The following is a 288,358-nucleotide window of genomic DNA, read 5'->3' on the forward strand; positions in this document are numbered from 1 at the left end:
CTATAAAATTGTGATTTTAAAGACACCCCTTACCGACCAGAAACCCCAACCTGGGTGCACACAGTTTCCATTAGGTGGCGAAACCTTCGTCCATGCTCGGGCGCCAAATGCGAGTCTAGGGTAGTTCTCCCTTCGAGTAATTCCTGCAGCCGACTGGCCAGAGATCGAAATTCGAAGTAATTTAATACTGTTTAATTCAGTAAAAAAAATTACAACAAATTTGATGTTATGCAACTGTTGATGCATCTCTTGGTAAAACGTAGCCGGTGCAATGATGATGGGCTGGAGACACCGCCTCAACTTAAATTTCAGATCTTGACTGGACACTGCCTCTCTGGTTTCCCAATAAGGAAGGCAATGGCGACGCCCGCTTCTATCTTCGTTCAATCCTTGCTGTTTTTAAGCGTGCCTTGTGTATGGAGCAGTTCATATGAAATCTTAATCGGTCGCAATGTAACACAAATGAAAAATCGAAACGATTGTTTCGATTTTTCATTTGTGTTACATTGCTACGGATTCGTAGCGGGTTTCCGTTATAGATGTTAAACATTGACATCTCCTAATGTATAGGCTTTACTACCTTACGATACAGGGCGAAAGTGGTGTAAAATTAATTATTTAATTACTCCTCGTACACATCCGGGATGTGTTATAAGAAAAATCCTAATATTGGCAAAAATTTGTTAATTTGAGAGTCTTCGTGGTCAGTGGTCTCGATAAACTTACGCAAATTTCTAATAATTTATTACGCAACTTTTGATGAACACCTGAATTTAAATCTTGGACAAATCTGACATGAAAACTTAATCTGGGTCGCATTTTGGATTCGAAGAAACACACTAATTAATTCATTGACAATGACACAATGAAACAATATCCCTGCAAGATAGAAAAGCTTACAATATTACTTCGCACGCAGGCGGTCGACAATTAAAATCTTAAAATTACATACAGTTTTGTTTAATAATCCAAAGTCGTACAAAGATTTGCTATACTAGGCGCACCAAAATTGATACAACACTCGCTGACAGCTTCAGGAAATTTCACTTGTTCTTGATAACACTGAACTCGATGACGAACAACACTGGCTTGTTGAATTTGATGACAAATTTTCGATAGCTATTCGGACGACGGTAGAAAACATTAACATCACTTCTACCATGAACCTTTATGAAATTTCCATTAACTCGCCAATCATGACGAATGCGCCAAACGTCCCCACTTCCACCAACTTGAAATGCGCAATTCTTCGTATCAATTCCAGCTCAACCTGATACAACTCCTTATCGTAGACGATCAGATATACCCTTTTTCAAACAATGCAAATTGACCAGATGTATCTTACTCCTAACATCTTATCTAAATTGAATAAATTACAAAAGCGATAAAATTTGAACAAGAATTATGCATTTACAAACAATTTTAAAAGGAAAAACAAACACTAAGACACAAACTCAAATGAAACGAACCAATTCTGTGCTTATTTCGTAAATAATTCCTCAGATTTACTTAATAAATTGAAATATTCTCTCCCGCCATTATTTTTGGCGTTTAGACCGAAATCTACATGACGTTGTTTACTCAACAATATATTATGGATTATTTGCGTGTAATTTTCACCGAACAATATGTGCAGTGCAAGCAAATTTAAGAACATTTGTTACATGTGTTTGATAAACCACGAAATCACTCTATACAACGCCTTAAAACTATTTCAGCAATAAATACCGCGAAAGATAGTGCTAAACCAACACAAAATATTAAAAACACGCTAGAGAGGTGTTCCAAAGATATCATTGCCTCTTTCTCTTTGTCTTTATATTCGAGCATTGCATTTCTGGCAATCTCTTCATTTTGTCTTTGCATCCTATCTATTTTATCGTATAGTCCACCTTCCATTAGCGTATCAATGACTACGTTGAGACTGTCGAGAAAGTAACTAGTGGTTGAGGGAATAAACAGTTTAACAAGCAAAGGCGACACCTGATGGTCAATAAAATAATCGGGGGTGGGCATTCGAAAATGCAATGCCAGTAAGCGCATGGTATTACCGAAAAGTACGAGAGAAAAATTTTTTTGATTATACCACTTCGCTAGCAAATTCGTGGAATCGTAAATTTTATGAGGACATTTCCTTTCCATTATCTTTCTGTGCGTTTCGTGCTTTTCAGAGTTTTGGTAGGTGGCTAACGTCACTGATGATGACATATCTAAACAAATAGGGATATTTGCTTTAAACAGTTCATTTAAATTTCGAATAGGTTTCCCCTTTGGTGGTGAGATCTACCATGAATCGCAACATTGAAGCATTGGGCATGCGGGTCGTGCTACTAAACAGCGTCAGTGATGTTGTATTTAAGCAAATTCCGCATAGACTCACTTTATATCGATTAAGGCAGTACAAAACTGCGGTGAACAATACAAAAACCACAGTAGCTGATATCCAAAGATTCTGGTCAAATGTGATTATCAAAATCTTCAAACTAGATGCTCCATCTACCGGTGGTACAATCCAAACCAGGGTGTCCCACTCATACGCATGACTGATTTGATCATGTACAAAAGCATTGTGATGCAAAAACGAATCCATAAACGTAATGACTCCAAAAGGCTGATCGTGTTCTATTGATTCATCCAAGGTCATCACAGAGACGTTTAACATTTGTTCGACGGCCCTAAATGTCAAACTCCTTCGATTAATTCTGGCATTCATCGGATTACCAGTCATTTACTGTTGCAGAACATCCATTATAGTTTCTCAAAATCTTAGGAATGGTGTCTGTAGTTGAATTATCACAAGTCTGATTCTGAAGTACATTCGGCGTTACTCCCCAGTCGTTCTCCTCCACATTTGGATTCGTCGTAAATATGAGTGGTTCAGTTTTTGCACTTTTGTCAATTACTAACACTGCGACGTAAATAATGTCGTACCTTCGCCAGAGTATAGTAAAAATCCATTGCACAAGCGAAATGTTATCGGTTACCATTAGAAATCTTCCCCTGGTGAAATAAAACGTAAGTATTCAAAAAGATACTGAGCCGCAAATAGTTCATAGCTAATTCCATGTTTCTAAGATTTTGTATTTCAATTACATAATTGTAGTAAATTATTCCATTCCCGCCCTCAAACTGTGTTCTGGGTTAATAATCGTCTTCGGATTTTTTATATGATATGGCAAAAGATCGCTATGTTTACCAGAGTAAACATAGTAAAGGTGTTCCTCCTTAAAAAGCTTCTTAATAACATTTTCGGTACATACCTGCCACGGCGTATCATCGATTTTTAGTTGTAGGGTACTTACAGAACACAGAAAAGACGCAACAAGAACACAGCATAACACCGCTGCCTTCATTCCTACAACTGTTTGTCGAACATCTAAGTACTTCGACCAGCTATGACCTGGTGTTATGGAAACGTTTGGATACAAACAAGTTTTTAAGCTTATTGAGGAACGTAGGTACCTACACCTAATAATTTTCGTGTGTTTGTTTCGTATTTTCTATGGAACTAATGTATAATAAAGAAGTAGTAGAAAATTATAAGGTATCTACTTGAAATATAAAAATACTGATAGAGCATCGGTATCTAATAATATAAATACGATTCAAACAAATATTTTCTACATTCTTCATTTAAGTTACAGGTTAAGGTAGGTGAATAGCGTAATTTTATACGTTGTCGTCGTCGCCTCGTTTTTAGTACATACTACCCTTTAATTTTCTAATGTTTACTAATTTGTATCTAACAGAACACATTATTTATTTCGTGTTATAAGCAAACCACTAGCAAACGTCCTAGTAAGCTTTGATTTCACCCGCGGCGCTTCATTTCCGGTGGTAGCTGGATCCAAGATGGCGACACTTCTTCAAATGGAGGCCAAAATTCTGGATTATCTTAAAACTTAAGTCCAAGTTATCGTTTCTGCACGTAATTCTTACCACTGATTATACATATGATAACGGTTTTGTAGTACAATAACTTTACTTTTAACAATAGTGGAGTCCAATTTGGTTAATTTAGGTCGTAATAGTGCATGTTTGGTTTTCAAAGCATAATAAAATGACTATTTTATTGTCTAGAATTTTGTAGTCTGCCAGGGTCGCGTAGATAACTGGACACTAGCATTTTGTCCGTCCTGCAAATAAGACAACTTTTCCGTGTGCTCTCGTACAATCTTTAACATCTCTTATACGTGACAATCAATTAAAATTCGCTCAGTGTGATTTGCAAAAAGGCGAATAACGAACATGGAAGTTCAACAATGGGGGTTTACAGTATAGTTGAATTCCGCAGTTCTAATTTAATAAGCGTATACCTGACACCATAAAACATTTTTTTGGGCAGTAAAAGTTTATTTAAAAATAGAAGCTGATTAGCAAAAAAATAATGAACATGTGCGGTTCTAAGGGTTTATTCAAAACGATATGATTGTGGCGGGATCTGTGACGTAATAAGCCCGACCAATCAGCTCCTAGAACCATTCAGATGACATAACGACTTGGCAATATTGCAGGAGAATGTCATTTGTAACTTGCGTCACCTGTCACAGGCACTTGTCACTTGTCGTTCACTTTCGCGTTAGATGCCTTTTAAAATGTCAAATCCGACAAACGTCAGACCCTCGCGTAAGGTTGCCGGCTCACTTCTACGTGATTGGTTGTAGGTTTATGACGTATTTAAACTGAAGTGTTTCAAATTTGGACTAAAAACACAGCTTTTCAATAATTTATTTTGGGTTTATTTTACTCGCAAATAAAAATTGAGGACACACGGGTCTTTTTATTTTTAATGTACTTTGCAGATCAGAAATAATAAATGAAGCCGGGATGCCCCCATTGTTCAAGATGCGCATTTACCTTCACATCCTCCTTTATCTTATTTCGTTTCCTTATCCTTTTCGGCGAAGGAAGTAAGTGCAAAATTAAGCAGAATTTACAGACCATTTCAATATACAACAGTGCATATAGTAATTTATCCTTACTACCTACGAGTATATAAATAAAAATGAATGTTTGTGTGTACATACATCGGCAATGAAGTTCATAGGGAACCCAAAAAATGGCGCTACTAATACTACGCTATTTTTAGAAATAACATGAGATATCGAATAACATTTTCAAAGTCATACAACGTGCTACTTCAATTTCAGTTTATAAGAAGAATTTCATTTCAATGCTTTTCTAAATAAGAAAGTTTGAACTGCGCATGCGCAAAACCAAATTTTGAAACTGGCGTTTGATTTTCCTTTATTCCAAGTGCCTATGTATCAAATTTCGTTTAAATGCTTCCATAAATAAAAAAAAGTTGGCACTGGACATGCGCAAAACCAAATGTATCAAATTTCATTCAAATACTTTTATAAATAAAAAAGTTCAATTCGGTTTATAAATGGTCGAGATGCGAAAAGGGCACTGTGAATTTTGAATCGATTCGACTCAACTTTTGGCATTGCGTTTTATTTGGCTAAAGCTATGCCCATATTGAATTTCATGCAATTCAGTTCATAACTAACGGAGATGTCAAAGCGATCGGACATTTCTAAACAAAGTTATCGTTCACACGGACAGATAGAGGAACAGACAGACAAAGCAACATACAGACGACAGACAGCAATACAAAATTATAAACGATCTCTAGGATCGTTAATAAACGGCAAAAGTGTAAAATTATGGAACATGTAAAAAACGATTTTTTTACAATAGCAATAAACGCAGAAAAAATTCCTTCCTTTGTGCAAGCCTCGACACCATAACGAACCAAATAGCGAAAAAAGTAGAATAGCTCTCAGGATAAAGAACTAGTAGCGTCTCAACGAACGAGCGGACGGACGGACGGACAAAGTGGCCACAATAGCGCATTTTTTTTTATTTTTGTGGAAATGCGCTAAAAATGTTTTCGTGCGAGACTTTGAATCCATTAAGCAGGCGCGGATTTAAAGGGGGTCGCGCGCCCCCTCCTAGACACTCCTAGATAGTGGTAGTTAGGCAGGTGGTCACCTAGTGACTATTGGAAGAGAGTTACATAACTTCAAATTCTTGATCATATAACTGACCTAAAAAATCGTTTTAGTGAAAAAAATATCAAATTTAAACTGAAAATTAGAGACAAGAAATTTGCCGATTTCGTTTTTATTTTTTTCTGATGTTATTTGAACAGATACAAAAAAAATCATTTTCTCATTGCCACTTATTGAGTTTTACAAGACACCCTCGAGACGTTTCATTTCGTTAAAATCATTATCAACTTTAGGTATGTATGGCCAGTAAACAAAGTAGATACTATATTAATTTTTTTAGTACGAAAAAAACTATGTACGGCACACAAAACAAAAGTCGAAAACTGTTGGTTTCAACAAGATGGTGTACCCGTGCACAATGCCCTAATCGTGCAATAATGCGTATTGGACAAATTTCGTGGAAAGTGGAAAAAAAATCGATTTGCACATAAAAAAAGAAAGCTCGATTTTGTCATTTAGATATTTTCTTATTCGTTTTTTTTTTAGTTTATTAAGGATTAGTTACTCGTTCAATATATTATGTATTATACCAAAAATGCTCTAGTTTTATGATTATAATAACTGTTTTTTAAAAATATATTCACTTTAAAAATTGTATGCGCCCCTCCCTAGATCAAATTTTAAATCCGCCACTGCCATTAAGTAAACTTTCTCGCAACTATGGACTGAAGCGCTTTAGTGAAATAGTTATTAATAATACTGTACGTTAGATCAGTGTTTCTCAACCTTTTTTACTGGTGGCCTACTTGTGAATGTTATTTATCTCTGGGCCCCCCCCCCTCCACGTTAGACGCGTGGGTATGGAATCTCCCCTGGAGGGGAGGGGGTTATACCCCGAGAAATTTTTGAAATTTTAGTAGCTTTATAGGTACGTGTTTTTAGACTCATTTACGTCTTTCCCAGACTGCACAAAAATGTATAGATTGACATTTCAATATTTTAACATTTTAGATTAAATCAAAATTAATTTGAGTTATTTAGGACAAATTAACAATGGTTTTGGTGCTGGTCATTGGAAGGCTGCTAAGCGGTCCTGCGGCACCCGTTTAGCGCATTTTTTAAGAATTAAAAAATGTGCTATTGTTTGCGTTTTGTCCGTCAGTCCGTACCCACTTCTGCCGCTTCGAGCTACTTCTAGGGGTATGGTCCTGGAATTTTTTGCAGTAGGTTCAGTAGGCCATCAAATTTCGATGTCTAAAAGGAGGGCCTCCCACGAATTATCTCTTATCAAAGTTCGAGGAAGAGGGGGAGGAGTGAACTAGTTGTATCGGAAGAGGGTACTCACAAAGGGCGATTGAGACGTCTGCAAGAAATATATCTATTGGTGATGTCCAAACAAAAGCTATTTCAGTTAAAAAAATGCGCTTTATCTGCACAAGAGTTCTGCACAATTTATACTTGTTTTGTATTAAAATGGATAAAATCTCAAGCTATTAAATTAGTCGTAGATAAAGTAGAGTATATTACTCGCAATAATGGCTATTATACCCTCGGAATTTTACTCCCTCGTAAATATTCCTCGAGAATAATAGCTATCATTATTGACTCGTGATATAAACTACTATTATAGTAGAATGGTCATATAGTCCTACAAATTTAGTGGCACGTTTTCTCAGTCCTATGCCTGGGAAGTTTTTTACACCTGCGCAGATCATTAGCTACCTCTATCGAGAACTTTCACAGGGGAAAAACTTATTTTCTCCATTACAAAGCATTATTACTTGTTGAAGGATCCCCGTAACTTTTGAGGCGATTTTGATTGATGGAATTTAATCGCGCAGTGGTTGTAGATTGTCACCTTCCTTTCATTCACACGCCGTATCGAGGTGCACGTCGTTTAATAAAAAAATAAGCCAAAATCGTGAGGTAGAACGCATGGAATCTTAATTGCCATGTTCCGTATGTATTGATCTCTGGCGATTGGATTCATACTTTGGGGATTCCAAAGTAATTAATGGACGGAATTTAGCTATACTTCTAGAGAGGATATACATTTGCGTTCTTCCTTTCTTATCGTAAGTATACCGCTATTTGCATTTCGTTGATTTAGAGTGGATCTTCTTTAGGAGCGATACTCAAAAGGGACAACTCTTTAGCGTCTTAGTTGATAACCATTTTACCCCTGTGCAACACTGCGCGTTTACCGAACCACCAAGTTCGCAGAAGTGGTTGGTCGTGGAAACAGATGTCACTTAATGGATATGTAAGTAGACCGAACGGTGCCTTATTCCAACAAAAATGATGGTGCAAAGTACCTTTTGAAATTTTCATCATGCCTGCGTAAAAGCGGACATCAAATGCTCGGATCTCGAATTTTGCTCCGGTATCTCTTGTTATAACGTTGCTGAGCTTCAAATTGGCGATGAAATCCATTGACAGATGGATCAAACTGTCAAACTTTTGTTTACAGCAAAAGAACGTTTTGTTTTTCCAAAGCACTCTATTCAAAAAATTAAAAATTGTATTTTTAGCAAAAATGTGATACTGAACCACCTTGTGCGATATATCGTTGTAAAAAGAAAAAAAACGTAATCCCAAAATGTCAAAATTCAGTATGGTGCCCATAAGAAAAACTAAAATTGCCACGTGTTTCTCGGTCATCTTGAAAGTTATTAAAAACAGGATGCCATATTTGAAATCTCCATTAGAAAGTGTCCGAATAATGTGTTCATTAGAAATGTCTTCTACGATTAGTTTATCATAAAAAAATTAAAAACGAAAATCTCTTATCTTCAAAACTATTGAAGATATTTCAAATTTCTTATTCAGCACGAGAATTGGCAACTTTGCCCCCATTTAACCAACTTTCTATCTCTTAAGATAAGTGAGATCCCAATAGTGGCACTCGAAAAATGGACACCGTGCATATACGAGTAGTGCGGGCGACAAATTCAGTAAAGGGCATTGTAAAGGTTCAAACGGTAAATCGTGAGAGAAAGAATTTTATTTAATGTGTTTTTAGGGACACTGCTGAATCCGATTTTGCCGGTCACCACCTCGAATTCCGGCTGGTAAGGCCTCAAATCAAGATGGCGATCAAAATGGCGACAAAAACTCTTTTTAACATTTTTAACAAGAATGTCAATGATTTTTATGTAATACGTACGTTTTCCACTTACTATTTTATGAAAAATTTTGAAGTCAATTAAAATTAGGATGGTGGCTGAAATGGCGTTCCAAACACCGAGTTTTGTAGATTCCATGTGTGCGCAGGCGTTCGATAGAGCAGTACGAACTATCAAATTTCAAATTAAGATATTGATTTGTCAGGTTACTCAATTTACTCGAACCAAGTAGAACCAATTTGATCCAAATAGGTACCAACAAATAAATAGACTCTCAATAAATACTTAAAATGTAATTATTAATTTTTTTAGAAGTGTTAAAAGTTACCATTTTTGTAGAAAATTACTCTATAATATACATCACATTCGTTTAATTGGCTTCCTGGCTTCGACATGAGGAAACTTTTAAGTTGACCTTGATCTCATCATCTGAATATAATCGTCACCTTGACAAGCAAAGTTTAAACGTTCAACAAACTGTGGACTTTGATGTTAACTTTTGTACTTTACACTAACCTTTGGACTTGAATGCCGAGGAATGGACTTTGACCGTTCGGTAACTTTTAGACTTTACACGAATCCTTCAACTTTGACCGGAAACCAATCTTTAGACTTTGAACAGCTGCGCATGGACTTTGATCGACTTAGAACAGGTGTGTAATGGACTTTGCCCGGTCAGCAACCTTTGGACTTTGCCCGATGAACAACCTTTGAACTTGAACAGCGGGTGGACTTTGATCGATAGATTGACCTACTTTTACAATGGACTTTGGCCGGTCAGCAGCAACCTCTGGGTTTTGAACAGCGGCGAATGGACTTTGTCCCGATCCTCCTTGAAATGTGCGCATGCGTCATTTTAACGCACAACCTTAATCAGTAAGTTGGACTTTGAACGTTTTAGAACAGGTGTGTAATGGAATTTGATCGGTTAGCAACCTTTGTACCTTGAACAGCGGAGAATGGACTTTGAACGATTTGAACTTTGAACAATGTGGACAGTATGGCGCTTAGTTTGACTGTTTGTATACGATATATAGGGTAGTATTAAAATAATCATTATTCGTTTAAATTTATACTATTTATTACCGTGTACAAATTATGCATAAAAAAATAAATCGAAAACAAAACAAAATTAAAAAAATTAGAAATGAGCAAAAACATCAAGACGATTGATAATTTTTATAGCACGATCGGTGATATACCAACGACTGTTTTTCAAACCTCAAAATTGATACGAATTCGTCAAAATTCGTTTCGTGCTACGTACTTCACGCGATTTAAGGACGAAGATTTAAATTGAAATCTTGACGATGCGTGTTATTTTATATTTAAAACACAATTTGGCAACATTTAGAACGCGCTAAATAATTGGTGACGATTACATCCCTCTCCGTTAACCAATCTGCGTTTTTTTTTGCGAATTTCGCATTAAGAGCTTGACAGTATTGTAAAACTTTTTATGAGTTCTTTTTATAAAATTACATTAATACTGGTAAAAAGGAGGAAGAGATTTTTATTTCGAATGTATTGTTATGAGCACTTGAAATTCAAATACTTTTCTTCTTCATTTTCTCCTAGATCTCGAGATTACGGATTTAAATTAAAAGAATTTTAAGTATAACCCGAAGGGGAAATCCCAGTTTCATTAAAATATATAAAGCAATTTAAAGTCAGTTTTTACATTTATATTTTAAACTTACACAAAATACTTTCTCGGCGAAGTACGGAATTAACTTCGGGAAGGGAAAGTATGTTTTAATTGCATTAAAATATTGTATATTTTTCAAATTCAAGTTTAGGGGGGAATTGGAATTGCTTTCTGTGTTTTTTGGCCGTTTGTCGTCGCCTTTAATTTTTTTGCGTTATTGTGTAAGTGTAATAAGGACGGAAAAGTTGCACGTTTATCGTTTTAAGTGATTTCGCAGCGGCGAAGCTTAAATTTTTTATTTACATTGAAGGAAAAGGCCATTAGTTTTAAAATTAAAATATACATCACTCGGCCAGTTTTATAAATCGCAAACACCGAAGCAAAAACAAATGGCACCCCCGTTCGTTCTCTTGCAATATTACACTATGAAATTTATGGTGAGTTATAAAGAACGCAGCTACACTTGCCATTAGCGAGAGCAGTTTGGCTTTTTATGGTGGACCACAATGTTGAATGTTATAAAGACGTGTTGACTTTTACTGATTTATATTTTTACTATGTTCACATTTTCGCTAATATTAAAATTCGTTTTATTCTCCGAACGTTCGGCCCTTTCAAAAAAATTGAATGGTAGTAACGTATGCTTTTGTTACGTATTACGTATTTGAATCGTTAGTTCAATTCAATAGCGCAAAAGGCAATAAAAAATGTAATAATATTACATTGTTTTCGCACAGAAATGATGATAAAATACCAGAAACGAACTTTGCAACTGTAAAAATCTAATTTTAATAGAAATACGGGTTATTACATTGCAGATGCGATTTATTTTTTCATCGTACGAACGGCTTCAAAATGTACGAGTATGTTATAAAAGAAATGGAAACAATGTAATCAAAACTATAAAATATCCAAAAGCGCTATTTTATCTTTTATGCCCTTTTGTTGCAGGTATACCAGGCTCTCGTTATTTCGAAAGGGTGTACGCTAGGAACGGAGAAACGATCTGGATTGAAGGACTGCATGCTGCCGCCTTCTTTATTTCTCTAACTAGTAAGTAGCTATTATTATACTTTTTTTCAGGGTGGTCACTATTACATTTAAATCGTTTTGTTTATTTTTGAAAATTTGTGCCATTTGTCAGCTTAATTGATGAAAAATATATTGAAAATGGCGGCACTTTGATTCCTGTGCATATCCAACGTTTATGACTTAATTTATATTAACTTTTACGAAAGGAAATGGCGGTAATAGCAACAATTGAATATCTTTTATATTTTGGAGTCTGTAACTTTGGTGACCTTTTGACATACAATTTAATAGGGTTCCTACATTTCTCAGTATGCAATTGTCCCCGTTGATTCCGGAACCTCGAGCGCCACCAGGAGATCCTCACATCTTGCTCCTGGTCAAGGGTGGGCGGTGCCGGTTGCGGCAATTCTGGAGCCACAGGTAAATCAGTTGTTGAAAACGGCGAATCCAGGGGTATTACGGGTAAACGGCTGGCGGTCGGTCATTGGAGAATACTCTAAAACAGAATTACGGCACATAGTCCAGGCTAAATAGCTCGAAAATAATTTATTTTCAAAAAAAATTAGTTAGGTACCGGGCGAAACCGGGTTTTTCAGGCAGATGAAATGAATAGAAATTAGGAAAAAATATTTAAAACAGCTGAATTTTTCTGCGGGTAAAATCCCGAGGGCTGAAAGGGGTGGAAAGTGGTGTTTTGCAAATTGTGGCAAAACTATTAATTTTAGACGAAAGTGTTCAGTGTAAAAGTTATAGAGATTAAAAAAATGAGCAACTTTTGTATGTGCACTATTTTCAGATAACCTCAAATTTTCCTAGGAAAACCGGAAAAACTGTTTTTTTCGTTTTTTATTCTTATTTTTGCGGAAAAAAGTCGCACGGGTTTTAAATTTGGAGGAAATATAGCTTGTTTTATGATAAAAAAGAAGATAAGTTTTTGAGCCCATAAAGTTGAACCGTTTTCAAGATCTCACGATTTCTGAAAAACCACCTCTTTTTCAAGGGGATGAAAAATCTATTTTTTTTCATCGTACAGAGGTACGCGAGGTAGTAAAATTTTCGTAAAGACTTACATTTTAATAATCAAAAATAAGAAATATTATTCCAATAGAAAAATGTTAAGAAAAGCGGCAAAATATACCGTTTTTGACAGTAGGTAAATAGTTTTTTTTGCAACTAAATTAACGCAATTAAGCAAACATTAAAGAGAAGGAAGAAAACTGTTTTTCCATTTTTTGGCGATTTTCTCGAATTTTTCTTTAGGAATAATATTTTTTATTTTTGTTTATTAAAATATGTCTTCCCAAAAATTTTTCTACCCCGCGCACCTCTGTACGATGAAAAAAAATAGATTTTTCATCCCGTTGAAAAAGAGGTGTTTTTTTCAGAAATCGTGAGATCTTGGAAACGGTTCAACTTTACAGGTCCAAAAAATTATCTTCTTTTTTATCATAAAACAAGCTGATTCCTCCAAATTTCAAACCCCTACGACTTTTTTTCGCAAAAATAAGAATAAAAAACGAAAAACAACAGTTTTTCCGGTTTTTCTAGGAAAATTGGAGGTTAATTGAAAATAGTGTAGATACAAAAGTTGCTCATTTTTTTAATCTCTATAACTTTTACGTTGAACATTTTCGTCTAATATTAATAGTTTTGCCACAATTTGCAAAACACCACTTCTCACCCCTTTCAACCCCCGTGATTTAACCCGCGGAAAAATTCAGCTGTTTTAATTATTTTTTCCCAATTTCTATTCATTTCACCTGCCTGAAAAACCCGGTTTCGCTCGGTAACTAATTTTTTTTGTAAAAAAAATATATAGCCTGGACTAACACGGTAAAACATTTAATTAACCATGCTAGAAAAGCGAAAACAAGGAAAGAGACCCCTTTTTAACAATGGTAATAAAAAGTGTCAAACACCTTGAAATTACACGGTACAGTTGGATAAATAAAAAAAAAATTCGATAAAGCCTAAATGCACACGTTGCCACGAAGCAAATGCTACATCGCCCTCTTCCCTTTTATAAAATTCGATAATTTCGAGAAGGAAAAGCTGGGTTTCCCAAGCAGTACGGTAAACTCGGTTCATAATGCTCAAAATTAAAACTTTAACTAATTGCTCGGTCATCCTAAGAACCTGGGAAGCGGTTTGAACATCTTGATAAATTAGAGCGCTTCCAATGATACTAAACAACCTAAGCAGACGAGGTTTGCTGCGACACGCTTGATTGGAAACCGGTAATTATACTTACTCAATTGGCCGGGTTGAAATTCGGAAATTCGGTAGTACAGTCCCATTGTTACTTAAAATAATCGGGTCAAATGAGATGTGTGCGTGTCTATCGTACTACGGCGACTTTTATCGTTGTAATCCTGGCAATTGGGGGCTTTAAAATCGGTTATTAATTAATAAATGGAACGAAAATCACAAAGTTATTAAATAAACAAACGTTTGTAACGAGTTCGTTGCAATTGGTTCAGAAGTGGGATTCAATAAATAAATTAAGTAAAATGGAAGAAATAAAGCTCCAGCTACTTCAAGAAGTGAAGAGTGGCAAACAATAAATTCAATTAAGGATTTCTGACATTTAAGACCGAATTACCGATGCGGACGGCCAGGTAGAAATGGTAAAAACTCAAGTAAATGAGAAGATTTGCTACATCGAATATGAAGAACTGCGTCGGGAATTCCTGCTGTTGACCACAGATGGCCAAAGTGACCACAGCGAGTCACGCCATGCTGTGAGTGGGGAAGAATCACTATTACCCCCTCATTGGACTGTTGTCGAGGAGGTCAGCAGTGTCGAAGAAGTTGCTGTTCCGCAGAAGATGCTGGTTAAACCTCCTACCTTATGGGAAAACATCATGGCTGACCTATGGTCAATAGTTTGAGACAGTTGCTGCTGAAAATAAATCGAACGACTTTGAGAGGACTTTCATTTTGGCATTGCGAGGGGACGTGTTGGGCGTGTTGCGAACAATCCCGGAACCATCGCAAGATTTTTGCTAGATATCAGCACCGTTGGAAATGCGTTAAGGTAAAAGGCACCTCCAATTGAAGAACCGCCTGCAGAAGTATGGACAAACCTTGCAGGAGTTGGAAACGGGGTAAGTACGCCGGTCCCTTGGAACCCAATTACAATGACAGACGGAGTTCTGATGACTAAGGTCGCAATCGATAATGAAAATCCCTTACTAAAGAATGTAAATCTATTCCCAGTATCGTTGAAGAAAGGGTAGTCGCCCAGAATCAAGATGCCTGGAAAATATCCAACATATTAGACGAGTGGTGCAGCAAATTGACTAGAAATCAAGGAACCATGGCACAAAAGCGGATTCAAAGCTATCAAGATATGCTTTCTTCAGAAAAATGGCTAATGGGTGAAATGTCCTGACCCAACACTGGGGCTGCACAACCGATTAAACAAAACCCGAGAAGACTGCCGTGAATTAAACGCGAAGAAACGGAGAAAGATCCTAGAGGATATGGCGCAACAAGGCAACAGTGAACCGTCTACCAGTCCGTGGACGTCACCCGTGCTGTTGATGAGAAAGAGAGATGGGTCCACACGATTTTGCGTAGATTATCGACAGTCGAATAACTTTAGCAGGCAGGTTACCCGTTCCCAAGGATCTTAACCGAACTAAATGTTTTTCAGTGTTGGATATGAAGAGTAGTATCTGGCAGGACTCGAACCTCAACATCAAGAAAAGACTACGTTCAGCGCTGGTTCGGGTTTGTGGCAGTTTAAAGTTATGCCGTTTGGGTTGTGCAACGCTCCCGCGCCTAATAGAATTAATACTTGGAGGACTGTCATGGAAAACTTGTTGGGTGTACCTAGATAACGTCGTAGTTATTATGACAACGTTCGATCAACATCCTTAGAGCGTTTTTTAAAGGATCAGAGAAGCAAAATACCTTGTTGAAAATGCAAGATATCGGAGATCTTTCGTCTCTTGCACGATGACTCATCCAGAGAACACTTGGACTTGACAAAAAGTAAATGAACGATTCTATTGGGTAAATTACAAGAAAGGCGTACAGAACTAGTGCAGGAGGTGCACGGTTTGTGCAAGTAGAAATTGACCAGTGACGAAAAGGGAAGGCCAGAAACAGACAATGGAAACAAATACATCTTGGTAGCGATGGACTGTTTTTCGAAATGAACAGAAGCTAATGCCTTTCCAGATCGAAAAGGTGTCACAGTTGTGGACAGGTGAATTCATCGGACTATGGGAAAGTATTAGACCCGGTGAAGCCTCAAAATGGGCGCCCTCCACGAAAAAGTTCCAGATCGAATTCAAGTGGCAAGCAGCAGAATAAAGGAACAATCAGCCTGATGATTTCGTTTGGTTGTATCGACCACAGAGGCAAAGAGGATTGTCACCCAAACTACAGACAGATTGGGACGGCCCTTACAAAATCATTAAAAGAATCAATGACCGCATCCAAAATACAGGTGGGGAAGAATGATTGGTGGTGGTCAAAATGAAACAGAAAATCAATTGCTTTTGAAGACTTTATGGCACATTATTCCACTGGCAGGAAGGTTCGTAATGGCATTGTGCACCAAGAACAACGGGACTAATTGTTCAAAGTTCCAGCTGATTATTCCTGATTATCCTGGTTCGTCTAATGTTTCGAACTCAAGGTCCAAAATGTGAGCGCACACTACCAAAAGATCGCAATTAACTGATATAAAGTCCAGTAATGTAAGGTTAATCGCATTTTAATGACACAGTAGACACAATTCAACCACAAAATCTGATACTGATACTTTTTAACGATTACCATGACCATTACTTTTACAAAAGTGTAGCTATGTGGTCGGATATGCTGTTTCTTCTCATGTGTGCCTTTGAAATTACTCATCAGTTTAGTTACACTAACTTCTTTCTCAAGAAAGTGGAAAACTGCGATGAAAAGAATGTGTCCAAACTCTTTTTTGATTTGCGCACTGAAGGGAGGCGGCAATATATGGACTTCGGCGTCGCGTTTCCAAAACCTATAGACGAAACCGTTGGGGTAAACAAAGGAGGCATCCCTCTGCAAGCTAACAACACTCTAATCCTTTTAGACTGTGGTGGATATTGAGTCGAGTCTGGATGAAAGGATATATGTTAAACTCTTCAGTATACGTGACAAAAATGCTTGCACTGCAATGCATAAGTATATGGGGGAGTTTTCGTATGCATTTGAAAGAAGCAGTGGATTAAGTCCTGGCGTTTGCCCCATAAGGAAGGTAAAATTAGCCCTTACACTATCAAGGAAAGTCACAACGTTCACATTTTCAGAAAAAGATTTTCGTTCGAAACCACTACTTGGATTTTTCAAAATTCGCTCTTCAAACTTTCCCATTTGGACATTTGCGGATAACAATCACCCTATGTGATAATGACAATAATCAGGCTGTCTTATTTTGCATAAGATACTATATCGAAAACATCGTAAATTAACTTACAATAACTTGCGATGATAATTGTACGCACCAGGTAAATGTTTTACACACCCTTAAAGTCGATAAAGAATAAAGGTTCTTGAGGACTTCCACGCGACTAAAAACTCGACTCGGATAACCCTTGGAGACTTTTAAAATCTTTAGTGACTTATAGAGATTCTTGAAAACCTTTGGATATTCATGGATCGGCTTTGTAGCTCAGTGGTAGAGCGTTGGGCTACAAAACCGGAGGTCGGGTCTTCGAACCTGGGCTGAGGTAGGAATTTTTCATCTGTGGTAGAGATGGGAATTTCCTTAGATCAGTTTCGAGCATTCTGCCGGCTACTCCGAATTAGGTTTTCGTGCAGTTTGTAAGGTAAATACCGGAGTAGTATTTAGAACAACTTACGACCTTCTGCTCCTAGCTTTATTTTGATTCGGAGAGTGGGAATGAAAGACTCGAATTAACGATTAACGGTGTCCGATTTCGTTAATAGGAAGCCATTTTGTAGGAGTTCATTAATTAATAAGGCATAGGGTGGCGCATTTTAAAGCAACTCGTTCCTTAGCATGCACCGCAACCAGAGTGTGACTCATAATTCATTCGCTGTCAAATTACTGTTGCTACTAGCGCATGAGAAAAAATTAAAATTAATTAATTCGCGTTTTGGTCATCAATGTACAATGCACAAGTGAAAATTTTGATTTATTCGCGTCTAAGTTACGGAAATCTCAACGGCACAGTGAAAAATAAACTCTTATTTCGGGTAGAAACGGCTAACGGATGATTGCGTAGTTTCGCCACTAAGTAAATTGGTCTAGAGTTCGTCAACGGCGAGAATTTGTGTTTGTAGGACATAATAAAAATATCTATCCTAAAAAGTATAGTGCGAGCTCTTAAATGGGACGCAAGTCCCGCGAATTTTACAGTTGACAAAATTAATATCTGCAAACGGATTAAGTGAAAAGTGTCATTTATTATACCATAAAGGGTATTACCATACAAAGCAGACGTTTAACTCGCATTCGCAACGTCGCATAAGTCGAAGTTGCGTTCAGTCAAGGACTGATTAATTAAACGCACTGGGTTATTGACCGCTACGATGAAATTCAGCTGTACCGCCTTTATTGAACAAAAAGTGGATCGAACTTAATTGTTGGAATACGTAACTCCGAAATTAGTACCGTGCCGCAATCGAAAAAGCGGAGCGAAAAAGTCTGGTTTGATAAACAAATTTTTCGTTCTCTATACTAAAAATAGCGTTCAATCCTATTTCTAAAGCCCGTTAACAAACTTTAACATTAACCAACGCACTTTGGTTTCGCCGGGTTTTTTTCGTTCCGATCTGCAGCTTCTGGATTTATTTTCTCCGTATTATTGTAAAGAGGCCGTTCCGACCTTATTGTTGTGTCAACAGCATTATCGACTGAGGCATATTTTATAAGAGGTGCTGTATTAAATTTATGTAAAATTAAAGGACTGACTCTTAAAGAAAAATTACATTAAGGGTACTTCACAAAAAAGTTGTGGTCACGAATCTGATCTAGGAATGTAAAATGTATAGCAAATCCTGTAAAAAAGGAAATGTAAATTTGAGCCATGCACTATTTGATTTTTAACATCATCGCATCACATTTTGGCTTCAGCAGCTGCAATAATGATGGCTATCCTGGACGTTAATAGTTTCAATTCTTTAAGTTAAATCTGGAGTGCAATTGTTTTGTTATGAATTTCAGTGGTTTTTTTCTTTTTGGTTTTTTTAATCTGTTTCAATTGATCGCTTTTGTAATTGATTAATTTAGATAATGTAAAGAAGTAGACCCACGCTTTATTAAAAGGTTTATCTGGCCATTGCGATAAGAACGTTTGTTATCGCGCTGCGCAAGGTGAAATTGAACTAGTTTCAAGATAAGCACGTGTTATCGCTGATAATAAACGAACACGTGTGCGATTTGTTTCGAATCTGGCGTTAATCAAACTTAGTTTTGATTGGTTGTTTGTTTACGAAATCTTACAGAAGCAGATTTTTAAGGTGGAAGAGAGGAGATCCTTTAAATACAAAAACATGACGAGGTTGTTTTGTTGATGGTAGTCATTATCGTAGTGGTTATCGTAATCAAGTTTTATGGAAGAAAGCTCTTAAGTATTTCTAGTAAGAGTGAGATAGAGAAATTTAAAGCCCTTCATCCGTATTCGGAAAAAACTATACCGGGTGAATACTTTCAAACCGAACATGGGAAAACAGTTTTTCGTAGCTTGTTGCTCCCCAAATTAACTTAGGGGGTTCATAATGGCACCACTGGAAAGATGATTATCAACATCTCGTATAATAGAAAAGAGGAAATTTTGAGTTTGTGAGCGATTACCCTTATGTGATGGTTTGGTCCGTTTGTTCTTCGTCTAACTCGAGAACCAAAAGGGACAGCTATGTCAAACCTTCGCCAATCGATTTCTACGAGGTCAAGGATCAGTGCTATTGAATATGAACGGGATTAAAAGTCTGGTTTCCGAATGCGTGCTGAGTGGCAAAAAATTCTCCTACTGAAAATCTGATCTTGCTTGATGTTGTACTGAATAAAGGTTTGTCTTCGTCAACCAAGTAGCTGTGCGTTTCACCGAACCCAAAGTGCGATCCAGAGTAGAGTTTTCGTGAGTTTTTTTTTCTTGGTACCGGAATTATCTTTGGTGTGAATCAAAATTTTCAGAATTAATCCCTTGGAATATTGTTGAATGTGTTCAAGGCTGCTGAGATTCCTAAATTAATAAAATTAAGTTTATTAAATTAAGCTAGCGGCACATGTGATTATGGCTGGCTTAGTAACCGTTTGCCATTTTTTTAAATTTTATTTTGCCTTTATTTTTGAGTGGGCGAGGTTTCAGCCAAGGCAGCCAACCCACTATACATTTACAAATATGTAACTCGAACCCGGATTCGAACCAGGGACCCTTAGCACCACAGCCCAGTTTTAACTAAACTGCGCCACACACGCAGCAATTATGTTCAAGCAAGCAAGTTTCAGAAAATCAAAGTTTGAGGTCGATTTTCAGGAAAATCTAGAGGAGAAATTTCTTGTAGTACGTAACCGTAAATTTATCTCGGGAGCTAGCCATGAGCCATTTCACAAAATAAAAAAATGCGTAAGTCATATCTAAAAATCTTAGATCATAGAGGGGAGGTTTAGCCCCCTTATATGCAACAAAGCCTGTTGCAGACCTGCAAAAAAATTTAAAGATATACCAAGGGGATTTCAAAATTTCCATAATACTTCAAAGAGACTAAGAGAATTTTATGGAGATCTCTAGAAAGGTGACTTACAGCGGATCTCACAGAAGGCCTCAAAGCTATGTTAGATACCTCAAAAGATCTCAATGAGGCATAAGTCGTTCCTCAAAGGGATACAAAAAGGAACCTTAAATGAGGTCTCAAGTGGTCTTCAAAGAGATATCTAATGGATATCCTAAGAGGCTTAGACGAGACTAGAACTGCGAAAAATAATCGATATATCGCTAATTATCGATAATTGAAGACCCTCGATTATCGATATATCAATGTACAGAAAGGTAGGTAAAATCCTTCTATTCAAATTTCCTTTTACAATAATTTACCCTTTTTGCAACAGATGGCCATTTTTATAATTAGAAAAATTATTGATAACATCGATAATATTGATAATGGATAAATCGATGTTATCGATAATTTTTTATTATAGATAATCGATAGTGAATTTCTATTATTGTGCAACCCTAGAAGCAACTTGAAGGGAACAGAAAGGGGTACAATCTTCTCTAATAATTATAACTTTGGACTTCGGACTCGTAGAAAATTTCTTACAAATATACTTATTTCAGACAGTTTTGGTAGAGACCAGTTTGAAAATATTGCTACACAACGTATTAGCGAAATTTTTATGCACTTTTGCAAACTTTTTAAAAACTTTACCACATATCTTTCTGCAAATTTACGATATTTACATTTTCGAAATAACCCTATAAAAGATGTCTTTAGAAATCTGACAAATTTAGCTAAAGGTCTTCCTAGACAAAACAGAAAGCCTGGATGGCATTCCAATAGTAGAAGAATGGAACGCATTGGGAGAGGCCGAGGCTGACTTACTCTAGGAAGTTGGTGCCCATCCTTCAGTGGAGGTACGTGGGGTAGGGGGACAAAACTGATCTCACACATCATGAAGATATGTGAGGAGAAGGGGATTAAGGTTGGAAACAACAGTATGGATAGTTTGAGAGAGACCCCACCTCACCTAACTTCAAGGGAACTCAAACAGAGTTAAAAGCTTCAAGCAGACGCAAAAAGGTACTTTATGATATACCCAAAGTGACCAAAAGGTTTCAAAGACCTTAAGAATAGAGGTCAGAGACCTCAAATACTCCTCAAAGAGACATGCATCAAGGGACTTCAACGTAACCCCAAAGGGACTTTAAAGTCTCCAAGAAACCTGATATATCTTACAAAGGTTTCAACGAGCTTTTAAAGAGATTTCAAATAGATCTGAAGGGGATTTCAAAACTTCGATGGGAATTGACGAAGATTTTACGGGAATTTTAAGAAAAGTGTGTGACCAAAAGGACCTTAGAGAGACATTAAGCTCTTTCAAGAAACGGAACTCAGGGACACGTCGAAAAGACCTTACCAAACTTCAAAGAGACTTTAAAAGACCTCAAGCGTGACTCAAAGAAATCTCAACCGGACTCAAGAATCCCTAAAAACTTTCAAATGGATCTCATCAAAGAGACCTAAATCTCAATGATCCTCAAAGGGATATCATGGAGAACTGAAGAGATCCACAACACGCAATCTTCTTAGAAATGAAAAAAATTCACAGATTTCGCAATCCATGCAACGATCGGAGACATTGGAAATGATAACCGTATATCACCATATGCAAATAACTCTTATTCGCTCGGATCACCCATCTAAATAATAAGCGTCGTAATATGCTCGAAATACTATCAAAGGAGATGTGCCAGAATTTTAGATTGGAATTAACAAAACTATTAAGTACGTACCGTATCGACAGTATCCGCGGTTTTCCATTAGCTTACCGATCACGGCCGAGTACGGTACAATCGTAACTTGATGCGCACCATTGTCTTTTCGCTTTGAACTAAACTTGTAACTTTATACCCATATACGAAAACATAAACATTTTCAATGTTAAAATATTTTTGGGAGCTCTTGACTTATTCTCAGGCTCTTGTAGAAACCTTTTTGAAAATATTTTCACGTGGCGTCTTAGACAAATTTTGATTCGTAAGTCTTTTTAGTACACATCTGTATACATGACATGATTTTATGAAGATTTTTCGAAATAGGTAATACTATAAAAGAGAACCTTTTTGGAGAACTGACAAATCCTGCTAAAGGTGTATTATCCATTTGACATTTGATGCACCTGTCGTATCGAACGTTGCATTAAATACAGGGTAGTCAAACAAAACCTTTTTTTTTCGGCTTCAATTTACATTGATCTATGATGTAATGAAGATATAAAAGATCATTGAAATCTTAATTCGCAATATCTCGTCTTTGTTTATAGAAATCTTCCCATTCAAGAGATATTTCCATTTGACTACTCAAAGTAGTAATAGAGCAGCTTAGACATTTTTCATGAGTCTTAATCGCTCGACGCTAATCTAAAACGCTCTTCTAAATCTGAAAGTGAATTACGGAGTCAATTTTCAACATAACACGAAAAAGATATACCATTTTACTCCACATGAGGTAGGGATGATCCCCCGTTTTTACCCCATATGTGTTGTCGTCGCGTACCCTTCGCTTCCTTTTGTTCCTGCTTTCCTGCTAGCACATGTATCGCGAAATTGACCTGGTAAGGATGGCTTGTTTAGAGCTAGCTTTTCAGGGAGGGCGCGAGCGATGAAAACCTCTGAAAAGCGGATGTCCTTTTCAACTGCGACATGTACGATACGACGAGAAACGGTCGTAGAATGAACTCGAAGAGCTCGTAATCTGAGTAATTTATTTTTCGTTGCCAGTTTATTAAAAAGACAGCGAGAGGGGTATAATAAAGTACCTACAGCAGCATAGCGAGATGCACTTTTTGTGACGATTTTTATTCGAGCGAGTTAACGAATCTGAACAAAACACATACATCACGTGAGCAATTATAAATATAGCAAAAGTTTAGGTCATTAAACAAATGCAATTTGCGTAGGGTTGTTGTAAGTTACTTATATCAAAGTGGGTGGTCATTTTCTGTAATTATTAACCGCAAGTGTACTGTAAAATTAACGCTAACAAGAAAACGCGATTCGATTATTAAACTACCATAACTTTTATGAAATACATGCTTGTATGAGTATATTTCTTCCCATAAAAAAACGAACTTTATAACTTTGAACAAGTGTTCGAATCAAGACAATTTATTCAGTTGCATAAATTCTGGACGCGAAAATTCCGATTAAAAGCAAAAACTTAGATTCGGTGGACCGATGGCGTCGACATCGACGGCGGCGACGCTTGCCCCTAATCCCCGCGATGCCGTTTTAAAAATTGTAAATAAAAGATTTCTTAATTAAATTAATACGGGCGCGCGTTCGCATCGGGGCGCCCCCGAATTAATTAAAGAAAAACTTAACGTGTTTCAAGGCAATATATTATAATCGTTAATAACAAAAATTAATTTTATCGATCGGCCATTCTTTACGGTGGAAGTTTTCAACGAGTTTCATGCAACGACTGTTTAAAAGTTTTCGTTGGTGATTTGCACCCGGCCCTTTAAACCCAACTAACTTACTGCCAAACGGACCAGCAAACAACTTCTATATTAGGAAATGCTAATGGAACCTTAAATTTTCCACTTTCAAATAAATTTTTCCTTCTCGCCCTTTAAAAAAAAACACACGGAAAAACCGAAACTTAACATTGACATCGTCCTTTTAAATTGGAAAGTAAATTTTCATTTCTGGAACAATTTTAAATCACGGGGAACACGCCTTATACAACGACTTCCTCACTTTTCTAATAAAAGTATTTTATTTTAAATGTATTTGTTTACGACCTCGCCACGCTGTAGCTCATAAACTATTTTATTAACCAACGGAAATAGTACATTCCCTTTTATTTCTTAGGTAATTTCTGTTTTGACATAACAAACGTTAACGTTATTACCGACGTACGGGATCACTTAAACATGGCTACTCTGTAACTATTTACATTCGTCATAATTGTATTTCCTGCCCTTGTTCGGTTAGAAAGAAACAATTTGTTGTTCTTTAATTTGATTTTTTCAATTATTTATTAGCTATCGTGGTTTAGAAAAATTGCAAACCTTATTTTGTTTTATGCACTACTGATAACATTTTAATTTTCCTCATTTGTAGTTATTTACCTTTCCGACTTTCTAAAAATGTTTCCAAAATTCCTACCCCAAAATGGCGCTTTCCTTTTGCCGCTTTTTTGTAAATTAGAGTTATGGCGGCCTCTTACAAAGTTCTAGAGTTCTGTATAAATCTTAGAAAGAGTTCTCTAACAATTAGTTAATTTTAAAAATATGAGGGGCCAGTTTCACGGGAGCGCCCCATTGCGTCAAGAGTGAACTTTTTTTAGTTATAAAAATGCGACGAACTTTGGTAGTCCGCTCACAAAGGGCTTAAAGTGCTTAAACGGTACGATTACTGGTATTTTGCCAGAAAAAGAAAATAAACCAGCTTATGAAATCTCGAGCGCCACCGGGAGGTAGCACCCTTGCTCCTGGTTAAGGGCGGTGGTTTCAGGACCGAAATTCGGAACCCACGGGTACTCTAAAATATACATCTAAAACAAAATTACGGCACACGGACAGAGTAGCGATTTCCCAAGCGGTAACGGAAGCACATATTAATTAGCGGTATCTACGGCGAAACTATGTGCAGGAAAAACGGAATACAGCCCCCCTTTTTATACTTAACGGAATGAACATATCAAGCGCTTACCTTCGACTTAAACCGTAGGGTGAGAATTTGACTAAAGATTAAATATGCAAGACGACGGGAAATAGAAAGACCCCCCTAAATTATGCTGCTACTAAACTTTTTTATGTAATTTTTGGGGTTCTGGTAATTATAAAAAAAATGGGACGAATCTTAAAATTCAAGTTAATTAAGTGCGCTTCATTTGAGACCAGACATAATCTAATCCGACGAGGTTTGCTGCTACACTATTAATTATCTACGGTTAATTATACTCAACTAAATGGCCAGACTGAAATTCCGAAATTCGGTAGATCAATATAATACCCATGTTACATGGAATGGTCAATCGAAAAAGGTCTGCAATAATAAAATAAACTGCACGATTTTACAGTTTTAATGCTCGTTTTCGCTTAACATTGGGAAATTAAAATCGGTTATTAATGAATGAATATTAATTTTTCCCCTGGTTTTCCGTGCCAACTAATGTATGTAACTTACTTCACAATTACCTTCGGTAGCTGGTTTTCCTAAGCAGCGGTTAGAACGTTAAAACATTTCTTTCACCTTCTATTTCTTACTCCTAGGAAAGCAATACATAGGTCCGGAACTACACTTTCGCGTAAGGAAGCTGCCGTTTGAGTTAGTCGATGTACCGGGTGTTCATTAAAGCTGGTATTTTCCTTTAATATAATATGATATAATTGCTGCACGAAAACGGGTGCATCGTTACAAAAAGACCATCGACAGTTCTCAAGTTCCTTTTCTCATGGAGAAATTTAACGCGTGAAATATTAAATATCATAAACCGTTTTATACTTTACTGTTAAAAAATAAAAAGTGTTAGTGCCTTTGATGAGCCATGTCACGTGCCTCACAAGAAATGTTAAATAAGTAAAAATTGTGCATAACTCTTGTGCAGATAGAGCGCATTTTTTAAACGGAAATAGCTTGATTGGGTTTATAAGATATTTATCGATGTTTACTTTCTTGGTAGAAGATTAATGGGGAGGGGGTTCTTTACAAATAAATATTTAAAGGTCACCTGGCATACACTCAAAATCTACGCTATTTAATGCAAGAAGAATCAAGAAATTCTCCAAAATATTACATTTTTCCTTTGTCGATACCTTCCTCCAACACTTTCGAGATATTCACAATTAATTTTTTACATCGCCAGTAGATATGTCTCGTCTTGACGTTCCACTTGCCCTTTATGAGTGCCCTCCTCCGAAAAATCTGTTCTTGAGATATAAGATCCGATCACGATAAGGGGTCGAGGAGGAAGACCATTTAATTCCTTTGGTTGAGACCTTTCATTAGAGTACCATGAAGGGTAGAATCTCCTCCCCCCGTTTTCTAAAGTTGTTCTTGGTACCACTAAAGGGATGCGTATGAAAAATCTGAGACCAATTGATAGTCGCACGTTTTACTTTCTTCAGCCGTGTCTGAGGAATTACTCCCCCCCCCCTCCTTAAGACAGCGAAATTTGATGGCCGTCTGGCCCACCTTTAAGATATAGGCTACCTATTACAAAAAATGCAGGACTCTAGGACCATTCCCATAAAAGTAGTTCGATACGGCAGAAGTGAGTCCGGACAGGCAGATGGACGGAAAACGCAAACCTTGCTAACAATCTGCCTTGCCTATCTCAGATCTTTGAACGATCAGATGACTAGAATTATTAAAAGAGAAAAAAATGTGTTATTTTAAGATCTGATATTATTTGATGAACGCCTGCGTGCGGGGTAGTTTGTCCAAACAAACTTTTCTTTCTTTCAGATTTTTTGTTTAATGTTCTTTACTCAAAATCGTCTTGAAACCCTCATTTTCAGGCCTACTTTCTGTCAGGAAATTCTAGTTTGCATGACAGAGGCAGAGCAGGCTACGTTTCCTGCCGTTTGTCTGTTTACTGGCCGCACCTATTACTTCACCGGCCGCACGGTCACTTTACAGGCCGCATTTCAGGAATACAATTTTGTCATTGTCAATCAATTAATTGTGTATTTATACGAACCCATTGTGTGACCCGGATAGTTTTCGTGTCAGATTTTTCTTCTCGTGGCCAAGAATTGTGTCACCTGTTAATCGAAGCTTGTGTAGTTAATCCTTTGGAATTTTTAGAAGTTGAAGTGGAGGCCTTGACGAATCCATGATTTGAACTTGCTACGAATTGGCCCTGCGCACTTTAAGATGGAGCTCTCTTTTTGGGCAGAGGTTGGTTCTAAAACGAATAGAAGGCTGCGATCGACAGTCGGGCTGGAGTTTGTCACGTGTATCGAAACGTGTCTTAGATCCTTTACAGTGGACTGAGCTCTTAATTAGGCTCAAGCCCACCTCAATCATCTAGAGAAAAAGTGGGACCTGCTTCGAGCTGCTACCCTTCATCGGTGTGAACCGACGGCACAGACATGAAATACCCAACGTTTTGCCCCCGAAGGGTAAACAAGTATAAATTGTGCACAACTCTTGTGCAGATAAAGCGCATTTTTTAACCGAAATAGCTTTTGTTTTGACATCACCAATGGATATATTTTTTGCAGACGTCTCAATCGCCCTTTATGGGTACCCTCTTCGAACAACCCGTTCTTGAGGTATAAGGGAATATATCCGATCACGATAAGAGGTCGAGGAGGGGGGCTGTGGTTGGTAGAAATCAATTGCTTTCGTTGAGACCTTTCATTAGAGTACCATGAAACTAGTTCCACTCCCCCGCCCTCTCCCCCTCCACCCCGTACTTTGATAAGAGGACAGAAGGAAGGGCAGTAGTTGATAGAAAATGGTTCCATTATTTTTATTATTTTTTTTAATTTTTATTATTTATTAATTTAACTCCCCCCCCCTCCTCCTCAGTACCATTAGAATACCATGAAGGGTAAAACATGTATTTACTCCCCCCTTCCCCATTTTCTAAAGTTTAACTTGTCACCACCACTAAAGACGTATGCAAAATCTGAGACCAATTGGTTGTCGTACGTAAAAGTTTTACTTTCAAAAACAGCATCTCAGGAAATAATTCGTGGCTGGGCCCCCCTTTTAGACAGCGAAATTTTATGGCCGTCTGGCACACCTTCAAGGTGTAGGCTAACTACTGCAAAAAATTTCAGGACTCTAGGACCATTCCCCTAGAAGTAGTTCGAAACGGCAGAAGTGGGTCCGGACGGACGGACGGACAAAACTCAAACAATAGCACATTTTTTTAATTTTTAAAAAATGCGCTAAAAACGGTGACCTGAAGTCTTGCCTAGGCTTGAAGCTAAAAAGCATTATGCGGGTCACTCCCTAATTGGGCTGAAGCCTGATGAGGGCCCAGAACAAGAGAGGGACAATAAATAAATAAATAAGAAATAAATAAATAAATTGACCAGCTTGAAGTTCTTGACGGGGCGCGGAAAGAGGGGGAAAAGAGGATGAATTGAAGACCTTAAACGCACAGGATTGAAGAGGGAGGTGAAATCTCACTATGGTCAAGCCTAGGCAATATATTTTGTTTTTTAACCCTTCGGGGGAAAAACGTTATAGGCAATTTTATGATCAATGCCACCTTAATTAGAGTCAGCGGGTCAAGTCTCTAGGGTCTCTGAGCAGAAATAAAGGTAGATCGAGAACTGATCCTTGATCATCTCTGAGTTTTTCATGTTACCTCATTTCTTTTCGGTTCACTACTTTGGTTATTGGACAATTGATCCTTTATCTTCCATTACCTCAATCAGTACCTCTCAGTACATCAATCTTGCAGTTCAATATTCAATTTCATTAGCCACCTCATTTATAATAATTTACGGAAACCGTAACACACTTATAAAACGACGTTTTCAAAACGGCACAACTTGGCAGCTACTAAGAGTCATAATAAAATTGTTTTTTATGGGGTGCGTGAATATTGCAATAGGGCTCTTCTATAAAGGTTGTCGAAATAGAAAAGGGTGCGTAATCGTTTATAAAAGCGTTTCAATGACCATCAAGTGTTTATGTCCCACCTCACTTTAAAATTACAAAAATACACTTACGTCGCGTTAACCGCGCGGTGCCCCGCATATTAAAAGGGCTCAAAAAATGAATCCTTAAAGAAGTATGATGGCTAAGACCGGAGACCGAATAAAATATTTAAAGTCCACTTTCCGCCACTGTCGCCGCGTACACAAAGCGGGGCGTAATTATAAATATCGTAACCGGTGACAAATTCGCTCGTTCTTATTTCGTCGATTGTAAGCGTTTTAACGTCGATATAAAACAAATCAACTCATTTCTAAATATAACTCCACTTTCAGATACCCTTCCGTACCCTAGCGAAATGGAAGCAACCCCATGCAATTTTAACAACTTCCACTGTATATTTAATTATTGTAATATTTATAAAAGCGCGCCCGCTTAGGGGGTTAAAACTGCTATGTGGGTGGGAGTTTTAAATAAATAACAACGCTCTGCACCCAATTTACTTTTGCCAAGTTTTATTGTATATATAAAAAAGTTTTCGCCGAGTATTATTATTACTTTACTGCTTCCACTTAAAACGGTAAAAATTAAAGAAACAATAAATGAAAGCAAAAGCAAAGAGAAATATTAATACGACTCGCATTTTAATAAAATAAGTCAACACGCCCCAGGTTCCAACAAAAGAACATCGCAAGGAAACAAAACATTTATTTTGCGTTTTGTAGCTCGGTAAGAATATGATTAAAATTATATTTTTTAATGTTTCAAAGTGTTTTATGCATTATACTCTTGTTTAATATCGTTTCGCTTATTCCTTACCGTTTTATGCTTGCACTCGCGATGAAAAAGGGACGATTAAATATGCCCCGCTCTGATTTAGTATATAAACTTAAGACTTTGAGGTAAAAATGGGAAGAATTTTGTAAATGATTAGAAAGTTTTAAAAAATTGGTACTGCAAATGTTCAGGCATTCCAAATTGTGACTTGAAGGCTTGAACTTTTCTCAAAAAAGAGGCCACGTCTGAATAGGAGATTGGGTGTGCGCTTTCCGATTTTGTAATTTTTTTGAAATCCTAGCACAAGATGGCGCACCGTTAAATGAGGGATAAAATATTTAAACAAAGTTATCGAGGAATTAAAAATTACTATATCGGTCACTGGGTGTTTTTCCATCAAACCTGACTGTAATATTAATAATCATTTTTCCAAGGCAAATTTTGACCAGGACTAGAGTTTGCGAGTAAAATATTCCAACGGCGGAATTTTTCTGGGGACAAATTTTTTACACAAGTATATCGAGGAAAAATTTTCCAAGAGCGATTTTATCAATCTTAAATTTTCAGGACGAGAATTTTTCCATTTCAAAGGCGATTTTTGTACGATTCTGGAGACAAGTTTTCCACGCAAGTTTCCGGGGCGAGTTTTTTAACCTACATTTTCCGTAGGTAAATTTTTCGGAATTTTTCCATAGCGAATTTTCCCAGAACAATTTTCCTTGGAGTTTTTGGGAGTCAAATATTCTAATAACGTTATTCGGTAGGCGAATTTTTTAGGAAAGAAGTTTTCCAGGAACCCTCGCGAAAATTGTTTGGGGTAAATTTTCACGCAAATATTACGGGGGGAAAGAGGCGAATATTCTCTGTATGAATTTACGGGTTGAATCTTACAGGGAAGCATTTTAAAAAGGCGATTTTTCATAGCGAATTTGCTATGTATATTGTTTTTGGAGGATAAGTCTTTAGGGGTCAAATATTCCAGGGGCGATTTTTAGATCGCATCAAATTTTCTGAAAACGAATTATTCACGCAAGTATGCTAGCGAAGGTAGATTTTTACGAGCCTTTTTTATGAGAGCGATTTTTCCTAGCGAATTTTCAGGAGATTTCAAACGGCGATTTTTTTACAGGAATCGGCGTATTTTCGAAAAACGAATTTTCCAGGGCAAATTTTATCAGAATGAGTGTTTGTGGGTCAAATATTCCAACGGAGATTTTTTCGAGACTAAATTTTCTGGTGGCAAATTTTTCACGCAAGATTTCCAGGGAAAAGTTTTCCAAGAACGATTTTTTCGTGTTTAAGTTTTCAGGGCAAGAATTTTTCCATAGCGAATTTTCCCAGGGCGAAACGTGTTTTTTTTCGAGGCTAAATTTCCAGTACAAAAATATCTTATACTTATTCCAGGAATTTTCCGGTGCGCATATCCCCAGGCGATTTTTTCAAGGTTACATTTTCTGGAAGCGAATTTTTCCAAAGAGAATTTTCCTAGGAGAAACAAGTCTTTGAACATCAAATACAATAGTGATTTTTTCGAAGCTACATTTTCAGGATGAGAATTTTTTTATAGCGAATATCTCCAGTGGGAAACTTTTCCGGGAACAAGCCTTTAGGGATGAAATATTCCAAGGGCGATTTTTTAAGCGCAAACAAATTTTAATTAATTCACGTTAATTCAAATTAATTCAAGGGGGTGTACACCAAAAATTGCTTCCCCCTAGACTTAAATAATTATTTTTTAATTATTGACGGATATTTTTTGGTACATGTCAAGTAGTTTTTCGCGAAAAAAATATTATCAAAATAAGAAAAATATTTTGAGCCGTTAAATAACATTTCTCCCTCCCCAGGTCACATTTTATGACCGATTTGAACCGACCGAAACTTATTCTGTCGCAAATGTATTCCCATTGATGCTGATTGTTTGAGATTTTCGATATTATTGTTAATACTTTATTTGGAAAACAATTAAAAGTGATGTTCTTTTGAAAAAAAATTAATATCTCTGTAACCCGTTGACCGAGCGGGTCCATGTTCCATCATTTTAGAGAGGGAATTAGACGCGTCTACAATATGAATGTGTTCCAAATCGGACAAGCAGTTTTTTAGTTATCGCGAAAAAAATAACGCAAAAAAGAAAAACGTTTTGAGTCGTTAAATCGCATTTCTACCTCCACAGGTCACATTTTTTGACAGATCTGAGTCCATCTAACTTTCACAAATGTATTATGTATTCTGATTGTTACCGTTGGTTTTCGTTTGTTGATATTGTTAATAGTGTACTGTGCTCTCTTTACCATGCTTCCTTAAGAGAGTAATAGTTACTCACGCCGGGTAGCCCCCTCACCCCAGCAGGAAGTACCGATGTTATTTAGAAAAAGTCATATCATTCCATTTGATTTTTTTAGGATTTTGGGTCATAGTGTCAGAACTAGCCCCCTGACGGAGAAGGATTCAACTAAATTAACTATATTTTGGTTGATTCTCATTGCCCAAGGAATGCTCTTTTCAACCATACCAAATTTGTTAAAATCGGTCAAATGGTTAAGAAGTTAAAGCAAGTTATTGCAAAAACAATTGAACGCCCCACGCCATCTTTGTTTTTGAAATCACTGAGTTTTTGTTTTTACGAAAATGATAAACTGGTTCTCTTTAAAAATGTGAAAAATTTTTTTTTTTTTATTATGCGAAATTTAACGAAAATGCAATTTTAAAATTTAAGATGGCAGTTACGCCCTTTGTTGGCCATTTTTAGAACTTGAAAATATTTTCCAACGATTCTTCATGACCGATTTCACCCAATAATTTTTTTTACCCCTAAGTCATATGACGAACGGTTCTCGAGATATGGCCGAGGAACAGTCTTATTGGGTCACCCGGTACAAGAAAAATCCCTTATGTTTCATGGTTTTGGAAGTGAAGGGTGCAGAGTAGTTTTTGAGATTTTTGGGGAAAAAAGGTATAATCACCATTACAATTTCCTTAAAAAAACTTCAAAGGCTTTATCCGACAGAGTTGTTATGATCACTTACCTAAATATTAGACGGCCATAAATTGAACACACACAAAAACTGACAGATAATCTTATCTTATTTAATATCCATTAAACATAATTACGTTTTTGCGATACAACAATGGCGATTTTAATTGAAATTACAATGTGATACCTAATTAAAAGTCGGAAAACTTCTTAATTAACCTATAGTAAATTTAAACGTAAATGCTTCCTTATTAACTGTTGAAGGAAGGACATGTAATAGTAATTAAAACATTAACAGGAACCTTTAACATTTATTGCTAAGACAATTAAGATCTTTATAAAATAAAACCGACCGGGACCTCAATTTGCTCTTCGTCAAGTTGCCGATCCCGTCGTAATCGCGACAAATATCAGAATAGTGCATTAACAAATTGCCCGAAGTCCATGTAATTAATAATGAAGCGATGGAATCAAACTCAGCAATAAGACAACACAGAGGCAATCTGCTCTGAGAGATCATAAATATTTCCTTGTGCATTGTAAATAACCCTAAACGCGAAGACTACAAACTTATGAATTATTTGAGTTCATTTATGTAATATTCAGGGTGCAATTTGAATAGAACTCGCTCTTCTATGCCAATCCGTTTGGTAAATAATTGAATTGTTTGAGAACCAACTGAGAAATGCTGGCCCGACTATATTGTTGTATTTTAACAGTTCAGTAAACAACGAACTTCGATAGCAATTTACAATATTTACGGTTCTTTAAAATTTTCATTTTAATTCTTCTTTACCTACTACTTACACTGAGTTTCGCTTTAATTTTACAGGGAACGTAGGGTTATGCGTAAATTAAATTTTAATCCGCGCCATCGAGTTATCTAATTTCGGAAACGGGCGTCGATGCACTTTTTGCGTTAACAAAGAATTGCACGCTTTATATGCACTTGGAATGCGGCCATAAATATTTTTAATTATAAGTAAGAATTCCAGACTGTACTAAAAATACGAATTTTTCGGCGCGTTGTTTGCACTCATTTTTACGTGACACAATAAGAAAAGTTGCGAGGAAATAATTTGGTCAAAACTGAGAACAAAGATTAGGGTTACTAGGAGATCAATACAAGTTCCTGGCCGTTTCATGACTTATGCAAACTTTAAACCTGAAGTGCATTTATTATTCAAAGTTCGATTTTTAAGCTAAATAACAACAACGGTACCTAACGATAATGATTTCGGTTACGTTGGTTTTATATAGCATGTTATTAGAGAAATAGAAAGTTTGTTTTTTGTGATACTTTTCCCAACTTTCTACGATTTTTATAATTCTCCACTAAGAATGAACCATTTGTCTTTAAAAATCTGTACTGAAAGGCAAAATCGAGGTTAGTCATTTGTGTTCTTCGTGTTTCTTAATAATTTATTAACGAAGCTCGAGATAGTTTATAATCTTGTATTGATTGCAAACCTTGGCTGGACATACCCCGCACGCAAGCGGTCGATAATTAAAAATTTAAATTTTTTTTTAATTACTTACAATTTTTTTTCTATAATACTAATCCAAATAATTTGGTCATATAAGATTTGCGATATTCAGGCGAACATATCAAAGACACAAAAAAACTCGCTGACAGGTTCAGGAAACTTCACTTTTGCTTTATTAAACTGAACCCAATGAAAGGTTTCACTGAGCAGACATCTGTTTTGTTTACTCACACTCGAACTAACTTTGTCTTAATCTGGACAAACCGTTTTTAAACAAACTTCCCGTAAACTTTTACTACTGCACTTGACGATAACTTAAATCTTTTATTAAGATTGCGTAACTTCTTCTACAACCTTCATTTGGAAGCCGACGAACTGCATCTTCAACAAAACAATTAGGGCTGATAAATTTACACGTTCTTAACCGTCGCAGAAACTAACAGCTAGCAGCGGCCTCTTTTTTACATTGATTCTAGTATTTAAGGGAACACCACTTTCACTATAAAATAATCTTCTTCAGGATTTTCAAAAACATCGCCAATTATCTACAATTAAACTTGGAGCACTTGCACACATCCCTACATTTTAACACGCAATATTACGTTTTACAATTAAATACACCAATCTAAATAACCAATTTACAAGAGCGATAAAATTTAAACAGGAAAATAATACGGAATTACAAACAATTCTAAAAGGAGAAATAGACACTGAAATAACAAATTCAAGTCAAACAAACCAACCTTTTGATGCTCCAGTGTTATATGTAATCGCATTCAGGACAAAGTAAAAGTGTACCACGACTTTTGTGATGCTTGTGATTGTTGAAAGCAAATGTGAGTGCTATTGAAAAACTTTTCCGTTCGTTTCCACTGTTTTTGGCATCATAACGGTTTTGTGTTTACGTGATAACAGATCATTAAATAAAACCTATCCATTAACGGATATGATACAATTTTACCACGTTAGATTTTAACAGGGGATCGCCTTAGGCTTAGAAAAAATTGAATTTGAATTTACAAATTTGTCAGTGTAGGAAATTTTCTACCTGTACCGCTTCATAATGAAAGAGAACTAAACTAAAATGCGAGAGAATGAAGTGTACAACCAGATCAAATCGGCACAGTGTTGTCGGTTTTAAAAACCGCTCTGACAGAGCGCGAGGGTCGACTTTTCTGCCATATGTATAAAAAATCTGAACACTTGTTTTGCGTTTGGGTCGTTTCGCTATTCGGGCTCCCCGAGTACATAAGTAAAAATTGGGTGGGAGTGAAGGATTCTTCGCCGTGTTTTCACGGCGTATATATGTAATTCGGATTTTTAACTGAACATCCGAAGCGAATCTAAAAGGTATTTCATTAACCGTTTCCTATGTTTAAATTTAACTAAATCAAAGTGTGTGTGGGATATCATCGAATTTTTTTATTTATTTGAAAGTCCTGTTATTACGTATGGAATGTAAAATCGTGTAAAAGACCGTGGCGGCTTCGCTGGGTGTCCATTTTTCCATGACTAGTGCATAAATCGGGCTGAATTTTGCCTGGCTTATGTTAGCTTTGAAGGACGCTGTGGTTTGGGGTTTATTTGCATGGATCTGCGATTTAAGAAAACCCCACAAGAAAAAGTCGCTCGTTCTTCGTGACCAGCTCACATCACCTCCTCGCCCTCAAATATCTGGTGCAAAATGTCCAATGTGGCATGTAGCCCCGATCTTTTGAAACCTAATTGAGGCCAAAAGAAATTGGTAATCGGCCTATAGGCTCGCCGTTGACGGTGATGGCTTGGCGAACGTCGTTCTCAAAGAAATATGCTCCGATTACACCGCTATCCCAAAATCCACATCAAACAGTGACTTTTCCGGAATATCCTGGGCGCCCATGGATTTCATGTGGATTGGTACCGTCCCAAATTCGGAAATTTTGCTTCCATCCAATGGGGCTCATCGCTGAAGATGATTTTTCGATGAAAATTAGGGTCAGTTTCCAACTGCTGTAGTACACGAACACGTTGTGGTTCAGAGTGCGGAACGTTCATTGCGTTTATACTTGAAGTGGTTAGTTTCGATAAGAAACAATTTGATTAACCAAATCTGTGTGCCGATCTTGTTTATATAGGTTTTAAACGGCAGCCGGTAGAAGTTTAAAGACGATTAATGATTGCTTCTCTTAACTGTTAAAACCCTGAGTGTATAAGGGTAAAATTGATATTTCCATATTGAGGAATATTGCTAAATTATTCCAGTAAATTAACAAAAGTTCATCTAAGTACTAAATTTCGAGAATCCTGAAGTCGATTGCTTTGCGCTTTCCACTGGGCTGATCGTTCTATATTCTGAACATTTTTTTCTACCTTGTTTGTAGGTAGCACCACCATTTTTGAACAGATAAAATTCTCTAGCCACAGCCCAGTTTCGTAGATTTTATCATAAAGAGATGTAATTTCTTTACATGACATTTCAATAAATCTATGGGGATATTATGGACTCCTGCTGCCTTCCCATCCTTCATTTCTTTTATGGTTTCTGTTCTTGTTCAATGTTTATGTTTTCTGTACAATCTTTTCTTTCGTCCATCTTTAAATGATTATCTTTCTTCCTTTCCTACATCTTATTCATCATTTTTATTGTTATCCTAGGTTTCTTTATTCTTGGCCCCTTGCTGAAACCGATGCACCTTTTGCCAATTTTTATTTGACCTTCCTTTATCCGCTCCCAATGTTTCTCCACACTATCTTCCGTCCTTTCCGTCTGACTCTTTTATATCTTTTTCCATATTAAATCCTATTTCAACCTTGTTCTTTCACAAATTAGATTTTCTACTATCAGCTGCTGTCCTGTAGGTTAACAGTCGGTTTCGACTTATGCGTTTCTTTCTTGTTTCATATTCTTCAATTACTTTTTTTTCCAAGGGTATTATTTATGGAGCATCACACGTTTGTCTTTTCCGCAAATCCATGATTTGTTTCCCATATATTAATTCACTAGTGGAATGCAATTCGTATATCGTGATGGAAATAAAGCTTGTCTTTGGCTGCGTCGTTTAATTTCAATAGCGCTTTCTTCCTTAATGTAGTTCGGAAGCCTTGGAGACTAGATGTCTGGAATCTGGATCATATTCAATCATCGTAATTAGGGTATTTAGTTATAAATGCAAATTCAGCATCGTGAGATTTGCAGTTACCATGTTTGAAAAATATGTGGATTTGATTTATCACTCTAGCTTTTAATTAGTAGGGTGTAATATGTCCGTCTGCGTTAACAATTCACTATTTTATAGGTGGTCATCGTTTAAGAAATGAAAGGGGGCCATTCATAGAAATTTGGGATCCATCCGCGTTTTACCAACCGGGGCACCTAGTTCACGTTTAAACTCTCAACATGGGCAGAGTGTTGCCCAGGAGTAAAGAACTACCAGTACAAATAGTGTATACTGTCAAAATAAAAGTTATTAATTAATTCGCGTTTTGAAGTCAACGGTACTGCGTGGTCTCTGAGAAAATTGTGCTTCGGTTTGCGACCAGTATTCCTGTTTGGTACACAGTGCAGTTAAAAAGAGTAAAAAACGATACCCTGTTTCCGTTAGTTTCCGGCTAGAAAAACCAACCGTATTCGCGGTCAAGGACAGACTAGCTAAACGCGCCAGTATATTTTTATTGACACATCGCTATTGTTATAGCATATTAAGATACAAGTGTATAATCAAGTCTTTAAAGCACGCGCAACGAGTTTAAGGGCACGACGCAAAGCGGAGTGCCTTTAACGTTTCAAGTGCTTTAAAGACCAATTATACACGTGTATCTTATAGTATTTTTTATTATACCTGCAGTATAATTTAAAAATAGGAAATTCAATGAAGTCATATTGACGTTATACTCGAATACATGTCTAATTAAGTGGGCTGGGTATTCGTAATTTCACGATTGCCGTGGAGATGTCACTTGACGTTTGCTTATAAAAATCATCGTCTTTGTGAATTAAACGATTTCCGTTGAAAAAGATAATACACCGGCCATTAAATCGATTGTTGTAAAATCTAAACAAACGTTAGTAGGTGTAAAATCCAACTCCAGTAAAGCCTATTATAAAGAATATGAAAAGTTGTTTCCATGGATGAATAGGAAGTTACTTACGAATACAGTATTAAATGCATCCATAATGCTGGCATATATGAAGGAAATGTCAAAGGTATTAAATCTTCTATATTTTGGTGCATTCATTCAAAACTTTAAAGCAATGCTGCGATTAAAAAGTGGAACAGATTTGGAAGCATACCCTAAATTACGCGCGTTTGTGAAAGCTTCAACCAAGGGATAGGTACAAAAGCCAAAGAAATGTTCTGCATTTACAGAAAGCGACCTAAGAGGATTTTTTATTTCATCCAGATGACAGTTTCAAAAGTCATACTTGAAGTATCGTTACTTAGCAACTTTAAAGCACGTGTGTTTTAAAGGCCTTTTTTCGCACGCATTTGAATGTTTAAAACGGAGATTGTGATTCAGGTATAATAAAAAAAATTTTATTGTCGTCGCCAGGATTCACCGCTAAAAGTCTCAGAGCACTTGCTTCGTTTGAAGATCAAAGTCATTGTTGAATTTTATTCCCATATTCTGTACCATAGCAAGAGTATGCACTCCAATTTTTAGTTCCACGCGTACCTTGAAAATATGCTAGTATTCCTCAACTAATTTCATGCCAATTTATTCAGTTGTAGATAAAGGCCGGTGCGCTTTTTTATTATTTTTATTTTGCGTAGTTTTTTTAACCAATAGTCACGTCTTATCCGGGCTTCCGCATTTAATAGTACGATGAAGTATACAGTGTGTAAATGTTGTCTGGAACACTAAATATGTCTTGAAAAAACTACAATTTTTGAAAAGAATTTTTATATCCACAATTATAAGAAGTTTGCTACTAATCTACGCACTTTAAATTTGTGGTCAGTGGCGTACTTCTACATGGTCAAGGGGGGCTCATTTTTTTAAATAGCAATTACTAGTTTTCGTTACAAATTGTTAAAGAATTTTAAGATATGGCAGAAGACTTTCAGAATATGTTTAAGAAATAGTGGAAAAAGTTCGCTGTGCAGTCGTACGCCACTGACCACAATTTTAAAGTACATATGTAGATTGGTAAATATGGAAATTCTCTTTTTTTTAATGTTTTTGAGATATGTACAGTGTTCCAGACAATATTTCCACTATATAAACATTAGAACACCGGGTTAGGGTAAAATTCGCAACCTTTTAGCCCCAAAAATTGGACGTTGTTGGCAAAGTGGGGCTACTTTTCCCATCAAAATAGGGGGCTCTAATGATACCTTTAACGTTTCCGTCCCACTCCTTTGAGAAGAATGTTTTCTGGCCAGTTGGGGGTTATAATGAAAAAATTACTTTTAATAATCCATAACGACCCCCCTTGAATCGCCACTGCAAAGTTTTATAAACCGTCTCGAAGCACCTAAAACTGCGACGTAATGTTTTCGGTTATTAAAACTTAATAATAAAAAACAATAAATAATTTTATGTGATACGCTGGCTTTCATTTCAGAATTGTAAAATTCCAAGTAATAACAACTGCAGCAGTGGCATTTCTATTTTCAAATTTATTGCTATATAATAAAATTTATATGAAACACATTATTTTCCAATAAAATATTTCAGCAGTAAAGAATCCAAATATAACAAGCGGGACGTGCTCGTATGCGTATATAAGTAAGACCTGAATTAAACCATTATAATATTTAATCTTATAGTATACATATCCGATCGCTGTTTGTTATTTTCATATAGGTATAGGTGGTCACTTTATGACTTTCTGCTATAATAAATCTATAATAAGTATTCCAAGCTTTCGCACACGTGTTTCATTTCTATATGGCTTTAACATGAACCTGAGGAATGTATTAAGTCCGTTTATAAACGCTTATATAATCCATTTACCATTTATTTCTAATAAGACTGGCATGCCTACAGCAACAGCCGTACGTTTGTCCCATAGGTCTTTGTGCACAACGCGTTTAATTAAGAGAATCGAATAACCTGAAAAACAGATCGAGCTTTCTTTATTTTTCACGAGAATAATCGATATTTCCAACTACGTGTGAAATGAGTACCCCGGCGAGTTACACAGATGGTGGAGTTGCAAATTTTGACCAAACAAAGCGGAATTTCTACCGTCAATTAAACGAAATCGATTACTTACGTGTTCTTGCACATTTCTTTAATGAATTTCGAGTTATTCACTAAGGTGGCCGTTATGATACTACCCTGGGACCATTCTCTGATCATATTTTCATTATAGTGGCTAATACATTTTGATTGTGTAAGATACCAGGCGGAAACGGTAACATCTTTACGAATAGCATCAATCAATTCTTTTATACATGAGGGACAGCAATATTATCAATACATCAAGCAATCTTAACCGTTAATATCACTAACAGTACCTGGACCACTGTAATTACAAGAAACACCTTTGTCTTGCATCCAGCTACATATCTGCTCTAATCATGTTACTCAGCAACACTCAAATATGCTATACTTAGTAGCTGGGTTAACGAGAGCAGAAGATCTTCTCACGTCCAGGTCCCCATATGACTCCCGGAAATGTATCCCCCGGTGCAATCCCTACCCTCATGCGTGGAACTAAACGAGAGTCTGCAAGAGTCTTATCACGTCAGAACTCACGCTGAAAACGTACTTCCCATAAGGGGCCTGGAATACGTAACTCTCACCTAGATACAAGACTACGCAAGTAGATAACCAATGTATGTTCTGGACCAGAAAGTGACGTCACACTAATCAGAAACGATGTCATGACGTCACAGCCAATCAAAGACGAATACGCCCTTCTACGCCCCTCCCTTTCAGGTTCGTAAGGTGGTCCAACAGCTTTTTCAACTGGTCCAACAGGTTAGTGAAGCGGTCTTGAACAAAATGCGCTAACCTTAAACATTATTAAAAGTTGCTGTAGAGATGTGTCATTGGTTTTTCTCTAGCTCAAATATTACAACCAGAAAACAATATGTCGAAAAATCTGATTTTTTTAAAATATATAGTTCAAAAACCCAAAAAAACTTCATGGACGTCTAATCTCTATCTTCTAACACATGCGATTGTCCATCTTTTCTTACATTAAACCAGATCTGTATCTGTTACCTTTTCTAGAATGCCCATTATGGCCCTCCTTATTCCGGACACAAAACAACATTTTTTCGGGGCGGTCCTCTTCATGAACTTCATCGTAGTCAAAGACCGAATATGCGTCCAAAACATTCTCCGGATTAATCCCTACCTATTTGCTATTTTTATTGAGTAATTAACGCCTCAACAAATAATATGCAGCTGCTCCTAGCTAAATATACAGAGAAATTTGGAAAAAATCCACTCCATTAGAAGGCTCCTGTTACAGTAGGTACTCTGGATTGGTAGTGGCTATTTATAGATAGGTCAAATAGAAATCTGGAAGCCCATACGAAAGCGATATTTCTCGGTTGAGGTCGTTTGAAACGTTCCAACGAAAAAGAAATAATTTTTTGTGTGTGAATCAATTCGAAAAAAATATAAATCGATAGCGTTAAATAATTTGAACGGGGCGTTACCGAACGACATAATTAAATACGTAAACTACCCCCTTTGTCATGTTAACATTCACGCACACGTGATTATAAGTCCCAATATAAATTATACATGCACAAACAAAGCTTTTATTATAGAAATAACGATTCCGGGGAAATAAAAATAAAAATAGTCCATGAATAAATGAGTAGCCTGCAACATTACATGCTGTTAGAATTAATAGAAATGTATAAACATCATTAGAGTTACATAAAACCCTCTCTCGTATAGCGCACCCGGACATGCAACGTTGACTTTTTCAAGTCTGGAGAGTTGGGAGTCCTTTAATAAAATACGCCACGATATGTAATGTACAGTTAACGATGAAAACTTTTATAATAAATCCCTAGCCTCAATAAAAAAAAGATTAATTATTTAGAAGCTTTCGCTAATTAATTTCTTCAATCGAATTTGCCATGAACCGCTCCGTTAAAAATGTAATTAGTTTAGAATTATACATTTTCTGTCTTCTTTAAGGGAATATTTGCCTCTATTTTTATGGAATTATGTCCGCTTTTCTTTCATTCGTATTTATTCTCTCTGAGAAACTCGGGAGGGGAGGGGGATAACCATACTCCCAACTAACAAGGTCAAGATTGGACTTACGTCGAGAAACTGCTCCACTTTTCAGAAGTTGACTAAGAACATATGATGAACAGTAAATATTACAACAGAAGATTTTGGTATTCTTGGTATTTTTCACACTTTGGAGGACAAAAAAGCTGCACAATTGCGGCACAAGATGTCTTGGTTAGAGAAAATGAAAACAAAATTTGACATTTTCAGTTTTTCGGTCATATCTCAGTTATTTTTCAAAAATTTCAAAAGCGTTTTTTACTAACAAAAAGTGGCACCTTTGCCACTTACACTGTATATCTTACCGTTGTGGAGATCCCAATAGTCAGCGACGAATTTGAACCATCCTGTACAATTAGAAGTAACAAATAAAAATTGGGATTTAAATCAGACAGAGGAAGAAGCCGATGGAAAGATGAGGAATTAAATGGATTTGATAAAAAAAAATGGGCTGATGACAAACAAAAGGTGGAATTTTTATACGTATTGCAGCCTTACGAAATGCAAAACACACGTGAAAGTGGAAGAAAAGTGAAATAAATCGGGGAATAGATAAACGGGAGAGGAACCTAGAAGGGGAGATGTAATTGAAGAAGGAAAACGAAACATATGATCTTTGAATTTCATCTTTTTTGCTAAAAATTTCATTATATTTCACAAAAGTTTTCATATTTCTCAGGTTTCCACATATCCACAGATTTCCCAAAGATTTCCCCGTAATTTAATGTGCGGGACCACATTTTCTCTCGTTATCAACCCCTCGAATTGATTTCACTCGGAATTAGGAAACAAACATTTTGAATTTTGGACTTATAGAAGCTGTACTAAGGGTCGCTGGTTCGATGCCGGATTCGGACATGGATATTTGTACATGTTTAGTGGATTGGGTTGGTAGAGCAGTCATGGCTGAAACCTTGCCCACTTAAATATAAAGACCAAATAAATAAATGAATGATAAATTTTTTCATTCTAAGCGTATAACATATTTGGCTTTTCATATCATAGAAATTTTATAGAGTATAAAAATTGAACGGGGGGAATTGGTTTTTCAAATAAATGATATTTTTTCTCGAAATTCAAAGAATAAATTATCAACCGCGGTGAAAATGCGGTGCGGTTTTTTGCGTCGTTTAATTTAAATGGAGTATTGTTTCTTAATAGGCTTCGAAAGCCTCTTGACCCAAAATATCTGGGATTTGGATCATATTTCGCCTTCTTAATTAGTGCTATTGAGTTGTAGTTGCTGGTTCAGCATTACGTCATTTGCTTACTCATGAGAAACGAGTTGGCGGAATTTTGGTGCTTTAGGGTAACCTCTTTCTCTTCTGCTTTTATGAATATAACGATTCCAATTGCCGCAATTAAAAAACAAGGAGACTTACACGTGATATTACAAAGGGGCAGTACTTACTCAAAGTTTTGGGGAAGATTTATGTAGATTTGAATTTATTTATCTTAAATAACAAAACTTGTAAAGGGTAATGTAAATTCGGATTTTTGCAACATTTGTTTTTTTTATTAATATATTCCAAACGTGGTAATTTTGTGTTTGAATTTGCGAGCAAACCCATAGAAAAATCAAGTACCTATGGAAGCCACATTTTGAGAAATCACTATAAGTGACATTCATTAGATTACGAGAAAAAATGCAATCCTAGAAAAACATTGAAATAAATGATAAAGTAAACAATAAGCAATTAAAATAAAAAGAAATGTATGTTCCGTAATCTAATGGGGCGAAGTTCAGTTCTGTGGTGAAACACCCCAGACCTGCTCTACCACTTAACCCCAACATTAGTTCAATTTTATATAGAGCTAGCCGTGGGTCAAGGAATAACTTTTGCTAGTTTTTGCGAGTTTAACTAGAAATTCGAAATTTTGATTTAAAAAGGAAAAGAAATTTAACCCCTTTTATTGCAAAAGCAAAATCTAATATGGATCTTAACAAGATTTTAAAATGTGAGATCCCTAAGGGTTTTTGCAACAAAGTCACAAACCAAATTTTGATTAGAAGTTGTTCAGGGATTAGGTGTTTCTATGTTTCAAGATATGTACGTGATCTAAGGCTAATGTGTGATGAACTGATGATTATTATAACATGACTGTGATAACAGACTATCAGAGGGTAAGTTGGATGTCCCCCTGAAAGGTATAATAGAAATTTCACTATCGATTATCAATAATATAGATTTGTCGATATTATAAAGGTGACATGTGGCAAAAAGGGTAAATTCTTGTAAAAGGAAATCCAAATAGGAAGAATTTTTATATATACATCCCGATTAGGGCAGCCGAAAATTATCGATATTTATCGATAATCAACAATATATCGATTTTTTTGCAGCCCTAACCCATATTCATAACATTTTTGTTCAAATAAAAATGTCGGGAAATTCTGTTTCATCTGTTCATCACTTGAACATATTCTGTTTGGTAGTCATGTAACGGGTGGTTGCTTTAGAATTAAAACGTATTTTTTTCGAATTTCTATTTTTTCAGCATGGGACATTTCACACATGTACCGCTTTATAGCTAACAAGAAATTTTTATTTCCTTTATGTGTGAAGTTTTATGGCCGAAATTCTAGAACCAAAACGAGCAATTTTCGAGTAAAATGCATCCGAATTGTAGTGAAGGATTAGGCGTTTAACGTCGGGTAAAAATATATAATAATAATAATATTAAATTAAATTAAATTTCCTTGGATTCCTAACAGAAAAACATTAACAAACAAGTCGATAACAGTAACGGTAGGTTAAATGCCAGTTTTTATGAGTGATGCAGTTGATCAGCACCTTGTGCGATAAATAACATTTTAATATAATAATGTTTTAATATTCCTAAAGAAATCGACCTACGACAATCATTTGCATTGTGTATTGTATTTATTGATAAGAATCGAATACAGAGGATTTTAGTTATTTTTCTTCATTGATTGGAGTTTTGCATTTCATTTCAGTGATACCATCCCTTTAGTTGGATTAAAATGTTGTTTATCATTCAGAGCTGTGTAATATTTAGGACAAGAGTCCTTAAGTGATATCAGTATTTATTCAAGGTAGATTTTGAAATTCTGGTTTTAAGAGGAGATATACCGCAAGGTAAAGGGTATAAAAACAGTGTTATTAATGAGCTAACCGTGGTAAATTAAAAATTAATTGTCATATTTTTACCAGTCCCGTAGAGGTTCAATTTTATTTTACGCAATTGAGGTCTTCCACCCTGGTAAATGTAACTACACCATTACAGTCATCAGTTAAATGACATTTCACGAGGGAATGTTCACGACGTATTTGAGGAAACTCTTGCCCTCCACCGCCTAAAAATTGCCACTGTTTCTATTAATCTCTCAAAGGGGGACCATGCGTCGTATGTTTACCCAAATTGACCCAATAGTTCGTTGAATAACTCTCCTTTTGCATTGCCTAGAATTTCTAGTCTGACGTTCTTATTTCCTCAAAATGTTATATTTCTGCATTCCCTCAATATTTGCTTTATTTACCCAACAATTTCGTCATATTTCTTAGGCATTCCACGTCTAAGTCCTCGTAATTTTATGTGCAAAGGGCCTCGTGATCAACGAACATTTTTAATTTTGAGCTTTTGGATGTGGATCTGAATGCTGGTTTAAGATCAAGTTCTTCTACAACATTTTGTTTCCTGAGTATATGTTTGAATTTTAAAATTACGAAACTTCTATATGGTTTCTCTTTTTCGCACTTTCTCGACAGTGGAAGGTCGTAGAAAGGTAGTTGACGTCTCGTTTGATAGATATAGTTGTTTTTCTAATCAGAATGATGCCCAAATTATACAGTAACTAGTTATTGTAGTCTTCCTATCATACTCCATTTTTGGTTAAATTGGTAGAGCAAAATCGTTATTCATTCACCAATTTCATTGGGGAAACTGAAAACATAGGAATTAAATTTCTTGTCATATTTTAATTTTGGTTAAGTGATAGAGCAAAATCTCCATTTATTCCTTAATTTGGCCGCGGGAACTGCAAAATCAATTTTTGGGCAGTATCGCAAGCAAAAAGCACTCACTAAATAGGTAGGCGGAAGATACTAATCTACGTATGAAAAATGCGCTATAGTCGTCGCCGACTTTTTGACTTGCAACGTTGTCGAATAGGAACTTTGCTCCATGGTTGCATGAAAATCACGACCATTTGAAGTGTAAAGTATTTTAATTTCAGGAAATAATCTCGATTTAGAACATAATAGAAAATACCACAATAAGTTGATATGATTTGATTATGTATCTTATTAACAATCTATTTCCCAGAAATATCCTTTGTTTCTGAAGGTGGTGGCGAGACTTCCCCTACAGCAACCCCTGCATTCGTAATTCATATACAAACACGAAACAATAGTCGAATTAAGTGTAAATTCTTATACCTAGTCACCTTTTCGTTTGAGGACTATTTTTTTGCGAGCGACGCAAATTCATGTTGGAAACAATAAGAATTCCGCCTTTCAACGTCAATTTTCCGGTTTTCAGCGAGTTAACTTTATGTAAACATAATGCAAGTTGTAATAAGCAATTTATCGCACACGACCGTAAATAACAATTATAATATACTTATATTATAATAATTAAGTGAACGTGTTCCTAAGAAAAAAATAATCCAAGACGTGGGCTTGCATTTTAATAACCAATCGATTACTTTACATATAAATTACCCCACACGGTATTTTCTAATTAAAACTACGCGATAAAAATCTTCGGTAATGGTCCATAAATGATATTTTTGTCAACGAGCTATTGGCTTTAAAATATTTAATGGTCGGCAATAAATAAATTCATATTTTATTGGGTTTACGTTATAAATTAAAATTTCAGGTTTTGATGAAATTATCGAAGTGTTCCGTATTCCCGTTTTATTCGATCGAAAAATAAATAACAAAGACACTTAACTACACAATTTCAAATTCAAAGCGGAGAACAACAGGGAAATCCGAAATTATTTTAACGAGCTCGGTCTGAAACCGTTTACTTCGAATTAAAAACAATGGCTGGACCAGTCATTGACTAATTGACTGTTTTTCTTTTTTAGAAAAAATACGAAAGATGAGTGTTAATCTTATAAATACCGCTGCAAAATGCGCTGGCATTTGAGAGGGGTGGATAAAGATTTTTCGAACCGGTCAACTGTAATAAGATTTCACATAAAATATAGAACAGAATTTAATTTTCCATCGAGAATATGAAATTAGCAGAGGAAAAGCCAATGTATAGACCTAATCTGAAATTCTAGGGCTCGCTACAACTAATCTTGAACTAATTGAATTTACTAGATTGCTTTGCTCGATAAAATATACATTTACCTAGCACTTGGCTTCATGTAATTTCTCGGTTTTCCTCTGTCAGGTTAGCAAACTTAACTACGACTACAGTTTTAGTTTTAAATGATTACAAGCTGCAATCTTATGCACATTTATTTCAAAAAGAGAAACTTTATAATTATTACCGTCTCGCATAATGTTGCCGGCGAAATTGCGCCATTTCCCTATGCATATTTCTACTTCGTGCGGTCGCATTTTTGATAATCGACATCGTCCATTATTAAGCGCGGATACATTCAAAATCATAACTCATTGTCATAAAATTTAATTACTTATATTAACGATACAAAAACTTTAAGCTGTATTTTAATTATAACTCCCTATCATCTAACGTCAGACAAAGGTTAAAAAAGTTTAAGATTGTCCTTCATAATTAAAACAGGGTGGAAGTATAAACCTTAGGGATTAAAATATATATAACCATAAATTAAGAAAGTGAGTATTGAAAGCTTTTTTGATATTGATTACTGCTTCGTAATTATGCATTGGGTGCTCCTAGTAATGGAATTTATTATTCCGTTTTAATTATGCAACTTTACGAGATGTAAGTAGTTTAAAGTTTATTGGAGTATAAATATTATCGATCGTTTACATTAATAACTAATCGGTAACGTGTTTTAAAATGTTGTGCGCAATGTTAATATATTTATAAATAACCCATTTTTTTAATAGAGCAAATTTTATTTCTATTAATAGGTTATAGTGTAAATTAAACGGTTATAAACGCTTTCAACTAAAACATTTTTTAAACCTTTATTTATGGTTGCTTTTTATTGAAATAATATAATCACTGCGGTGTGGCAAGGAAACTTACTTCTAAATCGCCATGCAAAACTAAATACATACAGCTTCGGAGGGTTTTTGATGATGATAACGGGTCCGCTAACTTGGCTCCCCCACTGAGAGATTTGATAGTCGTATTATTTTAAAATGAATGCGCTCGTTATGCGCCACCGATAATAACTAATAATAATTATCGTTTTTTAGAAATCCGAAATAACATTTGGGGGGGGGGGGGAGTGAACGTAGCCCCCCCCCCGTACGTATTTTGTCGCTTGTAACTAGGTCACCTGATACATTTGGTTATGCGCTCAATTGCGCCACTTGAATTAAAGCTAGCGCCATTACGGTTAAGCCGTGACAAATTTTCAAAAAGTGGGGGGGCCAACTTAACGTTTTTAAAAGTTACTTTTTTTAAACATCTTTTCATACGAAATTGTACTCTCAGGTATGCGCTGAAATGCGCCGTAAAAAGATATCTTTGCGCCATTCTTGTTTTTTGGTTATCCTTAAATATATTTGGGAGGGGCCAAGTGAACGGAACCCCCCATAACGCATTTTGCTACCGGTATTTCTGCCACTTGATACACCTGGTTATGCGCTCAATTGCGCCACTTGAATTAAAGCTAGGGCCATTACGGTTAAGCCATAAAAGTTTTTTTAAAAGTGGAGGTTCTAACTTAGCTTTTTCAAAAGTTACGTTTTTTAACATGTTTTTTCTACTACATCGTACCTTTCATCATGCGCTAAAATGAGCCGTAAACATAAATCTTTGCCCATTATAGTTTTTAAGAACCTTTTTTAGTGCCTATAGAAGTATACGCTATTCATTTTAAGAAGGTAACGGTAGAAAGCATAGGAACAATTTAACCTTCACCGTGATTGGTTAAAACACGAGTCACTATTACCGTGAAAAATAAAACGAGTGACGAATTCTGTCTGTTAGAAGTTTCAATTACGAACTAAACTGTCGAACTGTCATTAGCTGTCAATTTCAAAGATCCAAGCCTGATATCGTTTGATTTATAATTATATTTTCCAAATTTTGTGCCGTTTTATATTTTTCCTGTGTGTGTAGATCTTCAAACACAGCGCCATCTACTACCTTCTTATAATGAATACAGTATATATATGGGTATGAGGTGAAGTTATGTTCTAATTGTGCAATTTTAACTCAGTTTGCAATAATCGCCAATAACTCATAGGTATTCACTTACTTGGTTTGGAGTTAATGCATTATGCCGCAATGTAGGTAGTTCATGTATTAACGATCCTCGAGATAGTTTTTAATTTTGTACTGCTCTCCCAAGCAGCATTATAGTGAAAGAAACTTATATCACCACTCTAACTGAGTGAATTTCACGTGCTAATAACTAAATTTGCCACAGTAAAGTAACGATAACTGTATTGTATGTCTATAAAGTTATAACCAAGTCAATTCCACTCGCAGAAGTAACCCTATAGTGGTTTAACTTTTTGGTGACTTTGCAAGGTGCAAAAAACGTTACAATTACTACTATCGCCCACTTTAAAGTTACGAAACTTTAAGGTGGCCAATTCATGGTTATAGTAACTTGTAAATATCACCTAAATATTACTCTTGATTATAACTTTCAAGTGGTAATCAATAGTGATGGCGATGTTTAAATCACTTCTAATATAACTTTAAGTTTTGTCACTCGATTATATAAATTTACAGGCGGCCACCACGTTATTTTATCATTTTAAAGTGATTTCCACTAGTGACATGTTATTACAATCACCTTAAAGTGGTGAAAACTTACAAAATTCACCACAAAGTTTTTATCACTTGATAGTGAATTTATATTTTGCAACCGTTCGTTTTGTGCGTTCATGTGGGCAATTTGTGCAGCAATCTACAATGAATAGTAAACATGGTCTTCGTAAAAAAAAATCTTTCGTCATTCTACAACGTTTTATAGACGTTTAGCAAAACAACTTACTAAAAAAAAATAGACCTACTGATTCTATACAATGTCCAGAGGTCCAACCAATTGTTAATTTTGATGTTAATTTGCAACAATCAGTAGAACCGATCGACAAACCATCGACTTCGTCAACGTCAAGTGAATCAGTGGAGTTTAGCTATCAACAACATAATGAAACTAATATTGCTTTGGATGACAATTTAGTCATATTATTAATGAAGTGTTGCTACCTGCAGAGAATAATCAGGAGGTTATTTGTGACGAAGAAGAACAAATTCAACGTGAACTATCCCTTGCGGATCATCTTAAGACATTGTATTATGTTCATAAGCCTACTCATAGTTTAATGAATGATAAAAATTAAACTGTGAGGTTAGGTTAGGTTATGTTAATATGTTAAGCAGTATTGCTACATTTACAAATTTGCAGATACAGTTAGAGTAACTGGCATCACTGTAGCACATTTACTTCAAAGTGGCAATTGAAGGTGGCATTCGCGTGATCATCACTTTGTTAAAGTGGCGCACTTTTACGGATAGTGCGTCTTCCCACTTATTTGTTGAACTTCACCATGTAGTGGGTTATTTAAGTGCAGACCACTTCAAAGTATTAGCCTCTAAAACAGACATGTTTGTAGCGTTTTTCGATACCGCCATTATGATAAATACTGCAAGCGATAATATTTATTACGTCATATCGCTTCAAATATTGTTTCTAAAGTCCTATTATGAGCTTTACGTAACTATAATAAATGTTTGAAAGGTTTTCAATTACCTAAAGAATATAATTTATACAACATTAAAAACTATTACGTGAATTGTTTTTTCTAAATACGAAAAATTTCAATGGCGCATGTAGTTTTAGTAAGGCAGAAGGCATATATTTACCATAAATTTTCAAGCGTTTTATTTTTTTCGGTTCAGAAACAGGTTCATTTAATATAATTCTATAATATGTATAAAATGAATTGCTGTTCGTTACAAAATATAATGGGCATTACGTTTCGATGGACTTGGAAATAAAATGGCGTAGAAAATAGTGGGAATACTAATGTTAGAAAGAAATAAAAGAGAAACCAACAAGTTGCATGACAAGGTTGAGACATGCGCGACTACGTTTAGTGAGCATAGTGGCAATGCTAGTGCGAATGCCACTACACCGCCACGTTTTTTCCACGTGGGCGCAACGTGATTAAGAAGTTATCATATAACATCCCGCCCCGTTTTGTAAACGTTTTTACCACCTCAAAAGTGTTCCCCATTTTGGTGGCCACCACGTGATAGAACCGTAGCGATTACGTGGCGGCGACTGTGGCAATATGGGCTATGTCTGTCCGTCTGTCTGTGCACGATAACTTTGTTTAGAACGTCCCGTCGCTTTGAAAATTGGTACACATGTTCTTAAGGATATAAGAAAGGTCGCTATTGTTTTTTAGTTACATAGACTAACGGGCCAAACAGTTACAGCCCAAAAACTGCTCGAACCTTCAAAGAATGGTATCTTTTATAATAAATTCTTGTTACAAAGAACATATAAATGCTCGGTTTTCTCTGTCAGTAAATATTGATTAAACCTCGAACAATTTTGAAGATGAAAAAATAATATTGCGCATGCGCAATCTGATTTTTGTATTTGTTAAGATATTTAAATGAAATTGTATGTACGCACCTCGAGTAATGTAATGGGAATGCGAAGAAGTCAAAGATACTATTCAGACGATGGATGTTAGTGTTATTTGATTTGATCGTCTGTTAATAGTAGTAATAGTAAGAAAATGGTCATTCAATTAAAAAAACCTGAGTTTTTAGTTTCATAACTTTGGATCTCCATAGGTGCGGTTGTCCGCAACTTAACTTTTTTTAAAGTACACTAAATGAGAGCCCTATTCATTCTCTATGCACTGATAAAAATGGTTTGCTATTACTACAACCGTTTCCAAGTAATCAATTATCAAAGTACCATCTGCATCCGCCATTTCTTTTCTTAAAGTCAAAATAACTTAAAAACCATAAATGGTAGATATCGACATGTGGATATCAAAAGAACTGACATTTCACGTAGAATCCAAAAATGTAATAAAAAATAGGGGTTACCGTTTAAAATTACTAAGTTACTAGCCACTTCCGGTATTTCCGGAAGTGCGTCCATTTTGAAAATATTTTATATCGATTCGGCCTTCGGAGTAACTCCTAAGTACAAATTTTTAAAAACCTACCTATTTTACTTTCCCAGAAACGTTTAACTAAAGCTCCCAAATAAACACCCTGTATAGTGTTTCTGAACCACTATAATGGCGCAAAGATTTTTGCTTACGGCGCATTTTAGCGCATGATGAAAGGTGCGATGTAGTACAAAAAACATGTTAAAAAACGTAACTTTTGAAAACGTTAAGTTAGCCCCCCCCCCAACACTTTTTAAAGATTTTTTATGGCTTAACCATAATGGCGCTAGCTTTAATTCAAGTAGCGCAATTGAGCGCATAACCAGATGTATCGAGTGGCACAAATACCGGTAGCAAAATGCGTTATCCGTTCACTTGGCCCCTCCCAAATATATTTAAGGATAACCAAAAAACAAGAATGGCGCAAATATATCTTTTTACGGCGCATTTCAGCGCATACAATAAAGGCAATAATGGCATGTTATAAATTTTACATTGAAATCCCTATGATGCGTGACGCAAGTCACCACCCTGTATATATTGCATATAACATGCACATACTATGTGTATATCCACTAAGTATATCGCAAATATCCGATGCGTGCAAGGGATATAAGTTTAGCAGACTTTATATAATACGTTTTGGATGTCTTATGCATATTCATGTACATGCAGCAGAAATGCAAGGGGATATACCATGAATATTCCTGTAATATGCTAATATGCAAAGATGTTCAATGGGATATCCCATTTATATTGTATACATTCAGAATGGATGTTCTCTAGAGATTCCTCTAATATTCGGGAAGCTTCCTAGCCTCTATACATAAATAAATGAAATACCGAATGGCAACAAAATGCATGCTATTCATAAACAACAAAAATAATACTTTCATTAATGTTACTTTAACGACTTACTTTAGCTCACGCACAAACCAAATTCAAACAATAAAATTCATTGCTTCCACTGTCCAAATTGAATATTTGCAATAGCACCTTAATCTTCATCGCCATAATTCACTGAAAATGAGACGCGAACGTTTCTAACGTCGGTATATTTGTATATTTATACAATATCCATACTGGACATAAAATGCATATGACCATAATGAGTGTACATAGTACATACATCAGATGGACAGGATATTCCCTGTACATTGTGTATTTAAAAGATATATACGTAAGATATCGAATGCTATGTGAGCCACATAGTGACTAATTTTTCAGATCTCGGTAAATAAGATGTTTACAATATGCGATACGTTGGCTTTTACTAAAAACATCTTCTGGTTAAAATTTCAAAGAAATATCTCCATAAATAAGGAAGTTGACATTGCGCAATCTGCGCATGCGCACATTAATCGTCAAGATTTTTCTTGGCTCAGGTACCAGAGCTATAAGCTACCCAACTTTGTTGAAAATGGAATTGGCTCCCATTTTCTATTTCATTAAATTCGAAGTACAAGAAAAAAATAAGATGATTAATACCTTTAATTACAATTTATACGAGGGCGTATTGAAAAGTCTCCAACGATGCCATTTCCGAACGCGAGTTGCTAGGCGAAATTTAACAACAGCAGTGCATTCCTTGGGATGCTCAGTCGCTACGTAGCAGTCGTTTAGGATTAAGCTTTCGCTTAAAAAATAATAATAATAAATAGCATTAAAAAAAGACAACTTTTGCACTAAAAATGAATAACTGATGAATATATAGATTTCAAAGTCATTCAATTCCTCTCAAAAAAGTCCGCTGCACTCTTCCCCGTACATTTTCGATTCTCGTCGAACTTTTCATGCTGCACTCTTCCGGCTGTACTCTGGAACGCCGTCTCTCTTGAACTGGGAATCAATCTTCCATTTTTGCCAGGAAACTTACAATGTAATTCTTATGGTAAAATTCCATGGCCGTGTCGATGGTGACTATGCGAGACAATAAACGAATGAATTTGGTTTCAATCATAATCAGTCATGGAATTATTGCCAAAAGAAATCCATCGTAAACTTCGAGTCAGAAATGCAAGATTGATTCCCAAAGGAAATACTAAGTGTTTAGTATTGCTGATTTTGTAATTTTTTTCTCCATCGAATGGCGTACAAAATCCAATATGGCGTCCAAAAAATAAGAAAGTTTATATGATTTACTCGAAACTTACAAGCGACAAAGTTTCATTTTAGCACCATCAGAAAGCTGTGAAAAAATTACTAATGGTTTGTTAAAACTATTTTTTGATATCTTTGAAAGTAAATGAACCCCAGCTCATTTTTTAGAATGACATTTTTCGGTTTTTTGACCATAACTTCGTTATTCGTAGAGCTACAAGAAATTCTAAAAGAGAATCTTAATCTACATAAAATTCTGCAATTCTTTGTTTATTTAAGCGACCTCTTATCTCTTACGGTTTACGAGAGCCTCATACTCGTCGGAAAAAACTCACCCTGTATATATGACTGCCAAGAAACTTTCGTAATTATGAACCCATTTTCGACCAAACTTCAAGGGTTGGTGTAACTCATAAATATCTCGGCACGTTCGTGAATCAGTTAATTCCGCTATATTGGAACAAAATGGCGGAAAGAAATCACGAGCCGAAAGGAATTTTTTGAATTCTTTTTGAGATGCTCAGTATAAGTTTGCCCCTGAAACTGGCCCAGGAAGATAGGCCCCAAGAAAATTCGATTCAAGTATAAGTAGTGACAGTGTAAGCATAAATAAGCGAGCATTCGGTGGAATGGAACATTGTCCTATTTTGTGTCAGAGATTTGCATCATATTCAGTTATTTATTAATTAGTTGCTTATAACTTCGAATTCAGCATGATGTCATTGCAATATCGTGGAAAGTGCAGAGTAACACATTTTGGTTGTATTTCAGAATGATTTGAGTCGTAGGGTGGGAATTGAGCAAACGAATTAACGATTAAATATGGCCGTTTAAGTTAAGAAGTCGTCATTTTGTAGGCGTCAATTAGTTAAAAGAAATTAAGTAGGTGTCTGAGCTATGGACGTATTAACCGTACAGTTCCCAATAAAATTTTAATTAGGGCCTTGGTGACGAAGGCGAGCAGTTGTAATCCAAAAAATCAAAACGGAAGTTTAAAACGCGAGTATTTCGTGGGTTCAGCAGTCTCTTGGCAATTTACAAAGTAACTGCATCCTTGATTTTAAAAATGTACCAATCCATTGATGTTGTTGAGTGCAACCATATAAAAAATAACTAATATACTAATAAACAATTCTACTTGACATGCAGTGAAGATGTAAAGTTGGTGTATAGGAGCAAGTTTATTGTCCACTGGACGAGACAGGTTGACGAATAGCTATAAATATGGGTAGGTGAATGAAAATCGAGGAACTAATAAGACCTCTTTATTAATTGGCTGAAATTAAAATGTAAAATTGGTTATAGTATAAGCATAATACATTCACGCACTTACATACTCCATAGTGCATGATTGTTGCAATTAGACGTGGCGACAAAGAAATTTGTTGGAAAAACGTAAAGTTTAAGAAAATTCAAAACGAGGTACTTCTTACACAATATACTATTATAAAATGTAATGTATGGTATTACCGATAATTTCTTCATAGCAACATTTAATATGCGCATTATAGGTAGTTATTATGTGTTGTTTATTATTCTAATAAAATAAAACGTAAAACATGACGTAATAAGTAAAACACTCCTTATTACTGAAACAATATATTTTATCAGTTCCGTGTACAGACCTTGAAAAATTTAAAAAAATATATGTATTTAAAGCTTGGGTACTTAATGGATGTGCAATCGAATCCGCAAGAGTCACGCAACTTCTCGTTCAGTGTAGGTTGCCCGAATTGTTTAGCAAAATTCATTATGCCAAAATAAATAATCACCTTCAAATATTTTCTGAGTCGTTCACTGATTGAATCACTTCTGAGTATAGCTTTATGATTGAATACTTATTCAAAATGCGGTAAATTTCATAAATAAAATTGTTCTTTTTCATTTCTCGTTTACAACACGGCGCGACGAATCGTCGTTGACCACATATGAAAATGAAATAGATGAAATTTCCTATAAACCAAATCATTTTGAGGGTTTGCCTCCAAAAACGGTAACTATGTCATTTACTCTATTTTATAGCATATGTTAAAATGACATTTTAATAGGTTTGAATGAGTTCCTTAACCGTAAGAATAGATAAAGTGCTCACTTTAACCGTAAGGGTAGATACAGTGACACATATGAGTGTGCATTCTAATGACATCTGTCATTCTTATTTCAAATAATAAACTGGCGTCCAGAACATATGACAATTCTGTTTCTATAGAAACGATCACGACGGCAGAACTTAAGCTTGCTATTTTTGACGTTTCTAAATTAAATTTAGAATTGTGAGAACAATGATTTATATGGCTTCTGCTATAAAATAAGGTTTTGTATTATACACGACGATAAAGGGAAACTAACCATCTCACCACCTAATTGTGGGAATCAAGTAAACTAGGTACTGTGGTATGGACAAAACTGGTATGACCAGAAGGTCCCTCCGATAAACCACAAAATTTATCTGTATCGTGTAACTCAATTTAAAATTTTAACAAAACCTTTAAAAGAAATAATTATAATCTTTCTAAGGCACAAAACTAACCATTAACAAATGAAACAAATTAATTCGACATCAATCAATCAAATAAGCTGAAAGAAATATGCTCACTCAGGGCCAGAAGACAAATACCACACAACAAGCGATCGATAGGAACAATTGATTAAAGAAATCTTAATTACCAAAATCTCCGATCGTAACTGCGATTGCTTTATCTAAGCGATATACGCATGATAGACTCAACAGTCCGACTAAACTTCTTTGTAAACGTAAATAAGCGGCTACGATTAACGTCCACCACCATAAGAGCAACGATTAACGTCCGTCTCCTTTATTTAAAACAAATTTTCATTCCACTTCCAACTGCGTCTTCGAATAAATTAAACACTTGTGTTTTCTATCGGCGAAAAAACTTCTGCGATAACACGTGCTTGTCTTGAAACTAATTAGTCTACGCAGCAATAACGCTCTTGTCGCAATGACGGGAGATAAACCTTTTACAAAATAATAAACTTAATCTTTTAACACGTAATTTATTTACAGTTAAATAAACAAAATATTTACAAGCGATTATTTTAACAAAAATTACACATCTACGAAGTCAAAAATTTTGCGTAGGTTTCGGTAAACAATATCGAGGCAGATAATAATAATCAGATAGAAAATAACGAAGAAAAGAATAAGTCAGAAATAACAAGCCTAAAAATCATTGTACAAAGTCAATTGTTGGTACATATCGTAAACGGCCTGAGAATAAAATATATCCGCAAAAGCGTCAGTGGAGCATAGAAAACAAATCACAAGAGAAATGCTTCATTAAAACAGGTATGCGGTAAATTCGCCCCGGAAGATTCTCCTCTAGAAGATTCGCCCCATAAGATTTATTAACCCTCGGAAGTAATAGGTTGGTTTGGTAACATATTCCGATCTCTTAGAGGTAATTAAACTTTTTTAGCGTTGTTCCTTCAAAAGTAATTACGTACTTCTTAATTTTGTTATTGTATCATAGCCTAATGAAAATAAACTCTTCGTTTATTAGGATTGAAATATTTATTAAAATCTTGCACAAAATTCTTTTTTTTTAAGTAAGTCTATAACTACCTACGAGTAGTTAAAAAATAATACAAAACTTACTAGCAAACATTCATTTTATGAACTGCTGTCCCTGTTACTTCTGGGGGTTAATAAAACTTATGGGGCGAATTTGTCGGGGTGAATCTATTTAGGAGCGAGTTTTCTTGATCTCGAAATTTCGGGGGTGAATCATCCTACAATCATTAAAACATACACCCATTAAAACCCTAAGAAAGGCAATATGGCGTGTATGTTCTTCTTTACAAATAATGTTCGAATCTGGTTTAGTACGCAGAAAAGAAAATCAAGGAGAGGGCACTTTTAACCACTGAAACTACATCTGCACGATCTCTAGCGGGAAAATAAAGAACTAAAAAATAACATCGATACAATTGATCTAACTACACCAACTTGCATGAGAAATGTCTGTCCGAGGGCTTTCAATATATTCATTTCGTTCTTTTGGTATTTGGTAGCTTATAACTCTGGAATTCGAACAAAGAAAATTCTTGTCGATTAATGTGCGCATTTGCAGTTTGTGCCATGGCTACTTCCTTATTTATTGAGAATTTTTTTTGAAATTTTAACCACAGATCCTTCGAGTACAGGCAAACGTATCGCATATTGTAAAAAACCAAATAGGCGCATGCGCATGGTGATAAAAAAAATGCTTGTGTCTTGTTTGTTTCTATAAAGATTTTTCTACTTCGTAAGCTAAAAATTTGAATAATTCAAGAACCACAAGAGCACAAAATGTGTATTATACAGCAAAAGAAATATCGATAATAACAGCAAAAGAAATTTTCTATTTGAATAGCTTAAGAGCCTAAAAAATTACCTTTTGTTGTGTACAATTTGCAATATCATGTTTGTATATTCTGTCCACAAAGTATTGGTGATATCCGCACTATAAAGCGAGGTGTTGACTTACAAAACGTTAAATGATAATACATCATAAATGTGATCCTCCATTTTAGTGTTTTTCGGCAGCAACAGGTGGTAATAAAACCTCGCACGCTTGAAAAATAGAAAGTGTCTACGAAATAAATCCGAAATTGTCAAAGAAAAAGATCCATGCACGTGACAGGAAAAAAAAGAGTGTCAAACGCGTTAGAAATACATAATGCATCAAACTCGTGCCTTGCAACTTTCCCATCGCGCGAATCCCCTAATTTGACAGCTTTTATCTTGTTTAACCAACTTCCTATTTCGTGCACTTTCCGAGTTTCTGAAATCTCAATAGTGGTCTGACTTGGGAGTTTACATCCTGTTTGAAATTACGTCGCGAGACGCTCTCGGAAAATCCATCGCCGCCCTTCCACTGTTCATGCTTTCCTGATACGAGTTTCGGTGGAAATTTCGTGCGACGCGCTTGTTCGTGTCGAATTTTTCGCCACCACTTCACCGAGACATCCATTTTGGTCTATTAACCCCGTTACGAGTTGGGGTATTTAAAAGCGTGCCTCGATAGGATATGTAAGCGACAAAAATAAAATATTTCGTACGAAATGACCCGTATTTGCATATCCTATTGTTATGTTAAAATATAGTATATTTTTAGCTATATGGTCGACTGTACCTGAGGACTTACAACTATCTAAGACCTTCGGAATATTTTAAATTATAAATTGTAGGCATCCCTTACAAGAGATTTGCGAGATATTGTTGCTGTACGTAGGTACGTGGCCCTTGTGGGGTAGTAGGGGGCTTAAATCCCCTTTGGAATAACGTACGAATTTAGTTTTACACTGTACGCTGTGACGACACAAGGAGGTTAACGATTGAGCTTCCTAAATTAGTTTCTATGAAGAGTGCGTGAGAAATTTTTTTGATAATGAAGTTTGTTGTTGATGAATTGATGAACGTAAGTGTTCTTATAATGTTTAAATATCCTCAATTAGTAGCTATAACAATTTCGCACACGAAATGTCTAAGAACTAGATTTTCCCACTTCCATTTGTATAGAAGCCACTTTGTAAGTGGAAGCTTTTGACCAACCCTAGACAGGGAGATATTGATTATTTCTTAATGTTGTCTTGATCCGGATATCCATTGCATGTATGAGAATAATGGATTGCATTGCAAGAGCATAGGAAGAAACCCTACCTAACCAAAATGATTAGAAATTCACTTTATTTTTAATGTGATCAATGAAAAACCAATACATGTCAAATAGTGTACTTATTTCAGCAGTCGATTGGGGATACACATTTGTTAGAGGGTGGCTTATTAGAAACAAAACACAAGATACGATAGGTACTTAAAGGCGAATTTTTTAGTAACGTTCGGTACCTCAATTACAATGAGGACGTCTTAAAATTTTTCCGATGATTTCTTTAATTTTTAGTGAACATTGTATCAAATCGTTGGAATTAGGGTTTCCTTGAATTTTGAGCGTAATTAATGTTTCAACGGCTTTTATAATATTTTGTTCTTTTGAGAGTTTCGAATATCTCAAGTTCCTTTCATGCACTTCCAACATTTTGAGTGTCTAAATATTTTGAAGTTCATGAATTTTATTGTCCGCGCCCAACTTAAATTCCCTTCACTCACTCAATGAAATGAGCTACTGGTAATGGTAATTTTCGTGAGTTTCACTCACTCAATGAAATGAGCTACTGGTAATGGTAATTTTCGTGAGTACCTAAACACTTTTAATTAATCTTTTTATCGAGCTATAAAATTAAACTCGAATATTTTTACAAGTTCTGAAACGTATTTCAAATATTTATTTCCTAAAATTAAACCTCAACATTTCAGTTCTAAAGAAATGGCACAGGAATCATCCAATTTCTAATTCATTAAATTCTTTCTGGCAAAACCACAATCAAAACGCGAATGAAACCGCAAATTAAATCACAAAACAAATTAAGTGATCGATTCAAAGGTCCAAAGTTCACGAAATTATTCAAAATTCTCAGAGATAATGAAAATAAGTTCATCGACAACTTGACCAAAACACGATAACATCTCGCAACGTCACGAAATTACAGCATCCGTGAAAGGAACAAGAAAAATCGGCATTGATCTCACTTTCCCTAGATACAAACCACATAAGACATTAGCTAACATAAGAACCCATTTTATTTGCTACGAACTTGGGGTTGTTTGCGCACACTCGATGAGCTCTAAAATTAAACAAATATTAGCAGAATAATAATTGCAATTTAATTTCAAAGAAAAATAAATAAATATACAAGTAATTAAGAGATATAGTAGCGGACGAAAGTACCGGGAGCCGGCAGGAAACACAAACGGCGGACGGACGGGCGGACTCGAGCGCCATCCAGCACCTGGTCGAGGTCGGTGGTAACAGCGGTCTGGCGGGATTTGAATACGGCACGGTTGCAAAAGTAAATTTACGGTAAAGCTCAAAGTTTCGGTACTTAAAAAACGTAGCTTGCGAATATGCAAAAGTAAAAAGATCAAGATTTAATTACGGTTTTGCAAAAATTAGCCGATAAAGTAACGTCTTACGGCAAACAAAATGGCAGAAGATCATATTTCTTAGTGCGTTTTCTATTTGTCTAACCTATGATAAAATATGAGACCTGTGTCAAACTTCGGGTTAATTAAAAGCACACCTAATAGATGTAATCTCGACTTAATTGGCCGTTGTTATCCGTAACGCATTCATATAATTATGGTTAATTATACTTACTTAAATTATCGGAATGAAATCTCCAAATTCGGCAGTTTAGTAATGGCATTTTGTTCCTTGGAACGGCGCAATCATTCTTAAACTGCACGACCTTGTCGGAGTCAATCCTGGATTTTTGTGTATCATTAAAAAGCTACAATCGATTAATCGGTAATTAAAGGGCGTAAAACTCTCTTCTCTCTTCTTCCCTGGCAAGAGGGCTTTGGGCTTATTCCTACAGGAACGGTTGGAACTCGGATAAATTCACTACGAAACTTACGTGCGTTATCGGCGGTAAGACAAACAATAAAACAAAATGAAAACACACACGTCTCCTAGAGCAAATAAGTAAATTCAGAAACTACTTAGTAACGAAGCGCCCAACTTAAAAGGCCTGACAGGCGATCGATTCCACAAATATACGGTGTGGTCATAACTGCGGATAAGAAATTCAAGGTGGAAAACGGGTAACTTCGTCACATACTTTAACCAAGATAAGAACTTAATTGCAAGGTTAATTTGTTTTTCGAATGCGGATTATTTAACTTATATTATGTATAGTCAAACGATAACACTGTTATTAATGTTATTCTATATTGGTTTTAAATAATTCAATTAAATCAATCGCGAAATAAATTAATTGATTAAATCAATTCTACATTTCACGCAAGTATTTCCAAGAACATTATACTTGATACAAACAACACGAAACATTAGCTAAGATAAGAACCCATTTTGCTTTAGCCAAGATACAAACCACCCGAAGCTAGGATAGGAACCCATTTTACTTCATCCAATATAAGAACCACTCAAGATTACGTCATATACGTGGGCTACACAGCGCTCGTGATTTAAAAATTCAAGATTAATAATTTCAAACAAATAATTAAATTATTTCAATTAAATCCGACCAATGAAGAGTGCGAACTCACAACCGCAGTCAGTCAATTAGAGCGCGAAGAAATTAATTGATCAAAATTCCACCAAATTATTCAAAATTTCGCGAAAGTTTCGAATAGGTCTATGAAAACACCCTCGCCTCCATAAGCCAAACCGCGAATTAAATTAATTGATATTGATTGATCCCTTGAATTAAATTAATTCCGCGAATTAATCCCCGAATTAAAACCAAAATCAAAATTTTCAGTTTAAATTTAATGAACAGCCAGATACCGAATAGCTTTGGTTTTTTTTGCAATCATAAATCTGACTAGTAATCCTAAAAACCTGTTTAAAGAAGTTTTTCCAGAATCTGCTTAGAAGCTTCTCTTGAAAGTGCCCTCGAAAATATCTAGAAACGTTTCTCTGAGAAAAAAATCCTCAGAAAATATAAGAGCCATTCTCTTAATCTTTGATGAAATCTCTAAAAATATGATCCTCGGTAGGATAACTGAGAGGATAACCAAAACAGTTTGTGATAAAAAACTCGATACGGAGGGGATGATAATACCAGTAAGGTAAAGTTGAATGGAATCGTGTATTACACAAATGGCCCAAAAACTACGGAGGGCACCGGCTGTGGAGTGTACGGAAGCAATGGATAGGGCTTCAGAACCTAGGACAAAAAGCAACCGTGCTCCAAGCCGAAGTATACGCAATCCTGACGGCAACTGCTCAACTATATTAACAGAAACCCTTACCAAAAAGGAAAATCTTTAGAGTAACAGACAGCAAAGCACCGATTGCAGAATTACTCATATGTAGTAGATTCAGGGCTCTTCCTTGGATGTACACAAGTACTAAACGCATTAGGAAGCTGTAACACAGTTACAACTGGAATTGGCTGCCCCATCGATTATATCTATTTGCCCTTTTAAGAGTGGCAATTACTTGTAAATGAAAGCTCTTAAATAGCTCGTAATTCCAGTACAAAATTTAATTTGAAAAAAGTAATTTTGATCAGTGCAATATGAAAAGCTCCTAAATAGCTCATAAAGTGAGGTCCCACAAGCCAGCAGAGCCATTTTAGAAAAATGAAGGACGAAATACATCAGTATTATAGGCTGATTATAGACCCTTTTTGGACACTTGAACAAATTTTCAGGCGGCATCCTTTAAAGAAAAAAAAACTATGATTTTGCTGGTTAAAGAAGAAGCTAGCTAATCACATGTGCGATACGCTATGCGCATGCCTTGTGATTAATATCGATCCATTAACAGTGACTGTATAAAGACAGTGTGGTCATATGCTCTATATCCGCCATGTTTTTCCCATATTCTTCATTAAGCTGATCGGTTTAATTATTGAATTGGTAGATCTTGGCATTTTTCAATGGTTACAATATTATTGCCACAACTGTTTGTGACTTGATCTCCTTAGATTCCAAGTTAATTTCCGCCAACACGATTTATGTGGTTAAAGTATGGCGGATATCCCACAAACCAATAAAAAAAACAACACCAAAGTATGACCAAACTGCCTCTATACAGTAGGTATACAGTCACTGTAGATCCATTATAAGTCACTAAATATAGAAAGTACCGCAATCCATTGGGCCCGTGTGTTAGAGAGAGAACGCATGTTTTTTGCCCAAAAATTGCGTAAGTTACCAGATTCTAGTAACTTTAATGTTAGGGATTGTTCCACCTGTTTGGAGACATCTGTCCTGTCAAGTAGGTATTTGAAATTTGAATTTTCTTTTACTAATAAATCAAATATATAGCAAGTTGTGTTTCAGGTTTTAAAAAAAGTAATGTTAAAAGTGTCTGAGTTGTCCATGCATCTTCTCTTGTATTATAGGAGAAGAAAAGTTGAAACGATATTCCTGAATTGGAAAGAAGTACAAAAAAATTAAAATTCTCGTCTCATTATATTATTAACGAACCTCGAGATCGTTTATAATTTTGTATTGCTGCCTATCTGTGCGTCTGTCTGTCAGTGCGTACGATAACTTTGTGTAGAAACGTCCGATCGCTTTAAAAATTGATATACAAATGTTCTTCAGGATATAACAAAGTTCACAATTGTTTTTCGGCTACGTAGACCAACGGGCCAAATAGTTACAGGCCAAAAACTGCGCAAACCTCCAAATAGGGTTTCTAACTCTTGTTACAGAGAACATATGAATGTCCGGTTTTCTGTGTTAGTAAATATTCCTTAAACTTCAGGCAACTATGCAAATGCAAACAAATACTGCGCATGCGCATAACAACTTTTGTATTTGCGCAATCCTAATTTTTTATTTGTTAGTATATTTAAATGAATTTCTGTATCTAGGTACCTCCAGTAAAAGTGAAACTAATGCCAAATCAAAAAAATTGTGTTAAAAGCTATCTGATCAGGTGGGACAGAATCAACCCCTTAGGGCAGTGGTGCTCAAACGGTCGATCGCGACCGACCGGCCGATCTCGAGTACTTTTTGAGTCGATCTCGAGAAACATTTGCGATTTTCAGAGCAGATCTACACCTACCTTGACAAAGAAAATGGATTTTGCGGAAAACTAAATTCTGCCGTTTCCACTAGATTAACTAATTCTATGTACAGTATTTTCATGAAATTCTGCAAATTGCGCCACGATACGCCCTACCTATGTAGACAACAATCCTGCTTCACACATACTTGCATCCTCTCAGAGTCGATCTATCGGAGTCTAACAACATTCAGGTAGATCGTCAGCAGTTCAAGTGTGAGCACCCCTGCCTTAGGGTGTATTGTAAAAATGATGTATGTGTGAAGATCTCGAGAATTGTTTGGTATTCAGTTGTATCGGATTTTTGAAATATAAGTTAAGAGTTTAAATAAATACCTATATTAATTGGGCGAAACCCCGTTGAGGGCCCAGAACAAGAGAGGGACAATAAATAGACAATAAATAAATAATTTTTATTTATCCACTACATCTCCAAGAGGGGCACAATCAAACTGATCTGGATGATAGTTTTTTTTGTTTAAAGGATGCCGCCTGAAAATTTGTTGTAGTGTCTAAAAAAAGCTTGTAAATAGCCTATAATTTTGTGATCTGAATTTTTCGTCTTCGAAGCAAATCGCAAATGTGGTCAGCTAGCTTCTTCTTTAGCCAGCGAAATCATAGTTTTTTTGTTTAAAGGACGCCGCCTGAAAATTTGGTGTAGTGTCTAAAAAAAGCCTATAAATAACCTATAATTTTGTGATCTGAATTTTTCGCCTTCGAAGCAAATCTCACAAGTGGTCAGCTAGCTTCGTCTTTAGCCAGCAGACCCATAGTTTTTTTCTTTAAAGGATGCCGCCTGAAAATTTGTTGAAGTGTCCAAAAAGGGCCTATAATCAGCCTATAATTCTGATGTATTTCGTCCTTCATTTTTCTAAAATGGCTCTGCTGGCTTGTGGGCAGGGCCGAATTGACGGGGGGGTATGGGGGGTGTCACACCCCCCTAACGCGTGACCATAGTCGGCAAAACTTCAGTTAGTCGGCACTCGACAAATCGCATTTCAAATTAAATTCATTTAATTAATATTGGAAAAAAATTGCGTAAAATACGCCGGAAAACCGTTTTGTAGCCGCCCCTTCCACGCAAAATGAAGAAATATTGGTTATTACTCTCATTGATATTACGAGGATGTAGATCCATTACCTTACATGGTTAAAGGTCGCTTAAAAATGTTCCGCAAATTTTTCTAGCCGTTATGTTTGCATGGGTTTAAAAGTTGCGATAGGGATAGATGGTAGATAAGTATACAGGGTGGTCATTTTTAGCGCCTGACGATGGGATCTCTTATGTTGAAAACTAATAGTCAAATTGGGGTAAAGTTAAATTTAAAATGTGAATCAATCATTGAAACCACTTGTGGGATATCTCTTTTAGTTTCAATAATTAAAAAAACTGAATTCTGCGTTTTAATAATTCTGTATTTAAAAAAAAACGAGTATACCTATTTATTTATTTATTTATTATACTTCAGAAATGGGCGGTTTAGACTATGACATTATTTTTTGAATTTGTTTTGAACGTAGGGGTCACATTGAATTTTTAGATTTTTTTAATAAAGAATTTACTATGGATTTCTATATTACATTTTAAATATAACACTTAATTATTCAATTGTCACGAGAGTGTCTTTTAGACAAAAATCGGTTTTGGATAGATTACTACTTTTAACTGAATAATAATATATAATAAAATCTTGCCAAAAGAACGCTTTACTACATTTAAAACGACATTTTTGTTAATTATCTTGATTATAAATGTAAACTACCAAAGCAAATCCGCAAATGAGTTTGGGTGCAATTTCTAAAGCACTGTCGTGAAAATTGAATGATAAGGTATTTTGGTAAAATCAAAGTAGTAAATTAAAAGCTATGGCACGTCAGAGAAAAATAACTCTGGTGAAAGTTCATAAGATGAAATTTAGCGACTCTAACGCAAAAAAAAGTTCTATGCCATTCTGGCCATATTTATCAAATTCCTCTGTAAAAGTCTTCTAAACGTCCCACTTCGACTCGGTTTTCGTGCAAATAGAAATAAAATAGAATCCATATCCATGACAGCCGCGAAAAAAGAGCACTCTGTATAATGACAAATAATAAAATAATAATTATTATTATTACTTTGGTATTTATTACCTATATAGTTTAATTAAAAATCATTTGCGTTCCTCAATGGCGGATAATTGGCTAACTGTCTTATTGGTTCTAAGTAATCAGAAAAAGATATAGCAGACAGTATACATTTGGAAAAAATAGTGTCACAATGGGCAGCGTTAAAATGCCGTCGTTTAATGTTGTACGATGTATTATTTTGAATTTTTATTGAAGTCAGCATTTTTTATTGCATACACCCCCCTCACTCGGATCCTCTGACTACGGCCCTGCTTGTGGGACCTCATAAAGTGGATACCATTCTTAAATTGATTCAGAATGGCGGGGGGGTGGGGGGAGGGCTAGGTCCAGCGGGGTACAACTTACTGCAACTATAGGTACTCGAAAGATCCTCTAAATCACCGTATACGAATAGGGCACACTAAACTTACGCATCAACATCTGCTTATAGTAGGTGAAGCTGCTCCTCGCTGTAATCAGTGTCAGGTGGTATTTAATATATAACACATAATACAAGACTGTCCAAAATACCACTACAACGAATAACACATAAATTCAACCCCGTGAATATGAAAAGGACACTTGAATTTCTGAAAGATGTCGGTATATACCAAGAAGTGTGACCTGAAAATGTGAGGTAGTAGAAACAGTTGTGTGGTACAAACATGGTGTATAAAGGGGATACCATTAGATGTTAAACCCTAGGTATACCTATACCAAAAAAAAAAAAAGAGATTGAATTGCTATTCATCCCATTTTATAAATGTTCAGGATGCGGAAATCAGTTGCACACTATATTCGAATTACCTATTACTCTTAATTATCGAGGGTATTTTTAAGCACGCGGGATATTCGGCATAAGTAGATATTTCCCGAATACATATTAAATAACATATATACGAAACAAATATTTAACAGTGGTAAAATGTTGACGTTTCTAAAACGTGCTCCTCGAACAATCTGGCTAAACTGATGGTCGAAAACCTAGGGCTACTTACATGTTTTGTTATACATGCCAGCCCTGATAATGATTTCTAATATACCTAGGTACCTAAATTTATTCCAGATGTTGGTGAAAATTAGGCATTCTACTCGGTCAAATCCGTCCAAAATGAATTAGATTTATGGACGCTTGTAATATATTACATATTTATACATACCTACACCGGACAACTTTGTTGGGTTACCCATTTTCCTATGCATAAAGGGTGCAAAGCTTTGAAAGGTGCGTGTATTGATTTTATCCAGATAATAATCAGGCATATATTTTTAAAATTAGGAGTACAGAGTCGAGATTGTGACAAATCAAAATTCGTTGGGGGGGCAATCGGCAAAAACGTATGGAAGAATGTCGAATTCAATAAAATGATAATTTGTAAATTCCCCCACATTTAGGGGCATAAGTGTGCGGTTGCTCTCTTTCGGAATTACTTTTCGCACACGTGAATAATAAATGGTAATACTCGGCGATATGGCCCTTCTAATCGTGTATAAGGGGGGTGCTTAACTGTTAATACGTCTGCCCAACCACCGAATGGTGGTCTTCAGGTGAATACGATTAAAAAAATTGGAATAATTACGTGAAGTGGTGACTGTCCTCTGATATAACCACGCGGTACGTGGGTGGAAGGAGGAGTGGGGGGCGTTGTTATCGTTAGTGGGGGTAAGGCGTGCGCGGGAAGGCGTTACATACCCTCCTGAATTTTCTGCTACTAGGAGGAATTATTCAGTCTCGCTGTGGACGCGTCGTGTTTTATCTGTATGGTACGCGTGCAGATATCGCATTCCACGTGTTCGCGTTTGTTTCCCTCAATAGTAATAGTGACTGTCTCCCGAATTTTCATAAATTATTCACGAAACTGAAATGTGCGTGTTGTAAAAAGGTGTCAATTGGAACTTTCAGGTGACGATGCAGCACAACACGGGATCACCGCAGCAGTTCTGCCTGCGTTGGAATAACTACCAGAGCAATCTGACGAACGTCTTCGACCAACTGCTCCAGAGTGAGTCCTTCGTCGATGTTACCCTGGCCTGTGACGGACATTCGGTCAAGGCTCACAAAATGGTACTATCGGCGTGCAGCCCCTACTTTCAGTCATTGTTCTTCGATAATCCCTGCCAGCACCCTATCGTTATAATGAGAGATATTAAATGGCCCGAACTCAAAGCCGCCGTCGAATTTATGTATAAGGGTGAGATAAATGTGTCCCAAGAACAAATCGGTCCCCTATTAAGGGTGGCGGAGTCACTTAAAATACGTGGTTTGGCCGACGTTAACGGCGAACAAGACATCGTTAGTCCAACCGCTGGCGAACTCACCACGAAAACCCTCGCAAAAGCCGTAAACATCACCGATTGGGAGAATCGTCAGGACGGTGAGATACAACCACGTGCGAAAAAGCGAAGGCGCCCCTCGGGCGAACGTAGCAGCCTGAGTAGTCCCGCCGAAAGTGGCAATACCGACATGCCCGAACCGCCACCATCCGTCGAAATGTCACCTGCACCACCGCCGACACCTCTTGCAACACCTGGAGCCGCCGAACCGTTACCACTTACCTTGCCGCTACCACCGCAACCGCAAATTTCACAATCGCATCCCTCCGACGATATGGAAATCAAACCAGGCATCGCCGAAATGATACGCGAGGAGGAGCGGGTAAGTGTTGTAAATATAGATATAGATATAAATAATTAACGCGTTGGGCGCCGCGTGTTTTTTTCCCAAAACGACACCCCCGCGCCAAACCGGCACAGCAGATGTCGATTACAACGAAACAATTAAACATACCTGCGTTACTCATAAGCGACCTATTTTTACACCGCTACTGCACGATTATGAATAAGCAAAATAAACATTTGAATGAGTAACCCTTTTCCTCGATTCGCTTCCAAAATGTAATTAAAACATTTCGCGCAACCGAATAGAGCAAACACCTGTTGTTTTACCCCAAAATTTTCGCCGTTGAGACAAAAAGAGCCGAGCGCACGTGGTTTCTCGGTTCATTGAGAAAAATCGCACAAGACAAGAAATTCGGGACGAATTCTTGGCCTAGAAAATAATCGGTCACAAAATTGACATCGGGCACAATTTCGTTGGGCGGGGCCAGTGGGAGTCGAACTCCGCCTCGATAAAACTGTTCCTTTCATAAATTTTCGGCGTCCTTGTCCGATTTAAATTTCAAACTGTCCGCGAAATTTTTTGAATTTTTTTCTGTTTTCCTGCCATCAACAAATCAATTGATTTTTAAAATTTAAGATTTCTTTATAACCGCGCAAACAAATCTTTCTATTTTTGCTTGCACAAAAAGTAATAAAAACTGTTTTCAAAGTGTTATGAAAGTTATTAATGTATTTCTAAAAATATTGCGAGATTAATGATTCGCGAAATGTTACTCGGAATTCGCATTGCAAATAAGTTTTAATTGTGCATGGGCAAATGAAAGTTTGCTAATTTCATTAATGAATTCGGGGCACCACAAGGATCAATACTAGGTCCACTGCTCGTTACCGTTTCGGCTGTCTTTACATTAGAATTCAATCATAATTTGATCACATAAAATAATGGCTGAAACATGTTCTCCCACATTTTTTTCAATATGTTGCTATTACTCCAATTATGACTCCAATACTACAATCTTCCTTTGGAGCGGCACAGTGATAAGTAGGTTCACGCGTTCAGCAATCTTGGTACGTGTAATTTAAATTAGGTATATTTTGCCTCATTGTCCTTTTGTATTAGGAAGAGACGCATGACTAGCTTAGCTAAATTTCTTCCTGCTCTCCTATTTTTGGTACAGTATTGCTAAATATAAGTCTATACTTATCACTCGACTTATATCATCTACCTCAACAACAATGTATGATGGTGTCAAATGAAGCACAATCGCATTTTGTGAAGGCTCACGTGAGGCTTGAAAGCTTATTTGTATAGAATGAAGTGCTCATAACAGAAGATTCAGTTTTGATAACTGATAGGTAACTATAAGTATACTTACGCTTGATAGTACAATTATGAACAAATTATATATAGGTATACAGGCCATTTCACGGAAGCCGTTACCTACAAGTATTCAGGCTCTCATTAATAATTTAAATCTAAAAATTTGCATATCTACCTAGTTTTTTATGATAGATGATAGAAAATATGGTCATGATCGTTTCACTTTCGGTTTTACCGGATGGGGATAAGCAAATTTCTTATTTTAAATAGAACAACCTGTATTTTATTGCATTTTCGAAATCTAAATAAAAATCTACGTAGTTTGATACTCCATTTCCCTATATCCAGCATCAATGGTTTTCAAGTTGTTCAAGATTTTTCAAAATTTTTGACGTCTGACTGCTTTTCTTTTGGGCCTTGTACGTATGACTCCGTTGACTTGAATTTTAAAAACTCTTTCAAAATTACCAATAGTGACTTGATGCTACATGAGAATGATTTAAATTTGGATCGCTCTTTTACAATTGCAGTGTTTTAAAACTAATGTCGATCAATTATTACATTTCCTATACCTACTTGCGAGCTTACTTATTATACTTTTACGTTTTATTTTAGATTTTCGAATATTTACATAATTTTCAAATAAATGCATTAGCAGACATGTTAGACAAATCCTTTTATGGTTATAATTATTATCATTACAAAATAAAAAACAAACATCAATTGAGGTTTTTGTTAACATGACCACTGATTTTTTTAATACAAAATTGAATCTTCCGATGAATTCCATTGGTAGTGGCCTCTCGAATTTCTACTGCATTTCATCAAAAGATTTTTTCACCCAAGAACGGTACAATAACATCTACTAACGCATTTTTTAAAGAAAATTACAGTCGCAATTTTAGAAAATCTAAAATAAAACAGAAAGCGTAAAACTTAGGTCGAGAGATAGGTATAAAGAATATGGAATTTGTTTCGACATTTCAAAGTGCAAAAAAATAAAGCATGTCTCATTTGAAAAAATCAACTTTTTGCGGCTTGAAGTTATTAACATTTACCGTTAGTTTTAAAACACCCTGTAGAAGGACAATTAAAATTTTAATAATTATCATGTAGAATCAAGTCAGAATTACTAATTTTGGAAGACTTTTTCAAATTCATTCCAACGGAGTCATAGGTACAGAGCCCTAACGCAAAGCAATGTAACGTAAATTTTTTTTTAAATCTTGAATAACTTAAAAGCCATTTATGCTGGTTATAAGGATACAGGGATATAGATTTTCATGTAGACCTCGAAAATATTATATTATATTATTTATAGGGTGTTTTATTTAAAATAATAATGTTGCTATCCGCATGATAATATTTTCTTTCGATAGATCATGCAAAACTAAGTCTATAGACAAATTTTCAGATTTAGTCTATCAATAAGAGCCTGAAAACTTTTAGGTAACGGTTTGTTTGAAACAGCCTGTACATAATGTAACCAAATAGACAACAATTCATGCGTGAAATAAGTTGCGAATCTAAAGAATGACCCCGAATTCATTTACATTCGTTGAATCGACGCACCCAAAAAGTCGTCTATACTACATTTGACCCACAGACATATTGACCACCTCATACACCTATCTGAAAGCCTTATCTATATCGATTTCCAGAGATTTGTATAACGCCTTGTGTATCAGTGTAGAAGATTTGGAAATTTGAGGCCGATTAGAAAAAATAGTTAAAAAAGTAAAAAAATATCATTGGGTAACATTTCATATACACATTTTTATTTCAATGGGACAGACTCAAAAATAAAATCAAGGTAACATTAATTAATGTGGCGATTACTGATGACATAGAAATACCAACATTTTTCTTATTAAACGATCTTCATACCTATTGAATTTTTAGATAGTTTTTCTTGTCTCAGTTAAACTTATCTATGGATAATCTCTTATGTGCATACATTATTTTGTCTCTAGGGAAATTAACTGTGACATAAATTTAACTCTGAGAGTCTGACAGTCTGAATAATCAACGATAGCTAACATATATAATCATTTAATTTCAATAACAAATTATTAAAGTAAGAGTAACCAATTACGTATCTTAGTAATATCAATATTACTTATAACACTAAAACAAAACAATAATGAGAACAGCTGTTTCTGTAGGACTTTGTTTCAAGAGAACCAATACCGTAGGGGAATTAGCCTTGGAATATAATCAATAAAGGCAATAGAAAATCATTAACAATTAATGAACATGGACAGCGGGTCCACAAGCGGAGTACCCGTTACAATCAATACATGCAACGATACAACAAGGGCATAAAGATGCCCAAAGATGTAAGCTTAAATTATACGTATACGTATATACGGTCATTAACAACCAAGGCACATTTTATATAAATAATGTTATCACTTTTTCACTGCTTAAAAAAGGGGACTCGAACTTCGGCAACTCGAAGTAGGTAATACCTACTACGGACCCAGATGATGGATGGAAATCCACCACACTTGCTCCATTTAACAGTGTCTTAATAGATCAAGCTACTAGTTTGTCGAATATTGAAGTGTTAACGATACTGTTTCGGTGCAGCTAAGATATCGGGAAATCAAAAATTGTTGATACGATTAACCTTGTTTACCCCAATGACTGAGTTCCCAAATAAATACAATAGAAAATAGAGAATATATTAATCAACTTCGAATTTGCCGGGAGCCTGTGATATAAACTAAACTAGAAATAATGAAAAATATTGTAAACAACGGAAATATGAAAAATATGCTTACCTAGATTAAAGTTAGCAAAACTCCATTCACGTTAAGACGTTTAGATAAATAATTTCGGCAATTTTAACTGGATGCCTCAGGAATTTCATAAGATTTCAACATCTTTCGTACAGTAAGTATCAGTCATTGCAGCGACAAAGGCCAAAGTGTCATTTCCTCAAACCATGGTACCATCTCACATTCTCTGTACACACACTGAAGGCGCATTCAGTCAAACACTCCCTATGGGTACATTCAACGTAGGATTTGCACATTCCTGACGTACCATGGAGCATTGACAATTATTCTAAGCACTCGGTTTTGAAAGACTTGAATCTTATTAAGTTGTGTACCACCTCGTATACCACCCATATTGGGGAACCATATGTGGGGACAGGCCTTGTGTATTAGGGTCCCACATTCGATTTTTAGTGCTTTATCACAGGATATAGCTTTACTAATCGCGTGTTGGCTTCGTATAATTTTTTATTGATGTGATATCCCCATTTGAGGGTCTTGCCTAGATAAATGCCAAGGTATTTTACGGCGCTGTTATCACTGTTCCACTATATTAATTGACCGAGATATTGTGAACTACAATATGAAACAGGATCGGGCCAAGTATTGACCCTTGCGGAACTCCCGCTTCGATGCGCTTAACCTTATTATGTGAAGTAGGCAAGCTATACTCTTTACAATTTAAACCTTTAATTTATAAACATATGCACAAGACACAACATACACTTTCAAATGCGAACTGTCACAACTAATAAAAACAAGAGATTATCCAAATAAAGCTACTGGACCATTTTAAAAATTGTTCTTTCATTTAGCTATAACTAACGAATTTTTAATTTTTTTCCCCCCGATAACGGTCGCAAATACAAATCAGAGAATGAAATTCTTATTTTACAATCTACCAGTGGCGCACTGAAAACAAGTTCAGTGGTAGAAAAGGGAACATGACCCCTGAAAAAACAACACCCTGTAGATTCTCACTACAATTGACATGATCAATGAGCCCTTTAGCGCAACTTATATTTCAGATTTGAGCAAAGCGCAGAAAAACCAAAAAAAATTTAAAAACTAAAAATTTTAACACCCTGTAGATCAGTAACGAAGCGTTTGCGGAACTATGTTTATATGAACATCAGTCATAAAATAAAGCAAAGAATTAGCCTCTTCCGTATTTAGTAGTCTAACATAACTCATGCAAACAATTTACAAAATTTTCTACCCGCTTCTAAAATTTGCTTAACATGTGTCATGTTAGTTGCCCATTGCATTTGATAGAGGATCAAAATTAGTATATTTTGATACAACGTGTTCCAATAGCTATCTCTAACAGTTTCTCACTTAACAATTCGTTGAATTGATACCATTTTTTTGGGATTTTCTATTTCCATGTATGACAATCGAATTTTAAACAAATCTAGTGACACTAATCCGTCACCTGTTATAGTAGGAGAGCCCAATAGATGATCTTGGCATTTTCTCGAGCGCGTCAGATTAAAGTAAGGTGGGTTGACTACGTGTTGAAAAGTGTGCATTTCAATGCTCTGACGATTTGACCGTGACGTGATAGAGTGGGAAGGTCAGGAACTAGCAAAAATAAACACTTTATCTCCACATTTTCGAGCGCGTTGAAATTTTTTCTTATTTCGAATTATTCGAAATTATTTAAGAATAACAGAAGTAATATAATTTGCCGATTTCCACACGCCAAAGTGGAACAAATCGTCAATAAAGTTCGGCAGTTGAAGCATGTCCGACTGACTGAGATCATTGGTGGTCGTGTCGTAAATTGTGCGGACAACCCTCTAAATATATTAATAAATCCCGTTTTCTACCCTTCTGTACAGTTTCCCCCACCATGCAAACTGGCACTATTAATATCTGATGCGCTCGAGTATTTTCATGTGCCCCCCCTGACTCGCAGTGGTTTCACCTATAAACATTTTTGGAATTTAATTGTTACCTTGACTGCGGTACTAAAGGTCCCTGGTTCGATTCCAGGTTCGGGAATGGATATTCGTGAATGCATAGTGGGTTGGGTTGGTAGAGCAGCCTAGGCTTTCAAGAAACGTTTAAGTTTAAAAACACCCTGTCTAGCGTGTGGTGCGTTTTTTAAAAAGCTTCCTTTTCATATAAAATTTTGAAAACATTTTGAGATTCTCGATGTCGAGTTTTTGGGTTACTTATGGCCAAAAGTAAATTTTTAGTTAAAAGGTACTTCTTTTTTATTATCGCAAATCGGTTTATTAGAAAAGTTTCTATGTAATGATTGTTGCATAATCTGCCGTTTCAAAATAAGTATAGGTACGGATCCAGGTAAAAAAGGTTATCGGATCTAACCTCATTTTTTATAGGGATTCAATTCAAAAAGATTAAAAAGTTTTTAAAGAAAATATAATTGTTTAAAAATCCTTTTTTAATCTTTTATGAATCACTTGAATCTTTTTTTAATTATAATTATAATGTTGTTTTATTTCATTTAAAATCTACAGGGTGTTCCATTTAAAAAAATGAGGTTAGGTTCGATAACTTTTTTTACTTGACCCCGTATACTTATTTTGAAAACAGTAGATAATGCCACAATAATTTATGATAAACACATTTACGATAACCTAATAAACAAGAGAATTATAGGCCTTTATCTAAAAATCAATCAAAACCAAAAAACTGTAAGTGAGTTTCGTAAAAAAATACATCGAGACTGTGCGGTCAATTTTTTTTTCTATCACTTACAGTTTAAGAGTTAGCGCATACTAACGTCCAAATTTGGTCACCCTGTACAGAGTCTACAGAGCCAATAATTTATACAGAAATGTAAAATTGTCCAATTTTAATAGCTGACATAATACCAAGGACCTTTCTTTATATTTCATAAGCAATTTTCAAGAGCGGGAAAAGCGGGTTCCAAGGGCGAGCTTGTCCCTCTGGATGGCACTTATTGGTTCAATGATACTTGACCAGGTTTTTATTGTTGTTTTATTCTGTTCTGTTTGTCTCCAAAAGGTTCCGTTCTTATAAAGATAGTAAACAACACAGGACCCTGGCTTGAACTGTGAGAGACGCCCATACGAATAGTTACAGTCTGTCGCGAATCTTTCCAGTTGGTAATTCTCGAGAAGTTTTACTCATTTTGCAACAAACGCGCTGCAGGTGTAGTGTAGGAGTTTGCTAAATTTAGGTGTCAGATTGGCAACACCTCTTGCATTGTTTGTGTACAACTAAAAATCCGTTTTTGTTTATTGCGCCGCTCACTTTTACATTTACTGAATAGCTTTTCCATACATATTATTAAGTGATTAAGTCAATGCGGCCAGCCCGTCAAGTGCTTCGCCATAATACTTCAACTCTCCGAAGGGGGCGGGTATAATTTATATAATATCATTTTTTTTTCGTTACAAATTGCTTCCGTTTTCTTTTATACCACGACCACCACCTTTTGTGCCTTTGTAGATTTGTCAGACGTAAATCTATAATGAAGGTATAAATTAAACAATTTGTTCAAAAAATAATTGATCCAATTGTTATACTGCCGATTTTAATTAATGCGGTGGGAGTCTGATAAAATATTAATTTTGTTAAGTCGCCCAAGAAGCTAAATTGTTTACGCAAACGCGACCATGTCGTATATTTGTTTTTAATGGATCTTGATTTATATTGTGAAAATGCCTGATGGTGGTGGGTATTAGCGTTATTGTAGGTTTTGTAGGTCTCTAATTGAGTTGATTGAGATAATTGTTTACAAATTTTCCCCGCCCGAGTGGTTTCGGTGAGGAAGTGTGGGTATTACTGCGACGTTTAATGTAAATAAGAGAATTGAGTAATACATCATATAACATGTGGGGGAAGAAGAGACAGTTGGCAGATCTTTCCAATTTTGCTCATTTACGGATTCGAAGATATCAATTGGCCGAAACAAAACTCTGATTTTGTCAGAAATCATCTTCATTACTTTTCTGTTAATGCATCTCCTTGATGACTCTTTTCCATGACTCTATTGCCTGCTCTTCTCGTTACCCCTTCATATCCTTCTTCTCCCCCTTTCAGTTTGTCAACCAATATCCTACTTCTTATCTTTCTCTTTTCCTTTCTCCCTGAACAGTTCTATCGTAGTTCGTAGTACATGTCCTATCCATTTCAATTTCCTTCGCTTATTGGTTCTTTATTAGCTTTCTTAACTGCATTTCCATCTTACTGCATATAATATCCTCCTCTCCTCTGACTATTAAATGCTTGTTTTTCCAACCTTGTGTACCTAAGTGCTTATATATTTCCACTGCTTTATCCTCGCCCCGTCTACCATTACTGCTATATATCCTTCTGTACCCCAACTTTCTTAACTTGTGTTTTGTTCTTATTAGTTCTTAGACAATACTCTGTTTTCATTTCACCTATATTCTCTACCAATATATCTCGTTCTTTTTCACTCTCAGCGCAGATACAACTATGCCATCCGCAAATCGTATACTAAGAATCCTCTACCCTCCAATGTTCATACCATATTTTCTCATTTTCCAACATATTTCTATAGAGTTGATTATAATTAAATAAAATATATTATTATGTTTTATATTATGTTTTATATTAGTTGTCTTTCTCTCCAGTTGACATCTTTCCTCTGTCGTATTCCCAACAGTTTCTACCAGTTTACCCAATCGAATGCCTTTAGAATGTTAACAAAAGCTACATAGAGGGTGTTTCCTTTTTCCAAATATCTTTTGCCGTTCGTTCTCGGCACTCCTATTGCGTTTCTCGCGCACATTCCGCTTCTGAGACCAAACTGTTCCTCTCCTTTATTCTCCCCCATAAGCCTTCTACTCAATTCTTTCGATAAGGTCTTTGCAGCGTGTCACTACAGTGATTGTTCTACATTCTTAACTTTTTTTGTACCTTGCTTTTTAGGTAGAGCCACCATTTCTGAACAGAAAGAATCCTTTGGCTCTAGCCGACTTTCGAAAATGAAAATCAAGACGCTGAAAGAAGGAGAGGTTTTAGAGCCTGTTTTTTACACATACCCCGCACTCAGGGGGTCGACAAACAATTAAATAAAGAAATCTTAATTACTTAGAATAATCCACTCAATCTGGTCGTAACAAATTTGCGATATTCATGCTCACTAAAACTGATACACAAACGCTGAATGCTTTAGGAACACCGCTTTTTCTTGATAACACATTTGGCTTGTTGAATTTGATGACAAAGTTTAGGGGCTCTCCGGACGGTAGAACACTTTTAACCTTGAATGAAAGTAGAACCTTATATCATTATGCAACAACTTTCTTGGTCTACTCACCCACCCACTGTTTCCGATCACGGACAATGCGTCTTAAAAACTTCCCCCGAGCTTGTACTACATCACTTCACAACGTAATAAGTTAAATCTTTTATTAAGATTACTTTATTGCAATACTGACGCAATACGTTTTCACATGCACAGGATGACTGCCCGAGAATGTTTGGCGTAAAAAAATGTACACGCTCTGAACAAGTCGCAAAAAAGAGTAAAAAAGCCTCGTCTTGTCGTTGTCTTCAGTTCTTAAATATCCTAAAATCACCCTTAGATTACATAAACGCAATCCACGACGAAACACGCAATTTTTCTTAACACCTGCATTCTCTTATCATCAAAAGAACACGTGCGTTAATTAAATTTCGGCTACCAAAATAGCTCCTTATAACGACCAAACCTTTCACCAAACACACAAATTTGACCAGATGTGTCCCACTTTTAAAACCATATCCAAATTGAACCATTGCAAAGCGATAAAATTTAAACAAGAATTACGCGTTAACAAATATTTCTAAAAGGGAAAACAAACACTGAGATAGAAATTTAGGTAAAATAAACCAACCTTGTGTTTATTTCTAAATAACCCACCAGAATTGCACTTAAAAATTGAAATTATACCACATCCAGGATGCCCCATTAGTACTGGTGGTGCTAATGCCAAAATAACGTCTGCCTGACGTAGTTTACACAACAATATGTAGGGAATAAAATCATTTTTAACGTTATTATGTACTATTTTAGTTTTTAATTTGACAATTTACAGTATGAAAATATTACTCCCCTCTAACACCCCCTCTGAATTATAAGAACCTCTTAAAATTTTAAATGAAAGCGGGGGTCATGGGACAGCTTTTTTTAAAGGGATCATAATTGGTAGATTTGAATTTGAGCAATGAATGAAGCAAAGAATGCCACTTTTATACATTTATACATTTTTAGTTTGAACATTCAATCTTCTTGTAGAATGCATTGAAAAATATACTAAATAATACATTGTTTTAATCTAAATAGAATTTTGCAATGGAGACTTGGTCAAAATCATCTTCGAAATTAACTTTTATCAGTCATGGTTGCGCAAACTTTAAAAAAGCTGTATAATGCTAAATAGAGAATTAAAATCCCATTCAAACAAGGTGTCACACGAACCCTTTTTTAATTTAAAGTTTTTTGGGCGCTTTCTTATAATTCAGAGAGGGTTTATATTTAAGTACATGTATTAGGTTTTATTTTTACAAAAGTACTTACATAATAACGTTAAATATGAATTTATGCACTGCTATGTGCAATGGCAAAGGGTCACCCACAAAAAAACCTGTCCAGCTTGCTCAAAACAAATGAACTAAGTCTTCCCTGTACACATAGATATTTACTCTTAAGAAAAATCCTAATGTTAACTTTCATTAGTTTGAAAGACACAGTGACCTCGATTCACTCCCGACCATTCCAAATACTTAACAAATTTTGATTAACACCTGACATAATTCTTGGACACGAATTGAAAAATCTGACATGAAAACTCTATCTGGGTTGCACTTTGGGTTCGATTAAATACACAGTTAATTAATTGACAAAGACAAACATTTATTCTGCAAAGCATAAAAGAATTTAAAATAATGCTGGAAGCGAAAACATTCACAGTTTGTTTTTACACATACTTACAGTTGTTTAATAATCCAACAAATCTGGTCGTAAAAATTTTGCATTATTCAGGCGCACTTAGAACACACGCTGACAGCTTCGGGAATTTCAACTTTTTTTAATTAAACTTGATGATAACAAAACTGGATTTTAGAATTAGATGACAAAATTTGGTGGCTGTTTGGACGGTAGAACACTTTTACTTTAACAAAATAACAAACCCTGTCATAAGGATTCAGTATGAAACCACTGCTTGGTTTAATTACTACTACTTTTTCTGTTATCGGGAAAAAATGCTTTACAAGCTTCCCACGATCTTTTACTCACTTTACGACGTTATAACTTGTATCACTTGTAGGGGGCCCTGCTTACTAATACAATAATCAACAACAATATTCAATAATGTTTATTAAATAAAATGCGAGGAACTGAACCAATCAATGTGACTAATACAACACCATTCCATCAAACTGAATATAGTCAACCTCCTGCATGCAACATAATAATACATTCTACCAACTATACATAAGTACCAACTTAAACTAAAGGCGCGTAATTTCAAAATTCAAATCTTAGCTACTACACACTTAATTTTAATTAATAATTATTAAATTTTGCTTAACAATGAAACTTCTTATCGAAAACAACCAGATAAATGACGCAAAATTCGACCAAATGTGACTTACTTCTTGCACCTTAACTAACTTGAACAATCTGCAAAAGAGATAACATTAAAACGAAATTACGCATCTACCCAAATTTCTAAAAGGAAAAACAAATACTTAAATACAAATTCAAATGAAACGCTCACATTTTGTATTTATTGGTAGAAACTTACCAGATTTGCTTTTACAAAATATACCGCATACAGGGTGGCCCAACCTTATTGAAGGTGATGCTTGACGTAGTTTATACAACAATACATATGGGTTGCTTGGTATGTTTTGCGTAATATGGAGTGTATCACAGGCTGCTCAGCAAATCATGTTCTCAATTCTCGCTTCACGAATGAAGATGTAGACCACTTTCGAGGCTTTTACTACTCCTACAGTTTTCAGTATATAGCTCTGGCACCTAAGCCAAAAAAAGTCTTGACGATTAATGTGCGTATGCGCAGTCAAGTTTCTTATTTATTAATATATTTTTTTGAAATTTAAACAATCGACGCTTCTAGTAAAGACAAACATATCGCATATTGTAAAAATCAGATATGCGCATGCGTAGTTTGCGTAATGCCAACTTTTTTTTTATTGAGACATTTCTTTGAAATTCTAATAGATGCTTGTAGTAGAGAAAATCATAGTTCACAGAGTTATTGCCATTTTGGTAACACTGATTGCTCAATTACTTCGCCCTGAAGATCAAGTATTGATTTCCTAAGTGCTAGTCTTGCATGTTACTATTAAATCTATCTGCCTGTTAATTGCCACAAATGTATTTATATAAAAGGTTCTCTAGCACAAGTTCAACTGAAACATAAAAATCCTGCCCTTAATAAATAGTCTGAGAGCTGGTAGACATTTTTGGGTAGGTATTCAAGACACGCTGAACACTTGTCCATTACTTCTCCAATAATTACAGACCTGGCCGGGGAGTCGTGGGGATAAATCAACCCTTATATTTTTAAAGATACAATTATTAAGCGGCAGAGCAGGCCAAGCTTTATAGGGGAGTCGATGGTGTCCAGCGCAAAAGTTCAAAACTGCAATAAAACGTTTTTGCTTTATAACTCAGTTATTTGTGGGAATAATAAGTATCAAGAAAACGTTATGGTAAAAAAAGCTCGAGTCAGGGGGCATTTTTATATTTTCCAGATACAGCGCCAAAGTAGAGGCCAAAGATTGTTTTTTCAAATGGAATTTATACTATTTTTTTGTACCAATAAACCAACAGTCTACATTCTATTTGAAAAAACAAATTTTGGTCCTGTATCTCAAAAACTAAGTCTACTATGGAAAAGGTAAAAATACCCCCTACTAAAGACTATTTTTACATAACGTTTATTCTTTATACTTTTTAGATATTACGCGCTGTTGCCACGTTCGTGCAAGTCATACACCAAAATTAACATCATCGATCTATGCAGGTTTGAGCAAGGAGAAGTGCAAACTCTTATCAGTTTTAGTTCTCAAAATATCGCCGAAAAACATCGAAAAGAAGCAATTTGGAACACCCTTGTTTCATTGTACCTACCAAGCTGTTAATTTGGTGGCGACAGTACGCTTTTTGTTCAATCGCGCGAGTGCGGCGGCTTTACCGGTTGTGAAAAATTCGAATTCTTTTATCAATTTAAGTATTATGCTTTCTTCTATGTGCCGGTTTACCATTCCGACACCAAGCCAAAATTTTTCATTTGCTCACTAAACGATTAATTTGGATTTCCCACAGATGCCGTGAAATCTAGCAGTAGTTTAATAGCCAGGGGGAGAAGCCTTTGTTAGGGGTAGCCTGAGTTACTTATTGAATATTCGAATACGTTCGCAATCATTTCTAGTGGATCTTGTTCTTAATGCCAGCAGAATGGACGTTAAGCTTGAACTTATCCCAAAAATTAGAAAATATCGGGGACAGTTATCTTTTTAAATGTCAGTTCAATTTTGAAAAAGGAACAATTAATACGTACCTTTGAATGAAACGTGGTTACGAGTGTGAAAGTTTGGAGCTGGAGGGTTTGTTCTTGTTACAAGCGAGATTGAGACAATTGGGAGAGTGCTATATCATCTATTCCGTATTATTGTAGCTAATTTCGTCGCTTCATAATGGAATCTGTAATTGAATTACATAATGTATATACGCGTAGAGATCCGCCATTGTGCGTTACCTACACGAGAATGGAACTTTTAAAATTTGTTAATAAAGGGCGATGTCGGTGTGTACAAAATAATATTTTCTCAATATATTGTCGCTGTTTTGCGTAATCTAATTCGTTGTTGAAGTGTACGTAATGTTATGTGATGGAAGCTAAAATGTGTTCTGTAATAATGTTACATTGTTTCAAACTTGACAATAATACATTATCTCGCCGGGAAAAAATGGGGCATTAATATTCCTAGCACCCTCGCTTTACAATATAAACTTAGTTACAAAATACATTAAAACTGTTTAATACACACATAAAGTAAATCGTGTAGTGCTGCAGCTAGCGCGACGCTGCCGCCGCTGCATTTACGTGGGAAGGTGGTGATATTACCGCTGCGTTCGGGGGAGGAAGACACTGTTGGTCATAAAAAAATTGTTTCTCTCCCCATTTAAATAATACGAAAGTAATCCCCTCGCTTGCCATTGTAAATCAACGTTTTTGATGATGATGCCCGCGTATAAGCCTCGAGCTCGTATAATCGTAGATGCACTCGTAAAACTACATACATCAACTGTACTACATTTTATGACGCGGCTACACTAAATTGTATTCATCTGCCTTCCAAAAGAATAAAGTCATTAAGGGAAATTTTGCGGTCGTGGAATGTGGGGTAATTTGAAAAGTGTTCTGGAAGTGACTACGACGACGACAGAAAGTAGCTCGAGTCGGTCACTATAAAACCAGTAGGTAATCAAACCCACCCTCGAGCTGCTACATTAATGTCTAAACACGCCATTCCACACCTGCTTTAATTTTCGTAGTCAGACAACCGCGCGGCGTTAGAGAGAGGCTATGTTTATACAAATGGATCGTGTATACGCCGCGGTCTAAAAAGGGAATTCGCCTTTATTCGAAGGTGTTAATCACACACCATTTCGGTTTTATATACATTTTTTTTTCGTCTTTTTCGGGAAAATTTTAATATATATTTCATTTTATCCCTCGTTTTTTTGTTTGTTTTAGATTCGTGCGGTTTAATGACATAATTTTACAACTCGAAATGTCATTTTTTGTGTATAATTTTGTAGATATTAGGTTGCCCACAACATTACCCACGGTGTTTTTATAGACATTCATGAGGCTTATTTGTTATACTACCATATTTGGAAGTCTTTTTGTTTATTGTGGTTTGATTCCCGCTAATGCAAATGAAAAGCTACAAACGTTCTTTGATTTGTGTACCGAAAAGCTCTGTATGGAACTTTGAACTTCGAGAAATCTTTAGCGAATTTTTTAATTATGAAAATGCATCTGTGTATTACCGGCGTGTTCTCCGTCCGTTTCTTGTCTTTAGTTGTCAGAGCAAAATCTGTAGTTATTCACCGTTTTCGTCTGAAAACAGCAAAACGCACTCATCGATAAGCATTTTTCTTATCATCATGAACAAGATATGTAACTATCCTGGTCCGAATATTTGACTTGCTAATTACCGACATTATCAAGTATCTAACTGATGAGTTTTTAAAAAGTATAATCTACCAATTAATTTTAAGGATTAAGTGTATAATCTACCCAATCCTTGTGGGAATTAATAATGTGTTTAGGTCATGAATAAATGATGATTCAACAAACAACATGAGTAAGAGTAACACAATGCTTTGTTACATATTTTTGCGTCTTTGATTTAATTAGAATGAGCACTTTTTATTGAAAAAATTGGAAAAAAGTCGCTACATTTCAAAAATTACTGTTTTCCTTTCATTTTTTTGATTTTTAATTTGTATAAGAGCAAGATAATGGTCAATCAATCTTTATTAACTCCATTTGTCAACAGTTTTTACAATAAATCAACTATAAAAAATTACAATTTATGCGTTTCTTCCCTTTTCTAAAACCATCTTCATCTATTTTTCTTCCCTTGTCTTACAGCATTTCACTCCTACTTTCACTTGTCTTCCTCTTTCTCTCCACAAATTCTGTATTTCATGTTTTCTTCCTTCTCCTTCCCTCTTTCCTCGTTTCAGGAGCGTTCTTAAAGGAAGAGATAAAACGTATAAAAGTGTAATGCAAATGCTGGCTAATGTTTTATTTACGAAGGGCCATGCACCTGCTTTTTTTACAGTTTACAATTACAGTTCGAAGAAAATTCGGAATCATTGTCCACGGAGGGTGATAAATCTGCAATATACAAAAATTAACAATCCGAGGAAGTAGGTAACTCTTATAATACTCTAATAATTTAAATCTGACTTTAATCTAATACCAAATTTGATATGTTCAAAAGTAGCCAACTCAAATAGATTTAAAAACAACGCCACTCCTTTCTCATTTGTCAAGAATAACATTCCGAAGTCTCTTACATAAAGTAAATGAAATAATTTGTTAATTAGCGGGACCTTCTCCAATCCAGAAGTTACCTGGAGGTCCTGGATACGGTAACCTTAGACTGAAGTTGTACTTCGAGATGAATGCCGCTAAGTACAAAACGTTCCCCCCAATATTCAAAACTATATCTTGCATTACTCACAGTAAATTCAATGTACAATTAAAATTCCCCTAATTTACCAAACCCCCAATCAAGAATGATTATTGAAACTTTCAAGGGCGACTCGACAACTCATTTTTGGGCTCCAGTTACAAGTAAATCAGCATCCACCTGAAAACAATTAAAAAAAACATCCCAAGGTGCAGGGCTCGGTATATACTCGCATAGTTGATTAATGCCTGAACGTCCTCGCTCTACTCGCAATCCGCTGCTATACCCGGCACGGTACTTAATTGGCCAACCCCTTCAGATTGAAGTGGTGGTCTCCAACAACATTCGCGTTTCAAGTCGAGCGTGCGTCGGTAGCAATTACAATAACTTAATGACCAAGTTGCCTTAACTATTTGCAATGCAAAAGTTATCCATTATCTTGTCCATTTTTGTATCCTCCTTTAATATGTAATTTGGTGTCTTTCCGTTAAACCCAGTACCCATTTGTACTAGTTCATCCCATTCCTCCCACCCTTATATCTCCGTTCCATACATCAGCACCTCTCTCGCCGTTGCATCAAAAAGGTATTAGACATCCCTGTCTCAGTTCTTTAGATATCCAGAATGGTTCAGACTCTCTCCCGGCTATTCTTATCCTCATTCTTGTCTCTCCAGCCTCCAGTTTGTCTATTTTCCCTTTCTACTCTGTCAAACTGCCTTTAAATCCATGAAAAACGCTGTCACCTTTCCGCATATATACGGTTGATCGTTCCCCTCCCTTTTCTAAATCCCATTTGTTTTTCCTCTATCATCCTCTTTTCTCCTCTCTTCCGTTTAAAACTCCCCGTCCTCTCTTTTCTGATAATTCCACTAACACTTCTCCCTCTTTATTGCATTCGTTATCTCTTTATTTTCTATTTTATGTTCCTCTTCCTGTCTTTGCCTATTCTCCTTTATCCCCTCTTCTGGCATTTAAATATACCCCTAATATTAGCTACTCGTCCTCCCTTTCATCTACCATGTCTATTTTATACAAATTTAATTCTTTCTCTGCTGTAATTTGCTTGTGTGCAGTGGCGTCCGACTATACAACCCACAAAACGCCCGTCCAACCAGCTCAAATAAATTAAAATTGAAAAATCGCTTGAAATTTCTCAATTCGAGGGACTCGGTGGCCTCGATCAACTTCCCACAATTTCAAAGGATTAACTACACACATTTTCTCTAGCACCTCACATCATTCTTGGACACGAAAAGAAAAATCTCACATGAGAAACTCTATTTGGGCCGTACAATGGATTCGAATAAACACGATTGTATTCCGAAACACATGATACAAAATTCCCGAAAGAATGAAAAGTTTGCAACGCTTGGCACGCAGGCGGCGATAATTAAAAATATATCCTAAAACACCTGTATCTTCGGTATCTTTTTTAACAACGATAAGAACACGTGCGTTAATTACATTTCGTCCGATAACAACTTCTTGCCATAAATGACCAGATGTCCCTGCATTTTAATACCCAATTAAATGCACAGTTCTAAATATGCAATCTACAAAGCAATAAACGAGATTACAAACAATTCTAAAAGGAAAAATCGACGCTGAGACAACAATTTCAAATGACACGAAATAACTCGTAAATAATCTACCAGATTTACATTTAATGAAATTGAAATATTGTCATATACAGGGTTTCCCATTTTTATTTTTTGTGATTAGACCGAAGTAACGTCTATGTGACGTTGTTTACACAACAATGTAGTTATCACTCTTATTTTCTTTCATATATAATAGTTCGAAAGATAATGGTAAGAAGGTGATTATTAATAAACTTGAAACCTTCATGTGGTAATGCTTTAATGTTTTGGAATTTGTATTAGAATATTTAGGGGATGATAAAACATAAGAACTTAGGAGGAGGGATTTCTCGGATTCTTGGGATTTTGACATCCTTTTAATTAGAAGTTTGTATCAGGGGACCTGAATCGGAAAGTAACGTAGGCAAAATCGGGTCTCGATACAGGTAAATCTAACTAAAATCAGATATCTCCAAAGAGGTTTCGTTAATACATGCGGTTAGGAACTACAATATCGAAGTGTAAGTGAGTAGGTTACAGGTAATGTTTGGTTTCACTGAAAGTCGGTAATGTAGAAACACCCATTATGTGGTGCGCGCTAAAGTCACTCCTAATAAGATGGCGGGGGTCCAGGTAAAAATTGCAATATAATTCATGTACTGCGTAGGTATCCAAACAGAAAGGAAAAGAGGGGATAGATTAGAATTACCGCGGAAAACTGCACGACCTCCGTCGGCGAAGCAAAGAACTATTGTAAAAGAAACCTATAACGGCGAATATAAAGAACTACTACAAAACTAACTTGCATCTTTAAACTAGTGGATTACAGAAGAAATACTTAGATAGCGTAAGAATTTAAATAAGAGCACAAATGAAATAGTTACTTAAATGGAATGTAAATCAGGAATATCAATCGGTTAGAAAATAACGTTACAAAACGTTTACGTTTCCGTCACGGCCTTTTATTGCACAGTCGTAAAACTTTTATTTAGTAAATGGGAAAATACTATTTTGGGTTATAGCCTTTTGGTTTAGAATTCAGAAACTGGGCTTTAAGCATGGGGACTTTAGAATTCATGGTATAATTTGCCATTCTGAACCTCAAGCTTGACATTTCAGATTGCACGAGCGTAACAGAGAGCAAGACGGTTCATACATTCAGATTCGACAAGCCTCGTCTTTAAGGCTGTAAGTTTTATAGGTTCACGTTTCAGCTACCACTTTTTTTAACCGACAAATTTACTACTAGTTCGAAAATGTGCCATTATGAATATCATTGGAAACTTCTTTGTGCATTTTATTCTACGTAACGCATTCATTGTTAATTGTTACATTTTATTTCGTCTTATATTAACGCATTTATTTTTGTTCATACTTTGATCCACACACCAATCCCGCTTTGTCTTAGAGGTCACTGAAACTGGCGCACGAAACATTGGAAATCTTTCAAGAAGGAAAATTGGGAAAAATCACGAATAATAGAGGACCTAATAAAGAACTTTGTGGGACACCACTTGACATGTTTTGCGCGAGTAGTCAAGGTGTATGAATTAATTGTGTTTATTAACATCAATTATCATTTGGATCAAAGTTGCGATTAATTAAATATTATAATTAATATATTGATATAGATATTGCATATGAAGGTAACGAGCAATTTGCTACCATTCTGGTAAAACTGTCTCGGCTCGTAATGGTTTTTTAATTACCATATTTACCTTTTAATAAGATGTATAATTATTTACTTGCTAATGTGTTATACAAATAGACTTATAAATAAATTTTGTAACACTCGTTCTTCCATTTTAGTGTAGGTGCCGAGAGTCGTCCTTCGCGGATCAATGTAAAGATTTTAATTAAGGGCACGCCGATAAACTTTCAAGCAATAAAACCTCGATATATAGATTGTATAAATTGAAAATAAAACATATATAATATTGAGGGGAATAATTTACAACAAAGTAGTGCGATCGCGTTGGCTATATACGGAAGTAAAAGTTATAAAATGCAACAGTAAATGATGTTTATTGCTACATGTAATGACCGCTGAATATTCGCATTAAGCAGAAGTTGTTAGCGTTGGTTGTATTAACAAAATAAGAACAAAACCGGGTAAAACATGGGATGTGTAGGTAATATAATTATAAAGCAATAAATAATTTTTTTGTATAACTGCGTACATCTAATGCAGTCTAATTACCTCAATTCTGGGTTGATGCACTGAATACAAAACGAAGTAGGTATTCTGGGGCGTGTTTCAACAAACATTGACGCTTACTTTTAAGAGTAATGAAAAGTACACCTTAGCTGATGCAAAGACAAAAGCGTGGCGCATTTTCCAGAGGTGGTCGAAATATATTGACGAAAATGCACCCCTTCAATATTAATCAGGACAAAAAATGCGTTTTGTATAGTTCGAAATAATCCCCCTCCGAAGGGTCGCTAATTATAATTATTACGCAGCAGGTGAACCGTTATAGGAATAAAAATATTATTGATTACACGAATATACGAAGCAAGGGTAATCGTCGCCTCTTTTATTAATTTTTCTCAAATATTGATGAAAAACTTTTAATTTTAACAGGAAAAGTTTTATAATAATGGAGCTTTCGCAATTTTGTAGCGCGAACAATTATCAATTATATTTTGCAACAAACTTGAAATTAATTTTCTTACGTAATAAGTAAACTGCAACGCGATTCTGTGTGTATGCACTTTACAGGAATAATTTGTAATGTAAATATTGCACAGACGTGAGCAGCTCTTCGCTGTACGGGTATTACTTTTAAGGGTAAATATTATTTAATATAAAATTTAGATTCGTTTAATATTGAAGCTGCAATGGAGGTGCAAGAAAAATGGATTTGCGTAGTTTTAATAAGGAGAAAAAAAATCGAAATTAATTAAACTGGAGAAACTTAATTAAACTTCGATTTATGCGGCGATGTTTGGACGGTGGCGATGAGAATAGATAGTTTGTAAAAACTTGTGTTGATTTAATTTTGTGTGTTTCCGTTCTGATTATACATATTATTCTACTGACTGTTCTGCAGTTATCCATGTCACGTAAAGTGGAAAACGAAGTTTATATAATATGAAAAACGAAGTTATATATATATATACCTATAATGGTTTTGCGCAATTATTATTTAAATTAATTTCCCGTTGAAGGGTCATAAAATGTTTGCAATCTACAGGGTGTACATTTTGTCTGGAACACTGGATATATATTCAAAACAAAATTTTTTAAAAGAAACTTTTTATGGTATCAAAAATTATAACAAATTTGCTACCGATCTATGTACTTGAAACTTGTGATCAGTGATCAAGGGGTGCAACTTCATTCTTAAAGAGTTTTTGTATATACGAGGGTAAATCAAATATAAACAAGACTTTATTTTTAATTTTTTTATTACACGTTTTAAAAAAACAAATACTATTATTTTTCTGCACATTCTCCTAATTTCGAAACACATCTTTCCTGGCGAATAGGCAAGGTAAATATCCCGTTAGTCGTGCCAATAGCCAATTGCGCACCTAGGCTTCAACCTCAGCGTCATCGTTGAGTCCTTGATCGCCCAGGGCGTCTTTGAGCGGACTGAAAACATAAAAGTCGCAAGGTGGAAGGTTTGGACTATATGGAGGATGCTCCAGTATTTTCCGACCAAGTTGCTTCAATTTTTATTGGTCCAGGGTTGATGTATGAGGACGATCGGACATTTTTCTCAACTGTAGCGTATCTGTTACGAAAAACTGCGACCATAACTTTCCGGACTACATTATTTTGCAAATTCAATGACTTAAGAAAATTGCAGCAATTCCGATGGCAAGTGTTTAAGCATCCTCCCTACTCCCTAGACTTGGCCCCAAGTGAGTACCATCTTTTTTCGGTGATAAAACAGGCATTTCGCGTTGTGAAAAATATCTAGACTCCAAAGAGTTAACTAAACAAGTTTTAATTAACAGCCGACATAATTCCTGGACACGAATAGAAAAAACTGACATGAAAACTCTCTGGGTCGCCGTTGGGTTCGATTAAATACACAGTTAGTTAATTGACAAATACAAAATTTCCGCAAAACATAAAAGAAAGTAAAACAACAATGCTGGAAAAAGAAAAGAATTCAGTGTTTGTTTTTACACATACCACGCACACAGGCGGTAGGACAGACAATTAAATGAACAGTGTGAAATTACTTACAGTTTTTTTTTAATAATCCACTACATCTGGTCGCGATATTGACGCGACTTGACACAAACAGAACTCGCTGACAGCTTCTGACAACCTCAGTTCGTTTCCAGTAAACTGAGTTCAATGAGACGAACTGGCACGTTAAATTATATGACAAAATTTGGTAGCTCTTCGGACGGTAGAACGCTTTTACTTTTAATAAATGAAAAAACCTTGTATAAATGCTTCACTTCCACTCCTACTAACCCTTTTTTTTCCAAAAACGGGCAAAACTTCTCACAATCTTTAGTTAATCACTTTACAACATAATAGCTTGAATATCTCAAAACGCATACTTAACTTTCTTTGCAACCTTTATTACAATAACCATTAATTACGTTTCCAATTCAACATATATAATCATCTTAAAATAAAAAATTCGCCTAACAATGAAATTTATTATCGCAAACGGCTACCTTTTATAAATCGACCTGACGTGTCTTAGTTGTAGGTATCGTATTTAAATTGAGTAATTTACAAAAACTATAAAATTACGATTCTAACAATTTTCTAAAAGGAAAAACAAATATTGAAATACAAAATCAAACAAAACGATCACACTTTGTGTTAATTCGTAAAAAAAACCACCATATTTACAAAATTGAAAATATATTTCACATACTTACAGGGTGGCCCAATCTTATTGAAGGTACTGAAACCATGCTGAAACACTCTATAATTATAACATTAATAGAATGAGAGTACGATGCATTCTAAATGTGTTGGTAAGGAATGTCGGGGGCAGTCTGGGGGGAATGGAATACCCCCCGGTAAAGAAAGATTGTCACTACAACTCTATTGAGGAAGCGCGCCGTACAGGGGAAATGGAAAAGAAAAATTCAATTGTGTTTTGAGCGTGGCATGTATTCTAAACGTTTTGATATACTATCAGGGTGTCTGGAAGATAACCTCCAGCAAAGAAAGATTAGACTGTAACCACCATCTTGAATTTCATTTTGAGTTTGAGTTTCTCCTATCGAAGTGAGAAACGTCACTTGACTTTAATTAACAGAATCATTAATCATCATCGTATAATTTTGACGTTTAACAATGGTCAAAAACCTTCGTATATGTATAAGAAAGGCTGCTTACGGGGTTGCTCATAAGTTTTTATTAACATAACCTTTTTTATAGATCGCTATCCATTTCATGTGTGCAGTGTAGAATTCATTTTTAGGCAAAAAAAGGGTTTCCATATCTCAAATTAGGTTTTCGCGGAATGTGACATGAATTCTTGAACACCCTGTATAAATTTTTTGAACATTGTTAGATATATATCAGACCGTCGAACTTCGGTAGTAAGTCCGGGCACAAATCGCATAAAAAATTTAAAAATCATTAGCGGAATAATAATTATAATTAATTTACAAAACAAATTAACTATAATCACGGTAGCGGACGAAAGTAGCGGCGGTCGGTGGCAACCTGGTTATTCTCTCGGCGGAACGGACGGGTGGGCGGACGGACTCGAGCGCCACCAAGGGTACGGTCTTGTTAAGGTCGGCGGTAGCAGCAGTTTGCCGGATCGGTCTCGGAAGCCTCAGGCAAACTCAAACGTAGTAAAGGGCAAACGGCGGCCCTATACTGGTGAATTCAAAAATAAAATTAACACACATCAATTTCCCTAAGCGGGGACAACAAATAGTCAGATTCGGTAGCGGTATCTACGAGAAATCAACTGCAGGAAAGTGAAACAATATCCCCCCTTATAATTAATGAAACGGAAAGTAACAAAAAGCTTATCTTGCGATTAAACGGAGCGGCAGAAATTACTGTGAAGGAAAAAAGAAAAGCTATAGATACGGTGCGGTAAACTTATTGTAAAAGGAAAAATTGAACGGTATGAATGCAAAATAAATTTACGGCAAAGCTTAAAATTACGGTACTTACAAAACGTAGCTTGCGAAAGTGCAACAGGCAGATAGATCGTTTGATTTAAGTTTGTGCGGTACGGTTTCGCAAAAATTCTTTCGAGAAATAAACGTACTTACGGCAAGCAAAATTTCAAAAAGATCCTCCCCCCCCCCCCCCCCTAAACAACGAAAATAAAACTTGTTTAATTAATTACGTCTTTCCTAGACATCTTAAAAATACAGGAGCGGTGTCAATATTCAAGTTTTTTAAGGGCGTATCTAACGGATTGAATCTCGGAGGCTGTTATCTGTAACCCATGCAACTAATTACAGATAATGGTAGTTATCTAAATGGTCGGAATGAAGTCTCCAAATTCGGCACTTCAACAATACTGTTTTGTTACTTGGAATGTGAGGTCAAGCGGCGAAATCTGCTATCACGTTGATATTTTCCTTAAACTGCACGATCTTGACGATTTAATTAGTTTCCAGTAGAAATTAAAATCGATTCATGGGTAAGTAAGGACCTAAAACGTAACAAGATTGATTCTCTCTCTTCTTCTCTGGCAAGAGAGCTTTCCGCAGTTATAATAATAATTTGAATATTCCTACGGAAACGGTTGCAAACGACAAATTAAATACCGCCTTTTATTTTCCGTAACGGGCGGTTCTACAAATTAACGCACTAATTTCTATTTTCGGAGGGATACGCTTCGTAACGAAACGCCTAACTTAAAACGGTTCTAGATAGTGAGTATTCATATACAGAGTGACCACTAAAACTGGTAATTTCCAGGTGGAAAACTGGTGCTTTGCTACAAGACTTATTTAAGCAAATTCTGAAAATAATGAGGCTCGGTTTTCTTATGAAAGGCGATTCACTTACCGAAGGCGTAATAAAATTCGGCAGCCTTGGTCAACTTCACAATTCCAAAGGATTCTATTTATCTAGGTCGTAATTTGGACTCGATTAAACACACAGATCATTTACATATGAAACAGAATTCATTCCACAAAATCAATCAATCAAGCTGTAAGAAAAATAGGGCCATTGTACAAATACCACGCAACAAGTGATGTATTGAAACGATTATTTAAAGAAATTAAATACCTTAAAGTATTAATAATCCAAATATCCGGTCGTAACTGCGACTCTCATTAAATGACGCACAAACACAAACACCAGACGATTATGCTTCGGAACTTCATTTCTTTGATTGCACTTAAGTGTCGATTTAGACTGGGATCGTTGTAGATGTAAAATTGGCTCTTTGATGGTGCAAAAAACTCCCTTTAACGGGTACTGAAAAAGGAACTCCGACTAACTCCTTCGTAAACTTCACTTCTTTAATCGGACATTCACTTTAAACGCCGTAATAAAAATCTCTTCTACAAAAGTTTGCAATTAAACTATACTGACTGTCTTCTAAAAAGCTACGCCAGGAGCTACGCTAATGGAAAAACTACGAAATTTAATCAGGGCAAAGGAAGGTTTTTGCCTCGGTGTTTGCTTTTAACTCTTAGTAAAGAAATATCCAATATTTGAAATTTAATCATTCAGACACTTGGTACATTTCTTTTGGACAGGAACTAAATGTTTGGATTTAACTTGATTTTTTGATGGGAAAACTACAAAATGCACCTTCACCATAACTTCTTGGTTATCATTTTGGCCGAGAAAAAACTAATTTATTCATACGTGCTTGAATTGATTGGCGTATTTTGCGTATTATTATATTTGCTATGAATATTGCAGCACGAGGCGCGACCGAGTGATGTAATCTAATGGAGTGCGACGCGTAATTACTATTGTCATGGTATGACTGACAGCTTACTTGCAAAAAAACTGTTGTTCCCGCGTTCTGTTTGTTAAATTTATTTTTCTGAATCTCTTGCGTGTAAGACGATGAAGTCTAATTCAGAGATCTTAGTAAATTATCTCTCCGTAATGATGCAACTTTTTATAGTCCTTTTAAACGCTCGTCACTGTATTTTACGCGGTCCAAAACGATTTAGTCCTTTAAACCCGCAACATTGTACACGTAATTTATGCCAATGCACTCGAAGAAATTTAATTAATTTTTTTATCCGCAATAAATTCCATTTAAGCAAAACAACGGGCGCGCTGCTATTATTTTTATTGTTTAATATAAAAAGAAAGATTGAATAATGTATTTTATATTTACGTCCTGCAACGCGAACAGTAAGGCAAAAGTTTTGTCTGCGCGCTGCTGCTTCAGGTAGGTAGATGCAAAGGTATTCAATAACAGAGCAATATTTTATTACGTTTCTTTCAGGGGGGTGGGTGGTAGAGAGAGTGAGAGAAAGAATCGAGCAAATCGGTCGTTTTGTAATTTTAAATTATTTTATGGAAACGCACGCTCGTTTTTGTAGTTAAGCACCACAACCCTTGTCGCCATCAAACATTTACTCCTTCTGAACGATTGAGGCTTGTTCGCCTATTACTCAATTATTAAGAGTACACGTTGTTTTTTGCACGTATCGAATCCAAGCAGTTTTTAATATTATTATCGATTGCACGGGGGAGAGATGTTGTTTTGCACTGCGTTTTCTAAAAGTTGCACTCCATTCGTGTAACTAACAATTCGCGTCTGGTTTTAAAGGATGTTGGCAATTTATTTAAAAGATTTAAAACGGTATGCAACTATGCATGCGATATCTAATTGTAATTAGCTTTTACTGCGGCATCTTGTACATTTTACTCGTTTATTTGTTACTTTTCGAAATTTGTTTTAATTAAAATGCAGGCTGCGTTATTATTAATGAGGGAATTTATCGAAATTTGCTCCGTTGTCTACCGCCGGTTTGTTATTTTATGTACTTAAATTGCATTTCACTAAATCGTTCCGTAATTGAAAATGCCAATTTCGACGTGTACTTCATTTTTTTTGTGGTACACATCTGAGCTACTTTTGTGTACCTTCTGTACTAAAAATTGGATACATTTTTTAGATAAAATTTTGTCCTGCAGTCGGCTTTTGCCCCCAGCTTACCCTTAGTTCTTAATGGGAAAAACAGGCTTATCATATCCGCGGTTTGTGGTATAAAAATTTGTCGCTCCTCGTCTACTGACACTCTCCGTTACCTCTGAGTGAATGTGACTTCATCAGGTACGAATACATTTTTTTGTCATGTATCTCTTCTTGATGCGGTTTGGTGGCTGCCGCTTCAGAAGATTCCAAATAATTTATTACATAAATTTTGATTAACATCTGAAATAAATCTTGGGCACGAATAGAAAGATCTAACATGAAAACTCAATCTGAGTCGTACAAAGGATTCGAATACACACAATTAATTGATTGACAATGACAAAAATATATCCCGATACACATGAAATAAAATTACAAAATCACTGAAAGAAAGGAAAGCTTACAAAGCTTATTTCGACATCATACCCCACACACAGGTGGTCGATATATAAAATTAAAAAAATTAAAACCTTTGCTACATAATATTTTATTAAAATGGCTTAATTTCTTCTGCACACCTGACAACTTGCCGGTGGCTGTTCAGGCGGTACAAACGTTTAACTTTTAATAACAAGAGAACCTTGACGGAAGACCTCACGGTGCACTAGCTGCATGTTTTTTCCCACTCGACAGACTTTTTGCCAAGAAAAAACGGTCAAAACGCTTTAAACTTCTCACTCAATTTTAGTTAACTTGCTTCTGCACAAATTATTATAATAAAGATAAACTACATCGCCGACACCACTTCCACAATAACAAAATCTCCTTCCGCAAGATCTTTCAAAAACATCGCCAATCAAAAACAAACTTGATAACGCCAGCTTCAAAGGAGTGATTACACCCTGTATAACTATGAATAAAATGGCGAAGACCTCTCCTTCATTCCCCGAGTTTTCTTAATCTCAAAATAAGGAAGCAGAGGCAAAAGATTAAGTCCATTTCCAGAAAAAAATTTGGGAAACATTGGAATGATACAAAAAGTTATCCAGATTCAAAATAATATTAATCGAGATATTAATAATATACTAGGTGAACTTAACTCACACACAAATGCTGACAGTTTCTGAATTGTTGCTTTAACACAGAATTGGATGACAAAACAAAACTGGCTTGATAAATAAGATGACAAATTTTCGGTAGCTGTTCGGACGGTAGAAAACTGTTCGCTTTTAATAAGAAAAGCCCTATGGAGAGCCTCGTTGTGCCCTACAACTGCTTGCTTTTTCAACTCAACAAAACTTCTCACACAACTTATTGATTAACTTGCTTCGGCACAAATTTACATTATAAAAAAGACGACCTGCGTCTTCAACAAAACAAATGGAGTTGACTGCCCGAAAATTAAGCGTATCAAGATGTACACGCTTGTTTAACCTTCGCGATACGAAGGTATCCCCTGGCTGGTTATATGTATCAGTTGTTTTAATTCTTATCTAGTTCTCAAGTGTCCATCTGGTCGGTTAAATCAAAAATGGCTTACCGGATGACCGTTATCTCACTGATAAGCGTGAAGCAGGTACAGCTTCTAATTGCGTTGATAATCTGCACAAGAACTCCCCGATACACCCTCGAGCTCGGCTGGTATTGTTGAGCGGGGGTACCCGAAAATCCTCTAAAAGTACTACATAAAACACCCATCTCTAAACTCCAATTAAACGAGAGGGCGTTGAAAACGATTAACGATGGTGAAATACTTAATTTACATTGGTCAATATTGTATATCTAAACAGAAGAGGATCTAATAAAGCGACAAAGCACCTACTGTGCAAAATTGGAATCGAATCGACTCAAACGTTGTTCACGGACAGACGGACACCATCTACTCCCCTATAAAACTTGCATTTTTTAATAAATAAAACCTACTATAAAGTACGCAAACTTGGACAAGGTGTGAATTGGTTATCTTATCATCTTATCGAAATGGAACAATTGAAAAGTGATAAAATCAAAACAAAAACCACGTAACTACAAATAATTCTAAAAGGAGAAACAAACACTGAAACACACATTCAAATGAAACGAAGTAACTTTGTATTTATTTCCTAAATAATCTCCCAGATAAATTGGAATATTTTCATATACAGGATGCCCCGCCATTATTTTTGGCGTTTAGGCCGAAACAACGTAACAAAAGCCACGTAACTTCAAACAATTCTAAAAGGAAAAACAAACACGGAGACACAAATTCAAATGAATCGAAGTAAATTTATGTTTATTTCCGGAATAAACTCCCAGCTAAATTGGAATATTTTCATATACAGGATGCCCCGCCTTATTTTTGGTGTTTAGACCAAAACCACGTAACTACAAACAATTATTCTAAAAGGAGAAACGAACCCTGAAACAGAAATTCAAATGAAACGAAGTAACTTTGCGTTTATTTCCTAAATAAACTCCCAGATAAATTGGAAAATTTTCATATACAGTATGCCCCGCCATTATTTTTGATGTTTAGGCCGAAACAATGTAACAAAAAAAACACGTAACTACAAACAATTGTAAAAGGAAAAACAAACACTGAAACACAAATTCAAATGAGACGAAGTAACTTTGTGTTTATTTCCTAAAAGAGTCCCAGATAAATTGAAGTACTATCATATACAGGAACCCCCGCCATTATTTTTGGCCGAAACAACGTCGAATTGTTGTTTATACAACAATGTGTACGGGGGGACTTTTCATTTGATCCACCTAGACAAAAAATGACGTAATTAACTAATTTTTAATGTCAAACAGCAAGATTTTCGTAAATTTGGCAGTGGTTTCAATTACGTTGAGAATCCATACAAGATGACTCGCAAGATGATGCAAAATCGGTTAGATCTCTTGAGATAAGAATACAGGAGATAATAAAGAGAATTGGAAAGATGCTGTTGAAAGATCGATGAATTAAAGTTGATGGCAACCGTTTTCTGGGATTGTGAGGGGATCCTGCTGATTGAGTTCATGAGAAATAGCATTACAATTAATGGCCTCACAATTTTGTCGAAAAGACCATACTCTTACACGACAACTCCAGGGTGCATAAAGCTCAAAAAGTTCGATATAGCGGTTTGCGACTACCGTCTTTTCCCCAAGTTGAAGGAACACAACTGCCAAAGATTTGCTTCTGTTTATTGAAAAACCGGGGGAGTAAGTGTGTAGTTTGAAGATTGTTTCGGGAAATGACTTTTCGTTCCAGACTTCGATTACCTAAATTTTTCGGGCGATTAATATTAAACACGACATACTGTATTATTAAAATACTTCATACAGTTTCAGCTTTCGTGTTCATACGGTTGAGAAAGTTTTGTCGTAACACCCATCTTTAGGCCGTAAAGTTTATTGATCAGCCCTCCCACATTTTCCCCCTTTTTCCGAAGACCATAGAACAATCCTAATAAAAAAAATTAGAACAGGTGTCGTAATAAAATATTCATTTTACTTTAATGTACGGTAAACGCTCGTTAGCATCCCGACGCTCGATAGATATAAAATGATAATATTTACACGCACTAAATATTAAAAGGGAAAATATTAATGCGCCGTACGGAAAATGTAACATTCAGTAAATTGAAATAAAAACAAACAATTGAAATATTTATGATATTAAATTGCAGGTGGAGCCGATAAACATTTATTTTATGAAGGTAAATTTATGTAAAAGGTGTTTTTCATAACGCGCCATCTCATAATATTCAATTTATTTTATTTTAATGTTGTTCATAATCGCTTATTTATAAGGAGCATCATTTTAAAGTGATTCCTAATGACTTTATTCCTACATACAGAAACCGTAAATGGAAACGTTATTTTTTCTAGCATGAATCAATAATGTAAATTCATTCTTGTACTTCACATGATCAAATATTAATTTGAAAAATTCTTGCTTTTAAAGGACGTATATTTTTTATAAACTTTCCTCATTTATTATGACGTTTAAATTGCAAAAAGAGTTGTCCCGCTTCGTACACATATGCATATTTAAGCTTTTATCGACTTGCGGACTAAACGGGTAATTTTATATAAGTAAGTACAATATCGAATCAATTTACTTCGCCATGCTTAGAAAAAAAAACTTGTGCCATTAGTTCGCTGGTGGGCGTCTCGGTCAAAAAATAAATATACGTAGTGTGCATATAAACATTATTAAATTTAATAATAACAGCCTTGACCGTAATTATCGAAAAGTTAATGTTTCAATTTATTGAAGTAGTGTATCATTTTTTATGTCTTAATAATAACGCTCCGGTCCGACGTGCTGTAGAATAAAAATTAATTGATTGATAACTTCCAGAAATGAGCAAAAGCTCTCTAAATGTGGCATACTAAATGATTGTTTTCCGTGCTGCGTTTGTATTATTATACTCCATTTAATTGAGCAAATAACATCGCCTACGGTTGCATTAATATAAATAAAATATAACAAGTGCCATCCTGTAGAATAAAATAATTCGACCTCGCCTAGACAGTAGGCTGCGCCAATAATATTAAACTCAATCAAAACTGCAATTGCAATCAAGTGCAACTAGTATTTGCACTGTCCTTAGAAATAAATATAAGGAAATCGTTAGTTAGAATGGATCTGTACGTGGCATTGCGTGTATCTTTTAGCGTGATTAGACACAAACACCATTAACATTTTCCAAATGTACTCGTATCCTTAAAGTAGCCGCCTCCCATATAGCAATGTTGCTTTTAACCTTATTCTCAATGGCGCGTTTGTATGCCTCAGAGGGTGCAGAAAATGATCAAATCGAAAGTTGGTACTTATGGTTGCAGAAGAATACTACTCTCATTCGTGTTTACCAAATACATGATCACTATTTTTCGTTTGTGTATGAAGTGAAATTGTTCATCCTTGATCTATCTGCTAAAACCGATGATTCTTCAACTTGAAGCATCATTGGTTTTAGGAAATAGATCCTCTTCATCAGATGAAAAAAGAAATAAAGAATAATCGTTTTTATCTTTACTTTATCCCTAATACATAGATTTTTCATATTTAATCCACTCAGTCCGGTCGCTCGTGTCCTCAGATGCCTCTCTCGTTCAAATAGTCTTCCATAAGCCATCTTCTTCTAGGTCTTCCCTTGGGACGCTTGCATTCTCATCGACTTTCTTTCCTCAATACATGTTCACAGTACCACTCTTCGCTCCTTTTCTTTGACCCCTCCACAACCCCCCTTCCACTGCAGTCGAACCATTGCTATCGATGCGGTAATTCTCGCACATCTCCTTTGATAGTATTCCGAGCATGTTACGACGCATATTATTCAGAAAGGTGATGTTTGCGACACGAGCGAGCTTGCAAACGAGTGTAGCAAGTAATCCGAGTAAATAAGAGTTACTTTGCATTTTACATATGGCGTTATACGGTTGCCAATGCCTCCGATGGTTGCATGGATTGCAAAATTTGTGAATGATTTATTACATCATGGAAAATCATGGCCCATGGGACATGAAGAGAATTATGCTGTACTTGCACTGCAGGACCTTTTGTGTTATTAGACATTATTGAGTGCGTAGCATGGCATAGGAAAAAATTAATTGCGATACGCTTTCAATACTTAGTCTCGAAAGTTATCAGCATTTTAAAGAAGTTTTAATTATAGTTCCGCACTGGTGATTAACCACCACCAGTGTTGTACAGAAATATCGTCACAGGGGCGTGCTTTATTCCAGTGGTGTATCAAACTTGCCTTTTTTTAACGGATCGCCCCATATTTTATTACATATTTGGAAAGTACTCGAAAAGTAACTATTTTTTATGTAACATGTTATACCCTTAACTTTAACAATTCCGCTATTATAATGTTTTTCCTCAAAATTTGACAGTTTTTCGAATTTTTTTTTAGAAAACCGGCTGCTAAGATTTGAATAGAGGCCTAAGGCTCTTCCATTATCACATAATTTTTGTAGGTACTTTATCGAAAAAATAAAATTGTTGATTGATCTTCGTTCAATGATTACCTAACACAATTAACAGTAAAGTGACAGCAATGTTCATCAGCGAAGTCGTTAAAGTTAAGGATACAACATGTTACCTTAAAAAAAAACTAATTTTCAAGTATTTTCCAAATCTCCAATAAAATATGGGCAAGTTTGATACGCCACTGGAATACAGCACGCCCCTGGCGAAAAAAATATTGTCGAAACATGGAAACGGCAATTGTGTATTTGCTTTTTCGGTATCGTTTATAGTGGAAGAATTATAATCCGAGGGGTTTTAGATGCTACACCGAGTGCTACACTCTGTATAATATTATTAATTAAATAATTAATTTTAACATTGGCAAGTCTTTGTTATATTTTTTGGTAGTTATTCCACTGTATATCTTAAAAAAGTAGAGTAATTTTTCAATCAACTTTTTATAAATTTTAGAAGTAAGACTGCTATATTTTTTTCAAGGTTACCTACTGTATCTCTTATAATCAAAATAACGCAATAATTATTGTGTAGGGGCTAACATACAGGGTGTCCTACGACTAATGCCAGCTACCTATATCTATAGAAAGAGACGTCGGTATATTTTGCATTTTAGTAAACGTGGGTTATAGACGAAACAATCCTGTAAAGTAAGTGGTTAAACAACACTCTGTATAAAAAACGAACCCAACTGTAAAAAGTAATATATTAAGAAATTTCAGGCGCAGGTCTAAATTTTATAAATACTTTGAACCAGGTGTTTTAGGTGCGTTCTGGTCTCGGCCTTCAATCAGAATGGAAATTATCTTCCCCCCAGCTGTGCTCTGCACAGATCAACTAAAGATTTATCGCCGAGCTTCGATTTGAAGTTGAACTTGATCCTCCAGCTGCGCTTTGCACGAACCGACTATAGAATCCTCGCTGAGTTACGCCTTGGAGATATACATTTCTTGATTTGGTCCTCAGAAGTGCTGCAAAAATCTTCGTCCGCAGCTTGACGGTGGATCGATGGGGATAATGGCTCGCTCGTGGTTTAATTTTTATCTTCGGGGTTTACCCAATGGACCTGGCACCACGCGCTTTGCCAAAATGACCGACGCAGATTTGGCACGTGTAACTCCGATCAACGAATGCTGGCATCCCACTATTTACACTCATATTTATAGGTATGACCCAATAGACGTTTACAACTCTGCGCTATCATAAACTCTTTGTCTCGCTCTTAGCTTAATTTCAATGACCCGCTTCATTTACCCCATCCCGAATATACACACGTACAGTAGTATAAATATTAATTTACTCTATTTACATCTGAAATAAAATTGCATTTTTAAACGTGATTGTTACTTTATATTGCTAATTTGCGTTTAGCTTCGTTACGGTTAAATAAAATAACCAACTTTGGTTATGAGTAAAGGAAATAATTAATTTCCTTTCAAACTTTCAAAATTGTCACTCTGCACCTTAAGGGGTTGAAGCGTCAAAATCTGCTAATACAAATGGCAAGTTTTCTGCGGTTCGTAATAATGAGAAATTAATAATTTTATGTTACATTTTTAACAATTCAGTTTAGATTCTGCTGCGACCCTTTAACTTCGGACCACATACAAAAAATAAATGCAATGCCCCACGTTGGGCGAGCAAATACAAATGCTGTATGCAATGATTCGGCCAAAATTAACCACACAAAAAACACCTCTCTCCCAGTACACATCCCGATCGTGGTAAAAAATTCAAATTTGACTTTAAATTCCAAGTCTAAAGCAAACAATGGTCACGATTAAATTCCTTAAACTCCAAAAGGATCACTTTTGAAGACATTTGAAATGAACTTTGGGCGCAGACAAAAAAAATTAATCATAATTAAGCATGAGGCATCTATCTGAATCGTTAAAGGGATCGAATAAACACACGAGTTGCATGATTTCATATAAACAAAATTTATTCCAAATGAAAATATGTATAATATTTATTTTATTTTGTCTTTATTTTGAGTGGCCTCAACGTCCAAACCGACATAGTTTACACAGCAATTCGTTATTTTCACGCAGGTTATTTTTAAGCAGGAAACTACTGACTCTAAGGAGATATGATTTAGATAAGGTTTGAATGTGAGGTTGCCCCCTTCCTCATTTTGAGAATTTGGTTCAAGAGAAAGATTTCCCGGTGTAGAAAATTTTCAAAATACTTCTGCAATGTTATAATGTGCCAATTATGGAAATAAATGATGGAAGAAATCAATTTCATAGACAATTTTCATAAAAATTGTTAAATTCATCCAAGCCATTTAGATGCAATTACAGTTATTAGGTTATTTTGAAAATAAGAGTGAAAAAGCAAAATTACAATTTTCGAAAAATTCCTGGTCAAATACCATAGATCCTTTGCTTATGATGACACATCAATAGGCAAGTCGGAATTTATCTTGAGCCTGCTTAAAATTTTGCGCAGTATCGCGCTGAAGCGAGAACGAGGTAATTGCAGCTCAGTTGATGATGACAACCTCACTACCGAAACACGTTGCTGTAATAAAATTCGTTTTTTACGCGCACTCTCATCTATAGACTCTCTAATTTTGCCTATACTTAAATTCCAATAAAGATATCGACGATTATTATTCCTTACACAAAAAACGGAAGCGAGACTATAATTAGGACAATGGATTATTATAACAGTAAATTATTTTATAAAACGTAATTTATTACTTAATGCGGCGAGGAAAACTCTTATATTAATTTGAATATAATTATGGTGATAATTTAAAAAATTTGTGTCCGCATTTCAAATTTAAATTTAATTGTATATTAATTCAGGATTTTTGATTTGATACTATCAACGCATTTAAGATGAAATATTCGATTATTATTCATGAATGATTTGTGGAATCCTTTTCGCTGTAATTATCGGGGTGTTGGTTCTTTTTTTGCTTTGAAATGCAAAAAGAGCAGTTATATCAACATGAAAATAAAGGTGTGTATGACGAAATGAAATATTTATCAAACAAGGTACTTAACAAGTTTCACTTGACTAAAATATACAAATAAAACAATATAAATGTTTAAACAAAGCGCAATTAAAACTATTTACTTTACAATGGCTAATTTAAACCGGCCATAAAACGTTATTTATTTTATCGCGTTTATTATTTATATTCTAATTACATATTTCTTTTTAGAAGCTATAAAAATATAAACATAAATATATATTATAAAGTTGATAGCGGTCTCTTGTGAGGGCACAAATGAAGTTCAGGGGGGGTAGGGGCGGATGGATAAAGGTAATAAAACCTTAATCATAAGTTGTAAACGACTGACTGTGATAGAGATTCTTCTGCAGTGGCGTAACATTTGCTTTATTCGGTAAATACCCCAACAAGAAGAGTGCGAGAAAAAAAATTAGGTTCATTACACCTCAGTTATCTTCGGTAATGAGACGTAATAAAAGCCCTTGATTCTATGCGGATTAGTCTTTTTAGATAATATTTTACGATGAGACCATGAAACCTACTTTAAATTAAACTGTTGTCGAACTTACCACCTAAAGGTTATTAATAGAAACAATTTAAAATGTGGAATTAATAATTAAATATAAATTCCAACAGCCCATCCGCTCCTTCTTTTTATAACCGGCTCACACTTGAACTACTATAAATATATTGTAATTTGTTTTCCATTTTATAATTGCTATAACTGTACTAATTCGTTTATGTAAGCGCGCTTAATAATTTAATTATGGAATATTCTTTAGAAAAATACACATACACATTTTATCGTTGTTTTGCATATATTTGGAAGTAATTTATGTTTATAGTTATCTCAATTTTAATTCAACTAATTTAAAACAGACGCCAACTTATCTGTTATACGATGTAATGGAATCTAATTTTAGGGATCGTTTTTGTCAGTAACCTCGTCAATAACGATGCGCAAATGGAAGAATCGCAGAAGCAGTTTTTCACTTTGACCTTTTTTTGGTTCATTGGGCCACCAAACACGTTTTTGGAGAAGCGTGCCGTTTCTTGGGTTAAAAAATCATGTCCGCATGCGTTCAGAGCACAAGTTCATAGGAGGCAATTGCCCAGCTCTGGCGTTTCGTTAATGTTTCTGATAGCACACTTCACTTTTTACTGAATTGCGATTCCCTCATTTTTAGGCTCATGCTCATGATCTCCCTCTCATAAATGTTCTTTTTCCGGTTGGCATTAGCAAACTGGAATTTATCTCTCCATAATTTAGGCATTACTGTTTAAAGTATTGCAGACTGTGGATCTATAGTCGATAGAACACCCTATATAATAATTTTTGTAATAATTCATAGTTCATGGTAGTGTTCGAAAATAATTTTAAGCGTCCCAATTAGTAGGTTTAGGGACACATTAGCATGGGAAAATCTTGGAAAATATTTCCGCAGTTGGCTCGTGTTAAATTTCAGCAGTTGGCCCGAGGTGCAAAGTCAAATTTTGGTAACTGGCGCGTGATTTCCGGTCATATTTCGGCAGTTGACTTGTGTTGCCATAATTCGGCAGTTGGTTCTGGGGTGTTTCGTGGTGCCCAGTCATATTACGGCAATTGGTCCGGGGTGATATATTTCGGTAGATGTCCCGGGGTATTTTGGTAGTTGACCAGGAGTATTTCGGTAGGTAATCTGGGACATCTTGGATGCTGGACCCAAATATCTTGGATGCTGGACCCAAATACCTTGGATGCTGGACTAATCGTCTTTGATGCTGGAATCGACACGTTGGCGTCATCGGTGATTGCTGTATTTTTTTTAGTGGTGTTTGGATTCGAACCCACTATACTTGCAATAGAAGGCTAACGCGTAGCCATTTGAGCTACGGAGGTTTTAACAATTTTATAGTTATAGGTCAAAGCCAAAAATGTCTAAGAATATGTGTACCAAATTTGGTTCCAATCGGTTCAGCTGTTACACGGAAATCAGAGTACAGACAGACAGACAGACAGCCAGAACGATCGGCATCATCCAGATTTTGTCTGATTCGGATTCCCGGTGCTTTAAAACGTGTATGTTCGGAAAAAAGTTGAGAGTGAAAGTTCATTCCTCGCGATTCAAAGTCCATTACTCACCACTCAAAGTCCATTCGCCGCCATTCAAAGTTCGGTGTAAAGTCCAAAAGTTAGTTACCGGTTATAGTCCATTCCTCGCCGCTTTAAGTCCAAAGGACCAACTATTAAAGCACCCTGAGTCCAGTGCCAAAATATGGCACCCCGGACCAAGTACCGAAATATGATCCCGCACACCGAACCAACTGCCGAAATTATCCCGGGCCAATTGCCAAAATTTGATATTGCATCTGGAGTCAATTGCCGATAATTTTTTCCACGTTTCCCAGAATTTTCCCCCGCTACAGTGTCCTTATACCGATGGAAATCTAATCCAATATAGTGCTATGTGCAATGGCGAACGGTCACGGACTAGTTCAATTAAACGCAAGCAGAAACAAAACCGAAAAAAACCAAATTGATTAAACAAAATCCATCAAATAAAGCTGAAATAAAAATAGATACTCGGGGCCAGAATACCACGCTGCAAACGATCATCGATTGAAGCACATAATTACAAAAATATTGATTACCTAATAATCTAAAATATCCGGTCAACTGATGCTCAACCACAGATACCAAATGACGGGGCTGGTTTTCTTTGAATTACAGATGTAAAATTTGCTCTTTGATAGTGGAAAAACTCCCTTTAACGGGTACTGGGAAAGCGAAAAACACTGTGAATAATTTTTCTGTAAGCGTAGGCAGTCGCTTTAGCTCGACTTTAATTATATTGTTCACTTTTAAATGACTGAATAAAATCCCTTTAAACAGTTCTTTATCTTCTATAACAACGGTGCACATGATAAGACGACTGTCGCTCAACTACCGATACACAAAGAAATTGCACCACCAAAAAAGGCACGATTAACGTTCGTCTCTTCTATTTAAAACAATTTCCCTTTCCATTCCACATCTGAGTTAATATGTGCTAATATCTTGAAACTAATGATCCTGCGCAGCGATAACGCTCTTATCGCAATGATTGGAGATAACATGAGACAACTTTAATAATACATTTACATATCTGAGCAATAAAATAAACAAATTAAAGGGCGATTATTTAAACATATTTACCTGTTAAATAAATAATTCTAAATAAAATCAACAATCCTATAAAACTGGCATCGGTTTGCTCTGCCGCTTAATAAATCCCTAAAGTGGATCTAAAAAAGCGGCAGAGCACTCGGTGCGACCTTAATGGGGTCTTGATTGACCCAATTTTAAATAGTTTATTTATTTTATTTATTTATTATCTCTCTTGTACTGGCCCTGAAATGCTTGCGCCAATTACGGTGCGCATAACGCTTTTAGAGGTAACCCTCTGCAGAAGGTCTTAACGTTGTTTATACTATCGGCATTTAATTTACGAATTAGGAAACATGCAAAGGAAAATAATTCGGAGTAACCGCCAGAACTGCTCGAAACTGGGTGTGGTAACTTCATTTTTGCCAAGATGAAAAATTACCTGAACCCAGGTTTGAACTCCGAACTCCCGATTTATAGTCAAGCGCTGTACCATGAACATAAAGCGGTGTTGTTACATGTGGTATGTAGGTAAAGTTTGGAACTGAATGCGACCAAGCGTGGCATAGTTATTTTTGTACACGGACAGAACAAACAGACGGACACAATCGATCCCTTATAAAGTTGCTCGACTGATGGTGTAATATTAATTGTGTGAAGACGAACAAACTAGGGGTTTAAGGGTATGGGGAATAAACCACAGAAAAGAATTGTCGTTCCTTCTGCTCGAAAGAGGAAGGTTTTTTCATTCTGATTTCCCATGGATTTCTAGTCTTTATACTTTTAAGAGTGGGCCGTCAATACTTCTTCTAGCGGTTATTCCGTCGATACTTTTTCTAGCGGTAATTTTCGGTACCCCCCGCCCCGATATTAATGTTTTCCCCAAATTTTAGCGCGATTGTACAACTTCGACAGAGGGAGGTTTTACAAGGATTCATAAGATGCTAATAAGGCTTTATTATTTGGTGAGAACGTGTCCCTGGGAAATCTGGAGGGGAAAAAAAAGAATTTTAAGCTATTACGATCTAATCTTTGCGCCGCCGCGCGCGGTGTACATTCCCCGCATCAGTTCTATGCAAACTTAAGACGGTCATCTGAATACTTCCTTTCCGAGTTCAGCCCAAATAACGTCTCGGCCAACTTTTGTAGATTCCAGAGGGGGAATGGTATAAGGATTTAATAGTCTTTCTCGAAATTGCCATGAGATTCTTCGGAGGCTGTGGAGGGTTGGCATACCTCCCGGAAAAGAGGAAGGCGGTACATTCACTCCAATTTGTTTGTATTCTCTCAGAACCAACTTTAGAGTGGGTCATGAATACTTGGTTCTGGTTGATATTACATACCCCGCCAGACCTGGCGTTGTTTCCTCAAGTTTTTAGAGCCCTCGCCAATTTTAAAACTTGAAAGAGGGGAGGATACAGGTTAATAGCCTTCTCTGAAATTGTCAAAAAGTGCTATGAGTGTAATATTAATTGCGTGAGAACGCGTGTTACGAGGGAGTCCTTGGAGGGTTGGATACCCGCAGGAAAGGAAGAGTTGGATATAATAAGTGAGTTTATGCTTTTGGACTTTCTGTCCGTCCATCCGTCCGTCCGTGTACATAATAACTCGCGAACGGTTTCGAATTTTCCAATTCTGTTTTCAGTATTATGTTTATCATCGCCTAAGGAAGGACTGATTAAATTTTCCGTGACTCAGGAGCTCGTTTGCTAGATTTGTTACAAGTTTATTTAGTGATCGGTATGGATGCACATTTAATCCTGGGCCATCCGAAACGGATTTCCATGGGTTATGGCCCCACTAGGGCTGTAATTCTATTGCGTATGGAATACACCTCCCAGGAAAAAAAGGAGAATTGGTCATCATTCGAGCCTAACTCTACCGACCCGCCGGTGGTACACTCACTTCCAATCTGTTTGTATCTTTCTAATGGTAGCTTTCAAGAGTGGGTCATTGTCTTCTCTGGGTGGGTATTGACCCCTTCAAAAATATTTAAAACCTTCACCGATGGAGTATGTATGGAATACCCCCAGGAAAAAAGAAGACTTGGGCCACTTTCCTTCAAAAGGGAGGTAACGCTACTACCTTATATCCAAATTATTTTGGTATTTTAGTTTAAAAATGCGTTTTATGTTCACAAGAGTTGTGCATAATTTATATTTGTTAACGAGGGACAAAAGCGACTTCATGATCTTGGACGTTCTGTCCGTCCGCCCTCCGTCCGTCTGTGTATTGATAACTCACAAACGGTTTCAAATTTTTCAGTTCTGTTTTACGTAAAATTGATAACATTTGTATCTATTAATCAATAACAATGCATATGCAATAGCTGGGATATCCGAAACATTCTTTCAATCACCTGTGCCCACGTTATTGTTTTCGCATCATCGCTCATTGCTAACTTTTTTAGGGGGTCCGCTTTGGTTATACGCATTCCGGCGATATGCAGTGGCGTAACTACAATGCCTCAAAGGTACGCAATGTGCACCAAAAAAAATGTACACAAATTTAATTCGTTTATAAAAATTGTGAAAAAAAAGAAAAAAAACGAAGAACCATGCACATGCTTCCTTTTACAGTTTAGAGTTACAGTCCGAAGAAAATTCAGAATCATTGTTCACGGAGGGTAAATATAGGTGAACAATCTCCTTTCTCATTCCGAAGTCTTTTACATAAAGTACATGAAATACTTTGTTAATTAGCGGGACCTTCTCCAAACCAGAAGGTATCTGGAGGTCTTGGATACGGTAACCTTAGACTGAAGTTGTATGTCGAGATGAATGCCGCTAAGTAATTTTAACACTCCAGCATTTACCTCTGCACGGAGTAACAGACATTTAAAAAACCAATGAATTTCAAAATGCAAAATCAGCAAAGCTAATCAAGACACTATTTTCTACATATACAGATTAACTTCGTTTAAAAATTGCTGATATAAGGAAAGGGCCCCCAAATGTTTTTGAAGACACTGGCGATAATGACGATGCTGGAAACGTCCTTTGCTATCTTAATGGACCTTTTCCAAACCCAATTTTATCGTGGATCGATGTATTTACACATTAAAGAATCGTCACGATCCATTCAGAATCTTTTTTTGCTTTGAAACGACGCGGCGGCGACTTGCAGTCTTGCAATCAAAAGCGCGAATTCCACGCGGTGACCCACAAATTCGTGACTTTGAACTATATCGTTAGCGTTGTCTACATTTAAAAAAGGATCATTACATGTACTTCAAATAGTGAGTAAATTATTCATACTTGATTGTAGAATGACGTGTCTCAGTTAAATATTTATACTTTAACATTTAATAAATACCGTCCAAGTGTTTTCAACGTTAAATATTAAACTAATACAAGATTGATTATTTAATGAAGTTTTTTTCCTACGTACATGTACGTCAAATTCTTGGAAATTTAATTTATTTAATTATTAATGTAAATGTAGCGTGGCTGTTACAGAAACGTACCGAGCGTATACCTACGATTGTTTAATTTTTTAATTTATATTTTCATTATTGCCGGTGTCACGACGTTGTGTTTGTTTTGTCCGCGCATATATAAATATATGTTATTACAAACGCGATGTGAGTTTCTTATTTATGGACTGTGTTGACAGTTCTCATTTGTCCCGGCCCACACGGCCATTCCGTCTTTGTTTAATTTGTAGCAATTCTTTAATCAAATAATAAATTAAGGGTCAAGAAACTGCATCTCCACCACCGCACACTCGAAACGGGCTGCGCGCCCAAAACGTTAAGGGGGCAATCGATCCTGCTGCCCTCTAAAAAACAGCCAATACCATTAAATATTTACGCTCAAATAATATATTTTCACTACTGAAAATGTCTTAATGTGAACGAATTACATTGGCGAGAAGTCTTTTCCATTTGATCTTTTGTCGATTTGAATCGCGCGAATAAAAATAAAATTACGCCTCGAATGTTAAAAACAAGTTTTATTATTTATTTTATTTGTTTTATTTGCAATACCCGTCCTACGTGTAAAATGCAAAAGGTCTTTGAACTGATTTAAGGATATTACACGTAAAAAATGTGTGCGGACATAGGAATGATTTATTAATTGTAATTCGCCATATTATAATTTAATAATGCAACCCTCTTCTTTACCCACTCTTATTAGTGGCGCGCATTCATTACGTATTAATTGTGTCGGTTTATTAGAGATTAATATATAGAAGTTGGTTAGGTACTTGAAATAAATCTAAATTCTTTATTAATGACAGTCTAATGTACAAAGAAGTAATATTCAACATGAAATGCGAAGCTACGGTAAAGAGTTATTATAGACCACATATATCTGCGTGACTCATTTAAAATTCAATGCCAAGAAAAACTAATTTAATATGAATAAGTAATTCCAAATAAATATAAAAGTTGTGATGAGCACCTACGGGCGCGCATTAACTAATATAATATTCTATTATTTTTTTATTCCTAACCATAAATTATGAAAGGAAGTATATTTTCTCTCGACTGTATATATAAATTATTTATATTCAAATCCATTGTACCTCTACAAGACCGGGGGTATACATTATTAAGAAGGTGCTCCCCCTATATACATATATACTACATATATAATATACAAAAAGAATATATCTTTATTTTATCAAGCACGGTAGCCAGACACTCCATGTGTGCTGTATGTACCGGTCATTAATTTATAGACGCATCAGTTCCATTTTTTATTCCACATTCTGTATGAATTATTGGCGTCTTATGTGCGGCTTACTTTATTTTTGGTGGTCCCAAAACATTCTTTTGTCACATTTAGCTGCAAACGCATTGTGAAGCTCATTCCTTCTCGTCATGTGTAATTTTTAGGCCACTTGCGTAGTGTAAAGGCAATCCTATTTGTTTTAAGATTTAAAAAAAAACAATAACTGATTTGACATTATTCCTGGGAAATTTTGTTTCGTGTCTGAAATGAAAAGAAAGGGAGGAATATGGAAAATCAGAGTTTTCTATTCTTGCCTCTGACCAAAGTTTCATGGCCGAGTTTTTTTTAAGAGGTACCTATTACATTAATATAACTTTTTTTGCATTCCTTGACCGTTGGTAAAAAGGACTGAATTATTTGGAAAATAATCTACCCTAGTCCGTTAAAGCTTTTTACGACGAGAAAGTCGTGTAAGATCAAAAAAGTAAAGCTAACAGTCCCTTTTGAATACAATACACCCCGTGTGCAAACGGTCGATCTAAAAACAAATTAGGAGATCTCAAAATTTACTAACGGTTCTGTCAATAATAATCCAATAAACCGATCAGGACATGAAATATGCGATGTTCGGCGAAACAAACACTTTAACATGAATCAGAAACAAAAAACACTCACTTTTAGTAGACCACAACTGGCTCGAAGACAATAACAATTACTTTACTGATAAGATGGTAACTTTTCTTGTATTACACTTGATTCTTGATAAATAACACAGTAAACTTGTTTCCGCATTATTTTACTAACATGAGGACGATTACGCTTTTTATTTTTAAAATTGCATTACCGACTGGACTACCGGTATAAAATTAGCGGCACACACCTCGCACTCTCTTTCAAAATACCCTGAGACCGCTACGTTTACTCTTCATTCTTCCTATTTAAGCAAAATCCACAGTCGAAATTCGTCAGAACAGATAAAACACCTGCATCGCTTATCTCGCACGTGACAGTGTCGAAAAACCAATTAATTCTTGTCCGACAACATCTTTTTATCAACACCTGACCAGAAAAAAACCTTAAACTCCCCTAAAAATTTTGATTAAATGTTCTCTTCGTTATCCGTTTTAAATTTATCAGATAAACTAAATAAAACAAATAGAATTAAACGAATAACAATTACCGACTGAATTTACAATAAAAAAACTAACATTAAAACGACAATTTAATCATTTTCTCCAATTCTGTGTCTGTTTTAAAGAAAAAGAGATGAAATAACTAATTATGTTTCATACAGGATGTCCTGGCCGTTATTTCCAATATTTTGACCGAAATTACGTTAACAACACGTATTTTTACACTACAAGGTGGCTCGCTCTCATCTTCAGCATTGTTTCAAGTTTTTAAGATAAAGAAACGACACCCCCATGTAGTTTACACAAAGATATCTATATATTTACTCTTACTGTTAGATGGCACCCCCAACAGATTCTATTTAACAAGTGATCATTGGATCAATTAATTTGAATCTTTGAATCACCTAAAGGAATAATAACACATAACCTAACTGACAGAAATACCATTTCATTTTTAGGGAGCGCAAAAGTATGGCCTAAATACTGCCAAACCAAAATTGGTGTAGAAATACACTGTGTGCGCGAATTTTCACTAAAGGAAACTCTTCGCCCCTAGAAAATTCACCTCCAAGCGAATGAATGCCATACTTTGTCTGGATAAATACGCTCAGTCTTCGAATATTTTCTCCTAAGTAATCGACCCTCAAGATCAAAGGGAAGTACTACTTCTTTGGCGGGATGAATTTTTTGCAGATAAATAGTATGACAGGGAGCTTTTTGGGCGCATTTTTATTTAAGACGTGTGAGCATCATGGCGGAATTTGGAGCGAATATACCTACCAGTGATAAATTTTTGGGCTCGGGCAGGAAGCGGGATTTTTGAGCTGAATACACTTCTAGCGCATATTTTGAGAAATAATTTCTGGGATGAATTTTTAGATGGAGCATATTCCGGTAGGTAAATGGCTTCTGAGACCAGGACTAAATGGCATCTCTTTCGAATAAATCAACAAAGTATCATTGGATCAATTAATTTGAAATAGGGAATTTCCCTTTTTTGCTGGGGGAATACTCCAGACCCCCCGGTTCTGTGTTATTACCCAAAACAAGTACGGCCAACACGTTTTCGAAAAGCAGAAGGGGAGTGTTGGATATATGAAATACTCGTTAGGAAAAAACAAGATTCGATGGTACTTTTTTAAAGTATGGCGAGTCAGGGGTATGGAATACCTCCCCCCCCCCCCTCACCCCTCGGAAAGGAAAATTATATTCTTAGGGAATTTCCTTTTTTATCTGGCGCCGGTTGTATGTCATTATCCAAAATAGGCTTATTAATTTATTGTCCCTCAACAGGCTTACAACCAATTACAGGGTGACCCGCATAATGCTTTTTAGAGGTGCCCCTGCAGAAGGTCTTACTTGTTCTAAACTACTCCGTTATTTACCTTACGAATTAGGAAAACTGCAGGAAAACCTAGTTCGGAGTAGCTGGAAGAATGCTCAAAACTCCGGTTTTGTAGCCCAACGCTCTACCACAGAGTACTCACTCATGTTTTGGAAAAGCACGATTGAACGTAGCAGTAGGGGAGTGTTGGGTATGGGATACTGGCTAGGAAAAAACAGATCTGATGGTACTTTTTAAGTATCACTAGAATCTTTAAGGGTCAACGTAGTCATAGAAATAAAAAGAACGGGTGAGTTTCGTTGAGTATAATTCATTTGACGTCGATTTTTCCCGGTCCCAAACTTCACTTCGTGCTTCTTTGTTGAGAAGTCTTTTTGCGATTTTTCCTACGAGCGATATGGAATCTTCCAATGACACAGTAATCGCGTATCGAGAAAAATTTGCAACGAACCACTGTGAATGCCAGAGTTTCTTTGCGCGGAACAAGTATAATTGTACGCAAGACCATATTATGGAAGGAATAGAATTGTGCAGCAAGGTACAAAGCGTGAACTCCAGCGACAAGAGAATGAAGTAAGGTCAATGAAACCTATAACACTCGGATGTCCTCTAGCGGCGAACTAAAGAACTATGGTAATAACAAATCTACCATAAAAATAACTTATATCGTAACTAAATATTTGCCGGGCAGAATTTCTAGTCAACCAATGACCCTGTTACAGGCGAATATTCAGGGGGCGGAATTTATTTCGAGAATCAATTTCGAGGGTGAATTTTTCGTTGGAGAATATTCTGGTACCGAATGATGACGTTTCTTGGGAATAAATATCCTAAGACTAATAATTCAAAAGTCAAGCAAATTGACCTTTGTGGTGAAACGAATTTTTGGTACCGATTTGGTCTAGTGACTTAGGCTCATAAATTGGTCAATTTTTTTAATTCCATGACAATTGTCCAGCAGCGGCTCTTTAATAACAAATTCCAAATTACAAAATTGCAATTGAATCAAAGGAAACGGAAATGAAAATGGATTATGGAATCCTAATAAGCTGTCGGGTTGTTGGATTTTAAACCATAAATGTTCTCTGGCACCAAGAGAGCTACCTAAAACAAGATGACAAAAATGATATCAATCCCCAAACGGCTGACAAGAAGGCTGATAAAATAAAACGATATGAAAACCGACCAATTTTAATGGTCCCAAGGTAAATTTTGTGGCTGAATATTCCAGGAGCGAATATTATGAAGGAAAGTCTAACATGAAGGGAATTTGTGAGGTACTTTAAGGGGGCTGATAATCCTTAAATGGAATTTGCGAGGCACCTGAAGCACACTTAAGAATGAATTGAGTGTAACGTGAAGAGAATTTTAGAAAAACTGTAGGAAGGCTTAACGATAACTTGATAAAAGTTTAGGGAGCATTTAATGGGAGCTCTAGATGAGAAATTCAAGAAGAAAGGAAAAGGGTTCTTCATGAAAGTGTTAAGAGACACTTAGGACATTAAATGAATCCTGTGAGTGAAATTAAGGCAGGGACCTTTAATTAATACATTTATACATTATGTACGATTGTATTTGTTCCTAAATTAAAAAGCCAAGGTAGTAGAGAGGAAGGGGTATACGAATAGACTTACGGCGAAATTAATAATAATTGTATTAATAACAGTTGAGTATGCGTATTCGGTGCACTAAAGCGAATGGCCTTTATCGAGAATTTTATTAATCGGAGCGCCGCATTACGTACTTTATTTCCGAAGTTTAAAATATGGCCTTACTCCAATTCAGACCCACGAACGATTTACGTATTTTCCGGGATAAACAAAACTTTGCGCGGACCTGTAAGCGTTCTCTTGCACTTGGAAACGAGTAACGCTCAATAGTTTCACTTACATTAAGCACGTTAATCTTACAATGTGAATTTCCATGACCGCCAAACTTAGCGCTGAAATTGGGCGATCGTGAAAATTGAACGACTAGCTCGCACAAAGTTGCAAATTCTGATTTCGTTGGTATAGTTTATAATATAAATAATAACGGAGTGCAATTAATTAAAACTAATCATACGAGAAGGGGAAGTCGAAAGATTGGGTAAATTTTGGAATTAGTAAAATTGACCTTGATAATCCTGATGGATTTTGTGCAAGGATTCAAATTGCAGTGAACATTTTACCGTAAACTTCTAACACTACAAAATTGTGACGATCTAGCCGCCCAACTCGAAACGGGATTTAAATGTTATTCTAATATCCATTTAGGACCACCAACCGTTCTGAAGTGCCTCGTGACGACTGCTGGAAACCGATTTAAAAACCACAGGATCTCATAAACTGGGCCCCCGTACTCGTAGTTGTAGTGCCAATAATCGCCACTTACCGCTTCAGTAGGTAACATGTCACATTTCTTTATTAGCTTCCATATGCAAATTAACGCAATTAAGATTTTTCAAAGAGGCGGAGCTACCGTTTAAAATTTAGACCAATTTTAGCAAACATCAATGTTGAATTTAATGACTGTGTTAACGTTACGAATTACGTTTCGAAAACACTCTCCCACGTATTTATGCTGATGAGGTTGCCCCGTTTATATTTTATATTTATTTTTTTCGATTAGTATTATGAATAAAATTAGAGATGTTGATTTATTTGTTGATAATGACATTTCGTTAATCTATCGACGATTAACAGATGGTCCATATTACACATCTAATTTTAATTTATAGTCCCAAAGGTCAACAGACACAATTCGTCGGCTCCTCCAAATACCAAAACTAATTAAATCGAAATTTTATTTTCTTATTTCACGGCCCGTTTTTATTACAAAGGCTATTAATAGGCACCTCTCTTGCTTTTCGACGAAAATGTGCGTTGCGCGCATTTTGCGTGAATGAAAATTTTCCTGAATGAAAGCTCGGAAATCTTGAAATGTGCTGCGCCCTCGGCGAGGTCCATCGGTCTCGTAATACAATTTTGGGCTGTAGGAATTAATTGTCTACACACATTCATCTTGTAACATCGGAACAAGTCCTAGCAATTACGTCATAAATTGAAACGGCCTTTATTACCCAAGCTTCTTTTTTGATTTATAAGTAGTACCTAATAATAAAAAAATATTGCGTATAATTGCAGCTGTTGATTCACATTTTTTCATCAGCTAGTAATTTTATTACCCTGATTGTATGTTTCGTTTTCATTCAAATCAATGAATTATTAATGAGTTCGTTTTCTTATTTCCTTCACTAAGTGAATTCCGACTCTGACTTGAATTTTGGTTGAAGCAGATTGCCGTTTTGCATAGATTTACATCGGTATCCTACGTTTAATTAATTTTTGATAATTAATTTCGTTACTTTCTAAAAGACACCATCGTCAAAACTGGCGCAAATTATATATTAAATATAAACATCATTTAGAAATCATACAAAAATTTCACAATTTATTTGTGTATTTCGCGAACATTCTGCTGAAAATAGAAGTTCTATGCCTCGGTTTTACTTAATAACGATATTAATTGGGATGATAGGACTTTATTATTCAGAATAGGATTCACAGACTTATTTATTTTACTCGCTTGATGATAATTGTACAGTGCTATTCACTAAGAAGTAGACATAGAGACTTATGTGTATTGTTTTTGCCTATGTCTACTTGTTAATGACAAGATCTCATGAGGGGCGCCTAATTTTATGCAACCAAAATAACTTCTTAAAACAAATGAATATCTGGCTGTTATATTAATTAATTTGTATTCAACTGAAGAAGTTGATATTGTCAATTGATGTAGTGCCGGTAATGGTTTAAAGAGCGTAAAAGATTTAAAATCTTCGTAAGCTTCGTCATAACTTACCATACGTTGAGCGCCACCCATTTTCATTAAATAATTGAAGCTTCCTCGTATGAAACTGGAAAGTATTGAAATTCAACAATAATTATTACTCCAGTAATTCGCTTGATGCATTTTACTTCAACTAAACAATTCTGCTCCATATTATTTTGTATTCTACTAATCTTTGCTATTCAAAACACCTACTCTGTGTACTGTCTTCTATAGTACACTTCTGTTTGCGTTTGCCTTGTCGTGAGGTATAGGTGTAGAGGAACCTCCACTGCCTTTGCTGTTTGTCCGTTCTTGTTTGTTATTTTTATTTTTTTCTATTCACTACCAATGCGTATATTACGTTCTTCGCATTTTATACGTTTTCGCTGTCGGTATTTGTACCTAAAAACATCTTTCTTTAAGTAGTCCTAACTTCATAGCCGTTTGACGGAGCAAACGTCAAAACTGAACGCATTACGTCAGCTTTGCGGTGGTCCGTGTGGGTCAATCTGACTCAGTAACCCAGTTTGATCTAATCCAGTGACCCAGTCTGACCCAGTTGATACTGTAACTTCCAAGGTAAGTCCCAAAATAGTCCAATGACCCGTTTCATTAAGTTAAATGGTAGATTATCCATTATCCAATTAGCTACAGTCTAGGGCTCCTACAGGGTTGTGATTTAATGACTGATAAATTCAATAAAAATGAAATAGAGGCGTGTTCAAAAATACCTTCTGATTCCTTGATTTTGTTTTTCGATTACCAAAATGTAGGTATACAGGTTGCCCCAAAAAGCAGGGCAGACAGGTTATCGTGTTCCCCAGAAAATTCAAGATACGTTTCAAATGCTCCCAGAACATTTTACATTTTGATTTTAAATATGTTTAGGGGAATTTTCCGAAAGAAAAATAATGATGGTTTTGTTTGTCTGTCCGTCGTTCCTCGTCTAACTCGAGAACGAAAAGAGACAGCGCCTTCGCCAATCGATTTCAGTGTCAAAAAAAATTCCCCTACCGAAAATCGTATGCCATTCTTCGTATTTTGTCTAGTTCTTCCCTAACCAAACACATTTTTCATGCCCACAAATCAGCTACAGAATTTTTTTAAATTTTAGTTTTAATTTTCTTAGTTGAACTGCGTTTCCAGGCACGTTGTAAATTCGTTGAGAAGGAGAAATTGAGGAGAACTTGAGAGGAACCTGATTATTTAGAATATGGTAGGAACTTAAGGGAAACTTAGGCAACTTTGCGACCTTGAGGAAATTAAGATGCTGGAGAGAATTTCACGAGAACTTGAGAAAGATTTGAACTTGAATAGAATATAAGGGATACTCAATAGGAAATTTAAGGGAAATGTGATGATAATTTGAAGGAAGCTGAAGAAGAACTGGTACTTAAATCGCGATTTAAAAAAAAGTAACATTGAAAATAATAATGTTCAAGTAGTAGAAGTATCTAATTTTATGCATAGCGGTTCGAAAGAAGACTGTCGAAAATTACTTGGAAAATTACACAACATCCGGTTAATCTCCATAAAATAATGATAATACTTTTAATTCTTGCAATCATTGTCATCACTGGACTTTGGGCTGGATCAAATAGAAGTATTTTGGAAATATTTAATGATATATGCACAATCGTGGTTTCGGCTAAATGTATATAAGTAGGTATTTCAGTTCTTAGTAAAGTGTCTATAGAACATGTGTACCAAATTCGGTTCATTTCGATGCAATAGCTTAGAAATCAATATCGAAAAACGTCAAAAGTTGACAGTTTTTTGTTACTTTGACATACGATCTACCAAAATGCTTTTCAGTTCTTCCTTGTCTAAGAATATGTGTACCAATCGGTTTAACCGGAAATGAGAGTACAGGTAAACCGACCGACATCATCGGAGTTTTGTTTTATACGAATTCTTGCTGTTTCAAAATAACGTGTATTTCCGTAAAAAAGGAGGGGAGGGGGGCATTTTTTAACTGAATACACAATACCTCCCTTACTGACGTGCGGGTGGTAAAACACATTTAAATAATTGGACATTCGGCAAATTTTCCTAACAGCAAGTCTGAAAATGTAATATAGATATCCGTAACGTGGATAAGAACTGCAAAATTTGGGTGAATTTTGGGATTTGAAATTTCCAAATCGCATAGATTTTTGGAAAAATAACTTAAGCACTGGTAAAATTTGAAAATAAGTTTTCGATATATTTGGTACAAACCTAGAAACATTTTTCAAGCAAATTATACTTACAATTTTCACTAATTTCGGAATTGTGCTAAATTCGATTTCAGAAACTTTGCGATTAAAGTTATAAATTATTGAATTTTAAAATTTCTGGATTTCGTAAAATGTATTTTAAAAAAATTTCTGACAGATTACACATTTGAAGAACTTGAGACAACTAACACGATATAAACAAAATTTAGACACATTTCAGAATAATTTTCCAAAAATATTTTGTAAAAGAAATTGTATGTAAGTTTTCTTTGGAAATAGAGTATTTATGACGAAAGAGAATACAGAAAAATTGAAAGAATGACATAATGGTATGGAATTTTCAAGATTTCAGAAATCTTGCCAAGAAAGTTTTGGAAACATTCTAAAAATAGATGATAGGATAATTGAAAATAATTACAAAATTAAGCAATTTCGAAATTATTTCAAAAACATTCATTTATTTTTAAAATTTGACATTTCGAAAAATTATTCTTAAAAATCCAGGAAAAATGGGAGGGTAATTCAGAGTGTTAGTAAACTCGAAAAATTAAAATTGATGTTGGAAATTTTTCGAAACTGTCATTTCAAAATATGAGGTTTCAGAAAGTTTTGAAAACGAAATCGACTATTTCCTGAGAGTTTAAAATACTTTAAAAACATATCGTAAGATTTCATGAAATTTCAAATGGTTGAAAACGTTTTAATAATTTTGAATAGTGTTAAGAGAGTATGAACGTAAAGTATTAAAAAATTATAAAAAGGTTCTTAAAATAATTAATAACATCGCATAAAATTTAATATACAGGAAAAAGCGAAAGATGTTGGTCAATCCTAGTTTCTGTCCTGTTTACTATTTAAAAAAATGCCACTTACAGCTAGTTTATCGAAAAGTTTTAAAGTACGACTTTTTATAATCTCCTTCAAGTATTTCTTCAAGAAAGTGTAAAAAAGTATGAGTCAAAAACTCCTGGTTCGTCTCGAAATATAAAAGTTGCATAGGTCTTATGCGAAAATAAACGCCTATATTTTTGTTTTCGCCCTCACCGCAACTGAAGCGAGAATTAAACGTTTTTAATAAATGAAAATTAAATAATTTTATTACGTCAAGCAAAACAAATGTTCGAATTAATATGGAATAAAATAAACCGCTTGATAATTAATTAAAAAGCAACAGTAATTTGTGGATTAACGCGAAACTTTGGCTTCATAAAACGTTGGAGATATAATAACGATTATCTAATTTTGATACGCCTGAGCCTTTTATAAACGTTGAACTCTTCATTTATTGTATTCTCCCGAACTTTTTTTTTAATAAGTTATACGTTTTTAATTAAAGTACGTCCCACACCGTGTTTACCGCCGGTAGGTTGTTGTAATTTCTTCGACGTAATTAACCTAATTAAATACGTTACTCACATTTGCGTATTAGGTGGTAATTAATGGGGCTTACTGAAAAGCTAACAAAAAGGTTTTGGAAGACGTTTTTTTGTCGCAATTAGTGGCGACGAAATATCCCCGAGTGCCTGCTTGAACGTGTGTAAAATACAATTAAATTTTTATTTTATTACCGTAACGCCTTCCATACGTCGACATAATAGAAGAAATTCATAAAAATAAAACCAAACATTATGTATCTTAACGATCGTGGTCCACGCTTCATAAAATTTCCATAATAAGACATAAACAATAATAACATTGGTTTGAAATGATTAAAATTATAAGTTTACAGCACATTCTCTCAAAAGATTTTATTGCTCTCACTAAAGAATCCAAAGATACGCCACTGGCAATAAGTGGAACCGCAGACTCTGCTGGGACGGTTAATTATTTTTATTATTTTAATATTCCCGACAAGACGGGTTCATGGCCATTATCATTAAATATATATTACTTTTATTCTCCGGCCATTCATACATGGCTCCAATATACTAATAATAATAGTAAACACTTAATGCGCTCTCTTCTCAATGTAAGTACCACGGTAATAAAATTTGTATTAGAAGTGTACACAGAGCGCACACACAAAAAAAATTATCTAATCCACTTACGACATTTTAATTAATATAATGTCTCAATTTCGTGTTTGATATACTAACTGTGAATTAGAATACCACCTAAAGGCTTAAAATGTTATTTGGTTTAAAAGATTATAAACCGCCTCTTTCATATTATACTCGTAGTTTATGTTATACTTTTTTTGTGTCGCGCCAAGTAAACATCAGACAAATCTAATTGCTTAATTTTGTGACATTAAACTTTATTGTAACTATATAATAATGTAATTAGAACTGGAATTTTTTTGTCCGATTTGTCCTTTTCGAAGGACTTTTTGCTCGTTAATGATTATAGGATCGTATTTTAACTAAATTCAGTCTATTAGTACATCCGGAGTTCGTACAAAAACTAGTTTGATTGATTAGGTTAGTAGTGTATTAAGATTGTTCATTTGCTAGAGTTCTTGTAAAAATTAAATTAAGCAACTGAAAAACAACTGATGATTTAGGGGGGTTAATTCATGTAGTCCCCCTTGAAAGTGAGTGCCAAGAAATAGAAGAAAGACTTCACAAAGACCATCAAGTGATTTTGATCCAGAAAATAGAAAATTGGTCAGAGTCAGAGATTCTGAAAATAAGTAGAATGTTATCAAGGGATGCGGACTTGCCCCTGGAAAGGTTTTGGAACTGCTGCGAGACGGATGTCACAGATAACAGGATCCAGGATTTGAAAGCAGATTTACGGTACAATGCCACGGTAGCAATTGCCCGAACGGGAACGGAAGCAAGAAAGACAAATTAATTCGCGGTGTATACGAGAAACCAAATGCATGAAAGCGAAACAATATCCCCTCTTGCAATTAAAGGAACAGAAATCAAAAAGCTCTACGGAGCGGTAAACATTTCGGTGCAAAAAAAGCAAAAGCTGTAAATTAATTATTTGGGAGACTCGGTGGCCTTGATGAAATTTCAAGATTAACACCCGAAAAGAAAAATCTCACATGAACACTATATAGGTCGCACAATGGGCTCGAATAAGCACACAATTAATTAATAATAATAATAATAATACGCTTTTATTCCCCTTAAGTTTGTATAAATAACAATAGAAAAATATATTTAAAAAAAAACTAACCTCGGGGAAAGGGACTACATTCAGCGCACAAAACACTGTTCTTCCATGTATTCCATGATTGACAATCACAAAAAAATTTATTCCGAGACATTCAATAAAAAATTAAAACAAAATTCCTAAAATAAAGAGAAGCTTACTTCACACACAGATGATCGATAATTAAAAATTTTTTAAAAAATCCAAAATTACTTACAGTTTTCCTTTTTAAGTAATTCAAATATCTGGTCGTGAATGGTTTGCTACATTCAGTACCAAAGTATCAAAGACACAAAAACACTCGCTGACAGCGTCTGGAAACTTCACTTTTTTTAAAATAAATTGGACACAATGACTCGAATTAGCTTGGTAAACAAGATGAAAAAGATTCGCAGCGGCTAGTGGAATGGTAAAAACTTTCGCGAAGCGGACAATTGCTTTGTGGACTCTCACTAGTATTAACTTTTTCTAAATACGAACAAACCTTTAAAAAAAGAAACTTTCCACAAACTTTTGCAACTTCACTGGACTATCACTTAAGTCTTTTATTATTAAGACCGCTGAACTTCTACGCACTATATTTCCAAACCGACAAATTGCACCTTCAACAAAATTAATAAATTAGTAACTTAGCGTAAACAAATTTACGTTGTCGCCAGTATTTAAGGAAACACCACCTCCATCATAGAATAATCTCATTCTTCCAGTATTTACAAATAAAGCGTAAATGACAACTAGATTAGATAACGCCGGCTTCGAAGGCACGCATCCTCACTTACGCCGAAATAATGCGCACATCATTGACCACCACTTGTTATCAGCACCAAATGAGTATTTTCGTTAAAATTAATCAAATAATATCAACATTTTTTAACGCAAACAAACACTTAAATAACGTTTCTATAAAAATGCCTATCTAAATCGAATAATTTGCAATAAATAGGCCCAACAAATGACTTTACGGTATTTCTTTTCCAATCAACATAGGAATTCCATCTTACTATCAAGACATTAAATCTACCTTCAATCAATCAATAGTTTCAATAGTTTTCCTCTTCAGTTTTTTGTTGCTGACTACACTTACTAGCTTGCTTATATTTTTGCTGAATTGTTCCCACCGAGATTTAAAAAAAAAAGTTCGCTGACGACTGACTTTTCAGCAGCTTATTGCAGCAAATTTGATGAAATTTGTTGTATTTACTGAGCCCTGGATAGATTTCATAACAAATCGTGAAAAGGTAGCTCTAAATTTGGATTTTTTTTTCGAATGTTGTAGATAGGTTTTTTGAATTTCAAAGGTTATTAAATTTCATAGAAAATTTACAGGCTGTCCAAATGTAGAGATTCGATTCAATGAATTATGCGGCTAGTGGAATTTCAAGAATACATCTGTAAGCATTTAGTGGAATTGAGGATTGTCCTGTCCGCATCTTCTAATTTCTGTAGAGCATTGTTTTCGTAATGGGTTCCGAATATCTGGAGACGAGATGTCGCAGTAACTAGAGCCAAAGTGGGCCTTATATACTCCAAACCACTTAATAAGCATGAGATCATTCGGTAGTGTGAGAAATGTAGAATTGGCATCTTTGAGAAGTACGTGGGATTTGATTCATTACTTTAACTTTTATTTAATTGGTAGTGCAAAAATGAAGAAAACCAATGAGCGTATAAATATGGACGTGTTTAATTGATGAGAACCCATTTTATAGGTGATGGTTAATGAGAAAGGATAGTAGGGATCCCTACGGGGGGATTTTTGAGGTCCATTCGGTCTTTTATTTGACGATTCTTATATAAATGCAACTATTATTGATAATAAACTAATCATTGATTGATTATAGTTAATTCAGCATATTCAGCTGATCCAACAGGTTCATAAAGTGGTCCAAGAGATTTTCCACCGGGTTCAACAGCCATGTGAACTGGTACGGGTTGTAAAATATGTTGGACTGCTTCACGAACCTGTTGGACCAATTGAAAATGCTGTTGAACCTCTTTACGAACCTGAAAGGGAGGGCGTGCTCGGCTCTGACTGACGTCACGACCTGCAACCGGCCCCCTCCTAACAATTCACAGAAATTAAAATGTTTGAAGTAATTTCCTAGAGATCTCGACACTCGAAATTCCATCTACGTCGTCATATCTGATAAAACACCTGCCTCGCTTATATCGCACGTAACATTGTTTGTCGAAAAATCAAATAATTCTTGTCCGATAACACCTTTTTATCAACCAGATCGTTTCACGTAAAAATTGCGATTAAATGGTTACCCGTTTTCAATTTATCATACTAAATACAACAAATAGAATAAAATGAATTAGACAATGAATTAAACAATTAATTAAACTTCCAATCAGAAACTAACATTAAAATTGTAAATCAAAAAATTTTCCAGTTCTGTGTGTATTTGAAAAGAAAAATCTCCAGATCTTGTGCAATAACTTGAAGTATGTTATATACAGGATGTATTGGCTACTATTTCCCATATTCATACCGAAATTACGTTAACAACACGTATTTGTACGCTACAGGGTGCTCGCTTTCATTTTCGGATAAAAATCTGCTAGTGCTAATGAAAATATCGTGAAAATCCAAAAGCGCAAATAGTTTTGCAAAACAAATTCTAACAGTAAACTTAAAGCATGAAGGCGCTTTTCTTCAGTTAATGGATAAGGAAGGATTTTATCTGTGGTGTACTATTTTACCTAATTATCAGCTCCTTGATCGATATTGTTTTAGATGATGGGTGAACATGTTTGTCTAATTGTCTGCAATTTTTTTATATCTTGTTTGACTTGTGTTAGAAAACTAATTGAATGTATTTGTTTCAGGTGAGTAAATTTTACTACTTACCGCCTAGATGTCAATGCAAACTTTGGTGAGTAATTTGATGCAAATTTCTTTTTTTTATGATTTATTTTCAATTCCGCTGTTTAACTAATTAAGAAGTCGATTTTTACAACTGATGTCCTTTTTGTCGAGTCTACCTTGTTCTTCGTTCTTAATATCTCGAGTTAGATCTTCCGAGAACAGTTAAAATATATTACGCACACAACCATGTCAGGGAAACCTTCTTCGGGACAAAAACCCTGGCGTTGCGCACACAAATACACGAACTAAATTAACAAAGACAACAAAAGCAAATGAAAATACACAAACCATTTCAAATTGTGTAATTAGGTCACGAATTTCAAGATTCTAGGAACGTCATGTTTTTTCCAAAAACAACACCGTGCATCGTTCCCGCTGGTTGTTGAACGTCGCAAGGACGATAAACTTTCGCCTAATTTATTCGCCGATCTTCCTGTTTTCGTCGTGGTAAAAATCGCACCAGAGCCTTTTTGCCGAAGACACGTCCTTTCGGATCTCTCCATGAATTTTAAAATACTGCAGGCGCAGATCAGCAGCCATTTTGTTACCGGGAAACATTAATCTGAATCATCAGTTACAAAAATATCATCTTCGTAATTAATTATTGGCGAGGCTACAGCTTCGTGGTCACCCTGTGTCACCAATCAAAAATAATTCTGTTGGTATGTTCTACAGTGCGTTCCATATATCAGGTTTAACTGTATCAATGGGTTGTTGCCACATATCTAAACAACTTTCTCTGTCATCACATTTCTCGTCAATGTGTCGCTCATAATGCATCATTTGGAAACTCAAGATTTTTGTGTTGTATAGCCATGGCAGAATTTGATTTTCCAATAAGCTACTGTGATAACTAGCATTTCCCATAATAATCAGCGATGGTTCTTTTAAATGTGGTAGCAAATGGTCCCAGAACCATTTAAGAAGTTTGTGCTTGTTCATTTTCCCATTTATTTTTAAATAAAAAATTCAAGATGCTCCACGTTTCATCCAAGAAGACACATTCGCATATTTTTTACTACCCATCTAAAAAATGGACTATTGATGCAATATTGGGTAACTCTATTAAACCATTTTTTGGATTGTTTTATAGCGCAACAACTTTTCTGAAATATGTATTTCTCTTTTATAACTTGCAAATAGGATTGAAGCGGAAGATGTTCTAAAATACAAACGTAAACTACTTAATATCTACACCAATATTAATTTAATATAATATATTCAATCATTCAACTATTCAACGTGTGTTTTAACTTAGTGTGCTGGATCATACCGTTGATAGGGTTCCGAATCGCTACTTGTGTGAAACCATCAACATCGCTAACGGGTTTTGTGAAATAGAAGTCGCTGTTGACAGGCTAATATTTAATGCATCCGCATCTCTGTGTGAAATGAAACTTGTTACGTATACGAATTTTTATATTACCTACTCACCTCTCTTACTGTTGCGATAGATCTCTTTCTCGTCCAAAATAACGCATAAGATTAGAAATAAGTTGCTTACTTTTTCTTGGTAAACCCGATGGCATTTTTGGGTTATACAACTTTTAGCGCAGAATATCGCAGTGAGACTTACGCAAGTTAAGCTTCTTCTTCTATTATTGTTCCTTATGAAAGTATCGGAAGAGTAGTTAAATGAAAAATAAAACTTTTCAAAAAGACTAATTCCATAATCGGTCCCAAGATAAACATAGGAATATTGCGCCTCTTTACATTATCTTACCCTAACGCTAGCTTTATTTTGCTTCTGTCTAATCTTTACCTGCTGGAATGTCATATGTTGCTAACAATACGCAAATCGACGGGGCGCCCGCCATTTTGTCGCCATTGAACCGAATTGTTGCCAAGGTCGCCGTCTAATCGAATTTTTGTACGATCCGATCAGATATAATTTTGTCCACTTTCCGGAAAATAGCGTATAATTTATGCTAATTTAACCTAAACGTGGGGGGAACAGTATTTTTTGCAAAAAATTGGCGTATTTAGTTTATAATCTAATTTCGGGTTACTCTCCACGGTGGTTTGAGCGCAAAGGTAGCTACTAAATATATATAAAATATTTCGCTGCGATTACTATTAATAATATATAATAATAAATGCGCGGTATATTATTTTTGAACAATTTATATATCCATGGCCAGACGTGGAATTATAGATCATAACATATACATAATTATATTGCGCTGCCTGTAATGCCGACCACTCCGTTCAAAACACCAATCAAATCTTCTCTCAAATATCATTAATATCAGTCGTGATCATAATTACGCGCATCCTTGTCGTTTTTACCCCTCATTGCACACATTTTCTTTTTATTTGAAAAACAAATTTAATCGAGATTTCTCCAGTAAGGGAACAATTATTTTGTTTGCTTAATGTTTATTTTATTTTCAAAGCTTTTGTTTGATGAGGACTCTTGGAAAAATTGGGTTTTATTATCACAAACAACATTTGCGTTCGGAGTTCAATTATATATATTTTTATTTAAAACGGCGTGTGTGTTTTTTCTCACAGGACTAATATTTATTCAGCTTTTATTTATTTAGTATTATGTCGAAAGTATAGCGTTCGCTTCTCGAAATGTATTTTCATATATAAAACCCGTACTTAACCCGAGCTTTCCCGTCTTATATATCTGTTGTTATGATTATTAGATGATGGTTATTGTCTCGGCAAAAGCTCACCGCACGAATTTTTACGTTTTCATTGTTAACACGATGACTTGCCGAGTTAGACCAATCTCGTACTTATTTAAAATACAATCGTGATCGAATTTTTCTATAAATTAACCGATGATTTATGTTACTCCCCACAATTAGCGTCACGTATAAATAAGTTTTATGGTAATGTGTGGCATCTTTTCTCACAAAGAACGTTTCCTATACAAATATGTGTATGTATATGTTTATATTACACAAAAATAAATAACAGAAACGAACACGCCTGGAACCAGTTCTTTAAATAAAATTTAAAAAAGCCACTCTCCCATCCCGCTGCACTTGTGAGTTCTTTTCTCGACGTCATCGTGATTGAATTTATTTTAAATGTACAGCTCGCTGCATTGCAGTTGAAAAATATATTAAACCAGTTATGAATTTCAGCCGTACTTTTTAATCGAGCAACTACTATTCATCAACATGGTTGCAATATTAACAACAAACTGTTATATTTTAATCGATTATTAATTTATGACAGTGATAAATTACTTTAGATTCCATTTCTGTAACGTCCAATTTTTCGTTCTACTTCTTCTATTTATATAATATATAATCTTAAATGCGTACGGGCCCGTAATTTATCGCAATAATAAATATTCAAATTGAAGTTTAGTCTACGAAAGTTTATTGCCAGAATTGAGCTCTTATTACTGTCTGTTTTTATTGTGGGAACATAACTCATGCGTTTGGACCAGCTTTTGTGCACCATATTAGCTACAGATGATGGTTTTTAATTTATTTCTATTACATAAAAATCGAAGTTGCCGCTTTAAAAGGAGCAAGAAGTTTTAATTTTAAAACGGTACTAAAGTTTTATTAAATACGTCGTATTAACTTTAGACTAGCTGTGCGGTCTTTTTTAAATTATCTTTTTCTCTAAAGCCCGTTTGTAACGATCACTTATTTAGTCAAATTTTTAATCCTTTTTTTCTTCAATAAATATAATGCTATCCTAAAAATGTCATAAATGATGAAACTGTATGTAACATTCCATAATATTGTCAATTTTTTAGTACCAGTAAAATTTAAACATTTGTACATAACCTATGTTATATTAAATCAGGAGACTAAATATTTACCTTCTGTAAACTAAGGTCTCTCTATCTACTGTCAACGTATTATAGTGAGCTTTAAAAATGAATATAAATTTAATTTTAATTTTACAAATTCCCTATAATGTGTCAAAAGTTACTAAAAAATTGAGGGAAAATAGGACAGGTTCTAAACATTACAAAAATAGGACAACTTTCAGTTCCTAAAATAACTACCAAAAGTCATCAAAGTTGATGTATGAAATGTTCAATTTTTTTGTTCCTAAAAAAATTATTTAAAAATTGACTAAATAAGTGATTGTTACAAACGGGCTTTACTTCATTTATGGTGGTTTGGAACAGCATAAACAGAAGCCCGGAAAGGATCACCTTCCCCATCAGTTGTATAGCATACATTTTATTCGAGGTGACCTCATTAGGTAGATGAAATTAGCATTAAAAAGTTATCCACCTTCCAGTGTTTGATTTAATTACCTAGGAGGTAACATTCAAATAATTTCCAATTCATCCGAAGCATAGCTAAGATGACTTTCTGAAAATATGAGCCTAAACAAGATTTCGATATTGAATCTCTTAAAATAATATATATGTATCTCAATTTTGTGAGAAACTGTGCATGAAACACCTTGATTTTTACTATTAGATTTTCCCGCGGACTATATTGACGGATGGTATCGGAAACCCAGCGAACAGAATGTAAAAATGTAACGGCACGGTACGACGCAAGTGACTTGGCGCATGTCTCGATCGATCAGAGTGCGACATCAATGAAAAAACGAAAATCCTATAATCCGATCGGGATCATTTATGAATCTAAACCATCCGCGGTCACATAAGGGCACATATAAAAGAATCATCCACATATATCAAAATCCGCTCAGCCATTTCGGAGGAGTTCAGTCACAAATAAACGTACAGAAGAATTTTATACTGGGTGATCCAAAAGTGGTGCGGGCAGTTTGAATTTCCCAGCAAACAAACAATTTTTTTAAAGTTGGTAACACGCCAAATGTCATTTATTTAAAGGCAGTGGCAGATCAATTCAATGGGAAAGGGGAAACTAAAACTAAAGCAACATTTTAAAGCGATTAAACCTAATTTATTTTTGCATATTTTGATATTCTTTGCATTTATTTACATTATGAACTTGCATATTTTAATATATTATCTTTTTGCAGATTTTCAGTTCTTCCACATTCTATATATCTTTTACAGCCGCCTTTATTGCTGACCTCAAAATACTCCCACCCTTATCTTCCTCTGACATCTCCCGATTCTTCGTCTTCCTATTTACTTTGCTTTTCCGTATATTCTTTCCATCTATTCAGTACTTGGTTATCCTCTGTTCGTACCTTTCCGTCCTCGCTTTCGATGCCAATAGCCATCCTCTTCTTTGAGTTTTTTTCTTTATCCCGCATTATGTTTCTTACCTACTTTATTGACAACGATGTCGTGCCTTCTTTCCTATTCGATTGAGCTCTTCTATTTTCTTACATTCATTTAGCAACCATTACTCCCTCGCGCTTATAGCTTCTCTTCTTAATTCCATATTGTCGTCGGTATGTCTTTTTTCCCTGTACCGTATTTTGCCGCTTCCTCCTTTCGTTCATCTTTTCAATCATTTCAAATGTTATCCATAGCTTCTTTGCTCGTTTTTCTCTCCTATCTTCACCTCCATCTCCGCCACTTTGACTATCTTCATGCTCTTTCATTTGTCTTCTGTAGTTTCATGATTCTTCATTGCAACCTCTCTTTTCATTTCAATTCCTCATTGCCTTTCCTATACAGGGTAAGTTTTTTTTCACTCATCTCGTAAACCGTAACGGATACAAAGTCGGTTAAATGGGCAAAGTTATGCAGAATTTTATACTGATTATTTATCCTATTCATAATTTCGTGTAGGTCAAGAAATAGCAAAATTATGGCAAAAAAACGGAAAAATGTCATTTTCAAAAACGCGCTGACGTTCAAAAAAAACTTTTTTCTATTTCGATGTTGAAACAATACCGAAACCGTACTTGATTGGCCCAGTTTGCGTGCGTTTCTAAACAGAAATGATGCCGAAAGAAATAGAAACGCATTATTTTTTTTATTTTGTTGGATTGGTACCCCTCGCTTTTTTGCTGTCAACGGTATCCGTCAAATCAAAACTAAACATAACCTGTAAAGTGTAAATAACGTACGAGGAACTTGACCGATTGTATTAATTCCGATTAATTTTGAATATATACTCCAAAGGGTAGAACTTTTTTTATTTTTACTTAGCGTAGTAAAATATGCCAGCAGTACATTCTTGCTTACTTTTTGAACTCCCCTTCTCGGCCAGCCAGTTTTCAAAAATGTTGTACTCCTCGTACTTTACTTTCGATTTTACAGGCAGTAAATTTAACGTCGCTTCATTGGCAATCTCTTGGATCTCTGGTGGGGTACAAGAGACGTGTTTGTCATCCGTATTCATCATAACTGCCGCAAAATGGAATTATGACCAAATAATTAAAAGTTTGAAGTTTGAAAATACAGGAATCAGGTTAGCCAACGTGAAAATAAATGAACTGTGTCTATTACCAACATACACTGAATGATAGTTTAAAATTACCTAACAACGCCTAAAGGCAATATTTATAATTTGTATAATTTATTATTTAAAATAAAAGTCGAAATAGAAAAAATAGTATAAAGCACACGTGTCATTTGTCTACTTGTCGCACTCGGCTTTTGCCGCATTCGCCGCTACGCGGATTATGCGGCAAACTACCTCGTGCGACAATCTTCGTCAAATGACACTTGTACTTTAATATACTATTTTCTACAACTGTCAAAAAAACCTGTCATTTTCTGACGGATTTCGAAACGCGAAGTACTAGATTTTTAATCGGTTAATTAATAAGTAAGGTTGCTCTTGACAACGTGCGCGAAATCGTCAACAGTGAAAAAAAGTATTTCGCGCACGGGACAAAGTTGAACTTAAACAGCAATTTAATTAACAATCGGTTCAGTTGTAGAAAAAATATTGTATATAACGCTAGCGCGAAGTTATTTCGCGCATTTGACTGATATTTTAATTCGGCTTCGCCTCGTCAAAATACCTTCAGTCTCAATGCGCGAAATTGAACTTCGCGCTCTTGTTATATAAATAACTATTAACAAACTCTTAGTGAAAATTGTTTCTTGAACTTCGCGCTCTTGTTATATAAATAACTATTAACAAACTCTTAGTGATTGTTTCTCAGTTTTCTGATGGTATTAAAGTACATTTTTTATGGCTAGTGGGTGTCGAGTAAATCACATCAACTATCTTATTTCTTATGGACACCATATTAGATTTGGATGTCTCTCGATAGAGAGAAGAAAAATTACAAAATCGGCGATACCAAACACTCTATTTTTTGTGAAACTTTTAATACCACAAACAGAATGAATCTAGCTAGTTTGTTGCGCAGATACCTACAGGGTGAAAATGAAAAGTTTGATTTTTTGGATGTTATCATCATCACTACCCAGGTAAGATCGAAAAAAAGCAAACACTGTTTATTTTAGATATTTTACGTAGAATCCAATGGCGTAGTAAAAAATCCCGCTTCCAAACGTGGCATTAGTTTGATTTCGGCGACTGCGCCGTTTCACCTCGCCCCCGTTTACTACATCAGAAACCTTCGTGGTCATACGTAATTGATACGTTTGACCATCTATTATTTCACCTCTCGCCTAAAGTCGACATTATGGATTCTTCTAGAGCCGTAGTAAATCTCGCTTTGGTGCCATCAATTGTTTTTTACGTCTTTCCGTGCAATTTTTTGGAAATTATCTGTACCTGTATCCTTTGTCCATTTTTTAAGCATAGGAAAGAACTACGCGGCAGAAGGGAACCAATCTACAATGATTTTTTCACCTGTTTAATTAGACACAAGTTCTTAAAACTTGTTAAATTATTAAAAGTTGGCAATCCCTTCCCTTCGTTCTGTGACATATCGGATTGTAGGAAGATTCGTGCCTGAAAATAAATTCGCCCCCTGAAAATTCCCCCTTTGAATATTCGTCCAGAAAAATAAATAAATAAAAGTAACGTTTCGATTTTCTCATGTATAATTGTTTGAGGGTCACTGTAGTTTTCAATTATATCTTATTTAGTTCATGGCCAATTGTTATTGGTTGCAACTTTAATGCGAGTCGGAATGCATATATCTTCCTTGCTAGCACTTGTTGGTCGGTTGGTTGTAAGATTCAATTACGGTTCAATTTTGAAGTATTGTTATTATTTTATGGCGATTAACCGGATTTGTGTAATTCTCGAAATAATGTTGGGATCGCATATGGAGGATTTAATTGAATTGCGGTGAATACGATTTTGCCATTCGGGGCCAATTTAATTTTCAACCATCCCCGTATTAGTATTATTGTTCTCTAAATAACTCTCTAATTAATCGGAGGTAGGTTATATTTTGTGTTCTTGGAAGGATTTGTTCTATAAATTCTTTCAGGGTTCCAGATCTGCTTTTGGGTTTCATATAGTAGTTTTATTTGCAAGTTATAATTTCACATCCACGTTTAGGTACGAGTTCATGTTTTAATTATCATTGGTACCTGTCCATTGTATTTTGATCTCTCCTGTGTATATTAATTCGGAGAATGCAGACGTGTATACAATGAGAGCATCTTATACAATACAGCAAACTGCGCTTGGGGCGAAGCGGATAACTTTCCCTTCCTTCAATTAATTCAGTTTGGATAATTCCTCTTCAATGGATTACATTACATTTTGAATTTTGAAAGTCATTAATTACTACTTAGCTTGACTAATCCATTGATCGAATTGATTTTGGTGGTGTATAAATGTTAATGTGCCTTCTCCATTCAGGAATTACAACACGTTAATTAACGCAGTCGATTGTAGATCAGAATAACGGGCGATCAAAAATGAGTTGCTGTCGAGTCGCCTTTGGAAGTTCAAGTTAAATACGATTTTCCATGTAAACAAAAATTTCAAAGGCGACTCGACAGCAACTCATTTTTGATCGCATAGTACACGTATTTTGGCTCCTTAAGCCATCGTCATTTTAAGGACCGAGTGGATTACGTGGGTGGCGCTCAACTTTTTAGTAGACACGAGGAAGTTTATGAAGATTTTATATGCCCTAAGTACGAACTAACAACTGTGAAGTATCTCATGCCCTGTTATACGTTATCATCCATTAGCTAGCTGTCCGTTTATGCGGCGGGTTTGGAAAATTCTCGCTTCTAATTCCACCCATGAAAGACTGTTAAAGCCTACCAAAAACCCCTTCTCCATACTGCCCGGGTGAGAATCATGCGTAGCGGTGAACTTAGTGCAAGTTTGAACTTGCAGAAAACGAACACCCCCGCACCCTACTGTGCCGTGCCTGTGAAAAGACCTTGTGGCATCTAATGCAATGTAGTTACGGATTACAGCCTGACCCCTAAGTGTCTAAAATAGAGCTATGCCCCTTGCTTCCAGATCCCTGAAGCCTTTGCAAAATGATCTGGTCAGTTTTGGCAACTTTAGTCCTCTCTTGTCGTATTAAAAATTGTCATTGGATTTTGTTTAGTTAAGTGACCAATTACCGGACCATCACAAAAGAAAGATTCCAAATTGGTCACGTTTTAAGACTAAAGTAACCGCATTCACGCATAAAATAACCAAAGCCAAATCGCACTTTAATAAAACCACAATAAGACTAGTTTAATTGTGGGTTTGGCGTTTTTGTTTCAATTGTTGTTAAGGGCACAGGAGTTTACGGACTCTAGGTGGTTTACTTGAAAATAAACTGACCGAAAATGAGCTGGAACAGTATAAAGTGCCCATTTTCTGAGACTTATGGTATACATTTAGTTTTTTTAATTATTAAATTTCTGTTAAATTGTCTTAATGAATATTGACTTTATTGGTACCACTGGAAAGCATTTTTCAGTAGCTTGCCAACGATGGGTCACAAGTATGGGGTTGCCATTTAGGATTTTTGAAGAGTGGGGGCTGGGTGGTTAATGGGGGGTGGGGGTTTGTCACTCATAACGTCATTCTGGTCCCCCCTCGATACCTCCGAAACGGTTTTCTGCGATTTTCAATATCTTCTTTAGTTTGGAAAATATGGCCGACTGCAAGTTTTAAAATTGACACCCTGTATAGTAAATGCAGTAACAAAGCAGAAAAATCTCTCTTCTTATTGAGATAAGTTCAATTGAGTTATAAAAAATAACTCTGGTTCGTTTTCAATGCGCCATCCTGTATATAAAAATGTTTTACTATATAGAGCCGAGTCGTTTATTATATGGGAAACTACTGTCAATAAATTTTAAAAGATGTGTAGATTGAGTTATTCATTGAGCCCTTTTCAATTAAAACATTCTAACATAAATTTAATTACGTGATTTATTTATTTACAATTAACTAACAATAACTTTATAACACTCTTGAAATGGATTAATTATTTATAACAGTAATTATTATAAATCACCCACAGTTTATAACATAACACGAACTCATTTATTTTGGAACTCACTCGGCACATCTCGATTTGTTTATATATATGTTAACTAATTGAGAAAAAAATTGTAAGTTTTTATTTTTTTACGCGAAAACGGTAGGTCGTACGAAAGTCTAGAGACCAAATTTGCTGCAAAATAAATGGGGATTTCAAAAGTAGTTTGGTCCCTGGTTCGAATCCGGGTTCGAGCATGGATTATTTGTGAATGTATAGTGGGTTGGGTTGGTAGAGCAGCCTTGGCTGAAACCCCGCCCACTTAAAAATAAAGGCAAAATAAAAATATAAATAAATAAAAAATGCTCCTTAATGATGAAAAGGTTTGTACAAAATTTCATAAAAATATCTAAGAGTGATAAAAAATTATGATAAAAAACTAACTCTTTTCTTAAAATTTTGACACCATGTAACCCAAAAACTAAGAGGTTTAGGACATATGTAAACTTTTCTCTAATCACCCGAGGATTCACACCCTGTGTTATCGGCACTCAGTTAATTAACACCCTGTATCTATAGCAAATAGCACTCTTTCTGGTCTGAGAATGGTCTCGAGTGCTGTTCTCGAACATTCTAGAACAAAACACATCATTTTCCCAGAAAGATTGCGTCACGTCCGCATTCGTTCTTTATCGCCGATGATTAATCTTTCTTGGGGATGTCTGGAATATTCACTGCAATATTTTCAATGTTATACCACTTCTAATTATACTTAGATATTTTAAATGAGATCCCAAGATTTTTTTAATTTATTTTTTAAATCTACCCGAAATGTGGACTGAATTTAATATACGCGAATATAAGATAGGACCGAACCGAACGGTTTTTAAATGATTTGCGGTTTTTTGAAATGTTGTGAGAATTACTCGATATAGACCCACTACTTTTAGAAGTTGTTTAAATAAGATATAGGCGAGTAGGCCTTAACTCATATGTAACAACTGTTTGAAAATTTGTACAGGGTGTTTAAATATCCCAACAAATACAACAACAAAAAATTTCAGACGCAGGTCCTCGTCAAGAGTTCTAACACAGTATCTTACGACACTGTATTTTCGAGATATCACTTATTTAAATTATTGGAAATTCTTAGAAAATGCTCTAAAACATTTATCTCCGCCCCTATTATGGACCAAGGGTCGGATTAGTTAAGTAATGCTGCAGACAGACAGTGATATTCGTTAAGGAGTGGCCATAGGGATTTGCGTTTTTCCCTATGTCTACTTTTAAATGACAAAATCTCTACTGAAGGGCGCTTAATTTTATGCAACCACGCACGCATGCTGCTCTGCCATTCTGGATTTTGCAATTGCATTGCCTTAGTGCATTCCAAACGTCTAATGCAAACGATGTGATAAATTTTATCCTTTTTTTTTATTTCAGCAAAAGTTTAAAGCACAAAATTCATATATTTCTGTCAATAGCCTTGCTTTTTGATTGGCAGGTTGGAAGATATTTTGTCATTTAAAAGTAGACATAGGGAAAAAATGACACGCGTCTCCCTATGTCTACTTCTTAATGAATAGCATTGTATAGTACAGAAACTGCAGTACATAACTTCCATTCCAATGCTGCCAATTCCTTAGAAACCTTACAAAATTTTTTAATTTGTGTTTCTGTTTTACGATGTTTTTTGTTCAGGGTTAAAAATCAACATCGCGTATCCTAAACGGCCTTTTTCCGCCAATCTAAAATCTACCATTACATTCGCGTTAATTTATTCGCTTCGAAAAGCATAATGAAACACGATCGAGATAAACGTTATTAACGAAACAGTTTGTATATATATATTTTGATGTTACGCAGGTTTATGATCGGAAAATATCGGCACAATCAGTGATAGTGATAAAAGCATCAGCTATCAGAGAGAGGCAGTGATCACCGAGTTGCGAAATCATTTGGTTTTATTGCTTGCGCTTGCATGGCGTTTAACCATAAATATACACACATTTACCCCGAGTAGCATATGTTAGTTTCACCGAACTAATTCCTGATTGTTTTTGTTTATCTATGCAATGTATAACCGCAAATTAATCGACGCCGTTTCAATAATTTTCCGTCTCTCGAGTGCAAGAATTCCGCAGTCGAGTTGGTAATTTAAATGGAGAGAAGAAGGTCCACGCATGGACTTTCCACCTCATATTTTAGTATAATAACATAGCTCATATAAATTTCACAATGTTATTATGGATATAATTGACAAACAAACTACGTTATTATGTACAAACACGTAATAACAATAACAATATAACAAATACAGTTAAAGTAATAAGCTTTAAGTCTATTATTAGCTTTATTTTACTAAATAACAGGAAATTATAGTAATATTACAAAAATACAAGTACGCAATTTGTACCTATACAAAAAAAAATAATAAATTTGAATTTCATCATTAAACCTTATCACACAATCGAGATTTGCTCGTAAGGGGTGAAAGGTAAAACAAGCAAGAGCGAAAGAACTAATCTAAAAGTCGATAATTATTGTAGCAAACGCCATTGCGTGATGATACATAATTTGCATTATCTCCACATTGTTAAAAAATTATAACATAAACATTAATTAGCGTCGATTAGGCGATAACGCAAATTTAAATTTATAAAAGGTCGTCGCGTATAGCGCACGTTCGGCCGGAATTGTGTGAAAGGAGGCAATTAACTTTCGGAGGGAAAAACTATACGAATTTGTTCTTATTTTCGTGACCGAATTTGTTTTTCGGACGATGAATGCAAATAAGCTGACTTGTTAAAATTTTAATTTGTAGTTAACTTTTAGCACCTGGCCAAATTGGACTACTCTACGAATGGGGTCAACAGTTCTATAATGGAAATTCGGTAGCGAAAAACTGCATTCTTTCGCCACGCCAGCGTCGCGATTTAAATACGTTGTAACTAAATTCAGTTTATCAATTGGATATGGTCATTCTCTAATTTGGGGAAAGTTTTAGATTGGCCGACCGAAGCCGACCTCTCGCAGACTCTTCATGTGGTCTTCGTAGGTTTTTCCCACCACAATGATGTCGTTGAGGTAGACTAAACAAGTTTTCCACGATATAAGCCTTTCGGGTCATTTTCCATTGTGAAACGTCGCGGTTGCGTGGCTTCTGGCGGCGAGAATAAAGAACTAAGGGCGGCGTTATAAAAAATCTACCATACAAATAACTTACATCTTAACTAAACTCTTATATTGGTTTACAAAGGGAATACCTAGACGGCGTAAGAATATGATGGCAAATTTAAATTTGGAATTTAAATTGTTAAGGAAAAACGAACGTTATGACAGTCCTTAGAAGTTCCTACATTTTTTGAAGATTCTGAAAAGATCTCAAAGATAGGAAACATAAGAAATCTAAAAGCTTCACCATTTTGGAGATCGTTGAATTTTTTTTAAATTTAGACTACTTAAATTAATGCAAACAAAATGAGCTGTTTAACAGTATTTTGAAATTATTATGATTCCCTTACAATACCTTATTCCCCGCGATTGAACAACAATAGAATTACTAAATTTTTACTTAATCGCTTCTAAAAGTCCAAATAATTAACAAGTTTTTAATTAACACACGAGGTGCGAAATGAAACATTAAACATGAAAGCTCTAATCTAGGTCGTGAATTGGGCTCGATTAAAAACAACACTAAACATTTACAGAGGAAATAAATTTGTTCAACATCAATCAATCAAATCAGCTCAAAGAAGGGATGGGACTTTTTACCCATGCCGGTGATACTTCTAAACTTCACTTCTTTGACTGCGCTTGAATCTCGATTTAAATGGATACTGGCTTCGTTATAATCACAATTATTGTACAGGCTCTTTGATGGTGGAAAAACTCTTTTGAGCTGATAACCATCACGGCCTAAAGAAAATTCTTTAAACACACTAACGTTCTTTTGCACACTTTTGCAATTTAACAAGACATACTGTCTTTTCAAATACGCTCAAATACGGCAATACATCAATACGACCGGCTACGTTTCAAATGCCCACCACCAAACAAGCAACGAATCACGTTCGGTTCGCATATTTAAAACGTTCTTCTCTCTACATTCCACCTTCCGCCTCTGCTTCCTTAAACAATAATGCGCCGTCTTTCAAAAATCTGCACCTGTGTTTACCTTACGTGCAAAACATCTGCTTAACTCGGCGATATTACATGCTTATCATGGAACTAATTAGCTTACATCGCGATAATGCTCTCAGGAACAGTACCGTAAATTCTGTCTATTTGCATACCCATCCAAATGGAAGCACGCCTCATCCTCATGATAACGACTGCATTTTCATTGTCATCCAAAAGCACTTGCATTCGAAAAGTCCTGCCGCTGCACATAATCTCCTCCGTTCTGAGCAACACACATCTTGTAAGGGTCTTTCTGTAAAATTGTTTTCACAGATGCACGGCTCATTCTTTGCGCGCGTGTTTACGAGCAGAGTGAACGTGGCCCTCACACGCTCGATGTTTTCTCATTTTCTGCTGTCTTAGTCGGACCTGGTTATCCGTAGATTATTAACCCACCTTAGAATCGTGCTGCGACTGGGAACGGTACCACGACGCCCACTCATCACTCTGTATTCGCCTTACGTTCCGCCCAGATTTAAGAAATTCCCTTACTATACGGTTTCAGATTTCCTGATGTCGAGGTGCGCCTGTGTTGATAATGTTTAAAATAACGGTACTCAAAAGCACGTTTCAAATATCAGCATTTTATGCAAAATGTAAATAATAGCAAATTGTGATATGCAATTCGTCGCCGAACTGAGTGCAGCGCAAGCCAGAATTGACCTTAATAGTTAGTACAAGAAAGAGTAAAATGATTACTACTTGTAAATACTCTTTTCAACCAAAACGACAAAATAAAACGCTTGACTCTAACCCAGCTCCGATTCGAATACCGTTACCGACGCTACCTTTTCGCCAAGCTTAGTACTGAAAATCTAGTGGTTTTCAGCATATGCGCAGAAACTTCGAAATCGAAAGCGTAGCGCGATTGGTGTACATTTGTTTCAGATGTAAGTAGGGGTAGATTATCACAACCGTTAATCTGGCGCCGGGATTCCACCAACTTTTACTCTCTTTGATTCTTACCCAATTAAATTTCTCGCAAAAGGTCTGTACTCTAAGGCGAGTGATTCTTGACTATCCCTTTAAGCTGTTGCTGCTAAGCTAAAACGGAACCAACGCAACTTTCGCGACCAGCGTCCTCCTTTCAGCTCTCATTCTTATCTAATCTATTTCTGTAGCAGTATGCAAAAGGGACGGTCAGTGATATATCTCCTCGCGCTCACTCTTCGTATGAAGCGGCACATAAAACTTCAATCCTAAGGGAAATGTACCGTTACGCTACACTTTCCCTAGAAACCCAAAACCTAAAGTCACTCACGTTTGACGTCATATTTTTTTAACGCATTCGTATAAGAATTTTAAAAAAATGTGCTACTTTTTCGTTTTGTTCGTCCATCTGTCCGTCTGGATCCACCGGTTTTGAACTACTTTTAGAGCCCAATAGGTATCCTATTCCAATTTTCCTGAGATACTGTTTTGAAACTAAAACGTGCATAACTTACATGCGACAAACCAATTGGGAATATATCTATTGGTGATGTCATAGCTTTAAAAGCGAATATCTCGAAAAGGGTTTGTCGGAGGAGAGTACTCACAAAGGCAAAATGAATCGTCTGGACGAGACATATCTATAGGTGAAGAAGAAGCGGAAACATATCTTGAAAACGAAGTGGCGGAGGAGGTTACTCTTAAAGGGGTTTAGAACGTCTAGGCGAGACGTATCTACTGGCGATGTGAAAATCTTAGTGTGGATATTTCGAAAATTAAGTGTCGGGGGAAGGTACTTACAAAGAGAAAATGCAATATTTCGGAGATTTTCTCCAAGGACTCGATTCTTCTCACTTTCTATGTTGCATCCTGTAGGTATGGCGCATCCGAGGTTACGTGACTCTAATAAGCCCCCCAGGTACGATCTTGAAATTGATAGAAATGGATAGAGGGCACCTTAATTAACGTTTTCAATTAAAAAATTTGCGGAAGAAGCCTTACATTTTGCCCAATCTCAATTAAAAGTTCAATTCATTTCGTCGAAAGTGAGGTTATATTATTCCAAATTTTTTAGTTGGTAGTGATCTTAACATTCCTGAATGCCAGCTTTAATTTATTAAGAGGTTATGTTATTTTTCCACGATTTAATAAAAGTTAAACAATGAGAGATATTCCTTCCCCTCTCGACCATATAAGGCGGTGGAGGCTAAGCAGCGATTTACACAGAAAAGGCGTTTAAAGTTAATCGGCAGTCGATACGAACGAATTGGTATATGAAACATGCAGGAAGTGCCCGGGTTTCCCATCTCTACGACATTCTTCTTCCCTAGTGGAATCAAGGGGTTAGACTGTATACGCTTTAAAAAGTGGTGTTATTAAAGTGTATCCACAAGTGACATGGAAGGAAAACCTAAAATTGGATTGTATGTTATACCTGTTATACTACTTTTATTACATTAACTGTTAATATACACGTTAAACCCAGCATATTTCAATTTAGTAGACGAAGTTAACATAACCTCCTACAAAAATTAGCTGTCACCTCTGTTTATAAATTAATAAAGAAAGCTGTCACATACAATTTTTCAGTTTCGCCAACTTGAGAATGACGAAATATACGTAAAATAACACCAGATTTCCAGAAAATGAAGTGAACTTTTAATTTAGATTGTGGAAAATTTAGGCCTTCTTCCGCAAAATTTTTTAATTGAAAACTTGTTATTAAGGTACCCTTTATCTATTTCTATCAATTTCATGATCATACCTGGGGGGCTTATTAGCGTCACGTACCCCTCAAGTTCCACACACTGCTGACGTTTTTCGTTATTCGCCCCGTCCGTGTGAGGGACAAGATCTCCGCCCTGGAAAATCGTAAAAGGTTTTTATATTTCATGTAACAGATATGTCTTTCGATACTGCTTCAAAGAAACAATTTTTCTAGCTTATTCGAGATGTTCCTACATTTATTGTACCAATTGCTTTAGAAAAACTTCAGAATACATTGACTTGATTGTTGCATCAGGCACATTTGTGCGTCATTTTAGCGCTTGATGATTATTTAAAATATCTCAATAAAGGCGTAAATGGTATAATTCAGTACAATAAGAGTTGGTTGGCAGTAACGATAGTGAGTTCAGAAACAAAGGGCAGATTTAGAAAGCGCATTTAAAGTACCGGGAAAAAATTACAACAAAGCCATTCGCCCGTTTCGTCAAACGGTCTAGTCCGTAACATTCTGCAGTTTCTACACTCTGACGTTAACCGCACGCTAAACTTTTGGTATTTCGACGGGAATGTGGCTCCAAAACAACGACGTCCGCTAAAATTTCTCCCTAATTACTTGCAAGGAGTAACTTACTTGAAGATAACCCAAAGCTTCCGCGAGCTGCAGTTACGTTTCACCTCGATACTAATCGAATGGGTACTCCACCAATCCGGGTGATGCATAATTGCATGGAAGCTAAGCGTAATCATTAATCGATAATCTCAGCTCATTGTTGGTCATGTAGGCGGCCTATTAATAGAAAAGGTACATTCATTGCACTTGTCATGAATCAGTTTATTTATATTACTCAAGTATAAAATGTTAACAAATAAAGGCAGGTGTACTGGTGATTGACGTCAGTACGTTGTTATTTATTAATTATCGGAATTATTATGAATCGTTTTTTTACTAGCGAACAATTCTTATTAACAAAACGCGAACGATGAGAATCTAAAAATCACAAATGGTGTTCTACATATTTGAGCACTTCTCTTTGTTCGATTAAATTTGAAAATCGTGATGAAAATTTTTGTTCGTATTTAAAACAATAGTAGGTATGAGAATATAAATATATGATGGCTTGGTTCTCGTTTGGACACATTTTTTAAATGGAATATCGGCAATATAGATGTACTGTATGTGTGTGTGTATGTGTATGTTACCCTCCATTCCTCGATATGAAATGCAAAAATAATTAAACATTTTTCAGGCATGCGGGAAAAGTTTGACAGACAAATAAAAATATGAAATATGAGCGTAGGAAAAAATGTGTACAATTTTAGCTTTTTTTTTTGTTCGACGAATGATTTAGCATTTTCTCTTTATGCGATTTTTTTCCGAGTGTGCTGAGCAATTAAGCTCATACCTAAAAGATCTAGAAGCGTACAAAGTCAAAATAGCGGAATTTTTTTAAGTTTAAATTTATATGTAGGCAGAGAGAAAGAAAAAGGGTAATTTGTTGAACCGTTCGTTGCAGTTCAGGAAGGCGTGTAATAAATAAAGCAAAAATGTAAATGTCACCTCACAAATAATTTTTCATTACACACTGATTCAGAATGAAATATATATGTAATACACGTATGAAAATATGACTGGATCAATAGACGAGTATGCAAAATATAAAAACAACCCTCCCGGGCGTCTGCGGGGTACAAAGGGCTCCCCAACACATCCTACCCCCTTACGCCTCTTTCAGACGGATGGTGACAAACAACTGTCGTTTCACCCCCGACGTCTCTCACTAGGCTTCTCTTCATATAGAATTTGATTGTCGGGTATTACGTACTGAATAATAACTTATAATAAACCCTCACGCACGTCAGTGGCCAGCTTCTTTATTTTATTATTTGAAGCCGAAAGGCCTTCTGTTAAAAATTTGGCAATTAAAAGTTCTCGTAATATCTATTCAAATGCCCAAAAAAAAAAACTTTTTTTAATTTCCATAAAAAATATATTCATGTACTGCAGGCATTTAGCATTTCCAATTGAAATCTCCTTAAGCGGTCCGTCGTCTCGTCATACAATTCGATCGAGTCCTTCACTCACCAGCCTCGCCACGTATATTGGGGAAAAGTGTCATCTTTTGTGGTTTTTTGCTTGAATTAGAGCCAGCAGTCAGCCAAATTTATTATACTTTAATTGAAATGGTTCTGCTACCTTCAATTGAAATTTCCTTCCAGTTTATTTTTAGCTCCTCGTTCTTGATAATACCTAGAGCATCTGTCAAAATAGTACGAGAAATAATTTGTTGCTCAACTTCTGGGAATATAGTGTAACATAAGGGCGCCAATGAAGTACATAGGGCCGTACATGAAAACTCTCGGTATCACGCTCTGCGGCTGTTTATCGCAGTTAAATTAGCGAAATGCAATATGGAATAGTGTGTCATGTAACAGTGGGAGCTTGAAAACATTTGATTCATTCATTTAAATCATTTGGGGGGGAGGGGGATGTTCTCACTGTATCTATGTGAAATCGCGTGCGGTCCACTTTACAAAACACCTGTCCAGCTAGCTCAAATAAACCAAAATTGAAACTATTTTCATAATTTCTCCTGGTACACTTCCGGAATCTGCTACAAAGAAAGGCCCCAATGTTGACCTCAATTAATAATTTGGGGGACTCGGTGATCTGGATCAACTTCTGACAATTCCAACGAATTTACTACACAAATTTCCATTAACACCTGACAATTCTTGGACACGAAACGAAAAATGTGACGTCCGGGTGGCACAATGGGTTCGAATAAACACAATTCGGAGACACATTAAATGAAAAAATTAAAACAAAGCTTGTTTAAACAACGCGTTCGACAAATAAAATAAGAAAATTTTCAATTTGGTCCTGAATGGTTTGCGATATTCAGGCGCACTTATCAGAGACACACAAAAATACTCGCTGGCAGCTTTAGGAAACTTCACTTTTTCTTCAATACACTGAAATTGTGACGAATTTCAGTAGTGCGCACGGTGAGCTCTTAAAATTAAACGGTGTAATTAGTTCAATTAAATTTAAGTAGTATAAAGCACAATTAGATTAAGTATAAATCACTTCCAACTCAAACAGAAGCTGACGGAATGGGACGAACGGCCGGACTCGAGCGCCACCAAGGGATACGGACTAGCTACTGGAAGAGGGTGTCGGAAATGCTGCTGCGGATGCCACAGATAACACGTCGGAGAAACGTTCCCCAGAGATTGCGCTGGCAGCGGATCTGAAAGTAAAATTAATTGTTCGGCCTGCGGACGTCTTAAAATCTGTAATTGGTCTTCACATTTAAATTAATTAAGAGATTTGAGGCCCTTCAGGACTTAATCGGATGTTGTTTACTGCATCTCATTTAATCAGCTACCCTTAATTATAATTACTTAATTGACCGGATAATATTTGGAAATTCATAATTCTAATTAACACCCACTGCCTATTGTAGTTGCTCAGGTCAGGCCAAAAGTCGCTTAGCAGAAAATACCGAAGTAAACCTATACGGCCTTGCAGTTTTAATGCTCGTTTTAAATTAACATATGTAATGAAACCGCGGAAGGGTTGGTATTTTGAACAAGGTAACAAATCTACTGTAAACTCATTTTACTTTGTCATTTTTAAAGATGATCGTAAAATATCGTTCTTACACATAGGAAACCAAAATCATCTAATAATTACTTAACGGGATTGAAATTCTAAAATATTAATTTGCCCTTGTTTTCTAAATGCTTTCGGACGCAACAAAGGTCATTGAAATATCTTGACGGGAACGGTTGCAAACGGCCAATTAATTGCAGTTTTTGTTTACGATAACGGGGGCAAACACAACTCTAGAAATTAAATCAATTACCTTTACCTTCTATCTTCAACTTCTAGAACCAACATAAAATAATACTTTCAGCACGACATTTTTCGTAACGAGTCGCCTCCAGATACGGGGTGTTCACGTACCGGGTGGTCATGAAAGTAGGTAAACTTCAAGGTGGAAATAGGTGCTTCGGTATACAATGAGTCGAACTAGCTTAATAAATAATATAAACAAATTATCGGTAGATGCTCGGACGGTCAAAACTTTTATCTTTCACTAATATAAGCAGACAACAGCTTTGTCGACTCCCACTCATACTAACCTTTTTTGCATATGGACAAACCGTTTCAAAAAAACAACTTTCCACAAACTTCACTGGCTGACAACTTAAATGTGCTTAACTTCTTTTGAACACTTTATTTCAAAACCGACGAACTGCGTTTTCAAGAAAATTAATGCTCTTTTTACCGTCGTGATACTAACAACAGAATTATCTCGCGTTTTTAAGAGAGCACCACTTATCAAAAAATAATCTCCCTCTAATCGTATTTACAAATAAAGCACCAATCATAACGCAGGCTGCGAAGGAACGCGTCCCCACTTACGCCGAAAATAATGACCATCTGCATGTCTTGTTATCAGGGCTAGATCTGTATTTTACTCGAAATTAATTAACTTTCGCCGGATATCAAAAGTGCTTATCGCAAACAATTAAATAAATCTTTTACAAAAATACGCAAATTGACCAGATGTATCTTACTACTTAAAGCGTCTTATATAAATCGAATAAATTACAAATAAATCTAAAGGGGAAAAACAAATACAGAAATACAAATTTAAACAAAATCAACTAACTTATTCTTAAATAACCCCCCTGACTTACAGTTAATAAATTGAAATATTTCGATACAGGGTGTCCCGTCATTATTTTTGGTGTTACCGAAATATCCTCTACACGACGTTGTTTAAAAAACAGTATTATACGAAATACAAAAGATCTTCCAGTTCTAAGGTCTTATTCCTTCTCACATCGGCAGTAGAAACAACCATACTACGTATACTACGAATTTCGACTAACGTTAGCACGACTCGAAGTCAGATGATTCGAAAGGGCGCGCAAATCGATGTTGCCAAGTCATAAGTAAAATTACGTGTTGCCGGATTTCTTTAAGTCCTTGAGAGGAAATAAAAGTGTCCTATTAGTCCATAAAAGCTTTTAAGAAGAGAGCATTTTACGACATTCATAGGACACCAATTATTTTCTCTTAAGTATCTTCAATGCCCTTCACAGCTTTCTAGTGACCTTTAGAACAGCTAACTTAGTACCCTTTGTGAATCTCTTACGGATTCTTAGGATCTTTACAACCTAAGAATATTTGAGTCTTTCAGAGCTTCCTTGACTCTCCAAAGGTTCTCTAAGCGCCTTTAATTCACTTTGTTTTTATGCGTCCTCTCAAGAGAGTCAGATAGTGTACAAGGGTTTGGTATGCCGCTTTGGATTTTGTAAAATTTTTTACAAAAATGTACCACAAGATGGTGTTGGAGTATACTTCAATTAGAATGTGAAAAAAAATTATGATGTCAAGGGTGGGGTTTTTGGTTTCTAGCAAAAATGTAGCTCATTTAAAGAAAACTTTTGGAATGCGTAGAAATATTTTTTATATTTTTGAACCAAAACTTTCGAATTAAACTCGGACCTTCCGACTTTTTCTCGAAATCGATTTTTTTAAATTTTAATTCGGAATTTCTACTAGGTTAAAGACAAATCCCTCATTGTAATGTGACTTCTGTGCAGATTGAAAGATGGAAATTGGTTCTTAGGAGGACATTTTAAATTTGCGGAGCTGTATTTAATGTTAAAATCCACGACTACTGCCGTTCGTCAAATAAGTTAGATCTAATCCAGAATGAGGAGAATATTACAGTTGAAAAATAAGGACTAATTTTCGACACCAAAGCGAAGTAAGTAATAAAAAGAAAAGGCCGACATAAATGCCCAATTATGAACTGGTCGCGCGAGAATGGAAGGAAAAAAAAACAATCGAACTTATCTGCGTGCTAAATAAGGCCACTTTGTATCATACGCGTATCATTAAATTTGATAGGGTTGTTTGAACCCGAAGGAGACGGTAACATAACGGCCCCCCTCGTTCTTGTACAATGGCATAAAAGTAACCCTACGTAATATTTATATCGGAAGAAATAATGGCGCGTATTAAAAATGCTAATTTCGCGTACTTTTGGGCCTTAAGATGTCGCGTTGTCGATTAAAGGAAATAAAAACTTTTGTAATAATAAGTCGGCGGAGGAGGAAGCGAATTCGTCAGGACCAAAAAGTATGTAGAGGAGTCGGCGGCGATGGCGGCGTTTGTACTCTTCTTAGTTGGCCCCAGTGTTGCGAACAAGGACAATGGTTATTGCCGCGCTCATGGTTATGATAATCATTTACTTTTACTATTATTTTTATTATATGTAATTCAAAGTTATAACGATTATTGTTATTATTATTGTCCATGAGCCGACCCAACATTAACATTAATTGTAATACTATATTTTATGCTGAATATTATAAATATTTATGATAAGTGTGATGTAAGTCTGAAAAAGAAAATAGTCATACTACAAATTCTAGAGAGAATATGAATAATGCATGTTTAATTGAAAGTAGTGTAGTAGGTGCCTCGTTCCTCACATTTGCGATTTCCTCACGTGCATAACTTATATGCTAATTTTCCATATTTATTTGACCGGTTTTACGGCGGCGACGGCAACATTTTACCGTCGAAAATGAAAAGAGAACGAAAGAGGAGCTTTTTGTACATATATGTGCGGGATAAATGATGTTCACGATGTAGGTAGCATTTTTCACGTTAATACAACGTAATTGTGTGCACCACACAGTTACAATTTATTATTTACTTTTACATAAACTTGATGATAACTTTCTCAATTGATCTTTGATTCAATAACACTTGACGCCATATAGATTTATTAAAAGTACATCAAAGTGTATATAATGAAACAAAAATAGAAAAGAACAGAACAAATCGAAACGGTAATGGTAAAAACACACGATTAAATAAACGAAGATACTAAAAACCTCAAGAAGAAATTAAAAAAAAGTCACAATCACAATGAAAAAGAAAGTACTAACACTTACATAAAAAATCAAATCCGAAAAACAATACGAAGTAAAAATAAAATGCGATAGAAAATCACATATTAGAAATGAAATGCAAAATAATATACAGGAACCATATTCCCAGAACTTTCTTGAGCTCGACATAGACGCATAGTAACTAACCGTCGTAACCATAAGAAGAGATGAACCTTGGGGAAGAAACATTATTGCTTGGGATTAGGTCATATTATAGGATAACAAATGTTAATGCATATATTTAATAATCACACCCGTTTTAGCCGGAAATGACCTACTACATTTGTATCACTTCGAATAAAACAATAACTGTGGTTATACATTTCTTATGCATGCATTCACGTGCAGCAGAAACATTTTCCGATCGACCTAAGAAGGCCGATTATCGTTAATGGTTTGCAAAGATTTTTTTTAATATCCCAACGAAACCGTTGCCATCAGCTTTCCTGCAGATGGTTGGGTGCGTGGCTTTTTTTAGCGGAGGAGAATCTTTGTGGGTCCATGGTCTGGATTCCAACGTTGTTTCTGGGTGTCACAGGTGCACCCAAGTCTCATCACGAGTCACAATTTGTGGTGAAAAGTCAGCATCCATTTCTAAAGCTGCCAAATTATGTTCTTCATTCTTCACTTGTAGTCATCTTCCTTACCGAAACGGTTTCGCCCAAAATTGTACCACATAACACGATGGGGCATATACGGCAACCATTCTTTCGCGAATCGTAAACGTTAATTCCCGTTTCCGAGAGAATTTCGGACAGTATTTTATGAACTCAGAAACTTTCGAGGGCATACGTCCAACCATTTCCCAAAGTTTACTGAGCCGATGAACGGTTTTAGATAGACATAAGAGACAGCCCCACAGACAAGCATTCATTTTTATTTATATAAATAATAGCAGACCCGACGAACATTGTACCTCGTATACAGGGTGTCTTAATTTGAGTAGGACAGGGCTATATTTGTTATTATTATACTTACAGATTAGGTTAAATTGGCAAAGTTGTGTAGTTTACGATGCTAATGGATATTTCGATGTGATATTTTGAAAAAAATAAATCGTTTCGTAGATAATTCAAAGAACGTGAAAATTGCCATTTTTAAAAAGTTCAAATATTTTAGTAACAAAGAGAGCTATCTGAAAAAGTTTCAAATAAAAGTTGCAAGATTGGGTGGGATAAATTCAATGAACGTTTTTTAAAATGGTGGTTTCCGAGATATTGACATTAACTTCCTTATTTTAAATGGTCGCCATATTGGATTTTCATTCATTTGGGAATGAACCTTACATTTTTGCCTGGAAGTTTACAATGTATTTCTTATGGCAATAATTCTATGGCCGTGTCGATGGTGACTATGCGAGACAATAAACGAACGAATTAGGTCTCAATCATAATTAGCCATGGAATTATTTATAAGAAATACATTGTAAACATCGACGCAAAAATGTAAGGTTGATTCCCAAATGAAATACAACGTGTTTAGTATCACTGATTTTTTTCTCTATCGAGTTACGTAAAAATCCAATATGGCGACCATTTAAAATAAGGTAGTTGATGTCAACATCTCGGAAACAGTCATTTTTAAAAAAAATTTCTACGTTCATTGAATTTATCCCATCGAATCTTGCAACTGTTATTTGAAACTTTGTCGATAGCTTTCTTTGTTACTAAAATATTTGAACTTTTTAAAAATGGCGATTTTCACTTTTTTCCAATTATCTACCAAACGAATTATTTTTTTCAAAATATCGCATCGGAATATTCATCAGCATCAAAAACTACACAATTGAGCCAATTTAACCGAATCTGTAAGTTTAAAAATAACAAAGATAGCTATGCTATCCTACTCAATTTAAGACACCCTGTATATGGCTATATTGACAGTGTCTAACATTTCCATATAAAGCCTTTGCAGCGTGCACATTTTAAATTGTTTGAGGTTATGTGAGTTAAGAGTTTACGTTTCAGGACACGGTGGTGATGTATTGCAAATTCACACTGTGCACATTTTAAATATTTGAAAGTTAATTCACTTTGCTTTATACTGGTATCGGCATGTAAGAAGGCCACAGCGGGATATGCGCAGATGACTAATTGAGAGCTTATCGGAGTCGTGGTTCAATTAATAGAAAATGAATAGTGGGGATGCGTGATCTTTAGTCTGATCGTTGTATCGTCACACGGTGCACATTTTAAATCCTTTGAAGACTTGTGTGTTAAGAGATGTTATTCCAAAATATGTTGAAGATTTGTTGCAAAATTATAGTTTGTAAACTTTATATATTTTGAAGTATTGCGTATTTTTAAGCCGCACACTGTGCACACTTTAAATCTTTTGAAGTAATTTTTGAGCGACAAGCGTTTATGCGTCATTAGTACACAATACGTGATTCGTTCATCGAAATCGCTAATAACCTATACCTATCACGGTTGTTGCAATTAGTTCTCTTATTTACTTTACGAATCCAACAAATTAAAGATCATCAAAATTGATCCATCGGTTCTTGAGTTATAAGTGGTGTAGCATACACGACTTTGTTTTATACAGAGTTAGGAAAAATTACCAGAGTGGTCGATTATATCAATATGCAGGGGTTATCAAAAAATGTCTTATACACTATGTCCAAGATAAGATACGACGGTAGTTAAATTAAGGAAAAGTTGCGCAATTAAACAGTTATTATCGTGCTTTAAAGAAAACCAGAAAATCCCGATTACTTCCGAAGATATGCCAGAAAAACCGAAATTTACCGATTTGTATTTTTTGTGATGCAATTTGAAGAGTTACAAAAAAAATAGAAAACACTTTCTTATTGCCACTTTTTGAGGTTTATGATGCTGTCTATGTCACATTGATCATGTTTCATTTTCTCTGCGCTAATAGCATCATACCGACTGTGTGGCTCAGTGGTAGAGCGTTGGGCTGCATAGCTGGGAGGTCGGATGTTCGAACCTGGGTTGAGGTGAATTTTTCATCTGTGGCAGGTATGTGAATTTCCTTAGATCAGTTTCGAGCATTCTTCCGGCCACTCCGAATTAGGTTTTCCTGCAGTTTTCTCAATTCGTACTGGGCGAAAGCCTGTTGAGGGCCCAGAACAAGAGAGGAACAATAAATACCGTGCAACAGGAGTGAATGTTTCTTCATTGTAGGTATCATTTGGTTAGCAGTCGACCTTAGAAGCGAATTTTCCTATTATTTGCAATTTTCTGACGTAAAATCCATCGGTTCTACAAGTCTTGTACATCATTTGGACGATCAACCAATACCCAAGTTCCGTTCTCTCTCAGAGATTACAATTCTTCGCTTGCCTGCAATGTTGCATAGTCCGATGTTGGATTCCTATCGTTACTGATAGGTAGTAGATCCAGCCAAATTCACGTAATCCTCACTGGTCATCAATTTTGGTTTCTTCCTTGTACCATCGAGTGAAGGAATTAGGTAGAGGCGCAACCTCCATAAGACAAATCGTAGTCACTTTTATCTCTTACTAAGCATTTCTCTTCTCTATCCAACACACTAGAACGCCAACTAGAAACTTGCCGTCGGGATCTGAGATTCCATAAGCGCTGTATAAATCTCAGATCCTACGTTCGCGACGATAGTATAGGCGTTGCGCCTCTATCTGAATTTCTTCCCTCAACGCTTGTACGTTTTACCTCGTCTCTTTTTAAAACTTCTTCATCTGGCACTTGATTTCTTTCGAAACTAAACGGTTTTTTTTCTTCATTTTTTTGTACATTTTAAATCTCTTCTTCGTTTCTCGACTCGTCATCGCCTACTTCTGACTTTAATCTTCCGATCAGTTTTACGTTCTGCTGGTGCTCCTTCACGAACAACTGATTCAGCAACATCTACGGACAGACTGCAGACCATTTCAGGCTTGAATTCGACGTTGTGACTTAAAACAACATTCCTCTGGGATGGGATCCAGACCCTAAACCCGTCCCTGTCGTTCACGTACCCAATCATATGTCCGTGAACAGCTTTTTAATCAAACTTTGAGCGGACATTCTTATTTAACACATATAACATTCGGTTCCACAAAGGTTCAGGTGCACTTCCCACGAGTCGTTTGTACCACAGTTCATAAAGATGCTTGTTCTCAATACAGGACTTTCCGGTGCGATTCAAAAGACATACGGCTTTATTACAGGCTTCTGGTCTTTTAGCAAATTACTGGATTCAGCATTCCACAATGGTGCGGTTCTCTCGTTCTGCAACGGCATTTTGCTGCGGTGTATAAGGTGGAGTAATGCAGTACTCCGTAGATGCATTTTACCCAATGCAAAATTTTCCTTGCATCCACCCACGTCGATTTTCATCTACTTTAACGCGCGTTTCACATCTTGCTTGTGCCGATGACCGAATCGTTCGTGATAGACTTGCATTGTATTTGGTGGTGCCACCAAATTCACTTGGACAGGTTGCGTTTGTTTGACAACCCGCATGTCCAGTACAGTAGTAGTAGGAGAACTCAATCGACGATTTTGGGATTTACTGGAGCGCGCCAGATTAAAGTAAGGTGGGTTGACTACGTGTTGAAAGGTGTGCATTTCAATAATCTGACGATGTGTGCGTGACGTGAGAGAGTGGGAAGGTCCAAACTTGCAAAAATAACGTTACCTCCAATATCAGAGACACGTAGGGTATATACATTATCAATATCTGACGCGCTCGGGTATGTGACTATTTTTTGTACATTATTAAAAAAGTGAAGACACCCCCTCCCCCCACTATATAGACCATAGCTAACATATCCTGTCAGAAACATGAAAAACCATTTTTCAATTCGGCAGTTTTCCGAGCACTGTTGAAATGCGTTTGAATTTTCACAGTACCCGATCCGCGAGCTAGTATACTCGCACCTCGCTTTCCGAGTGAATTTTTTTTTGTGAATGTTTATTGTGCGACGCGTACATACATACAACAGCTAATTGCCTTATGAATACTTTGATCAGGAAGAAATAAAAAAAAGGAATACGTTCCGTCATTAAAAATCGCACATCTTTAAAAGTAAGCTCTTTAGTATGATGCATTGTGTCTTTGGATTTTCCCTTGTCAAAACCGCGACAGTTACGTCAACGACTCGACGTCAATACACAGAACTATGAATTAGTTTCCAACTTTGCGATAGAAAGTTGGGTCGTACAAATAAGACGTTAAATATCCTCGAAACTGGCCTGTAATTATTAAATCGAAACGAGCCCGACAGATGCACTTTTTCACAAGCAAAACACGTCGATTGAGTAATAACGTTAGAAATGGGATTCTCGTGTGTGTGTACGTTTTTTGGACGGTATATTGATATAGGAAAGTGACGATATTTTATTCATTAATACTCTATTCTATCAATACGTTGCACAGATACCGTCTATATCTTTAACGCACACACACGCGCTTACGAAAAAATCCCAGTCCATACGATTAAATATTGATGAGGATAAAATATTCAGAAGACTGACCTAACCTCTCATAGTGGTATATATCCGATGACGGCGGCGGCACCGTCGTTCAGATTGACAGGAAATCGTTGATCGCGCGATCTCTAAAAGCGTCGTCCGTCGTAGAAAAGGCATTATTTATAAACTTTTTTATCTATAACTTTCCACCCCTGCATTATTCACGTCTACTTATACGAAAATAAATTGTACTTATTGACTCATCATCAACTCGCCGCTTTATTTTTGTAGAGTATTATGAGTATTTGATTATGGTCTGCTCATTTGCATTCGGTATAGTCAATACGTATTGATTAGAAGCATTTATACTCTCTCGTGATGCTGTAAATTATGGTTGTACAATATCTGTTTGTTTAGCTGATTAGTTGGTAAGTTTATTAGATATCCGCGATACTCCTACTAACTAATCATTTAATTATTTATGTATTATTCGGAATCATAGGTAGAAATTTGTTTGAGCGCGGTTTAATAAATCAGAATTGCATTGTGGATATACAAAAGCCATATACACACATACGCTATCATTTCACAAGGAATATTTACACTCCTGTTGATATCCAACCTGAACGAAATTATTCTGAAATCGGCTTTTTTTTAACATTGGAAATGTTTTTGGTTTCGTGTAGGTGTGTGGTATACGGGTACAATTTTACGAATTTCGTTCAAGCAGAAAAGACAACGGTGTCACATTAAGTGACGATTGTACCGTACTCGACCGTGATCGGTAGGTGAAAGACAAGTCGCGGATACTGTCGATACGGTACTTATCTAAAAGTGTACTTTGATAGTATTACAAGCATGTTACGACACTTATTATTATTCAGAAGGGTGACGTTTGTGACACGAGCGAAGTTGCTAGTGAGTGGAGCAAGTGATCCGATTGAATAAGAATTATTTGTGTTTTACATGCGGCTTTTTACGGTTGTAATTTCCAATGTCTCCGATGGATTGTGAAATCTGGTGACAGCAAATCGCGAATGTCAATTATTCAATTATGGGTTATGCAAAAAAATGTCGTGTATAACACGTGTTTAAAGTGTCTTTTTTTATCATGAAGTTGCAGTGTGGGTAATGAGGGCAAAAAAGTGTCACTTTGAAAGCTATTGTTCTTACAATTAAGTAAAACATAATATGTTGATATCGTTCAATAGTATACCTATACTTTTTATTATTATAGGCCCAGAGTGTATGTTTCAATCTAAAAATCTAACCGTGTTTAAATTCAATTGAGACTAACACAACCAATTAGTCGACTAGGTGTTATATATTATGATGAAGGGGAAGGATGAGGTTATCGATCATTTCGAGGATAATGTCAACTGCTTGGATAATAATCAGACTGGGAAACGTGTGGATATTCGAGCGTTTACTTAAAGTGCTCGGCGCTCCAGCGCTTTTTTCTGCCCGCGAGCTCTTGAGCGTTTTCTTTTTCCGCTCGCGAGCGCTTTTTTTCTGCTCCCGAACGCTATTTTCGCTCTTGAGCGTTTTTTCCGCTCACGAGTACTTTTACCGAGCGTTCGAGCACTTTTAGGAGTGCTCGGAACTCGAAAGCGGTTTCAATTTGCAAAACAACTCGATGCTCGCGAGCATCTTTGAGAAAATTAGAGCGTTCGTCGCTCGAGCGATTTCTAAAACGCTCGACCGAGCTCTGTCGTCACTAGTAGCCGGGGGACTCTTTCTGACCCGAAGGACCAATCTTTAAATCGGTATAACTTCTCTTTGAAAAGTAATTTAAAAAAACTGGAAAATATTTTTAAGTTTCTGAAATGGCCGCTAGGGGGCGTAACTGCAATCTGGAATCTAAAAAAGTGATGTTTCTGTGAATTCCGCTATATTAACCTAACAAAAAAATGCCCGGTCTTTGAAGTCGACAATAATCTGAATCTTTTTTGTTTGACAATTATTGCTGTATCTCTAAAAATGAAGTGGTGGGCGGTATTCAAAGGTTTCCGTAAAGATCGCCCTGTATCTTCGAAACGGCTGAGCCGATTTTAACAAACTCGGGTTAATTGAAATGTATATATGTTTGCAGAATCGGTTCAAGGTCCGAAACCTTGGGCTTTCCCTCAAACCCGCCGCATAAACGGCCAGTTACCTCAGGGTTGTAAATTAAAAAGAGCGTGAGATTCCCCACATCATTTGATTCGGTTGGGCATAAATCATCGTAACCCCCGTGCTTAGAATTGAGTGTCATTCAGCTTCTTTAAAAGTTTAGCCCGCCCTGTATAAAACTGGGAAGATACAAGAGAAGTGACAATGAAATCCAATAAGGAAATACTGATAGTTGTTTTTCAACGACAATCAAAACCAAATCAAAATTTCTTATTTCCTTGAAGAAGTGGCAAAATTATAAAGTAAAACAAGCAAACGGTGATCGAATTTTCTACAAAAGTAGTCATGTTCCTTGAAGAGGAAATATTCAATTAATTACTACTTATTTTAATTACATTAGGTTTTTCTAGGGATCTCAAAGAAATATTCCGTATCTACGTTCACGTGTCGAGATTACTGGTTGCGTGAAGATTGATCTGGCTTTTGTCTAAGCTTCACAATTACATGGCCGCTATCAGGTATACAGATGCCTTTACTAGACACTGCGGTTATCTCGTAATTTACATGGATGTAAACGTAATTGACGGATTCCCACAACGGGACTATTCAGAAAACAAAGAAACTGCAGCAACAATTGACAACTGATCCGCTGAACTTTCACAGAAAAACAGAATCAGTGAAAACCAAAATATATCCTCCCTGAAAAGTGTAATGAACCAGTCCAACCAAATCGGGATCCACAAAAAATGTTAAACCGAAATCATGATAATTGATACTTGCAATTAGAAACCCATAGCCTTGCTTTACGTGTTGAACCAAGACATGCTTGCAGTCGATTGCGGCTTGCGTGGAAAAATCCACCGACAGATGACGTCAGTTACATTTTAGGTATACCAGCGAATCTCAACCGAATAATGCAGTGACCGTAAAACAAAAATAACCAATACGTGAATAAGAAACTAAAATGATTTCACTTGTAAGTGTACCCATCTTATTTTCTAGTAATTACTCGAAACAGTGTGGATGGAGTTGACACTCGATTCAGAACGGCCCAAGATCAGGAAGATCGGTTGAGGCAAGAACTGAGCAAATCATAGGACTTGAAGGTTTTATTTTCTCTGATCCAAGTGTTTGCAAAAGAACCAGGAGTGTCTAATATACAATATTCAAGATCATACATGAAAATGTGGACTTGAAAAAAGTATCAACCCCACCTTTTTACCCCTGGCGTGGAAAGAAATTGGTCAGGAACTTTGGGGAACGATGACAGTTATTTTTCGCGAATTATCACGTTTCACTGGGACCTTCCTACAAAACAGAAATCAATGCAGTGTGTGCATAAAGGCTTTACCTTCCTTTAATGGTGGAAAAAACTTTAGGACTGGAAGGATGTTCAATCACTTCAACCTTTTTTTTCTTTTATTACATTCTAGCAACAATTTGTATAATTCGCAGATCTTCTTCGCGAGTTCATTGAGTAGCAATCGAAAAAAAAGCGTTCACGAGCGTTTACTACGGCATTCAAAAGTAAACCAGATTGTTGTAGGTAGATAAACTCATGAAACGTAATGCAACGTAAATCCCGAAATAACTCTCTCATTGTGTTTCTCCTTCACATAAAATTCTCAACAGTTTTACGATTATCCCATCGTCAATTTTGTTGTTAATACAAGAAGGAAATGTTCAAATCGTTTATCTATTAACTTATTTATATTATACGCTTGCGAAACGGTTATTTCTTCGGCTGCAATTTTTATAAGTTTGCTACAATGTGGGTTACAAATTACTCCCTTATTTAAATATCATTTATTCACCATTTTGACTAGTACCTACTTCATGCTTAATTTGACGTTAACGATCTTTTTAACTGACCTTTCGACTAGCCAAGGCGCTTCGCATGGCTCTGCGATGGGACAATTATTCCGTCTCAGCGACACCTTCGGCGAAAGGGCCACTCCAATTGTTGTTCCGTCCATTTTAGTTTAATTCACTTTGGCCATCAACGCTAATAAAGGAGAGATTCCAATTCGAGCTAATTACGTTCACTCGAACATACCAATCAGCTGATTAATCATTTAATTAATAAACTAATTAACAAAGCGACGTGTGTAAGTTATGCATAAAGACACTGATGTGGATTTATCTGGCTGAATCAATAGACTAGATTTGTGTAACAAAATAAATTCGGCAATCAAGCCTAAGTGTATTAGTTGACGCCAAACAGCACCGGTTTGCTATTTCGCAGGAAAAAAAACGCTAAACTGTGTAGAAACAAAGATCGAGTACCTTGTTTTTTTCAAAATAATTACAGTAAAATCAATTTTTCTAGTTGTGTCGTATACTTTGAACTCTTCTAAATATTTGCACCCGGGTGGAATTTTTCGTTTTTCGAACATACCTTAAAATTGTGGTCAGTGGTGTACGTCTGCAGAGTCAAGGGAGGCTTTTTTATTTTATCTGTTATTTTAACCACTATCTTTTATTGTTTGTTTATTTTATTTTTATTTACTAATATATTTTTTATTTATTATACGTATTCTTAGAAGTACACGTGGAATAGTTATTTACGTCATAAGTCCGGTAGGTTACTTGTAACAGTACGAGTTAGACATTATGGACGAGGCGACGTCAGGAGCCGAGTCAAGAATGTCTTAAACGAATACTGTTACAAGTACTACCGGACGTATATCGTAACGTATTTTTTCTATTTCGGTGTCACAATGATGATTTTGTACAACTGTTTTCGGCCCGAGTTATACAAAGACAGTGATTATAGTCATTTTTTTTGGTAACTCATCTCTTAAGTTGGCAGTTACTAATTAGTACTAGTAGGTACTTCGTTGGGTACTTCCATGTTTGAACTTCAAAATGTCAGTCTTACTACGCTGCCAACCTAAAACTTAACGGCATAAAAAGTGTTCCCAACATAAAACATGTTAGTTCTAATGTTCCCTATAGTTTCTGATAGGTAATGATTTTTTTAATTAAATTAAAGCACCGAAATAGAAAAAATAGTATGAAAAACGCGTGTTACAATGCTTGATTGTAATACTCCTATCTTGCGGACACTCGTGGCTACGCTTCGCGTCGCCACTCGTGCCACAAGATAGTCGTATTACAATAGGTCGCATTGTAATACTTGTCTTTCAATATACTATTATTTCATACTGTAAGTCTGTTTTGTATCATTATTTCATTTCAAAGATTACAAAATTTCATCATATTGTAAAAATCGCATTACCTTGTTTCTGTGGCAACGGCCGTTGCTATAGTTTGTAGTTTGTTGACAATTGAATTTTTTTCACTGAAAAATTGACGTTATAAACGTTGTGGGATGTTCCACTGTTCCCGATACAATCCTGTCGAAATCTCATGAAGCAACCGAAAAGTTGGTTCCTAAGAAGTCGGCCGCAAGGTATGAAAAAGAGTACTAAGTGTTTTGCCAATTGAGGAACGAACATGGGGCGAAACAAGTAGAGGAAAAAGTCATGTTGGCATACTTTTTGGACGCAGTAAGTTTTTGAATTGAGATTTTTTTGCCTGGGTTTCGGTGTTAAAGCGTCATGGAGCATGGAAAAGCTCATCGACGGTAGAAAAATGCATCGAAGGCTCGGTAGAAGGAAAAGTTAAGATTGCCCGTCTGATACAACTGATACAAGGCGGCGAAAATTTCATTGAAGTTCTACAGCAGAAGGAATCAAACATTACTAACTCGACATCCAGTAATAACCCAGGCGTAGTGTTGAGGGCAATACAAATTGTTTCATTACAATCAATGTTAATGTTTGAAATAAAGAATTACAGTCAAATTTATGTTGGGGTTTTCAATTAATTGTGTGAAGATGTCAAATTTGAAGTATACAAATAACAGTCCGGTAAGTGTTGCTTAGCGACACTTACCGGCTCTGATGCTGTAATAACTCACCTACCGGACTCAAAATGATAGTGTAATCGAACATCTACCGGACAGTATGAAATAAATATATATGGATTGATGTACAGAAATTAGATTTTATATTCTTCCTATCATACTCTGGTTTTGGTAAAGTTGGCAGAGCAAAAAATTTATTTCAAGTTAAGCACCAATTTCATTGGGGAAACCGCAAAACATATTGCTTTGATGCACAGGAACTAAATTTTGTGCTCTTCCGGTCATACTTCCATTTTGGTTCAGTTCGTAGAGCAAAACCTTCATTTATTCCTGTTGAGAGCCCAGAACAAGAGGGACGATAAATAAATAAATAAATTGATGAACCAATTAAGCTGAAATCTATCTATCCGGTGGTGGGGGCAAAACTTCAAACGGGATTTGCAGGTGAACGGGATGTATTAACCGGACATCGACAAAGGCAAATAGGAAGTCCATGAGGAGATCTATTAGGTGGTGGAGGCAAAACTTCAAGGGTTATTTTTGCGGGTGAACGGAATGTTGGAATTTGGTACCGACAAAGTCACACTGGTGATTCTCGACGATGCCATAAGAGTCCGCAAACGAATTTAGTAATTTTTAATTAATAAAAGGAAAGCGCACCAACTGAGGCGACTGCCAGTGACATCAGAGCCTCACAGGAAATTAACCAAATGATTAAAAAAGAAATCAACGCATACATCAGGGAAAACCTGGAAGATTTCTACCCACAATTGATAGGAGGCGTAGACGGATACGTGGAGGGAAGAAGGAGAGAACCAGCAGGGTTGCGGAAATCGTAATCAAGAAGCACCGATGCATTGAGGTGGAGAAAATTTGAAGGAAAAGCAAGAGTATATCCATGGCCCAAATCAAGATGAAAATAAGAAGACTAACAATCATAGGATGCCACATCCCCTCGGACAAAAGAGAGCAGGCGGAACTCAGAAATCGAAGTGAAACAACAACAAAAAGTGCGAAAAGAACCGAGGTATCATACTAGGCGACTTCAATGCACAACTAGGCAGACTGGACGGAAGTGAATAGGAGGAAGGGAACGGCAGCGACCTTTACGAACATGGTACACCTACATGGACTGAGGGTAGAAAACATATTCGGCAAGTCCAAAATGGTTACATGTAATCAAAGGAAATCAGCGTCACGAACACAGCAGACATATGGGCAAAAACAGTAGGATCGGACCACAAAATGGTAAAGGGGAAAGTAAAGAGGGGGGAGGGGAAGAAGAGAACAGGAAGGAAAGGACAAGGAGCACAACGGGGAAACCGATGGGCGGAATGTGAAACTTCTGTCAGAGGAGAAGAAAAGAAAGGAGTACCGAAAGCAGTGGTAAAAGATTAGAAGCAAAAAGGGGATGGGATACCATATGGAAAAAGATCGGCGAAACGATCAAAGAAGCAACAAGGAAAACACTAGGGAAACAGAAACCGCCCATGTGACCGAACAGAAAGCGGGCCAAAACCCACACTAACCTGAAACAAAGAAGAAGCTAAGGGAAGCCAAGGAAGAAGAAAACAGAGCCTATGAGCAACACGAAATCAAGGAATTCGCCGAGTTCGCGGAGATCGCCAAACTCAGACCAATGGAGAGGAATACGGAAATGTAATGGTATAGGCACATCAGAAAATATAAAAAGAGGAAACAAGGGGGAAACAGAAAATATATACCAATATACAATGGTTCTGGAAGAAAACCGAACACCAAAAGAAAACCAGGGGGATCAAACAAGGATGTCCGTTTCCCCAAGGCTCTTCGCGATAGCACTAGACCACGCTATAGAACAAACAAGGATGGTGGTGAGGAACCTTAGCATAGGCGACCAATTACAACTACCGACATTACTGGCGTACGCGGACGATCTACTCGTAACCGCGGATAATTTATAAGACACTGAGGACTTCGTCCAGGCCATCGGGATACCAGGTACACCAGGAAATGGTGGACCTACAAACATACAACGAAAAGAGCTACATGATGACAAGAGTGCCAGCAAACAACACCCCCCAGTACAAAGAAGGAGAGAAGACCATAGCCGGGAAGGAGATAACCATGAAGCACAAGATCAAATATACGGGAACGTATGTACATAAGCAGCACCCTCAGCAGGCACAACGCAGTGAAAGACAGAATAACCAACGCATTCAGAATCACACACGGAATCTGGAACTTCATACGAGCGAAGAAAGTACCGGACAGCTTGAAATGATGATTTACAACACGATCGTAGCACCGACAATCTTATACGGAATTAACACTTCAGCGCCAACAAAGAGCAACAGACGAACATTGAGGAGGGCGAAGTGGAAGGCACTCAGGATACTGAAGAAAACAGCAACCTCACAAGAAAGCAGAGAAGAGAACTATTAGAGGAAAAGACGTTTGCCAGGAGACTGAAGATGAGGCAGATGAGATACTGGGGACATACCAACAGGAGGAACAAAGACCACATCATTCGGACTGCCAAGATTCTATGTACCTCGGAATGGAAGGTAGGCCGACCCTGCCAAACATGGAACACCACCATAAACCAAACGGTAGAGGTCTCGGGGATTACCATGGGAAGATGGGAAGAGAATAGCAGAGACAAACATCAAAGGAAGAAAGAAAGCAGAAGAAAACTGGAGGTGGAGGAAGAATCAGCCACAAAGACAAGTAGCCAAGGGGAGGAGGAAAAGGGGACAGAAAGTAATGCGGGGAGAGGACAACAATAAAGAGAGCCTAACACGAGGGAAAACAGGGAAGGGAACGAGACCAAAGGATAGGAACATCGGAAGCCAATGAACGCCCGGAGAAGAAGCTATCACTAGAAAGCAGAGTTCCCTCTAAGGCAGAATACCAGTGGCGAAGCTGTGGCCGTACCCGTTCGGGTCGGATAACACCCAGTTAGCCGCCCCCCCACAACCCCCCCGATCCACAAAATCCACCACATTGTTTGGCATATGTCGCGGCCCAGCGCGATGGCAACAAAGTAGTGGAGAAACGTCCCTGATAGTGTCTACCAGGGACGCATCCTCACGACAGTTGACTAAATCCTGGGAGAGGCGGCGACGCCAGGCATATGTCAAAGTTTCAAGTTTCAAGTAACATTTTACTCTTCCATTTACGAAGGGTATGGAAAAGTAATGTGATCGGGATGAAAAAAAAACCGTATTTGTCCATTATAACAGTTTGGCAATATTTCGACTATTTTTGACATGATGTCTGTGTGGGTGGATGGATTATGAGTATAAAATATGCCGGGAAGGCTTTATTACAACTGTAGTTCCGGACCTTGTTGTATAAACACCCATTTTAACTCATTTTACCAACTCTTATGTTTTCAGAGATCTCCTGTGTTGTATCGCTATACCTGAATTTGTGTAACTTAAAAAATATATAGAAATTAAAAATTTATTTTAAGCGCCCATGTCTTCGCGCCTTAATGCCCGGCTCCGTTAATTTATAGCCATTAAACGTTCTCATCTATCTCATCTATTAAAATTACTTTACGTCACTTATGTTCGCTCCAAACTTGAATACGCTTCTGTCATTTGGAACCCGATTTATAAATATTTAAAAATTGAGATTGAGTTGGTTCAAAGAAGATTCCTGAAATGTATGTCATTCAGGTGCGATGGGGTGTATCCTCCACAAGGATGTGACAATAGGGTATTGACGGAGCGTTTGTTTAGTTATGTTAAGATGTTGAGTTTTTCTTGTGTTTCTTTTTTTTCTTTTTTCTTATTACACTAAATAATTGCGCGTTAACTATTAAATATGTATTGTCCTGTAATTGGAATGTCTGTTCTGTTGGGCAATAAATCTCTATTATTATTATTATTATTTTTTAAATTTTTTTCCTCACTTGTCGTGGATAAAGTAATAAGGGCTTTCGCAAAACTTATTACTTGTGGACTTGTTCAATGCATTACTTTCCTTACTATCCGGCATGTTTCTAATACTGTTGATTTTTGCATGTCTATTATAACTTGGATAGGTAAATTATGTTTCTTGAATTCCGTGTATAGTTCTGATGTTATTAGGCCTGTGACTAACATGATTATTGGTAGGATGAGAACTTTTTCCATTTTCCACATCATTTTAATTTCTTCTGATAGGGTGTATTTCCTGATTTTTCTGCGATAGTTTTCTGTATGTTGTGGTCTAATGGGTGTGCGATGTCTATAATGTTGTTATTCTGTGTATTTTGTGTATTGTTACTATGTCTGGTCTATTGTTGGTTATGATTTTGTCCGTGATGATACTTCGGTCCCAGTAAATTTTGTAGTTTTTATTTTCGTGAACTGGTTCGGGTATATGTTTGTAATACGGCTCTTGTGTTGACTTGATGTTATATTTCTGAAGTAAATATTTGTGGAGAATTTTAGCAGTGAGGTTGTGTCTATTTAGATATTCGGTTTGTGCTCGGCTGGGACATCCATTATTATTATGGTCGGTGTTTTTTGTGAGAACTCAGGTCTAGCCTGGTTAACTAATCGCACGGATTAAAATCAAGTAACGATTAGTGTCTGTGTCTGGTAAAGTTATGTAGGGTCATTAAAAAAAAAAAAAAAAAAAAATCAACACGTACTATTGGACATCTGGGTAAACTGTAATTCGTTACTTAGCCACATACCTATTGATGGGCAAATAGCCCAAACCGTAATCACGGAAAGAGGAAACAAAACAAAAAATATTATAATAATTCCTGTAGATTTTATTAATGGATTTATTGTTGTAAGTGGTTTCTTTGGCTTTGCGTTTGGGTGAATACGAGGGGCTTGTGATAACGTGGTGTGCTTCTGTGAAGAAGGAGTTTTGTGTTTTTAAATTGTTTATGGTGTTATATTATTTATTATTATTATAAGGTCGTGTTTCTTGTGAGAACTCAGTGAGCCTGGTTAACTAACGCACGGATTAAAATCAAGTAACGACAGTGTCTGTGTCTGTGTCCTGGTGAAGTTATGTAGGGTCTAAAAAAAAACAAAAAAAAAAAAAAAAAAAAAAAAAAAAAATCACACATGGGCACAATAAGCCAACGCTATCAGGAAAGAGGAAAACAAAACAAAACAAAAATCATTATAATAATTCCTGTAATTTTATTAAATGGAGTTTATTGTGTAAGTGTTTCTTTGGCTTTGGTTGAATACGAGTGGGTTGTGATAACGTGGTGTTCTTCGGTGAGGATGGAGTTTTGTGTTTTTTAACTGTGCTAGGACGTGTAACTTTATTGGGTGGACCTGTCTTTGTGGTACATGTTGCCTTACTTGTATTTATGGTGTTCTTGAGGTTGTATTTGTGTTATTGCTTGGGTTATTGGTGGAGGTATTACTGTATTTTGTGAGCTAGTAGTGCTGTTTAGGTTTTTGCGTTTGGGTTGAATACGAGTGGGTTGTGATAACGTGGTGTGTTTCTGTTAAGAAGGAGTTATGTGTTTTTTAACTGTGCTAGGGCGTGTAACTTTATTGGGTGGACCTGTCTTTGTAGTGCATGTTGCGTTACTTGTATTTATTGTGTTTCTTTGTTCTTGAGGTTGTATCTGTGTTGTTGCTTGGGTTATTGGTGGAGACATTACAGTATTTTGTGAGCCTGTAGTGCTTTTAAGGTTGTTGCGTTTCGGTTGAATACGAGTGGGTTGTTTCTGAGAAATTATTATTATTATTATGGTCGGTGTTTCTTGTGAGAACTCAGGTCTAGCCTGGTTAACTAATCGCACGGATTAAAATCAAGTATTATTATGGTCGGTGTTTCTTGTGAGAACTCAGGTCTAGCCTGGTTAACTAATCGCACGGATTAAAATCAAGTAACGATTAGTGTCTGTGTCTGTGTCTGGTGAAGTTATGTAGGGTCCTTAAAAAAAATAAAATAAAATAAAAAAAATAAAAAAATCACACACGTACATTGGACATCTTATTATTATTATTATTATTATTATTTAGATAAATAATAATTCTCATAATTATTTAAAAAAAAATGGTCAGAAAAATGATGTATCCATGGAGTACAATGTATTGTATTAACTCGGAACAAAGAAAGATATATTTACCGCGTATTGGGGGAAGATCAGCTAGGTGACTTGCTTGCTTTCTTTTAATTTCGATACTAATTGAGTCAACAAGAAATGCTTTCAATGGCCATTTTTAAATATTTTTAGGGGCTTGACACCTATCTACCTGAAGGGTTACCCCACAACGTATGCATAAAGGCTGCATCCATTTCAAAATACGATTTTGAAAAAAAAGGAATTTTATTTTGTTATAAAGGGCGTCAAAAGTATCGCAAAGGATCCTATAACTCATAAACTAATCTAATTGGCTGTATAGCGTACATAAAAACTACTCCAAAATTAGAAAATTGAAATAAAATAGGTGAAGAAATGGGCATCCCGTTTAATGTAACAAAGTGTGGGCACGAAAATGGCAGGGTAACGTTCTCCGTGTGGCTATTTTTTAAAACTCGGAATCGTGCAATCTTCGGGAAGTTTCGTTGAGATCAAAATTGAAAAATAAACTTACAAACATGTCGCGTAGTAAAACGATTAGTCAGCAGCCGCTTTAATTTGAAAAGATTTTAGTTTTTGGTTATCGGTAATAATGACCTCGGGGAGAAACCACTGACCTATCACCCGATATCGCGTCGTTGTTACCTTGCGATGCCAGTTTGGCAGTTGGTAGTCGCAGAGAAATAGTGAAGTGCAGTGAGTCGTCTCGTTTTTGGCTAATGGTTTTTCGTACACAAGATCTAATAAGGTAAATTTTCGGTTTTTTAATAGCGTAATGTGTATACCTGTATACGTACTAACCACTTTAATACAATCTAGCTCTAACAAAATTCAAAAATGCAATCGCTAATAGCTATTTTGACTTTCGATAGATCTGATGGTCCTTTTTTGTAAAAAATATTCAAAATTTGATTTGGATTGCAATGGCGTGGTGTACGTAAACATCCAAAAACGTAATTTTGATCATTAAATAAAATACCTTTGAAGATTTTATAATCAAAGTTAAATTCGTCGCAATTCTGTATCGTGACCACATGTGCTAGTCCTGAACACCTGCATTGTTATCGAATGATAAAACAATGCTTCCAAAATAATTATAATTTTATTCATTTGAAATGAATTGTAGAAATTTGTCTACGAGATTCTTTTTTGCGAGTACCATGAATGGCCGTGTCTCTTATACAGGGTTGTTCCAAAAACTTCGAGGAATGGCTCGTGTAATTAAAGAAGCTTTTTTCCTAGACATTTTTTTTTGCTACAAATTGTTAAATAGACATTGATAGGTACAAATCGCGAATTATAAGACGTTCTTACAGTGTTAAATACAGATAAGCCCTAAATTGCTTATTTGAGGATTCACATAAAAATGGTGACGTGCCAGCCTGCACATAATGATTTATAATCGTAGTTCTTATAATATAATGCTCAAATCCATTCCTTAATTATTTTAGGGGTAACATATTTTGTAGAGAAGAAAGTATTTGTAATATTTTTAATTATTTTCCTAATGCACATCATGTATGGTGCCATAAAGGTCTTTTCACGTCCCGCAAAATTGTAATAGGTAAGGAAAAAATGTAAAAATTCTAATTTCCGAGAAAACTACCAAAATGTCAATATTCATGGGTTCCATCGGGTTCCATCTCTTACAAAAGAGGTTACCACTAACCCCTAGAAACCCCTATGGAAATTACTTCTTAGGGTCTCTAGAAGCTTCACCCCAAATTTTGCGCTTGTGTCCGGCTGATAAATATAATCCAAAAATGTTACGCAACAAGGTTGTACAGTGTGGTCCAATTTCGATGGGATTAAATGGGTATCTTTCCTATTAGCGCCGATAAACGAAAACAGTTTAGGTACTCGTGTCCTCTTTTTTCATGCTTATGAGCTGCCGTCTTTTGTTTGTCCCCAGAGAAAAACTGAAGAATCGCCAATTCCTTCAACTTCCTGCCACTACTTTATTTTTAAAGCTAGAACAAAATGGCGTTAGCATTATACAGGCGCTTTTTAACGTAGAAATCAATGTGGTCAGTCATTTGTTTCTAGTCCTTTTAGTAACTGCGCTTCAACTCAAAGTTAATTCTTTTCATGGAAATTAGAGTTGACCATCTTTTGATATTTACTTTCAGACAACATGTAATAATAAGCAAAATTTATTGTAGAAAGCTTATTATTGAAAATAAGTGTGATTTATTATACATTTTGGGAAAGCTCTTAAAACTATAAATTTTGTAAAACCATGGTAGGGTGTAATTTCCATTAAAAAAATCAACTTTGAGTTACTAAACGGACTAGAAATAAACGACTGAAGGCATTGATTTCTATGTTAAAAAGTCCCTGAATAAGCTAAAGCCATTTTGTTCTAGCTTCAAAAATACAGGAGTTCAGCTAATTGAAGGAATGGTCCGGGCCATCTTTCAGTTTCTCTCTAAATGAAAAAACAAAAAAAAGCAGCGTATCTCTGGCAACGGTAATGAAATAAGCATGAAAAAAGGGCCAGGAGTACCTAAGCGTTTTCGTTTATCTGCGCTAATAAGAAAGTTGCCCATTTAATCCCATCGAAATTGGACCACACTGTACGTGTACAGTTTTAATTAGATAAGGTGGCACAGTATTCCAGAGGCGGATCCAGACTTCGATTTTGGAGGGGGTCATGGAGTGATTTTTGTGACTGGGTGGGGAGTGGTGTGCACATCAGAATATTAAAAAAAAAACATTTTTACTGCATATAAGAACAATATATTTATATTACAAATTCAGCTCGTCTTCTGGAGCTTTTCCCAAAAGTGGTAATAATTTTGTCGACGTCAAGCTGAATCTGGCGGTGAATATGGAGCAAAGCTAGACCAGTGAGCCGTTCCTCCTCCATAGTTGATCTCAGCCAAGTTTTGAGCCGGCGCACGGTTGAAAAGCTTCGCTCAGCGGTTGCCGCACTTACGGACAGAGTTGCAAGAATTTTGAGCAGCATCTGAATACATGGGTAAAGGTCAACATCACAAGCCTGAATGACTTCTATCAGAGAATCCGGAATTTTCAGGCCATCTTGAACCATACGTTCCCATTTTGCCACCCACATTCTAAACTCGGCTACGACGGTAGAAGCAGGAACACCCAAGAGACCTTCATATCGTTTAGCCACTTTTCGCACAGCTGCCAGGTCCTCCTCACGCTGTTCGTGGCAAGAACACGTTTAAATTGAACAGCCCCATGACATCTGGAGAGAGCCTGTCTTTCAAGTCGGAAATAACGCTGTCTAATAGGGGAATGAATACTGCCCTTCGGAAGTACTCTTCAACGATCTCAGCTGGGTAGTTTTCCCGATGTCTTTGTCGACTGGCGGTCCGCGGTATTTTTAGCTCAACGTCCTTTTGTTCAGCAATCTTCTGTGCTTCAGAAAACAACTGCTGGAAAACAGAGTCAACTTCCTGTCTCTTCTTTTCGAGAACGGACATCGTATCCTTCAATGCGTCAGTTGCCTTTTTTAGGTCTAAAGACGATGTTTCCTTAAGTTGTCGCCGCCCTTTAGGCTTTAAGTCGGCCGCCTGCGTGGATTACACGCATCGCCCCACAAAATATTTGTTATCGGCTGTTTAATTTATACATAATTTTAATAAAAATCAGAAATTTCGAGAATAAATAAATCAAACAATAGTTTTTAATCGATAATCATCTTAGAGTCTTATGGTCGTTTGCACCAACAAATTTAAGCAGAGCTTAGTTAGCTTAAGCATCACTTAAAATCCATGGCAGTATCATTGGAGACAATTGTTGCCATGGATTTTAAGCTAGGTATACTTAAGCTAAGTTCAACTTAAATTTGTTGGTGCAAACGGTCATTAGATTTTTAGATGGGCAATATTTTCCATTAATTTCTTATAATTTAATTCCACAATAAAGAAAGGTTAATGTTTAAGAGGGGGTCATGACCCCCATGACCCCCCCTTGGATCCGCCACTGCAGTATTCAAGTACGAATATTATGGATGGATATTTTGAAAAGCATAATTTTAATAGAGCACGATTAGGGGGAGATGAGGAAGGTGACTTATCCTAAGATGGCGGTTTTTGAGATTTTGACATCAACTTCTTTATTTTAAAGGGACACCATATTGGTTTTACGCAGTTTCCCATGTTTATTATTTGAATGATACCTATTTATATATGTTTGGAAAGTGAAAAAAAACTGTATCAACCTGAGTAAAAATCCAAATGGCGTCCATTTAAAATAAGGTACTTCATGTAAATATCTCTAAAACCGCCATTTTGAAATTTTTTGTCTACGTCCACTGAATTTATCCCATCGAATTTTGCAACTTTTATTTGAAACTTTTTTCTATAGGTCTCTTTTTATTTCTAAAATTTTTTTAAAGTGGTAATTTTCACTTTTTTCAATTATGTACAAATCGATTTATTTTTTTCAAAATATCGCATCGGAATATCCATCGGCATCAAAAACTACACAACTTTGCCAATTTAACCGGACCTGTAACTATAATAATAACAAAGATAGCCATGTTATCCTACTCAATTTAAGACACCCGGTTTACTATAAAAGGTGTCTAAAAAGCGATAATGGCGTAAAGATTTCTATGTACGGGGCATCAGAGCGCATCATAAAAGGTTGCAAAAACATGTACGTTAAGTTAGCACCCCCCCCCCACACACTTTAAAAAAAATTGTTATGGCTTAACCGCGATGAGCGCATAACCACATGTGTCGGTTGGCTGTAGGAAATTGCGGTGTGGAAGGGGCGATGCTTCACTTGGTCCCCCCAAGTATATTTAAGGATAACCAAACGACAAGAATGGCGCAGATAGATACCTATCTTTTTACAGTGCATCGCCTACCTAAGAGTACAATTTAGTACAGAAACATGATATAAAAAAAGTAACTTTTAAAAACGTTGTTAGTCCCTCCTTTTTTTTTGAAAATTTGCTACCGATAAACCGTGATGGCGTAAGGTTTCATTCAAGTGGTGCAATAGAGCGCATAACCAGGTGGCGTAGATATCACTGCCCCCCCCCTCCCCATCCCAATGTATTTTCGGATTTCTAAAAAACAATGATGCCCCAAGAGTTATTGGCGGCGCATATGAGTGCATAACTCAAATGGTTTTTTGTCTTGATTGATCTTGCATGTAATTTTATTTGGTATTTTATAACTTTTCCCCTGTACTCCTATTTTTTTATTTATTTGTAGCTCTGTTGTTAATTAATTGAGGGTATTTGAAGGTTTTTTGATCTAGAATTTCATTTTCTTTCAAAATACGTGATAAAAATAGTGTGTCGAGTATCCAGACGCTTTTTTGACTTGTCCAGTACCATCGTTGGCGATTTAAAAACAATACGAAATAAAACCATTATGCGGGTCACTCTGTAATTGGCCGCAAGCCTGTTGAGGGTCCAGAACAAGAGAGGATAATAAATAAATAAATACCAAACAAAAATGATAATGGCTTTAATGTCAAAGAAACAAATTTTCAACATCACTCCTAGAAAATAATTTCAGTGGCACTAGGTCAAAAAAGTTAGCCCCTACACTACTTGGCGGTGGCGCCGGCTGTGGCGCAATATGGAGCTGTCTTCGGAATACAAAACATCAAAATTTGACACGAAGAGAAAAAATAACATTATGATTTACTAGGTAAAATTAAACCCACAGCATTGGGGGGGGGCTAGCTTTAAAAAGCACGAAATAAATTTAAAACTTTAAAAGCAAAAGTTTCTTAAATAGAGGAGAGAGCTTTTGACGACAGTTCGCGACTTTTAAAGGCTCGAGAAGACCGAATAGCAACAAATAACAATCAAAAACGGATGGAACGTATTTGTTTTGGTTTTTTAAAAATTAATTTATAACTAGACGATCCCAATGTGATTTTGTGGGAATTTTATGGCGTCTAAAATGATGTCGCTCATGGGAGGTGCATATTGTATTCCATAAAACGTCCCCCTAGCTATTTAAATGAACGTTTTTGCAATATATGTTTTTTTTCAACTTACAATCGTTTTGAAATGCAAGTTTCCGTTTGCATTAAAAACTGAAGACTCTTTTTGGTATCTGACGAAATGTAATTTTCAGTCTTAACCACAGCGTGCGAACAGTGTTTTAAAAGTACTACATAAAAAGCCATTCTGAAGTTGCTGAACTAACCACGAAATGAACGCTGGTGTAGCATTTCAGAATTACTTATAACGGATAATTGCATACTTTTTAAGTAGTAAAGTAATACCGAGAAGTTAATTTAAGGTCGTCTAGTTGATAATTGGCAGTGTCTTGAAAAGAAAAATTGGGGCACTGCGGTTGTTGACGTACCCATACCACCAAACGCTCTGCCATCTGGAGCCATAGGTATGAATTAATGATCTGCAAACTGGCGGCCATGTATAATCTAGAATAATGTACACAAGAGGTATTGTACGACGTAGAATGCAAGTGCAGCAACGAGACCACCCCGATGCAAAGCAATCGATGAATTACAATGGTTAGTTTGGTTCAATTAATAATTTATAGAATACACGTAATTATAAGTCTTTCTCTCAGTTCTCCTTTTCCACACCACGAAAATACGTCGGCGGATAATAATAAAACTATATTCCGTCTTGTTTGCGGATAAAGCGTCGACGACGACGACGGCGTGCAACAGCATCCCCTAAAATTGATTTATTTAATTCGCCACCCGCTTTGGGACATTGACTCGATTCAAGTGTCACCCGAGAGGCGAGTCCACTCCTCTTCCATTCCCTCTTACATACGTTTCCGTTGCTCTCCTCCGAAAACGCTTTCGCCTTGACATTCACCCGAAACCTTGTCGTTTCTTCATGAACGCGATCAGCTGTTCGCTGAAAATAACAGCGGCCTTGATCTGCTTACAGCTTCTTTTGTCGCGCCCTCCTTTTCAGACGTTCCTGATACGGGTTGTCCTTTTAAATGTCACAATTTTTAATCGCGCGTTAATTAGATTTACTTGTGCGGCATGCAATTAAGCCATCACGCGACTTATTCGCGTGCTTCATGTACCTACTTTTCGGGCTCTTTGTAGATGCAACCTACGCGATTTCGACACTTAAGAAATTGGATGACCGCGGCAACCCTTTATCAGGTTGATCGTTGTTATAAATTTCAACCCTTAAATTTCATTTGTAATCTGTTACCGTGATTTGATTTGATTAATCAACGATACCTACATATAATGCACTCTAATATTTGGCTTGTCAAAGGCCGAGATATTCAATTAGGCACACAAAAAGTCCTTTTTACTCAAGTGATGTACAACAAATTTGCAAATTTAGCCGGATGAGGTAGAGCCGATAAACCAATAAAGGTTCGGTTGTTTTCAGTTTTTCCTTAAAAAAAAACACTAACGGAGTGCATATCACCTTTCGCGAGGTAGATAAAATGTGCTTCTAATTGAGTAATCCAGTATTTCCAGAGGTACAACTCCTTATCCTTAAATATGAGCAACTTTTCCAAAAAGCACGGAAGTGGAAGGTCTACTTTAATACACGTTTAAAATAAAAAGTTTAGAATCAATACGGTTGGATAAAACGTTACCATAAAGTACAATAGGATGTCCGATGAGGAACTTGTTATATTGGACACTAACGCTAATAGATTTCCGAAAATTTGTCTTCTTACAAAAATCGTTCATTTTAGACATACCGATGCTGTTATAACCTGCCCTTGTTTTCAATTTAGTATCTACGGTTGAGAAGGAAAAAGGGCTGTTCATTAAAAAATCAGCTTTCGCATTTTTGAAAGTGAGAAAGAACTTTGATATGAATATCGAGCATCCTAAGTAGTTTTATGAACAGTTAGGTACATAATAAGTAAGAAGCATGTCTCATTGAATAAACCATTAAAATAATGAGCCTATTTCATTTTTGACTTACAAAAGCCAATGTATTTTGGGAAGTGAATTTTTAAAAAAAAATTAAGAAACGGTCCCAATACAACTTTAAGTAATCAAGATTCAAGTTTAAACAATTTATAGAAACTTCCAGACATCTTCTTTTCATGATTCAGCATAGGAAAATTTACACATGTACCGCTTCGAACGTGAACGAACATGTGTCTGGCGATAACACGTGATAACAATAAACGTATTACGGAAAGCAAGTGGAGTTTCCACGATCTCGTCGAACATAAAAGTTTTATTCCGTTCTGTTTAAAGGTGAGCAAGTTACCAAAAGGCAGTCGAGTTTTTTGCGTTCAGAAAGGAGGACCCGTTTCGGTATTTCTACCGGGTGAGTTTCGTGCAACATCGCGTACCATTTTAAGTGCGCTGAAATAGAATTCTTAGCGAAGTTTTGTGAACGAGTAGTTTTATTTCGTGTATATTTGCAAGGATTTGCAGTAAAAAGATTTCAAGAGCCACCGGAATTCTTTCGTGCGAGTTCATATAGTCGCTGTGAAGTGTTCACTAGTTTTTTTTTTTTGAGTGAAAATACAGAAACCAACTAGGTTGTTGCAAACATCAATCACGTGGTTAAGAAGCGTGTAAGTAAAATCGGATTGGTGACAAAGCGCGATTTACCTGTAAGCTTAACTTTATGTTAGGACGGACGTTTTGCCCTAATTTGTAACAAGGTCGATCATTTACAACTGATAAAATTTACGTGAACGAACATTTTCGAATAGGAACGATTTTAAAATCAAACCACGAGTAAATAGGATGGTATTCAAACTCTTGTAATAAAGAATAAACAGAGAATATTTCGTTCTATATTGACACGGCTCTATCCCGGATGTCGCTCGCATCTTAATGACTGACTGTGGAAGTCTCCGCTCTGAAAAAAAGTTTTTATTACTGAGCTAGCCGTGGGTAAACTAGCACCGTAGAGGTTCAATTTTATTTGATTTCATGTTGATTTCACGCGTAAAGACTAAGAAACTCGAACTCGAGCTTTAAGGTTGCAGGGTGGAGACATTCACTTTAATCGTAGTACTTAACTCTCAGCCTAGTTGTCTGCAGTATTTAAGGAAACACTACTTCCACCATAAAATTAACTCCTTCTTTTAGAATTAAAAAAAAAATCACCAATCACAATGGAACGCGCCAAACCGTGGCCACTTCTCCAAATGAAACGCGCAATTCTTCGTAAAATCTGCATCTCCTTATCAGCCCCTAAACACGTGCGTTAATTAATTTTCGCCTGATAATTAAACACCTTATCGCAACGACCAGATGTCATTATTTACAAAAGCACTGAAGTACAAATTCAAGTAAAATAAACCAACTCTGTGTTTATCTGTAAAAAACCCATCGGATTTTTTAATAAATTGAAATAGTACTCATATACAGGATGCCCCGTCATTATTTTTGGTATTCAGACCGAAATATTGTCTACATGATGTTTACACAATAGTATGGATCGAATTATTAATGATTAAATGCAGTTCTGTTTAATGTAATTAATTTCCACAGACCCTTTAAGGATAATTATGGTTACGTTAAATAAACGTCCGATGCATATTCTTAAAGGTAACCGACCAATACTTTATACAATTCAAAAAAATTAACGTAACTTAAAGATATCGCTGGAATAGATGTTTGTAGGTTACAACTGGTATGACCCTCCTTAGAAGAAAAGGTTTCCTCAAAGAAAAATTGAAAACTGGATCGCTGAAACCCACTCTGGTCCAAAAGTCTCTCGTTCACTTGATGATTTATGCGTTAAGCTTAAATTTTCGGCTTAGAATTCAGGATTTTATATATATTATGGTTAAGCTTCGTGTTTCCGATTTTAGTTTAGTTCTCAAGTTTCTGAATTTAGATTCCGTGTTTTAAGTTTTTGGTTGCAGAATTTAAACCTCCGATTTAAAGTTTTACACTGTAAATCCACAGATTCAGATTTTAATCATTCAAACTTATGGTTTAAAGCTTTAGTTTAAGCTCTAAGTACTAAGTTTAAAGGTGCAAATCACTCGCGCTTCAAATTGCTCACTTGGTGTCTAGAAATTTATATTGATTAAATGCAATTCAATTCTGTTTCATGTAATTAATTTTCACAGATCGGTTGTCTTTAAGGTGATTCCGTTTTTGCTTGCAGAATTTCAACCTCCGATTCAAAGTTTTACACTGTAATTCTACAGATTCAGATTTTAAGCTTTCAAATTTATGCTTTAAAGCTTTAGTTTAGGCTCTCAGTATTAAGTTTAATGGCTCAAATTACTCGTGCTTCAAATTGATGTCTAGAAAATTTATATTGATTAAATGCAATTCAACTCTGTTTCATGTAATTAATTCAAAAAAGTAAATTACAGATATACTTTGTTTCACTGGTGCTGAACCTGACGTCATAAATGTGATTCTCTCTTCATTACATTTAAATCGATTGAGACAAAAAAATTACGTCATTAACGTAAGTCGTGACAAATAAACCAATTGATCTGTCATAATATCAATCCGTCAAACGATTTTCGTTATAGACAGATTTCCAGTGTTGATTAGGTAGTTTGTGTTAAAAGTGAAGTAAATATCATCAAAGTTAAAAACGCTTAGGCAAGTCGACAGTGCAGCAACGCCGTTAATAGACAAGTATTTTAAAAATTTTACCACATAATGGTTCGATTCGCTCATATCATGAATTTAGGTCATTCCCGTTACCATTAGGTAAATATGACGAACCGATACACAGAATGAAGATGTTCGCCAGAACACTTAGGTATTGAATTGATTTTATAGGTGAGAATGTTACACTCCGTTCCTTACACAGTAATCTTCAACGACTTGATGGCGTAGAAATATCTGGTACCTCTTTGTCCCGCAGTTTGAAGAAACTGAAATTCACGTGGCGGAGATGCACCGTCTCCAATAGATTATTTTTAATGGAACAGCCCTATGCAGTTCAAAGAAGACTACAATTTTTGAGAGACTTTAAACACAACGAAACTTCACTCTTTCCATTACGACCTGTGGTTTTAGACGAAACCTGGATATACAGTAAAGGGTCTTTTAGAAGAAGCTGGCAAGATGGTACTCTCAAAACAGTTAGAAAAAGAAGTAGTGAAGGGGTCCGGTATATACCTAATACTCCATGCAGGATCAGAAGATGGATTTGTGGTGTAGTGTCGCTTTTTGTCTTTTGTACATACGATTTGAATATGAACATTTGAGAGTTTTTTCTTCACTACCTGTTTTCTTTCACAATTGCGTTTTTTTTAAATAAATCGGATCAGAAGATATTCAACTTCTATCTCGACTGTGTGGCAAAAGAACAGAAACTGTATGTATGCGTTGTTATTTCAATGAGCCAGTGGTATAATGACTACGCTTTATCTCAAATTTGTAAGATGTATAAATGCAAAAGGCTTACCGATAAACCATGGCCTATTCTACTTCTGCAAATGGCTAGTTAAGGGTCATTAAAATTCGCGCAACTTAACGCGTATTCTTCACATTGGTAGCATACTTAATTTCACATCAACATTATGTAAACAAAATATTAATTTACGAACTGCCTAAACAAACTTTAAGTTACAAATGTTCCTATGCGTTTTCTGTAACCATCATACACTTCATCTCAAAGAGTTTCGGATGCTCTGGCAGTATCCATTTGGATGTGCAAAGAATCGGTTACATGAGGTGATTACAAACGGTTGAAAAGGTTTAATTCATACCAACGGACTTCCTCTACATAAAATACATGACCATTTAGCCATTATAAAACCTAAGAACAGGAAAAAACCTATCAGAACCAGATGCCTTACAAGTGATTGTCAACTTGGGCGGTCTAATAATGATGAACGATAGTGACACCTTAATAAATAAGTTGAAACGTCAATGTGACAATATGTAAACCAACTACTAATTTACGACCTGCCTTAATTTTGCTATGACGTCAGATAGTGTGACGAAAGGTTCGGCACCCTTGAAACAAAGTATATCGCTCGAATAGATGTTTGTATGTTACAACTGGTACGACCCTCCCTGGAAGAAAAGGTTCCCTCAAAGAAAAATTGAAAACTGGATCGCTTTTAGGGGCGATACGATAGAACCCTTGAAGCCCACTCTGGTCCAAAAGTGTCTCTCGTTGACTTGATGATTTATGTGTTAAGCTTAAATTTTCGGCTTAGGATTCATGATTTATACATATGGTTAAGATTCTTGTTTCTGAATTTAGATTCCGTGTTTTAAGTTTTTGCTTGACTTCCAAACTTATGGTTTAAAACTTTAGTTTAGGCTCTAAGTACTAAGTTTAAAGGTGCAAATTACTCATGCTTCAAATTGTATACTTGGTGTCTAGAAAATTGGGTTCTGAAGTGTCACGTTAGGTTTGCTCCTACGTTGGGGTGCGATCCCAACGAGTTTTGTATCTGAGCACTTTTTATCGTGAAAATAACGAACCCAAAAGGTTTTGTTTAATTTCAACTGCAATATTTAGCGGGCAGGACCGTAGTGAGAACTTGAAAATGGGTTAACATGGCCCATGCTCATAAATAATCAAAAAAAGTATAAAATTAGTTTCCCTGTACAGAGTGGTCGTTAGGATGGGATCATTCTTAAACTATAAGTGAAAAAAATTGACCTCGCGGTCTCAATGTATGTTTGAGATAAATGTGACATTTAAAACCAAACTGGCCGACATTTTTTGATTTTTACGGAGTCGAAGTAAAAAACTCGGACCTAACCTCATTTTTTAATGTGACACTGTACTAAATATACAGCATATTGAATTCTCTTTTAGAATGCATAGCACACCAGGGATGATATTAGAAAAGATTTTTTTTAAAGATTAAAAATACCAAATTTTTTTTTAATTTAGAAGAAGATTCTTTTTAATCTTTTTGAATTGAATCCATTTAATCCAATAAGTTTTTACCTGACCCCGTATACGTATACGCTAGGCTTTAACAAAAAATTCAACTGTTAGATTGGAGATTCAACTTTTATTATTAAATATCAAGCTTCAACTTTGAAGGTATGCAAGATGCAGTTGTCGTGATCCAATGTCATCCTACATTGAGTCAAGACTCAACTTATAACTGACAACTGACCCCAACTCTGTCAATTTTGGGGAAATTGTGGTACTTTCAGAATGTGCGTTTAATTGGACACAACATAATTTTATCTACTTTTACATGTAAACATTTTTGTTCCACGAAGTTTTATATGTCATTTGAGATATATGTATTTATTTTATTATCACATAGCGGCACGTGCGTGGCGAACAAAGAAAAAATTGAATTGAAAATTCCATATGATTAAAAAACCAAAACATTGGCTATGATTTACGGCCATAATAAAAAGTTGACCCTTAACCTACGCAATGTAATCTTTACTGAGCATCCTTTGTAAAAAGTACAAGCGAAGTATATAGTCTTTTTTGATCGTGTGAAGTATTTAGTTTTGGAGATCTCAAAAGACTCAATATGACTCTTTCACCTCACACAATTGTTAAAATGTAACGAAAATCAAATATGAAACTTCTTGTAACTATTGTACCTCCCAGATTTCCGGGAACAATTTATTAATAACTCCGTAGAACTAACAACAAAAACTAAAATTTCCATCATCGTTACCGATGCCCGATGGCGGATTTAAATGTTTAAATACGAGTACAATTACAGATACCTGAAAATTTAACATTTCGATGTTTCTCAAATTGTATTGCAGGTGTTTCGCATTCGCTGTTAACACGTAGGTTAATTAAATCATTAATGAGCTGCACGTGTTATTCTGAATTAATCAGCTGATTGTGTTTTCCGTTTCTAACACTTTGTTTTCATTTTCAGGTGAGTCACTTTTTTCTCAATTGATTTCGGAGGCGATATAGGTAAGTGCAGGAAGTAAACTAATTGCTTGCACGTGCACCTCAAAACTAGTTTTTGGCGTTCCCGCAACACCCAAATTGGCATTCTTTGCGTTAACAAATTCCGGATACAAAATCGAAATTTACATAACGAATCGCGTACCTATCCTACCAATTTGCGTACATTTCGGCAATTTTTACATGGCAAAGTTCGAACGATAATTGTTTATACAAAAATAAACAAAAATTATGTAAATATTCGGTTTTTTTCCTCTGCTTTTACTTAATTAGTTCTCTTTTTTAAATCGAAAAGCTTTTAGATAGATATAGAGAGTTATTAATGTATAAATTGAGAGGTCACAATTTCCCATTTGTGAAATCAAATATTTTTACTAATGGAGTATTTTACTTCGGGAACATTTTTATTAGCAATTGATACGGAACGCTTTCAAAGCTCACGTTTGCTTGTAGACGGTTTAATAATTTGTAATTAATCAAAATTTTTCCATAAATTTTCTTATTCGGTGCTCAGTAAAATTTAGTTGATTTTCGCATCCAAGGAAATAAAATGGTTTTTAGCCCGGGGCGAAGCAGAGAGAGAAAAATACGTATGCTATTTTGTCATGTTATATACTACATATTTGCATTTGCAGAGGCTTTTAGTAAGATTTTTTTTTATTGAAACGCGTTGTTTATAAAATCAGCTAAACAATTTTGGTTTTAGTGTCATGGAAAATATTTCATGTTTTCCCAGTTTTAAGTAATATTGCAAATATGTACATTTCATTAATTATGGATTCATCACACTATTATGAGTCTTGATTTTCCACCAATTACGTTATTAAGTCCCTAATTTTCCACAAATTAATTTTGACACTGTAGGTGATCGTTTTTATCCCAATATAGATGATAATTGTCGTAAACTAAACAAATTCTTATGCATATCCATGTTGGAATTGTCACAATCCACGAATTTATTTCAAAACTCAAACTGTTTTTCTTGATCTTATTACTACAACGTGGTTCAAATTTCTCCCACTTCCTAAGAATACAAAAAAGGTTACAAAATTTAATATTGTTTTATTTAGTCAAAATATAAACTGTGCAGCAAAAAATTGTACAACTTCGAATTTGAAATATTTTGGGAAATTTAAAAAAAAGATCAATAATTGCATATTTCCCATACATTTCCATACCAAATTTAAATTTTAATTAACCGATTTTAAAATAATCGACTTTGATTCCTTACATAATACAGCATACCCTTTATATAATTTATAATATTTTTAGTAGAGATTTTCCCGTAATTTCATAAATATAAATCCCGTATTAGGTATACAGAGTGTTACGAAATTCGCGCCCACGGACAATGGGAGCTTAATTCTGAGACTTACACTTTTGCGATCAGACATACTTTTCAAGATACGAAGTTGCAAACAAAATTATTATAAAGTAAGAATTATTTTTATTTTAATTATCAACTAATAATAAAACGAAATCGTAGCACGAATAAATTTAAACTACTTATGATAGCTATTCAAAATGGCCACGACTTGCTGCTAAAGATGCTTTTGCGCACGTGTTGCATGTTGAATAGCATTGTTTATCCTTTCTGATGTTATTTCATTTTTCAATTATCATAATTAATAAACATAATCTAGACTAATGGGAATCCACGTACCTACAATAAGAATAAGGAATACTCAACGTAGTTTAAATGTATTCATGTCACAATTTTGTTTTATTATTAGCTTTAATTAAAATAAATAATTCTTCATTTCTTACTCATTTTTATGCAACCTCGTATCTTGAAATGTATATATTTGTCTGATTGCAAAAGTGTAATAGGGGCTTGTCTTAAAATTAAGCCCCCGTTGTCTTTGGGCGGGAATTTCGTACCATTCTATATACAAATGTATACGAAGTTTCTTTTTTTACAACCCGATACAAATGTATGAAATAAATTCATTTTTAACGTTATTAATTATTATGTACTATTTGGAATAATCCGGACGTCGATTTTTATTCTTACTTTAACAATTTATAGTATTAAAGAACTACCCCCTTCTGCTGAATTATAAGCACCTCCTCGAAAACTTGAAATCAAAAGGAGGGTCGTATGGCGCCTTATTTGAAAGAAATTTTAATTCTTTGTTTTAGCCTAGACTATACAGAGTACTCCTAAATTTAATATGATGCAAAAATGTACATCATTCTATGTTTATGTGAACTTTTAGTCATAAAATAAGCCAAAAAATTAGCCCCTTCCGTATTTGCATCATATTTAGGAACACCCTGTATAATATTTTTTGCCAAAAAAATTAGTTCTCGACCTAAACCGGGTTTTTAATGTAGGTAAAGTGATGCGAAAGGGTTGTAGGGAATAAAAATTAGCAAAGTCACAAGAACACGATGTTACTTCTAACTAACTGCTTTTATTGCCGTAGAAAGGAATGCAGAAAAAAACGAATAAAGATATTTTAATTACAGTGGTTGAGCATAAGGAAACAAAACAAAGTATTTTAGCGGTAACATTAACATTAAAGAGAAGAGAGAAGATCGTATATCGAAAAACTGGTTTTTCAGTATGTGGCGTTCTCGAAATTTGTCTATCGGAATATTTTTTTTATTTTTTTTTTATTAAAATATAAGTTTTTATGACAATTTTATTACCCCGCGCAGCTTTGTAGGATAAAAAAATAGATTTTTTATCCCCCTGAAAAAGGTGTTTTTTTTTCGAAAATCGTGACAACGGGCCAAAAAGAAAACTGTTTCCTCGAAATATCAGACACGATTTTTTTGAAAATGAAAGAAACAGTTTTTTCCTGTTTCTCTCGGAAAATTCGAGATTATGCCAAAAAAGCATTTTTTATTCCCTACAACTTTTACTTCAAAAATGTCTAAAATGAATCGTTTTGTCACAAATTCCCCGGCATTGTGCCCGTGGAAAAATTCAGCTGTTTTAATTATTTTTCCCCAATTTCTAATCATTTCCCCTGCATAAAAAACTGGTTTGGATCGGGAACTAATTTTTTTAAAGAGGGGTATTTAGCCTCGACTATGTGGTTGTACATTATTCATGTGACGCTCGAGGGGGAATGAGGGGTTCGAAAAAATTACGAAATAGCACAAGGGGGAGAGGGCGTGTAGTGATACAATCACGTGTATTTATTTTTTCAGTAAAACGCGGAAATTCTAGACCTGCATCTTTATAAAATTGCTAAAAAACGTGACATGATTAATGGACGGCTCCGATTGAGCAATATACAGTATTTTTTAAATTTGATGCAATTATTAATTTTGGAGATGTAGAAACTTGATTCTCCGTCAAAAAGTATTTTCAAAATTAGTTTTCTGAGTTATGATTGCACTAAATTCAAAAACCTTCGTATTGCTAAACAGGAAGGTCACGTAGATCTCCTTTTTAAGCGCATTTTATGCAAAAATTTTTTTTGTAAAAAGTAGCTTTAATCTCACTTTGGCTGGCTGGCTGGCTGGCTGGAGCAATGTGGGCGCGTAGAAGAACTCTTGTAGAAAGGCAACGGGTTGTACGTGTATCTACAGGGCCGTGAAATTTGTCAACCTTAGGGACATGGCTACATGATGTGGGGTTGGCGACATCTGGGCGTCATCCTCGAGCGTAGTATACTAACGTGAAGGTTTTTCAGTTTTTTCCTATCTTCTACTACAGTTTTGGTCCGATTCTTTTGAAATTGGTGTCGTCGGAAAGATGTTGTAAACGCGCACAACTTCTGCGTGGCGGAATTTTGTTTTTTGTCCTAGGGGCGAAATTAACGACCTTTTGCAAGGCGCGCGCGCGCGTGTCTTCGAGAGGTAGTCAACTTCGGGCACCTTTTACCTTCCGTTGCGAATTCTGTCACGCGTTTTAACGTTTCGTAAATCTCGAATCGCTGTCTCTCTTTCTCGTGTCGCCAATAGAAGCTCGAGCAATGAGAAGTGCCCCCCCCCAAAAATTAAGTACTATCTTGTGGAAAGTTTTTAGCGAAATCCACCAAAATGTGGGTGTAATATAAATATGCACCGACAAGATCGAACTGATGGTGGAGTCAAATCTTCAAACGCGAATTGCGGGTGAACGGGACGTCGGAAGTGGGTACCGTCAAAGGGAATGTGGTAGCCTTCGACAAGATCTTTTATTCATGGTTGAGTCAAAAGTGGCTAATAGAATACTGATCTTCCACACAAAAATGCGCTCAAGTCCCTTCGATCTCACACGAGGACTTTGATAATTTTTTAAAGGTGATGCTGCAATGGTTGTAGGAGGTTTTAAGAAACAGCTTAAAACACACTTCTAACGAAGGTTTAGAATGCATTTGGTGTAAGAGTAAGAGTCATCTAGGTCTGTCTCTTCACCTGCGCTTTGAAGAATTTCTACAGCACTATTCTAGAGCATTCGATCTCCCTCCCAGGTCTTGTCTAACGGTTTTTTTAGGTCACAGATAGATTTTGTAGACTCCTTACTCTTTACAAAGCTTTAGTTTCTTTCTAGAAGCATTTAGATCTAGAAGATCTAGAACCTTTTATGCTTGCCTAACCCTGGAAATCGACTACAACCCTCAGCTCTAGAAAGAAACCTTAAGCTTAACTACTCCTACAAGATATTTAGTTCACAAATTCACCAAACTCGTTTGCCCTCTTAGCCTTACCCCTCTGCTTTACCTTTGTTTTATTTGGGGAAGGTGTGATTCCTCTGGCGGTTGATACAACTAAGTATTCTTTACATTAATTGTGCGGTAATATCAAAAAACTTTATCTAACTCTATCTAAGCGTTTCAGGAATTTGTTCAGACTTTTTCTCGTTCTTTTTATTGCCGCTAGAGGTCTCATTTTTAATTGGACCCGCGAATTGACTTTATTGAAATTTAAAACAATCAAATCTTGGAATACCAGCTCCCTAAAGAGATCACCCTACTTACTACTGAGCAACCCTAACGAAATTCAGCTCTCAACCCTACAAATAAAAGAAAATCAAACCCATACTAGAGCACCTGCTAGTTTGCAATAAAATCTATTTAAAGGTGTTTGGACACACATCAAATTTACGTATACCATCCCTTTAATTTCAATAATAACATTGCCTTTAATTTTTTAGAAACAATTTTCAAATTTCACCGTTTTTTTAAAAGAACGTATAGTGGGAAGGAATAAACCCAAAGTAGGGTTGTTTGGTATTTCTAACTTTACACCTTGTACACTTGTACACCTGGAATTGTGCTTTCGCGGAATCTGGTGTTAGAAGTGTAATCGAAAAAGTACGAATTGTTTTGGATTCTACGCCCCAAAATTAAAAAGAAAAAGTGTTTTCCCGAGAAATTTTGGTGTAGTCGATTTTTGGTAAAAAAGGACGGCATTTTTTTAAGCCTCGAAAAAAAATTGTCTCAGATCAACCGTGAAAAAAAATTTTCTTATAGAATGTGCCCTGTAGAATCCATAATTTCTAACAGTTCGAAGATTGGGCTACTAGTTCAAAAGTTACAGCCCTTTGAATTTTCTTTCGAAATTGGTTTCTAGTCTATAACTTTTGATTGAGAAGTCTAATCGAAAAAGTACGAATTGTTTTGGATTCTACGCCTCAAAATTGAAAAGAAAAAGTGTTTTCTCGAGAAATTTTGGTGTAGTCGATTTTTGGTAAAAAAGGAAGGTTATACACTGCCTTATTTTGAGCCCCGAAAAAAAAATTGCCTCAGATCGACCGGGAAAAAAAATTTTCTTATTAAAGTAATTGCTTTTTACTCCTGGTTTGGTGGAAAATTTGTGTATATGAAAAAAAATTCGTATTGTATCGTTAACGTGGTAATTTACCATGTGGTCGAAGTATCCACATTTATTTTTATCTCAGAATGTGACATAAGATGAAACTTAAATCGGAACAGTACAATACAGGGCGAAAACGTTTCATGCGTGAAGACCGGTTGTAAAACAAGTACAAAAGGAGTCCAACCATATTTTGAATTCGGAATTGTGAACAGTACCTACATAAAAGTAGTACAGTGTTAAAGTAACGATAAACCATTAAAGGTAATAACCTAAATAAATAAGACATAAATGTAATCGGCATTGGATTGTAAGATATTTACTATTTCGCGTAGAATTACTTATCATATGGTTTCCTAAGATAGGTTTAATTATCTGGCCAGCAGGGATATGATTTTTGAGCTTAATTAGGAATTAGATCTTTGCATTTTTAAAAGATTGTAAGAATTTGTTTGTTTGAGTTCGTCCGAGCTCTAGTCCTTAGCTGTCTGTTACCAAATTCGGACGGACGGCCGGACACATTATATATAGCATACGAGTAAATTTATGGATTCGACATATTCAATACCAAAAATAAAGGATAAGGTAGATCGTACACAAGAAAGATTAAGAATTTATATCTATATGTAGCACGAAGTATTACGCGAAATGGACGAGTACTGGAATAAACCTAAAAGTGGTAGGTAATTATTTATTACATAACGTTACATCTGCGAATCACGTACGTTTGGAAAAATTTATGCGTCGAAAACATGTATAAGAAATGTAGCACAAACTTCGCAAACATTTTTCACGGCGTTATCGACATTTTTTTTCAACCCCCACAAAAATACATCGGCCCTCAGATATATCCATTATATTCGAGTGCCTCAGATTAAAATGTGCGATTCTAAATGCGTGAAACGAAACTAATTAAAATGAAATATGGAAATTTTATTATTGTAAAGGGCAGTCTATATATGAGAGTTTTCATCTGCACACATGCGGAATTGACAGGTTACATCAAAATCTCAAAAATGTTTTCGAACATTTCTATTGTTCTCAATTGCGAACTATTTATAAATTCGTAACGTACGTATTGTAGAAAATTATTCGGTTTATTCACATTAACTATTCAAACTAGCGACACAAAGAGAAATTTTATCGGCCATTGTTTAAACTGCGCCGCGGAATTTATCTTTAAACCCTCCGTCGTTCCAGTTTAACCAACATAAAGCAAACCGCAAAAAAATCCAAAATTCAAGAAGTAGTGTAGGGAAACTTTTATTTTTCTTCTTCAAACTTTTAACAGACAAATTGTGAAAGTTTTCATTGCGGTATTGTTCTTTGAAGGCGTGCAGCTCCTCGAAGATATACTCGAATTGAGCCACTTACTTTTTCGCCTTCACGTTACGCTTATATTTCTCAACGAATTAAGGCAAAATTTAAATAATTACGACTAATTTAGACAAACTGAACGCGTCGCGCTCCTGACTCGAGCGAAATAATTTAATTAGTTCAGACTAGTTTGTCTCTTCTTCCTAAAATCAAAGTGCATTTTCCCAGTTCAAATATCCATAATTAAAACGGCTATTGTCCGGGTATCGTAGCAACTTTATTATGATTCCTTTTAATTTAATAAGGCCTTCTTGCACGAACATCTCCAAATTATGTGCTTTTCACTGCTCGATTAAATTAATTCCAAATTAAATTCTAAGCGCGTATATGGCGCTGCTCTTCTCGATTGCGCGAGAAATCTACTCGAAAAATACGGACTTATTTGAATAAATAATTTGGAAAACAACTCGAGATGTTTCTTTTATGCAATGTGTCGATCGTCGAGGGTTTATTGACTACTGCAACTTGTCAAACCTAATACGTATGGAAGTTTATTGGCAGTTTTACGAAATTCTTTTCTATTTTCTGAGACGAGAAGTTTGCGCTCTTTAAACAGAATGCAATTTAATGCATTTTAGGGTAACCTTAGAAAAAATACATTCCCAGACCTTTTTTCCTGTATTCGATTATTTCGATCTGAAAGTCTCAATGAATTTCAAAAGATTGGGGTGGGTAGAGAGTACGAAGGGGGTTCAAATTTAAAATTTGTGTTTTTCGGTGTTCAAATCAGCAGAACTGTATACACGGTGTCCATTTTTCGAGCGCCACTATGGGGATCTCACTTATATTAAGAGATAGAAAGTTGGTTAAATGGGGGCAAAGTTGCCAATTTTCGTGCTGAATGAGAATCTGAAAAGAAATTTGAAATATCTTCAATAGTTTTGAAGATATCGCAAAAAAACAATTTCTGATTTTCGTTTTTAATTTTTTTATGATAAACTAATCGTAGTAGACATTTCTAATTAACACATTAGACAGACACTTTTTAATGGAGATTTCAAATATGGCATCCTATTTTTAATAACTTTCAATATATCGGAGAAACACGTGGCAACGTTAGTTTTTCTTATGGGCGCCATTTTGAATTTTCACATTATGAGATTACGTCTTTTTTTTCTCGTTACAACGATATATCACACACATGGTGGTTCAGTATCCTATTTTTCCTAAAAATACAATTTTTAATTTTTTGAGAAGAGTGCTTCTCTGACAATGCTGCAACCAGACAGATGGATCAAACTGTCAAACCTTTGTTTACAACAAAAGAACGTTTTGTTTTTCCAAAGCACTCTTCTCAAAAAAATAAAAATTGTATTTAAAAAAAAAATGTGATACTGTACTACCGTGTGATATATCGTTGTAAAGAGAAAAAAAGACGTAATCCCAAAATGTAAAAATTCAATATGGCGCCCATAAGAAAAACTAAAGTTGCCACGTGTTTCACCGTCATCTTGAAAGTAATTAAAAACAAGATGCCATATGTGAAATCTCCATTAAAAAGTGTCCGAATAATGTGTCAATTAGAAATGTCTACTACGATTAGTTTACCAAAAAAAAATTAAAAACGGAAATCAGAAATTTTCGTTTTTTTGCGATATCTTTTAAACTATTGAAGATATTTCAAATTTCTTTTCAGATTTTTATTCAGCACGGAAATTTGCAACTTTGCCCCAATTTAACCAAATTTCTATCTCTTAAGATAAGTGAGATCCCCATAGTGGCACTCGAAAAATGGACACCGTGTATAAGTACGGTTTTAGATGAAGTTTTGCACATAAATATTCCCAATTTTTAAAAATAAATCGATGACGTGTGCCCCAAAGATGTGTGGCTCTACCTGCATGTTTAGGCAGTTAAAATTTTAAATGTTGGAGGGGGGGGGGGTCATCACAATTGTACAGTTTTCTATAAAGAATTCGGATCAGAAAATCAAATTTAGATATAAAGTTTGAAAAATCTTGATATTAGTTCTCGAATGTACAGGTATGGCGGCGTTGCCAACATTACTTCCCTTCAATGAATTTCCGGTCACATCCAGTACACAACACTTGACCACAGGACGTCTGACAGTTCCTTGAGCTGTCTTCACATCAACGACTCTGACCTTTCCATCTTTCCCAGGATGAATTGCAATTGTGACAATTTGTTTTTTCGGCCACACGTTTCTTGGCTTACTTGATTCCGTGATGACGACAATATTACCAACTTCTATAGATTTATGATCCTTAAACCATTTTGTTTTCTTGTAACGAAGCACCCGCTTTGATGCCGAAACATGTAGAAATTTTTAGACATTAACATTATTATTGCAGCCTCCGAAAGCCGATGAAGGCGAATTAATATTTTGAGATTTCAGCGTCGTTAATTAATTATTAATCCAGGCGAATTAACCATTTTTTAGGAAAAAAAAACACCAAAAAAATAAATACGGGAACCGGGGAGTGGGACTAAGTTTTTGGGGAGGGTAAAAAGGGGTGATAATGGTATGACGGCAATTTTTGGCAAAAGTTGAGATCAGAGACAAAAGTCTACAATGGAAAAGTTGTAGATCTTGAAAAACTCTATAACTTTCTTTTCAGTCACTTCCTCACATAACCTCAAAATAACCGAAAAAATCGCGGAAAACAGTGCTTTTTGTTTTTTTTTATTGTTCATTTGTGCAAAAACCATTTTCTTTTAACGAGACTTAGTTGAAATATACTTTTTTATGGTTCAAATACCTACAAATTTTACAGTTTAATAAATTAAGAGGTTTCCGAAATATTCGTTTTTTTGTGAAAAACACTTTTTTCTTCAAATGAAAATTGTCCTTCAGAGATTTATCGTGAGTAGTTCTATTTGGTGTCATTTTCTTCGTTTTTGTCTATACTTTCTCATGAAATTAAAAAAATTATAGTTCCTGTCGAGGTTCCTATTTAAAGAAGCTCAAAAAACGAAAAATCTTCAAAAACGACTTCAGTAACATTGAATTTTCTAGTACATGTTGATAATTCGTTTAAATTTTGGAAATGGGTCAAAAACTGATTTCAGCATTCGATTCTACCGAAAAAATACAAAAGGAACTATATTTCATTGTTTAAACAGAGACTTTGTTCCTTGATAGAATTACTAGAAATATTCAAATGAAATAATAGATCATAAAATAGAAACAAATTGGGTTTTACGTACTTGCCTAATTTGATATAAATTGTTCATACATCTACCAACAATTATGAAATGAATTATGATCAAAGGGCATTTTTGTGTGACAAATCAGCATTCTATTTGCCAGTTTTATTCTCCACCCGGCCCCCGTAGATACACGTACACTCCTCGTCTTTCTACAAGCGTTTCTCTACGGCCGCGCATTTACTGTCAGCCAGCCAGCCCGCCGGCCAAAGTGAGATTAAAAGCTACCTCTTTACAAATAAATTTGCAAAAATGCACAAAAAATTGGAAAAGATTCTTATTTTTCACAGTCATATGAAGCTCTATTTTGAGACCTAAATATTTATAATAATACTATAAAGAAAGTAAGTGTTCAAACAATGAAATAATAGGTTCTTTGCAATTTTTCCCAAAGAATCGAATGCTGGAGTCGTTTTGGAATTTTTTCGTTTTTTGAGCCTCTCTTTCAGTAGGGACCATATTTTTTTATTTCATCAAAACGTATACATAAACACGAGGAAAATGACATTCAATAGAAACTACGATAAATCTCTGAAACAATTTTCATTTAAAAAAAAAGTTTTTTTCCGAAAAAACGATTATTTCGGAAACCTCTTAATTTTTCATATTGAAATTTTGGAGTTACTGAACTATAAAAAAGTATATTTCAACCAAGTCTCTTTAAAAAAAATCGTTTCTGCAGAACTGAACAATAAAAAACAAAAAACACGGTTTTCCGGGATTTTTTCGGTTATTTGCGAGAAAGTGACTGGAAAGAAAGTTGTAGAGTTTCTCACGATCTACAACTTTTCCATTGTAGACTGTTGTCTTTGATCTCAACTTTTGCCGGAAATTACCGTCATACGGTTTTGACCCCTTTTCACCCTCCCCAAAAACTTACTCCCACTTCCCTGCTCCCGTAATTATTTTTTTTGTATTTGTGATAGACCATTTTAACATATCCACTTCACAAAGCTCCATTAACAATTTTCTTTTTTTGCCTAAAAAATGGTTAATTCGCCTGGACTAATAAATAATTAATTAACGGCGCTGAAATCTCAAAATATCAATTCGCCTTCATCTGCTTTCGGATGCTGTAAAGAATAGAATAAAGTTATATCTTGCCGCGACCAGTTTCAAATGGTGACTTAATTACTGCTTTTGTTGGCTGAAACACCATTCTATAAATTCTCTTAAATTAAATTACCTTAAATCCTACACAAAATAAATAATTTCAACCGCCACAATACCCGGTGGCCTTCTACAGAGTGGTCACTAAAATTTGTTACATATCTCGGCATCAAAACGGGTACCTCGTTACAAGAAAACAAAATGGCGTCATTTGACAATTTAATTAATCGTCGACCATTTTTGGGATATACTGGCGCTGACGCTATTTGCGGATTTATCTTACTAGTTTTAAGGCCATTTTTTCGGTATGTACTTATGATACGTTAGTCATCGAGTTATTGAGTCATTTCAAGTATTAATTGCAGTTCTCAGTATACGATTTGCCTCAATGTCAGACGTTACATTGCTATTCGCGATATTTTGTGCAGTGCGATCATTACCCCTCTTGTTTGTTGGGTTTTTGTCTGTTTACACATGTGCAGTATACGCTCCCTTATTGAGCTCAACAAGGCCGTTGCGACCTGTAGTTCCAAAGGTAAATTTTGGTATTTATTTAACGGGTGATCACATATTAGTTTTTGATACCATCAAATTGTAATTGTTACAGATTTACTTAACGATTATAGCCCCGTTGTTTTTGCGGAAGCCTCTTTGGATGAATATTTCTCCGACTACGTGTTGACCCCTTTTTTTAACAAATTAATTTAAATTCGGCTTCGAAGGACCAATGAAATATTTCACATGCACACAATCGTTTTTATTTTACAATTCTGACAATTCCATTCTTTCTGAAACATCAAACTGAAAAACAGTTATTCCTTGGTCACCTCGCTTATGGCGCCAGCGTCAACACTCGGAATAGCGATGAATTACAAATTGTATATCCCTTTTTTATTAGTATGACTTAAAAATGTGGCTTTTTGAGGCAGAGTCGTTGCTGCGTTACTAATTAATGTTAAATTATTGATTCTTTTGTGTTTTTTTTAGTTTACATCAGAGCGTAAAATACGTGGCAAAGAAACGTTCAAACGTGATTAATTAAACGGCTTCATTTGACAACGTAAAAAAATATTAACATAATTACATTTTAAACGAAGTTTGGTAGAGAAAAAAAATAAAATATATGAATATTAAGTAGACATCTCCATTAACAATGGGATTGATCCTCCCACACGCTATCTACTAATAAGTGGTTCGAAACAGAAAATGTTCACAACAAAAAGAAGGCCTTAGTTCCATATACCGCCTCCCTGCAGGCGAATTATGCATTCGTTAACTTACGTCCGCCCATCTGTTTAGGGATGATTTATCTATTTTATTTTCAAACTTTCCAAGTTCAATTATCTCTCTGTATTATTTAGCGATAAATACGAGCGTTTTGATACCAGAGGGCGTTAGAATGAATTGGAACAGTTTTCGCAATTTGTGAAATGTACTGTATCGACTGAAATGGTATTTCGGTTTTATGGCGCGGAAGAATTCAGGTCAAATTACAAACCTTAGTCTGAGTACCGAGTTCCAGATAACCAGAAACTTGAGAGAATCCCTAATGGATCCCTCTTCTCCCAAGTTAAATATGTTCATTTCTCATAAAATTTTCTAGGATAACTTTAAATTAAATTTAAATTAATTAAGTTGTGTGTAGTGTCGTCTTTCCCTTTTTCGTAAAACATTGTCAAAATCTAATTTGTCTTCATTTCGCGTGTAATTAAATAGGTATTCCGTTGCGCTTTTATTTGTTCGCGTAATGGAAGTAAAATTCGCGTCTCAAGTTGAAGATTTTCGATCTTGACAGGGGATAAATGCTGGGGTGAATTTTAAAGGAGATGAGGGCCAAAGTAATGTCCGCCGGTGTTTATTTTGACAAAGATGGTGAAAGAATGCGAATAATAAAATATTTGTATTTTCCGTTATTTAGACACAGCACATCCCTTAAGCCGCCCGTTTTACAATCTTAACATTTACGACCTACATCAAGACGGGGAAATATACGCGCGTGGTTAATTTTATTACTCATTAGTTTGAATTGAGGTGATTTTAGGAAAGTACGAGATTCTAGTACAGTTTTATTGTCGCACTATAGAGTGATGTATTAAAACCGTTACCCGAAAGTCTAAGGGTTTAATTTGCGACAAAGATTCTTGAATTTACATGTCAGTTTCCCCCGTTTTATTGGACATATTCATAAATCTAAACCAGACATAAGCATGATATGTTAGGTCGTGCTCAAACCTTTTTTTAGAAAACTCTATACACGAGGAAATTTTTACAAAATAGGGCGGAAATTTTACAAACAAGATACTCAACTTTTAAGGGGGTGGTATTTTCAAATTTTAAGATAAAGTAAAAAGCTTTAGGGAAATTGAAATCAACCTTGCAGGACAAAAACGTTTTTGAGGAATGCATGGAAATTTTAATTAGATTATATTATGATCTTCCCTTCGTAGTTTCGTGTGTTAGTTTAAAACTAGGATAGCAACCGGCAAGGTCCCTGTGACCTGTCGCTTGATCTCAGGAGTCCGGGTTAATTGACATACCGAATTTCGGAATGTCAGCCAGGGCATTTGGTCAAGTATAATTAACCGTCGTTAATAAATTATGTTGCGGAAAACCTCGTCTGATTATGTGCTAGTGTCAAATGATGCGCGCTTAATTGGCATGAATTTCAAGGCTGGTCCCAGATTTTTAATTTTTGGACGTTATCACGCGAGTACGCCGGCGGACTGGAAATTCCGTTGTTCCCTTTCCGTACTTTGGGATCTTTTTCCGTTTTGCGTATTCCCGTTAATTTCAAGGTTTTCATCCCGATAATTATAAAAGTCTTTGTTTTGTTTCCCGCTAGATACCGATAATTAATTTGTGCTTCCGTTCCCGCTTTGGGAAATCGCGACCGCCCGTTCCGAATCTGCAGGTGGGGCTTTAGTACCGTTCCATCGACTGTCGCTGTGCCCACCGTTTATGTTATTAATCAAAATTGACATATCATTGTAATTTCTTGTATCTTAATTAAATTTTATTGTCTTAAACTATCCCGTTTAATTTTAAGCAACTGTTTGTGAGCGGACTTCTCGGCAAAATTCATCGAACACCCTGTAATACTGCAGAAATTAGAGAGCAATTTCCCGTACGAAGATATCGGAGACATTTTGGGGGATGAAACTTTGGAGAACGAGGAATGTTGTGGAGCTAACACAAAATTTCTAAGAAATAGGGGAAATTTTAGAAAAATAGTAATTTAAGAAACAAGTTCTAATGAAATACAATTAATTATCTTGTAAAATATAGGAAAACTTAAAGCAAGAAAGGGGCAATAAGATATGCAGCCGGAATTAAAGAATTCTCAGCATATATGCGGAAACTTTACTTTCGGAGGAACTTCTGGCAATATAGGGAGGGAATCTTAGGGAAATAGAAAACAATGGAATCGAAGGGAACAAGGAATTCTAGAGAAGCATGGAGTAAGATTTGGAAAATATCCCGTTGAAAGCAACAGGGTTGCAAACTTTTGTTTTTTTGTGGGACATCGTTGTTCGTAATAAAAAAATGCTACTTAATACAGTATGTAATTTTTTTGCGGGCCATATAAAAAACGAAAGTTGATGATGATTTCTCCGAAACGAAACGTTGTATTGAATATCTCTTAACGCGGTCTTGTGGAGCTCAAAAAGTTGCAATGAGGAAGTGTTATTTATTTTTTTGTATCTGTTTAAATAATATCAGACAAAAATACAAACGAAAACGGTTTTTCTGGCCTATCTTCGGAAGTAATTGGAATTCTTTGGTTTTCTGGGTCCGTTAACTTCCCCCCCCCCCCCCCACTGAGAGATTTGATAGTCGTATTATTTTAAAATGAATGCGCTCGTTTTGCGCTCATATGCGCCACCGATAATAACTCTTGCGCCTTTATCGTTTTTTAGAAATTCGAAAAAAAACATGGGGGGGGGGGCTAAGTGAACGAAGCCCCCCCCAGTACGTCTTTTGTCGCTTGTAACTAGGTCACTAGTAGTACTGATCAACTTATGGAAAATGCGCTAAAGAATTGCGGGTTTTTTCTGGATGAGAAGAATTAGAGCTTGCCAGTCAAAAATACTTTGGGTTTTTGGAATGAAGCCTTTTCATGAGCGACGTGTGGTAGGGAAGACCAGGACAAACATGTATCATTTGAGAACTACGTCTCCAAAAGCGCCAATTTTTTGGAAATTGGCACAAAAATTCAACTGAAACTATCACCAAAACGAAAACAAATCAAAGATTTTAAATTATGCAACCTTTTTCTACTGTACTTGGGGATCCAAATTTAAGACAATTCAAAAACTACTGTAAAATATCTGTCTCTATAAAGCCCATTAAATATGGAGCAATAAATTTTTTTGAACATTACACACGCCCCCGTAAACCGAGTAGTACCCCGTTCGTTAGAAGTTTTTAAACCTGTAATTGAGAAATAGAAATTTGATTTACACCATTGCGAATTGAAATACGAGTACAATAATTTCAAGATGGCGCCGCTTCCGTAAATAACGGAAATGGTGCCATCTTGGTTTTTTTTTAAATAGATACATGCCATTCTCTATTTTTTAGCCCATTTTTTAAGGAAACAAAATTAGTTATTGTTTGCGTGTTGTCCGTCTGTCCGCCTGTCCGGACCCATTTGGGCGGTTTTTATCTACTTTTAAAGGTCCTGGATTTTTTTGCAAATATCTGCAGAACTGAGTGTCTGAGAAGGATATTCCCACACGTCAATGTCAATGTAAAAGCGTAATTGTGAATATCTCAAACATGCGATAGGAAGGTACCTACAAAGGGAAAATGCAATATTTCGGAGAATTTCTCTAAGGGCTTGATTCTTCCTGTATTATACCGCATACATTTTGAAAGTATGCCAGGCGGCCTTTAACTGTTTATGTGTAAAGAGCCCCCTCTCCATCAGTCATCTACCAAGAAACATCGATAAATTTAGCATATGTCAACTTTTCTCGAACAATTTGAAAATGCAAGGGTTCATTTAAAAAATCCTTTCGCTTAAATTAATACCTCAATAACTACTCGATATAGACATACAGAATGTTAATAACAGTCGCCCTAAAATTTACCTCTGCACTATGGTGTATAATACACCATGCTCTACACTCAGTTCTGGCATCAGAAATAGAAAAACTGTTTTTTGACATTTTTTGATTGGTAACTTTGAAAAATTAAGGATTTGAGTATTAAATAGAACGATCACTTATGTTAAACGGTTTAAGAGATATGAATTTCTGAATGGATCTTTTCTTTTTCGAGAAAAATTGACATATGTCAAAAACTATGACAGATAGGTAGACTGGTAGGTACGTAAATTTTAATTGCGTTAAATCCAGAATAAACTAACAATTTAGAAGAAAATTAGAAAATGCTATGCTTCCTTATAAAAAAACCAAGATGGCAGCACTTCCGGTACTTACGGAAGGAGCGCCAGAATAAACTAACGCAGAAAAAAATAGAAAATGCTGTTTCTTTTAAAAAAAACCAAGATGGCACCACTTCCTGTATTGATGGAAGCACCGCCATTTTGAAATTATTTTATATTTCAATTCGCAATGGTCGGTTATGGCTGTAAACCAAATTTTATGGCTCTATTTCAACTGCAAGTTTAAAAACTTAAAGAACGAAAGGAATAAATCGAACGCCGAATACAGAATAGGATCGAACTCGTATTTAGATATTATACAGGGTGTCAATTTTAAAACTTGCAGTCGGCCATATTTTCCAAACTAAAGAAGATATTGAAAATCGCGCAAAACCGTTTCGGGGGTATCGAGGGGAACCAGAATGACATTTAGCTTTTTTTTTGTTAAATTGTCTTAATGAAATTGACTTTATTGGTACCACATTTTGCAGTAGCTTTTCAACGATGTGTCACAAGTATGGGGTTGCCATATAGAATTTCTTAAGGGGTTGGGGGCTGGGGGGTTAAGGGGGGTTGTCACTCATAACGTCATTCTGGTACCCCCTCGACACCGCCAAAACGGTTTTGGGCGATTTTCTTTAGTTTGGAAAATATGGCCGACTGCAAGCTTTAAAATTGACACCCCTATAGTATTAGGTATACGATGCGTAATGCGCCTTAAATTTATTTCACGCTTCAGAGAAATCCCTTTACAAATAAACCGATACAACGAAATATCGAAGGATCCTCAGTATTACAATCACTTTTAACGACAATTTATTTTAATCTTACAAAATACATTTTATAGTTAACAAAAATGCATCAAATTCATGTCTTGGTCATTGAGATAATGCTCTTAATCTTGGTCCCATAATAATGCTCTTGGTCTTTTTTCCAACGATCTTGGTGTATAAATAACGATTTTGATATGTTTTGATCAAAATCCATGTGGTCGCGAGAAATAGATCAAATTCACGTTTTGGTCATTGAGAGAATGCTCTTGGTTCAACACAACACACAATCGGCCACTTTTAAAAAGAGTTAGAGCGCACACGGACGGACGGACGGACGACAATACAAAACTATAAAGGATCTGAGGATCCTTAATAAGATAGTTGAGTGTGCGCATGCGCAGATCCAGCAAAATTCAATTTTGAATTCAATTTAAATCATTCAGGGAAACTACAATTCCTACTTAAGAAAAATTCGAGGGAAAATCTCATTGTAAATAAGGGAGTTGAGTATGTACATGCGCAATTCAATTGTTGACATATGCCTACGCTTTGAATGTCCTTTTATGCCAAGGACCTACTGTAAACATTTATCAAAAAATCGCATCTGTGTGCGAGGTAATTTTTCACGTGCGCCTTGAATTTGCTTTTATTTCAAAGGTAGTTGGCTATGTGCATGCATTTTTTGATAGTTTCCTAAATTTTTCATTTTTTATAGTTTTCCGGAAAGCTAGAAGGTTTCCAAAGCAAACTCTTTAATAGAAGAATTTCTTCACAACCCAAATTTAAATACAAATTTAGACCTACCGTTACAGTTTATTCGAGAACCTTCTATGCTTTGTCCAGAGCAAGAACGCTCTAAAAGAGCTTAAACACTCTTAAAGGGTTCGGAAAACAGCGCGATTTCAATTGCTCTGGAAAAACCCTTCCAGAGATGCTTTCACGAACATTTTCTTTAAATTAAAAAGATTTATTTTTCATGTTCATAGAATTTTTCTATTTCTAAAAAAAAATTAAATCCTCTAGAAGTCACAATTTGCCCTTATTCCTCTACATCCCATTGCCCTTTTCCTAAAATTGTCTATTATAATTTCTTGCAATTTTTAATTGTCCCACTTGCTCTACTAAAGTACCATTTCCTTAAAAACCGCCGTTTTTTTTCTGTTACTAACGAATTTCCTACACATTTTCCTATGTTTCCTGAGAATTTCTTCATATACCAAAGTTTCTATTTGTTTTTCCCAAGATTTCATTAAATTTCGTTTTAAAGTCCTCTTTTTCCCCAAGCTTTCTTGCGTGACGTTAAGTTACCCCATTCTTTCCACAATTCAGATGCCGTCTTCGCATGTCCTTCAAATTGAACCAAAATTTCCCATATTTTGTACTACCTACTTCCTCCGAAATCATGCATTCCGTTCTTCAAAATTTCTTCCCTTCCCTCCCAGAATTCCTTCTCCAATACTCCAAGGTTCAAATATTTATTGATTTCTAAACTTTTATATTGGAACCCTTATCTTATCGATTACTTTTAAAAAATCTGCATCTCTACTGTGGGTCACCTTCGAGGTCAGCCTGAATTCCTCTAAAAAACCCAAAATAAGATTCTGATATGAGACTGAGAGACTTTCTAAAGCCTTCCAGAAATCTTTGAAACTTAGTGCTCTCTAAAATTCTGAAAGTCGCGAGTTGTGATATTGACATCCGTTTTAAAAATGAGGGGTTATGTATATTATGCCTTTCTTATTTTCGCTTCAAAAAAGTTGGGATAATACTAACATGCAAAGAATTTTACGACAAAGCAAGATTTTTCTACAGGAAAAATAATCCGGAGTCTTGATTGCATGGTTTTCAAAAAGTTCAATGGCTGTAGAAACTCTCGGACCCTGGTATAAATAATGAGACCAAAGAATTGGCAAGGTTTATTGAAAAACACTTGCATGAAGTATAGAATGTTTTTTTTTTAAACCCGACTGACATATTTGTAAACGGAAGACACGTCCGCATGCATGTGAAAATTGGCCCTTCCCCACGAGTATTTCGGAATGCAAACTCAGTTTAATCACGATTGAATGTGTGCCATAATGATCTAGTGGTGAGGAACTCGGCTTGCAACTGGGCGGGTCGAGTTCGATTCCTTGCATGTAACCTTTTTTAGCGTAACACAACGAAGTTGAGGTAAAGCTTATGTGCTCGTGTTTCCGTCCGTCCGTCCGTCCGTCCGTTCCATCGAGATCTCGGCCCCTGAGCCACCTAGAGACTTCGCGTTTTCGCTAATTGATAGCTGTTATGGTCTATATTTGCCCATTTCGATCAGTTTCATTTAACTCCATATTTTGCGCAGACTGCGCAATGCCAACTTTCATATTTATAGGGATATTTCTCTCAAATTTTAACCACAGACCCTTCTAGTAAAGATAAACATTTCGCGCATAGTAAAAATTATGTGGGCATGCGCAGTGACTGCGCAATGCCAACTTTCTTATTTATGGAAATATTGCTTTGAAATTTTAACCTCAGACGCTTCTAGTAAAGCAAACATTTCGCGCATAGTAAAAATAATGTGTGGGCATGCGCAGTGATGTGTGGGCATACTGCGCAATGCCAAATTTCTTATTTATGGAGATATTTCTTTGAAATTTTAACCACAGACGCTTCTAGTAAAAGTAAACATTTCGCATATGGTAAAAATTATGTGTGGGCATGCGCAGTGACTGCGCAATGCCAACTTTCTCATTTATAGAGATATTTCTTTGAAATTTGAACCACAGATGCTTCTAGTAAAGGCAAACATTTCGCACATAGTCAAAATTATGTGGAGGCATGCGCAGTGACTGCGCAATGGCAACTTTCGCATTTATGTAGATATTTCTTTGCAATTTTAATCACAGATTCTCCTAGTAAAGCCAAACATTTCACACACAGTAAAAATTATGTGTTGGCATTGCGCAGTGCATGCGCCGTAACTGCACAATTGCCAACTTTCTTATGTATGGGGATATTTCTTTGGAATTTGAACCACAGCTGCTTCTAGTAAAGGCAAACATTTCGCACATGGTAAAAATTATGTGTGGGCATGCGCAGTGACTGCGCAATGCCAACTTACTTATTTATGGAGATATTTCTTTGAAACTTTATTTTACTTATTTAACTCCTCTCTTTCTCTGGACGTGGACGTGCTTCAATATGCAGATTCGACATTTTGTGTGCTTTCGATGGCAACGCATCGTTTCAATACTTTGTGTTACGCGGCAATACCCACGAGTGGGTTTTGGAACATTTTTTATATATATTTTTAACAAAAATGCGGATCCCAATTCAGCGGAGATTCTTAGATTCGGAGAGCTGCGATTCTCGAGTGAATATAATCTTTCCTATGAACTCAGCAATACATTTTCGACACTCTAGTTCACCGACAGCCGAAAGGGAATTTTAAATTTAATTGTAAAACTAATCAATAAAGCTTCGATTAGACCGAATCCAAAACAATGACAGATGCGGCAAAGCCCCTCTAAATATTTATATTAACCCTAAGTAAGCTAACTTCTTGCTTGATTGATTTCACTAATTCCTCATTGGGATCACGAGCTCTCGAACTAATAAAGCTGACATTGTAGCAGCAATTTAATAATACGTTCTTACGTTTTTACCGGGAGACTTTCGATTTATATTCAGCAAGTGAATTGTGCGCCGTTGACCGATGATACCATTGCTCAATATCCAACAGAGCACGATAAAAACAGAGCGTTTTGTTCGATTACCGAACATTTGTCATTGTTAAGATTATAAATCGAAAAATGTCTCATAGATCAAACACGTAACTTACACACACCGTATAATCAACCGTGACCGTTTCATGTTTAATCATATTTCATTCTCACAAATAACAATAAGTCATAAATAACCCATATTTAAATATGCCATTGTTAGTAAGCTGATTTATTAATGGAATTTCTAACTTAATAAAGCTACTCTCGTAAATGAGAATCTCTAATTACATACCGACACCCGCTTGGATACGGCTAACAGTTGTTGTGGTTGGCTCACCTGAAACAAGAAAAAACAGAGTTAATGGAAATCGCTCTCGAATCAATTTCTATTTTCTAAATAAAATTGAGTCTCCCCCCATTGTAATTTGAGTGCGCGTTGTTGGTTCGCCCTTTACCGAAAAGGCACAATAATACGAGGCATAATAAGTTACGTATTAGACTAAAGTTGAAAACGGGGTTAATCCGGAAACTTTTCGCTCAAAGCAAATTTGATGAATGCGAAAATTGGGTTATGTATACATATATATATTAACGCTTTCGGAGTATGTATTTAAATTACGTAAAAAGGCGCAAAACAATTTCATTAAAAAAGTTTCAGTTTTTTTCATCGCATTTGTAATTTAGATTAAAAATAAACGACCGAAAAAATTCGGGCGCGCGACTTCAAAAGGGATGAATTCGAAATATAGACCTTCAAACGATGACAAATCTAAACATTAATTAACAAGGTGATGATGCCACAGCTCCGTGCTTTCAGTCTAGGAAAATGACATGCGTTTTCTTTCTATTAAAACGGCATGTAAAAAATGGGCCCTGTTTCTGTTGGAGGCTTTGCATTAATAAATCAATGGAGAATGAGGTCAAAAGCTCACTAAGTGTGTTTTGGTGGAAACTATATTTTTACGTAGAATCCAGTGGCGTAGTTAAAGAAATGTTTAGACCGCCGTTTCTGAGATTTGACCCAATGTTGGCATTTTTTAAATGCGTCACTTTTTGTATTTGTTTTCCTGTTTACATTGATGTATCACAACCTATATTTTTTTTATATAATTATAACATATTTTTTAAAATTATGAAATGACAAAATCATATGCACTCACTTTAAACTCAAATTATAGCCTCCAAAATGAGAAAAGAGTGTATCTCGATCCAAACCAATTCAAGAATACACTGGCTAATCGCCAGAAATAACACAGGAATAAAAAAGAAGTCCTGAATATTACCTTTGCCTCCTCCTTTGTAGCGGACAAAATAGTGGGTCTCTGACGAGCTCTTACCGAGATCCTCGTGCAACAGATTGGGCACTGTACGAGGGGTTATTGAAAGAATCACCGAAAGGTCACATCAAGTTGACCTAGAACGACTTGCTACACTGCTCATAGCTCACAGAAACACTCCCTGGTGGAACAATGAGTTAGGAAGGCGTAGGAAAGCCACCAGAAGAGTCTTTAACAGAGCCAAGCACACTGGATGCTGCGATGAATATAGAACATACCTCACAGAGTATAGTAAAGGGACTCGGAAGGAAAAGAGAGCATTTTGCAGGGTTATAACCTTCCTTTTTTACCAAAAATCGACTGCACCAAAATTTTTTTCCGGGTCGAACAATTCGTTCTTTTTCGATTAGACTTCTCAATCAAAAGTTATAGACTAGAAACCAATTTCGAAAGAAAATTCAAAGGGCTGTAACTTTTGAACTAGTAGCCCAATCTTGGAACTGTTTGAAATTATGGATTCTACAGGCCACATTCTATAAGAAAATTTTTTTCCGGGTCGATCTGAGACAATTTTTTTTTCGGGGCTCAAAAAAAGGCAGTGTATAACCTTCCTTTTTTACCAAAAATCGACTGCACCAAAATTTCTCGGGAAAACACTTTTCTTATTAATTTTGGTGCGTAGAATCCAAAACAATTCGTACTTTTTCGATCAGACTTCTCAATCAAAAGTTATAGACTAGAAACCAATTTCGAAAGAAAATTCAAAGGGCTGTAACTTTTGAACTAGTAGCCCAATCTTGGAACTGTTTGAAATTATGGATTCTACAGGCCACATTCTATAAGAAAATTTTTTTTCCGGGTCGATCTGAGACAATTTTTTTCTCGGGCCTCAAAAAAAGGCAGTGTATAACCTTCCTTTTTTACCAAAAATCGACTGCACCAAAATTTCTCGGGAAAACACTTTTTCTTATTAATTTTGGTGCGTAGAATACAAAACAATTCGTACTTTTTCGATTAGACTTCTCAATCAAAAGTTATGGACTAGAAACCAATTTCGAAAGAAAATTCAAAGGGCTGTAACTTTTGAACTAGTAACCCAATCTTGGAACTGTTTGAAATTATGGATTCTACAGGCCACATTCTATAAGAAAATTTTTTTTCCGGGTCGATCTGAGACAATTTTTTTTTAGGGCGTCAAAGAAAGGCAGTGTGTAACCTTCCTTTTTTACCAAAAATCGACTGCACCAAAATTTCTCGGAAAAACACATTTTCTTATTAATTTTGGTGCGTAGAATCCAAAACAATTCGTACTTTTTCGATCAGACTTCTCAATCAAGAGTTATAGACTAGACACCAATTTCGAAAGAAAATTCAAAGTGCTGTAACTTTTGAACTATGGGGGGGGGGATTGAACTTTGTGAAATCATAAGCATCAAACGATGATCGCCCTGCGCATTTGAATAAGCATTACTCAAAACTTAACGTGTAAAGCCACTCATGTTTGGGGCTTTCAAATTTTGATAAGTAATGATAGTTTGTAGCTTTTTTCTTGCTTTCATTCGATTTTTTGAAATCCGTAGTTAAACACAATCGTTCTATGTATTTAATTTACTGCGGATCAGTAGAAAATGTTTCTGAAACATTCTAATATCAAAAGCGAGTCCAGGTAAGTAAAATTCCTCTGAGTGTGCATTTTCGATTGCTAGTGGAGAAAACAAGATTTTGAGATACGTGACCCGCCGGACTTTTTACTTAAAATACGTTGACGGCCTCAAGCGCGCCTTTATATTCAGCAACTTATCTCATCAAAAACTGTGATCCTCGGATTTAGAATCCATCGAACTTCAAAATGGCAAGTAAGCTCTCCGTTCATTTTACACTAGCGTTAACATATTAGCAAGGCTTCAAATCCAAATCCCCAAAATAATTTCCCACGAGTCCTATGATTAGATGATTTCTGTTTCCCTGACGGTAATTTTCGGTCTAAGCTGCGCCTTTTGAGATATGAAGATCGTGTGCGTATGCACGTGCGAACCCCCCCTTTTTAAAAAGGAGAGCGATTCAGAAGCAATTTTACGATAGGTCAGTTGGTGGGATTTCGTTTCAACATCGAATTCAATCTGAACAATCAATGACAGGGTCGGGCATCCCTTTAAATATTAATAAATTATGCGAGGGCGTAAATATTTAATGGACGGTAAAACGCACGTAGAAATACAGAAGTGCTACGACTGAATTTCTCGAGGGACAATGAGGAAGCGACGTCGTACTGCTGATATTTTGACAGTCCTAAACCTGGGGGGAGTTGCGAATTAAATTTTCACATGTCTATAACTGACGGACCACGTAGTTTACACGTGGTTATTTGCTTCTTAATCCTATCGAGCTCGTCAGTTTTTTTCTTATTAATTTCCACCCTTGGGAGAAAATGAATTTAGGTCACGAACTCTCCTGCCGAGTAATTAAGAGTGATCGATAGAGGTGACTCTATGATTTCGTCTTTAATATCTTAGACTAGCAAAGCGAATTGTGTTTGGGGACAGCACGTCAACGGCGTTAAATTTGATTAGTTAACGAACTCTCGACAGAGCTTTCTAAACAGTCTCTTGATGGATGGTTTCGCTTTAAAGAAGTCAGAGTCGTTATCGTGATATCATTATCCAAGTTGAACCTAGCAAACAGTCATTTTACTAAATTATCCGCCCTTTAAAATAAGCAAGTTGGAAATTGTATTTTCTTCCGTATCTGCTAATACAATGCAAGTCAAAGTTAATAACGCAAGAAACACGAAAGTGCATCACGATATATTGCATGGAAAGGCTGCTAAAGGTAATCGCACCCTATACTTCGAAAATGTTATACCAACTACGTACATCGAGGCTTATTCCCCTGTCTTAACATTCATCAATAGTTAATGATAGTGGGCCAAGTTTCTACTCACGGAAACTTTCCTCTAACCTCCACTAATATACCGTAATCATATATTCATTCTCTTGTTAGAGCCGCGTTGCGTCTCGTGCACCTCTAATGTGGGTTAATAAAGGTTTAAAAATGCACGACTCCGGATTGCGCGTCTTAACTTGGACAATTCGAAGTTATCGAACGAGCCGGTCGTTTGCGTGACGGTGTGTTGTTGAAGGTATACGTAATTAGACAGATGATTACATGTATACGACATTAAAAATGGATGGAAATGGGGAAAAATAGAAATTTTCATCGCGTGTTTTCTCTTTTTCACTATGTCCACCTATGGTGAATCACGGATTTGTCCAATACAAACCTGTATTCGCGCAGCATTCCAATCTCATTCATCGGTTCAAGTTACGAAAACGTAGACAATAATTCGTTAATTAATCAACAATGCATTAATAAATTTCAGGCAATAATGGACATCAAAGAGCTACTTAATTTGGAAATTTTAATCCGGCCATTTTAGTAAGTATAATTAACGTACCGGTTAATTCGAGGGTTAATTTCAAGATTTTTGCCAGTGGCGGGCGAAATTTGCTCTCATGATCTCTTCCGTTTCTCCGTCTAAGTACCCGTGAGTTCCGAATTTCCGTTCCGAAACCGCCGCCTTTGACCAGGAGCAATGGGTGAAACCTCCTGGTGGCGCACGGAATTTCCCGAAATAAGTTACATTTTTTTTAATGTTAAATTAAATTTTATTTTAACAGCCCTTTGTTCGAGGACTACCGAAGTTCGTCGCAGCCTGGACACGGGAAAAGGACAAAAAACTTCGGATTAGTCTTCTGAAAATGGACATGATCCCCTTCCGAATGTGCTAACCCTGGTGCTAACTTATTCATTTTTTGAGGCATCAAATAAATGACTTAATTTTTAAATTTAATGCATTCAGTTTAGTAAACAAACATGTTTCGCATATTTTTCCAAAATTTCTTTCCCGTTGTAAGGTAACGGGATATGCGCGTTTCATCGAAAAAGCGGAAGTTTGTAAATTTCTTCAGAAAATCACGAAAATTATATCGTGCAAATCGAGTGCGTAGAATCCTTAAATGGTCCCAGATTTGTTTTTCGCCACAGAGCGCGAAGTGTAAAAAAATCAGCAACCTACGACTAACGCTTCCTAAGAAAAGTAACCTCTATACTCCGTTCACTAGTTATTGTCCAAATAGTAGGCCATGTTAGGGTGATGAAATTCACTGTGTATATGTGCTGGGTCGATCTGGGACAATTTTTTTTCGGTGCTCAAAAAAAGGCAGTGTATAACCTTCCTTTTTTTACCAAAAATCCACTACACCAAAATTTCTCGAGAAAACACTTTTTCTTATTAATTTTGGTGCGTAGAATCCAAAACAATTCGTACTTTTTCGATCAGGACTTCTGAATCAAAAGTTATAGACTAGAAACCAATTTCGAAAGAAAATTCAAAGGACTGTAACTTTTGAACTAGTAGCCCAATCTTGGAACTGTTTGAAATTACGGATTCTACAGGCCACATTCTATAAGAAAATTTTTTTTCCGGATCGATCTGAGACAATTTCTTCTTCGGGGCTCAAAAAAAGCAGTGTATAACCTTCCTTTTTTACCAAAAGTCGACTACACCAAAATTTCTCGGGAAAACACTTTTTCTTATTAATTTTGGGGCGTAGAATTCAAAACAATTCGTACTTTTTCGATTAGACTTCTCAATCAAAAATTATAGACTAGAAACCAATTTCGAAAGAAAATTCAAAGGGCTGTAACTTTTGAACTAGTAGCCCAATCTTCGAACTGTTGGAAATTATGGATTCTACAGGGCACATTCTCTGAGAAAAATTTTTTCCCGGTCGATCTGAGACAATTTTTTTTCGGCGCTCAAAAAAAGGCAGTGTATAACCTTCCTGTTTAGCGCATTTTTGCAAATTTATTTGTAAAAAGTAGCTTTTAATCTCACTTTGGCTGACTGGCTGGCTGGCTAGCTGGCTGGTCGAATGGCTGGCAGCAAATGTGGGCGCGTAGAAGAATTCTTGTAGAAAGGCAACGGGTGTACGTGTATCTACAAGGCCGTGTAATTTGTAAACCTTGGGGACAGGGCTACATGATGTGGGGTTGGCGACATCTGGGCGTCGTCCTCGAGCGTAGTATACTAACGTGAAAGTTTTTCAGTTTTTTCCTATCTTCTACTACAGTTTTGGTCCGATTCTTTTCAAATTGGTGTCGTCGGAAAGATGTTGTAAACGCGCACAACTCCTGCGTGGCGGAATTTTGTTTTTTTGACCTAGGGGCGAAATTAACGACCTTTTCGAGAGGTAGTCAACTTCGGGAACCTTTTACCTTCCGTTGCGAATTGTCACGCGTTTTAACGTTTCGTAAATCTCGAATGGCTGCTCTTTCTCGTGTCGCCAATAGAAGCTCGAGCAATGAGAAGTGCCCCCCAAAAATTAAGTACTATCTTGTGGAAGGTTTTTAGCGAGATCCACCAAAATGAGGGTGTAATATAAGTATGCACCGAAAAAGGAAATGTGGTAGCATCCGACAAGATCTAACTGATGGTGGAGTCAAATCTTCAAACGCGAATTGCGGGTGAACGGGACATCGGAAGTGGGTACCGTCAAAGGGAATGTGGTATCCTTCGACAAGATCTTTTATTCATGGTTGAGTCAAAAGTGGCTAATAGAATACTGATCTGCCACACAAAAATGCGCTGAAGTCCCTTCGATCTCACACGAGGAGTTTGATAATTTTTTACCAAAAATCGACAAATCAACTTCAATTTCACAATTTCAACTAATAAACTGCGTAAAATCTGAAGCACGGTTTGTTCCGGATGCAAATTCGTCTTTCGAGATCTACTGTCAACGAGTAACCAAATTTTTACCTGGCGGCACAAAAGGTCTGATTGTATTGGACAAATCACTCCACCATCCAATTTTCCAAATTGCTGCTATACGGAGGGCGGGAGGGCGGATTATAAACATTAAAGTAACAATTCGAGAAAATTTCATCCTGAAGCACCGATTCCCCAGTCAATTAGTAGAAGAAAAAATTATCCGACGGAAAGGTTCCAAACTGGAAATCCATTACTTAATCTTCTATGTTATACAATATTGTCAATGTAAGGAGGGTGTTTTGGCCTTATTATTATATCATCAACACTAGCTGCAAGGACATTATTTTTACAAATGAATATTTTCGGTAGAAAATAGTACATTATATATCAAGGTAGAGAAGTACAGTATTATTTGCCTGAGCACCAAGATTACATCTCGAGGCGCTTGCGCCGAGGGGTGTAAGGTGCGAAGGCAATAATAGACTTCTCTACCGTGGTATTATACTATTTTTTTCACTACTAGCACTTGAAGTCCTCTAAATTAACATATTATATTGATAACAAAGTGAACGGGTTGGACAGAATTTTTTGTTTATTAATTTAACATGTCAATCAAGTGCGTGGAAGTACAAGTCAAACAGGCCGTATTTTGTTCTGTCATTGAGATATTTTCAAAGAGTAATTTCGTTCGAATTTTTTCAAAATGTGATAATTTTAGGTATGTAATTTCTCTGGAAATGGCGGATGGTGGCAATTATTCATTTTAGAGAACTTGTCTAAACGTTTATTGAGCGAAATTTCGGGTTGTGTTTTCTAAAAGTGACAGCGTGACAGTTCTCATTATTGACTACTAGTTAATAATGTCCACATTATTAACCACTTTGAACAAATGCCGAGAAAGCCTACTTTACAAGTGGAAAAAAAGGTTAATAATCATGTCATCAGACGCTAGTAGTGAAAAAAATTAGTTTATTCATTTAAAGTAGAGTTGCCAAAGTTTATTAGAGAAAATCTACATTTATGTCCATACCGTAAACTAATTTTTTTATACAATTTTTCAATACAATAAAACCATGCTCTACTTTTTATTGCATGGTTTTGAAAATGCGATACTAATATTTTACATTCATTTATGCACATAATGTATACCGTGAACAAATAAAAAACGGGTCCCAATTCGAAGGGCGGTAAAATCAATATTTTAAGATATGCTTTGATTTTCCGGTACATAATTCAACGTATTCGTATTTGACCATTTTAAATAAGGGTTTTAATTTAGAGCGTGAAATTTGGCGTGTTACAAGAAACCTGGGGTTGTAAGTGTAGCACATGGTGTGAAATGGTCAATTGTGCGTGTAATGTAACTGATATTTTGGTACACTGGAAGTCTTACATTTTCAGTTTATTGATTGCTTTTCCAAGTCAAGTTGCAAGGATGGTTGGGAGTTTAAGTTTTACGTTTACTTCCAATGCCCCATAAAAATTATAATACAACTGTAAAGGAAATAGAGCACCAATGAACTATAAAGTACCAACTCACATATTTACTGTCCGACACCTCGTAAACTTGCCCATAACATATTCTTATCGGAAAGCGCCCAGCACACAATAAAGCTCGCAGTTAGAAGACGTCAGAGATGCGAATTTGCTCGGTCGCTTTCATTGCCTCTATTTCCATTAAATTAACTACCGCTTTTCTAGATTTATTTAAATCATGTTTATTCACGGTAGTCGCCTTTTTGTCCCTTCTCATTTTAAGTTTGTAGTTTATAAAATTTATCGCCGAACTCAATCGCCTCCTCTCGGAAAATAAAAATAGTCTACCTTTAATAGATACTTTAAGACTAATCTGTTCAGCAGGTAACAAATGATCCGACATTTTCCCCGGGAAATTAATACCGAATCTGGTCTAGATTTTTGTATCGTTCTGATAAATAAAGTAACTTTACCTGCTTCTCTCGTTCGTAATCCACAATAACGCAAAATGGAGAGTAAAAACTCACTTACCTGGCTAATTTAATAGTTATTTATTTTCTCGAAAACCACATCATTTCTTTTAATTTTTGTGCATACACAATCTGGCACGTTATAATTAAATTATTCCCAGGTGTTAGTTTATTTATCTGTAGGTGCACTCAATCGGCTCAGATAAATGTATCCACAGTCACAAATCACAGTGGCGATGCCAATCATTTGCAAATTTTGTTGGACCCACACCGGTCACCTCGGTTGCTAAAATGCGAACCCCTTGCCTTAAAAGTTTATATGTAAAGGAAAGAATTCGTAACAAAGCATGGCAATGAAGAACCTTGGGGTGCAATATACAAATTAAGTAAAAATAAAAAAGAAAATATACCTTCAACAATAAAATATGGTGAAAAAATGACAACTTGGATTGAAACGGCAGAAAAATTGGTAACTACTTTAATAACAGATGATGATTTAATTGAATGATTTAAAAGAAAATTTTTAGAAAACGAAATTCAGAATTTTAACACTTTTGAAAAATTTACCCATAGCGAAATTTCAAATGCGGTATATAAACAAAAAGATAAAAAAGCTCCTGGACCGGATATGATAAATAATGAAACTATTAAAAAAATTTATCCCTTTATTAGAAAAAAATTAAAAATTTTATATAACTCATGTTTGAAATTTGGATATTTTCCAGTTTGTTGGAAAAAAAGTGATTTAATAATAATCAAAAAACCGGGAGAGGGAAAAGATCCACTGAATATAAAAAGTTATAGACCGATTATGTTGTTATGTTGTTTGGGAAAAATATTAGAAAAATTAATAAATGATAGATTAAATTATTATTTAGAAAAAAAACAAAATTTTATCGAACAAACAATTTGGATTTAGAGAAGGAAAATCGACGGAAGATGCAATTTTGGAGTTATTTGAAAATGTTGAGAATTCGAAAAAAAATACGTTTTAGGAGTATCTATAGATATAGCCGGTGCATTTGATAATGTGTGGTGGCCGGCTATTCTATATGAATTGAACAAAATTAAGTGTGACTTGTCAATACAAAAAATTATTAGAAGTTATTTAACAGATCGAATTACAGTATATAGTAATAAATTTCAAAAAATAACAAAAGAAATAAGTAAAGGTTGCCCACAGGGTTCAGTGTTGGGACCAACGTTTTGGAATATTATTTTCAACAATAGCTTTCAAGAAAATATTAAAGAAATTGCATACGCAGACGACAAAACTTTTATAATTGAAGAAAATTCAAGAAAGAAATTAGAAAATACCGGAAATGAAATAATGAAAAAATTTGAAAATTGGTGTAACGAAAATAAACTAACTATATCTCATGAAAAAACCGAAATGATATTATTTAAAGGAAATTTGGATATTAAAAGACCCCATACAATAAAAATTTATGGTAAACAAATTAAAATGGTCAATAATATAAAATATTTAGGCATCACAATTCAAGAAAAATTAAACCTTAACATGCACATAGACAAAATTTCTAGTAAAATAAAACAACTTTTTCAAAAATATATTTGGACATGCAAAGATAATTGGGGCTTAAATAAAAAAAAACATTAGTTACTATTTATAAGGGTGCATTAGAACCTGCGTTTTTATATGGATCCGTTATATGGGGAAAAAGAATTAAAAAAATTCAAGAAAAAAAAATTATTAGTATTCAGTCGTATATTTTAAGAAGAATTTTTAACATGTACGATAGGACAGCGACAAATTCGGTAAATGTAATATCAGGAATTATGCCCATTATATTAAAAATAAATCAAAAAATTCAAAATTATAATTTAAGGAAAGATAAAGATATTATTTTGGGAGAAAATATTATAAATTATGATACGTATATAAGAAATAAAAAGAAAATTGATTTTGGACATCCATCGAAAACTCATAAAAATTTAGAAAATTTAGAAAATGTAGAAGGAAAATTAGCAAGATTTGAAATTAAAAAACAAATTGAAAATTATTATATAACTAAATGGCAAGAGGACTGGGATCAATCGGACAAGGGGAGGGAAACATATCAATACATACCAAACATCACAAATAGATTAAAATGGAAATTTTGGAATATTAATAGAGGTATTATCCAAATTATAACAAATAGAGGACTTTTCAATTCTTATTCTTATAAAATTAAAAAAAGTGAAACAAATATGTGTGTGTGTGAGAATGGGATAGAGAGTGCGGAACATTTGGTATATGAGTGCGAGGAGTTTAAAATTAAGACAGAAGATTATAAAAATTTGTTAGAATCAAAAGGAATTATTATTTGGCCTGTTAACAAAATTCAATGTTTACAAAATAAAAACATTAGAAGTATATTTGGAAGTTATTGCAGCAAAATTCAAAAAAGAAAATTGGGGAAGATTTTAGACAAGACCATTAGATAAATTTTACAGGGACCTCCAAAGTGGTTAGGAACGGGCAACGAAGTCTAGGTAACCCTTTTTAGGGCAATAAAAATCCTAGATACGGTCAACTCCTGTAAAATAAAAAAATAAAAAGTAATAAAAAAATTAAGAAAGACTAATAGATAATAATGATAATAAAACCAGGTATCAGGCTAATAACCACCAGATAACAAGGAACTCCCATGATAAAACGTACTTTATTCCACCTAACCATCCGATTTATATTGTTCGAAAAACGAAAATTAACTTCACCACCTTCTCCGTAACTTACGTTATCATGCTTGATATGCGAATGTTTAGTGGTTATAAAAAGAACCACCGCCCCTTGCGTGAATATTTCATCAGTGATTTGATGTCGAAGGATTTCTGCATTTAAAAGCGTAAGAATTTAAATTGCAAGTAAAGTTTTACAACCCCATCTAAATAATAATTCATTAGCGTCGTAAAATTGGCCAGGAGGGCAGATGTCATTAAATTATAAATGGAAATGCGCCAAAGTTTTTTTTTGTTTTAAGAAGTTTTCTGTTTGTATTTCCAACTATTTTTCGTGTTTTAGGTCAGCAAATGTGCGTGTTTTGTTTGTACACGATACCGCAACCGTTAACAACATGTTTTGTACGCGGTTGCACAATTTCAAACTGAATATTTATGACATCAACAAGTCGTTAGGTATTTAAAAAATATTTTTGTAATTATTTCGGAGGAAAGGTGGAAAAGTTTCGGGTCAAACTAATAAAAGGCGCTAACAATAAAAATAACAAAAAAAAAGTTGGATGTAATTTCCTTTTATGTAGTTGTTACGTGTATTACGCGAGATGAAACTTGGTTTGAATATGCTTTAACGGCGGGTAGTTCCAATTATAATGGCATATATTTTGATTAACTTTTTGCGAATGCTGCACACTTGTAAGTTCAGTGCTTTATTGGCAGGGCTCGTTCTGCATTGAGTTACTTTAATTTAAAAATAATTGAACGAATTGACATGTATGCGGCAACGAAATTAAAATTTTCATTCGGTCAATTAAATTTCCACAACGAGAAAGGCGTCAAGCGATGGAATAAATTTAAAACTTTTTTTTTGTGCCAATTAAATTGGGGTTTCATTTAATCACATTTCGCAAAGTGTACTGCAATATAACTGATAAAAACGATGCGCTAGTGTAATTGTAATTATTTTTGAATGGTACAAATTCAAAATTGACATTTTGTTATAATTGAACACTAAATGATTTACAATGGATTAACCGTGTTAACAAGTTTTCTTTTGCATTTGTCAGAATAAAAAGGTCCTTCACCCTTTACACTTTCTTGTGACGAACACCATTTTTTGCCTAATTAAAATCGATTAAGAAAGTATTACCCACACAGCAGATCTATATACATTGCATATACCATGTACATTCCACGTGGGATAGAATGTGGAAAAGTATGTCGCAAATGTCCGATGTATGTGCATGAGATATAAGTTTGGCAGACTTCACATAATACATAGTAAATACGTTTTGGATGCCTTATGTATATGCATGTATATGCATCAGACATGCTATGTATATTGGTATACTGACAACTGGATATACCATGCATATTCCTGTAATATGCAAAAGATGTTCAATAGGATATTCTATGTATGTTGTATACATTCAGAATGGATGTTCTATAGAGATTCCTCTAACATTCGGGAAGTTTACTGGCGTCTATACCAGAGCTGGGCAGTATTCGATAATGTGAAATACTTTTTAGTATTCAAATCGTTTAAAGTATTCAAATACTTTGTAATTAAATACTTTTATGGAAGCAGTATTTGCATTTGTAACTTAAATACTTTCACAAATATTTAGTATTCGAATACTTCGCATAGTATTTGAATACTTAACCTTCCCTTTTTACCAAAAATCGACTACTCCAAAATTTCTCAGGAAAACACTTGCGTAGAATCCAAATCAATTCGTACATTTTCGATTAGACTTCTCAATCAAAAGTTATAGACTAGATACCAATTTCGAAAGAAAATTCAAACGGCTGTAACTTTTGAACTAGTAACCCAATCTTGGAACTGTTTGAAATTATGGATTCTACAGGCCACATTCTATAAGAAAATTTTTTTCCGGGTCGTTCTGAGACAATTTTTTTTTGGGCCTCAAAAAAGGCAGTGTACAACCTTCCTTTTTTACCAAATATCGACTACACCAAAATTTCTCGGGAAAACACTTTTCCTCATTAATTTTGGGGCGTAGAATCCAAAACAATTCGTACTTTTTCGATTAGACTTCTCAATCAAAAGTTATAGACTAGAAACCAATTTCGAAAGAAAATTCAATGGGCTGTAACTTTTGAACTAGTAGCCCAATCTTGGAACTGTTTGAAATTATTACTTTTACTCCCCTCAAATTTGTATATAACAATAGAAATATAAAAAAAGCTAACCCCATGCAAAGTATACTTGATTTTTTAAGTAGTATTAAGACTTTTATCTAGTATACTATTTTACATTTTTAATGTATTTGAGTGATTAGTATACAATGGAAAATGTACTTAAGAAATTATTATTGTTTTATTTAACACTGTAGTCTTGAGTCATTTTGATCGTGTTCTTGTTCAACACTATAATAGCGCGAGTTCATAACAAATAGGTTGCTAATATACCTGCCATTCTTGTCCTTATATTAATTCCCATCCAGTATTTACATCTCACTAACACATATTTGCAACTTTAGATCATGCACACACGAAATAAAAATCATTACTTTCACTGTCAAAACTAGACAAACAAACTCATTAATAACTCGCAGAATAACACTCCTGATTTTAGAAAAATGAGCTGTATTTGCAATAGCACCTTACTATCTTCATCGCCGTAATTCACAGAAAATGAGACGCTAACGTTTGTGACGTCGGTAATACAGAACACGCATGTATCAAATCCAAAACGCATATATATATAATCCAATGTATATACATAGCACATCCAGAATGTATATTTATAGAATATCCATACTGAACATAAAATACATATGCTTATCTTATAATGAATATACATAGTATATACATAAGATGGACAGGATATTCCCTGTACATTATGGATTTAAAATGTATATACATAAGATATCGAATGCTATGTGGTTAGTGATCAATGTAAATGAAAACAAAATTAAAAGTTTATTATAACAAAAAATATAATAGCGATAATCTCTAGCGAACTATAAATGAATTATTGATAACATGAACCAAGATTTATTTGTGTTATTATTTTATTTGATTATTTCCTTTGAGTTATAACAAGCGGGTAATATTAAATTTAAACCGCTGTGTTACGGACAACAGTTTAACATAAGCTTTATTAATCAAACTCACTTTTTCTTGATGATAAAGCGTAATCTGATTTGGAATCCCGAAACGGTATCAATTGGAACAATAAATAAAGGAATATAATCTTAATTATCTTTCAGAACCTCAATACAGTTAGTTTGTCCTTTTTTAAATAGTAATCCGCGTTTCATGACAGTATTTGAGATTGGAAGGAAATCATTTGAATGAAAATTTCCAACGCTATACCTGGGTATAATATGCAGCAGCAAATTAACTATGACGCACCACACTCTTTTTACTTGCGGCCTATGATTCTCGAAGCTCCTACGTAATTGTACACCCTGTACATGAACGTATACAGAAAATGTTTAAATATACGTAGTGACTGCAAGAGCCCTACACCCTTTTGTAGGCGAATGAAATTAGCCATCACTTTCAGTTCCCGCCATTTCTTTTTACCCCGATGTCAATTTTCGCACGGCTTTTCCAATTTCACCAAAAGGATCCCAATACTTAAAAACTTAATGCCGCATCTGACTGTCACAAATTATTGTCAACCTGTAGGTAGGTATCTAAGCATTTCAGTCTCTAAATCGCAATTTTACTTCTTCTTTGCAGAACGTTTTCCGGCTTAATTTTTTGACCCATTGACATAGAAACCGAATTGTCGCGTAGGGAGGGATCCCAAGATTGATCTCCACAATAATTGTTGTTTTTTTTTAATAGTATGCAACTTTGATAGTTTTTCATTGAAATCGTGCCAATTGTAACCATGTAACAATTACAATTCTATGGTATCGAAAACCAATATACAGGCTGTTTCATAATTCAATGTCAATATTTAAAGGGGCGATTTTTGGGTCCATTTTAAAAAAAAACATAATGCTATTAATGTCAGACGTCTCAGCTTGAAAAATTTTCCGAAACCTATTAAGAAACAAAGCTTCATAGAAAATAAACAACGCAGGTCTCTTGCACTGCACTGCAATTTAAATTTGATCACCTATTAGTAACTAATATATTAATTAATTAAGATATTAATGTGATTTATTGGTGTTTGTTTTACTTTTGCTTGAGACAAGAAATTTGATTTTTTTTTAATTATCTTTAAGGGGGGCGGTGTCTCTGCATACTCGACTTTAATTTTCAGTTTGATGTTCCAAGTGGGAAACAAGGAGTACAGATTGACACTCACAACCTTTCAAGATTGAAGTTTTGTACTTCAAGTTTGAAGTTTTAAATGTTGACACTTGATCCTTGAATTTAGCCAATTGAATTTAGAAGCTTCAGGTTTGAAAAAATAATTCGAGGTCGCTTGGTGCTTAAATTTTAAAAAAATTTCTGTTAGTGTCTGTGTGCAAGGGATGTATTCGAAGACACATTAGGGAACTAAGAATTGTTTTCTGTGTCTGTAGTTACTTATATTCTTAATGTGTTAATTAAGAATTTTAATGTAAAAAAAAAACGCTCCCCTATCGAGTTGCCTTGACAGCAATTTCAGATCGAAACAGACGCCCGTCCCAATAAAGGCCCGAGGAAATCAACACTTTATCCCATTTTAATTAAATCCCGAAAATGCAAATAAAAAAGGAGAGCGGTGGTCTTAATAATTCAAGTAATCGTATACGTCGTTATCAAAATTGGAAACTCTTATTTTTCGGCGAGGGACTCTTATTGTCGTATTTTAGTTTGATCTGATGGCTATTTACACGAAACGCCTTGGGAAAACACGCGTTCAATGATTTTGTGATGTGTGTAGGACAGAGTTGTGAGGGTGTCCGCTCTCTGTCAACGGGTCTGTATCTAGATCCTGTCGGATTTCAAACCCTCTTTCATTTCCTAAACCGTGGGCGAACGATAACAAGGGGTGGACATCTGAATAAAGCTGGACAAGTGTTTGCGCCCTTTTCTCGGGATCGCTCTCTGTTCTTTTTAGAACGAAAAATTTAGTTCCTTACATAAGTATTTGCGGAACGTTTTTATTTAGGTACTCGACGAAATTTGCAATTTTCTCGTACGACCAGTTCATTACAATTTGCGACGGTGAAACGCAAATTAAATGTGTCACCCACGAGTGGCTTTACGGTTTAGGTTGCAGGTAATTTATTTTGTAAAGCGCATTTTCATTGTTTTCCACATAAAATAATCCCATTTTGCTTGTTGGCATCCGCTATTATGATAATTATAGCGAATTTTGCGTCAGTATTAATCAAGTTTTTCATCTGTATTCAAATCATCCCTTACTTCAAAATTAATACAGTCCATAACGCCGTTAGAACAAGCATTTTCCGACGACATTATTTAATTTGCGCCGTCTCGTTGAAAGTACGAATGCATAATTACGAAACGTTATTTAGGAAGGTAATGAGAAGCCTTTAATTTTAACTTACAAGGTTTTTTGTGCAGAATCGCAGTTTTCATGTTTCTTCATTTCCACACAAATTGCTCTTGAAACGAGAAGCGCGATCGATGGCGTTACTTTTGCTATTTCAATTACGGAACGATCATTTTCCGGAAAATTTCTAAAATTAATGCGCACGCTTCCATCCTTACCTAGTAGACAATTTTCTCATGTGAACGATACATATTTTTTGTTGTTCGTTTCCAGATGGCATTTATTACGTAGCCACTTTCCGATTAGAACACTTCATTTTTAACTTTTCAATTGTAGTTTTATTTCATACACTTTGTAACCTAAAGGTTTTAGAAGGTAATTTCCTAAATGGCTTAACTGGGTTTTTCTCGAAGAAGTATGGGTAAAGAAGAGCAAAAATGTAAAGATAAAAACCAGGGAAGCCTATACTGAGACAAGTCTGAATCAGACTGTGACCTTTTCAAAAGTTTTTTTAGAGCCACTTTTAGCATTGCATCTAGGTGGCCATGATCGGACCCACCCCTGGACCCAACCTAATCTAAGGATCTAAGGTGATCTCAGAAAATTACAATCGCAAAGTTTTAGGGGCTTATGAGAGACAGAAATAAAACAATTTGGCAAAATTACATTTTCGTGCCTACTAGTTTTTGAAATCGATAAAGTTGGCACCCCTACTTTGCCTAAATGAAGTAAAAATATGCCTATAAATTTAGAATGTGTACCCGCTTAGTTCTGCCGGAAAACCGATTTTGGAAGTGAGGGCGCTAACTTGAAATCAAGATAGCACCCCCACTTTTCCCGATTGAAATTCTATTAGTTACATCAAAAAGTTAGATTTTTATTGTTTAAACAATTTGTACGTTATTTATTCAATTTTTTATTAAAAATGGGCACTTTTCAGAATTAATAAAAAGAAATGGAACGTATAAATTAAAGAATAAGTTAGCACTCCCACTTTTTCCGGTAGAAATTTTATTAGTCACATCAAAAACTATGAGTTAAAGACTAATTTGTACCCAAATTACATTTTCATTGTTTAAACAATTTTTTTCTAAAAAAGGACAATTCTCGGAATACGTAAAAAGAAATGCAACGTATAAATTAAGAACTAATTTGTACACACAAACAATTTTTTTGTCCATTTCCACAATAACAATAACTGTTTAGAAACGGCCGATCGCTTTGAAAATTCTTAAGACTCAGAAAGGTCGCTATTATTTTTCAGCGACGTAGACTATTGGCCGCCCGAATATGAATAGTTTTTTTAAAGTAGTATCTTTTTTAATAGATTTACAGTATTTCTCTTAAACTCGATCAATATATTTGACAGGACGTCTGAGGGCATAATTAGATGACAGTTCATTAAGACCTAGGACATGACAGATTTAATTGGCATGTAATAGGCAAATGAAAAATAAATACATTTAATTAATACATGTTTGATATTTCATATTAACAGACGTCTGCCAATCAAACTTTTTTCAGCAATGTGCTAGCGTCCTATTTTTTCTCTCCAATATTATTTTAAAATTGATAGGACACGTTTATTAATAAACTTCTGTCTGCAGTGTTGTCAAAATTTGAAAAATTACAAAGGAAAGAACGGACGCAAGCCGATGTGATGCATTTTTCCGGGAAATATGGCGTGTTTGTTCGTTCGAAAACATTCTAGAATATTCGGAAGCGTTCGAGAACTTTCGAAAAAGACCGGCATTTGCTATATAAGCAAATCGAATTGTGTTTCGAACTTTCGAATCAGTCCTAACATCGATTCGAAGTGAAATATTAAGTTCCATCTCGCGTTATGTTATAAATTGTGAGTGATAAATATGACTTAACTATTACAAAGTAAGTAAGACTGTTATAAATGTACTGTTTGTACCCGCGTAACGTGTATGGGTTTCTAATCAAACGTCTCATCGAAAGGAATTGGTTGTGCAAACTATAACTTTCATCCGCGACTCCTTTTTAAGATGAGTAGGTGACGAGAAGAGGGGATGGGGGTTAGAAATTTATTTTATCTTTCATGGTAGTCTAATGAAATGTCTCAACGAAAGGGATTAGTTTATACCAACCACTGCCCTCCTTAACGTGATTCGTTCTAATATCTCCAGAGCGAAGTGTCGGAGGAGCGTACTCACAAAGGGCGATTGATACGTTTGGAAGAAATATATTCATTAGTGATGTCAAATCTTTAAGTGCGAATATCTCGAAAAGTATCAGAAGAGGATACTCATAAAGGGCAAGGGGAACGTCTGGCCGGAGTGTCGGAGGAGGGTAGGTATTTAGTGTGAATATCTCGAAAATGGGGTGTCGACGGAAGGTACCTACAAAGGGAAAATGCGAGATTGCTGAGAATTTTTCTAAGGGTTTGAATCTTCTTGCATTTTTATATGTACAGATTAGAATCAGTTTCCTGGCGAAACCAATCGGGTACAAATTCTATAGGCCCCCGCGATATTGCTGCCTCCTCTCTCCCCTCTCACTCCAACCAATTAAAAGCATTTTATACCGCAATCAAAATGTATGTCTACAAATATGAAATATTTTTACTCTTTACAAAAAAGTGTTAATTCGATTTTCTTTCCCCTAATTTGCTTAGATTGATTTAATTAGTAGTAAAAACATGTTTTATATCAATTATGAAATTTATAACATGTTATTGAAACAAAGTATATCTGTCGTCTGAATTACAAACAAATAACTGTTTCATTTGTATAGAAATATACTCCTTTTTTCAATGATAAAAGACATTCATTTCAAATAGCATATTTCAAGTTTATTTTACGGTTTAAACAATGAAATCCAATATACAATTGATTGAAATTAATAAAAATGGCAAATTTGCGGGAGAAACCCTAAATATTCCACAATCTTAATACAAAGTTCGCATAATTTCGTCGAAATGTGAGGTTATATGTTACACCATATTTCATTATTACTTTTAAGTTGGCAAGAGTGTGCGTAACATTTCAACTTCAATTTCTTAAGAGGGTATGTTATTTTTCAACGATAGTACTGTAGAATTATATCCCAAATTTGTTTTTTTGCCGCCCCTAAAAGTCTCGCTAAAAATTTGCCGTCTAAAACATTTGGATCATTGGAAGACTATTCCGGTCAATGTAGTCATAGATACAGGGCTAAAAAAAGCCGCATGGAAAATTTGCCCGATAGCTATTTTCGCACAATTAGGGTGTTGTGTGCAGGTGCACCATTCTGTTGAAATCAACATACATAGTTTGCAACTTTTGTTTTTTTTTGTGCCGTACATCGTTGTATTCGTAATAAAAAATGCTACTCAACACAGTATTTACTTTTTTGCGGGCCATATAAAAAAATAAAGTCGATGATGATTGTTTCAAAACGAAACGTTGTACTAGAAATTTTTCAAAGCTATCCTGGGGGGCTCAAAGAGTGGCAATGAGAAAGTGTTTGTATCTATTTAAATGGCATCAGAAGAAGAAATAACACTTATTTTAGACACTATAATTTCATGTTTTCTTATAATTCATTTACCAGGAGCAATTTGTCATACCAGGACTGGTCAGTTATAAAAAATTGAAATTTGCGTGTGATAAACACTAGTGCGTATGTGGTTATTAAAATTTTAGTTCTCAGTTTTGTAACGAAGCAAAAAAAATATATTTGGTACAAGGGATTATCATTTTGATGTGTCTCTGTTTCATTGCCTTTTAACGTAAATTTTACCACCCGTCCAATTCTTTATATAGAGTGGCTTACATCCTCCTTTTATTCGAAATCATCGACTCGGCAGAAAGTAGAAAATTAATCAGAACACCAACCAATAAAGGTCATTCAGCACAACTTTTTCGTAATTAAGGTTACTTAAATAGAGAGCGCTGTCGTCGTACTTGTCGAACTCGTTCAAGAGTAAAATAATTGTAACTTCTAATTGAAACTTCACGAACCGCAGTGAAATGAGAGACGTTCGTTTCTATTTATGCAGATTTACTTTGATTTCTTATTTCAATAGCTACCACCCTTCCTACATAAGAAAAGCGAGATATTATCTTAATTAATACTAAGCTCTTTATCCGAGTTAACAAAATAGAAATCCATTCCGAGTTCATTTAATAACAAATTCCCAAATCCCCTTTGATCTAGGGAGAAAGTAACTTTTGAAAAAAAAAGTTACGAGACTGTAAAAAAGGGAAAGTGTCTAAACCGAGCTGCAAAAAAAAATCTTGCATAAAGACGCTATCTTTTCTAAAGCAACTCATCTTCATGATTAGAATCGCGCCGAGGCGAGGAATAGGTAATGGCATTTTAAATTATTATGAGACCTGACGTCTGCTAAGTGCCGTTAGGGTCGACTCCTGGAGTTTCCGGATGCTATCACGATCCGGACTTGACACGTGACAAACTCCGGAAGTAGTCGCCCTTTAAATACTTGACACCGCCGACTTTGTATTTTAAGCGAATCCAAATATTTTCGACTAATCTCGATTTTACGGAGGGGTTGGAGTTGTACGTCACGAATTTATATTAAGTTCGGCTTCGTTGCATTTACGCATTCGTTCAAGGAGAAACTTTACGTTTGATTGCACGTGAAGAATAGCTCAATACTCAGGAGTGTTAAACTTGGAATCGATTTCAGAGAAGTTTGGATTTCTGGACTGAGGGTGAGACGGAAGCCAAAAAGCCGGGCACAAGTGCACCGAAAGATAAGAGAAAACGAGCATTTCTCAATGCTTTCACGCTTCGCTCCATTTATATAAATTCTTTAAAGGGAATAAAAATAAAACAAGCCGCTGGTTCCTGACGATACTTATTTCGACGAGCGACGCCAAGTGGCAACTTATAACAACCTTTCAAATTAACTACACGTCATTTACAAGCGCACTTACTAAAGGCGCGATTACAACCAGCGCAGTTTATCTATGTATCCACTTTAACATTCGGGCTCATTTTGTACGTGATTTCAATACGGGAACGAAAGATGACACTTTACTAAGTCACTAGTGGCAATAATTTAATTAAACATGTACATTAAGTAGTTATTTAATTAAACCCTCCAAATTGGGGCACGTTCAAAACGTGTCGATCGATTATATGTCTTTGGATTTAATAGAAAATTGACTCTTGTATCATTATTAGATACATACATATTGCTACCAATTTAATAATTATAATTATAGTAATTTTTCTCAAAAACACACCACGTTATCACAACCTACTCCTATTCAACCAAAACGCAAAGCCAAACAAACATTACACAATAAACAATGCAGTAGAGATTCTATAGCGGCAAGAAAATTAGGTTGTTTTTTTTTCCAATAAAAAATTTGATTAGTGGAATAGTATTCGTAAACCGTGATGGAAATGAGACTAATCTTGGCTGCGTTGTTTAATTTCAATAGCGCTTTGTTCACTTCATTGGTTTCAGAAAGCTAGGCGACGAAATGAGTATCCCATTCACTCATTTTAGTGCTATTTAGTTACAAATACATACTCGGCATGATAAATTTGGCATATTTGAAAAATATGTGGCAATCATTTCTCATATTAGCTTTTATTTGATTTGCAGGACTAGATTTAAGCAAGGAAAATATCCGTTTGTGTTAACAATTCGATATTTTGTGGGTAGTCATTATTTAAGGAAGAACAGGGAGGGGCTAGTATGGGAAGGATTTGAGGGCATTCGGTCTAAAAGTTTCAAGGGGAACCACGTTATGTTGCCGCAGAAAATGTTGTTACGATTTTACCATAGCGAAAGCTCATATTCGTTGCGAGCCAAATGGTTAAATGACGTCTAATTTGACCATCGTCGTATCTTTTATGGTTTCGAAGATCTCCATTATAGACATACTTATCTTGGACACAGTGTATATCTAATTAAGCGTAAAATTCACAAAAACTGTGTCAACGAGGATTTTGATTTAGGTAGTTAAAAAGTTCATAGAAAACTCTGGAAATTGAACACTGGTAAAAATAAAGTTTTGGGTTTTTTAGAAAAAACCATTTCAAATGCAAATATCTCCGAAACGAATCAATAGAATTTAAAAAGCAAAGCAGATTAGTAATCACCATTAAATTGGCTTTCAAATAACGTGCCATTTGCCATAGGATTCCATATAAAATTTTAGGGGTTAAGCTGCCTACGTAGAGGTGTGAAGACTTGGGTTCGTGATTTGTATTCCGAAAGTTGTCCCACTCGAATACAAAATTGACGTGTTCGAGGATTTTTCGAAATTTCTAAATTTAATACCCTAAAAGCCCTCTGTATACTTCTCGTTGAGCCACTCTGTATATTCGAACCTTTATTGTAATCCGTTGTTTTATTTTGGAAAGCTACATTTTTGAATCTAATTTTCAGAAAAATTAATTATAAAATCTCTTATTTTATTTCAAATTTCATAAAATTGGAATCTTAAATAATGGAAGCTTGGAACCTCTTTACAACATCCTTCAATCTGAAGATAAAACGTTGAGACTTTAATTTTGAATCTTATATTATGAGGCTTAAATCAAATCTTGAATTTTTGAAGCCCGAATCTGAACTTTTCAGCCTTTGACGCCGATTATAAAAGGTAGTCTCTTGTATATGATTTTTTTCGGTACTCTTTCGACTGTGAACGACTGTAGGGAAGAAACGAAAAGAGAATAACTGCAATGGTGGGAAGGTTCCTGAATTTATTGAATTCGTTTTGCATCATTAGAACGAATTACAAGATTTACATGAGAATTATTGGCCGATATACTATAATTTTCTTACCAATTCGATACATTCCGTCACGCGAATTCGTAGTATTCAATTATCCGTAATTACGAGCAATTATTTTATAAACTGCTATTAATTACATGGTAAAATGAAAAATAAAAACCCCTTTTCAGTACTTTTCCACAAAAAAGTCAAGTTTAATGGAATTTTAACGTAATTTGGTCTCCTGTGCTTGGATAATTGCTTTTACCCCAGTTAAAACTTCATGTAGTACGTACAGCGTAATAGGATTATTCACTCATTACGTGAAATATAGAGTAAAATAATTACTGTATTAAGTTCGATTTAATAGGTTCAATACGGGGAAATTACATTTTTGCGGATTATCCTCGGTATTAAAGGGGTTGTGATTCAATTCTAGTCGCAAGTAGAAAAGTTAGTGAGAGGGAAACTCATCTTCTCTAATATTTAGTAAGATCTGGATATTCCATTGCGAAAAGATAAGGGTTTGTGTGATTATTTAAGTGTATATATAGCTCTCTCGTCAAAAGGAATTCATTCCAGACAATATCCAAGGATGTTAATAATATCTTTTGATATGCGGTAAGATGAATTAAATATTCAAGTTTCGTTGAGGCAGAATGCGTTTCCATTTGCGTTATTAATTTGTTGCACAATACTGAATATTGTAATCACGTCTAAATTTCAAGTTGAGATGAAGAGCCCAGAATTTAATAAAGATTATAATATAATTGTATCGCTTCTTTCTTTGATTCGTCATTCGCGAGGCCCTCTAATATTAAAATTTAATTCGGAAGCAATTTAAAGAGTTGCCTACATCAACAAATAACGCCGAAAATTAGAATATATTTGACAGGACGGACAGTGTGTAGTTTTTTCCTGATTAAATTGCCCGAATATATATTACAAAGAGGGTCGCAACTAACGATATGTGTTCATAATTGAAAAATATGTTTGCCAGATTTGAAATTGGAATCTACGATTTTCCAGTTTTGCATGTTTGTTGAAGCGGGGCGACAAAACGATATTTCACCACTAACTTTCGTCCCCTTTCGATACGATTAAAATGTGGTAAAAAAAATTGTTACGTAGGATACTTTCTTGTAAGCGTAATTAATTATTCACCCCGTAATTTTCATGAAAGTGGTCATTAAGTGTTTTTAGGTGAATATATGAAAATTTAATTTTAATTCTCCTCGATACCGTTTTCGTACTACAACCCTTTTCACGGGAGAGTAAAAAGTCTACGTACGGTTTAAGTTTGTGTTATTATTCGAGCTCGAATTATTTGTACATGAATATTTAACTAATCGAGCACGTATAATTATTACCTTTTCCTCGTGAACACTCTTCTTCTTTGTGTTACATATACAAATATAAATGCGAATATGATTTAAATAAAATAATTACGGCGTAAATAATAGCCGTCCATTAACTACATTGAAGGGGGTTAACGCTTCAATGTTATATGTCGGAATAATGTAATTTATGCAATAAATTAATGAAGGACAGTGGCATATTTGTGTGTTGCAGATTTAACAATATTATGGCACTGATTATAATAACAATAATTAAAATCGATGGATCACTTGTCACATTTGCAGGGGTTAATTTTATTTAGAAATGCAAAACCTTATTTTTAATGTATTATAAAATAAATTGTAGACCCCGCAGGAGGTTTGGTTTTCCAAACTTTGGGGAGTTGCGACCCCACGGGCCCGAGCAAAACGGAAGACGGCTACACAAACTTTTATCAACATAATTCTCCACCAATAAAAAAAATCTAACACGAAAACCGTATCCGGGTCGCAGAATGGATTCGTATAATCACACAATTAATTAATTGAAATGACAAAAATTTATTCAGAAACTGAAATGAAGGAAAGCTTACAAAGGTTGTTTGGACATATTACCCCGCATGCAGGTGGGCGACAAATAAAATAATATTTTTGAAATTATTTACAGTTTAACCGCTTTAAGTCTTCAACAAAACAAATCGGGCTGACTGCCTGTAATTTGACACAAAAAGATGTACACGCTCTTTTACCATCGCGAAAACTAACAGCAGCGGCCTCGTTTTCTTGTCTTCAGTATGTAAGGCAGCACCACTTCCACCATAAAATAAACTTCTTCTTTAAAATCGCCAATCATTGACGGAATGCGCCAAACGTACCCACTTCCCCAAAATGAAACACGCAAACGCCTTATCCCTTAACTGTGTTAATTAATTTTGGCCTGGTAAGACTTCTTATCGCAACGACCAGATATGTCTTACTTCTAACACCTTATGTAAGTTGAAGAATTTACAAAAGATTTACTTAATAAGTTGAAATATTCTGATATATAGGATGTCTCATCATTATTTTTGGTGTTTAGACCGAAATAAGGTCTACATGACACCACAGTATTTTTGCCTTTTTGGCACTAAGGGGAGAGGACGATTTTTGGATGATTCTACGGACCCGATTGATGATAGTAACCGGGGGCGTGGAATACATAAATGAAGTCTGTTTTGTCCTGCGGTGCCATTTTGCAGCCTTAGGATTAGAGAGTGTATTATAAACACGCCTGTGCGACGCAGTGGCGTGGAAGCTCGACTGCGATACTAAAGGTCCCTGGTTCGAAACCCGGTTCGGGCATTGATATTTCTAAATGTACATGTAAAGATAAAAATACAATTTGAGCTACCTACCGGTTCCGGATCAGCCCTATCCCAAAGTATACTCCGTTCAATAGTTATTATCCAAGTAGGTAGCCATGGAATTTTGTTTTTATGTTTAATAAAATTAAAACTCTCTATCAGAATCAGCTGCGAAGTACAGGAATGTCTAATTTGACTATTTGGGGTTAAACGTACAATGTTGTCAGTGCTTTCACACTTTGTTTGCCACTAGACCTAATATGTTTGAATATCGGCGTCATGGATACGTATCAGTCAATTGTGATTTTTATTAAGCAAATATGCCGAAAATCATAAATTCAGATGCGAAAATGCAAATTTTAAAAGCCCACAGGCATTATAAAACAGACAGGCGAGACCTAAGGAAAGCGGAAATCTTAGCCCGGCTTAGTGACATTTGGGATGTGAGTATTTATGCATTCAACTTAACTTTCGGTCTACTTTTGGGGTTTGTACTATTCTAGGTATCAGAAAAAACCATTGAAAGAATTATCCGGCTGGATACTTTTGAATTGAAACCTTTTGGCCCACGACCTAAAACTTATATATAAAAATTTTTCATTTCGGGAAGATTTGCAACGACTGATTTGGAATTATCACTCGAAAAATGAACACTTTACTTTGGCTGACTTACTAAGGGACGCGCGGGAAAATTTTGATTTTGATAAGGGGAAAACTACCTTATACAACATTCTAAAATCAATGGGTTATAAATACAAACACGTAAATGGACGTAAAATTCTCTGTGAACAAAAATATGTTGTTGCATCCAAAATTATATTTTTGAGGAAATTCTTGCAATACCAAAATTCAAGTGAAAATATAACATTCGTGTATCTGGACGAAACTTGGATTTTTCAAAATGGATCCAGCGTCCGAAAATGGGTACACGATTCTGAAATTAAAAGTAATCCGTTTAAAATTAAATCAGAAGGGAGCGTTTTACTGTTTTGCATGCGGGGTCTCGTTTTGGATTTTTGGAAGGGTGTAATTTATTACAAACTTCAAATAGTAACGAGGTAGAATCCATAATTTCAAACAGTTCCAAGATTGGGCTACTAGTTCAAAAGTTACAGCCCTTTGAATTTTCTTTCGAAATTGGTTTCTAGTCTATAACTTTTGATTGAGAAGTCTGATTGAAAAAGTACGAATTGTTTTGGATTCTACGCACCAAAATTAATAAGAAAAAGTGTTTTCCCGAGAAATTTTGGTGCAGTCGATTTTTGGTAAAAAAGGAAGTTTATACACTGCCTTTTTTTTTGCCCCGAAAAAAAAATTGTCTCAGATCGACCCGGAAAAAAATTTTCTTATAGAATGTGGCCTGTAGAACCCATAATTTCAAACAGTTCCAAGATTGGGCTACTAGTTCAAAAGTTACAGCCCTTTGAATTTTTTTTCGAAATTGGTTTCTGGTCTATAACTTTTGATTGAGAAGTCTATTCGAAAAAGTACGAATTGTTTTGGATTCTACGCCCCAAAATTAATAAGAAAAAGTGTTTTCCCGAGAAATTTTGGTGTAGTCGATTTTTGGTAAAAAAGGAAGGTAATACACTGCTTTTTTTTGCCCCGAAGAAAAAAATTGTCTCAGATCGACGGGGAAAAAAATTTTTCTTATAGAATGTGCCCTGTAGAACCCATAAATTCAAACAGTTCGAAGATTGGGCTACTAGTTCAAAAGTTACAGCCCTTTGAATTTTCTTTCGAAATTGGTTTCTAGTCTATAACTTTTGATTATAATAATAATAATAATAATATATTTATTGCCTGTGATCAATATACATTGACATAGACATAGTCACTAATATTAACAAAAACACATTAAAAAACACGTTAAAAAACACATTAAAAAACACATTAAAAATATGTCGTATCACAGTTGGTTAATATAAATCACAGTGTATACAAATCGCTTGTTTTATAGAAACAATTGTGCACTAAAAAACTTTTTAGTGCCGTTTTAAATGCCATGTCGCTTTTCAAATTTTTAATAGTAGATGGAAGGGAATTATATATTTTTATGCAATTGTACAATGGTCCTTTTTCGAATTTGGTCGTACGGTGAACGGGAATAGTGAGGATATCAGAGTTTCTTGTCTTATAGTCATGATTAGCATTCAATGGGGTAAAGTATTTAGGATTTTTATGGACAAACATGCTTGACTTATAAATATAAATGCTTGGAAATGTAAGCATTTTGATGGCAATAAAAGTGTTTTTATGTGAAGTTAGGGGCTTAATATTAAATATTAGTCGAACAAGTCTTTTTTGTAATGTAAATACTCTACTACACTCCCCAGCTGCACCCCATGCTATTACACCGTATGCTAGATGGGGTATGCCAGAGCATAGTATATTGTGAGTAGAGCGTTTTGATCTAAACTCGATTTTAAGTTTAACAGCACATAAAAAGTCTTGTTAAGTTTTTTACAAACATGGTCTATTTGTTGGCGCCACGATAACTCATCGTCAATAAAAATACCCAAAAACTTTGCTTTTATATTGGTTTCATTTGATGGCCTCATCCTCCCAAACTGGAGACATACGGTCTTTTCAACATTTAAAACAAGATTGAGAAGTCTCAAAAAGTACGAATTTGAAAAAATGGCCTGTAGAACCCATAATTTCAAACAGTTCGAAGATTGGGCTACTAGTTCAAAAGTTACAGCCCTTTGAATTTTTTTCGAAATTGGTTTCTAGTCTATAACTTTTGATTGAGAAGTCTAATCGAAAAAGTACGAATTGTTTTGGATTCTACGCCCAAAATTAATAAGAAAAAGTGTTTTCCCGAGAAATTTTGGTGTAGTCGATTTTTGGTAAAAAAGGAAGGTTATACACTGCCTTTTTTGAGCCCCGAAAAAAAAAGACTATTCCGCAGTATGGAAATGTCCAAAATTACCCTTATAACTTTGGGCTTGAACCGCCAACAAACGCGTGAATTAATTGTCTTTAACCTTTTTTTACCGTTTGCCGTTTAATATGAATCTAATACACAAAATGCAAAATACGCAACATTTGACGTAATTAGAACCAAAATCGTTTTTCAAGCATTGTTTTTATGTGTGACTGTTAATTTTTTGTTGTAAGCAGAAGCTTATTTTGTGGTGAAGATGTTACTTCGACTATCCAACAAAAAAAGTCAATAATTTATATTGAGGTATTCGTCCGTTTAAAATTTATAGCGTCCGGATTTGAGCTGAGAGAACTCAAGCAGATTAAATTAAAATGTATTATTCGCAAATACCTTAGAAAAACGTTATTGCATTTCAAAGGTTTTCAGATCAATGGTATGGAAGTGCAAAAGCACGGGCAATAACTTTAGTAACAGTAAAGGGTGCGGATGCGGGTCCAATATAGAGATAGTAGAATCAATTTGCTTTTCGGCATGCTTGAGCTTTCGGTCACCTAAAGCCGATAAATCGGAGATTGTAGTATTATTGTACTTCCCGCGTTCGACGCTTATTATATTGTCGCTGTTAATCGCGGAACACCTCGTAAGGGTGAAATTAAAACTTGTCTTCGGTGGGAGGCACCTGTTTCGGAAACACTTCCGACGATGACTATTATTAAACGTTTAAAAATACGGGCAACTCGACTCAAAACGGCAAGGGACATCGTATGTACAGATAAGTCAATTATATGTGAATGGACGTCAAATGCAGAGCGAACACAGAGGGGTTTCAAATCTGATTTGTATTCCATTTTCGATTTATCACGTTACATAACAATTTCCTCTTCTAAGTAGGTTATTTGGCGATTGTTTTACACGTTGCTTCTACGATCGTTACGAAATTCAGTTAAAAATTTAACACTTTTCAATTAGGAGAAATTGTTAATTTAGTTACTAAATTGCTTCTACAATTACTTCCCAATGGCACCCATGGTGGGACACTCGGTTCATTTTGAATTTATCTTATTACTGGTTTAGGTATATTCCCAGATTGTTCCCCGCATGAATTACGATCGTTTCTAGAATTCAAGCTAAAGAAATATCAAATATTCGGGATTATTTTCCAACACAATGAGCACTCAACCATCATCTGAACAATGCAGACCTCATTTCTTAATGATGAAAGGCGAAATCATACTAGCGCGCTTAATTAGTTTGTCCTTGACCGCTTACTGCTGCTTTAATCTCCCTAAGGAAAGCGTTTTATCGCTTATGAAACGGCGACTGGTAGCAACCAAAGACAGTAGGAAACAGTCATTAAATACATTTGCAAAAAAGAAAAGTTTACAGCTTTTTCTTGAAAATAAAGCGAAAAAGGTGTAAGTAAATTAATAGGACAAGACGCGAGTGTAAGAAAAATTGCTCCGCTAATACAGGGTACATTCAGATAGTCAACCGGCATAAATCCAATAGCAAATGCCATCTGCAATTATCATTTCAATCTCATGTATGTAGAATTTCGTAATATGCCGTTGTAGTGTCAATTTGATTTTGCTTGCACCCGATCACTATCCAAATCAAAACCCGCAACACGTCACCTCAATACGAATTTAGTTCTAAAATTAGTTATCGTCGCCTGCTAATAGACGGTAGATCAATATTTAATTGAGTAGGGTACGCTAAACCATTTCAATTTCTAATGATACAAGGATAAACCGATGGATTGGCGAAAAATTTGACATATCTTGAGGAAGATCGCTTATAAAAGGAGATAATGTCGTCATATTGACATTTTACGACTGTTTCTGCCGACGTTTTAATAGTTAAATGAACTATAAAGCGAGCAAGATGAGCAAAATATTACTTGTAGTTTTCAGTCAGTACGTCGACACGACAAACATGCCACCATATATTATTGGAGGAGTTCAATTACAGTATGTGAATAATGAAAGAACGAATCGGAAGGGGGAGACTGTAATTTTGGTTGATTTGAAGGACAAGCACACGCAAAGGGATTCATTTCGTGCAATAATAATGAGCGGCTGGCTTGGTTACCAAACTGGCGGAAAATCAAGTTGAGTGTAATTCTTCGCTTCCAGGTAACATGCGACCGGTTTATGAGCCGTTCTGAGATCCCGCTTAATGATTCTTTTCGTGCCTGATGCCAGGAGGAATTGAATATAAAGGGAAAACGTATCTCGTAACTCGCTTTCAAAGGCGTAGACACAAAGGGTAGTTACAGATTACACGGTTTGATCGGGGGTGTTTTTATTATGGAGACGCGACCTGCGTGGATTTCCAACGATTGCGCCTCGTCGCAGATGGTAAAACGCTCGACGGTGAAATTGTTCCTTGATTAAACGCTTGAAACATCTTCCGCGCGTAACCTTTGTGTTTATGCACGAAAATTCCAATAAATCCGATCGCTACGCGCTGTGATATTTTTTTACCGTTTGATTTTCTGCCATGCCTACCTCGATTATTTAAAAAACGAGATGCCAAAACGTAATCGAAGCACATAATCGGGCAGCTTTGCAGCCCACTGAACAACCAGAACTTTAATACGAGAATATGAAATCCTGTTCCTATATCTTAACACAGCTGGCGGATTTTTTCCGTTGGGGACTAATGTATTCGGCCCTAACTCTTACAAATTTACAACTTCAATAAAGAAAGCCCATGTTCCAAACAAAAAGAAAATCGTAATTGGAAGCAATGCGCCTATAACGAGCGCTGTCTAGGGCAATTTATGAGATAACTTGTTTGACTAAAATAATCCCCGTTACCTTTTGTATCGTAACTTTCCGTAAGAGCGTCGTGCAGCTATTCTAATTTTGACTCATCGCATGCCCATACAAGTTTTTTTAGTCAAGGTACAGTATACCTTAAAAATGAATAAAATAGTACAAACTTCAACAGAAGTATACCTTCTTTAGAAATGAGGCTATTTCCAGCTTTCTGCAAGTACGTAAATTAAACTTCCTTGTCACAAAAGTAAGTGATACAGTAAACATCGCACGACCGTACGGATTGGTTATGTCTTGATAATTTTGTGCTTGGTACAATACTCGTAAGTTACCAGGTGCGCAAATTGTTAAAATTACAATGTATATCGGGTGTCGCTACGTCTTCTAACGATATCATAATGGGACCAAACGAATGAACGCCTTTTAAAAAGTTTGATAGATTTTAATTCCAATATAAACTCCAAGAGAACTTTAATGGGGCTTTTTTTCTTTCTTAATTAGAAGAGTTGCATAATGCATTCTGCTCATTATCGAACTTTTACAAAGTTGCACGGTAACGGCGGGAGGTATCATTACAAAGACGCCATCTTAGCGATACTATTGCGCGGCATAAGCTTTTAAGTCGTTCGGTGATCAAATTAGGGAAAAGATTGTAAAAGTTAGAGGAGAAAAAAATATGGAACACCCTCTACATTTATCATATTCAAGTTTTATGTGTCAAAATTGTATCAAGAAAACTGGCTGACCCGTGTCCCGTTCCTAAATTGAATTTCTGAACTTCAGTTGGTTCGTCCGCTTTTGATTTCGTTACACCGGACAGAAGGGAAGATCGAACAGGGACATAGCGAAAATTCACATCAGGTGGGTCGTCGTCTCGCGCTGTGTTAGCAGGATTTATAGAGATATTCAATTTCGTAAACGTATTCCTAAATGTAAATTTTGTTTAGGAAGAAATTCCAGAAAATCCTTTACAATCGAACATATTTTCATAATAAAAACGGAATTGTTTTTGTCGAAACGCGTTTTCCCTTTTTATTACGTCGTCATTTTTTCACGCGACCGATTTGTGACACGTAATTTCAGTTAAAAAATTGCATTTACGCCCTTAATTAATAATTGACTTGTCAATTGGCCTTTCAATCACCCGGTAATTATTAATCGTAAATCGATTTATTAAATAAATCAAGAACGGATATTTGTAATTCCCCCCCGATTCTATTCGTACGTCAAATCGCAGTTAGTAACTTCCCAATAAGGAGGTTGCTGTAAAATAAACTTTAACGAACTGAATCTAACAGAAAAAAAAGCATAATGGCCAAGGATGTCTGAATAAATCCAATTTATTCGCGAAATTTTTATGGAACCAACTTATGCGCGAAAATGTTTTTATCCACTTCCATTTAACAATGTCATTATTTCTACTTGAACGAAATAGATGAACGTGATCTACGGGAGAAATAATCAAGTCAATATTAGATGAGGTGACATTTACTTCCGTTTAAAAACTGTAGACGATCACTCTTAATCAAAAGTAAACAATTCTAAATATTCTCAGTTAAGGTTAAATTGCAAAAATGCTCCTCTTTTTATGAAAAATTTGTACCATAGTTCATTGGGATGGTTAGGGGGGGGGGGGCTAGTCGTGGCAACTAGTTGCCATAATCAGGATCATTATTGTGTAAAGATTTTGCCTCCAGACTGAAGGCCTATCTACGATCCAAAGTTCTAACGAACCATTTATAAAATAATAATAATAATCGCAAATTCGAGCACTGGGTCTAACCCTAATGAAGTAAATTGCTGGAATTGTTTGAAGAATGGTCACCTTGCTAGATTCGGTGAGTGGCCGTCTAGAAAGCACTGTTTTAAGTGTGGTAAGCTTGATGTTACGCTTCGTGCGTGTTCTCGCTGCCGATCAAGCTCAAAAAACCCTACACCAACTAAGGACTATGAGGTTTGAGCTTGAATAGGACCTATTTTAAGGTCATTACTGATCATTGGTCTCTCTGTTGGCTTAATAACATTAGGTAACCATTCGAGAGAGGCGACATCGATGGAAATTTAAGGTACGGTGGTAGCGCCAATAAATTTAGTGTTTTATTTTGCTTCGGCTATTATCCAAGTTGGCGTTGCATCATAATACCTTTAAAATGAAACAAAATACACGTTTGTGGCGGAATTTCTTAAAAATTTGGTCGACCGTGGTGGAATTAAGTCTACAGCGTTATCGTATTCACCTAACTAATTGAAAATGAAAAGAACTATTCATTGTAACGCGTAATGTGACTTGTCCCATAAGTCCCCTGTATAATTATTTGAGATTTGTTTGTTGATCACTCTAAGGCGATATCAAAATTAGAAATTAATTATCATAATCTTCCGTGCCGTTAATTAATTTATTTTGACTTTATTATAATCGTTCGGAATTTCTGAAGTAACTTTTTCATTCTTTCAATGCATCCGCCAGTCTGTGCGGACAATTCGCGCCCGGACAATTCGCTCCTGGATAATTCGCACCCGGACAATTCGCACTCGAAAAATTCGCTCCCGAATAATTCACACTCGGATAATTCTGTTTATTAAAATTAAATATTTTTAAGAGGCTACTAGACCATTGCCTTTACAGAATGTATGTAGTAGTGTGCACATCTTGGTAACATCTACTTCATGGAAAAATGTTTCAAATAATAGTTATTTGGTCTTTCATTTTCAACACATCGCGATTCTTTAAGTATTTCCATTTCTTAAATATAATCACGCTGGTTTTTTTTGAAGTTGTATGAAGAGTCTGATACAGTTAAATCCTGTAATTTAAGAACACATAATTTTTATCTACTGCGCTTTCGTTTTGAGAAAATAAGAATAGGTAACTGAAACGTCTTTTGTGGAGTAATTAAATACCAAATAGGTATACCTAGTTATAGTATATCTACAATATTATGTGTAATATTCGCTACTTTTGAGACGCGCTTAATATTAAAACAGAATCAACATATTATAATACCGTACATACACAAAGTGATAAGTCTAAAGTTAAAAATATTTACATTATAAGATCAAGATGAAAATAGAAAAAGGAAATAATTTAAACGTTCCCTTACATAAAGATTTCTTAATGAAGACACATATAAAAATTGTTCTTTATTTCTTTAGTTGAAAAGGGTGACAAAGGAAATGAATTAAATTTATTTTAGACAAAACGAGTATGTATAAATGGCAATAGAACAATGCATTTCATAGATGGCACTAAATTTGGATAAGTAATTAAGATAATATTATAATTAAAGGTAAATTTGAAAAGACCCCGATAACACAAATTGCACTTCATAAAGAAACAATAAGAGAAATATCGTAATGACATCCTTTCTATTATTTCTGGAAGATGAATAGGGTTTACTACAAGGTAAAAGTAATTAGGTCCGAAAAATCAGGTTTAAGTACGTATGACCACAACTAATTCGAACTTTAACGCCTGTATAGTATCTTCATTCTTGAACATGTGACAGAGTGGTATTTTAAAATTTATCTGAGCACGGGTTTTGATTTTGTGTATACTTTTTTTTTAATTTTAAAAAATTTTATTTCTGGGAGTAGTGTTGTGGTGGTGCTCAGAAAAGGTAAGTTTCCATTTTTCTTAGAACCAGTTTTACGTTTCTTTGACCACATATGGCTATATGTTGATTATTGGTGACTGAGTAAAATTACACAGTTTTTTGAGTTATCTTTGCTACAACTATGGTAGTGAATGAACTTAAAAGTTTCTTTTTGATTTTCTTACTGTTATTTATTTTATAGTTTGAAGAGGTACATGGAAAAATTCTTGCAATTTTTTAAGAGATTGTTAATAATCAAAACAGTAAAGCTTTTAAAAATCTTGAAACGATTTAGGAACAGGTCCATATTCATGATTTTTTCTTTTAAATGTTTGTAATTATTAAGTACCTATATACTTCCTTTTTAATTGTTGTATGGCATAGCTAGTACTAAAGCAAAACCCTTAGCATTGGTAATTGAGCAACAAGGAAGATAGGACATCATTGGAAAGGCTTTCCTTCTCTGAATTTGGTGAGACTATAATTTTTTAGATTTGATATTTTCGAAATATTTTAAAAGTAAGTTGAGGGCGCGCTGTTGTTTATGTCATTGGAAGGATGTCGGGCCGATCACTATGTAATAGAAGCTAATGCGATCGTGCGCCAAAATTATGCAGTTGCAAGTGGTATAAAAAAGAGAAAACTTGTACCTGCAACGTCGAATGCGCTGGAAATGAAACAACTAAACCAAAAAAATTACATATCCGAATTCAGAGATGGGCGACCTTACCAACGATGCATCATTTCAGATTTTAAGGGTGGCACTGTCAGGGATGCGAGGCAAAGACATTAGTGAGCAAGTTTTATTTTAGACACTGTTTCCTTCCATGATCAATTTGACGTGCCACAGCGTTTTTTGAAAATTATTTTAATTTACAGAAATAGCTATGTATCGTTTCCAATGCACCACCGTATATTATTTAGCTTCGGAGAAATAACACCAAAATCTCCCCATAAAAATTATTATAATAATAAATGGGTAGATTTTGGTGTTATTTCTCCGAAGTTTCTTAAGCACCCCATTGAGAGTCATGGATCTTCACAATTTCAGTATATTATTTAAATAATAGCCATATAATTTATAGCAAGATCAATTTTTTTTCACGATATTTATCAACATTTTTTGCTTTTTTCGTTACTTTACAGTTCTTATCTCTTTAATTTTACGGAAACTCTCAAGAATCTATTTGTTTCACGTTCAAATATGATTATAATTTACTTGAGATTCTTTTAAGACAATACATACGTATTTCGTTATGTATCGTTATGTTATCCTTTAAATGGACGACATCGAAGGTTAGAGAACTAGGAAACATAACTTGCAGCTACTAACAAATAATAATTGTTAAAATTTTATTTCTATTGCAATATTGTACGTGCTAAAAGGTTTCCAAATGAAAAAAACCTTGATTGTGAATTGGTACAATAAAACTGGGTAAATAGGTTTTTAAGAAATGTCAGGTGACAGTTTTGCTGATAGACCGATACCAGCGTTTAGCAGCATCCGTCTACTTGTGAACATGAGTGCATGGACAATTTTTTACCTTTATTTTGTTTTTTTTAAAATAAATTTTCATGCATGGTACCTTTGGCAAGTGTTCTCATGTTTAATATACGGAGATTACAATAAAATAAGTGCTAAATTCCAGATTTTGAGTGATATGGATGCTATTAAAGTGACCTAAAATCTCTACTGGTTTGATATGGCCCATTCCATTTAAAAAGGTAGATAGGATTGTACGTATGAATTCTTGCCTTATAAATACTATTAAAAAAATTTTTCCTCTACAAATTGTATAGCTATTATTTAACCAACATAAATATTTAAGTGCCACATTAAAATGCCAAAATCAAGGAAAATATCATCAAAAATGCACTTGTCCCTGAGGCTAAAAGTTGAAATTTGATTTATTACAAAAAGTAATGGATATGAGATTTAGGCGGTGCAAACTATACGGGCGCGTAACAATGGAGTTCGGTACAACGAAAAGGGGAAAGAGATGCATAATCTATGAAGGATACATGCACCTCTTTGCTAAGAACCTTAAACTCCAAAACTGCTCATCATGGCTGTGTCGAGCGAGAAGAGCAAAGAAGGATCCATCGGCTCTTAGTTTAAGATGCAATGCCAGGATCTGGGTCAACGATGACAAGGTAAGATTAGCTAAACCGAGCACTGATTTTGGAAGTGCAGATGGTTTCCAGTTTCAAAGCCCTTAAATGGGTATTTTATTAGTTAGGATATCGTATTTGACCTTTTGACTTTTTCATACGTAAGTTTCATCGTTGCTTATACCGTGGCCTAATGTTAGTTTTTAGGTTCGGCCCTTCCTTGCAAAAAATTTAGTTTATCAACCTCGTCAAATTTCAATTTTACTCTGGAACCAACCACGGATATGGTCGTTGGCCTTTCCAGTATTACTGCCCTTTTGGGTTTTTAATTGTTTTCCATCTATTGTAAGTTTTATAGCTATAGTCTCTCCTCAATGATCTCTACCATCTTGTAGATCACCTGAAGATGACCGTTGGTCGAAACATGTAGTGTATCACTTCGGTTTATTAAATTATATGGGAACGGTTTAGAGAATTTTTATTCAATATTAATATATTATCTCATTTAGAGTTTGAACACAAAATGGACTAATGGAAAAAAAATGGAATTATCCGGGAGCGAAACGTCCGGGTGCGAAATATCTTTGGTGTGAATTTTCCCTGGTGCGAAATGTCCGAGTGCGAAATGTCCGAGAGCGAATTATTTGTGTTTATTACTATTCGAATTAACGCAAGTATGTACTTAAATGCCTAATGGATGTGGAGTATAGTCTCCAAAAAAACTGAAATCATTGTAAGATATGCACGAGTACAGCGGTTAGTTTTAATACCTCGACAGATTTAATACTATATAATTCAGCAACTTTACTTCAGGTTCAAGAAGCGTAGAGGATGATCCCGGATTAAAATTATAGAATACTGTAGTAGAGAGAAAATCGAGCTTTATGCGCAGTTAAACGGAGCGCTAAATGTTTCCGTTTCCGTTTCATCTCTGTCGCAAAGTAAACAATACATGTTCGTAAACATCTTTTCGCATGGCACCTACGCCAGCAACCCTTGAGGTATATACTTACTCATACAAGTATAACTGCGGGGATCCTCTAAAACAATGATGATCCAAGCCTTTAATTAAACCCAGTCTTGTCATGTTTACTCAGGCCTGTGCGGTCGCAAGACGACACTAGTGGTTTATATAACTTGTCGTTACCATGCTCACTGAGATTTCTGAATCGACTTCGAGCCCTAGAATTAATTTACGGACTGGGACGTGATGCTTGAAGAGTTTCCTCCTCCTACATAGCGCATCCGTTTGAATTAGTTTCCTAGTAATTATTCAATATACTGTGCCTTTATCGACTTGCGATCGGAATTTTAAATGGGCCCCATTTAAATATCGACGGCATGTGCGATAGAAAACAGACTAATGCAGCTGATGCATCTTCGGAAATCGGAGAACTTAATAGTTTACTTTTTAATTGGGTATTACGGGGCGAATCCCGAGGGAAAAAGCATCGGTTTGCTCGCTGTCATAGGAGTTGCCTCCATTTAGAGTCCATTAGGAAGATTCGGGATGATGGAGAAGATATTAAGGGTGGAAAATGGAATCCTGATAGAATACTTATACGGGGGTCGCGACTCGTGACATTCGACGAGAGGCACGGATTTTGCAAACGAACGCTGCATACAAGTAAAACTGAGATTATATTTCTCCCTTAATCTAAGAAGGAGTAGACACCGCCGCTTATTATAGAAACCCTGCCCTGTGTCGAAATATACACGTCATTAACTTATAGTACGGCCATTACTTTCTTTCAAAACTAATTTAATTAAAAAGGCGCTTTTACAGGTCACTTCCTTTTAGGAGAGAGTACGAATAATTGGAAGGGTCGTCTTTAATCCTGCGGGTTAATTAGTAGCAAAGAAAACAAGCACAAACCTTTTACGACGTCGTAGTATTTCAAGGAAAAAATCTTTAGAGATAATGTTCATGACTTCAATTTACTTTTCTTCATCTCCTTTTAGTGCTTTCTAGGGTAGATTAATTTCGGTGATATACCCCATACATAATTTAAGTTATTTAATCTAAGACCTAAACGAAGAAGAAATTATTAAATTTAATTAAACGATACGATTACTAATCAGTCTCTAGTAAAATTTTTATTATTTTTGATCTAAAGAGCCATTAATCAATTTCGTTTAATTAATAATATCTAAATGGTATCGGGACCAGACAATGCTCAATTATAAATGACAAATTCTTTAATATATTGGGAAAGTGTAAACCAACCTTTTTGTATGTAGAAGATTTGTGTGTAAATGGCAAAATCTAAGGTGGTCCCGATAAAGCTAATGAAAAACCTACCACGGATGGAGCAATGAATACGGAAAAACACATTCAAGTAAAATAAACCAATTCTGTTTACCCGTAAAAAACCCCACTGGATTGAAATAATGTCCCGTCATTATTTTTGCTGTTTAGACCAAACTAACGTCTATATGACGTTTACACAACAATATATTTTCCTAAATTTTTAGAAATCATACAATTTTCTAAAAATCTTCCGAAAAAACTTACATGTATTATGAATTTCTTTAGAGGTATTAGAAGATATACTTATTCTTAGAAAGAAACATCCTGAAATTTGAAACATTGACAAGAACTCGACTTTTCGAAACTTTCTAGAAATATTGGAAATAAATTCGTAGATATCTTCTTGAAATATCATATTTAATTTAAAAAACTTCTTTACAATATTTTTTTCGGTTTGTTCTTAGGGCGTCCTTAGATACTGTTGTGCGAACAACGGCATATAGACGTTCTTTCGGTCCAAAAATAACGAGGATATTTAAGAAATATTTCAATTTAGTAAAGTAAATATGGGGGGGGGGGGGTTATTTACGAATAAGCACATAGTTGGTTTATTTTATTTGAATTTAGGTCTCAGTATTATTTTTCCTTTTAGAATTGTTTGTATTTGCGTATTACTTTCTTGTTTGAATTTTATTATCTACATTCAATCGTGAGACGTAGTGTGTCCTGATTATAATAATTGTATGCAAAAGCAAGGCAACTAAAGCTATGTGAAGAGTTTAAAGCGTTTTGCCCATTTTTTATTAAAACGTCTGTGAGTGCACCATAAGATATTTTGATAGGATTCTATTATTATTAGGTTAAAAGTTTACACCGTCTGAACAGCCACCTGTAATTGTTAATGTTATGTGTCTATCAAGTATTTGGTATTAAAAAAAGTTCAGAAGCTGTCAGCGTTTATATGTGGAGTTAAGTGCGCCTTGTTTATCGCAAACCAGATTATTACCATTATTAAAAGAGAACTGCAAGTAATTTTAAGATTTTATTTTATTTGTTAAACGACTGCGTGCGGGGTAATTTGTCCAAACAAGTTTTGTAAGCTTTTCTTTCTTTCAGAAATTTTGTTTTCATTTTTCATTTCATGTGTTTCGGAATAGTCATTGCCATTCAATTAATTATGTGTTTATTCAAATCCTTTGTGCGACTCGGATAAAACTTTTATGTCAGTTTTTTCTTCTCGTGTCCAAGAGTTGTGTCAGTTATTAACGAACTTTAAATCTGGAAGAGTTATTAAAAGACCAATCAAGCTATGTTGATAAAATAAGGAATAGAGTGAATATAGGGTGTTCGTTTTAGTTTTAGTTCATTATTAACAAAGGAACTGGGAGCTACGTACTTTTTATTGGGGAAAAAGTATTCAAATGACGACCCTACCTAAAGCTGTCCGCCATAAACGAGTTGTGACGAAACTTTAGCGGTAGTTTAAATGCATTACATTCTCGAGAAATCATTTCGCTTTCTGTCGCATCACCTCATACGTGAAGTTCTATTGATCCATATAAATTTACATTAAAAATGGAAAGGTAACTAACAAGAAACCGGTCGACCATCTCCTGCGATGACTAGGAATTTAATAAAAAATCTCATTATAAAAATATCTGAATATGCCACACATATTGTAAAGACCTCCCATAGCTATAGTCCAACGGTAAACTTGTTGTTCACAATTACAGCATTATACACGGTTCTTGCTCATTTTGGTGCTTGAGGAGAGACAACGCGCATACTTTACAAACAATTACTAGACCGAATAACTTATGCAAATGGACGCCATTTAACTTCAAACAGTAACCGTCTTCCGTAAACAAACAATTTGGCTATTGTCCAATCGGTTACTTTGACGAATAGGACATTAACTAATATTGTTTTAGGGTCAATTTTCTTTGGCGTCTTTTACATACATAAACCTTTCAAAGACACAAATTGAAATTGGCCTTCCGCATATAGTAAGATTCCATACGATCATATTTTGAGTTTTCGGTCTTTGGAAATCATTAATTATAATTGAAAAAAGCCAATTTCATTTATTATTATTTATTATTAACTGGGATCAGTCCAAATTTTACGGTATGACCTTTCTGTTCATCACTTATGACTATAGAATCAAGTAGGCTTTTTAAACCTTGAATTTCACCCTATTTCCAACAATCTTTCATTACTATTCTTAATTACACAGCGTTCTAAAAGTCAAGCAGAATTCTGGTAAAGAAATAAGGAGCGGTACATTATTTTTGGCTCAGTATAAAAATTTCCCAAAGTCTGTTTACGATTTGCGTTTTATTGTTGTGGTTTTAGGTTATTTCCGTACTAGTTCTATTTGTACTTCTATATCATGGGAAAATTGCAGCCCTATAATATTTTAGTTGCAACATTTAGTTAGTAATAAAATCACAGAATGAGGTAACGTTTCACAGCTTCTCATTTTTTTTCTGCTGCTAATTTCAATTGCACCCCCGTAGTTCAACCCCCGTAGCTAAGTTTTGAAGAAATCACAATCGTCGAAAACCTCTCCTGTAATCTGTGACAAAATTCCTTGATTTTTAAAGTTTGCTTGTCTGGCCAATAAAATAAACTCTGAAGATATTGAAAAATCAATTCAAAACTTTAAATTCACACATGATTTTTTTTAAAAATAGGTGTATTTTGCTAAAACCTTTAACGTAATCTAAATTGAAATGGCCCTATGAATTGGAAATAATTTAAATTCTCAAATTTCTTTATACACTTTTTAAAGGATAAGGTTGATAATTAATGAACCCATGAATTTGGCAGATTTCTTAAAATTCTCAATTAAACTTGACGGTACAAAAACCTGATTATTGTATCTAATCCAAATTCAATAGGTTGGCAAATACACAAAAATTATATTTAATATACAAAACAATTCTTCCTCAGAAATTGTGTGTTAATTCGAATCCATTGTGCGACCCGGATAGTTTCATGTCAGATTTTTCTGTTCATGCCCAAGAATTATATCAGGTGTTAATGAAAATTTGTGTAGTTAATTCTTTGGAATTTTCGGAAGTTAATCAAGAGTACTGAGTCCCAAACTGTGAAATTAAAGTTAACATTGATTTTTCATTGTAACCGAGGGACCCGACGTCTACAAGGAAAGAATAACACTTCTAAAAGGTTTAAAGGTTTTGTTTTAGGCTAGCAGGTTTACGGGTGGCGTGTTTATCGCATTTCTAGCATTTCTAAGTTAAGAAACACAAAGAAAATATGCTCGGTGATTTTCGAAGGCGGTTTATAACGCCTTTAAGGATATTTTTAATAAGATTCCTAATTCAAAATTCATCTTTTTATTTTTAATAGACTACTGAAAATAAATTCCTAGGAAGAGATTTTAAAAAAATTCTATTTCGAAAAAAAAAGTTTCTTTAAGATGTTCTTTATTAGAAAATTAGCGATTATTTTCCAAAAAAGTCCACAAATTTCGAAAAAACCACATTCTACATAAAAATATCTAAAATAAACAGTTTTTTCTTGTCAGAAACTACGCCACAGGGGTTATTGGAATTGTTATTCGCTTTTATCTGACTATGGTTTGCATATTTATGCATACTTATTGCTAACTTCATACTAAATATGCAAATGTTTGCTAATTTTAGGCTAGTGTATTAACTGTATCATTACAACATTAATTTAAGAATCGATTTTAAACAGAAGTTGTGTAGAAATACCAAGATGATTTCATTAGAGCATCTAATTAATAAATCGAGATATATATTTCCGCATAATTTCAGGTTTTTTTTAACAGATCAAAAAATGTGAACCAGATGTTGCCCTTTACGATAAACGTATCAGTAGTTGACACTTCAAGCAATAAAAGTTATGTTTCATATGATACTGTATTCAATATCTATTTTATGTCTCGTTAAAATGTAATATATTTCTAATTTATGCCCCTTTTGAATATGTTTATGCTCTTTACGAGACGAATAAACAAAAACCAATTTGTCCGTCAATTCTAATTTCGCTTCGCATTCAAAATCTTATCTACGCTCGTAACTTCGACAGTCAATATACCGTTATTGGACTATTTTATTTATTTATTTCCACTTTAATTGCTTTGGTTTTATGGTGTGTGTGAACGGAAATGGCCTTTACGCTTTTGATTTAAAGATGTCACCAGAACTGCGATAAAGGGAGACTAAAATTATGCACACTCGCTGAAAAAGGATTGACGAAGAACTTTACACGAGCTACCTCATAAATTTTGACATTCTTATTACATGGTGTGCCCCAAATAATGGATGGAAAAAGACGTATTTGAAAGCACCGAATCTTTTGGGATAAATACAAGCTGTTATGACATGCTTTCGTATGCTGCTGGAATGGTGTCTGATATCAAGAAGGCGTTCTTACCGATGAGTGTAAAGACAGGGGACCGCGATTAGTTGAGATTCTTGAGGTGGAAGGACATTATTTACTTTCTTTACTGTCGACTGCCTTACTTTAATAAAAGGAGTGGCATGGAACTGCTTAAACCAACTTATAATGAATCGAATTCAATACCACTAGTGTACAAGCCACAGCTACATGCGGAGTTCCACAGGGTTCTGTATTGGGCCCTATTTTGTTTCACGTTTTTATCAATTGGCAAACTCAACGGAACATTGACACGTTTTAATTTTAATTAAATTTAAAATATATCTGCATTTTTATTATTTATCTGCAGTACTTTATTCGGCAACAACAAGTACCTTTTAATATGGGATCCTGTCCACCATCACTACATTCCATATAATTTCTAAGGGTAACCTCCATACAATAATGTTAAGGAGGTACCTCTAGCTATTGTAATTGCTGAGATCTCAGCCGGACAGCCAGCCATAACGAATATAATAGCGTATTTTTTTCCAAAACTGCGCAAAATGTACCTTAATAGGAAATTAAATAAAAAATTCTATACTACTTTTTCTCGTCCCATATAACCACTCAGTTTGTACGTAGAAACAAATTTCGTAAGAATTCGCGCGATTAAATTGTCGTTGTATTCTATAAATTGGAGTTGAATGACATGATTTATCGAGGAATGATTTTGGGAGGGCATTGGAAAAAGACGTATTTAAAAGAATTGCGTTGTTATAGTTACAAAACTTTAAAAAAAGTTAGAGCCAACAACCCTTAAATCTTTAGGCAACCTATTTAGTGCAATTATTTATTCCAGTGAGTGAAACTCAAAAAATCAATGAATTCACTTACCCTTAACGATTGCAATAGTATAAGAAACATACCTGAAACAAAAAAAATTGATTACATACATTAATTATACATGTAATGAGAATTTAAAATATTTTCAGAGGACGGAATCACATCTGGCGCTATCTAGGGGACGTATAACCACTTGGACAGATGTGACATATTTTAAAGCCATTGTAAACAGGGGTGGAATAAATACAAATTGCATCAAGTTTTCCATCATCATTTTTTACATTATAGAAATTCTGTAATAAAAATGCGACCGTAATTAGACGATAGGAATTCCAAAGATACCTCCCTCGTTTATTGGCAACAGCGTAAACAACGTAATGAGATGAGGTATTTTGGAGGTGGGGGGATAATACAATCAAAGAGCGCAATGAAAAAATCCCGATGTAAAAATTTGAGAGCGAAGGGGCTTCTAAAGGAAAATCGCGTTTCAAGACAATACAATAAGAAATCTGTATAATTCAATAAAAATATAATCCAAAAGTATGCAGAACTTTTTGGCGTCGCCGACCTGCTGGAGAAAACTCAATTTAGACGTCATCTTTCCAATCTGGCTGCCTCGAAAGAACCATTCGGCTGATGAAGTTATTCAAATTTTATATCTCGTCTAGTTTATTATATATTTTTGTCGCGTTACGCCCAGTTTTGTTGCGAAATTGAATGACGGCAGGGCGCGCGCGGAGACGGGTTAATGGTATACTTTTTAAAAGGCAATTTAAATTCAAAAAAAATTGTCGCCGTTCGACAAAAAATTGTTTTAGTAAATGCCAGGAGAACTTGGGGCTAGTATATCCTTTCCCTTAACAAAGTCGGGGTGATGGGATTTCGCTGATTTAGAATCCTAACCGTCAGTCTGGGCTGTCAATCAAAGTGACGTGAATACGCATTGTATGCATATCCGCAGTAACACTAACAAATAATTCCATTGTCTGCATTTAGACGTAAATGTGCAGTAAAAATGGCATTTATTGGGGTTACCGCCAAAATCGCAACGGAATAAGAAAAATCCTATCACGAAACGTGAAATTAACATACAAGTAAATTGGTTTCTCGTTACAAATTTGAAATGCACAGTTTCAATTAGGCGAAATAAATTTCACTTTGAGAAAAAGTTAAATACTTTCCATACATTTTAATATAAATTTTTAGGTTATTACGGTTCCTTTTAACCTTTGAAATTTACTTTTATTGGTATCAAAAGAACATAAATTAAATATATTTAAAACTTTTATTCTCACATCCGATATTTTCTTATTTTCATTTTCAAAATTCCAAGCATGTGGAGATACCAATTCTTGTACGTATTAATTCTCACTCAAAATAGACTAGAGCCTGCACATTTACACTACCTACATCAGAAAGCTTTTAGTGAAAATTTGAAGTCTCTAGCTATTGTAATTGCTGAGATCTCAGTCGGACAGCCAGCCAGCCATAACGAATATAATAGCGTATTTTTTTCCAAAAAATGCGTTCAAAAATGAAAGAAACTGTGGGAATTACAGTAACGCCGAAAAAGTGCAGTCTATTTTTTAATGTCCCCGAGCTCAGCCGAGTATAATTGAAAGTTATTAACAATTCACATAGTTTTGATTGTTTAGGTCGTTTGTAATTGGTTTTCGAAAATGTAAATCGCACATTCGCGTAACATATTATAATATTAATTACTTTTTAAATTTGATTAACAATTGGGGAGTCAAGTTCAATCTCGTAGTTTCCGTATTAATTTGTAGAAATCCAATTTATTTTGTAATTGTTACATTGTTATAACGCTCCAATCTTGATTCGATTAACGATTAATTTCGGGAATTCATTGTTTCGGTTTGACAACTAAAATTCCTGTGTTTACCGGAATGCCGTACACGTTTTATGAAAACAATGCCAAATTGGCGCGTTTATTGCTTTGCGTTGCGTTTACGGTAATGTTTCAACAGAAAACGAGGGACACGGATTTAAGACCTACCTATATCCTATAAATAATCGGCAATAATTAAATTATCACCTAATGCTATTTCCATACGAGCATTATACTGATAATCGCATTGAGATGATACCACATAACGCTTTCAGCGAGGCTTTCAACGACAATCATTAAACGCTACTCTCCAGTGACCCCAGTAACATTAAAAAAAAAAGGTTTTAGGAAGGTTGGTTTTCAGCAAACCTTTCAAGGATACTCAGATCAAAGATACACAAATCAATTCATGAAATCGGTCCATATGAGCTTAAAAATACAAAAAAAATGTTTAGATTTGCTCTAAAGAGTTTAATGAAAAAAGTGATACACAAATTGAAACAAAATTCTCAACAGATTAAAGATATCAAAAAATAATTATAAGATCGCAACACTTAAAGAATATTCCAGGCAATTTTCTCCAAATATAACGCTTACATATTTTTAGATTAATATATTGTTGTGTAAAAACGTCATGTAGACGTTATTTCGGTCTAAACACCACGACACGCTGTATATGACAATGTATTAAGTGTAAATCTGGTGGATTATTTACGAATAAGCACAAAGTGGATTTATTGTATTTGAATTTGTTATCTCAATGTCCATTTTTCCTTTTAGAATTGTTTGTTTCAAGTTTTTAGCATTCGTAAATTATTTATTTAGTTTCGTGTGTTTAATTGTAAATATAAAAAAGGCGAAAAAACCAAGTTTCTCTAATAGCTTTAACCACAGCTTACGGCTATGTAGTAACGAATCTGGTACGTTTATATTTAATGGCTTAGCTAACCTTTATTTCCTTGTTAGAAAGCCGTGCCCAAAAATTAGAAAACTGCCCGGTGGTCGAGGGGAAAATAAGGCATAACCCTGGGTAAGACCAGAGAAATTTGGCATGAAAACTCTTATTTATCTACGTCGTAATTTCTCAATTAAAAACAAAGCAAATGATTTACAAATGAAACAAATTTATTTAGCATGAATAAATCAGTAATAAAGGTGAAATGAAGTACGGATTAAATTAACAAAAATTTTCCATTATTAATTAAATCTAAACATATCAATCAAATTCGAATAACATAATCAAAATTGTGTTCCTTCTTGTAACGAAGCAGCTATTTTTCGCCTTGAAGTTTACTTTCCTGACCACCCGGTATCTGGAGACCCTTCGTTACTAAAAATGCGCCGAAATTGAAGATAGAAGATAAAGGTAAGTAACAGATTTAATTTCTAGAGTTGTGTTTCAGCCGTCGTTACCGTAAACCAAAGCTGTAATTAATCTGCCGTTTCCAACCGTTCCCGTTAAGATATTTCAATTGTATTTTATTTGTTACATACGAAAGCTCTTGTCACTTAGAAGACGACGGAGAAATCAATATTTTAGAATTTCAGTCTCATTAAGTAATTATTAAATGATTTTGGTGTCATATTAATTTAAAACGAGCATTAAAGTTGAAAGGCCATGCAGGTTTACGCCGGTATCAGTTTGATGAGAGACCTGTTACCTAACCTAAGAAATGCCAAGAGACAATGGGGGTTAATTAGAAGTATGAATCTAGAAATTTCATCTTTGTGTTTTGTTGCTTTCATTTCCGCTAGGGAACTTGCCGTATGGGTCGTATGCCGTAATTTTGTTTTAGCACTGCCGAGTTACCACCGCCATTTCCGAACTCGTCCCGAGGCTTCCGAGAGCGTTCCGCTACTACTGCCGATCTAGAACGGGGGCAAGATGGTGCTCGAGTCCGTTCGTCTGTCCGTTCCGCCGCCATCATATCCAGGTTACCGATTACCATAAAACGTAATGTACACAACAATAATTTACAAATTAAAAAATAAGGATAAGGATAAAGCGAGACAAACATACGGAAGCAGTGGCTTTCTAATCAAAAAGTCAAATATAAGAACATCAAAAAATTGGGACAATCTCCTAGATAGACCGAAAAATGTAACTCCATCTATAGCTTTTGATTACTAGACATTTAGCAACCCTTAGAAGGCAATCAATCTCTTAGAAAACAAATTTATAACCACCAAGACTGACTGTCTCTACCAAAGAAGCATTCATTAAGTGTGAAGCAATGTTTTCTTACTTTATAAACCCACTTCCTCTATCATTTTGTCAGCGTCCACCAATCAAATTCATTTTAACCACCAGCAAAATTTCGATAAAAAGCTGATTATCGCATAACGGTTTTTTAAATGAGATAAACTTTTTACAAAACACTACGCAATTATTTCCAGATGTCCCTAATTTTTTTTAACAATAAAGCAAACAAAATACAAGGCGATTATTTAAACAAAATGAAACATTTAATAATTCTGATATAAAAAAAATAACATTGAGCTCGAATTCAAATGATTTGATCGAAATTTTGTTCAATCTAAATTAGCGACCACATTTAACCTTAAAAATTGAAATTCTACTATAGGTACTGATACCAATAAAAACGTTCGCATGACGTAGTTTACACGACAATATTAAAAAAACCTGGTTTACAGATGAATATATACGCTTAAAAATGTTTTATACGATTTTAAGGGTTGTTTTCGGATACTAATTTTAATGTTAACAGAGTAAGTTGTGCAACGACTTTAAAGTCCTTTTAAAGTTCAATTTAAATACTCTTTATAGGTCAAATAAATTTGATAAACCAAATAAAAAAACTATAGCTAAACCTGTCGTTTACAAAAGGCGCTCTTGACGTTTTTTAATAAGATCGGTACATGTAAATTGTTTCAATTTCGATCTTGATTCGATTTTGTTACGTCAATTTTAACATTGCACATAATTCCTTTCCCTGTCAATACCGAGAGACGCGCCTGCATTATATACGAAGGAAAACGTATTGTAAGTTCGAGATGGGAAAAATTTAAAAGTTGCCGATCAATAGAACCTCGTCGGAATTTGCCTATATACCTATACGAAAATATGTATTCTTCTTTATGGCACATAAATTTCGAAAATGCATTTTCTTGTAGGTATAAATAAAATTAGATGCGAAGAAAGCTGCAGCTTATAATCTGGACGCCTTAGAGAAAGGAAAAAATAACAAAAAGGTTTACTTTGTGCTCAGTTACCACCATGAAATCGGAATTTATGTACGCGGTGAATAATGCAGGTGCATTCGAATATGAATATATACGTCACAGAGACATAAAATACGTTCATCTCGAGGCATACAAGTTAAAATCCTGGCAGCAAACGTACCATTAAAATGCGATCAGAAACAATGCGTTATTAACAACACAAGAGAGACGGTTTACTGTTTTGTTTACTGACGTACATAAAAAGCCAATATGCGATAATTTTGCAAACAACCCGATATCTTTTATTTCGACAATTTCTTGCTGCCTGTGTCCTGATCAAAATACAAAAATATTCATTGCGTCCGCCAATAAAAGCGAAAGATAAAATGGAGCCGTAGCACTAAAACCCAAAAGAAAACGGTTATTCTCCATTTTACTAGTTTAATTCAATTTGATGTTGTGTCTTCACTTTTTTTAATTAGAAAAAGTGACCGAAACAATTTAAATTAATACGAATTGAATTGTAACTGAGTAGGGTATGAATTAGTCTAAAAGTCGTTAGGTAATGGGTAATTTGTTTAATGAAGATGGACGAATGTATTATACGATATGAATTATCAATTACACAATTTAAGTGTTTCCGTTATTCAATATTGAATAATGGAGTAGGTGGAAGTATAATTAACTGTTGCATAATTTATTATAGTTCAACCAGGTAGGTTATTTATTCGGGTGTATGCAATGCGGTACAAAATCGAAAAATTTCTTACAGAAGAAAATTACGAGGGTCTTTTTTTAAATTTTCTAACAAACTATGAAGGCTGCATACTAACATAATTGACATAGGTTAAGGAAAGTAAATCTGTGATATATACTCCGTTCAATAGTTATTGTCCAAGTAGGTAGCCATGGAATTTTGTTTGTATGTTTAATAAAATTAAAACTCCCTATCAGAATCAGCTGCGAAGTACAGGAATGTCTAATTTGACTATTTGAGGTTAAACGTACAATGTTGTCAGTGCTTTCACACTTTGTTTGCCACTAGACCTAATATGTTTGAATATCGGCGTCATGGATACGTATCAGTCAATTGTGATTTTTATTAAGCAAATATGCCGAAAATCATAAATTCAGATGCGAAAATGCAAATTTTAAAAGCCTACAGGCATTATAAAACAGACAGGCCAGACCTAAGGAAAGCGGAAATCTTAGCCCGGCTTAGTGACATTTGGGATGTGAGTATTTATGCATTGAACTTAACTTTCGGTCTAATTTTGGGGTTTGTACCATTCTAGGTATCAGAAAAAACCATTGAAAGAATTATCCGGCTGGATACTTTTGAATTGAAACCTTTTGGCCCACGACCTAAAACTTATATTATATATAAAAATTTTTCATTTCGGGAAGATTTGCAACGACTGATTTGGAATTATCACTCGAAAAATGAACACTTTACTTTGGCTGACTTACTAAGGGACGCGCGGGAAAATTTTGATTTTGATAAGGGGAAAACTACCTTATACAACATTCTAAAATCAATGGGTTATAAATACAAACACGTAAATGGACGTAAAATTCTCTGTGAACAAAAATATGTTGTTGCATCCAAAATTACATTTTTGAGGAAATTCTTGCAATACCAAAATTCAAGTGAAAATATAACATTCGTGTATCTGGACGAAACTTGGATTTTTCAAAATGGATCCAGCGTCCGAAAATGGGTACACGATTCTGAAATTAAAAGTAATCCGTCTAAAATTAAATCAGAAGGGAGCGTTTTACTGTTTTGCATGCGGGGTCTCGTTTTGGATTTTTGGAAGGGTGTAATCTATTACAAACTTCAAATAGTAACGAGGTAGAATCCATAATTTCAAACAGTTCCAAGATTGGGCTACTAGTTCAAAAGTTACAGCCCTTTGAATTTTCTTTCGAAATTGGTTTATAGTCTATAACTTTTGATTGAGAAGTCTGATCGAAAAAGTACGAATTGATTTGGATTCTACGCACCAAAATTAATAAGAAAAAGGGTTTTCCCGAGAAATTTTGGTGCAGTCGATTTTTGGTAAAAAAGGAAGGTTATACACTGCCTTTTTTTGAGCCCCGAAAAAAAATTGTCTCAGATCGACCCGAAAAAAAAATTTTCTTATAGAATGTGGCCTGTAGAATCCATAATTTCAAACAGTTCCAAGATTGGGCTACTAGTTCAAAAGTTACAGCCCTTTGATTTTTTTTTCGAAATTGGTTTCTAGTCTATAACTTTTGATTGAGAAGTCTGATCGAAAAAGTACGAATTGATTTGGATTCTACGCACCCAAATTAATTAGAAAAAGTGTTTTCCCGAGAAATTTTGGTGTAGTCGATTTTTGGTAAAAAAGGAAGGTTATACACTGCCTTTTTTTGAGCCCCGAAAAAAAAATTTTCTCAGATCGACCCGGAAAAAAAATTTTCTTATAGAATGTGGCCTGTAGAATCCATAATTTCAAACAGTTCCAAGATTGGGCTACTAGTTCAAAAGTTACAGCCCTTTGAATTTTTTTTCGAAATTGGTTTCTAGTCTATAACTTTTGATTGAGAAGTCTGATCGAAAAAGTACGAATTGATTTGGATTCTACGCACCCAAATTAATAAGAAAAAGTGTTTTCCCGAGAAATTTTGGTGTAGTCGATTTTTGGTAAAAAAGGAAGGTTATACACTGCCTTTTTTTGAGCCCCGAAAAAAAATTGTCTCAGATCGACCCGGAAAAAAATTTTCTTATAGAATGTGGCCTGTAGAATCCATAATTTCAAACAGTTCCAAAATTGGGCTACTAGTTCAAAAGTTACAGCCCTTTGGGTGGTTAATCAATTACTTCATCAGGCAGCTGCTCTAAGACTAAAAGGTTCCCCAAAGAATAGGAAGCTACCCGCCGTAAATAAGATTAACAGAAATGTACTAATCATCAAACAGCACAGACGGAAAACAAAAGACCCAAGGAAGAACATTCCAATGGCACCGTAGAAGCAAGAACTACACTCAAGCGCAGTTAGGTATCTAGCTATTACTAAGCATATAATTGTAAATATATAACAGCCTTTTGAGATTTATAATGTTCATTAGAGCCATTTGCCTACTCAATAAAGTATGAAACGTATTGAGCAAGTTGTTTCTCATGAAATTTATACGTATTAACCTATAACAAAATTACCACAAAATCCAAAACTAAATCTGGCAACTAGGTTTTGCACATTGACAGGCAAATTATCATTTTGTATAAAATGGACATAACCTAATGAGTGACAGCACATATACACAGTGAATTTCATCACCCTAACATGGCCTACTACTTGGACAATAACTATTGAACGGAGTATAAATAGCATGTAAACGCTTACAATGAATATTATAAGTTAATAATCTTCGAATTGGGGGTAACATACCGGGTTTGAGTTATCAGATAATCCCCGACCGAATTTTATCTTGTGTAAGATTGGCTTGGGTAGGCACTAGGATTTATAACCTTAACGGTATATTTGGTCCCTCGAGCCTTTCAACGAATACAACATCCCAATCGGAGACAATCCAAGGGACAAGTGTAAGGTCTAGCGAGACAGCGGTGGAAACCGATGCACGCCTCACCGCCAGACATGCCGTCACTAGCGGTAACGATGCCTGTAGGGCGAGGATCCCAAGAAATACCTCCCTTACTCAGTTAGAGAGTTAGAAATGATGAAACTAAGAAAAGGTGATGAAATGAGGTAAAACTACGGGGATAGATGGAATTCCAGTGGAGATATTAAGGTGTGGAAAAAAAAATGATGATATGTAATGATATATACGACTCAGGGGAATGGTCTGAAGACTCTGATGATACCTCTTGCTAAAATCCAAGGAACAAAAAAATGCGGCGAGCGTAGGACAATCAGCATGATAGGACAGACAGGCAGAGAAAATATTGATGAGAGTGCTAAATAGAAGCCTCGAGAGGATAATGGAAGAAAATGTGGCATTGTCTAAAAGTAAAAGTGCTTTGTATGGAGTGTTATGCTGTACCTACGGATGTGAAACGTGGAGAATTTTGAAAAAAAAATAAGGAAAGAATTGAAGCTATGGAAATGTGGATGTGGAGAAGAATGCTTGGACTAAAGTGGCCTGACAGGATTAGGAACGAACAGGTACTAGAAAGAATAGAAGGAGGATTTTCGGGAGACTTGGTCATGTGCTAAGAGGGAATAGTGAATACTGAAAGATATTATCGAAAGAACCGTGGAGGGTACAAGGAAAAGAGGAAAAATAACTAATAAAAATTGTGTAACCGTAAATGTATCACAGGAGATAGGTCATTTACAAAACTTACACAAAATTCAAGTCAATTAAAAAGTCACGAATTTATCCCAAATAAGGGAAGTTCAACCTCCGTTGTATCTAAGGCCTGTTGCATATGCCACGTTTGAATGATTTTCGCACAAGATTTTCCAGATTCCACTGACATGTCACTTGGTCAAAGTAAATTGGTGAAGTATAACTTTTTTTTTAATCCTAAAGGCAGAAATACGTTATTCAATAATGCGTCGTTGAAAAAGGCTCGCCCCGAATGCGTGTACAAAATTGCCCACCAAGTAATTTTCGACTTTAATCACACAATTGGGAACTTGCTCTCGTAATTACAAATTAATTTTATCAGAAGACGTGATGGAGTTGATGAATTTTTTAGTGTTACGATAGTGACACAAACAATGTAGGTGTCTGTATGTGGTGCATTAATTAGTACTCTTGAGGTTTTATCACCACCGAGTTGTAATGTTAATTATACGACGCCATCAGGTAGTGACGGCTATTTTAATGGTTAAATCTATGGCATCGGACGTACGCGTTTGTCCTAAACAAGCGATAATAATGTATCGGCGTTACGTTTTGGGGGTTGCGCAGAACTAGCGAGACCAGCAAGAGCTGCGTTGGCCATCTGTCACGGCTTGCGGTGGCGCTTGATGCATGCGACTGTCCATATCGGCTGCAATCCCCGGAACGGCGTCGGCGACAATAATTCCAATGCCGGAATACCATCAATATCAAAGTGGCATAATACCACAACAATATCGTTCAGGGAGTCGGGCTACGGAAGGGTTGTACAACCCTGAAATGACTTCTGCCAGTTGGCTTCATAACAAAAGATAAATTATCGACGTGCGAAGTCGCGGTTCAACATCACAATTGGATCCTATTGTCTACCGAATGAGAATATGCATAGCAAAAAGGCTCTTTATTATTTACTCCTGGGTGCCGAATCGCATTCGTTGCGCTCGGATTTTAATCTTTAATAATGTAGGGGCAGAAGCTCATCGCCGGCACGTTGCAGTTGCAAGTTAAGTTAAGTTGAAAATGCACCACTTTCTTAATTTTCCGAGGCCGACAACAGGCTAACTGAAAAACGATCAATATCAGCTTCGTAATAATGCAATTCATACATAAATATTATGCTTGTGTCATATAGTGCTTAGCATCATATTTGGTAGATACAGACCACGTTGATAAAGTTACTCTGGCTGCAATATTTTGCGGTAAAAGTTATATAACACAAAAATGCCATCGGATTCAACAAGAAAAAGTAAGCGACTTATTTCTCACCTTATTCGTTATTTTGAACGCGAAAAATATGGTCTACTTTTACCAGTCACTCCAGTAAGAGAGGTGGGTGGTTACTTTCGTAATATAAGAAGTAAAATAAGAGAGTTGCAATGCATTAAATATTAGCCTGCTAAGAGTGACATATTTCACAAATTTCTAAATCTGACAACCATCTAAAAAATCCTAAAAAAACAAACCAATATAACTTATGTTTATATAATCTATAACCAACCCTTAAACAAGTCATTCATACCTGCATGTAAAGCACTCTTACATTGCGGGGGTTGTTACTTTACGTAGTACATCGTATATTTTTGTTTCTTTGATAGATTATGTTTAAATAATCTGTAACCAACCCTTAAACTACCCTGTAATTATAAATTTTCGTCTGCTTCAGGTTCGCGAAAGTTTTTAAGTCATTCATACCTGCATGTAAAGCACTCTTATATTGCGGGGGTTGTTACTTTACGTAGTACACCAAACATTTTTGTTTCTTTGATAGATTATGTTTAAATAATCTGTAACCAACCCTTAAACAATACTTTAATAATAAATTTCCGTCTGATTCAAGTTTGCCAAATTTTTTATCATTCATACCTGCATGTAAAGCACTCTTATATTGCGGGGGTTGTTACTTAGCGTAGTACACCAAACATTTTTGTTTTTTTGATAGATTGTGTTTAAATAATCTGTAACCAACCCTTAAACAACCCTCTAATAATAAATTTCCGGCTGCTTCGAGTTTGCGAAATTTGTTAAAGTCATTCATACCTGCATGTAAAGCACTCTTATATTGCGGGGGTTGTTACTTTACGTAGTACACCGTATATTTTTGTTTCTTTGATAGATTATGTTTAAATAATCTGTAACCAACCATTAAACTACCCTCTAATTATAAATTTCCGTCTGCTTCAGGTTTGCGAAATTTTTTAAGTCATTCATACCTGCATGTAAAGCACTCATATTGCGGGGGTTGTTACTTTATGTAGTACACCGAACATTTTTGTTTCTTTGATAGATTATGTAAAATATAAGAAACTCGTCAGCAATGTTCATCGACCATCGTTTCACACAAAGACCGATTCGGGGAAAGACTATATTATACATATTAAATTAATACTTAGAACAATATCTTACGCTTTAATTCCTTTTGGAAGTGTTTTGTCGTGCAGGCTGGAACTATTAGTATCTGATTGTAAAATGTAAATTGGGAAAGAGGTAAGCAAGTAAGTGAGCACATTTCCTGGAAATGTAGCTTTTTTTCTTCCGTAATCAATGAAGGCCCTAGAGCTACTCTCGGTTGTCAGAGGGCAAATTTTGTTTTCATTTTGATTTCAACGATTCTGGCTGCACCGTGGGTTAGCAAATGAAAATAAGTGTTAGAAACGGTAATTCTCGAAATGTGTATTTGTATGCAAATTATAAGAAAGTGTGCACCTTTAATACTGTATTTGGTGCTTCTGGTGCTTCTACCTTTTTACCATCAGGCTTAAAAATGTTCACCAAGCTCGACTTACGTATTCAAGATCTATTACCAACCATCGTTGACGGATTCGAACCCTTGTACTGTCGAAAAGACAGTTTTCATCAAGGAGGTGTCTACTCCATACGGAAATCAAGGACTTTTGTAATCGCCATCAAATAAGTCAAGACTGTGAATGGTTCCTGTCTGATTGTAGACGATTTCAACAGGTTGAGGACACTGCGGGTTTCCTGCTAGAAAACGAACATCCTCTTGATTTATATAAGACAAATTCGGCCATGTTTCCTGGGGTTTGTAGTAATTGAGGTATGTATATCCTATATTTTCATTAATTGACGTACTACTAGATTCAAGACGATGATTCAATGCGTGGAGCCGTAAAGGCAAAAAAGTGGTTGCCGAAAAGGTTTCCTGTCATCTATCTCAAATCCTTTTTTTATGCAAACGTAACATCCGTGGGGCTTCTGTTCCGCATCCATTGTAAATTTTTTACTACGTTTCATAAAATGATTGACATGGAGTAGAGCTTGACGTCATGTCAGTTCAGACAACATTGTTGTGATGTGGAGCGATGATCGCGAACGTTTCATCCACCAACGTTGACTTCGAGGTTATTTTGAACTGGCCAGGTAGAAGTTTCGGGACTAAGAAAGTAATTTCGATAGATGGTTGCAACTCTTTTATTCGCATAATTGTTGTTTCTTGTGTCAATACTGGAAAAAAGGGAGGAGCTTTTTCAATTTTACGGCCATCTGCTTCTCTTTATTATCAAAAGCTAATTAGCCACATACGAGGCGCTGGCTCGAGCAGCTTTCATGTAATTATAGAGTAATCAGGCTAACATCCGGTCAGGATCCTCCTCGCGATGACTCACCCTATGTCCTAATGCACATCTCTCCCTATACGTATGAGCGGCGTACCTGATTATACGCATTCCACTTAAAAATTTCATTTTCACGGAAGAGTAGATAATCCGTACGGCAGAGCGACGCGTATACAACAGAAATTGGTACCAGGTGGGCGAATAATCAAAGGGCGCCGAATTGTTTCATGTCTAAAAGCAAATAAAGACGGATCAAGTGGATTGTGGTCACCCATGAAATTCTGCAATTAATTCTAAAGCTCTTGAAATTGGATATGCTATACAATTCCGTAATCTATCGACTCGGAGAAAGAAATTAGGTAAATATTCCTCTCGAATGGGGCGAGTTGTTTCGGGTTAAGCGAGACAGACAGAATAAATATTTGGAGGCGGCATTAACGTCGCTTCCCCGGTAACGAATGGGTTACTGAATATTTCCTAAATTAGTTACAATTACGTAGTTTAATTTCGCCACCACGTTTCGGACACCACGCGCACACGAATTTACGATTATTAAAAACGCGTTCCATTTTTACGCAATTAGGCCGTTTAAATGAAAAAGCTGCATTATCGAGGTTAAAGAATGAATTTGTATTCAGACGTATAAATTCTATTGCCAACAGTAAACCGAAGATTCGTTCTCTTTAAGATCCTTTTGTTCCGCAACTATAAAATCGGGCAATTTCGAAAGCAAAATGTACTGAAGACAGCTTGCAGTCGCTACAAATAATGGAACAATGGAAAACATGGATCTTAGGGGGCGAATAGGGAAAATAATAATCGTAAAAGCTATTATGTATAAGAAGATTTTGAAAGAATTCAAAAAACTCAACTATTGTCTGTAAGGATTGGCACTCGGAGAGCTTCCGGTGGCTACGACACCATTGACTACTACATCTTTTAAAAAGTCGAAGACGGCCAGGAATATAAATTCAAAGATAACCGTTGGCTGTGGGGCTTCGAATTCTAGCTAAAATCACTTAATCTGTCTTACAAAAGCGTCCTCTCGTACAAAAGGCTATAGAAAAGTCGTATTATTAGCAATCCCATCTACGGAAATGGTCCGAACTCGACATCGTGTCGGGGACTATTGGAAGTGCAAAAGGTGGTAATTTTGCACAAAATTAAGATTTAACTCCCGAAACGCGACAGTGACACTTTATAATCAAGGTAAATGAAGAGTGACTACAACGCTGGAATTAGACTGATGCATATTCTGTGTTATGTAGATAAGGGGTGGATGGATTTAATGCTCGCCGTAATACAAACGAAGATGGATAAAATGCTAAAATGAAACATAAATAATAAGTTAAAACGGAAAAGTGGAGATGACCAGCGGAGCGCACGAACGTGGCGGTTTCGCGTTACCATTTGATGTTGCGAATCCCTCCGTTATAATTACACATAAATTAAAAGTGTTCTCCCAGATCTCTTTTGTACCAAAATTATATGTGTAATTTTAACTAAACTAAACGAATTTGTGGAATTACGTTTTGTTGTTTTTGCCACTTTGATAAATGTTTCACTTTCCAGTTTTCGTTTGCCGCTTAAATATAATAATTAATTTCCCTTTAACTTTATTTTTACTCTCTATTCGTAAGTCGCTCTCCTTCCCCTAGGAGACACCTAAAACATGAAACAACGTTAAATTTGTTGAATGTTTATCTCCATGTGAACGAATGTAATTCCAACCATCGATCGGACTCGTCCATAAAATGCTTGTGCAAAACATTCCTCGCAACATTTTTATGTATTGTTGAAACATTCTTTAAATGTTTTTCAGAGATTCTTCTGAATTGTTCATCAGATAATTCAAGGAGAGCGGTGATTTCGCAACCTACCATAGCCTTATAGTGTTAACACAGATTCCTGATTGCTTGTCTCTTTACTCCTTCATATCTGTTAAGAATTTCTTAGGATAGGTACCTAACTAAAGTTAACGGTATACCTAAGACCCCCATCAGGGACGGGTGTTTTTCTTACCTACCTACCCGAAAAATACGGAGAGTGAGTTTTTAACCACTGAACTCAACACCTTTTGTATATTCAATGTACCGTTAATTTGTTGTTATCAATTAAATGTCATAAATTCATCTGCTTCTTTTTTGTTATTTGGTTAAAGTTGTACAAGATCGCGAATCGTCATAGTGGGATTGTACCCCCCGACTTCGGTAAGCTGCCACTACAAAGGCAATTAATTACCACACAAAATTTTGGTCCTTTGAGCCGGATTTTCATATGCATGTATTAATCAAAATCGCGTATTTGGAGTACTAAGTGAAGCTCAAGTGATATGGAATAATCTACAAGATCGAAAATTGAAAATCGTCTACTTGGGCACATCTGTAAGCGGCCGTTACCTCAAATCCTTCACAGGTAAAATTCCTTTTATTTCCTCTATGTAATCAAGTTTCTTATTTCTTATGGACGCCATATTGGATTTTTATGTCATTCGGTAGATAGCCTGGTCAAAGTACACAAAATACCCGTAAAATGCAGCAAAAAGTAAAAACCTTTTGGAAATTCAAATTTAGGTAGTTAAAAGGATTGTGCTTAATATGAGAAAATCTTTACCAATTTAGGTAAGCAATGGAAGAACTTTGGTTGAAGATTTTGTTATATGTTTTTTCACTCTAATTGTTGAAATCTCGGTTTAAATAATGAAAATACAGAAAAATGTTCAAATCAAAAATTATAACCAATGCATTTACCTACAAAATTTGTCTGAAAAGTTTTTTGATATCTTTCATTAGTTTTTCAAATATACCAAATTAAATTGAATTAAAGAGAGATTGTGATTGTGAAGCAACCTTTGAATAGATTTGGTCCTATGGAATCAATAAAGTTTTGCATGAACTAAAAAATTAAAGGGACAAGGGGGTCCAAAATAGCAGCAGAGTTACACGGAATCGATCCAAGCGTTTGCCAGTTATCGTGATCACAGGCAAACGGACATACAGACACCAATAAATCTTATAAATCTTGCATGGATTTGCCCTGTTGCTTAATAAACAAAAAAATCAAATCGTGGGATACCTTGAAAGTAGTAATATATGGCCGCTTCTAAATCACAACCTTCAAATTATTAATTTTTAAATCAAGCCTTTAATAAATTCGGCTCACGGGACGTTCGCGCTCACCCACGAATCGACTGCCGCTGAAATCAATTATATCTCGTACACTTTTCAATTTACAGAAAAACGTTTCAGACAAATTTTGTAGATAAATGCATCAGCTACAAATTTTAATTGAAACTTTTTTCCGTATATTTAATATTTAAACAATTAGAGTGAAAAAACAAAAACAAAATTTTTCACTCGACAATTTTCCAGCAAATTGCATACCTATCATCGTAAAGAATTTTTCATATTAAGCACAACCCTACTTTTGAATACTCAAATTTGAAATTTCAAGAGGTTTTTATTTTTTGTGAAGCTATTATGTGTATTTTGACCACGCTAAGAGGAAAAAATTAAAAAACCAGGGATACAGAAATCTTAGAATTTTAATTAGGAATCAAACTTGCATTTTTGCCTCGAAGTTTGCAACGTATTTCTTATGGAAATAATTCCATGGCCGTGTCGATGGTGACTATGCTACACAATTTGGTTTCAATCATGATCAGCCATGGAATTATTGCTATAAGAAATGCATGTAAATGCAAAAAAGTTGATTCCCAAACGAAATTCTAAGTGCTTGGTATCACTGGTTTTGTAAAGGGCAGCTAACCAAATTCTGAGAATTAGAAAGATATTTCTCTGAGTAGGTACACTCTGTTACAGGTCCATTTTTAGTTTAGTTTTGAGTTAGTTATTTTGATTTTTAGGTTAGGAATTTGTTTATTTTGTTTTGAATTTCTTCACATAGGCGTGACCATTTTCTTAAATTTCTTCTTTCGATTTCTTCGCTTCTTTGATTCTTGACCTCTTCTTACAATTGTATTTACCTTTTCACGCTTTAAACGCTTTTTCTTTCCTTACTGTTTTCACTATTCTAATTTTCGAAGCTGTGTACTATTTTATTCCATGTTACGCCTCTGGTCCGCTTTCAGTGTCATCTATTGTCAGTTCTTGTAAACTACGCTATTCTTTCCCGCTCTTTTCAAAAATCTATTCTTCTTTTCCCGCTAACTTTTTATGTTCCTTAATTATTGGTATTACTGTTCGTTTTTTTCAAAATCTTCTACGTTTTCGTTTCCGTTTTGGTCAATTGTCAATTCTATGGTGTGCTTGCGAGGTGCGGAATTTTTGCAGCCGCTTTTATCCGATAATTTTGGGATTTCTACCCTCGTCATATAGTCTCCACTCATTACAAGGAATTGGTATTTCTTCCTTAGAAACCCTATTTTGGGGATTAAGAGTGGAAGAGGAGGCACATTTGTATTTGTAAACTTACAACCAATATATACGTTACCCTTGCTCGCCGGATTTCAACCCTTGTGTAAGTACTTTTGTTGTTTGTATCTTTTTCTATCTCTTAATTGTCTCTTAGGATCCGAGCGTTATTTCACCGTCCACCAATTTAATTGAGCGTACATATCTATATATTGTCTCTACGTTAAGGCCCACACCATCTCGTAAGTAGCCTTTTTGTGATAGTTTTAGCTTGTAATGTTGGGTTTTTGTTCTAGGGCCTTGTATTTTTAGTTATTTCTTGTCTATACTTGTTGTACGTACCTATCTACTACTAAGAAATCTTCGTCTTCGTCCATCTCCAGTCTTCAGTCGTCCGTCTTCAGTCTCCAGTCATCCGTCTTCAGGCTTCAATCTTCTTTCGATACCCTCAAATTTATTTTCCCTTTGTTTCCTTCTACCCTCATCCCTATCCATAATCTTCCCCGTATTTAGCCACTGGTCTACAACCGCCAAGTCCGCCGAACAACTGCTGGACAACTTCAGCAGCCAGAACAGCTAAGTTCAAGTTTCAAGTTACCTATTTATTACCTAAAAAAAAAACCGTTAAGTTAATTTTTAAAAAATCCATCACATTAATTCAGCCACCCTACATCATATTAAGTAATTTAGTCCAATTTTATTGTCTTACTGTGAGACGAGATCTCGTACTGATTTTTCTTTTTGCCGTTATTTCCCTGTTATCATTCCGTGCCATTATCAATCATCATCATTCGCCCTACAATATCTGTGTTAGTTCTGGATTTCCTTGAATAAATACCTTTTCTTTCCCCTATTTTTCTCTATTTCTCTTCTTTATAGTTTTACCCCTGCATTTCCAGACCAACAGGAGCAGGTTTCTAATATTTTTCTAAAATTAGTGGCGCCTAAATTTTCTGAGCATTTCTAGCTATTTCTTTCAGTATCGTCGAACCACCCCTACCACCGAGAGCAGCTGGAGCCGTAGTGCTGGATTTCTTATTTCCTTTCAGTTTTCTTCGTCACAACTCTGATGAGAAGACGGAGTACGAGACCCATTGTACAAAAACCGTTTCACGAGATGAAGACGGAAGACTTATTGCCGACATATGTACCTTTGAAGACCTCTACCGATACCCTTGGAGATGCGTATAATAAGGCTCAAAGACACTTTCTCGCTTTGAAGAGGCTCCTGCAAATGAATCCGATCATGTTGGAGCGCTATGCTGCATTTATGGAGGAATATCAAAATCTAAGCCACATGTCACCATCAGTCGCATCATTTAGGGGCGCTTCCTATTATCTTCCATATCATGGATTGATGAAAGCGTCAAGTCTTACCACCAAACTTTGAATCGTGTTCAATAGTTCCTCAGCGACCACGTCGGGCCGGTCTATCAATGATCTAGAAATAATTGTTGGAGGTTTGTGGGAGGCCGGCATAAAATGGGCAAAATTACACTTAAGGAGAGTATTAGGTACATCATTATGATTTTTGCTTGATTTGTTATTTGGTGAAGACGCCGCAAAGTTCTACAATATCGCGAAACACCATAATGGGATTGCAGACCCCACGACTTCCGTAAGTTGCCACTACAAAGGCAATTACCATTCAATATCCTTTTTCTCCTACCTTCAGGTCATCAACCAATTTTCTTCTTCTTCCTCTTTCCTTTCTTCCTGAACAGTTCCCTGGATTATTTCCTTCAAAAAACAGTTCTTTTTGAGTAAGTGTCCAATCGAGTTCATTTTCCTTTTCTTTATGATCTTTAAGGTATTTCTACCTTTTTTCTCCCTATTTTTATTCACTTTATTATATACAAAAGCATGTATATCTAATTTCTCCAGTTCGATTTCCCTACATTCCTCTTCACACCGTCATTTTGTTCTTGCCTTAACTGTTTTGTTTCTTAGTTCAGTGTTAAGTTTTGTTCAATATTTTTCCTTCTTCTCTTCTTAAAAGTTTAGCTTTCCTCCATTTTATTTGTCATTTTTGTTGTTTACCATGGTTTCTTTATTTTTGGCCCGTTGCTGAAACCGATTACCAATTTTTATTACACCTTCCTTTATCTTCTCCCAATGCGCTTCCTTCCTTCCTTGGTGTTCCTTCCCACGCTTTTATTTCTTTTTCCATTTTCCATTATATTTCATCCTTGTCCAATTCATTCAGTTGTTCCAAATTCAATTTTCCACTATCAGCAGCTTTCCTCGCACTTTTCAGTCTTATCTGTAAATCTGCAGCTAGGAGACTGTGGTCGCTGAATATATCGCATCCCGGGGCAAGTCCTACAATTGTTAAAATATATTTTACACTTGTAGCTGTAGTCTATAAAAGTACCATTAATTTGATATTTTATTTGGCCCCCTAGCATGTATAGTTTAGGAGATACACCAATTTCCACGTTTATCTCAATTTTTGGAAACACTACCATTTTTTAGCGTATTTTTTAAGAATTAAGGAATGTGGGACAACTAATTTGTCTCAGATTTTGCATGTAAGTACATGCTTCTAGTGATGCCATGTAAAACTTATGAAAATGGGGGAGGGAGATGAGGTAAATATACACGTTCGACCCTTCATGATATTCTAATGACAGGTCTCATCGAAATGAATTGGCATCTACAAACTATAACCTTCCTACACAACTCCGTTTCGACATCACTGGGTGACCGGAGGGGGGGGGGATATTATCTTTCAGGGTATTCTAATTGAAAGGAACAAAATAAACATCTTATCAAAAGGATTGGGGGTTGGGAGGTACTGGTTTATCCTTCTTGGTACTCTAATCTAATGAATGGTATCTCAAGAAGGGATTGTTGGCAAAGGGCACTCACAAAAGGCGATTGGAACGTCTCGAAGAAATATATCCATTGGTGATGGCATAACTTTAAAAACGAATATCTCGAAAACGGTTTGCATGGGGAGAGTACTCCTCTAAACGAGACGTACCTATTGGTGAAGGTGTAGGTGCGTACTAATTTTAATACTCATGTTGGGTCCAAGACAGTGAGGGGGAAGAAAATGAATAAGGTTGACAAATGGAAAGCATCACAAATTACATTCCGTCCATTCTTTTTTAGGATAAACATCAAGTTGAAGTTTCGAGTTTTTATTTAAATTTTGAAACAAATAGACTCAAGCAAAAAAGATGAAATACATAAATTTAGTTATTTATTTCTATACGTATGTATACCTAATCTATTTGTGTAAATTTATTTTTAGGTCCAACAACGTAAAAAAAAGATGGTTTATTTTCAAAAATTACTAAAAACACGAAACTTTAAAACATGCATGTTAGGGATCCAAATAAAATATCAAATTAAAGGCACTTTTATACCTACAGTACAATTTTGAATAAAACATGATTTTACCCAAGTATTACCGTTGGCGAGTTATTTTAGAAAAAAGCGAAAAAGCTCAGAAATGTTTACAGATTTTTGACCACAGAAATTTCTCCTGACGTCAGTCGCATTGGAAAACTTGGATTTTTCTCTCTCTTTACCATTTAAACATGTCGGAAAAATTAAATTTTCTACTGGACCTTTTCTAACCATCAAGTACAAATTGAATGAATTGTCTTCGTAACAATTAAATTATTTCTTTGCAAAATTCTTATCTCCTCTTCCATTCCTTTCTCCGAGTCCCGTAACCTCCCCCTTTCCCACACTGTCATTCCAATCCCCAATCACACTCGTACAGCATCCCTGTCCTTCCTTACTAATTACTCCTCGAATTGTTATACAGTTTTTTCTCTTTCTTCATGGACATGATCACCTGTCCGCATGTATACTTGTATGACGATTATCGCTCTGTATATCGCATCTACTTTCATCACGCTTGACTGTACCTTCATATTAACCAGAAACCCCACTCCATTTCTTCCTTTTTTATCTCCACTATAATAGAGAGTGAAATGTTCTCCTTTTCTACTCCACATCCTCTCCATCTCACACTACCGACACCAATAAAGTCCAAATTAGTTCTTAGCATTTCTGTTTTTAGATTTTCTAGTTTTTCGTCTTGAAGAAGGGTTCCAACATTCCACGTCGCGAATCTGATCCTATTCCTCTCTTTCTTCTTGGATGCGCACTTCCCATATTTCTCCCATTTTTTTTTCATTTCTCATTTCTGCCACCGCCAACTTGAACAGCTCTTTAATGCAGTAGTTTCTCGTTTCCGTTGACTGTAGTTTTTTTAAATAGATTTCTCTCTAGAATGAGAAGGGAGAACCGCTCTTCGCCATGAAGCGGTTTGCACTATTTATTTATTTATTATCCCTTTTACGACAGGTAGGGAATAGGTACCACAGGCCAATTTTTTCCCCAGACATGTAAGGGCCATATCATGTCACATGTCAATACTATTTTATAAAAAAAATACAAAACCACCGTCTAACCTATAACCAAGGGATAAATTGTGGATGAAATTCTCCGAGCTCACATATGAACCTAATCCTTCATTTGACCATAACACAACCACACCTTCTTCGGGAGTGTCAATTTTACACAAATTTTTATTCGAGAGAAACTAAGTTTTTCGAAATTCTCTTGATGTAGATTAATATTAAGTACGAAATGGATTAAAGGCAGCGACTAATTAGTATTTTAGACAAAAAAGAACAGCGAAATTAATTATCTCGAAGTTTTAATTGCGAGTTTTTGACTATACTTTTTTTGATCCTTATACATTTAAAAGTTATTCTTAGTAGAGAAAATTCATATTGCTCAAAGTTAATTAGAGAAATTGAATTGCAAATCTGCGAAATAGTAAAATGTACTGCAGGAGGTTAGGTTCAGGAAAAGGAATAAAGTTCCGGCTGCATTTTAGGCCAAACTTATTAGCATTTGAAATAAAATTTAATATTTACATGAAAGTTGTGTTTTAGTTAGTTTTACATTTCGTGTCGTTGGATTTTAATAAACACATCTGTGTGATGTGGGAAGAGTTGTACAACTTTTAGTATTAAATTACATTACATTGCGACCAACGCCACTCCACTCGACTACATGTACTATACAGCATAATTTCTGCCGTAAAATCTGGAATAACTCGGATGTGCATAACGTACAGCCTAGCGGCTAATTAACCGGCGCATTTCTAAATTAACATAATAAATACGAAGCGAACAAAACCGTAATTTCGTTAAATTTTGTGTTAAACTTGAAGAGCTCGTTTATTCATTTTATAAAGGCGAGTTTAACTTTTGGGGCGAAAACAATTCCAACCCGTCAATTTTGATTGCACGGGAGGTATTACCGAGGGTATTACTTAACATTTTAACGCTTTTCTTTGTTGTTTTTTCGGGGGTAACAATCCCCAATTTAAAAATAATTAGCAACAGTATTGTGTAATGTGATCAAATTGGCCCTCGTAGATATTCTGACTTTATGGGTGAGTAGCTATTGATATCGATTTTAAAGCATAATTACACTGCTTTCATAACACGCTAGAAGTAGAAGCTACAGTCTATCTACTTTCTTATTTCTAATGGACGCCGTATTGGACTTTTAAAGAATGAGATAGAGGACAAAAAAAGAAAAATAATGACGTGTCACACCAGGGCCGTAGTCAGAGGCTCCGAGTGAGGGGGGTGTATGCAATAAAAAATGCCGACTTCAATAAAAATTCAAAGTAATACACCGTACAACATTAAACGACGGCATTTTAACGCTGCTCATTGTGACACTATTTTTTCCAAATGTATACTGTCTGCTATATCTTTTTCTGATTACTTAGAACCAATAAGGCAGTTAGTCAATTATCCGCCATAGAGGAACGCAAATGATTTTTAATTAAACTATATAATAAATACCAAATTAATAATAATTATTATTATTTTATTATTTGTCATTATACAGAGTGCTCTTTTTTCGCGGCTGTCATGGATATGGATTCTATTTTACTTCTATTTGCACGAAAACCGTGTCGAAGTGGGACGTTTAGAAGACTTTTACAAAGAATTTGATAAATATGGCCAGAATGGCATAGAACTGTTTTTTTGCTTTAGGGTCGCCAAATTTCATCTTATGATCTTTCATCAGAGTTATTTTTCTCTGACGTGCCATAGCTTTTAATTTACTACTTTGATTTTACCAAAATACCTTATTATTCAATTTTCACGCTTGCTTTAGAAATTGCAGTCAAACTCATTTGCTAATTTGTTTTGGTAGTTGACATTTATAATCAAAATAATTAATAAAAATGTCGTTTTAAATGTAGTAAAGTAAAGCGTTCTTTTGGCAAGATTTTATTATATATTATTATTAAGTTAAAAGTAGTAATCTATCCGAAACCGATTTTTGTCTAAAAGTGACAATTGAATAATTAAGTGTTATATTTAAAATGTAATATAGAAATCCATAGTAAATTCTTTATTAAAAAAATCTAAAAATTCAATGTGACCCCTACGTTCAAAACAAATTCAAAAAATAATGTCATAGTCTAAACCGCCCATTTCTGAAGTATAATAAATAAATAAATAAATAGGTATACTCGTTTTTTTTAAATACAGAATTATTAAAACGCAGAATTCAGTTCTTTTTAATTATTGAAACTAAAAGAGATATCCCACAAGTGGTTTCAATGATTGATTCGCATTTTAAATTTAACTTTACCCCAATTTGACCATTAGTTTTCAACATAAGAGCATAAGAACATCGTCAGGCGCTAAAAATGACCACCCTGTATACTTATCTACCATCTATCCCTATCGCAACTTTTAGACCCATGCAAACATAACGGCTAGAAAAATTTGCGGAGCATTTTTACGACCTTTAACCATGAAAGGTAATAGATCTACATACTCGTAATATCAATGAGACTTACAGCAAGTGAGGGCGTAATAACCAATATTTCTTCATTTTGCGTGGCAGCGGCGGGTACAAAACGGTTTTCCGGCGTACCGACGTATTTTACGCAATTTTTTCCAATATTAATTTAATTAATTTAATTTTGAATAGCGATTTGCCGAGGGCCGACTAACTAAAGTTTTGCCGACTATGGTCACGCGTTAGGGGGGGTGTGACAACCCCCCATACCCCCCCGCCCATCAATCCGGCCCTGTGTCACACTCTCGTGTCACAACGATAGCTAAGATTTTTTTTTTGCAACAGGCTTTCTGCGTATAAAGTAGTTGAACATGCCTTCTTGAAATGTTTACTTTTTAAGTGAACTCGAAAATTCAGGAAAAATACACTGGCGCGCTTAATTGGTTTGCCCTTGAACGCGTATCTCCGTTTTAATCTCCCTACCCAACGCGTTTTACTCGACGTTAACTGTTTATTACTTCCTCTTAATTTCGCGATAATCCGCATTTTTGCCGCGTGGAGGAAACTGGCACCGGCACGTTACAATTCAATTCAACTTCAAAGCGTTTTCTGTTTTAACTGTAAATAATGGAGATCGCGTTGTTACGTTCTACGTTTGAATAAAAAAACCAGAATACTCGGTTCTTTTTTATGACCGAAACTCTCTGAAAACGAGTTTACTCTTTTCTTTTTTTATTAAGTAGGTACGAGTATTATTTGCTCTGGTAACCCAGAACTCAAACTAATCTCGTCTTTCGTGCTCGAAATAGAACTAATAGTTTGGACCACGTAGTAACGATGGAATGCATCCCAAAAATCTCATTTCTGATTAACTACCACCCACAAAATGGCTCCTTAACACGGCCATCTTTACTTGTTGATTTCTGCACTATCAATTAGATAAAAGCTAGCGTAATAATCCAAATGCCACGTAGCTCAACACCTGCCACGTTGCATTTTCCACGATACTAAAATGATCTCATGCTTATCGAGTGGTTTGGAGTAGACAACGCCAATTAAGATACCCAATTTAGCTCCAGTTATCTATCTATCTCGAAACCCAGTATGGCAACAAAGCTTTACAGAAATCAAAAGACCCAGAAAGGACAATCTTCTATTACACCAAATACTTCCGCTAGTCACATAATTTATTGCAAGATCGGCCTTCTAAAGTTCGACACCCTGTAAATTTTCTATCACTTTAAAATTTCGAGCTACCGTTACACACTTTCTACGAAAATCGTTCATTTCAGATTTATTGCGATGATTTTGGATTTGGCTACGAGGATCCTGGGTTCGAATCCCAGTTAAGGCAAGGCTGTTTGTGATTGTATAGTGGGTTGAGTGGGAAGAGTAGCTAATTAGCTACCACTACCCCCACTGTAAAATAAAGATAAAAAAAATGTTTAAACTTCCCGTATTTTTCATGAGCACAAATTGCTATTCACAATTGTTTAAAGGCAGTCATCCTGTATGTGTTTATTTTTACTTATTTTTGACGTTAAATGCTGGTCGCTAATTTACAATGAACACAATGTTGATCATTTTCTTCGAATTGCTGATTTTATTTAGAATTACTTATTTATTGATGTGTAATTTTATTTAAATAATCGCCTTTTAATTTCTTATTTTATTTTTCAGATAATATTTCGCGAAATGTTTTCTGAAAGTGTAGCTCATGTTATCTCCGGTCGAGTCTCCGGTCGTTGTGATAGGAAGTGTTATCGCTGTGTAGGTGAATTAGTTTCATGACAAGCACGTGTAATCGCAGATGTTTTTTCGCAGTAGTGAACACGTGAAGACGTACAGAAAATTAAGGAAGGAGGAAGGAAAGAAATCGGAAAGGGAAGAGAGTTTAAGTAAGCGAACAGGATATTTCGGATTATTGACACTTTAAGGTAATTAAGATTTCTTTAATTGTTTCCATCGATCACTTGTATGTGTATTCTAGCCCTGAGTGGCTAGTTTCCTTTCAGCTTATTTGATTGATTTTGTCTAATAGTCTCGGGGGACCTACCCAATCAGATTTCTCGGTTCCAAGACGGTTTTCATACCATTTTTTTCATTTGTGATACCTTCTGAGGAGTTTGTTACACTTACATAACTAACACTGTACCAAATTCAAAAACTTGGCAAAAAGTGCACGATTCTTATGAATTTTCAATCATTCCACCCCGCTATAATAAATTTGTTTAATCTGTAAATGTCCCATGTTGTAAACACAACATTCGAGCCCAAATTACAAGCTAGATAAGTAAATAAAATAAACATTGTTAATTAATTCTTTGGAATCAGTTCGTATAAAATATTTTGTTAGTACGCACCTGTCTTTAATTGAGCTAGCTGGATAGGCGCTTGTGGGTGGTTTAGTGACCGTTTGCCATTGTATAGGAGGTAAAATATTGGTGCGCTTAATTAGTTTGTCCTTGACCGCCTCTACGACTCTTTAAGCGACGTTCACGCGAATGAAACTGACACCTTAGAATGAATTTACTTCAAAGTTTTTTCTATTTTAACAAACGGAACCTCCCGTTGTTAAATTTTACGGTCCAATAAAAACCATAATACCCGTAATCACCTCTGGGTTCTTGTTTATGCTCTGATATCTTGGATCACGTGGTAATTATCCCGATGCCCAAGACCGAATGAATCCCACAAATCTCCCCGGATGGATCTCTACTATCCTTTCTCATTAACCACTTATTACCAATGAAACACGGCCATTTTAACTTGTTGGTTTTCTTCATTATTTGACTACCAATTAAATGTCTGTATGGATGTCTCCAGAAATCCGGGCCCATTATGAAAACAATGCTCAGCAGAAATTAAAAGACTCAGAAAGGGAAATCTTTCCACCAAATGAAAAAAAAAAAAATGAAATTCCACTATCCACATAATTGATTGGAAAATTAACCCTCTAAATTTCGACATCCTGTAAATTTTCTGTGATATGTAATTTCTAATCTGCTCTACTCTTGAATTTCTAAAAAAATCCTACTTTACCTACATACATCTATAAAATTCGACAAAATAAATCCAAACTTAGAGCTACCGTTACATGGTATGAGAAACTTTTGCTACTGGGATATCCTAATTGTACACGGAACGAGCTATCAATATCGATTTTAGAACATGCACACTTAAAATATCCACCAAAAAATGTGTCTCTCATATTCAAAATTTTGAGTTTTATCTCGAAAAAAAAAAAAATATTGTTGGGGACTTTCTACTCTCACCTTTCGGATAGGTAGGCAATATGCAATATTGATGTTTGAATAGAATATTTCGAATGGGTTGATATTTCTTGAATCCATTTCAATATGCAAATCTTAACAAAAAAATACGCAGTACGCCTTCGGAATCGGGTTTTGTTGAATTCTTTTAGGTACATTTATATTACGCTCGAAATCGTTTTTACTTTCGTCCTTTAATTGAAGTACGCTCCTGCACGGAATATTAACTATCCCACCTCATAATTTATTCCGCTCGGTTTTGACGATTTTAGACATGTTTTTCTGTCACTTGTCTCCTTTAATTACGACACCGACAGCCAATTTAACCTGTTCATGTCCGGATAATAACCACGACCGATTTAGTTAATTTATTACATAAAACGATGGGAAACTAAAAGTTGACCGCCACTAACTACAAACAAAGGCTCGGGAAAATCAACAAACCGTAAATGGCCCATTATTATATTATAATAATTGTTAAACTATTCCGAACGTAAACAAAAAAAAAAGTACACAGCGTGTACGGCATAATTGAGGGAAACGACGACCGTAATTCATATTTCTGTAATTTACTCAAAACGCACAAACTCGGTGGAAAATATTGATTGTGTAAATATGACTTTTGGAAAATGTGTACTTAATTTTATCATAATAAAATTGGGCCATAAATAATGTAGTAAAGTAATTTATATCAATATTAGTGCCCCGTAGAGTAATTAATAAAGTAATCTTAAATTAGTATTGAATTCGGTGCGCGCGAACGGATCTGCATATTTATTAGGTTCGTTTTTGAATAATGCGGCAATAATTTCGCTATCGCAATTTTTTGGCGGCTGTGCGCGTATTTCGTGTATTACTACGGTTTTGACTGCTTTATTTTTATGATTTAGTGCGTGGTGATAGACCATAATGATCGTTTGAATGGTTCCTTTGCATGTTTTCTGTATGTATACACCAAATATTAAACAAAACAGTGGCATTTCCTTTCAATTCCTTGCGTATTTTATAACTGCTCGCAATCACGAATTCGTTCTCTCTTTTCATAGACGGTAATTAAAATTATAATGGCCTTTCTTTCATTATTTCGATACTTACTCCGTTATTAATTTTGGCAAAATGTCTAATTAAATACGCTATCGTATTTTTGAGGGGATGTGAAACGATTTTGCAATCTACACTTCCTTTACGGAAACTGTATGGCAATCAAAACTTCATGGAGAAACTAAAAAATAACTTGTGTAATTTAAGCGAGTTTTCGTGCCATAGTGGGAAAAGCTTCCAAAGCTAATTTTAGTTCAGTTTAGAATTTCTTTCAAAACAACTAGCGGAAAAAATGCACCTGATCATAATAAATGCGTGAAATTCACTTCTGGCATATCCATACAAAGTCTTTGAACGATTTCCGAGCGAAATGGATTTACAGGGTGATCTTATAAAACTTTCAATAGGCGATATCTTTTTTTAGAGATTTTGAATTAGAGTTTGTACAACTCCTTTGATGAATAGAGATTCCTAGCATTTGCAAACACTTTCCTAGCCAATGAACGGCACTCCTTGACGAAGATTATTTATTGAAGCAGGTTCAAAGAAAGAAATGTAATGGTCTAAGATCTAAAGATCTGGGTGGTCATAGTATGGGACCTCTTCGTCCGATCCCTGATCCGATCTGATAGCCCATCTAAAAATTCACGACCAGCCTTAGGATAATCAGGAGGGTTTTCCATTTAATTTCATGCCTTTCGCTATCGTGCACAGAGATACGCCATTACTTTAATTGAATTCAAATATAAAAAAATGTAATTTTCGTGCCAAGGAAGTACTAATTGACGGTGTTAAGGATGGTTCCTTACTTATATGGCCATTTTTGATCCCTCTCCATCTTACAGAAACAGTTTCGGCCATTTTCTCTTCTAATGGAAAGGTTTTAAAAGTACAATTTTTATTACCAGAATTCTTCAAAATCTTGCATAAATTATTTTAATAATTATTTACATAAAAGTCAAGAAAATAACACATTATACTGGCGAGGAAATATTGAAGTGCGAGGCCCTTTGGGGCCGAGTACTTTAATTTCCGAGTCAAGCAATGTCATTTTACTGACAAGTTTTGTATTAAATTTTACCCGAAATCGTATTTTAATATAAAATTTCAATTTGTATATAAAACTTTTGATTAACGTCAATATGCCAGTAATGACAAGAGTCATTAAAATTAGAAATGTCACAAATGCGGCCGGTAAAGTGACAATGCGACCGGTAAAGTGGCAGGTGTGTCCAGTAAAGTGACAAGCGGCAGGAAACGTAGTCTGCTCTGCCTCTGTCATGGAAACTCAAATTTCCTGACAGAAAGTAGGCATGAAAATGAAGGTTTCAAGACGATTTTTAGTAAAATAATTTCTTGGGAACATCCAAAATATCTTAATAAATTCCTTGAAGAACCGCCCGATAAGTTCTAAACAGTTTTTGAAGAATATTCTATGATTCAATAAGTTTATCAAATGTATTTTCCAGAAATTAGTATAAATATCTGAAGATTCCCTGAGAGACGATTAAATATTGTTGTCTCAACAACTTCTTTTCGAAGTTGTTTCGGTTTAAACACCTAAAATAATGACGAAACACCCTGTTTACAAGAAGTTTTCCAATTTAATAAAGTAAATCTGACGTGGTGGGTTGTTTACCAATATGCACAGAATTGGTATATTTCATTTGAGTTTGTATTTCAGTAGGGCAGAAGGCCTATTTGTTTGGTTCTATCAAAATTCTCATATTATGAAAGTTAAAAGTGTGCACCGTCTGAATAGCCACCTACAATTCGACATTTCATTCACCGAGTTAATGTTGTTTGTTGTCAAGATTTGTGTTTTAAACAAAGGTGAAGTTTAGAAGCTGTCAGCGTTGGTGCGTGGAATTAAGTGCACATTTGAGAATGATTCGCGAGGAACTTGAGGCTGACATGGGATGTCTTCTCGGAAGAAACTGAAGAACTTGGACGTATTGAAAATGTACAAAGTGATTTTCTTAACCAATGTTCGAGTACACAGGTTTATAATATACAAAAACGTATTTATGATGTAGAAATTGAAGTGTCATGTTTCACAGGAAATGTCTAAAATGAGCTCTAACTATATTATTAATATTATTAATGTATTCATTCTAATGAGGTTGCTGGGGTTAAGTGGAATTACCCCCTTAAAAATATCTATGTAGTAACGATCTTTTTCATGCAAAATTGTAATTTGTAATGGCTTTCAAAAAAGGACAATGAATACCATTCACAGGGTGGTCTCTTGTAAACAAGATTTGACAAGCGTATTGCAAACTGATGCAGCGTGTCACCATGAAAAAAGAAATGAAGTAATTTACAAGTGACCGACAACAGTACGTGAAACGCGTGCAGGTGAAGAGGAAAAGTCGGCGGATAATACAAGCGCTGTTGGCTTACACAAAAAAGTGAAGAAATTGAACGTGATCCGGCATGTTATACATCCTCCGCGGTCACGAAAGATTAAATAATGAACAGTTCCCCGAACCTAATTACAATGATCTCACGCCGTGTCAGGGAGTGGCCGCCAAGATATCTTCATTGCTTCAATGTGCAGTCGCCGCGGGCTACTCACGGGAGGTCCAGATTCGCAACTCTGATGGACGCCGAGCCGAGACGGTAAACCGCCGTCCTATACCAAAATCAATAGACCGGCAATTGTCTGAACATCTTTCTTCTCCACAACATCAAAATTAATACGGACGCGTGCACAAACAATTAAATATTCCCCTTTAATTCCGAAACGATGCAATAATGTATTGCTTTTTTTCAGTTGGTGTACCTACCCTCTGGAATGCGAATATGTAAATTCCCACACGCAGTCCATGCAAATCCAGAAAATGAATTTTATCCCATTGTGGTGTTGGATAAACACCACTTTCGCAGTATGAAATTTTCATTAGAGAGAAATATGCCAAATTATATTTGTAAATTACGAATTTTTGACTGAATTTTACATATTCGTTTGGCCTTCTACAGGGCGACGATAATTCTAATCCTTTTTTCTTTCCTTGCGGTCATTTTCAACGGACCGGTTTATTAAAGCGTGAAAAAAACTCGGACGTAATCTATAAATGAATTAATGAATTAATTAGATATAATTTCACACGAGGAAATAGGTAGTACCTGTTTCGATCTCTTCAAGTTTTAGTGCATGGGTCAAAAATGTATGTCCAGGGTTTGTTTTGTATTTTCTTACATCTAGGAAGGTTGAAGGGAATTGTCAAATACCCAGGGAGAATTTATTTAGGGTATTTTACGTGGTTTGCCTATTTTTAAGGCGCTTTTAACAGTGCGGACTAGGGAATGCAATGCAATCCCGCAGCAAAATCTCAATCCCGGTATTTGCAGAATTGTTAGTTGTTAATCCCGCGGGATCCAGGTATTTGCGGGATCTCGCAAAACTTTAAATAAATTGGCAAATAAGCAATTCTGTGCGGTTAACTTCTGTATTAAAATAAATCGCTAATTATCACAATATTTAACAAAAAAGTACCTTCGGCCTAACTTAGAACTCAAAAAAACCTTACCTGTAAAGCACAAAAAGTCTTCTAAAGTGCCTCAAAAATCATAGTACATTTTTAACGAAAAAAGTTTAACAATTATTTAAAAAATAATTCGCCGTTATCAGTTTCATTAACAAAGTAAACAGAGTCGTCCCTTGGTCGACAAATTCCTCAGTCCCGCAAATCCCGCGGGATCCCGCTCCATTTATGTGCGGGATTAATCTCGCAAAAATGCTGCGGGATCCCGGTATTTCGGGATCCCGCAATCCCGGTATTGCATTCCCTAGTTTCTAGTCTATAACTTCTTATTGAGAAGTCTGATAGAAAAAGTACGAATTGTTTTGGATTCTACGCACCAAAATTAATAGGAAAAAGTGTTTTGCCGAGAAATTTTGGTGCAGTCGATGTTTGGTAAAAAAGGAAGGTTATACACCGCCTTTCTTTGAGGCCCTCAAAAAAAATTGTCTCAGATCGACCGACGACCCGGAAAAAAATTTTCTTATAGAATGTTGCCTGTAGAATCCATAATTTCAAACAGTTCCAAAATTGGGCTACTAGTTCAAAAGTTACAGCCCTTTGAATTTTTTTTCGAAATTGGTTTCTAGTCTATAACTTTTGATTGAGAAGTCTGATCGAAAAAGTACGAATTGTTTGGGATTCTACGCACCAAAATTAATAAGAAAAAGTGTTTTCCCGAGAAATTTTGGTGTAGTCGATTTTTGGTAAAAAAGGAAGGTTTATACACTGCCTTTTTTTGAGCCCCGAAAAAAAAATTGTCTCAGATCGACCCGGAAAAAAATTTTCTTATAGAATGTGGCCTGTAGAATCCATAATTTCAAACAGTGCCAAGATTGGGCTACTAGTTCAAAAGTTACAGCCCTTTGAATTTTTTTTCGAAATTGGTTTCTAGTCTATAACTTTTGATTAAGAAGTCTGATCGAAAATGACGAATTGATTTGGATTTTAAGCACCCAAATTAATAAGAAAAAGTGTTTTCCCGAGAAATGTTGGTGTAGTCGATTTTTGGTAAAAAAGGAAGGTTATACACTGCCTTTTTTTGAGCCCCGAAGAAAAAATTGTCTCAGATCGACCCGGAAAAAATTTTCTTATAGAATGTGGCCTGTAGAATCCATAATTTCAAACAGTTCCAAGATTGGGATACTAGTTCAAAAATTACAGCCCTTTGAATTTTCTTTCTGAAATTGGTTTCTAGTAGGGAATGCAATCCCGCAGCAAAATCTCAATCCCGGTATTTGCGGGATTGTTAGATGTTAATCCCGCGGGATCCCGGAATTTGCGAGATCTCGCAAAACTTTAAATAAATTGGCAAATAAGGAATTCTGTGCGGTTAACTTCTGTATTAAAATAAATCGCTAATTATCACAATATTTAACAAAAAAGTTCTTTCGGCCTAACTTAGAACTCAAACAAACTTTACCTGTAAAGCACAAAAAGTCTTCTAAAGTGCCTCAAAAATCATAGTACATTTTTAACGAAAAAAGTTTAACAATTATTTAAAAAATAATTCGCCGTTATCAGTTTCATTAACAAAGTAAACAGAGTCGTCCCCTTGGTCGACAAATTCCTCAGTCCCGCAAATCCCGCGGGATCCCGCTCCATTTATGTGCGGGATTAATCTCGCAAAAATGCTGCGGGATCCCGGTATTTCGCGATCCCGCAATCCCGGTATTGCATTCCCTAGTGCGGACAGTAAAGTCGTGACGGAGACCTCTTTTGGCTGCTCTATTGAATATTATACTGTGCTCTAAAGTATTTATTGAGACATTACAATGCTGAAAGGAAAGTTAACAATATCTACGGCACTAAAATTATTGAGCCCTATCTTGAGAACACTCGCCTCCGCAGTCGCACAATTCAGTCAGTTTTTATACTGGGAGTAAATAATGGTAAAATTATAGCACCTCCGAAAACCATATCGAAATTATTTTCTTAAATTATCGATCTCACAAGTAATCTAACTCAAAATAGACTAGAGCCTGCACATCTACACTATAGCAGAAAGCTTTTAGTGAAAATTTGAAGTCTCTAGCTATTGTAGTTGCTGAGATCTCAGCCGGACAACCGGCCGGCCAGCCATAACGAATATAATAGCGTATTTTTTTCAAAAATGCGCTAAAAATACTATAAGATACACGTGTATAATTGGTCTTTAAAGCACTTGCAACTCGTTGCGCGTGCTTTAAAGACATGATTATACACTTGTATCTTAATATACTATTTTGGATAGGCTTAGTAGAGAAGCATCGGTTAAAAATCGATCCATTAAAAAAAAGCTAAAGCAAGTTCGCCAATGGCTTAAGTGATTCTTCAATATGTAAGTATATTTTTCAGAAATTCATGACTACTTTCAAAATATTTACTGATTCTTCAGAAATTCTAGTGAAGTGCGGATTTTGATGTCACTTATTTTTGAAATTCCTAAATTTTTCAGCAATTCTTTCTAGATTCCAGTCTAAAAAGAGCACCCGGCTTCGACCCAGGCTACCTCAAGTTGATTCTCGGATTTAGGAATAGCGTCCGGTTGATAAAGCAGCTCCTGCTAAAATCCAGCCCACTTAAGAATAAAGTTAAAAAGTAGATTAGCCAAAAAATCTTGTGTGTCTGAATTTATTCGTTATATTTATCATTAATTTTTGTTTCCGTTAAAATTTTGCAGGTTGAAAATGAACCAATGGGCCTGGTTCGGGATTCAATGTACCAAAACCCGTTTTCCGAAAATCCGATTCCGAAATACATTTAAAATTAGGCACAACTTTGCAAAAAGACAGAAATCTAAATGAATTCCAAAATAATGCCATGAATTCAAAAAGAACTCGATGCATTCCTTAAGAATTCCACGAATTCCAAAAGGTTGCAACACCATAATTTTCGGTTGGCTTTATTGTTAGGTCAAATTAAAATTCAGGATATGGTACGAAATTCGCCGTGAAATCTGACTGGTAAATTCGTCAGAATTTTGCAAGCACCTTGTGTTTTGACAGTAAAAATTCGAAATTTTGCTGATGCTGATGATAAAATTGTGGAAACAGTGGGGATTAAAATACAGATGGGAACGTTTGACAGACACAAATCTAGGAAAGCGATTTTAATTCAAAATGGTGATCTATACTACAAATTCTTAATAAAAGTGAGCCAAATTCGTCCAGAAACCACCCCATAGGAATTAATTAACAATCTAGAAGTCGGTATACATTAATGTAATATTGATTTTTTTCATTACGTTGTTAATTACCAAAAAAACGAATTGAGTTTCATTATTCTGAAATTGTACAGAAACCGTATGTTAATTACCATAATGTTGTATCGTGCCAGAAACATACATTAAGCTTGATTGGTAATTGTAAATATGTACTATGCACGTTCGGCAATTGCCTTTCTGTACAGACAAAGTGTAGGTACTTTAGACTTTACTGTCGATTAATTTAGTTCTAATTGAAATGCATGTTGCAATCTGACATGCTGATGCTAAAAAAGTCTTCTACATAATTTTACAAATTACGTTTTAATGATTCAGAAATTCCCATGCGTGCAAAAGCAAATTTTACAATTTCTCAAAATTAGACATGAAAACTTTACATTTTTCTTCCCTATTGACTTTCACTATGGAGGAAGTGAAAGGGTTGATTGTTTTCACTAGAGAGCGGAATCTGTTTTGATTATTGCTTAACGTTTGTTATTTCACCACCTTGCAAGGGGGTAAGTGTGTAATCGGTATTTGGCAACGCTTTAGCGGTGAAAATATTTTAATCGCCGGCCGATTAGCATAATTATCTAACTGGAAGAAAGTGGTCTTATAGCGATTATGCAAAGTGAGATCGAAAAGGTTAATTGCTTGGGGTTTTTAATACATGGGAATTTTTGCTGCAGCATTCAACAAACAAGTGGGTAAATCTATGATTTGAACAGGAAAAATAAACCCCTCCTGCCTGTTGCACAGTTAGGTATCTAGTTACCACTGCGTAAGGAAAGACTGTGGGCAGTGGTGTGTTAATTTGCATTGAAAACAGAAGAGTTTTCAAGTTACCAGCCCACGCAAGCACCCATAAAACGTTCTACAGGTTTACAAATGAATTTTTTTGTCATTTCTCTGACAACAAAGCGCAATTACAATCGCACGCACGAGTAATACTGGCCAAACCACATGTACCGAGAGGCTTACGTCTTTGTATAAATTCCGTTACTCACAAACGCTTCATCGAACTTGAATAATGTTTACCATTATTCTAAATTTAAATAATTCCAGTTTGGCTCACACTTCCCACACCCGATCACGAACAAAGCTCTTAATCCCAAATCTTCAATTCACTTTTGAACAGTCAACAACCTCAAGCACCTGAATACTTTGACTATTTCTGATAGGGGCAATTAAACCTAATGCAATTAGTAGATGAATTGTGATCGTTTACGTTTACAACAGAATGAGATTCTTAACAAATTTACTGAACCCCCATAAATAATATGGGCGTTAAATTAAAAGGTAGACAGGGAAATAAAAAAAAATGCGGAAGACTCACTCACCGTTGGTACTGCCACTCTCAGATAAATCTATCTTCTTACCTGAAAAGAAAATCTTTATTTAGTATATTTGTTTCAAATCTTTATACCCTAATTATTTGCATGTATAGCCTAAAACGAAATAAGTACACTGTTTTGAAACAAGCAGAGTAATTTTGTGTAATGCTCATCGAAAACACAGCATCATATGATCCCGGAAATATTGAACAAATTGCTCTACTTGGTTTGGAAAGCGAACTAAAAATTGTTTTACGATTGTTTTCCTGGCGCTCATATTTACTTAAATGAAACGAGAAACGCGTTGAAGAATTTCAAAAACGTACCCTAATTTCATTTTGTGTTAAAATTTCCCTTTCCATTGTATTCGAGTAGGTATCAGGTAGGAGTTATTGTTACTATAACGTTTAGACAAAATAAAAATTAGGAAATAACAGCCACCAGCAGGTTACTTAACACTATTATATAAGCAACAATAAAATAAACAAAAATGAAAGAAAAATCTTAATTAAATGTATTCTACACAAAGCGTTTTGAGAAAAAACCCGAAATTTTTCACAGTTTTAATAAAATATTCACTTACTTTTTCTAAAAAATGAAGGTAGCAAATATTTTAGAATTCCAGAAACATGGGGAACTCCGGAGAAAAGGAACGAAAGAGGACTTCGACAACGTTCCGCGATTTTACTACCAACTTTCCGTTTGATATATAACCAAATTAAATAGAAGTTCAATCATCGACGCCGAGGTGATAAATGCGACAGTTATAAATTCATTGATAATTAATTTTACATAAATAAATCACGTAATAATTAAATTTACGTTACTTATATTTCGTAATTACTTTTAAGTTGGTAAGGATCCCTTTTAATCGGAAAAAAAAACTGTTTGTGTTCGTAGGAAATGTATTTCAGATAAGCCAATTCCGCGTAGTTTGCGTGTGTAACTGAAGAAAGCGTCCTGTAGCAAGGTACTGATTGGTTGGTTTATCGAGTTAACAGGCGTCAATAATTGGTCCGTTTAAAAACCGGAAATTAGAAGGGGTCAAATTCGAGGCCGAGTTGCTGTCCTTTGAAAATTTAGAAGACGCGCGTTTTTACGTTAAAGTTGTTTGCAAAGTTTTTTGTGCCTGTCTTCATTTAAATAATTTCGTTGTTCGTCAAAGAGAGATCCGTACGTGGTAATCAAAAGCCAAGTTGGAGTTACAATTTCAGTTTGAAGAAAGAATTTTCTAATTGAAAAATAAAGGACTTCGAAATACCTTTCAAACAATTTTTAACGGAATGACCTTGGGAGGCAGAGAGTGAAAGGGGGTGAAGTAGTTTTTGGTTAAAAAGTTGCCCCCCTTGACAAATCTTTTGACGTGTCTCGGCGTTGTTTCCTTTAATCAGTGTTTTTCGATAATTTCGTGGGGGGAAGTTTTCAAATTATGACCGACTTAAAAAGTAACCGTTTGGGTATATTGCGGAGCTAAGGGGCGCGAACCAAACTGCCTGCCGGTGAGAAAATCTCAAAACCGCTCAGCACAGGTATAAGGGCCATAATGGAAGGTCTCAACGAAGATCATTGAGGACCTTCAATGGTAAGATAGAGAGGTTTGAAAAACCCGGAGCAAAAAGTGGGGACACTGAGGTTTCCATGCAGTAGAAATACGTCTATCGTGGGTGAGAATCTCACATGTCTTCTGGAAACACACTTGCCAGACTCTCAGGAATACGTAATCCACCAAAAGGACCTGCCCGGGTTGGTGCAAGGCCGATTGTTTGGA

The 288,358-nt window shown here is 35.5% G+C and overlaps 1 protein-coding gene across 1 annotated transcript; it reads left to right on the top strand.

The window, feature by feature from the left end:
* The first annotated feature begins 11,671 nt into the window (after positions 1-11,671).
* LOC116174672 (protein bric-a-brac 2-like) lies at positions 11,672-127,453 on the top strand. The gene is made up of 3 exons (XM_031492617.1): positions 11,672-11,783; positions 69,451-70,203; positions 127,259-127,453. Exons 2-3 carry the CDS (start codon positions 69,457-69,459, stop codon positions 127,451-127,453), a joined length of 942 nt encoding a protein of 313 aa, XP_031348477.1. The 5' UTR covers positions 11,672-11,783; positions 69,451-69,456.
* The last annotated feature ends 160,905 nt before the right edge of the window (positions 127,454-288,358 follow it).

The sequence above is a fragment of the Photinus pyralis genome, unplaced genomic scaffold (assembly GCF_008802855.1).
Source record: "Photinus pyralis isolate 1611_PpyrPB1 unplaced genomic scaffold, Ppyr1.3 Ppyr1.4_LG6, whole genome shotgun sequence".
Lineage (NCBI taxonomy): Eukaryota > Metazoa > Arthropoda > Insecta > Coleoptera > Lampyridae > Photinus > Photinus pyralis.

Coding starts and splice junctions, on each gene's coding strand:
- LOC116174672 (XM_031492617.1), top strand. CDS start 69,457: ATGCAGCACAACACGGGATCACCGCAGCAGTTCTGCCTGCGTTGGAAT. Junction 70,204..127,258: donor TGATACGCGAGGAGGAGCGG/GTAAGTGTTGTA, acceptor GATTGATTATAG/TTAATTCAGCATATTCAGCT.